The following is a 288,358-nucleotide window of genomic DNA, read 5'->3' as shown; positions in this document are numbered from 1 at the left end:
AAAGATTTATTCAACAAACATTCACAAATATTTATTGAGAAACTTCTATGTGCCAGCCATGTAGACTATGTAATTTATAAATAATAGAAATTTATACCTCAGAGTTCTGGAAGCTGGGAGTCCAAGATCAAAGTGCCTGCAGATTCTATGTCTGGTGAGAGCACACTCTCTACTTCATAAATGGGCCTCTTGCTGCATCCTCATTTATGAACTAACTCCCTCAAGCCCTTTTATAAGTGCACTAATCCCATTTATAAAGGTCAAGCCCTCATGAACGAATCACCTCCTATAGGTCCCAACTTTTAATACTATTCCACTGATCATTGAAGTGTCAATATGAATTTTGGAGGGATGCAAACATTCAAACCATAGCAAAGGTCAACATATAAAAATTGTATACTTTTCTGTATTCCAGCAACAGAATTAGAAAATAAAATTTTAACAGCATATCAGCTAAATAACATCAAAATATACAAACTGGTTATAAATCTAAAAATGATGTGTTAGATATACATATAGAAAACTAGGAAACATTTTTGAGAGAAATTAAATACCAAAATAAGTAGAGTGAAGTATACAATGTTCATGGATAGGAAGACTCAACAGTGTAAAAATGTGTATTTTCCTCAAATGAATCTATAAATTCAATTCAATCCTAAGGGTTTATTGGGGATTTTTTGATGAAATTTAACACGTCATTTTAAAATTTAGGTGGAAATACAAAAGCCCAAGGATAACCTAAAATGTCTTGAAGAAAAGCAAGTAAGAGAGCTTTCTGTCCTCGAAATCACAACTTACCATAATGCTATAGCAGCCAAAGCATTATGATATTGGTGCAAGAATAGACTGACAAATAAAATAGAAAAGAGAGTGAGAAACAGGAACAGACATACATATATATGTATGAACACATGATATGATAGAAGTGGAAACTCCAGACAGGGTGCACACTGGCTCATGCCTATAGTCCCAGCACTTTGGGAGCTCAAGCCAAGCAGATCACTTGAGGCCAGAAGGTTGAGACCAGCTTGGCCAACATGGTGAACCCCATCTACTGAAAATACAAAAATTAGCCAAGCATGGTGATACATGCCTGTAATCCCAGCTCCTCAGGAGGTTGAGGCATGAGAATCACTTGAATCTGGGAGGTGGAGTTTGCAGTCAGCTGTACTACAGACTGGTCAACAGAGTGAGACTCTGTCTCAAACAAAAAAAAGTGGAAACTCTGGATAAATCAACTGTGCATCTAAATGTGAAACATAAATAATAAACTTTCTAGAAATTAATAAATATTTTCATGACCTTACAGGAGTAAAATTTTTTTTTTTTTTTTTTTTTTGAGACGGAGTTTCGCTCTTGTTACCCAGGCTGGAGTGCAATGGCGCGATCTCGGCTCACCGCAACCTCCGCCCCCTGGGTTCAGGCAATTCTTCTGCCTCAGCCTCCTGAGTAACTGGGATTACAGGCATGCGCCACCATGCCCAGCTAATTTTTTGCACCTTTAGTAGAGACGGGGTTTCACCATGTTGACCAGGATGGTCTCGATCTCTTGACCTCGTGATCCACCCGCCTCAGCCTCCCAAAGTGCTGGGATTACAGGCTTGAGCCACCGCGCCCGGCAGGAGTAAAATATTTTTAAAATAGAACACAAAAAGCACTAACCACACATACATACACAAAAAGAGACTGATAAATTAGACTACAGTAAAATTTAGAATTTCTGTTTATCAAAAGACACCATTAAGACCAGGCACAGTGGCTCGTACCTGTAATCCCAGCACTTTGAGAGGACAAGACAGGAGGATCACTTGAGGCTAGAAGTTTTAGACCAGCCTGAGCAACATAATGAGGCCCCCATCTCTACAAAAATAAAATAAAATTCGCTGGGCATGGTGGCATGCATCCACAGTCCTAGCTACTTGGGAGGCTGAGGCAGGAGGATTGCTTGAACCAAGGTGTTTGGTTCCTTCTTCCTTCCTTCCTTCCTTCCCTTCCTCCATCCCTCTCTTCCTTTCTTCCTTCCTTCCGTTCTCTCTCTTTCTTTAAGAGGGTCTTGCTCTGTCACCTAGACTAAACTGCAGTGACATGATCTCGGATTATTGCAACCTCTATCTCCTGGGCTCAAGGAATCCTCCCACCTCAGCCTTTGTGAGAGAGCAAGATCCTCTCAAAGAAAGAAAAAGAGAGAAAGGAAGGAAGGAAAGGAGGGAAGAGGAGAAGGAGTGAAGGAAACAGAAACTCAAATGGCTAAAAATTTTTGAAAAAGATGTTTGTCCCAGACTAGGTATCTTCTGTTTGCTCCTCCAGATTCATCAAACATCTCCTGTCTGGGGAATCCTGCGGGAATTCAGAGAAAGGAAAAGAGTGAGCTAGTTGCTTCCTGAGAGCAATTGCCTTGCACTAGCTCTTTTCTTCACAGAAGGTCAGTATTCCTCCTCTGGTGACCTACTCTATGAAACTCGATCTCCATCTTTTTGGCCTAAGGGTAGCTAGCCTTAAGTTTTTGCACTATCTCTACTGTTAATAAGTAAAATTTCAATGTCACAAAAGAAACAGCACTGGAAGATACGTTCTCTCAGCAAGGCGGTTTACTTCAATAGAAGGGTGTGGCGTACGGATGGAATAATGGCAGCCACACACTTGGAAAGGGGGTAAGGGCTACTGACGGGGGTTGTCCCTACTGCTGTGTTGTCCCTATTAGCTAGGGTTGGACCATGCAAAGTAGACCAATCCCGATTGGCTATTTCAAAAAGGGCAGGGGTCTGAGCTGGAGTGGCAGGGTGGGTGTCTTGGTACAAAGGATGGTTACAGGCGAGCAGGTAGCCAGGGTGATCAGGTGACCGGGATGAGTCAGGATGGAGCTGGGGGAGGGGGAGCAGATGTGAACTACAGATTAGAACCGGTGGAGAAGGTTGTTTACTGGAATTACAAGGGAATTAAACTTTAAAACAGAGAATCTGAACATGCTGACATACTGATTCTTTGAAGAGAAACTTGGGGTTCGCTATAACACTACTATTTCTCTGTACCTGCTCAACCCTGTCTTAACTCTTCTCTCTGTCTCTGTTTCTTCTCTCTCTCTCATACACACACACACACACACACACACACACACACACACACTATCCTAAATTGAATATACCATATTTTTCTGCTCAGACTCTGATACATTGCCCAATCTCATTTATTGAAAAGTAAAATACAAATTAAAACCACAACAAAGTATAACTTAATTCTCGCCAGAATGGCTAAAGTAAAAACAAAAAAAACTGAGTATTGGCAAGGATATGGAGAAACAGGGACTCTCATACACCGTTGGCAGTGTAAACTGTCATAACTACTTTGTAAAACAGACTGACTTTATCTGGAAATGTGAACATAAGCCCAGCAATCTTACTCCTACATCCATATCCTAGGTCACGATTCTCAAACTTTTGCCTGCCATTAGCACACCCAGCAGGCTTGCTAAAACACAGATTGCCGGGCCCTCTCCCAGCGTTTCTGATTCAAGTCTGAAGCAGCCGTTGAGATTCTGCATTTCTTGTAAAGTTTCTGGGTGCTCTGATGCCTAATGCTGGGACTACATTTTTGAGAACCGACGCTCTAGAAAAGTTCTTGCAGCACATGTACACCAGGTGTCATAGCCCCATTGTCTAAATTCTTTTTTTTTTTTTTTTTTTTTTTTTTGAGACAGAGTCTCACTCTGTCGCCCAGGCTGGAGTGCAGTGGTGCGATCTCGGCTCACTGTAACCTCCGCCTCCCGGGTTCAAGCAATTCTCCCGCCTCAGATTCCTAAGAAGCTGAGTTTACAAGCATGTGCCACCATGCCTGGCTAGTTTTTGTATTTTTAGTAGAGACGGGGTTTCACCTTATTGGTCAGGTTGATCTTGAACTCCTGACCTTGTGATTCACCTGCCTCAACCTCCCAAAGTGCTGGGATTACAGGCATGAGCCACCACACTTGGCTATCTTAATTCTTTTTAAAATATTGGAAATAATTCCAAATGTCCTTCCACTGTAAACTGGACAAATAAATTATCATATATGAAATAATAATCAGCACTACAAAGGCGTGAAGCACTGCAACAAACATCAACATGGATTATTCATGAGGCAAAACTAAGAAAATGATTTTAGAGACATAGATGTGAAAATTATTAAGACAAGAGCCGGGCGCGGTGGCTCAAGCCTGTAATCCCAGCACTTTGGGAGGCTGAGGCGGGTGGATCATGAGGTCAAGAGATCAAGACCATCCTGGTCAACATGGTGAAACCCCGTCTCTACTAAAAATACAAAAAATTAGCTGGGCATGGTGGCGCGTGCCTGTGATCCCAGCTACTCAGGAGGCTGAGGCAGGAGAATTGCCTGAACCCAGGAGGCGGAAGTTGCAGTGAGCCGAGATCGCGCCATTGCACTCCAGCCTGGGTAACAAGAGCGAAACTCCGTCTCAAAAAAAAAAAAAAAAAAAAAAAAAACAAAATTATTAAGACAAGAAAGAGAAGAGTCATCACAAAATTATCATGGTAGTTACCTCTATGGGAAAGGGAGGAGATGTGATTGGAAGACACACACAGGGCCCTCGATCTTACTATCAGTATTCTGTTCTGATGGGTAACTGAGAACACAAATAAGTTTGTTCTATAGTTATGATTTGAGGTGAATATAGCTTTTTTGAACAAGCTTTGAGAAACATTGCCCTAGACCCTCCAAATGAATCCATCAAAAGCTGAAAATTCCACACCAGTATGTTCCCCATATCTGGTTCTCTCATTTCGGAAAGTGAATGGAACATCAATAGTCTAAGATGTCCCACCAGCTCAAAGGAAAGGTGGGCTGGCCTGCCCCCCCTTAATCTTCTGAGTCTCCTCTGAGCAAACCGCTGGGGCAATAACACATATTCGCACTTCCACAGGGTCAAGTCACAATACATAAATAGTGCATGCTATCTAAAGCCATGTTTAGGAAAGAAATATTTTCTATCAGAAACACAATAGTACAGATGCATTTTTTTCTCAGAAAAAAGACTTATTTTTCATTATTATGCACTGTAGTTTAGTTCCCAAGAGCCAAGCTCTCAAACCTGTCATTCTAGAAAAGGGTCATTGTTCTATTTGCATAACCAGAGGGTGTTCTTTTCCAGAACAATGAAGCAAGTTAACCCAAGGCAGAAAACTGCTTCCAGCCTGTAAGTTCTAACTTCAGTAAGAAGTGGGAAGCCTCTGTTTTTACCTTTCTTCTTCCCCCCTCCCCTTTCTTCCTTTAAATCGGCCATAAATTCCTTCTTCACTCCAAAGTCACTTCCATTTGTGGATATTCTTACCCTTTTACAAAGTTCTTTCTTTATCGAAATATTTCTCCTAGGAAGCACTCAGCTGGTTCATTTGGTTTCTGCCCGTTGGGGTGGGTATAAATCAATCCCTCTTCAGCATGACAGCCTTTCAAATACTGTAGGTGAAGTCACTGCATCTTCCCTGAGTTTGTTTCTTCTCCCAGTCCCTCAGCGGTCTCGCCTAGGGCAGTTTTGAACCCCTGCTCCATCCTGGTGGCTGTGTTTTAGGCTCTAATTTGTTATTCCCCAACACAAAGAGGGGACCCAGACCTGAAGGCAAGTTCTGGTTGCGAAGAAGAAAAAAATGTTTTCCCTCTACCTATCTTAGGTTGATTGGCTGGAGCCCAGCATATTATTAGATGGACAAAAGACAGATTAGCAAGAGTAAAACATACTGAAGTTTACTAACATGTGTAGCATGCATACACATGGGGGCACCCAGTGATGAGTCACTCAAAGGGGTGGTTAGAACTTGGGTGGGAACGTCACAGACTGGGGCCGGTTGTGGGTGGAGGGGCTGGGGAGGGATAGCAGTGGGGGAAATTGGGGAGGGATAACATTAGGAGAAATATCTAATGTAGATGGGGGAGTGGGGTTGGGGGGTGGGGGATGGATGCAGCAAACCACCGTGGCGCATGTATACCTACGTAACGGTCCTGCACTATCTGCACGTGTACCCCAGAACTTAAAGTGTATATATATCTAAAACTTAGGCTTAGAGAGCACTTAGCAAAGAAGAGTTTTGAAAAAAAGAAAACGACAAGACAAAAGGAAAGAACTTGGAGCTTCTAGGAGTGGTAAATTGTGGGCAAATACGCGGAAGGTAGGTAAGGGCTGGTTTTAGCAAGGTTTGTGCGGATTTCTCTGGGCCGTAAGGACCTGGAGTTGTCTCTGGTGATTTATTTCTGTCTTTCCTGTAAGAGAGAGGAGGGGGAACACCTTTACAAATTTATGTTTTGCTTTTAGGCACATAAAGGGAGGGCAGAGAGCTTTTTAATGTGTCTGCTTCTTCTCAACTGCCTTCAGCTCAAAACAATCCTCATGCTAGATATTGGGGTGGCATTTTCTGCTACCCTTCACAGCCATAATGCGACTTCCAGTCCAGACTGAAGCAGGATTATCAAACCACACATCCTCGATCGGATACACTTCTTGACGCCATAGTTTTAAGGATGGGAATGTACAGAGAAGCAGTAACTGACTAATAACGGTGAATAGGTACTAGAGGGAGACAAGGAGGAAGAAATTCGTTTGTCTTTAAAAAAGCGAAAGCTATTACAACCCTTTTTGTGAAATGTTTATTATGAATGCCTGGTTGTCATGCAGCACAATAACAGCTGATGTCAAAGCCTGAAGGACTGCCAAACACATGAGGGATTTGTCAGATTATATTTGCCATGCATTGGACTTGACAACAGCAGTTAACTCCAGATAAGTGGTCTCAGTCTTCACAGTGTGCTGCTCATTGTGTTCGTAACAGCTAAACTCTGAAGGCTCAGTGATTTAATACAATAAAAGTTTATTTCTTGTTTCTTTACTATCCAGCGTGGGGCTCTTTGTATAAGCAGAGATTCAGGGATCCAGCCTCCTTCTCTGCCATTGTCAACAGGCAGTTCCCAAAGTTGTCATGGAGACGAAGTGGGGAAAGGGGTACCTATTCCAGTTAACCTGCCAGAGGGAGAAGCAGCATGGATGGTCACCCATGGGAGGACTTCAGGGCCAGGTATGGGAGTAGAGGGCATCATCTTCCCTAAAATCTATCGCTATGACTCAGTTACAGGGATGACCTAACCACAGGGAGGCTGGAAATGTAGTCTACCTTTGTGCCCAAGAAAAAGAATCTATTTCTTATCTCCTAACAAAAGAAGGTATTATTTGCCACCCATACAAGATCCTCTACTTTGGACTTTCATACTGAAATGTTGTTTAATAAGCCTACCTAAGGTCATCTGATGTTCCGAAAAAGTGGTTTCAAAGTATGGCTCATAGGCCCCCTGACATCTCTGAAACTCTTTCAGGAACTCGGGAGGTCAAAACTACCGTTGCAATAACGTTCCAGTATGGCATTAAGAGGATATGCAGTTATCTTTTGCCTTCCCAAACATTTCGCATTCAAGGTTAAAATGCCCTTCAGTTCGCCTCCTTCCCAGGCTCAATTCTGAGTTCCAAGGAGTATAGGCAACTTACTTCCCTCCGCACTGGGAGACTCGTAGAACTGGCGGTGGAGAGAGGCTCAGTTGCCTCCTGGTCCTGGATCCTTTTTGGTGCTGTGCTCATGTCTGGCTTGTGACCTATTTCTGCCTGTTTCTTTCAGCCCCGACGGTGTGTGGCCCTCCCTGGGGCAGATCTCAGCAGCCTGTGCCTGCTGATCCACTTCTCACCTCTACCCCTTGTCGATGACAACCACCAGAGGAGCGGCCACCCTCCTCTCTGACTCTTAGCAGAAAGTCCACCTGACACCCCTCAGCCCCTTCTTTTCCATTTCGACAGGCGCTGCCCTCCTGCTCCATCCAAACGAATTGAATGAGTGACTGAGAGAAAGGTGAAGCAGGCCCCGTGTTTCATTCTTAGCAATTCCTGCGACCTGAGTTTCTTCTACCCAACAACGCTGTCCCCTCCCTCACCATTCAGGCCAGATGTCTCACGCCTCGGGAGCCCATGCAGCCCTCTTCACCCCTCCTCCTGCCTAGGTGGACAGGCACATCTGTGCACCTTCCAACACCCTAGACAGGAAGTTCCCGAGGGGCCGAAGCAACTCCATATTGGACCCTTCCCCTCTAGCTCCTCCAGGTCGGGGATAAAAGCAGTGGCTCAAGCCTGTAATCCCAGCACTTTGGGAGGCCGAGGCGGGTGGATCACGAGGTCAAGAGATCGAGATCGTCCTGGTCAACATGGTGAAACCCCGTCTCTACTAAAAATATAAAAAATTAGCTGGGTATGGTGGCACGTGCCTGTAATCCCAGCTACTCAGGAGGCTGAGGCAGGAGAATTGCCTGAACCCAGGAGGCGGAGGTTGCGGTGAGCCGAGATCGCGCCATTGCACTCCAGCCTGGGTAACAAGAGCGAAACTCCGTCTCAAAAAAAAAAAAAAAAAAAATGGGGGTCAACCCATAGCTCATGTGCTGTTGTTGGACCTGTCTCCCTTCTGCCAGTGCCCTTTCTCTAGGTGTGTGTCTGGGGTAGGGAGGGGCCTGGGGGACAGAAATCTGTTCTGCCTGTTTGTGCTTCCTTCCAGGTCTCTCCAGTCTCACTAGAGGTGGTGGCTTTGGAACCCTCAAGTCAAGAATCATGCACCTTTTTCACAGGCTTAGCCCTTGCCTGACAACTGCCCCAGGGGCAAACGGCAGGCTCACATCTCAGCGTTCAAATTCCAGTCGTAGTGCCAGAGAAGAACAAAACATTCCGGTGAATGTCTCAAAGTATTAGTCTGCTACGTACTAACGTGAGTGTCAATGTGTTCAGTTGTTCCTGGGCAACAGGTATTATTTCGGGCACTTTTGGGAGACAGCGGGGCTTGTTCCAAAGGCCTGGCTTCAGGTGGGCACTTTGAGGTTGCCCGGGAAGCCAGTGGGCAGGGTATTCGGGGAAGACGAGGGGAAAGGTAAGCAGGAACGGAAAACACCCTGTGGAGGGAGACGAGAGGAGCCGGGTGCCTACCAGGCCATTTTATCCGGGAAATTCTTGTCATCCAGTTTCAGCTCTTGCCCTCAGCTCCCCGTTTTGCTGAAGCTGAACCAGGCCTCCTTCTTCCCTAGCACTCTGCCTCTGGTATTTTTTTTAAATCAATCTTGACAGGGTTGCTGGGCAGAAGCAACTCAGGTAGCAGGAAGAGCTAAGAATGAGAGATGAGGCCTGCTTTGTTGAAAAAACGCAGGCTTTGAACGAAGAGACCTTCCAAACAGGCTTTGTGTGAGCAACATGGCTGTTTATTCACCTGGGTGCAGGTGCGCTAAGGCCAAAAATGGTGTTAGCAAAGGGCAGTGGGATAGGAGTTGGTTTTATAGGTTTGGGTAGTTTTTTGGGGGGCGGGGGTGCTGCAGAGTAAGGTCAGTTACAGTGGTGGGGGGGTGGGGCAAGGAGTATACATGACCACAAGTTCAGTTACAATGGTAGGGTTGGGTGAGAGGTATTTACGTCATCATAAGGACAGTTAAGATGGCAGGGTTGGGTGAGGGGCTTGTGGGAAGCTCCACTCGGTGATTAGGGACAATGGCAAATGCAGGCAGTGGGTGGGAGACCTCAGCCCAGGCAAGCAGGACTTCAGACTTGGTTTTTTTTTTTTTTTTTTTTTTGAGACAGAGTTTGGCTCTTGTTACCCAGGCTGGAGGGCAATGGTGCAATCTCGGCTCACTGCAACCTCTGCCTCCTGGGTTCAGGCAATTCTCCTGCCTCAGCCTCCTGAGTAGCTGGGATTACAGGCACGCGCCACCATGCCCAGCGAATTTTTTGTATTTTTAGTGAGATGGAGTTTCACCACGTTGACCAGGATGGTCTCGATCTCTTGACCTCGTGGTCCATCTGCCTCGGCCTCACAAAGTGCTGGGATTACAGGCTTGAGCCACTGCACCCGGCCTGACTTCAGACTTTCAGTCTCCAGGCTTGCATATGGAGACCTGACATGCTTTATCTTCCAGCCATTCTGTCCTCAGATACCCACAAGGACTCCGGCAAAAGCCCAGCAGACGTGCCAGGTGATGTTTTGTCAGGACATCCCAATTTCTGAACACTGATCAACATCTGCTCCAATACCCAGAAGCTCACATGCAGGAATGCTACAGCCGGGAGAGGCCCTAAGGACTCCCAGGGAGTGTGTATATGAGCTCGCAATAATTCTTCCCTGAGGAAGCCGGCTAACGATGCATCTCCTCCCTGAATCGTAGGTCCTTCTGTTGTGCTGAACAGAGAACCCTGTTCCTGAGGGAGAATGCTGGCACTACCTTACCAGCCCCTGGGCCAGTGAGAAGCAGAGCCACAGGAAAGAGGCCAACCCTCCTGAGGGTCAGGCGATCATGAGGGTGAAGGGAGAATGATATGGCTTGGCCGTGTGCCCACCCAAATCTCATCTTGAATTCCTGCATGTTGTGGGAGGGACCTGGTAGGAGGTAATTGACTCATGGGAGCAGGTCTTTCCCATGCTGTTCTCGAGATGGTAAATACGTCTCACAAGATGTGATGGTTTTTTTATTTAAAAAACCATCTGGAATCTGGCTGCCCAGGTTGGATGGAGTGCAGTGGCACGATCTTCGCTCACTGCAACCTCTGCCTCCCAGATTCAAGTGATTCTCCTGCCTCAGCCTCTTGGGTAGCTGGGATGACAGGCACCTGCCACCATGCTCTGCTAACTTATTTTGTATTTTTAATAGAGACGGGGTTCCACCATGTTGGCCAAGCTGGTCTGAACTCCTGACCTCAGGTGATCCGCCTGCCTCTGCCTCCCAAATTGTTGGGATTACAGGAATGAGCTACCACGCCTGGCCAAAACTATCATATTATCTTACTCATGATTTTGTGCATCAAAAAATTCAAGAATGCTGTGCCTGGGAGTTCTCACTTGAAGCCACTCTTGTGGTTACAGTCAGATGTCGCCTGAAGCTGCAGTCATCTGAAGATTCAACGGGACTGGATGTCCAGCTGTCTCATTCACATGATTGACAGGTGATGCTGGCTGATTAAGCTGTCACCTGGGGAACTCACACGTGGCCTTTCCAGTATCTCCATCTCAGGATAGTTGGACTTCATACCTAGCATCTAGCTTCCCTCAGGACAAGCATCTCCTAAGAACCAGGCAGTAGCTGCAAGACTTTTTCTGACATGGCTAAAGAAATCACATAGCACACTTCTACCTCATTGCATTGGTTACAAATGAATCATTAGACAGACTAGATTCAAGGGGAAGGGAAGTAGGCTCTACCTCTTGATGGAGTAGTGCAAGGTCACATTGTGAAGGAGCATGTGAGGTGAAGAATGTTGTTTCAGCCACCTTTAGAACATAAAATTTGCTTCAGTCATTTAATCCAATGTTTCCCAACCTTTGTCATCTCATAGCACACACTGAAAGCATTAATATGTATATGGCTTATGACACATCAGTTGGAAAGCTCTGACAGGCTAACTATCTGTGATTAAGAAAGCTTTCTTTCCTTACTTTATAGCTAGTGTGCATTCAAGGGCAAAATTTCTCACGTTTCGGGGTAATTCTTGAACTAACAGAAAAAAAAAAAACCTTCCCAGTTCTCATCCCTTTATGCTATAAGGATTTTTTTGTCCAAAAGCTTTGAGATAGTTTTTCATCTTTCCTCCTCTAAACACTAAAGGAGGGATAGCATACATTCTTCATGTATTGGATCAGTTCTACTGGCTGGGCACTATGGCTCACAGCTGTAATCCCAACACTTTGGGAGGTCAAGGCAGGCAGATCACAAGGTCAAGAGATCGAGACTATCCTGGCCAACATGGTGAAAACCTGTCTCTATTGAAAATACAAGGGCCGGGCGCGGTGGCTCGAGCCTGTAATCCCGGCACTTTGGGAGGCTGAGGCGGGTGGATCACAAGGTCAAGAGATCGAGACCATCCTGGTCAACATGGTGAAACCCCGTCTCTACTAAAATTACAAAAAAATAGCTGGGCATGGTGGGGTGTGCCTGTAATCCCAGCTACTCGGGAGGCTGAGGCAAGAGAATTGCCTGAACCCAGGAGGCAGAGGTTGCAGTGAGCCGAGATCGTGCCATTGCACTCCAGCCTGGGTAACAAGAGCGAAACTCTGTCTCAAAAAAAAAAAAAAAAGAAAAGAAAATACAAAAATTAGCTGAATGTAGTAGAGCATGCCTGTAGTCCCAGCTACTCGGGAGGCTAAGGCAGGAGAATCACTTGAACCTGGGAGGTGGTGGTTACAGTGAGCCGAGATCGTGCCACTGTACTCCAGCCTGGGTGGCAGAGTGAAACTCTGTCTCAAAACAAACAACAACAACAACAAATATATATATATATATATATATATATGCATATATATATATATATGCATGCTACCAATCAAAAAGAATAACTGCAACAGATTGAACACTTCAAATATGTTTAAATTCATGAATTCATAATGCTTTTAAAAGAATAACAACTAAAATTATTATAGCCATCTTTGGAGGTTTCCAGAACCCTAACTCATTTAGAAAACTGGAGAATAAAGGGAAAGACCAGGCATTTGTCCTGCCTTTCCTATATGAATGATACGTCACAGTATTCCAGGTATCAGTGCGCTGTCTCTCAGCTCAAAGCCCATTCTTCTTTGCTCTGCTTTGCAATTCTAATGCTGGACCCTGTAAACATTTCTCCTATCACCAGCTGACATAATTTTTTTTTTTTTTTTTTTTTTTTTTTTTTTTTTTTTTTTGCCAGTAGAGGGTGCTGGAGGGAAATTGCAGGAGGAAGGAGTTTTTCTGGCTCCAGTGTGCTTTCTTTCCTGCTCCTGCAGGGCGAAATGGCCAACAGTGTGGGGGGCGCCCCAGTTAGTTTTAGCAGTACCCTTGTGGACAACTTTCTTTCTTTCTTTTTTTTTTTTTTTTTTTTATTGAGATGGAGTCTCACTCTGTTGTCCAGGCTGGAGTGCAATGGCACAGTCTTGGCTCACTGCAACCTCCACCTCTGAGGTTCAAGTAATTTTCCTTGTCTCAGCTCCCAAGTAGCTGTGATTACAGGGGCCTGCCACATGCCCAGGTAATTTTTATATTTTTTAGTAGAGATCATGTTTCAGCATGTTGGCCATGCTGGTCTTGAACTCCTCACCTCAGGTGACCCACCTGCCTTGGCCTCTCAAAGTGCTGGATTACAGGCGTGAGCCACCACACCTTGTGGACAACTTTCTATCAAGCTTTGTCAGTCCCCCAGTACGCATGTGATGGTTGATATTGTCAACTTGATCGCATTGATTCAGTCGCAGTTTTCTGGCCTTCTTCTTTCTCTAGTGCTGAATGCTTTCTGCCCTTGAACATCAGACCCCAAGTTTTTCAGCTTCTGGGCTCTTGGAATTACACCCGTGATTTGCCAGGGGCCCTCAGGCCTTTGGCCACAGATTGAAGACTGCACCATCAGCTTTCTTATGTTTGAGGTGTTGGGACTTGGACTGATCCACCACTGGCTTCCTTGCTCCTCAACTTGCAGATAGATGGCCTATGGTGAGACTTTACCTTGTGGTGGCATGAGTCAATTCTCCTTAATAAACTCCCTTTCATGTGTACATCTATTCTATTACTTCTGCCCTTCTAGAGAACCGTGACTAATACAGGGCAGTTCCTTGCTTGCCAGCTCCAGCCTAACACTTCAGTGAACGTCTCCACTATTCAGTCTCCACTATCCATGGAACAACCTCACCGTCTTCATCGCTGGGAATGGGAGACTCTCTTCCAGTTTGTTATTTCCACTCTAGAAGTATGGCTGTTCTCTATTTCTATTTCTGTATTCTTTAGAGCTCCCTAATCTCTATTTAATAATTTCGTATGTTAAAATTTACCTATTCTAAGGTTGGGCACAATGGCTCACACCTGTAATCCCAGCACTTTGGGAGGGCGAGGCAAGTGGATAACTGAGGTCAGGAGTTCAAGATTGGCCTGACCAACATGGCGAAACCCCGTCTCTACTAAAAATAAAAGAATAAACTGGGTGTGGATGCAGGCACCTGTAATTTCAGCTACTAGGAAGCCTGAGGCAGGAGAATCTCTTGAACCCTGAAGCAGGAGGTTGCAGTGAGCCGAGACTATGCCATTGCACTCCAACCTGGGCAACAAAGTGAGAATTCATCTCAAAAAAATGAATCGATAAAATAAAATTTACCTATTCTAAGCATGGTGTGGTTTCTGTCTCCTATCTGGACTCTGATTCACACAGTAAGTAAATCATTGATGAGGAAAAGTTCTTCTGTATACAAAAAGACCAGCTAATAAATGTGCAGTGAATGAAAGAATTAGAATATTTTATAGTTAAAAGAATAGATCGGCCGGGCGCGGTGGCTCAAGCCTGTAATCCCAGCACTTTGGGAGGCCGAGGCGGGTGGATCACGAGGTCGAGAGATCGAGACCATCCTGGTCAACATGGTGAAACTCCGTCTCTACTAAAAATACAAAAAATTAGCTGGGCATGGTGGCAACATGCCTGTAATCCCAGCTACTCAGGAGGCTGAGGCAGGAGAATTGCCTGAACCCAGGAGGCAGAGGTTGCGGTGAGCCGAGATCGCGCCATTGCACTCCAGCCTGGGTAACAAGAGCGAAAACTCCGTCTCAAAAAAAAAAAAAAAAAAAATAGATCGAGGCGCTGACCATCAATCGATGCTAAAGTCAGTGATAAGAGGCTGATTGAGAACATAATAACGAATGTATCAGACTAATGGATGGACCTTCGGAACCAGAGGCAAGTTTACCATGAGCTAATATAGTGTAAGCTTCAGCTCTCCTCACTTGCATGGACCTAAAACTTAATTTTAGATTTATAATATTGATTTCTTTCTCTTAAAGAAAACCCCTCAGATTGCACAAGCTTCAGTCTCCATAAAACCTTGATTTACCCACTTTGCAAACCCACTGATCAATCTTTCTTTTTTTTTTTTTAAAGATGGGGTTTCACCATGTTGGTCAGGCTGGTCTTGAACTCCCGACCTCAGGTGATCCACCCACCTTGGCCTCCAAAGTGCTTGGATTACAGGTGTGAGCCACCACACCCAGCCCTGATCAATCTTAAGTTCCCAGCCCTGAGCAATCTTAAGTTCCCAAAACAAAAGACCACCAGACGTGATGAGCCTCCTCATGTGATGCAACAGACAATAGCAACAGCCACGAAATACTACCGCCAAAAGTCTAATGGCAAACTGATCAAGCCTCCAGATACAATCACTACTTTATACAAACACTTGGGATAGAAGAACATGTTAAAGACACTATGAGAATGCAATAGCCAAATCCAAAATATGGGAGATTTTTTTCTTTTAGGGCAAATTACACAGTATCTTCAACCAAAAAAATGCAAGTAAAAAAGAAAAATAACTGAGGCAGTGTGTGATGCTTTCATAGAGATTTTTAAAGACTTGAGAAATATCAACAAAAGCAATATGTGTACCTTGTTTGGATTTTGATTCAGTTAAAATAACCATTTATGAGATAATGTGAATTTTCATGCTGACTGGATATGGAAGGGTATTAAGAAATATTGTTAGTTTCTTTCAGGTGTCATAATACATGGATATTTTTAAAGGAATTCTTATCTCTTAGAGGTCTATATAAGCATTTTTGAATAAGTTAATGAAGATTGGGATTGTTTTTAAAATAACCCAGCAAAGGGTAGGGTAATAGAGGTTATAGATAAAGTAAAAACTGGCCTTATGTTGATAAATGGTGATGCTGAGTGGTGAGTACATGGGGTTCATTGTAAATCTGTTCCTTATAGTCAAACATACTTCAGTGATGCTTGAAACTGTCATCATAAAAAGTTTAATGGAACAAAATATATGCTACTATAGGTGCCATACTATCTATACATTAATCATAACCAAATTCATATAGTATATTGCAGTTTACAGAGCACTTTTCATACAAAATTTAATGTAATCCTAACCTCGGGCCTACAAGGTAGATTTTATTATCGTCATCTCACAGGGAACAATTTCAGAGTGGTTAAGTCAATGGCTCAGCTGTTCTGAGCTAGTAGGAGGCAAACATTGGGATTCAGATCCAAGTCTTTGATTTCTAAATCCCATGCTCCACCTGGAGAGGGAGAAGAAAAGCTGGCTGATACTGGCTAAGTCTCTTAACTTCCGAGCCCTAGGAAAAATGAGAACGATAATACTTAGCCTGCTTTCTTCCTAGTTGTTGGGAAACTCAGGTCTGAGGATTTCTAGAAAAGGACTTTTTGTGTATTGGGAAGTGGTTTTTAAATTTAGATCAGCCCGTATAGACCAGCTTTCTAGCAAAGAATGCCGCAAAAAGGGAAGAAGGTGGAGAGCTGTGGGGGCTGGTTTTGGGCAATGCAGAGTTTGTGCTTGGTAACCTTCGTATACCCGCCACATCTCAAAATCCCTCCCTTATGTTTGTAAGATGTTTTTCCTGTGGTGTACTTGAAAACTTGCCATTGTCCCTGATGTGCTGCGCTGTTGCTAGTTGTAGGAGCAGAGGCTCCACAACAGCTGTTGATAATGGAAAATTTTATGACTTGTTTTTAGACTGGCGAAATGAGTATGAAACTGAATAGTATTTTCTGCTGCTGTCCAGAACTCCTCTCCTAGGTTATTTACACTAAGTCACTGATAGCCATGAATTTTCACCAAGCAACACTGAAAAACAAACAAGACACTTTTGATTCTCTAGGAGAAAAAATGAAATGGTACAGTTAAAATGACCCACATTAAACAATAACAACTACAACAAAAACCTCTTTGGGGACGCTACAGACATCTAAAAAGCCACATCAAATGGCAGCCAGGAGTGGTGGCTCAGATCTGTAATCCCAGCACTTTGGGAGACCAAGGCATGTGAATCACTTGAGGTCAGGAGTTCGAGACCAGCCTGGCCAACATGACAAAACCCTGTCTCTACTAAAAATACAAAAATGAGCTGGACGTGGTGGTGCCCACCTGTAATCCCAGCTATTCGGCAGACTGAGACAGGATAATCACTGCAGAGGGTGCAGTGAGCCAAGATCACACCACTGCACTCCAGCCTGGGCAACAGAATGCGACTCCATCTCAAAAAAAAAAAAAAAGCAGCATCCAAACAACCACTTCAAAACAGCTTGGTCTGAAACACACATTCACACATTCAATGATGGTGATCTAATTCTGCCAGTACACATTGAAATACTAACGGGAGCACATGAATATAACTATATATTTTGTTTCAAATATATAAATTAAGGTATCTCATTTATGATTACTACTTTCTTTCTTTTTCTTTTTGTTAAGACAGGGTTTCACCATGTTGGTGGGGCTGGTCTTGAACTCCCGACCTCAGGTGACCCGCCCGCCTTGGCCTCCAAAGTGCTTGGATTACAGGTGCGAGCCACCGTGCCCGGCCGATTACTACTTTCATAGTAATAATTTTAGCCATAAGAAACTTCGGAAGACTCTTTACCTCTCTGTGTCTCCGTTTTCTTCACCATAAGTTAGGAATAATAATGATATCTATCTTGTAAGTTTAAAATTAAATGAGATCATATATGTAAAAGTAGGTTGTTCCTTGCTCAGGACCTGGCACCAGTCTAAATGCAGGTGCTAAACGTTAGCGTTTCTTTGAATATAAGTACCTACTCCATTGTGCACTGAAGTCTGTAATAATGGCATGCACTGGGAGCATGGAGATCAGTGTGGGTAAGAACGGAGGGAGAACTCTGCAGATACTGCAGGACGAAGTTGTGTTTGCTGAGCCCCAGCAGTCCTGGAAAGAGGAGGCACAAATGCCAGTGCCTGCACATGTGATTAAAACGTTAGAATCTTTTTTCTTTTTCTTTTTTTTTTTTTTTTTTTTTTTTTTGAGACAGAGTTTCGCTCTTATTACCCAGGCTGGAGTGCAATGGCGCGGTATCAGTTCACTGCAGCCTCCGCCTCCCGGGTTCGGGCAATTCTCCTGCCTCAGCCTCCCGAGTAGCTGGGATTACAGGAACGTGCCACCATGCCCAGCTAATTTTTTTGTATTTTTAGTAGAGACGGAGTTTCACCATGTTGACCAGGATGGTCTCGATCTCTTGACCTCATGATCCACCCGCCTCGGCCTCCCAAAGTGCAGGCATTACAGGCGTGAGCCACCGCGCCCGGCCAAAACGTTAAAATCTTGATGCTGAGTATATGGCTGTTAACTGCAATGTTTTTGCAATTTTTCTGAATATTTCAAAATTAGGATAATAAAATGTTGAGAAATAAAGTTATAAAATAAAATCTGGTGTCCCCTCCAAAACTCCATGGCCGTGGGTAGCCTTGGCAAAATAGATTGACATCGACTGAGCAGACCTATATACCAATTAAATCGGCACTAGGGAGAGAGAAATGAAGGCGGGTGAGCCAGTAGGAGCCGGAGGAAGCAGCGCTTTCCTGACCTGGTGGAACGGTGCTGGAACCCCAGCTCACAGAGACTGGCTGATGCGGCCGGGGAAGTTTGCATCATTTGGAACATGTGTGCAGGACTTCTCCCCGCCAGACAAGCCGTGCGCATTTCCAGTTCTGCTTCCAGCCTGCCTGGGGGAGCCTAGCATTACCAACAATTACTCTGCTCTCAAAATGGAAAATTTCAATTCTAGGATTTCAACAGGAACTTCTGGTGCTTGTGACGGTGAAAAAAAAGCACCTCGCTCCTCGAGAGCAAAATTAAATGGCAAAATGTCTAAATTACTGTAAACGTGGGTCTCACGTGTCCTGAAAATAGCGTGTATGTGACTGCTAAGTGTTGTGTGGGTGATTCATCAGACTCTCGTTTCTTGCTTTGGTTTCGTGGAGAGCACAGGAAGTGGAATTGGGAAGCATGGTGGGAAGCATCCAATCACAGTACTATGTCAAACACAGAGTAAGGGGTTGCCCTGCACAGTAGCAGTTAGCAATTACCAGAGTATAGTTCTCTTAAAATTTAGTCAATTGAGAGTATACATGTGTATCTGAACTTTGGACAAAGGTTTAGGGTTTTGTTTGTTTTTGTTTTTGTTTTTGTTTTTTTGACAGAGTCTTGCTCTGTCATCAGGTGCCAGGCTGGAGTGCAGTGGCGCGATCTCAGCTCACTGCAACCTCCGCTTCCCGAGTTCAAGCAACTCTCCTGCCTCAGCTTCCCGGAGTAGCTGGGACTACAGGCACGCACCACCACGACCAGCTATTTTTTGTATTTTTTTTAGTAGAGACCGGATTTCACCATGTTGGCCAGGATGGTCTCGATCTCTTGACCTCGTGATCTGCCCGCCTCGGCCTCCCAAAGTGCTGGGATTACAGGTGTGAGGCACCACGCCCAGCTAGGTTTAGGTATTTTAAACATTATTGAAGACAATACGCAACTACTTTTTAAAAACAAACAAATCTTTATTGTCTAGAAATACATATCTATAAAAATCCCCCGCAAAAGATGCTATTCTCTCATTTCTCCATCTTCTTCCTCTTCTTCCACACCTCTGATATGAAGGATATTATTCCACCTTATTAAAACTTCCCACAGATGTCCTGACAACGCCCCACCTATGTATTCTTCCGTATTTGCAAGCTGCACGTTCTTGTAGCCATCTACAGATACCAGGCAGCCCTTGAACTCCACTCCCCACCTAAGTTTCACCACCACTGGCTTTCCTGTTAGTCCACTAAGGAAAGGTTTGGGATCGAGCTTATTCCTTCCGTCCCAGCTCGTCGTAACCACCACCGGCGAATGCTGCAGGCTCCTCACCGCCAACCAGGCCGCCGCCCATCCCTGGTGACTACAGCAGGTACCGAAGGTCCCTAGCCGAGCACCTGCTATTTACAATGTGAGTACGCATGAATTGCAACAAGCGGTACTTTTGCCGTAATGTGTGAATTACGTAATTTCAGAAATGCGTCATTTTCGAACCTTTCGTAAGCACCATCGCTTCCCTTGTATCTCTCTTCAAGAATCATTCTAGGCCGGGCGCGGTGGCTCAAGCCTGTACTCCCAGCACTTTGGGAGGCCGAGGCGGGCGGATCACGAGGTCGAGAGATCGAGACCATCCTGGCCAACGTGGTGAAACCCCGTCTCTACTAAAAATACAGAAATTAGCTGGGCATGGTGGCGCGTGCCTGTAATCCCAGCTACTTGGGAGGCTGAGGCGGAAGAATTGCTTGAACCCAGGAGGCGGAGGTTGCAGTGAGCCGAGATTGTGCCACTGCACTCCAGCCTGGCGCCTGGCGAAAGAGTGAGACTCTGTCTCAAAAAAAAAAAAAAAAAAGAATCATTCTAGTCTTCAGTCTTCACAGTCATGCAAGAATGAAGTCTGGGGCAAAGTTGAGACACTACACTCAGCTGGTTAGGCGTCACTGCCTTTCTGCATTCTTACCAGCCCACACCACAAATTGGGCATTCCCCGTGCTCCTGACACACACAGCCTGTCATCCCTATCATTGCTGTTCCAAGGTCTCTGTATCTCCAACCTAATCCCAATTATCTCCCAACCTAAGCCGTAAGAATGCACTACCTTTTCATTTCATCAGTTCCTTTCAGATAGGCATTAGGTTGCTCCGAGTTTTTTATTTCTGTGTTAAGCAATGTTGTAATTAATGTCTTAGAAGATACGTCTTCATAAACTTGTGCGTTTGTTGCTGAGTAAATTGGGTAAATTCTTAGAAGTGCAATGCTTGAATCAAGAATATATACATCACAATTTGGACATCGTTTTGACAAATTGCCCTTTGAAAATGATATGAATGTATATTCCCACAGGGTATGCAAGCATACACGGTTTCTCCACACTTGGGTCAACAGTAGGTATTGCCGGGCGCGGTGACTCAAGCCTGTAATCCCAGCACTTTGGGAGGCTGAGGCGGGTGGATCACGAGGTCGAGAGATCGAGACCATCCTGGTCAACATGGTGAAACCCCGTCTCTACTAAAAATACAAAAAATTAGCTGGGCATGGTGGCACATGCCTGTAATCCCAGCTACTCAGGAGGCTGAGGCAGGAGAATTGCCTGAACCCAGGAGGCGGAGGTTGCGGTGAGCCGAGATCGCGCCATTGCACTCCAGCTGGGTAACAAGAGCGAAACTCTGTCTCAAAAAAAAAAAAAAAAAAAACAGTAGGTATTACTCCACTTTACCGTCATCTTGCTTATCTTTACCAAGTGAATGGTGAAAAGTAGTACCTTATTGTTATTTTAATCTGCACTGCTTTAATGATGAGTGGTATCAAAAGCACCTTTGTGTCTATGTATTTGCCATTTGTATTTCCTTCTCTGTGAAATGCCAGTTCATCTACCAGCAAAAAGCCCTCTTCTTGAAAGCATCATTTCCCTTTGCTTCCAGGACACGTCCATCTTCTGGTTCTCTGGCGCCTCTTCCTCGTCCCTTTGCTGGCTCTATTTTGTCCGCCTTCCTCTGGGCTGTCGCTGTTCTCCAGGGTTCCACCCTCACCCTCATCCTGCCTCCTTTCCACTGTACAAGCTTTTCCCATGTCATGCCACCTACTTGCCCCAAATTAGTTACCATTTATTGACCACTTGTTACATTCTAGATGTTCTACTAGGCATTCTAAATGCTCATTATAACTCCACAAGGTCAGCATTACGTTCCCCAGCTTTTCAAATGAAGTAACTGAGATTACAGAGTAACTTGTCGAAGGTTGTACCACTAGTAAATGATAGAGCTGGGATTTGATGCTAGGGTCATTTCTCACCAGTGTCTACGCTCTCTCTATAACATTGCCATGCCCTCATTTACTAACCACAGGGAGACAATTCCAAGTCTGTATTGCTACTCTAGATCTCTCTCTGGTCTCGAAATTTCATGTACTCAATTCCTCTACAGAAATCACTGCCAGAGGCCGGGTGCGGTGGCTCACGCCTGTAATCCCAGCACTTTCGGAGGCTGAGGTGGGTGGATCATGAGGTCAGGAATTCAAGACCAGCCTGGCCAACATGGGGAAACCCCATCTCTATTAAAAATACAAAAATTAGTTGGGCATGGTGGCGCGTGCCTGTAGCCCCAGCTACTCGGGAGGCTGAGGCAGGAGAGTTGCTTGAACCCAGGATGAATTTGCAGTGAGACGGGATCATGCCACTGCACAAGAAATCTCTGCCTGGATATCAGCAGGAACCTCAGATACAACATGTTCTCCCTGAACCTGCCCTTCCATGGTCCCTTCATGGTTAATCTCCCAGCCTTAGCCAATTAATTTCCAAGTCCCATAGAAACTGCTCAGACATCTGAGCCCTCTCTCCTTCCACCTGTTCCTCACTTAGCTCAGAGCCTCGTCATTTCTTAGCCAAATCTCACACACTTCCTAAACTCTTCTCCCTGCCGTCAGGCTCTGTACGTTCCAGTTTGCCCCCCACTCAGCATCCAGAGGTTGTTTCTCCAATAAGCATAATAATCTGTAAATGAAGAGATGCTCTTTATCTTATACAGCTGTTTTAAGGAATAAGTGAAATAATCCATGTAAAATATGTAGCTTATGATAATTCCTCAATAAGTGTTAGGGCTCCTACCTTCCTCCTAAAAAGTCAGTCTGATAACGTAAGTCCCTATGGCCTGCGCAATGAAGTCTACAGCGCAGTGGCTACCGAGACCCTGACTCACCTCTCTGATTTCTGCTTTACACTAGGCGCTAGTCAACCTGATGCCTCACTTTTCGTGTCTCTGTGCCTTAGTTCCTTCTGCTTGGAATTCCTTTTCCCCATTTACTGCTCTAATGAGCACCTTTAATTCTTTAAGATCGGGTTCAGCTGGCACTTACCCCAGAAGAATGGCTCTGGATTCTTCCCGTCAGGTTCCCAGGCCCCTTCTCTGAGCCTCTTTACTTGTTCTTACATTATTGCATTGCAATTACTTGTTTACCTGCCTGTCTCTGTGACAAGACTGAGAACAGGGGCCGTTTCTTACCCGTCATCATATCCTTTGTGTGTGGCACTCAAGAGGTGCTTTAAAATGTGTGTGGAATGAACGGGTTCCACGTGTTAATAAGCGCTTGCCACGCCCCACCTCCTCCAGAACTATGGCTATAGAGCAAATGGATTAAAGTGCTGCAGCCTTGAAGGGAGTGCACTGCAGGCTCGCGGCTCAGCGGGTGCGGTTGGCCTCCTGATCATCACTTTCGAACCTGCAAAGTGGGCCTCAGACACCTCCTGGACAATTAAGGGCAAAGGAAGTGACATGTAAGTAGCCAAAATGCAGTCAAGAGGCAAGTGGATGTTAAGTTGCTAGCCAAAAGCAGGGGGGAAAATGATCCTTTTTAGGGAATGGAAGAATACCTGGAAAGAATGTGGGCTTTGGGGTCAGACAAATTTAAATGCACGGTGCTATTCTGTTATAACAGGGTAACTCTGAAGGATCATTGATTTGACATGACAAAGGGTGAACGTGGAATGTCTACCACGGGAATGTGGTTCCCGCTCTACTCGGGCCTCAGGGGCCCAGATTGACAAAGTCAGCGTCCCCAAAAAGCACACTCTGAAAGGAGGTTAACATGCAGGATGTTTGTGAAGGGGTACCCTTGGGATTGACATCTGCAAAAAAAGAGCGGAAGAAAGCGGGACTGTGCAGAGGGAGGAGCTGAGCCGCAGGGCAGGCTCTGCAACAGCCTTGATCTAACCCACGGGGTCCTGGAGCTTGAACAGCTCTATAGAGATGTCTTGAATAGGGCCAAGATGACTGGAGCCTGACACTTCTGTGTCAATTGAGGGTGAACCTTGGGTGGGTGACTCTCAGCAGGGGAGGCAGCTCTATAGAGATTGACAATTGAAGGCTGTCTATAGACAGCATTCCTGGCCCCCTGGGGCCATGCATCTTTTTTTTTTTAGACGGACTCTTGCTCTATCACCAGGCTGGAGTGTGCAATGGCACGATCTCGGCTCACTGCAACCTCCACCTCCTGGATTCAAGCCATTCTTCCACCTCAGCCTCCGGAGTAACTGGGACCACAGGTACGTGCCACCATGCCCGGCTATTTTTTTTGTATTTTTAGTAGAGACGGGGTTTCACCATGTTGGCCAGGATGGTCTCGATCTCTTGACCTCATGATCCACCCGCCTCGGCCTCCCAAAGTGCTGGGATTACAGGCGTGAGCCACCGCGCCCGGCCGAGGCCATGCATCTTCTATTGAAGGGGAGACAGCCAATATGTGGAGGATACTCATCATATAGTAGCTGCACCCGGGGGACACATGCCAAAGTATCTCAGCGTGGGTTCTTCCAGAGGCTGACTCTGAGACTGGGATGTGAGCACCAGCATTTATCTGGGAGTATGGAAGTGAGATGGGAAAGGAAAGGAAATCAATAGAGAGTACTTTAATGAACAGGTAACTGCTGGGGGCCCCTGCCAATCAGAATAGAACGTATCTTAGAACTGTCCCACTCAATGGGCGAAGATGAGGTGGTGTTTATTTACCAAATCCTGTGTGCCCTTACTCACACACTCCTAGACAGACTCACCCCCTGGCAGCTCCCACCTACCTTCCCTACCTTCCCATCTTGAACAGCGTGGCAGGGGACTGCAGTAAGAAGCCACTGATATGAACGGGAATTGTAAGCACCGAGAGGATGTGAGCGGGGCCCTCACGGAGTCTGCCCCGCAGGGAGCAGGAATGTTATGCTGCCTCAGCCCAGAGGTGACACATTCACACAAGCACGGGCAGAGCCAGCCACATGGCCCACCTCACAGTAAGGTAGAAAAGTCTGCCTTGCCCTCAGGGAGGGAAGGGGAAATGAATATTGCTGAGTTCTGATAAGGTCGGCCACAGTACCTCTCCTGCCCACTGGCTGGGTGAGATTGAGAAATTGCTTTATCTTTCTGAGCCTCAATTTACTAATTTTTAAATTATGAAGAGTAGCATCTATCTCATAAGAATGTGAAAAATGAAACAAATACATACAAAGATTCTACCACAATGCAACAGAACTCGTGATGAAACGAAGCTACCACAGTTCATTTTATTATTACCCTTTATAACACAAATATATGACCGATTTTCTTTTCATGTATCAAATGTAACATTAAAATAATAAAAGGGACACTCATTTAACACTAGATGTTGAAATTCTAAGAGATTTCAAACATATAAATGGATGCTAAGAAAAAATTTTGAAATAGACTATCACAGTTTCTAGTAAGTCATGGGCACATAGTAAATGGTGACTATTACTAATATCTGGGAACTATTGTAAACCGATTTCATTAATCACAGCCAAAAACAAAAGTGATTTGGAATGTGAATTACCCAGATAAATAATCAGCTCAAAGGTTTACTTGGAGAGAAGAAGAGCTGACCTGTGCCTGTTGACTCACCGTGTAAACACAGTCATGGTAATTTACTAACAGCAAGACCTGTTTCCTGCTGAGCACTTCCAATCTGAGCTCCAGAGCTAGACACAGAGGAAGAGGTCAAACATGTCCACATGGAACCTGGGTTTTTTTTCCCACCAACTTCTGAGTGATCAGAGGCTCCCTTGTTGCAATGTCATCAAAATGAGACATGGAAATTCCTCACCTGCCATAAGCTAGACAGAGCTTTTGAGATGCAAACCATATTCATTCTCAGAGCGGAGGACTGAAACCAAAGAGAGAAGTCACTTTCAAAGCACCATCCCCCCGCCTTCCCCCTTCCATACACATGCGAAGCACACAGAGCTTTTGCAATCTGCTACGAAAACAGAATTTTAAAATAAACCCTAGTCTACGCTCTCAAATCAGAATTTAGAAGAAAATGCATTTCTGTAAGGTGAATTTGTTCTCCCAAATTAGTTCCATTCACACACATACACACACACACACACACACACACACACACACCCATAAAATGTAGCACTCATTAATAGGCCAAATATGGAACAAGCAAGTTTATCCTCAGCAAAAGAGAGACATTAAATAATCATGAGGACAGGCTTGAGGCTGCGTAAAAATAAAACTTACAGAAGCCAGCAGATGGCACTTAATCATAATTTTTCCTATGATTTCTATTAATTGTCAAATATTTTTCATTCTGTCTTCCCAGTAAAACAAATGATAGGCTAATATGGCACAGTAAGTAACATTTTCCCTTTGAGATATTGAATAGGCTGGTTACATAAAATTTCCCCACCTACGTAACTAGCCCAAGACCCACATTGCTCATGCATAGATTTATCATATCACACTATGCATATGCATGTCCATGTATCTGTGTGCTTCCAAGCATGTAGCATATTTGATCAATGCAAAAAGTAAAAGCCAACACCTTCATTTCTCTCCAAAAGCAAATCCAAATCAAGGATCTGTTCTTCCTGAAACAATCACAGAAAATCATTTAAACCACATTGTCTGCCAGAAATAGAAATGCGGAAATACCTCAGGGAGGCCACTCTGGCACTTTTCTTCAGGGCTCCTATTACAAGCATTAACACGGTGAACGACCCCTTCCAGGCTGCTCTGTCTCACCTGCCAATTCCTCTCCTTTCTCCCCCCACACTCCTCCTTCCTTCTCCCCACACTTCCTCAAGGCTGCACACTTTTTCCACTCTTTGATTCCCTTTCTACATTCTACTTCTGTTTTCTTTAATCTCTTCTCCCTCTTGAGCACTGGACTTGGTTTCCCGAGTCTTGTAGGGACAGATGCTGTACCAGCCAGAGTTCTTGGTTTCTGACACCAGAAGTCGACTCTGTTAAGCGAAAAATATTTATTGCAGAGCCATCAAGTAGTTCAAAGGATCCACAGGAAGCCTGGAGAATCTGGCTCAGTGAATAGGCAAGAAGCAAAGGTGTTGGCACCAGAAAAGACAGCCAAGGTGACACCACTGAAAACCACAAGTCTGAGACAGTGCCACCAGCACCACAGCCACCAGCCACTAACAGCTACCGCTGCCCCCAGGCTCTCCTGAGTAATGGTGCCCTGGCTCTGACGGCTTGCTTCATTTCCTCCAAATTCCCTATCCGGGTTGGGAAGCCCACAGCCAAGGCTGGCAGGGCTGGCCTCATGAATTGCTCTCCAAGAGCAGAGTTGTTATTCTGGCTCAGACCAAAGCAGGGTGGGGGCACAAGCTTCAGGGCTGAGAAGGCCTAGCATGAATGCAGAAGAAAGCGGATCTCGAGACATACTGGCGATGAGAAGGCACCAGGTGTCACAGACACCATTCATTTTAAACCTGCCCTTTCCTGGTGCACAAACAGGGAAGTCTGTGCTCCCAAACTGAGCACAGACTCAGGATACAGGTCAGTTATGCCAGTCTTGGAAAGACAAACAATAAAGCAAGATCCAGCTAATGCTGTAGCCCCGCGCAGCCCCCTCAGTTACTTCCTGCGTACTTTGTTCTAGACAAAGCAAGGAGCCTCAGTTGCTAATGTGAACACGCTTCATTTTCAGGTTCTGTTTAGCCCATTTAAATTCCAGCTCCTAAACACTGTTCCTTTGACCTCCCACATCTTAACCCTTAATGGATGAAGGCTGGCCTCTTTCTAGGGATGAAATTTGTAACATGATTCCGAGCTCAGCTCTGCGCAGGAGCCTCCGTCTCTCCTCCTGCCAGCTGGTCCCAATTATGAGCTGGTTTGGGTAATTTGAGAGTGTGGAGGGTGCCTGTGCAGTAGGAGGAGTATTTTCTAAGCACTCAGCTTCCCAAGCCCAACTAGAACTAATAGATGCTTTAATATTCTGAATTCTGAGGGGATTTGTAATGGTTTTCCAAAAAAAGGAAATAAAATGTATAAATAAAATCACTCGCTGGCATGCCTGGTAACCACTCTAAGTGCAGTGAGAAATCAAGTCTGTAGCATTCCAGCAAAGCTTCAACTTTGCCTACATTTCTTGGGAGACTACCTCAATTTTCCTGTGTTTTAACAGAGGGGGCCTGTGTGACTGCAAGTTTTCTTTGTGAGAGATGACACCAGACAAGTCTTTGGGAATCTCCAGCCCAGATTTTAAAGGGCTGAGCATATATCTGAGCTCAGTTTTGTTATTTTCAACTTAATGTTTCTTGAGCACCTATTATATCCAACACATTACATATTCTGGGAATTCGAAGCTGAATAAAGCTCAGAATCCAGCAAGATGGTTCTCTTTCAACCAGCAGCATTCCAAGGGCAGAAGGGTTAGCCCTTGGCTGGGAGGAGCGTTTTGTCACTGACATTGTTTGGAATCGCCCTGGCTCGTGTGATTATACAAACCAGATGGCATTTCGTTGGTTTTATTATTATCATTTTATTATTATTTTTTTTTTTTCGAGACACAGTCTCACTCTGTCACCCAAGCCGGAGTGCAATGGCTCAATGTCTGCTGACTGCAACCTTCGCCTTCCAAGTTCAAGCAATTCTGCCTCAGCCTCCCGAGAAGCTGGGATGACAGGCACCCACCACCATGCTCAGCTATTTTATTTATTTATTTATTTATTTTTGGTATTTTTATAGAGATAGTTTCACCATGTTGGCCAGGCTGATCTTGAACTCCTGACCTCAGGTCATCTACCTGCCTCGGCCTCCCAAAGTGCTGGGATTACAGGTGTGAGCCACCATGTCCAGCCGGTTTTATTACTATTTTTAAACCCTCTACACACTAGAGGATGCACTCCTTAATATCTGTGTCTGGGCTGACTTCTCCCACTGTGTCCACTGCTTCCAATCACTCCTCCCAGGTTATATTTTCATAGGCAATCTAAATATGTGCAGAAGAAAAAGAAAACTACATTTAAAGATGTAAATGGCTCTGGAAGACAAGTACCCATAGCTACCTGCACATGTGTTCCATTAGCTGATTAATGCCAATGATAGTTGCTTAGACATTGTCTTTTTCGGTCTTACCTGAGGCACTCTCCCAACGGACACAAGCTAGTCTTATTAAGAGTAGATTTCTGGCAGGGCGCGGTGGCTCACGCCTATAATCCCAGCACTTTGGGAGGCCGAGGCTGGTGGATCACAAGGTAAAGAGATCGAGACCCCATCTTGGTCAACATGGTGAAACCCCGTCTGTACTAAAAATACAAAAAAAAAAAAAAATTAGCTGGGCATGGTGGTGCATGCCTGTAGTCCCAGCTACTAGGGAGGCTGAGGCAGGAGAATTGCCTGAACCCAGGAGGCGGAGGGTGCGGTGAGCCGAGATCGCGCCATTGCACTCCAGCCTGGGTAACAAGAGCGAAACTCTGTCTAAAAAAAAAAAAAGAGTAGATTTCTATTTCAGGGACAGTACAGTGTACTGGTAACACTACAGGTCCTTAAGTCACATTATCAGCATTTATAAGCCAGCTCCTTTTTCTTCCTGAGTTGTTATTTAATGTCTTTGGGCCTAAGTGTTCTCATAGGTAGAGTGAGGATAAGAATATCTTTCCTAGAAGGACTGTTGTAAAGATTAAATTAGAGAATACATGTAGGCCAGGCATGGTGGCTCACATCTGTAATCCCAGCACTTTGGGAGGCCGAGGTGGGCAGATCACCTGAGGTCAGGCATGCGAGACCAGCCTGATCAACATGGAAAAACTCCGTCTCTTAAAAAAAAAAAAAAAAAAAAGAGGAGAGAGAATACATGTAAAACAATGTGGCACATGGAAAGCACTCAAATATTTGCTTTTATTTATTTATTTATTTGTTTGTTTATCTATTTATTTATTTTTTGTGGCAACATACTCTCACTATGCTGCCAGACTGCAGACTGGTCTTGAACTCCTGACCTCAAGTAATCTTTCTGCCTCAGGCTCCCAATATGTAAGAACCACCATCCTCAGATAGCTGTTATTTTTTTAATTATTATTAAATGTATTTATTATTCTGAGATTGAGTTTTGCTCTTATTGCCCAGGCTAGAGTGTAATAGCACAATCTCTGCTCACTGCAACCTCTGCCTCCCAGGTTCAAGTGATTCTCCTGCCTCAACCTCCCAAGTAGCTGGGATTATAGGTGCCTGCCACCATGCCCAGCTAATTTTTATATTTTTAGTAGAGATGAGGTTTCACCATCTTGGCCGGGCTGGTCTTGAACTATTGACCTTGTGATCCACCCACCTCCCAAAGTGCTGGGATTACACCTGTCAGCCACTGCACCTGGCCTATTTTTTATTTAATTTAATTATTTTTAATAGAGATGAGGTCTCCTTAATGTTTCCCAGGCTGGTCTTGAACTCTGGGCTCAAGCAATCTTCCCACTTCAGCTTCCCAAGTACCTGGGGACTACAGCATGTGCCACCATGCCTGGCTATTTTTTTATTTTCTTGTAGAGATGGGATCTTGCTACATTGTGCAGGCTGGTCTCTAGCTCCTGGCCTCAAGTAATTCTCCTTCGTCAGCCTCCCAGGGTACTGGGATTATGGGCATGATCCACTGTGCCTAACTGATGTTAGCTGTTATTATATCATTATTCTGTTAGAAGATATTATAGTAGCATGCTTAATTCCAGGAACAGCTTGAAAAACCTTTTGTAATATTGTGTTCAAGCTCATGAATTAGAAAGATCACAAGCAGTACAGAAGGAGACGGAGCATGAGAGACAGACAGAGTTGTGTACCCAGGACAGCCATATCGATGCAGGTACAGTTCCGAGGGACATCTACCTGAGCATTGACGCCACACTGATCTGGAAATGCCAAGAGATAGAGTGGGTGTGCCTGGTTGCTGCCCTCACGCACATTGACCCACATTCACCATCATCCACTGATGTTTCTCGTCTGAATTAATTCTTACACTGATAACTGCCAAATAGTGATTTTATCACCACTTAGATATTTATTCTGTTTATTTTATTTTATTTTATTTTATTTTATTTTATTTTTTTTTTGAGACGGAGTTTCACTCTTGTTACCCAGGCTGGAGTGCAATGGCGCGATCTCGGCTCACCGCAACCTCCGCCTCCTGGGTTCAGGCAATTCTCCTGCCTCAGCCTCCTGAGTAGCTGGGATTACAGGCATGCGCCACCATGCCCAGCTAATTTTTTTTTGTATTTTTAGTAGAAACGGGGTTTCACCATGTTGACCAGGATGGTCTCGATCTCTTGACCTCGTGATCCACCCGCCTCGGCCTCCCAAAGTGCTGGGATTACAGGCTTGAGCCACCGCGCCCGGCCTTATTTTATTTTATTTTTGAAAAGGAGTCTTGATCTGTCCCTAGGCTGGAGTGCAGTGGCGTGATCTTGGCTCACACCAACTTCCACCTCCCAGGTTCAAGTGATTCTCCTGCCACAGCCTCCTGAGTAGCTGGGACTATGGGTGTACGTCACCATGCCCAGCTAATTTTTTCTATGTTTTAGTAGAGACAGAGTTTCACCGTGTTAGCCAGGATAGTCTCGATCTCCTGGCCTCATGATCTGCCTGCCTTGACCTCCCAAAGTGCTAGGATTACAGGCATGAGCCTCTGTGCCTGGCCCATTCTGTTTATTATTATTTGACACAGGATCTTGTTTTGTCGCCCAGGCTGGAGTGCAGTGGCACAATCACAACTCTCTGCAGCCCCAACCTCCTGGGTGTGAGCGATTATTCTGTATTTAACACTTGGCTTTTTACTACAAGAAATAATTTTCTTAATATTCATTTGTTCATTTATGTATCTATATCTGTGTGAACACAGCGACTTGTATTTTATTCAATGGATTATAATCATTTGTTTTGATTTTCATATTGTCCCACATTTGGTCAGCAGAGGTCCCTTCAAGCTGGTTTTGGTATGTTTTTGACACCTCTTCGTCATTCTAGGAGAAGTGCCTTACAATAAGATATCCCAGGCTTATATTGGTCTTTCCCTGCCCCAGCCCTGGAATCAGCTATTATATTGGTCTTTCCCTGCCCCAGCCCTGGAATCAGCTATTTGTCTAAGGAAACCTAGTTCCTTGTAGTGTAAAATGGTTCTGGGAACTAAGATCTGAGCACTGTGTGTCCTCAGGACTCAGGACTATTGCTGCTGGGGTGTCAGTCCTGCTGTGGAGACTTAAATGAATTCTTTCGTCCCCACTGGGGTTGTGAAACTAGCTCCACTATATCAGGGTACACCAAAAACATAGACTCCTTCATCTCTTATAACCGAGACTCTCCCCCATCCCCATGCTACACTGGGTCTTGTAATCCACTCAAGATAACTGTAACTACCCCAGATAGTAAATGGACAACGGGGCGAACCTGGGGTCTCAGAGTATATATGTGTGGATGGGACAGGGGAAACATCTTTCCCACTCCCACTGGGACTCACATTTGGCCCCTGCCTCCTAAACCAACTGCTTGGATTCATAAAATCTAGGGTAGGCTCCATGAAATTAATGATATTAGGGTCTCAATATGGGCCCTTAGAACCGACAAACAACACTAACCTGTTAGAGGAATCAATAATTTAATTCCTGTAAATAAAACAAGGGGGGAATGTGACATGGTAAAAGCCCCATAAACTGCATACCTCGACCATACCTCGGCTTTCTATTGAAACTGCTCTCTGTAACCCAAATGTGACAGGCAAGCCATCCAAACCCATGCCATCTTGGCCCCTGAGACTTGTAATAAGTAATTAAGGACTGTAATTTCTGTCCTACCCAGACAATGTGTAAACAAATGCTAATCTTGACTCTTGTGAACCACTTAAGTAACAATCAGAATGTCCAAAGTTCCCTGGCCCTTGGAATGTCTGGAGCCCCTCACCCTCATCTTTGCCCAGGAGTCCACTGGAATGTTCCAAGCCCCTCACCCTCATCTCTGCCCAGGAGGTGATTTGCAGAATCCACTGGCCCTCAGAACATGTGAAGCCCCTCACCCCCAGCCCTGCCCCTCACTCTCACTCCCGAGGTGGTTTATGGGTATAAAAGGTCTTGACACCCTCCTTTCGGGGCCACCAGTTGGAGAGACACGAGTCCTCCATGGCCGCCAGCAATAAAGACCCTGCAATTTGGCATACTTTTGTCTTGGTGTTGACTTCCCATGCTCGGGCCAGTACAACACTACACACACACACACACACACACACACACACACACACACACACAGAACTTACATCTCTTTTCTTTTTTTTTTTTTTTTGAGACAGAGTTTCACTCTTGTTACCCAGGCTGGAGTGCAATGGCGAGATCTCGGCTCACCGCAACCTCCGCCTCCTGGGTTCAACCTCCTCCTCCTGGGTTCAGGCAATTCTCTTGCCTCAGCCTCCTGAGTAGCTGTGATTACAGGCACGTGCCACCATACCCAGGTAATTTTTTGCATTTTTAGTAGAGACGGGGTTTCACCATGTTGACCAGGATGGTCTCGATCTCTTGACCTCGTGATCCACCCGCCTCGGCCTCCCAAAGTGCTGGGATTACAGGCTTGAGCCACCGCGCCCGGCTCTCACTGTTTCTTTATGTATTTATAGTTATCTCTATTTGTCAGAGGAGTTTGAACCAGAGCAACTCCATCTTGAATAGGGGCTGAGTGAAATGAGCTGCTGGGCTGCATTCCCAGGAGGTTAAGACACCCTTAGTCACAGGATGAGATAGCAGGTCAGCACAAGATACAGGTCATAAAGATCTTGCTGATAAAACAGGCTGCAGTAAAGAAGCCAGCCAAAACCCACCAAAACCAAGATGGCGATGAGAGTGACCTCTGGTCGTCCCCACTGCTACACTCCCACCAGCGCCATGACAGTTTACAAATGCCATGGCAATGCCAGGAAGTTATCCCATCTGCTCTAAAAAGAGGAGAGATGAATAATCCATCCCTTGTTTAGCATATCATCCAGAAATAACTATAAAAATGGGCAACCCGCAGCCCTGGGAGGGCACTGCTCTGCCTATGGAGTAACCATTCTTTTTTTTTTTTTTTTTTTTTTTTTGAGACGGAGTTTCGCTCTTGTTACCCAGGCTGGAGTGTGATAGCGCGATCTCGGCTCACCGCAACCTCCGCCTCCTGGGTTCAGGCAATTCTCCTGCCTCAGCCTCCTGAGTAGCTGGGATTACAGGCACGCGCCACGATGCCCAGCTAATTTTTTGTATTTTTAGTAGAGATGGGGTTTCACCATGTTGACCAGGATGGTCTCGATCTCTTGACCTTGTGATCCACCCGCCTCGGTCTCCCAAAGTGCTGGGATTACAGGCGTGAGCCACCGCGCCCGGCTCGGAGTAACCATTCTTTATTCCTTTACTTCTTTAACAAATGTGCCTTCACTTTACAGACTCTACCTCCTGAATTCTTTCTCGTGTGCGATCCAAGAACCTCTCTTGGGGTCTGGATCGGGACCCCTTTCTGGTAACATATCTATCTACCTACCAACCTACCTGCCTGCATATCTAAACCACAGTTTACACAGTGGTTTCAATGCAATACCATGAAGATTATTTTGGTTTTCCTTTCCATATCAGTGTCTTCCTTCTCCAGCGGTGGAAGGCTGACTCCCATGATCTCAATTTACCTGTATGTAACCCATCTCTCAATTCATGCCCTGCCCAGCTAGCCCCTCTTTGAGCCTGCATCTTCTGAATTGGCTATCTACCTAACTCAGATTCTTGCTTTTTTTTTTTTTTTTTTTTTTCTTTTTTGATGAAGAAAGAAAGCAAGAAGCCAAGACGGAGTTTCACTCTTGTTACCCAGGCTGGAGTGCAATGGCGCGATCTTGGCTCACCGCAACCTCCGCCTCCTGGGTTCAGGCAATTCTCCTGTCTCAGCCTCCCGAGTAGCTGGGATTACAGGCACGCCCCACCATGCCCAGCTAATTTTTTGTATTTTTAGTAGAGACGGGGTTTCACCATGTTGTCTAGGATGGTCTCGATCTCTTGACCTCGTGATCCACCCGCCTCGGCCTCCCAAAGTGCTGGGATTACAGGCTTGAGCAAGACAGAGCAAGAAAGAGAACAAAAGGAAATAGAAAGGAAGGGAAGGAGAAGGGGGAGAGCTGCGTTACATATTGATTTGCATTTTTAAAAGAACACTCTTGCGGATTTGTGGAGAAAGAATTGAAGGGGAGCGAGCGTAGATTCTCCTCTTACTCATCCTGGCATTCCTCGCACTTCGGTAGCGTATTTTAGGGAAGGTGCTATATAAATGTTTAGGGAAGGAAGAAAGACAGTCGGGGTGGGGAGGAAAGACTGGAAGACTGAGGGAGGGGGACAAGAGGCTTCCCCAGAGGCACGCACCATAGAATTAACTTCGGTTTTTCTTTTCTGTAGTGGGAGTTGTTTCTCTCCATAGTCAAGGACAGAAAATCACTTTGAAGTGCGTGCTCCTTTCTTTGTGAAGAACCTCTGAAGTGGCTTCCTATAGTTGCTTACAGTATGTAGTAGTGTTGGAACCCCTGTCCTGTAGAAGGGCAAATCATCCTGAAGCAGATACTCTTTGTTCAGTGACTAATCACTCACAGCCTCTTGTAGTTATATAAATGTAGGACACATCGGCCCTTTATCCGAGGAGAAGTCGGAACAGAATTGTTTTACCTTTCTCTCTCTCACTCATTCAAGGTCAAAACCTTCCCCTTTTTCACATGCAGATCTGCATGTAAGTGGAGGAACTGTTTGCCAGGAAGCCCAGTGCCCCCTAGGAAGGAAGGGATTCGAGTTCAAGTCCCTGCTTCCTGAGGTTCAAAGGTAGGAGTGTATGACATGATGGCATGGCTCAAGGGCTGGACAATACAGTTCCCTTGAGGCTGGAAGCAACTGAACCAGTGGACTGAATTCTTTTCAGGGCAGATGGGTGGCAAAGGATGGCATCAGTCCTAAACCCACCATGTTGGGTCAGCCTGAGACCAGGGAAATGACGGTGTGTGTAGACAACAGAGCTGGCTGCTAAGAGCAGGAAACTGGTGGTATTCTGGAGCTAGCTTAAACTGACTTGCAAGAACTGAGAGTTAAATTTTCAGGAATTTTTCAAGCTGGTTGTTAAATACAGCCATTAGCCCGGCACAGTGGCTCATGCCTATAATCCCAGCACTTTGGGAGGCCGAGGTGGGTGGATCATGAGGTCAGGAGTTCAAGACCAGCCTGGCCAAGACAGTGAAACTAAAATACAAAAATTAGCCAGGTGTGGTGGCGGGCACCTGTAATCCCAGCTGCTGAGGAGGCCGAGGCAGAGAATTGCTTGAACCTGGGAGGCAGAGGTTTTAGTGAGCCAAGATCATGCCACTGCACTCCAGCCTGGGTGATAGAAAGAGACTCCATCTCAAAAAATAAAAAAATAAAAATACTGTAATCTCAGTACTTTGGGGGCCAAGGAGGGTGGATCATGAGGTCAGGAGATGGAGACCATCCTGGCCAATATCATGAAACCCCGTCTCTAATAAAAATACAAAAATTAGCTGAGCATGGTGGCACACACCTGTAATCCCAGCTACTCGGGAAGCTGAGGCAGGAGAATTGCTTGAACCAGGGAGTCGGAGGTTGCATTGAGCCGAGATCACACCACTATACTCCAGCATGGTGACAGAGTAAGACTCCATCTCAAATAAATAAATACAAATTAAAAATAAATAAATACAGCCATTAATAAATATATGTTTTTAAATTTTTTGTTATATTATAGTTGTGCATGTTAGGGGAGATACATTTTTAAATTTTTTTAAATTTTTATTTTTTGTGAATCCATGTTAGGTATATATTTATGGGGGTACATGAGATGTTTTGACACAGACATGCAATGTGAAATAAGCACATCGTACCTGGGATATTTTAATACATGTATATAATGTAATAAATACTAATTATATCAACTTTCGATAAAATCATTATATTTAAAATAAAGATAATAATTACTCAAAGTTTACCACTAATTATTTTAACATATTTTCCTATTACCTATGCTTTTGAGGTTATTTATATCTATTGCAACTAGTAAAAATTTTATAGATAATGGTGAGCTACTATGCATTTCTACCTTTGCATTGAGTAACAGCATGTTAGTAGCTCGATATTAGTCATGATGGGTGTATTTACACCAAGAAAACTGGCCAGCTCTATCAGTCAGGGCTTCCTCCCGGCATCCTCCAGTGAAGCCAGTGGTTAAACACTTAGCAGCACACTCCTGACTGTAACCCTTGAGCCTTACTCTCTGTTCTGTATTTACTGGCTAAGACCAGCTATGGTATAAGGTCCTCATGACTGAGCATATTAAAGCACCTTTCCTCAAAGATCCACCATAAGGCAGGTGGAGCATGGGGCTCAGGTATTCCTTCTATTTCCAAGTTTGATAATTCTGAATTGTTTCGACTTCCTGAAATTCTTACCTTCCACCACAAAGTCTCAACCACTGTGAATTTTCTAATCTACCTTTTCTACTTCCAAGGTTCTAAATCATCTTGTGGCTATATTGCTTCTCAGCACAGATCTCTGCTGCCGTGTGTCCACGAGACGCCTAACGGTGCTTTAGAAAGCAACAGAATGAGGGAACCTGAGTATCCTTTTCTTGAGCAATCCTAGAGATTGGCTTGAGAGTAGGTGATTGAGCATAACTCTGGGGAGTGGGTTAATTTTTAGCATGACGCTGCCGCCAAGGCTGGGCACATTATCCTAGTCCCAGTGGCTGTCACAAGAGGAGGAGAGTATCCAAGGCCATGTTTGGAGCATGAACCATGTTGGCCAAGTATCTGCCTCCCCAGTGAATACACGAGGGTAAGACCAAATAGGACTGGACACTTTGCACTCAGGGTTACCTGGACATAAAATAGTGGCTATGGATTTGGAGGGGGAAAGGCTAGCTTCCCCTTTTGGACTTCCTGCAATTACTAACATGGGGGGTCCTGAATAATGCGCTCTGGGAAATGACTGGGTACATTATTTGCATCTCAAACTGGGTAGCGAGACATCCCAGTTCAATGAAACAGAAGAAGAAGAAAAGGCCAAGCATGGTGGCTCACAGCTGTAATCCCAGCACTTTGGGAGGCCAAGGCAGGTAGATCAGGAAGTCAGGAGTTCAAGACCAGCCTGGCCAAGATGGTGAAACCCCATCTCTACTAAAAATACAAAAATTAGCTTAAAAATACAAAAATTAGCTGGGTGCGGTGGCAGCCGCTTGTAATCCCAGCTACTCTGGAGGCTGGGGCAGGAGAAACGTTTGAACCCGGAGTTGGGAGGGGGAGGTTGCAGTGAGCCGAGATCATGCCAATGCACTCCAGCCTGGGTGACAGAGTGAGATTCCATCTCCGAAGTAGAAGAGAAGAAGAAGGAGGAGGAGACAGAGAGGAAGGGGAAGAGGAAGAGGAAGAAGTAGGAGGAGAAGGAGAAGGAGGAAAAGAAGGAGAAAGGAAAGGAAGAAGGAAAGAGAAGGAATGACACAATTATCTGTGACATTGAAGAAGAGGCACCAGCTATTTGCCTTAGACTGCCCCTTCCGCTGCATTCTCCATTTCAGTTAATGTGATCTTCATTTTCTAGTTTCTCAGATCTTGGCATCCTCCTTTTTGATTTCTTTCTCTCACAGCCCAAATTCAATCCATTATCAACTATATTTCTCCTTTTTTTTTTTTTTTTTAAGACAGTGTCTCGCTCTGTTGCCCAGGCTGGAGTGTGCTGGCACAATCTCAGCTCACCGCAATCTCTGTCTTCTGGGTGCAAGCAATTCTCTTACCTCAGCCTCCTGTGTAGCTGGGACTACAGGCATGCTCCGCTGCACCGAATTTTTGTATTTTTAGTGCGGACAGGGTTTTCCCATGTTGGCCAGGCTGGTCTCAGACTCCTGAGCTCTGGTGATCTGCCTGCCTCGGCTTCCCAAAGGGCTGGGATTACAGGTGTGAGCCACCACACCCACACATTTATCAACTATACTTCCAAAATAAACCTAGAATGTACCCTTTCCCTCACCACTTACCCCGCCACCCCCAGGTCTCACCACCATCATCTCTCTCCTGCACGATCACAAACGAAGCGAATGGGCCCATTTCTGCCCTTTCTTTCTCCTGTTTCAATAGAGCAACGAGATCGATGTTAAATCATGAGCCAAATGACATCACTCCTCAGCTCAAAGTCTTCCAGTGGCTCTCCTCTCATCCGGAATGAAGACCAAAGCCCTTCCTGTATCCTGCAGGACCGTATTTATCTGCACCCCCAGCCTCTTTAACCTCGTTACCAGCTCCCTCCCCCTTGTTCATGCTGCCCCATCTACACTGGCCTCTTTGCTGTTCCTTGACTATATACCAGACAGATACCCACATCAGGGCCTTTGCGGTTACTATTTGCTCCCCCAGGACACTCCTCCCCCAGATAACCGCATATCTGACTCCCCACTTCTCTTAGTTCTGTATTCATAAACATCTTCTGAATGAGCCCTTCCCTGGCTACCTAACCAAAACATCTCCACCATCCCCATGCCTCATATTCCTCTTCTTTGTTCGTGTGTTTTCTCCTTGACTTTTGTTGCCCTCTGTATATTTATCTTTTTTATTGACTGTCTCTCTCATTGCATATGGGTATACGAGGGCACAGATTTTTGTTCTGTTCACCCTTCAGATTCTAGAGCAGTGCCCAGCTCATGGTAAACGCTCATATCAATGATCTATGGCTGCATGATAAGCCATCCTAAAATATAGGAACTTAAAACAACAGTTTATTTGAATCTCACAATCTCATAGGTTGACTGAGCTCAACTGGGTAGTTCTTCCTGGGAGTCTCCCATGGGGCTGGAGTCAAATGGCAGCTGGGACAGAAGTCATCTGACACTTGGCTGACACAGGCTGCTGGCTTCTGGCTAGGAGTTCAACTGAGCTCATTGTCCAGAGTGCCTATATGTGACCCCTCCAAGTTCACTGGGGCACCATCTCTAAAGATTAACTACCACGGTATTCAGTGAATATTTGTGGGATGAAGAAAGGCAGAAAGGGAGGGGAGCTGGTGGGAGGGAAGGAACTGGAAAATTTAAAGGAAAGGAGGGAGAAAAGGAGACGTGGATTTCTGATTACGATGACAGTGTGATAGCCTGGGAATGAAACTCATCCTTTCCTGTCTGACCCTGCTTTCCCATCTCCCTCAAGTTGCATAATGACCTGGCTTGGAAGCAGAAATCCATCTAACGCCACATAGCAGAGCTGGAGTACTCTTGGCAGAATCTTCTACGATTTATACCCCAAGTTCAAATTTGAGCCAAGGCGTATTTCCAAGGAAAGAACAACACGGTACTTTATCTTGATGTTGCTCCTTACCCTTGGTGATTTCAAAGCAGTTTTATAAACAAGCACTGTCATTGTACAAGAGAGGAAGTGGAAGGGAACCCATAATATTTAGGTAACCAATAACAAAATCTTTAAGTCGATATTATATTGAAATGATTAAGTAATTATGTGGAATCCGAGGCAGGTTACCATTGCATCAAATTAATGAAGTAGAATTTGGAAGAAATAAGATATAAAAGTTTCCACATAAAAACTGAAGTCAATTGAGGCTGTAAGGAACTAGAAATTAAAAATAGATTTATACCAAACTAGGTAGAATAAAATTTAAACAGTTGTTGAGATATTAAAAATGGATTTGCTTTTAAAACAGTTTGGAATCTTTTAGTCATTTTCCAAAGCCATAGATATTCTATGCCAGTTGGGCACTTTTTCCCAAACCAATCTGGCAGACGGTTGTCTAATCAGAAAGCTTTGCAGGCAAGTTCCTTGGCTAAAACCCAGAGGAATAAATGAATTAGAGTTTCTGAAGTTCCAGTGTTTCAGTACAAAGAGGTAGGTTACCTAGAGATACTGATGATGACATAAATTGTGGTATAACAGAATGCAAATTCCCTAAGCTTGGGATTCTCCTCTAACGGATGTATTATAAGACAAGATGTTGCTGGGCGTGGTGGTTCATGCCTGTAATCCTAGCACTTTGGGAGGCCGAGGTGGGTGAGGTCAGGAGTTCAAAACCAGCCTGGCCATCATGGTGAAACCCCATCTTTATTAAAAAAAAAAAAAAAAAAGACAAGATGGCATCATGTTTACTTCCATTTGTGGTCTCTAAACCACTTTTGGTCTTTGCCCACTCCCCCCCACCAGATCTTCCCATTTTAGGGAAATTGAAGTAACTCAAAAAAGTAACTTTTCATGAATTAGTTACGATTAGGTTTGGCAGCAGGATATTGAACTCTCCCTACTCCGAGACAGCTTCACCTCCTAAAAAAAAAAAAAAGCCAGGTGCAGTGGCTCACGCCTATAATCCCAGTACTTTGGGAAGCCGAGATAGGCAGATCACCTGAGGTCAGGAGTTTGAAACCAGCCTGACTAACATAGTGAAACCCTGCCACTACTAAAAATACAAAAAATTAGCCCAGCTTGGTGATACTCACCTGTAGTCCCAGCTACTCAGGAGGCTGAGGCAGGAGAATTATTTGAATCCAGGAGGCGGAGGTTGCAGTGAGCCGAGATCACGCCACTGCACTCCCAGCCTGAGCGAGAGTGGGACTCCATCTCAAAACAAAATAAAATAAAACAGTGGCTTAAACAACATGAAAATTTATTTTTCTTTCAGATAAGCCCGAATAGGTAGTTCACAGATTGTAAAGGGCTCCACAGTGCCAGGGAATCTCAGATGTTTTTAATTTTTATTTTTCTGCCTTAACTTCATAATCTCCACTTCCTACATCATCCTGTGGTCCAAAATAACTGCTTGAGCTCCAGCCCTCATATCTCATTCCATCTAAGAGAAAGAAAATAAAAGGTAGAGAGCAGGGAAAGCTCCCTGCCTTTAAGAACACTTTCCAGCCGGGAGCGGTGGCTCAAGCCTGTAATCCCAGCATTTTGGGAGGCCGAGGCAGGTGGATCACGAGGTCAAGAGATCGAGACCATCCTGGTCAACATGATGAAACCCCATCTCTACTAAAAATACAAAAATTAGCTGGGCATGGTGGCGCATGCCTGTAATCCCAGCTACTCAGGAAGCTGAGGCTGGAGAATTGCCTGAACCCAGGAGGCGGAGGGTGTGGTGAGCCGAGATCGCGCCATTGCACTCCAGCCTGGGTAACAAGAGCGAAACTCTGTCTCAAAAAAAAAAAAAAAAAAACACTTTCCAAAAGTTGCTCACACTACTTCTTACATCCAGCTGACCAAACCTTAATCACATGACCGGGAGAGAATCAAGAAGACTGGGAAGTAGTCTTTCCAGCAGCAGGTGCCTAACTAAACATTTAAGGTTCTCATACTTTAAAATAGAAGAAAACAAATGTTGTGAAACAATTAAACAGTCTCTCTGCTACGGTTTATCCCTTTGACCTCACCCAAAATATAGGCATCCCTCTTCTCCCATGTAGGACACAATCCCTCCTCAAGGGGAAGAAACCCAAGGGCTGTCTCTAGCTCAGAGTCAAGATCTCTGGGTGCCGTGTACTCTCTCTTCAAATCCAGATATGAAGTTACACAATCTCGCAAGCTGGTTTAGTCTGTTCAGGCTGCAATAACAAAATACCTTAGACTGGGTGCTTTCTGAATAATACAAATTTATTTCTCACAATTCTGGAGGTTAGGAAGTCCAAGATTAAGGCACCAGAAAACTTGGTGTCTGGTGAGGGCTCTCTGCTTCAGAGACGACACCTCTTGCTGAGTCGTCATGTGGTGGGAGGGCAAAAAAGGGCCGGACTCCCTCAAGCCCTTTTATAAGGCTACTGCTAATTTCATCCATGATGTCATCACGTGCTAAACAACCCTCCCCTTACTATGATGACACTGGGGATTAAGTTTCAGCATGAATTCTGGAGGACCCATATTCAAACCATAGCACAAACCATAAACTAAAAGATTAGTTATCGTTCCCACATCTACTACATACAGAGGGATGTAGTAAGAACAAGAAACCCGCAATTAAAACTACCAGTCAGAAATGTGAAAGTCCCAGAGGTCGGTCTATAGTCATTATCAAACCCTGCTGAGCAACAATAGAGGGGACTGTCTTCTTAAACATCAGGAGTCAGCCATCTGTCCTGTGGGAGGTGCTTTGGTGTCCGTTATCCCCCATGGTTATTATGTCTGAGGCAGGAAGTGATGAGTTTGCCCTTTGGGGTGGGGGCACCGCCACACAGATTTCATAGCCTGTTTCTTGTTAACGCATAGTTGGAAGCGCAAAGGTTGCTTTAGGCATTGAACAGTCACAGGCTTTGCCAGACTAGGCTTGGATGTTTGGCAGTACAATTCCCTCGAAAACTAAGTAGGCATCTTTTCCATTTGCCGTCTATCAGTTCCATGTGTGAGTAACGATAGCCAAATATCTTGTCTAAAAATGTTTTTTAAACTTAAAGACTCAGATCTTACAGACCTTCGTCCTCTGTCCACCCTTACCCCCGGTTTAATGGCAGCTAGTTGAGGCCATCTGATACAATAAGTTTTGGAAGGAAAGCAACAGCTTTAACTGGACAGTACCAGCTAAATTGTCACCCATTGTCTAGCAGAGAGCTTTTACTAGCATTTTATTTATTTTTATTGTTAATTTTTTTTTTTTTGAGATGGAATCTCACTCTGTTGCCCAGGCTAAAGTGCAGTGGTGTGATCTCAGCTCACTGCAACCTCCACCTCCCAGGATCAAGCCATTCTCCTGCCTCAGCCTCCAGAGTGGCTGGGACTTCAGGCATGCACCACCATGTCTGCCTGTATTTTTGTATTTTTAGTAGAAATGGGGTTTCACCATGTTGACCCGGCTAGTCTTGAACTATTGACCTCATATTTTTTGAGACAGTTTCACATTCTGTCATCCAGGCTGGAATGCAATGGTACAATATAGCTCACTATAACCTTGAACTCTTGGACTCAAGAAATCTTCCCATTTCAGCCTCCTGAGTAGCTGGGACTACAGGCACACACCAGCACATCTGGCTAATTTAAAAAATATATTTCTTGTAGAAACAGTCTTACTATATTGCCCAGACTAGGTTAGTCGATTTAGATGCCAAGCCAAAGGCAGAGAGCATAGCCTGTACCACTTTGCTAATTTTCTTTTTTTCTCTTTGAGGCATTGTTAAGCTCTTGTTGCCCAGGCTGGAGTGCAATGGTGCAGTCTCAGCTCACTGCAACCTCCACCTCCCGGGTTCAAGCGATTCTCTTGCCTCAGCCTCCTGAGTAGCTGGGATTACAGGCATGCGTCACCATGCCCAGCTAATTTTATATTTTTAGTAGAGATGGGGTTTTGCCATGCTGTCCAGCATGGCCTTGATCTCCTGACCTTGTGATCTACCCGCTTTGGCCTCCCAAGGTGCTGAGATTACAGGTGTGAGCCACCATGACTGGCCCACTTCCCTAATATCTTTGTTTTTTGTTTTTTGTTTTTTTTTTTTGAGTCGGAGTTTCACTCTTATTACCCAGGCTGGAGTGCAATGGCACGATCTCGGCTCACCGCAACCTCCACCTCCTGGGTTCAGGCAATTCTCCTGTCTCAGCCTCCTCGCTAATATCTTAAAAAATGGACAAATCAGTAAAAAACGGACAGATTGGCCAGGCCAATCTGGGTGACAGAGTGAGACTCTAGTCTCAAGAAAAAGAACAGATTTAGCTTGAGTTTTCTATACTTCTGCTGCTCATGGAATTGAGGATTTTGTAGCAATAACCACCACCTCCCAACCTCACTCTTGGTACTGAAACGAGAAAAGTTCCCTTGTCCCCCTTGCAAGGCGTGCAGTGGGGGTGTGTCTTGCTTCTTCAGTGCCCCACTGCTCAAACCTCTAGGGGAGCATCCAGACGGGCACCCTGTGGCGCTCCGACCCCCGGCAGTGTCTAGGGGTAAATGTTTACAGCTCCTGCAGCCTCAGTGGGCGTGAGTTACAGGGTGCTCTTTTAGTTTTACCGTTTCTAGGTGGCTTGTGTTAACCAGCTCAATTAGACCCTCTTTCTACCTTGCTGCAAGGACAGAAGGTTTTCTGTATCCCGAGGTTCTTGCCTTGGTGTACTGGAAGAATCAGATCACACGTGGGCTTGGGGAATGAGTGCAAGGTTTTATTGAGTGGAAGTAGCTTTCAGCAGATCGGGGAGCCAGAAGCAAGATGGTTTTCCTCTGGAGTCGAGCTGCTCCGTGGCCCAGGCTCTCCTCTCACTGCAGCAGCCGAACTCCGCCTCATTCTGCCGGTTGGTGGCCTGCCGGCCTGCCAGTGCCTGCCTGTGTGTTCCTCTCGACCTCCAGCCAGCACCTGAGTTGCCATCCAGCTGCCTGTGCATCTGCCTGCTAGGGCCTCTGCGGTTTTTATAGGCACGGGATGGGGGTATGGCTGGCCAGGGTGGTCTAGGAAATGCAACACTTGGGCAGAAAAACAAAAATGCCCGTCTCACCTAGGTCTGTGGGGGCGGAGCCCTAGCCAGGGCCCCTGTTCTCCTCTACCCAGCAAATCCCTTCCTTCTTCCATATAATTTAAAGGGACCACCCTCTTCCCTTCCCAGCACTCTCATATCAGTACCAATAGATGGTTTAGTTAGGGTAGGCTAAATTGCTACCAGTAGTAGACCGAAGATTTTAATCACTCTAATGCAAAAAATACATTTTAGTGGGTTTTTTTTTTTTTTTTTTTTTGAGACAGAGTCTTGCTCTGTCACTCAGGTTGGAGTGCAATGGCACAATCTGACTCACTGCAACCTCTGCCTCCTGGGTTCAAGTGATTCTCCTGCCTGAGTCTCCCAAGAAGCTGGGATTACAGGTGCACACCACCATGCCAGGCTAATTTTTTATATTTTTAGTAGAGACAGGGTTTCGCCATGTTGGCCAGGCTGGTCTTGAACTCCTGACCTCAGGTGATCCACCTGCCTCAGCCTCCCAAAGTGCTGGGATTATAGGCCTAAGCCACCACACATGCAACTGTCCAGGATAGTTGCTCCAGAGATTCAGGGACCCAGACGACATGAGTCTATGTCTTCGTAAGAAAAGTACTCATATTAGTGAGTAGTCTGACTAAATGTTCTATCTTAGACATTTTCCTATTAAGAGGTATAGATTTGCAATAAATTCTACTGCTTAGTCAAAACTCAGAATTTTCAGCCAATAGAGTTTAGTGTATGTGACAATAGGGCATCTGTATTAGAGAATGCCCATTTAAGGCTCTCTCAATTGCCCAGTCTGAACCCGTAACCCTGTGGGGCTATTATGAGCTTTGCACAAACCTGGATTCAAATATCCCCATTCCTATTAGTTACTACGTGTGTGACTTTGGGCAAATTACTTAATCTTTCTGAACCTTCTAATGCAGATGTTAAAACAACCTACCCATTGTATGGATTTGATTTGTTATAACACATACAAAATAGATACATAAGTTTGGCATTTAGTAAGTATTCAATAAATACACCAAAAAGTATAGCTACCGCTATACTTAAATGATGAGCCCATGGTTATGATACTGGAACTTAGGTTTGAATTTGGACAGATCTGTGTTTGGATTCTCATTCTTGCTAGTTGTATGTATGACCTGGGCAACTCTCTCCTTGTTAGGTTTCTCATCTGTTAAATAGGGATCATAATACCTTTCTCTAAGTGTGGTTATAAGGATTAGACACGTGGCTCACACCTGTAATCCCAGCACTTTGGGAGGCAGAGGTGGGCGGATCCCCTGAGGTCGGGAGTTTGAGACCAGCCTGACTAACATGGAAGAAATCCCATCTCTAAAAAAATAAATAAATAAATAAGGATTATACACAAAAGACTCCTACTATAGTAATTAACACAAATAGTCATTCAATATAAGGCTTCAGTTCTTGCTTTTATTTTTATTACTTTCTTTTCAGATTAAGAATGCAAGGTATGCTCAACTAATTTTGAAAAATATGAAAGGTTATGAAGGAGAAAATAAAAATCTACTGAAGATCCACTACCTGGAAGACATTGTCGATGTTACACCTTGAGGACTTCACTCCAGTCTTTCTTTTTTAATTACGCTATTGTTTTTAAAGCTCCAGACTGTGGAGTTCCCTCTGGTTCTATACACAGGGAGCTCCTCACTTTGTGTTACGAAAGGGAAGCCAGAAGTCCCTACCAGTGTGAAAATAACTTCCCCATTAAAACCAAAAGGCTCCAGTTAATAATAGAGACCTTCAAGTGAAGAGAGAATAACCCTTCCTAAACTGGGCTACATTTGCTGCCATCTTGGAAAGAGGAATGAAACCCTGTAGGAATAGGAAGGGCTGAGAAGATCCGGGGTGTGTGTCAGTCTGGGGCTGCTGAAGACACTTGGCCAATTTACAGTCTCGCCTTGGGCTAGTTCTGCTAGGGGAACATCTAGTGCTGATTCCCGTGAATAGGGTATTCTAGTCACAGAAGGACTGTGCGATTTGGCAAAGATCACAAAGCAAGACATGCAGACAGAAACACTCAAAAAATTGCAGCTTGAGTTAGAGCACGAGTAAAACCCCAAATTCTGGATTCACATATTCTGACATACCCAGTTTATCTGGAACAAGGATCAAAAAATTAAATTGGACGGTTACCAGTCAGGACTTATTTCTTCCCTAAAGGGCTCTGCAGTATGGGCACTCAAGGAATACTTAAAAAAAAAAAAAAATCAGTGATAATCTGATAACAAAATAACAGTTGAGTTTGTCATTTTTAATTTCTGTACCTCCCTTTCCTATTATCACTGCCTAGACATTTTGCCTTAGTCTTTAAAATGTAAATGTACCTACAGCTATTCATTCCGCCTATTGTAACGCCTGTCAAACCAAAATGAAAGAAAGCTGTACCAAGGCAAGTCTGAGATCTTTGTCTCAATCAGTAAAATCTTCCTCAGAAGCTTGCACTACTCAAGCAAGACAGATCTAAGCTCTTGATACAGTTAGGAAATGTGACCTACTTTAAAACCAAGCAGTGTGTGTGTGTGTGTGTGTGTGTGTGTGTGTGTGTGTGTGATGAAATGAAAGTGAATTGTTTTGCTGAAATCTGACACTAAAAATAGGGCACCGGATCCTTCCCCTGCTGGAAAAAGAAAAAAAAAAAACGCATTAAAATGAGTATGTGTCTGTATGTCTGGGAATATGTCTCCATGGCAACCATTGTCCCACCTCCCCTATCAACGGTATTACCCCTCTCCACGGAAAGAGGGCACATAAACGCCTTTCCCAGCACCCCTCCCAATCCCTTACTCCATGAAATCTAATTAAAGAGTGAAATGAATTTTAGCCCTGGTTCCAGAGTCTGGGAGAAGTCCACGATTGGGGGGCAGGGTAAAGAGAGGAGCACAGGGGGAGGGACAGGGAGACCTGCCCTTCCACACTGGAGCAGCAGCACGCGACTCTGTTCTCATTTTTAAAAAGAGCCACAGCTCCCACGCTGAGGAGCTGCAAGGGAGTGATAAACCTGCCATGCAACGATGCTATTACTTTAATGGATACAGGACTGGTTGAGCACTGTATTTCCACCAGGGCTTTTCACTTCACATCTTCCCTTTCCACAACATCCAGGTTTCCTCAGACACTCCCCGCTTTACTAATGAACGTTGTCCCCATTTCTAATGCCACGCAGGTGAGGGAGAAAGAAAGCATTATCTGAGATAATAGGTCTGCCTCTGGGGTGAGGCGTCTGAGTCAATCACACTTGTGAACAATCCAACCCCCCAACCTCAAACATCCTTTTTGTATAGATTAGAAGCCAGAGAAGAATAGAGGGGCACAGGGTGGTGAGGAAGACACTCTGGGGAGGTCGAAGCTGATTTGGGCAAATGAGCTTCAGGGTTTTTTTTTTAGCATCTGCCAGGGACCTCCCTCCCCCTTTTCCAGCAGCTGCCTGCCCTCCCTCCTCCTTCCCCCACCTTTAGTGTCCAGTCAGCAGCGGCTCAGGCGCCTCCCTCTCCCTCCCCTCTGGTCATCCCTGCCCTTGGCTGTCTGGGCATCTGTTCCTCACTCCTGCATCCAAACGTTTTCTCCAGGTTGGCTGTCAGTCGGCATTGTGCAGTGGGGTTCTCAGCTGGCACAGAATTGCCCTCACATGAGCATGAGCATTCGGACAGGTCCGGGCTTGTCCCCCTGACAATGGGGAAGCGGTGGCAGGAAGCCTGTGGGCCCTCCTGGGAGAGAGGGGAGAGGTAGTTTTACACAGGCCCCAACCCATGTGATGTTTCCGCGACAGGAAGGAAGAGCATGACGAGCAACTCGGAGCCTGTCACTCAGACTTGTGTCTTCTGTCCTGGTGGACTGAGTGTGGTGGGCTGCAAAGATGTGCTTTCACCCACAACAGGGTGGCACGGCCGAGAGTCGATTGGCATAGGGCAGCTGGTGTGTAACTGTGGGCACCAGCACGGGACAGTGCCAGCTGTGGCATCTGCAGTAGCTGCCACCTTGACTGCCAGCCCTGCCGCTTCAGCAGCAGGCACCTCCGTGACCTTGGAAGGGATAACTGGCCTCTCCACCTGGACAATGGGTCTTGAGGGAGCCTTCCCTTCTTGCAGCCAGCTGAGGGAGCCGGCACCCTCACTTGCCAGATACCCTGAAGCGTTCTGGAAAAAGTCAGGGACGACCCGCAGGCATGGGTCACTGTCAAGCCAGAGAAATTCCTCTGACTAGTTTTTTGTCCAGGTTGATGTGGCTTAGGGCAATGGCTTACCCACGGTATAATCATGAGAACCAGTATTTATTGAGCGCTCACTCTGGACCAGGAATTCTAAGCATTTACCAGCTCATTTAAATGTACAAGAGCCTATGAAACAGATGTCATTCTTATCTCCATTTGCAGGTGAGGTAAGAAAATTCTCAAGGTTATATAGCTAGAAAGTGGCAGTGGCCAGGCGCGGTGGCTCAGCCCTGTAATCTCAGCACTTTGGAAGGCCAAGGCAGGTGGATTGCCTGAGCCCAGGAGCTTGAGACCAGCCTGGGCAACATAGTGAGACCTCATCTCCACAAAATTTTTTTAATAAATAAAAAGTAAAAATACAGCTAGAAAGTGGCAAAGCCATGGTCTCCCATCAGACGGTTTGAACCCAGAGCCCACGTGTTGGCCTCTCAGATTGGGATCTACTCAGTCACTGGATCACAGCAAATCTCCAGTCTTCACAGATTATCTTATTGTTTTCAAAGTGCTTAGGAATTCTTTAAACATGAAAAAAATTATTACATAATCGTTACGTAAATAATATCATTAAAAGCGTGTTCAAATGAGAAAAAGAAGTCACTACTAAACTTACCACCCCAAAGCAACTGATTTTAGACATGCATGTTTTTTGATCCTTGCACTCACATGTTTTATATGGTGAAATATAATTCTGTATTATTTCCTAATTTTATAACATTGTATTATATGTGTATGTTCATGAGGTTATTTTCTGACATTTTAATTACTGGGTAGCATTCCTTCAAGTTGATGTACCGTAATTGACTTAAGCAGTTCCCTATTTTGAACAATTAGATTGTTTCCATTTAAAAATTGGAAAAATAAACAAACTCTGTACACTGATTTTTTCCTTTTATCAAATGCCTGGACTGTGTTCAGACACAGGAGACACGTTTCACCTGTGCAATTGAAGCTATTTTGACAACCTTTAGCCTATCCTTAAGGTATACACAAAGGTTAAAAGTGTATGAGCTGGAAGAATACCATTCCATACCATTCATTGCTGAAGGACTTGGAAGGAATGAAACGGTGAATGGAATTGCACTCGAAGCACGGCTGCCAAGGTGCTAGAATAATGCATGTAACAGAACACAGGCCAAGGAGGCCAAGCAGCAGACTTGCAGAGACAACATTTTTAACTTGGTAACAGATGGCCCACTGGTCAGAGCTCAAAAGGCTGGGGCTCCTTAAACCAACAGGACCCAGGCATATGATTCAAATGTTCTCAGTAACCAGAGGGACTGCAGTGACATGTGTGAATATGCAAGAGATGGGAACTGTTTATCTTCCCCTAACCTTGCTATTTCATTTTCCTAGACTCAGATAGAGACTTTAAACAAACAAACAAACAAACAAACAAACAGAGTTTTGCTCTTGCCCAGGCTGGAGTGCAATGGCATGATCTTGGCTCACTGCAACCTCCACCTCCTGGGTTCAAGCGATTCTCCTGCCTCAGCCTCCCAAGTAGCTGGGATTACAGGCGCCTGCCACCACACCCAGCTAATTTTGTATTTTTAGTAGAGATGGGATTTCACTAGGTTGGTCAGGCTGGTCTTGAACTCCTGACCTCAGGTGATCCACCCACTCAGAATCCCAAAGTCTTGGGATTACAGGCGTGAGCCACCGTGCCTGGCTGAGACTTTTAAAACTGAATCACCACTGACTGCATCCCCAACTCTACATGGACTCAGCCAATTTGAACTAATGAGAAAACCTCAGTATCTAGGGTATGCTTAGATTAGATGACACCCAGCTTAAACCCTGGTAAAAATTAGCATTCTCTGCATTTCCTGAAAGCTCAATCCTCGGTGCTAAGTCAATCTAGACAGGCAAAGGGGTTTAAGCAAAGCCAAGGTTAGACAAGTGAGGTGCCTAGTAGGCAAAAGTGAAGGAGGCATCACTGGCAGGTGCCAGCCCTGCACTGGTGTGACCCCGAGAGTGAGGCCCTCCTTATGCTTTCTGCCCTGAGAATCTCACTTGCTCACCCTGCTCCTGGCCCCTGCCCTAATGTCGCAGCAAAGTTCTGCCTTAGTCATTGCTGTCCTTATCAAGCCCCTGCCCGTGCTAGGCATAGAATAACTGGTTGAACCTAGGCCTTTGATAGTGGCAGGTGAAGAAATGGGCCACATTCACTAAGGTAGCAGTAGTAGATGGGCATAGGCTGACATCCTTCCCAGGACCAGGTGGAAGTGGAAGCCCATGTTCTCCAACCAACTGTGGACAAACGAAAGGACCAGACAGCTGGAACTGTAACTTCAATACTCACTGGCACTTGGGTTTTTAAGCCTGCTGAGAGAATTAACGTTCAACAGCTGTGCGTATTCACACTGCTGAATGCGTATTACACAATATTCTCAGACATTCTCCTACGCAGAGCTGTAGTATTGGCCCATCGGGTGATTCATGAGGTTTCAACACAAGCCGCCAGAGAAAGGGAGCTATCAAGATTTTGGTGATGAGAGAAACTGTAGCACATGGTGAAAGAGTAAGACAAACCGGATATCTTTTCAGGCTGGATCAAGAAAAAGCTTTGACAGAATGAGACGTGATTTTCCTTTATTTGAAGTGTTGCAGGTCTATGGATCTCAGTGCAATTTGTTCAGTATATGGAACAATGCAATGAGCACTCCAGCCCTGAACAGCTGGGAAAGGAGGACATGACAACTGAGGAGGAAGCCAGGTGAGTTCACACTTGAATAATAGATTCTCTTCGTAATAAAATCGCAGAGAGAGCCAGTGCTTGCCCAGGTCTAGAGCTATTAAGAACTCCACTGAAACTCCACAGGCTGAGTTCCTTCTCTGCCAAACTTGTGCACACCTCTTCTGAGAGCAGGGCCCTCCTTTTCTATTATCTGAGTCAGTGGCTGCCAACGTGGGAATGTGTACACAAATCTATCGGGGTACCAAAAAAAGACAATTTTCTTTTCTTTTTTTTTTTTTTGAGACGGAGTTTCGCTCTTGTTACCCAGGCTGGAGTGCAATGGCGCGATCTCGGCTCACCGCAACCTCCGCCTCCTGGGTTCAGGCAATTCTCCTGCCTCAGCCTCCTGAGTAGCTGGGATTACAGGCGCGCGCCACCATGCCCAGCTAATTTTTCTGTATTTTTAGTAGAGACGGGGTTTCACCATGTTGACCAGGATGGTCTCGATTTCTTAACCTTGTGATCCACCCGCCTCGGCCTCTCAAATTGCTAGGATTACAGGCGTGAGCCACCGTGCCCGGCGAGAACTTTCTTTAACAAGTACTTGTCTTCATCTTCCTAAATTTCTTTCTTTTTTTTTTTTTTTTGAGACGGAGTTTCGCTCTTGTTACCCAGGCTGGAGTGCAATGGCGCGACCTCGGCTCACCGCATCCTCCGCCTCCTGGGTTCAGGCAATTCTCCTGCCTCAGCCTCCTGAGTAGCTGGGATTATAGGCAAGCGCCACCATGCCCAGCGATTTTTTTGTATTTTTAGTAGAGACGGGGTTTCACCATGTTGACCAGGATGGTCTCGATCTCTGGACCTCGTGATCCACCCGCCTCGGCCTCCCAAAGTGCTGGGATTACAGGATTGAGCCACCGCGCCCGGCCCATCTTCCTAAATTTCTATTCTTGAATAGGTTTTAGGATGTACATTGTATATTAGTACAGCAGTGATGAGTATTCATTTTGACAGAAAGTGCTAAAAAAAATTCATGATGGGTTACATGATCAAAAATGCTTGGAAGGAAGACTGGTGTGGTTGCTCCTTCCTGTAATTCTAGCACTTTGGGAGGCCAAGACAGGTGGATCACCTGAGGTCAGGACTTTGAGACCAGTTGGCCAACATGGCAAAACTCCGTCTCTACTAAAAATACAAAAATTAGCTGATTATGGTGGTGTGTGCTTGTAATCCCAGCTACTCGGGAGGCTGAGGCATGAGAATCACTTGAACCCAGGAGGCAGAGGTTACAGTGAGCCAAGATCACACCACTGCACTCCAGCCTGGGTGACAGAGTGACTCCATCTCAGATAAAAACCAAATGCTTGGAAGTCACTAAGCAAGAAACTCCTGACTGGGCATGATGGCTCACATCTGTAATCCCAGCACTTTGGGAGGCTGAGGTGAGAGGATTGCTTGAGGCCAGGAGTTCGAGACTAGCGTGGTCAACACAGTGGGACCCCCATCTCTATCAAAACTTTAAAAATTAGATATTGTGGCACATATCTGTGGTCTCAGCTACTCAGGAGGCTGAAGCAGGAGGATCACTTGAGCCTGAGAAGTCAAGGCTGCAGTGAGCCATGATTGCACCCTGCACTCCAGCCTGGGTGACAGAGTGAGACCCTGTCTAAAAAAAAAAGAAAAAGAAAAAGAAAAAGAAACTCCTTAGCCTGATGTTCCAGGTCCTCTACAACTTACTAATTCAACCACCCCTTTTATCCCTACACCACCCACTGCAATAAAATGGATCTGGTCATCCAGTAATTCCTGGGTGTTTTTACGCTTCCTTTATATTTTGGCTGGAGGAATACCAGCAAATGAGGAGAGCTAATGAAGTCTCCTGGATACACTGAGCCTGCAATCACTTTACTAGCAGAAATTTCAGCCCTGTCCAGGATACCCCTTCCTAGATAAGCTCTCCAGGGGTAACTATCTTATTCATAATTCTCTGTGAAGCAACCTACTGCTTTCTGCTGGAGAGAAAAATGGTGGCTCAGATCTATTCAACATTTTTTTTTTTTTTTTGAGACGGAGTCTCACTCTGCCTACCAGGCTGGCGTGCAGTGGCACGATCTTGGCCCACTGCAACCTCCACCTCCTGGGTTCAAGCGATTCTCCTGCCTCAGCCTCCTAAGTAGCTGGGACTACTGACACCCGCAACCATGCCCAGCCAATTTTTTATTTTTAGTAAAGATGGGGTTTCACTATATTGCCCAGGCTGGTCTTGAACTCCTGACCTTGTGATCCTCCTGCCTCAGCCTCCAGGCATACAATGGCACTATCTCAGCTCACTCCAAACTCTGCCTTCCAGGTTCAAGTGATTCTCCTAGCTTAGCCTCCAGAGTAGCTGGGATCACGGGTACCCGTCACCACACCTGGCTAATTTTTGTATTTTTAGTAGAGACAGGATTTCACCATGTTGGCCAGGCTGGTGTTGAACTCCTGACCTCAGGTGATCCGCCCGCCTCAGCCTCCCAAAGTGGTAAGATTACAGGCATGAGCTACGGTGCCTGGCCAGATATATTCAACTTACATGAACAAACATTACAACTACTGCCTCCCCTGCTGGCAGCTGTCCCCACTGCTTGGTAGACTAAAGACCATCAACATAATTGGAATTAATACTAACTGTGTACCCTGCCACACCAGTGTTGGTGCTAAGACCTTGGCAATGCAAAGGAAAAATGATTCCAGGAAGTACAGTATGGGGATCCAGAAAACACCCTCCATCTCTGTAATTTACTCAGCCAGAGATTTCCCAAAGCAGAAATGCGGGTAGCCAGGGTGTTGCGTGTTTCTGCAGTGTACACGGCACAGTGGTGTCAGGCAGGCAGTGGATCCAGCCCTCAATCCACTTTTTCCTAAGGTATCCTAAGGCAGATTGCATTTTCCAAAGACAGCAGCCACAATATCTCCCATCCCTCAAGGTCTTCTGACTATGTGACATTGACACTTTTCCGATGGAGTAGTGAGGTCAGATGCCCCCTCCTTTTAAACTTGGGTGGGTCTTTATGATTTCTTTGACCAACAGAGTATGGCAGAAATTATGGTATGTGACTTCTGAGGCTGGGCCATAAAAATACCACGGACTTCCACAAGGATTTCACACACATACTCATCACCTGTGCCACCTAGCCCAATATGCACCAGATAAGCTGTGTGACTGTGGGTGGGCAAGCTGCCTGGGATCTTGGAGCCTCAATTTCCTCATTCATAGAATAGGGATAAGATTAATCCCTGCTTTACAAAGATTAAGTAAGTTAATCCATGCCAGGGCATAGTATAATGCCTAGCATATAGTAAACCCTCACTGTTAGCAATTATTGTCATCTGGCATTTGGTAGATGGCCAATTAATATTTGTTCATTAATTAATTAAATTGCACTGTACACAGACGGAAAAGAAGATGGAGATCCAGTTGGTATCCAAAGGCACAGAAGGGTCTTCGTGTCCATGCTTTGTTAATGTCTCCTTCCCCACGCTGTGTCTGCACCAACTGCCCTGCCCACCGCCACAGGACCCCCCTGTACCCTGCCCTGGTCTCCTCTGCGTGCTCCCTCAAGCTCCGTGTTGTCTTCCGATATTTGCTGCTACAGTTCTCTTTACCCAAAGCATTCCCTTCAACTTCCTCATTCCCCTTTCAATTATTTTTTACTGGTACTTCAGTCCTCAGCCTGCAGGGTGCCCATTTGGAGTCATTTTCTGACCTGGAGCTTTTCTTTTCTTTTCCTTTTTTTCTTTTTCTTTCTTTTTTTTTTTTCTTTTCTTTTCTTTTTTTTTTTTTTTTGAGATGGAGTTTCACTCTTGTTACCCAGGCTGGAGTGCAATGGCGCGATCTCGGCTCACCGCAACCTCCGCCTCCTGGGTTCAGGCAATTCCCCTGCCTCAGCCTCCTGAGTAGCTGGGATTACAGGCACATGCCACCATGCCCAGCTAATTTTTTGTATTTTTAGTAGAGACGGGGTTTCACCATGTTGACCAGGATGGTCTCAATCTCTTGACCTTGTGATCCACCCGCCTCAGCCTCCCAAAGTGCTGGGATTACAGGCGTGAGCCACCGTGACCAGCCCGACTTGGAGGTTTTATAGAAAATGTCCCTCTCTGTTTACCGTATATGGCAGTGATTCGCCATAGGGCAATCGCCTACTAATTTCTCTGTCTCCTGCATTACCTGGAAGCCCGTGGAGGGTAGGTTTTATATAATCTTCACCACTGTATTCCTAGAAGTTAAGAGTGCCCAACCAATAAGAGTCACTCAATACATACTTTTTGAATAAATAGTTGCAAATAAATAGTAGTAACCCTAAAACATTCAAGGTAACAATGTTCTGTAACATAACTGGAAGAAAACAGCTGTGTAGTACATTTTGAAACTATTTCCATCAAAACAGATTCAAATAAAATCTTGGCACTTCATGGAATAAGCTTCAGTTAACTGGAAAAACAATGTGCTTGCAATGTGTTAACAGAAGATGTTAAATAAATGAGAATGTAGTTAGCTGGCTTTTTCACTGACCTTTCAGATAGATCCGGGGATGGAAAAAAGGAACCATATCAGTTCTACAGTACTAAGGATTGTGCCTTGATTACAGTTGCTCAATGAATATTTGATGACAGACTCAGAAATTTAAAGCTTAAAGGAACTTTGATGACTGACGATTGTTTGATTAACACTGAACCATTTAGGACCCTGGGGATGAACCATAAAGCAGCTGTCACTGGCCAGCAGAAGAAGGGAACACCTCGCTGCTACTCCTAGGCTCTGGTCCCAGGTGTCTGCACTGAATGACTTTCCAGGAACCCCCAGCAGTGCCTGCCAAGACTGCATTTTCTGATTTAACTGCTAAGGCTTTCTGTATGGAACAAGAAAATATTTGCAATGCTCTTTGTCTAAATGTGATTAGCACAGCATTCTGTAGTATTTCTTTCCAAGGAAAGCACACCACACTTAGGCTGGGAAAATACCCCAAATTTCAAATTTCCATTGTGATGGGAATCCACCAGGGTGAGGCTGACAGCAGTTTCTAACATAACCAAAGCCACTTTAATTTCCAACAGAAGTCTTTCTAATACCCAAGGCTCCGCCTTGGTTTGTGTGGCCAGAAACTGTTGGAGCACTGCATGCCACAACCCGTGCTTCTTGGTGAGTTGCTTGTCTATTACTGAAAATCCCAAGACTATGACATCATGACAGTAACCTTCAAAATGCTGAATGGGTTTCCTCCCTGCCTGGGAAAGCCCTCTTCTAGACAGGATAGGACATGATGGTCTGGGAGATCTTAGGTTAATTTTTTTCTGCCACCACTCAGGGTAATATGGAGGTGGATGTATCAACTCACAGACTATGCCTATCATTTCTTTTTTCTTTTTTATGATGGAGTCTCACTCTGTCTCCCAGGCTGGAGTGCAGTGACACAATCTCGGCTCACTGCAACCTCCACCTCTTGGGTTCAAGCGATTCTCCTGCTTCGGCCTCCTGAGTAGCTGGGACCACAGGTGCCCACCACCACGCCCAGCCAATTTTTGTATTTTTAGTAGAGATGGGGTGTCCCCACATTGCCCAAGCTGCTCTTGGACTCCTGACCTTGTGATCCACCACCTGCCTTGGCCTCCCAAAGTTCTGAGATTACAGGCATGAGCCACCATGCCTGGCCCATGCCCATCATTCCTAAGCTCTCCTTAGATTCTTTCTCCACAACAGATAATCCCACTGATAGCCCCACACAGTGTTGTGTGATTCAAACACAGAATCAAGCTTTAGTACAATACGAAGAAACATGGAGTCTGGAGAATCTGAGCTGCCATGTCTCACAGCTCCCGGGGACACCATTCACTCATGCCACTGTGCAAATCACCTGCTGCTGGCTGTCCCACGTTGTCTATTAGCTCTCTTGGCACGAATGTAAAATCTCTAACAGCAGCTTCCTGGTTGCCAATCTCATTTTGGTCTACAGCCCCTTCACTTAGGCTCTGACCCTGGGAGCTGACATTTTTTTCTGGCTAAAATAACACCACCTTACTTTCACTTATAATTAACAAAACATTGTCAAAGACTTTGTATTTTATGAAACTCAATACTCTTGTGATGTAGTTTGTCCCCACTCAAATCTCATGTTGAAATGTAATCCCCAATGTTGGAGGTGGGGCCTGGTGGGAGGTGTTTGGATCATGGGGGTGGATTTCTCATGAATGGCTTGGGCCATCATCCCCTTGGTGATAAATGAGTTCTCAGTTTACATGACATCTGGCTGTTAGAAAGTGGGTGGCACCTCCCCCCAACTCTCTCTCTCTTGCACCTGCTTTGGCCACGGGACACACAAGCTCCCTTCTGCCACGAATAAAAGCTATCTGAGGCCTCCCCAGAAGCAGATGCCCCAGGGCTTTCTGTACAGACTGCAGAACTATGACATGAGCCAATTAAACCTCTGCTTTACAAGTTACCCAGTCTCAGGTATTTCTTCATAGTCATGCAAGAATGGCTGAATACAGGGAGGTAAGGCAGTTCTGAATGTCCTGTTTCATAAATGAGGAAACCTGCGCTCAGAGGTTTGCTGGTAGTCCCCCAACTAGGAAAGAGCAGAGGTCCTGACTCCTAGTTTATTGCTGATTCTATCAGAACAAACAAGCCTTAGAGTGTAAACAGAATCACCCTCAAGAGTGCTGTTGCTGACTACTTCTGTCTCTCGTTCTCTCTGATTCTCTCTCTCTGTCTCTCTGTCTCTCTCTTTCTCTCTCTCTGACTCTTTCTCTCTCACTCTCTCTCTTTCTCACTCTCTCACTCTCTGACTCACTCTCTCTAACTCTCTCTCTGACTCTTTCTCTCTCTGACTCTCTTTGACTCACTCTCTCACTCTCTCTGACTCTGTCTCTCTGACTCTCTCTCTCTCTCACTCTCACTCTCTCTCTCTCTCTCTCTTCCTTCCTTTGTTCCATGTCAGTCTTTCTCCTCTATTTCCTCTCTCTCTCTCTCAGAAGCTCTTAAATAAAAAATAAAAATAAATAAAAATAAAAATAATAAAAAAAACAAAACAGTGCTGTTGCTGGCGCCCAAGTCTGCATCAATCCTCCTACTTATTGTTAAGACCCTGGGAAGCTTTGTGCACGTCCGTGAACCAGCCCTTTCAGCTGCCCTGTGGTCCTCCTTTCCCCTCCTCTCCTTCTCTAGTTCCCATCAGTCCTGTGATGGCTCACTGCTGGTGCCTGCGGCCAGAAAGATGGAAGCAGCGCTCAGTGCCAGAGCCACCATTCTGGGTCAACTCAACTGCTCTGCAGTGAGAAGGGGAAGGGGATGGTGTCAGGAAATGTTTCAATAGCCCCTATTGTTGTCCTGGGGCAGGAAGACCTTTCACTAGAGAACAGGAGGTACTGAGAGGCAAGTTTCTGTGTCTAACTCTTTATCTAGGATGACTCCTTTTCCAATAGCCTCTTCTTCCACCACTCTTCCTGGCCCTCCCTGGAAATAGTCTCTGGTGGTCTGTCCCTTTAATCCTCCAGATATGCCTAGATGCATCTGACTTTCAGTTCAAGCTGGATTAAGAGGATCCAGACAAAAAACTGCCCAGAGTACCGAAACACCACGGATATAAATCAGAATGACTCTACTAATTTCCCCCAGTCATGCGAACATTGGTTTCTCTCCCAGGAGGACACAACACCTGTAAGCGATCAATTAAAAACACTCTTTTCCAGAGTCGATCTATCCCTGTGAAATACATGCAGACAGATGTACCATAGCCATGTGCTCAATGCATACCCGGAAACTGGAAATCACGATTGCATAAGTTTTGAACCCTAATAGGGCTTTGAACCCTAATAGTGCTACTTACTGAGATCCAGTAATCTGATTATTTTTACTTACGTTTTAAGTCCTTTCATACTCCTATCATGAAGTTGTCTTGTTTAGAAAATTGCAAAGGAAAGCCGAAGCAAGAATAAGAACGTCGGAAAAGAGAAAAATATTTTGCCAAGTTTTATCAGTACCCGGACTCTGTTTTGGCTGCTGGGAATAAATTAATAATCTGTTTCAATATAGAACTTTTATTAATAGAAAATCAGTTTATTTCTGAAGTCACTAAAGAAATGTTGAGCAAATATTTCAAAAATACCCATTCGAGGCTGAGCGCAGTGGCTCATGCCTGTAATCTCAGCACTTTGGGAGGCCGAGGCGGGTGCATCACTTGAGTTCAGGAGTTCAAGATTATCATGGCCAACACAGCAAGACCTCATCTCTACTGAAAATACAAAAGTTAGCTGAGCATGGTGGTGTGCACCTGCAGTCCCAGCTGCTCGGAAGGCTGAGGCACGAGGATTGATTGAATGAAGGAGGCAGAGGTTGCTGTGAGCTGAGATCACACCACTGCACTCCAGCCTGGGCAACAGAGGGAGACTCTGTCTCTCGGGGGAGGAAAAAAAAAAAAAAAAAACCATTTGAAGGGGCAGCAACTTGTTAGCCTTCCAGGACCTCATAATTTTGGTCTAGCCCTGATCCTAAGAAGCAAATCAGAGTAGCCGTCTCCAACCTCACTCAGCCATTGGCTTGCTCTTCTGTGAAATGAAAGAATTAAAAGTAGAAGCTTAACAAGTGTTTGTTAACCGTGTGCCTTTGAAATCATATGAATCTCTGATGTTCTTTTTTTTTTTTTAAAGAAGAAGTAAGCTGGAATTTAGAAATCTACTCTGCAAAGGATTTTGGCACGGAAATATCGCTGTGGTAATAAGATGCGATCTGAGGAAGTAATAATGGTTCCGTTGCCCCACCCAGGCGGGCGGGGATCCTCTCTTTACTGTGGCTCATTTTCCTCTACTTCTTACATAAGTCCAGTTCAGCTGCCGTTTTGGAGGAAAGCTGTGGGCGAGCCTAGAGCCAGAGTGAGTGATCAGAGAGGATGTTTTCAGAGAATCCCATTTAGGGCCTCCTCTTGGGGAGGTCAGACTCCACAAAAAGCATGTGTGAACTCACACGCCCAGACACAAGCTCACCATCTACCTGTTTTAGCCTCTAACCCGAGGCTTTTGAAATTGGAATGTGCACACAGGTCAGCTGGGGACCCAGTTAGCATGCAGACCTTGATTAAATAGGTCTGGAGCGGGTCAAAGTCAGCATTGCTAATAAACTCCCGAGGGCTGCTGCTGCTGCTGGTACTCAAACCACACTTCGAGTGGCAAATCCATTCCACATTCTCCATCTGACTCAGGCACACAGCATTCACGGTGTTAGAGTGTAGAGACAGGGTAGATCACGAAGATGAGAGTCAAGAAGAGAAGGTGAATATACAGGCCAGTGATTATATCCTAATGTTACGAGGGTTCACATGGGTACATACAAATGTGTACAAGCATGTGAAAAGGAACTGAGTAGAGAGGACCAAGGCTAAAAATAAATCTGGTAGAAATCAACGGACTTTTTATCCATGGGTTCTCTTGACAGGATCTAGGAGGAAATGAGGGTAGTTTGGCAAGATTGTATATTTAGCACGTTGGATGGCAACCTCCCTGGGGCAGATCGCTTACTCTCTTTTGCATCCTGTCTAGTTCAATGCTGGCAACTACATTCTCCATAAATACTTTCTAACTGTCAGAGTTTGTTAATTGCTTATTACATTTCATTTTTTATTATGGTTAAATATGCATAACATAAACTTACCGTTTTAGCAAATTATAAGTGGCATTCAGTACGTTCATGGGGTTGGGTAACCAACGTCATACCCATCGCCAGAACGTTTTCACCCTCCTAAAGCGACACTCTGTACCCATGGCACAATAGCTCCCTGGTCCCCCTGCTCTCCCCAGCCCCTGTAGCCACTATTTACTTCCTGTTTCTATTCATTTGACTGTTCTAGGTACTGCACAGAATTAAAATCATACAGTATTTGTCCTTTTGTGTTTTGCTTATTTCATGTAGCATGTCTTCAAGGTTCATCCATGTTGTAGCATGTATCAGAATTTTGTTCCCCTTTAGGCTAATATTTCATTGTGTGTGCGTATATATGTATATGTATATATGTATGTATGTATGTATCACATGTTGTTTATTTATTCATCGATGGATACTTGAGTTGTTCTCATCTTTTAACTGTTGTTAAAAGTTGTTATTCATCCATCGATGGATACTTGAATTGTTCTCATCTTTTAACTGTCGTAATGCTATGATAGGCGTATACAAATATCTGTGTAAGTACCTGCTTTCAATTTCTTTTTTATTTATTTATTTTTATTGCATTTTAGGTTTTGGGGTACATGTGAAGAACATGCAAGATTGTTGCACAGGTACACACATGGCAGTGTGATTTGCTGCCTTCCTCCCCATCACCTATATCTGGCATTTCCCCCCATGCTATCTCTCCCCAACTCCTCACCCCCCACTGTCCCTCCCCTAGTTCCCACAACAGACCCCAGTGTGTAGTGCTCCCCTCCCTGTGTCCATGTGTTCTCACTGTTCAACACCCGCCTATGAGTGAGAACATGTGGTGTTTGATTTTCTATTCTTGTGTCAGTTTGCTGAGAATGATGGTTTCCAGGTTCAGCCATGTCCCTGCAAAGGACACGAACTCATCGTTTTTGATGGTTGCATAGTATTCCATGGTGTATATGTGCCACATTTTCCCCGTCTGCTTTCAATTTCTTTTCTTTCTTTTTCTTTTTTTTGAGATGGAGTTTTACTCCTGTTACCCAGGCGGGAGTGCAGTGGTGTAATCTTGACTCACTGCAACCTCCGCCTCCCAGGTTCAAGCGATTCTCCTGCCCCAACCTCCCAAGTAGCTGGGATTACAGGCATGCACCACCATGCCCAGCTAATCTTTTGTATTTTAAGTAGAGATGAGGTTTCTCGATGTTGGTCAGGCTGGTCTCAAACTCCCGACCTCAGGTGATCCACCCGCCTTGGCCTCCCAAAGGGCAGGGATTGCAGGCATGAGCCACCTGCTTTCAATTTCAAATCTTTTGGGTATAGATCCAGAAGCGGAATTATACAATGTAAATATGATATAAATAAAACAGAATGGAATTACCAGATCATAGGGCAATTTTATTTTCATTTTTTGAGGAACCACCATACCATTTCTTTTCTTTTTTTTTTTTTTTGAGACGGAGTTTCGCTCTTGTTACCCAGGCTGGAGTGCAATGGCGCAATCTCGGCTCACGGCAACCTCCGCCTCCTGGGTTCAGGCAATTCTCCTGCCTCAGCCTCCTGAGTAGCTGGGATTACAGGCATGCGCCACCATGCCCAGCTAATTTTTTTGTATTTTTAGTAGAGATGGGGTTTCACCATGTTGACCAAGATGGTCTCAATCTCTTGACCTCGTGATCCACCCGCCTCGGCCTCCCAAAGTGCTGGGATTACAGGCTTGAGCCATCGCGCCCGGCCCCACCATACCGTTTCATTTAATTTTTAAATTTTAAAAACGTTATCATTTGTAATATAGGGAATAATTTAAGAATCTAGATTCTCCTTGCTGGGAGAACATGGGAGTGACTTTTGAATTTGGTGATTTACGAAATGGGTTTTCCTTGCTGTACCTTCCCTATGAGATGTTGTGAAAGAGAAGCTGGAGGGAGCTGTATGTTGGATCATTTCATCTTTGCTGGAGGGGCCACTGGATGGGAGTGTCAGGCCTTCAGATTTCTGGACCAACCAGCCCAAGTCATGACTTAGCAGAATATCTCTCAGCAAAGACTCTCTGCTGACCTTGCAGCTGCAGAGAAGAGAGATGGCCCTGAATCAAAGCTGCCTGGGTTGCTCACCATAGGAGAACCTGGGAAAAGCAAAGCCAGCAAGACTCCTCACACCAGAGGCTGGATGGTTTCTGCAAATGGTGACACCGGCAGTAACATTTTCCAGGGGGTTGATCTCAGAGGCAGCCAAACCTTGGGAGCGCAGAAGCAGAACACTCAGAGGGAGCGGCTAAGGCCGAGGCTGGGGAGGGGCTGGTCTGCAGCTGGAGGCCATTAAAATGTGGCAAAGTCTCCCTTCTTTGTTCTTGGGATTAATTTAAAGTGCTGCCATCCTGTAGGGCAGGGAGTCACATTCCTGACATGGGAGACTCAGGAATATCCAGACAGAATCCTGACTTTCAAACACAGGATGTCTTTTTTAAAGGAAGCTATTTATTGAAATAACAGACTTAAAAATAATCTCTAATCCTCCCTGCTCCCCCAACACAAATTCACTGTTTCCATTTTTCCATGTTCTCGTCCATGGCTAATGCAATTTTTGCTGCTCTTTTTACTCATCAGTCATGCCCAGATTTCTCTTGTCTACTCCCTACTTCTGAAGGTAGTTCTACCCAAATTATCGTCATTTTCACGTTTCTGGGATTGGAGGAGAAAAAGTGGAGTCTCCTTCCTTTTCACCACCCCTTCAACACAGACACACACACACACCCTCCAGGTGCCCTCCTCTTGGTTGGTAATGTGTTTTCACTTATCACTCACTCCAGTATTGTCCAACTTGTATGGGAAAGGCACCAGTTAGGAACAGAAATATGCCCCTTTAGCCTTATGCCTGTTCTAGAGTTGAGAATGACAGAAGGATGCAGCAGTGATGTTGGCCTCATGGGGCTCCAGCGCTGGGCATTTTGCACCCCCTCAGGAGTTGCGTCTCCTTTCCCTGCTCCCTCTCTCCCTCTCTCCTTCTCTCCCTCTCTCCCTTCCTCTCCACTGATCCCTCAGGAACTTCCCTTACACAAAGTGGCTAAGGTAGGAGTTTACTAGATATATTGTGTTTGGATGCCACCCATGCGTTCCATTTTTTTGTATCTCCCCAAGTCTTAAAACTGACTTCGGCATTCCTGGCAGAGACAGGGTAAGATTTAGAGACCATGGGCTCTTTCTAGCATCTCTAAACTAACAACCTTCAGGTTCTTGACCATAATAGGATCATGACATGGGTCTTGGGGGCTTCTCCCCAGCCACTGTTGTTTCACATCTCCTGTGTCACTGACGCTAATTTGAAAACTTCCTTCAGCTCAGGTGGCCCCGGTGACACTCCCAGGCTGTATAGTATGACCTTGCTGCACTTCTGATGTTTCTGGAGACCTAACTCTAACTCCCATTGCCTGTTTAGCTTTCCCGGTCAAGATATCCTTTATTATGATTAAGCTAGCTACCATAGCAGGCAGCACACACATCTTTCTGCTCTGAAACAGGCAGGCAGAAAGTTCGGATTAGAACTTTCTTTTCCCTACTAAGTCTGGGCAAACATTCAGGTGTCCTTGGTCCCTGTCTTGTAAGGTACTTTTTTCATTATTCAATGGGTTCTTTTAAGTGAAAATAACTATGATCTAGATTAAATTCACAAACTTGAAAAGCGACATTAGGGAGACTAAACAACAGGGTAATTTTAAAGTCGGGGGAGGCTGGGACTGGATCCTGCCTGTGCCATAGGTTAAATGTGTAAGCTTGAAAAGGTCGCTCTTTTCTTTTTTCTTTTTTTTTTTTTTTAGACGGAGTTTCGCTCTTGTTACCCAGGCTGGAGTGCAATGGCGCGATCTCGGCTCACCGCAACCTCCGCCTCCTGGGTTCAAGCAATTCTCCTGCCTCAGCCTCCTGAGTAGCTGGGATTACAGGCACGCGCCACCACGCCCAGCTAGTTTTTTGTATTTTTAGTAGAGACGGGGTTTCACTATGTTGACCAGGATGGTCTCGATCTCTCGACCTCGTGATCCACCCGCCTCGGCCTCCCAAAATACTGGGATTACAGGCTTGAGCCACCGCGCCCGGCCAGGTCGCTCTTTTCTTAGCCCCAAGTGTGGCATCTGTAAAATGGGGTTAATATTACTACCTACCCCTTAGTTTTGCTATGACATTGAGAGAATGTGCATGAAACAATTTACCACGTCGGTAACACAGTGTTTTAGAATTGTATTTAAATATTACTTGCCAACAATTACTAAGCACTCACTATATTAGTATACTGATTTGTCTTAAGCCAGGATATTTTGACTTCGAATAATAAAAACCCCAGCCCAATTTACTTAAAATGGAAGAAAAAGCTTTTTTTCTCACACAGCAACAGTTGTCCAGGGTAGGATGGTTCCAGAGTTGGTTAGTTCAGCGAGTCATCGATGTCCTTCAGGATCCAGGAAATTTTTGTCTTTGTTTCCTGTCATTTTTGTCACACTCATTTTGTCAGCAGGCTAGCTCCCTTGTGTCTACAGCTTGGCTTACACACATCAGCATCACAACCAGGTATAACAGCATCCAGGAAAAAAGAGACCGTGTGTGTATATGTATTTTTTTTTTTTTTTGAGATGGAGTTTCGCTCTTGTTACCCAGGCTGGAGTGCAATGGCGCGATCTCGGCTCACCGCAACCTCCACCTCCTGGGTTCAGGCAATTCTCCTGCCTCAGCCTCCTGAGTAGCTGGGATTACAGGCACGCACCACCATGCCCAGCTAATTTTTTGTATTTTTAGTAGAGACGGGGTTTCACCATGTTGACCAGGATGGTCTCGATCTTTTGACTTCGTGATCCACCCGCCTCGGCCTCCCAAAGTGCTGGGATTACAGGCTTGAGCCACCGCGCCCGGCCGTTGTGCATATATATTTTTAAAGAAAAAAGACTCTTCCACTTCTGACCATCAAAGAGTAGCTGGTAGCAAACTTGCCCTCCTGCCAAAGCAACTAGAAAACTGGAAAAAATATCGGAAACGACTGTTTTCCAGCATTGTACACAGACATTATAGGGTGATCCCCGAGAGAAGGGAAACAGATGAGATGAGCCCTATCATTGTCCAACTCTCTTCCTGGAGGTTCTTTCTGGACCACAGATTATCCCAAGCAGAGCATAGCAGGCTCTCTGAGTTTGGGAGAATGAGATCTGAGTTTACGGAGGTAGAGGTTGGAATTTCGTGGTGAGGATACTGGACAGGGAAAAGCTACACAGGGAAAGAACCCCCAGAAATATGCATAAAGAGAACCTTTAAATCTTTGGATGAATACTAAGGTGCACAGACTCAGACTGAAACTGCACAAGAACTGGCAATAAAATAATCGTTGAAGATCTATGAGCTGAACAATTCCCAGTGTTCACGCAGGAATGATAACTGTTAGTATTCTAGTCAGCTTAGGTGGAGAGTTTTCACTGAATACCTGGGTATTCAGTAGAGACCCCAGAAAGATTGTGCCTTAGTAGTAAGATTACACTAGCCCTAGAGGAAAGGCGATCTGCCTCAACACAGCTTAAAAACAATCCTCAAAATAAGCTGATATGAAGGTAACTACCCATGCAAAGCTCATCACTGTTTTTTTTCGTTTTATTTTTGTCTTTGTTTTTGTTTTTGTTTTTGTTTGAGATGGATTTTTGCTCTTTTTGCCCAGGCTGGAGTGCAATGGCTCAATCTCAGAGGCTACCTCTGCCTCCCAGGTTCAAGCGATTCTGCTGCCTCAGCCTCCTGAGTAGCTGGGACGATAGGCATGCATGACCCCACCCAGCTAATTTTGTATTTTTATTAAAGATGAGGTTTCTCCATGTCAGTCGGGCTGGTCTCGAACTCCTGACCTCAGGTGATCCGCCTGCCTTGGCCTCCCAAAGTGCTGGGATTACAGGTGTGAGCCACCACGCCTGGCCTGCAAAGCTCATCACTCTTTAAAGGAAGACAGCAAAATCTAGATACTCAACGATATAATAGTCAGTCAAAAATTTCCTTGTAAATGTTCATACTACCTTTATTTATAATAGGCTAAACTGGAAATAACCCAAACATGCCTCAACTGGCGAGTGGATAAACAAACATGTTATAACTATGCAATGGAATGCTTTTCAGCCCCAGAAAGGAACGATTCCCTGCCACAGGGAACCATGTGGGTGAATCTCAAAAGCATTATGCTACGTGAAAAAAGCCATATATCTGTAGGATCCAGTTCCTATGAAATTTTAGAAGAGGCAAAATTATAATAATAGAAAACAGATCATATGTTGCCAGGGACTGGGTATGGAGGGAGGAAACTGACTACAAAGGGCACAGGGAAGTTTTGGGGGAAATAGAAATATTCTTTATCGTAATCGTGGTGGTGGTCATATGACTGTCTACATTTGTGAAAACTCATCAAATTGTATGCTTAAATTGGCAAATTTTATCCTATGTATATTATACCTAAATAAAGCTAAAAATAAAAAAGCAAAAACATTTTTTCAAAAAGTGATTACCATAAGAAAGCTAGAGCAACTATACTAATATAAGAAAAAGAAGACCTTTCTAAGAATCCCTCCCAGAAGCCCTTTCCTCTCATCTGATTAGCCAGAATTTCCCTGTATATTCATGCTTAAGCCAATCAGTGGCAAGAAATAAAATTCAGAAGAATTGAAGTTTAGAACCCTATAGTGCCCAGGCATAGGGCACTTAGGAATCACCCACTGGGACTAGAGATCCAGCCAGTCTCCCTTGAGGCAGATGGCTCAACAGAGGTTGGGTGGACCCCTCAATAACATTGAGGTTCTGTTAGAGATGGCCAGGTGCAGTGATTCAGGCATATAATCCCAGCACTTTGGGAGGCTAAGGTGGAAGGATCACTTGAGTCCATGAGTTCGAGACCAGCCTGGGCAACATAGCAAGATCCTGTTTCAAAAAAAAAAAAAAAAAAAAAAATTGAAATAAAATAAAATTCAAAGAAAAGAGAAAAGAGGAAGGGAAGTGTATTACTTAGGGTAGCTGTAGCAGATGTAATAAGTAAGCCCCCACATTTCAGTGACTTAACAGCATCAAAGCTCACTTCTTCCTACTGTAACAGAACAGTGCAGATGTTCCTGGTTGGGGGCAGTGTTCTTCCAGGTGGAGTTTCAGGGACTCTTATTTCTCTTCCATCCTGTGGCTCTGTTATCTTAGGCCTCTGCTTCTAACCAGCAGACCAAGGAAGAAAGTATGGGGAAGCCATACAACTACTTCTCAACCTGCCCACCATCCAAGTTACACATATAATTTCTGCTCTCACTCACTGGCAAGAGCGAACCATGCAGCCACATCTAGATGGAAAGAGAGCTGGAAACATAGCCCCCGGCAGGAGAGCTGATTCGTTTGATATCACCACACTGCGGAATGGGACACATTGGCATTCTGGTAGACAGCTGATTGTCGTCAAGATGGAGGTAGAGGTGGAAGCACTAAATATTGAGAGACAACCCAACAGCTTCTATTACATAAATACTTATTTTACTGTATTTTATTTTGAGACAGAGTTTTGCTCTGTCTCCCAGGCGTCAATGAAGTGGCATGATCAGAGCTCACTGCAGTCACCTCCTGGGCTCAAGCAGTCCTCCTGCCTCAGTCCCCATGTAGCTGGGACTATTGGCACATGCCACCATGCCTGGCTAATCTTTTGTATTTTTAGTAGAGACTGTGTCTTGCCATGTTGCCCAGGCTGATCTCAAACTCCTGGATCTGTCTGCCTCAGCCTCCTAAAGTGCTGGGATTATAGGCATGAGCCACTGTGCCTGGCCTACATAAATACTTTTTAAAATCCTTTCTCAGTTATCCACAGAACAATCCTTTGTCATAAACATTATTATTGTCTCCCTTTTATAGACATGGAAACTGCACACAGAAAGCTTAAATAACTTGCCCGAGGTCAGCAGCTTTTGTAACTGGCAGAGCCGGGATGTTCCCCCAGTGTCTGTGACTCCACTTCGGCTTCTCTCAACCTCCATTCCACATTGCTTGATGAAAAACTTCACGGCATCAGTCTTCATCATTTGGCTCAGGTGAGTGTCAGAAGGAACGCTTAGAGAATGGGCCACACAGAGAAGGATCAGGTGTCTGCCTCACACTCACCAAGCGCTTTTTCATCACGGCATCAAGGATCTTGGAAATGCTACACCAGCCCCTCTCTTCTGGACCAATGTTGACCCATGTCTGGGCAAATAAGAAAAGTTTTGTATGAGTAGGTCTGTTCAAATAAATCCTAACTGTCTCATTTGGAAGAAATGACTAGTTCCCATGACTCACAGGACACCACCCCCACTCCAATATCAAGAATTTCACCTTAAAAAAAAAAAAAACTAGCACATAGTGAACAGTGGTTTTCTCAGTTTTTAGCATAAGTTTTGGCTGTCCCTGTATGCCACACGTGTGCCAAACGCTGCAGCACAAGGACAGGCTAGAGGCAGGAAGGGAGCACAGGAAAGGGGGAGGACTGGGAGAGGGCTTTTATTAGGTCAGTGCAAAAGTAATTACGGTTTTTGCCATTAAAAATAATGGCAACCAACCTGGTACAATTTGTTGAGATAGTAGTACATGCCAGACCTCATTTTAAAATTATTAACAAAAATGCTACTATTCCTGTAGCTGCCATTGTTGGATGAACAGGTTGGAGAAAAAGAATGCAAAATGAGTTCATTCTGATTCAAAGTTCTTGGTACATTACCTGAAAATGTGTTTATAATTGGTGAATTTCTTCCTAGAAGAGAGAGCCTCACTCAAGCCATTCACTTCTTTAATCAGAGCTCGGGAGCTTTCCAGGCTAATTTATTTTAAGCAATTTCCTGGTGAAAATCTAGCACAGAGGTGGTCATACCCTCCATTTGAAGTGCTAGTAATTCACATTGTAACTCCAATTGGCTCCCTTGTCTGCATTTGGTGTACTCTGTGAAATCGTTTTAATATTCCATAATCACTTTAATATACTGTGTAATCTTGGACAAGTTACTTAGGTTCTCTGAGCCTCAGTTGCCTCATCCATAAAATGAGGGGGTTGGGCTAGATGAGTGGTTTTGGATTACTTTTTTCCCAAACAAAATTCTACGTGGCACTCCAATATATAAAAGAGATCAATGCAGAAGTATTGTAAGTACAACTGAAGCATTTATTAAGCAGACCTACTATGTTTCAGGCATTGTGCTGGGTGCCTGGGATACAAAGTTGAGGGGAGCACAGCCTCTACTTTCATTCTAGTGGGGGAGACAGACACATAAACTAGGACAGATGCACAACTCTGAGACAGGCATCAACTGCGGAACCAGTGACACACACGGGACATGGCGGAGACGGCAGCTGGAGAAACAGAGAGAGACCTTGGAGAAATAATGCGTAGCAGTATCCCTTGGCCCCTCCCAGGGTTTCCATGTGGCCAGCGAACAGTTTAGAGCATGCTGTGATGGTCCACAGCACGTACCCCTATCTCTCCACTTGTCTGCTTCAGGGCTATAGGCTCGGACAGGTGCAGATCAGAGACATGGAGGAATTGATGCCCTAGGGGCCAAGCTCAGCTATTGAGGCAGGAGAATCAGCGAGTAAATACCTGAGCCTCTTGTCCCCTGAGGGCCAGTTCTAAGGCACATTCTACAGTTTGTCCACAGCTGTGCTTACCTCGGTAACACACATGTATTGACTTCTTCGCTCCCCGCTTCCCTCATCACTGCTTTTTGAGGTCACTCCCCAAATAAAGAACTCACAGCCAAATCAGTGTCTCAAGCTTTGCTTTTAAGGGAACCTAACCTACAGGAGTGGCCATGTGACGTGTGAAAGGCATTTCCAAGGGAGGGGACAGCAGGAAATGGCAGAGTACACAAGAGCCATAAGCAGCTCCGTGCTGGCTGGACCATGGATCACCTGAGCTGTTGACTGTGTGGAATCGGGCACACTTGCGTCCATCTGCCGTGGACACTCAGGCCACTCCAGTCCTCAACCACTGTGTGCTTAGAGAAAGCAAATGAATGCTAATATTTGCTAACCCAGTGCAGACAGAAGAGCAGTGCAGTTTTCCAGGGTTAGGAGAGTCAACCGTCTTGCTGCTCTTGGAAACAACATCGTTTCAGGCGCTCCTGTGAGTCTAGTGGATGGCAGTGCCCTTTCTCATCACAAGTGCCTTGAGTTCTAGGGCAGCTGACACAGCCTAATCACATTCCGGTCTTTCCCGGGAAGCAGAGCTCATTGTGATTATTACCTCATTGCATTTAATCTGCAAATGAGGAGTTAGAATTTAAAATGTCTCTTGAAGGGCAGGAGGCGTGGACTAGAATTTTACAGCAGGAAGGAGTTCCTGCATTGTGCAACTGCATGCACATAATAAAATAAATGAAAATGAAAAAAATATATAGTAAATGTGGGAAAGGGAAAATAATGATGGCAAGGTAAGGATGAGCTAGAAGGGAAGTTATGCAAAACTTATGCTACAAGTCCAATTCAAGGCTGGGCACTGTGGTTCATGCCTGGAATCACAACACTTTGGGAGGCTGAGGCAGGAGAACTGCTTGAGGCCTGAGTTCAAGACCAGCTTGGGCAATACAGAGAGACCCTGTCTCTACATTTTTTTTTTTTTTTAAATTAACTGAGCATGGTGGTGCGTGTCTCTAGTCTTAGTTACTTGGGAGGCTAAGCTGGGAGGGTTGCTTGAGCCCAGGAGGTTGAGCCGTGATTATACCACTGCACTCAAGCTCGGGTGACAATGCAAGACCCTGTCACAAAATAAAAAAACTTTTATTCATTCGCTAGAGGGAGGCCATAGAATTGAACATAACCTTTCTAATCGCTACCATGAAAAGGAAAACACCACCAGTTACCATATTTACAGAATCAACAGGAAAAAAGAAACCAGTCACTAAGGACAAGCACAACTATTTGTGGTACTGAGATGAGAGTAAAATTCCTCCATGCGACCTAAGTAGAGAGGCTGCTGCCTGATTTAACGAAGAGCGTCTGTAAACCTGTCCTTCTGGGCAACAAAATGACAAAGTGCACAAAGCTGTTTCCTAGGACATCCTTCAATATAGGCTGATGGTATCATGACAAAATGCAATTCAGTAAAAGCAACTTTATGAGGGTGCCAATATAGTATATGCAGGTACTAAGCTCACTGATGTTCTACTTAATTCAAAATTTAGGGGTAGATCTTTGGGTGCCTAGAAAAATGTACAGACTGCATTTACTTCAATCATCTTCCATAAACTGTTTCTCCCAGCTGATCATTTAAAAAATATTGAGGGGCAGTAAGTCTGAAATCGTCATCCAGATGGTGACTGTTCTAGGTGGGGCCACATCAGTACAGCCAGCTGTGACTCAGAAGTGGGCCTTCAGTGTTCTCATGGGCAGGGCACCCGAGAGTCTCCTCAGAAAGTAACTTTACCTTCTAACCCAGAGGTCAATGGGTGATCGAAACCTTATAAGCGTTGTATCATAGAGCATGGATACAATAATTTTAAGCTAAAAAAAAATTAAAGCCGGTGCCACAAACCTGCTTCTGCTACAGGAGGATGAACAACCGGTCAGGAAAGTACCCCTGAAATGGCTGACTGTGCAAAATGCCATTCCATGTACACCCTCCAAGATAGACAACGTTGCAAAATCTTGCAAAGTATACCTGGGCAGCCAGTGACTGGCTGATGCGGATTGTGAGTTACAAAACAACATGTAATACAAAGTAACTCAAAAATCCCCAAAATGACGGCTCCATTTCAGAACAACTGATCTGTGAGTCCTCGCTAGCGGAGAGTTCCTAGGGAGCAGCAGTTGTAATGGCAGTTTTTTATAATAAAACCATGGCACCTATCTATGAGTTCTCTGTTCTCTAGTGCTGGAGAGCACACCCTTCCGCTCAGCCCTAAGTAAGGGGAAGAGAAGGGCGGCAAAGACTAAACTTTGGAAGACGGACTAGGAAAGAGATCCTCTTGGCCGGACTTAGGTAAATCTCAAAATCTTGAGACGGGAAAGGATTTCCTCCAAGGTCATTTTCTCCATGGCTCCACCTAATGTCCCCTTAGACGGGCGTTCATGCCTTAGAGGTAGGCATTTAACCTCGGGCTGGATGCTTTTGAGAGAGGAGAGGACACTACTGTGTAATGCAACTCCCCTCATCGTTGAGCTAAGTGGTTATTGCAAACTGGGCCAATTTTGTCTCTTAGCAATTTTTTCCCAGTGACTCAGAGCAAGACCTCAAATCAAAGTCTACTCCTTTAAAGTGCAACACTTAAAAAACAATCTGAAGATAACTCCCGGGAGATCCCTGTCGCCTTCTCCAAGGCTTCCAGAGGAACCTCTTCCCGTGTAAGGTAACTCTTCTCTTGATGAGGGTTGCTTGATTTCACACATAACAACAGAGAATGCCCAGTTGAAGTGGAGTTTCAGATAAACAAGGAATACGTTTTTCTGATAAATATGCTCCATGGAATATTTGGGACATACTTATACTAAAAATGTATTTCTTATTTATCTGAAATTCCACTCGTACTGGACATTCTGTATTTTAGCCAGCAACTCTCCCTACTCTAGATGCATTTTCATTTGTAAATGTTGTTTTTAAAATATAGTTCCTTGGGGCAGGCGTGGTGGCTCACGCCTGTAATCCAAGCCCTTTGGAGGCCAAGGCGGGTGGATCACCTGAGGTTGGGAGTTCAAGACCAGCCTGACGAACATGGTGAAACCCCATCTTAAAAAATATATATATATATATATATATAGTGCCTAGAACTTAAGATCATATTCTAGTCAAACCCTGAAGTGTAGCTCACGTGGGGTGAGAAAGGTAAGTGGGAAATGGTGGAAGGAAGAGGACATCTTCCTGCTTCTCTTCCTGACTCCCCTCCCAATTTAATGTGTGAAGACTGGGGTAAACTCCCTTCCAGTGAGGGCATAAAGCCTCTCCTGGGCACAGCAGCTCAGTGACAGGGCACAGTGTTGGCTTGATGGGGGCACCTTTGGACACCGCCCCACTTGGCAGCTCTAACCTTAGGTAAAAAACATCCTCCAACACCCCCACAGTGCCTCCAGCCATTTCTAATGTGCTAGCCCCTCTTTTTCACAATGGACTGCAGTCTCTATTTGAGGAGATACTTACAGCCCAGATGATGGCACATTTGCAGAATATAACACATAAGGACTTGTGCCTCTCTTACCTATTTACCTTTCTTTCCATTCCCTATGCTCTTGTGGTTTCCACCTGCACCCCGTCCTTCACTGTATTTCAGGGTTTTCATGCATTAAATTAGATGATAAGCTTCTCCAGGGCAAGGGCCTTGTCTGCTCGTAACACAGGAAATATCTCAGTCTTGGGGAGAGCTTTTATTGTAAAAGCCTCAACCTCCATCCCTTTCCTTATTTTTTCCTGGTACTTCTCCACCCTAGCGTTCCTACAGGAGTGATGCTATGTGGGGTTGGGTGCCCAGGGAGGCACCTTTGGTCTGGCAGAGGTGGAATCTGGAACAGTTCTAAGTCATTTAAGAACACTTTCTCCACCATCTCCCATGTCAGTCTTTTAGGGCTGAAAAAAAGATTAGGAGGATTGGTAGTTGGGTGGTGAAGGAGCAGGAGCAGCCCACAGGCAGGACCCTACTTAGCCCACACCAAACAGATGAGGTCCCTTGCTGTTTTGAAACTTGTCAGATGAGCATTCTACAGCTTCGCCCGTAATGTCACCAGTATTGCAGGAATCTCAGTCACGGGGAAATGAAGGCCTCCTCTCCCCATCCCTCCCTTTTTAATTTTTAATTTCATTCTCTAATCCTATAATTTTTTTTTTTTTTTTTTTGAAACGGAGTTTCGCTCTTGTTACCCAGGCTGGAGTGCAATGGCGCGATCGCGGCTCACCGCAACCTCTGCCTCCCGGGTTCAGGCAATTCTCCTGCCTCAGCCTCCTGAGTAGCTCGGATTACAGGCACGTGCCACCACGCCCAGCTAATTTTTGTATTTTTAGTAGAGACGGGGTTTCACCATGTTGACCAGGATGGTCTCGATCTCTAGACCTCGTGATCCACCCGCCTTGGCCTCCCAAAGTGCTGGGATTACAGGCGTGAGCCACTGCGCCTGGCCCTAATCCTATAATTTAATCCTAAATTTCTTTTTGCTTAGCAATCCCTCTTTAACTTGGGAAATACACACCTGCACACAGAATAAGGAAGATTGTGAGTGAAAGTGATTAGTGGGATGAAACCTTGCCATGGAACATAGTCCTTCCCCTAAGCCCCTGCTGAAGTGAGGTAGGGATCAGGGTCCTTTGGAGACTGTGTGTACAGGCACCGGAGTGGGCAGGGCCGACAACCCCAAGTCTAGGTGAATCTTAGAACAATTTCATTCACAGGGAACCTTTTAACATTTTCATTCACAAAGTTAAATAATATGATGATGTTTTTGCCTGATCTCAGCAAGGAAACTTGTTTGGCATAATAGTATGAGGACTTTTGTGAGGCTTTAGGGGTATCACCTGCAGAAAGACATACGTAACCAAAAGACTGTAATGCCGGACTGCTGTGACCGGTGCCCCTGAGGGCACTATGACTGGATAAAAGAAACCCATGTCGTAACCTCCTTGGGGATGGGAGTGAATCAATTAGAATTGCTGGAGAGTGAGTCTTCCTGCCCCAGGCAGGCCTATAGACTAAGACAGGAGAACAATTAGTTGGGGCTGGCAAATAAATATCTTTCATAATAAAAGCATCATCAGATTCCAGAGTCATGAATTAACAAATCGTGCCAGTCTGTTGTGAATACTTCTTCCTTTATCCATTGGTAGTCAGGGATGTGCAAAGGGTGTGGTGGATAACCAACAGTCTAGAATTATTAATTTATGCTTAGTTTTTGTTACAAAAATGGCTCTTTAGGTTGACTCCCATGACAGGTAACTGCCGGCCACCAGCAGGCTATCCACTTCAGTCCTCATCCTACCTGCCTTACCTAGACAATTTTATTTATTCTCATCATTTCAACTGTCAACCACTGGTATTTCCACAATTGTAAGATGCACCATTAATTTAATAACACCTGGGGGTGGGTGAGGCGAGAGGAATCTATCACATTAAATACAGAACATCTATTGTGAGCTTATCCCTATACTCCACAGCTAAAGACCTACCAATTTTTCAAGACTCATTGCATAGTCATCCCGTCTGTGAAGCTTTCTCTGACAGCTTCCTCCTGGACTGACCACTCCCTTGTGGTGTCACGACTCTACCTTGCACATGCTACACAATGCACAAACTATAGGCTCCTCGAGGGCAGAAACTTCTGATTCATACCTGTACTTGCAGGATCCAGGCCAGTGTCTGCCATTAATTCCCTCTATAAATATACACTGGGACCTACCATGTGCTAGGGACAGTCCCTGACACGCATTGTTTATTAAACAAAAGAGTTGTTAAAACATCTACTCTGCCAGGCCCCGCACGGGGGCGGTGGCTCGTGCCTGTAATCCCAGCACTTCAGGAGGCCGAGGCGGGTGGATCACGAGGTCAGGAGATGGAGACCATTCTGGCTAGCATGGTGAAATCCTGTCTCTTAAAAAAAAAAAAAAAAACAAAAAAACAGCAACAACAAAAAACACCTACTCTGGGATACAAGGTGAAAATGCAACAGCCTCTGAGGTCCATGCATTATTCGACAGACATGGGGGCAGTGTACATGTTTTGCTACACCGAATGTGACTAAGTACCACAATGCGTGGCTCAGACATTGGGTGTTCCGTGTGATAAAGGAAAGATGGAGGATGAGCTGAAACCTGAGCTTCCAGAGGTGCCAGGCCCCACACTTTTCTGAAGCTCCGCTATCTTCCAAGGCCTAAGATTAGGGTGGCATTCAAGGTTGACTGAATGAAACTGGAAAACTTCCCTGCGAAATTCTAGGGAAGAATTGGGATGGGGTAGAGAATGGAATTACAGTGTGTATGAACAGAACCAGGAAAGGCTTGGTGGCAGAAATAAATTAAAAATCATTGTGTAAAATGTAAATACCACGAAATTTACCATTTTAACCTTAAAAAGTTTTTTAGAGACAGTGTCTCACTATGTTGCCCAAGTGTTCTCAAACTTCTAGCCAAAAAAAAAAAAAAAAAAAAGAAAAGAAAAGAAAAAGAAAGAGAGAAAAGAAAAAGTGCCTGCTCAGTGGCTCAGACCTATAATCCCAGTCCAGTGCTTTAGGAAGCCGAGGCGGGAGAATCCTTTGAGCCTGGGAGTTCGAGACTCACCTGGGCAACATAGGGAGACTCCAATCTCTACAAAAAAATAAAAAATAAAAACAATTAGCTGGTGTGTGGTGGCACACACCTGTGGTCCCAGCTACTTGAGAGACAGAGGTGGGAAGAACGCTGATGGGTGCGGGGTAAGCAGGGTCCTGCCTGAGGGCTGGTCCACTGCACTCCAGCCTGGGTGACAGATCGAGACCTTGTCTCAAAAACTAACGAAAGAAACGAAACAAAACAAAAACTCCTAGCCTCAAGCAACAGTGCCCCCGCCCCCCACCCCACCTCAGCCTTCTGAGTAGCTGGCATTACAGATACCAGTTACCATGCCTGGCTCTTTTAAACATTTCTAAGTGTACCATTCAGTGGCATTAAGTACAATAACGTTGCACCACCGGGAATGAATTTCTAAGCCTCTTTCCCAAGGGTTCATACCTGACTAATCACACATTTGATAGTGGAAATAAGAAACACTTGTTGGTTGAAAGACAAACGCGTTAAGAGTAAAAGTAGTGTTCTTCCCCAGTGAGGGCAGTTTCCGCAGGAGCATCTGTGGTCCGCTTTGCAGATATGAATGAAAGCCTGGTGAGGGCAGCGGGCACCAGGGCTGCTCCTTGCCTGTTTGAGTCATGTTTGCTAAGTTTAAGCAAGGAATGCTCCATTTCTCTCAATACCGTGGGGCCTTTTGTAATCAAATCAAAAGCACAAAATATTGTGGGGGGGGGGAAGGGGAGAGAATCTTTATTGGCAACCAGCTGTGTCCACTTAGAGCGATAAATATGAAATCTTAAGAGCACGTTCTATATGAAGTACTACAGCTATTAATACCCTTGGGTTTTGTTGTTGTGTTCGTTTTTTCAAATGTGTCTTTGTGGGGAGTTGTTCCAATCAGGGCCACAGGCGCGGAGGAGAGGAAGGGAGGCCCACCCACTGGTGTGTGGGCAGAGTCAAGAGAGCAGGGTTCTGATCCCGCCTCTTCCCTGTGAATCCTGGGGGTACCTCACCGAAACACTTAAGGCCTCGGTATGATAGAGGTTGGAATCCGTGGCCTTTGAAAGTCCTTTCAGCTCCTTCACTCCTATCTGGATAATTTTTGGCAAAGGCCAAGTGGCTGGTTGGTGGGGTGCTTAGCTCAGGACCAGAGGCTGAACCAGCGGGGAGTTGGCTGAGGATAGACTAGACACGCGTGGGTGTGATGGAACGGGGGTGTCCCGGATAGGGCTAAAACGATGGGATTTCCAGACGAGTCTTTCCCAGGCCAACTTTTAAAGGTCGGAGGAAAGTTTCTCGTGGGGTGGGGGCCCGGAGGGGGAGGGCACGGTGGGCTCCGACGCCTCCTCGCCTTTAAGCGGGTGGCCCCGGCGCTTTCTCCGTTACCTGGAGCGGGGAGGGGCTTGGGAAAGTTTGTGTTTGTTGCTGGCAAAGCGCCGGATGGGAGGCGCGGGCGGGCGGGCGGGCGCTGCGGTTCTTCCTTTCTGCTTTCGGGAAGCGGTCGGGGCTGCACACTCGGAGCGGCGGGGCCGGCTCCAGGGCCCGGGCGGCTGCAGGAGGGAGGGAAGGAGGCGGGAGGGAGCGAGCGGAGCCAGGGGCGCACGTACGCCCCAGCGCTGGGATTTATCGGCTCGCGGGGAGAGCGGAGCAGGCGCGCGGCCCAGGCGGAGGAGCGCCGACTCTGGAGCAGCCGGAGCTGGAGGAGGAGGAGGAGGAGAGGCGGCGGGGAAGGCGGAGGAGGAGGAGGAGGAGGAGGGGGAGAGTCGCTCCCGCCGGGCGAGCATGGGGCGCCTGGCGCCGAGGCCGCTGCTGCTGGCGCTCCTGTGGCTGGGTGAGTGTGCGCGGGGCCGGCGGGGCGCGGGGGGACTGGCGGGGCCCTGGGGGGCTCGGCGGGGCGCGGCTGCAGCGCGCGGCCTGGGGCGCAGAGAGTGCTCGGGCTGCTCGCGGGAAACCCGGCCGGGGAGCGCGGGCGGCTCGGCCCGGAGGGGAGCGGCCGTGGGGCCGCCCGGAGCCTGGCGCGAATCCGCCCGGGCCCAGCGCACGGGGTGCAAGTGGCCGCTCCGCCGGGCCGAGCCTCGCCCCCCACATGTGCCGGGGGGAGTGGCCCGGGCCCGGCTTTTCCCGGCCCTCCCTACCTGTTGGCCGCCGAGAGCCCGGCTCACCTTGAACTCCCGGCCCGGAAGGTGCTGCGGTCCCGGCGCGGGTCCCCGGCTCGGAGCGGAAATGTGAGCCCGGGATCTGCCCCGCCATAGCCGCCGCCGGCCGCGCCGCTCTTCCCCGAGCCCGCGCGGAGTTGCCTTTCCAGGGAAGCGACAGAATCCTCCAACTTCCTTCCACGAAGGTCACACCGCGGCCCCGAGCGTTACGGTGGAAATCGGCGTGCGAGCCCTGCCGTCATTTTCGTCGTGGCTGGGGCTTGTGCCTCAGTCTTTTCTTTTAGCTTTTCTTGAAGCTGCCTAGCTGCATATTTATACACAAAGACCTAAGAGCCTGGCTTCTCCAACTTTTTCTACCTGTTACTTTTCCTCCCTTACTGTCCCCTCGGCTTCCACCCTCCGGAAACCCTCGGTGCCCTGTGAGGTTTTGGCCCAGTGCCCTCCCCCCACCCAAGGAATCTTTTGTGGGTTTTTTCCCTCTCCATTTTCCATTCACTCCATACACAGACACCATCTTCACATAGATCCACATGGTGATCCTAGCCAGCCACGGAAATATGTTTGTTAAGTGCCCACCGTGGTACCCCAGGGCTGACCCTTAAACGCTTTGATATTCTTGGATCCTTGTGGTCAGTGTCAACCAGGACGAGATGATTCCTGTGACCTGGCCTGGGGTTCTCTTCCAAGCCCCTAGAGAAGGCAGATCTGAGCCTTTTACAGAGCGCGTGCTGTGCGGTGTCCGTCCCATCCAGGTCCCAGCTGCACACAGGGCAAATGACTCCTCTGCACTTATGGCCAGAGGGTCCCAGAGGAGGCCTTCTACAGCCACTCCCCTGCTGGGAACACGGGGGGGCCCACACTACTCTAACCTCCTTGGCTCCTGCTGCTGGTGAACCAGCCTTGCTAGCTACTCTGTTTTCTTCCTTCACCTTGAAGGGATTTTCTGAACTCTCCCTAATAGAGCTCCGTCCAGCCACGTTGCCTTCAGCGGCAGCCAGTGTGCAGAGAGCTTCCATATCTTCCAGTTAGTTTTATGGCATCTCTTCTAACGTTCCTGATTCTGGTGCTTTGCTTTTATCTTTGAAACAAGGTCTCACTCTGCCACCCAGTCTGGAGTGCAGTGGCACTCCACAGCTCACTGAAGCCTCAAACTCCTGGGCTCATGTGATGCTCCCACCTCAGCCTCCCGAAGTGCTGGGATTCCCGGCATGCTCCACCACACCCGGTGCTAATGCTTTTCATCTTTACTTTTCACTCTGGGACCCTATGTTTGTGGCACGCTGCTGTGATAGTCCACACACATTAATTGACTTTGTGTCTGGGTCAAGCAGGGCCGTGGCCTAGGTTTGCACAGATTGTGCACTGTACAGCTTCAGGAGCTGCTGTTCACTTTGTAGCCTATGGGAATGACTCCCCCTAGAGTTGTGCAGTTCTCTGAACAACCTGGGTACCAGTTAGGGTGGAATGAGGTAGAACTTTCAAAACAATGCCCTTGAGTAATCATCATAAGGGGGGAAGAGGGAGGGGGCAAAGAGAGACTGACAAAAGCAAAATAGAAGTGGGGAAAGCACAACTTGGGGAAATCTTGATTGTACCCCAACATATCCTGTCCTGGCTGGAGGCCTCCTATGAGCTCCACAGGGAATTTCTGTGATGTCACCAGCCAGTGCCTTTTCACCTGACAGTCCTGTGACCCATGGATGACTCTCCTGATAACCGCTGCCACAGAATCTCGCTCGGTGTAGCTTCAGCCTGACCTCTGGGAAGGTCTCCCTGTGTTATACTACTCTAGCACTGTACCGATCCCTGAAATGTAATACGTCGATCAGCAAGATCCTCTTTCCTCCTGGGGTGTGACCTGGGGGTATAATCTTGGTATCGCTGCTCTTTGTGATCTCCACTTTCACACAGTTTCTCAATTCTTGGCTTTCCCCAAAGCACAGACTCCAGCTTCTTCCTTTCCTTCCTGTTTCTACGGCTACTGTCTTGGCCCAGGTCCCGACGGTTTCCCACACAGTTGGTGTCTTCTTGGTTGATTCTTTCTTCCAGCTTCCCGTTTAAGCTCATCCTTTTCCTAAAGGATCATTTTTGAGGCTCCCACCTGTCCTCACTGGGTCCTCATGACTTTCCTCCAAGGAGATGTTACCCCTTGTGTCCCTTCCCTCTGGTCTTCTCTGGCCCAGACACTTCATTCCAGCTAACCTGTTGGCTCTCCTTTATGGAGACTATATTAAACCTTCCGCCCTCTTCTACTTCTCACCTCTTGCCTGTGTCTGAATATTTCCTTTTTCCCCTAAAACTCACTTTCTCTATGAAGCCTTCCTAAGCCTACCTACCGTGATCACACCAGAACCCACCCCGCCTCATAGAGCAGGTTTCACATCCATTGCCTGTGTCTGACCTCTCTTGCCTGTCCACTCAGTGTGGCATTTCTTGAGTGGCCACTCTGTGTGTAACTATGTGTTCAATGCTGGGAGTCCCAGACAAATGACCAAGACACAGCATCTCCCTGAGCGGCTGGTGGGTGTGAGTGGACAGAGAATAAAACGGCTAACCACTGAATGAAATACCTGACGTATTTCATTCAGTCCTGTGGTTAGCCGTTTTATTCTCTCAAACAAGGGAGGGGATGATTAATTTAGACTTAGGGGTTGGGGCTGGTTTCGCTGAAGAGGTGACATTTGATCTGAGCCTTGAGGATAATTAGAATTTTGAAAGAAAGGATAGAAGAGCATTCCAGGCTCTGGGGAAAAGCCTGAAGTGTGGATGAGTGAAAGTACATGGCTCATTCAGAAATGGCACATAAGTTCCAGGTAGCTGGAGCTGGGAGAACAAGGAAATAATGGGGGTACAGTTATTTGGGGAAGGAGGAAATAATGGGGGAAGAACGGTAGGTTTCGGTTATATCCTGTGGGTTTTTTGTTTTGTTTTTTTTGGACATGGAATTTTCACCCTTGTTGAGCAGGCTGGAATACAATGCTGAGATATCGGCTTATTGCAATCTCCGCCTCCTGGGTTCAATCAATTCTCCTGCCTCAGCCTCCCGAGTAGCTGGGATTACAGGCATGTGCTAGCACGCCTGGCTAATTTTTTGTGTTTTTAATAGAGATGGAGTTTCACCATGTTGGCCAAGCTGGTCTTGAACTCCTGACCTCAGGTGATCTGCCCACCTTGGCCTCCCAAAGTGCTGGGCTTACAGGATGAGCCATCACACACGGCCGATCCTGTAGGTTTTGCATGCTGCGCCGAGGAGTCTGGACTGGGAGGGGTAGATCTGTTGGCGTTCAGGGTGTTGCCAGGCAGTCTGTGCCCTATCGTTAGAGCATATATTTTCTTCACTGTATGTAGTTGTCTGTTCCCTACCCTGATTTTTTTTCCCCTGGGGGCAGGGGAAACGTAGGTTTTGTTCACTACAACATCCCTATTACTAATAAGATATATAACCCATACGGGATGTTTGATACCTACTGGCTGACTGAATACTTATAAATATATATGTTATTTTTTTCTGTAGGAATGGGTAGCCATTAAAAGTTTGTAGGGCGAGATTAGCAGGACAGGATGATGTGTTTGAGAAGAGTAAACCCTCACCTAGTGCAACATAAATTGGAGAGTAGAAGGCATGGAGATTGTGGGGTGGGATTAACATATTCTCTTTATTTAGGTCTTTATTTTTGCAGACCTGTTGTAAATGTCAAAAGCTTTACGTCTGTATTTGAAAAGGACTTTGTATTAATTAAGTAGGCTAACCTGCTCTAACAAGTAAACTCAAAGCATAGTGGTTCACACAATAGATGTGTCTTATGTAAAAATGTGAAGGAGGTGCTTCGGAGGGAAAGGTTGGGTGGGGACCCTGCTTCACACAGTCATTCTGGCTCCCAGGCTGGCGGCAGTTCCGCTGTCTTCAACTCACAGTTTCTGGAATCGCTTTGGTAGTCGTCATCACCAATCTAGCCCCTACAAAGGAGGAAAGAGCATGGAGTAGAAATATATGGAGTCTTTGTGGGTCAAACTTGAAAGTGGCACACATCGTTTCTACACACATTCTATTGGAGAGAATTTGGGTGTAAGCCACACTAGCTGTAAGGAAAGCTGGGAAGCCATGTGCCAGCTACTATGGAAGAAGGGAAGGACAGATTTTGAGGGAACAGCCAGAAGTCTCTATGTTACTTACGAAGGATATAAGATCAAAAGAAAAATGTGGGCTAAACACGGTGGCTCACCCCTGCAATCCCAGCACTTTGGGAGGCCAAGGCAGGAGGATTGCTTGAGATCAGGAGATCCAGACCAGCCTGTGCAACATAGTGAGACCTCCATCTCTACCGAGAAATAAGAAAAGTTAGCCAGGTATGGTAGCTGTGGTTTCAGCTATGTGGGAGGCTGAGTGGGGAGGATCACTTGAGCCTGGGAGGTCAAGGCTATAGGGAGCCCTGATCGCACCACTGCACTCCTGCTTGGGCAACAGAGCAAGATCCTGTCTCAAAAAAAAAAAAAAAAAAAAAAAAACAAGGAAAGAAAATGCATCCACACTCCTACCCAGGCATAGCCACTCCTATTTAACGTGTGTGTGTGTGTGTGTGTGTGTGTGTGTGTGTGTGTGTGTGTCTGCTTACTGAATATTTTGCTTATTTTTTTCCTTATAGCTTCTGTACAAGGCTCTGTATCTAATGGACACAGTAATAACAGCTACTATTTCTAGTGTGCATGTTGAGCGTCAGGCTCTGATATACATTCTGATATTTATTCCTCACAGTAATACTTTGAGGAACTCACTATTATTTTCTCCTTATTACAGATAGGAAACTGATGCCCAGGAAAGTTAGATAACTTGTTCAGAGTCATACAGATACTCCCTAGCAAACCCAGGAGCTGATCTCAGGACTCCGTTCTGCCTCTGCTAATGCAGTTGACTAATGTTCGCTAAACCTTATGCTGTGTATTGCTTGAGATTAGTTTAGGCAAAGAAGGATGATAGTGGTTTGAAAGTGAAATTGCATTTCAAAATAGGAGGATCCAGGGTGAGTGCAGTCCAGGCACACTTCCTGAAGGGAAGGGCAGTGCCAGCACGCACCTCGGAGGTGTGGCGTCTCTGCAACCCTAGCTGGTGGCCACAACTGCTCTGAGGACAGGGGCTGAAAGTTACTGCCTCTGGAAAGCACCAAAGGAGGAGGAAGGCCAGCGGGAGGAGCCCCAGTGAATCCATCCAGCTTTAACAGTCTTTGAAGTACTGTGGGCTTCAGAGATTCCTTGGCACTCATTTTAGCCTTGTTAACAGAATTCCTGTATGTGCCAAGCTGATTAATGCCTGCCCTGGCTATAATTATTCTTATTAGCCTGCTGAATAGGACCTCTAGTTGTCAGTGATCGTTCCTTACAAGGCAGCGGGCTAGCCGGCGTTTATACGGCTATTTGGTTTCAGTGATGAGCTGCTGAGCTGATGTTCCCCCCATAGATTGAATGTACATTTTCATATTGGCACTGCGTCTGGCAGTTGAATAAGGTGTGTGCCTGTCTGTCAGTGTGTGTCTGCATCTCACTTTATCAAATGAAGTTGGAGGGACGCTGTCCAGACAGTTCATAGCTGTTCCGTTTAATTGCATTGGTTTCTTAAAAGCAGGGTTGCAGGGTCATTTGACTCTGCTTTGGGAAAATAACTTGAACTGGCAAAAATTCTTCATAATTTATCTTCTGGAAAAGACGAAGTGCTGCAGTTGGCACAGTTAGCGGTTTTTTCGATCTTGGAATATTTCTCCCCATACCAACTGTAGACTTTGGGAAGCAACAGAATTAGACCCAGTAGTCAACATCGTCACTCCTCAGCCATAGGCGTTTCCAGCGGGCTGGCGATCATGACACTGTGCATTTGCTTGTGTTCTTCCAATGCCGATTTCTCCACGATACACTGTAAGGTTTGTGGTAGATGATGGAGTCACTGTGCAGCATGATTCAAGTGTGCAGCATGATTCAAGTGTAAGTAAAATGTTCTGGGACCTTAACTGCATCCTGTTTCACACCTTTATAAGCAGTTGGAATATGAAAATATTTACATCACTTGGGGTATTCATAGGAGTGGAGAAGAACCCGTGGCTGGTGTTGCTCTGTCTAGGATTAATTTGGCTTAGAACAGTGAAGACTGGAATTGTGCTTAAGGGTTCCGGGCACATTTCAGAGTGGGTGCTACCTTGGAATCCTAATGAAAAAGAGATAGTGTGCAGACACATGAGTTACTTCTTGGAGCTTAAAGGTGACACCAAGTCAAGAATATTCTGATATTGGCTCTTCCTTGCTCTTATTTAGAGCTGGACTAGACAGAACTCCCCAGCTTGTGGGCCATGGTAAGGGACCCACATGTGTTTCAGGTGGGTTGTCATGATATTGATACCCACAGGGCAGGGGCTGCCTGTAAATCCAAAGGCCTGCTTACCCAGAGAGCTATGCAGATATATCATTTCCTGTGTGTGCTATGATTTGACGAGGGATAGCAGTTCTCTCCACTTGGTGAGCTATAGCCCTTAGCCCCAGCCTTGGAATGAGCTGTTTGAAGATGCAAGGTGAGCAGCTCAGTAACATGGCTAGCAGCTCATTTATTCAGCAAATATTGAGCAAGTGCCTGCTATTACATGCCAGGCATTGCTCTGAGGATTCCTCTATGAACAGAGCAGACTCAGATCTGCCCTCCAAGGGTCAGACAGGATGTCCGAGATGTCAGAAGGTGGACGATTGAGATGAGGGTCAAGGGCAGGTTCTTGGAAATGCCTGCAGTGAGGAGACAGGAAATGAAAGGGAGAGTTCTGGGAGTAGTCAGGGAACAGAAGTACCAGGAGAGCATGCTGTCGGAAGCCAAGCAGAGATGGGTGTGAGTGGACTTGTTAAAGAGGGATTGGTCACATGCTGCTGCAGAACTGGAAGGATAAAGACAGAGGAGCCCTTGGATATGGGCACCGTGAAGTCTGTCCGACGATGAAGGAGGAAGAAAAATCACAGAACTTGAGAAGTGGGTGGAATGGGGAAGGAGCTGAGTCAGAAATGATCGCCACCTTTTACGCGGCGTGGAGCAGAAGACCACTGTGAGGGCAGTGGCTCAGCACGGCAGAACTGACCAAGTCGAACAGGATCCGGGAGTCGCCAAGCATGCTCGCAGGCCAGCTGGGAGACTCTAGGGGCAAAGGACAGGCTGAAGAGCGGTGAGCAGGCATGACTACTGGGTGTGGACTCCAGATAAGGTGGCACAGGGGGGTTGGGGTGCAAGTCGGAGCTCTTTGAGGAGCCAGAGAAAAGGGAAGGGAGAGGGAGAGGAGACATGGAAAGAGCAGTGTGGTGTGGCGTGCAGTCTCTGCAGCGCTCTCAGACTTCCCAACCCTAGAGTGACCCCAAAGCTTCCACAGACATGCTAGTTACAGGTTATCTCTGTGTTCCCTTGTTCCCCCTCTCTCTCTTTACAACAGGATCTCGCACTATCACTGCAGCTGGATTACAGTGGTGCAATCACGACTCATTGCAGCATGAAACTCCTGGGCTCAAACAATCCTCCCACTTAAGCCTCCTGAATAGCTAGGACTGCAGGTGTGCACCACCATGCCTGGCTAATTTTTTTATCTTTTATCTTTTTTTCTTTCTTTCTTTTTTTTTTTGAGATAAAGTCTCGCTCTGTCACCCAGGCTGTAGTTCGGTGGTGTGATCTCAGCTCACTGCAACCTCCGCCTCCCAGGTTCAAGCAGTTCTCCTTTCTCAGCCTCCTGAGTAGCTGAGGTGCCCGCCACCACGTCTGGCTAGTTTTTGCGTTTTTAGTAGAGACAGGGTTTCACCATATTGGCCAGGCTGCTCTCAAATTCCTGACCTCGTGATCTACCTGCCTCAGTCTCCCAAAGTGCTGGGGTTACAGGCATGAGCCACTGTGCCCAGTCATTTTTTTAATCTTTTTCTAGAGGCAGGGTCTTGCTGTGTTTCTTAGGCTGGCCTCAAACTCCTGGCCTCAAGTGATCCTCCTGCCTCAGCCTCCCAAGATGTGGTGAGCCACTGCCCCTGACCTGTATCTTCCCTTTCTTTATCTGCACACATAAAGTTTCCTCTGTGTCCCTCTGGATGTCTTCTTCCATGTTGATTGGTAGAATTAACTTACTCTCTGATAGCTTTTAGGTCTTTGGCTGTCAGGTGGAATCTCTAGCACAACGCAAAGACGGATTATGAAACGCAAGGGACTCTTGCGTTTCATAATCCATCTTTCTTTCATTCACATCAGCTAAGAAGATTTTAATAGTTTGTATTACAAATAAACCATTACTTGTGTGTTTTTAAAACCTACTTCTGTTCTTTATACCCTTCCATCCTTGCCTCATCTCCCAATTAAAAGAGGCAAAGCTAGGGTTCAGGCTTCAGAGTCAGCCTTTCATTTGAATCCTGCCTCTCCTCAGTGTGAACCTTGGACAGGTTTTCCAGCCTCTCTGAATCTCATTTTCTGTCTCTGTGAAATAGGAATAATACCTCACTGTCAGGTTTTTCATGAAGATCAAAAATAACATATTTAGAAAAACGCAAACATAGTGTATTTAAGTTCTTAGAACTCGGCTACCCCAGGTGTGTTCTGGGGACCAGCAGCATTGGCAGCACCTGGGGGAATCTCAGGTCCAACCTTGTGAATGGAAGTTTGCATTTGAACAAGATCCCCAGGAGATTCGAATGCATGCTACAGTTTGAGGAGCGTGTCTGGAGGAGTGTTTGGCACACAACGTACTTGGTAGTCTGGGCTTTCTCAGTGGGTCTGAGGCAAAGCCATGGTCAGAGTCAGAGCTGGAGGAGAGTGGGCTAGGCTGGACCTCAAGGGAATGTGACAGGCATTCAGTTAGCAATAAAGGGTGAAGGATAGCATAGGTCTGTAGTGGACGCAGTGGGCCTAGTTTTGTGGCTTTACCCACCAAGTTTGGCAGCTCTCTCCATGGAATAAGGGTGGAAGGATGAGGGATAAAGGACCCAAGGGAATTGATGAGAACATCACAGACAAAACTGGCCACGGAGTACAGGTGGGATAGGCAGGTGAGTGGGGCTTCCAGACCTGATGTCCCTGCAGAAGTTCTGAGGGCCTGGAGGACATCATGAGGGCATTAAAGCAGACTCTGAGGTGCAAGGGGGTGGGTAGTCTAGGAAAATAGGAGGTGATGGTCAAGAGAGGTAACTTCTGAGTTCAAGGTTTTAGCAGCAGACATCTAAGGGGCGATAGGCTGGATGGCCAGTAGTCGCATAAGCATTTATTCAGAGGTTTTGCTTCTTCCACGATTTGGGCGGGTTGAGCTAATACCTGACTGGGTTGGGCCTGGATGGATTATGAAAGAGGAGTGTGACTCAGAAGCATTAGTCCCGGGTGCTGTGGGAAAAGGCAGTAACCTATGACCGAGACGAATTGGGGGCCAAGGAGCAGGTGTGATGCAGAGAAACCAATATGAGCATTCTTTTTTTCCCTAAGAAATTCCTGCCTGCCTTTTTTGTAGCATTTATTTTGTGCCAGGCACTATACTTTCTTTTCTTTGTTTAAAGAGGTGGGGTCTCCGTCACCTAGGCTGGAGTGTAATGTGGCGATGATAGCCCACTGCAGCCTCAACCTCCCAGGTTCAAGCGATCCTCCCACCTCAGCCTCCAGAGCAGCTGAGACTGCTAATGCACTTTCCATAGATTAACTCACTTCATAGTCCCATGAGGGTAGCCACTGTTGTTACCCTATTAGATAGGTGAGCAAACCGAGTCACAGAGAGGTGAAGTCACTTGCTCAGGGTCACAGTGTAAGTGGCAGAACTGGGATTCAAACCCAGGTAGCCTAGCTCCAGAGTCTGGGTTCATAACCGCAGGATACTACTCTGTCTTTCCTTGTTAGTCAATATATGTCTTTGAAAAAACTGAAAGGAATTGATATAATTAGTAGCTGAATTGTGAAAACAGTTGTACAGGAGGCTTGGATTTTGGCCCTTGTCCTTCTACTCACTCCTTTTGTGACTTTGGACAAGTAGCTGAATAGCTCTCGGCCCTTGTAAAAGAAGGATTGGGCTAGCTGATCCCGAAGGCCTCCCCTTCCATCTCCAGAATTCATTGAGTCCATACTGACCCCTGCTGTTGCCCATGTGGCCTCTTGGCCCAGCCCTGGCTTCCTGCCTGTCTTCCGAGCACTCCTTACAGTTCTGCAGCCTGAGCCTGTTGTCCCTCACCTGTATGGTGCCTCGTCACCACAGTGGGTCAGTGCCTCTGAGGGCTCTGGAAATTGTTCTGTTCTGTATTGCAACATTTCGACCTCCTTCCGGCCCATTTCCTGTGCACTAAGGATCTTTTCCCTGTGGTTGTCTAGGGTACAGAGGTGCCCCCACCACCAGGCTAACTGGGCTTTCAGACAGACCTCTGGGGAAAGTCACAGAAACAGGCGAACCAATAAGACATTTCTAGATGACAGACAGTTTCTTGTCGGTACTGATTTCTGTGTGTGCGTGTGCAAGTTTCGATGGAGGGTATCAACCACGAGCAAGCTGGGGCTGACTAATCAAGCCTCAGCCTTCAGAAATGTGACTTGTGTCTTCTCCCTTCAGCTTAGAGAAGAACCTGGAAGATGCTCCCCAGGTTGCCCTTTTCCCAGTACACCCCAGACCACAGTGTGAAGAGACATAGACATCTTCAGATGTGTATAAGTATTGCCACTACTTTGGATTTTACACCCTTCCTGAAGAGTAGAAGAGTTGAAATACTTTTTTTTTTTCCCCTCAAGCAGGGTCTTGCTCTGTTGCCCAGGCTGGAGTATAGTGGCATGATCTTGGTTCATTGCAACCACCGCCTCCTGGGTTCAAGCAATTCTCATGCCTCTGCCACCCAAGTAGATTATAGGCATGTGCCACCACGCCAGGCTAATTTTTATATTTTTAGTAGAGACAGGGTTTCGCCATGTTGGCCAGGCTGATCTTGAACTCTTGGCCTCAAGTGATCCGCCCACCTTGGCCTCCCAAAGTGCTGGAATTACAGGTGTGAGCTACGATGCCCAGCTGAAGAGTTGAAATTCTGACAACTCCAATCAATAGACTCAACTGGTTAAAAAATGTACCCCTAGTATTTGGGGACTTTCTTCCTTTTCATTGCTTTGGTCTAAACAAGGAAGGTTCAAAATGATGCTGGATAAATACCACCTACTAAAAGAATACCTTCTAGAAAGGCTGCATATTACAGAAGGAACTTGTGTGTATGAGCTCAGTCCTCACTGCATCTTGGCTGCTGCCTGGCCCTCCCTGGCTACTTTGAGGTGTTACTGTTGATGCTGCTGCTAAGCCCAGTGATTTCATCTCACTGGTTTTGGATCCAGATATTTTTGAGGCTTACCAAGAACTTGTGAATTCTGGGCTGTGTTTGAAGTAGCTTGCTGTCTTGTGCTGTTCCAGAGGTGAAGGGGTGGATGATGCTTTGTGAAACCATTGCCCCTTTATGACGTACTGAGAAGAGAATATTAGCTGATTTGGTGTCTGTCCGATGTATGCTACTTTGCTTATGTTGCAGTGAAGAGTTAAAAAACATGCGCACTTTTGGCACAACTATTCATTTTTCCATTTTCTGAAAGCTGGCACATCCAAACGTTTTCTTATTTATTAGAAGACATTATAGTCCATCATCTTTGAGAAATCGTTACAGTAAGTTCCAAGTTAAGACCATAGTGTCTAACTCATGGCATGGTACTTAGTCATGTTAGTCAAAGTCAAAACAGTTATGACCTTTGAAGGAGTAAATTGTGTCCAACTTTACTCTTCAGTACAGGTCATTGCTACTTTTCTTTGTGATTTTATTTTTTTAGTACTTCAGCAGCATTAAGGGAATATTGACTGTGTTTCTGGTGCAAGATTACAAAGTCCAAAATGGAATGGAACCAGTTATAACTGAATGGCAGAATGGATCATAGGTGTTTTATAAAGGCCTGGGTCAATGAGTTATTAGATCACTGTACATGTGTGGCTTTCAGAATTAGAGAGATGACACTGAGGCGGGGGCAATTATTACAGAAAAGCTCCATGGAGCAGGTGGTGCTGGAGAGTCAAGACCCAGGAACAGGAAATGCATTTCAGGTATGAAAGTGGGCAGTACAGTTTCTCAGAGGTGGGAGTAGATAGATGTGTGAGGTTGGTGTTCCAACCTTGGGGATTAGCTGACTTAAGCTGGAAAAGTAATAGAGACCTTAGGGGATGTGGATATTAAACTCTGGGGAGCAGGGGTTGGTAGAGAAGAAGAATGTGACCAAAGTCACCTGAAAGATGTTGGCAGCATCGCCAGCGCCCACAGAGCAGCTAAGAGCCGGCATGCGTGAGGCTGGAGAGGTCCGCTGGGGCTTACAGGAAGCCAGCCTGCTAAATTAAGGTGGTAAGTCAGGCCATAATCCTATTTTTGGTTGTTTCTTATAAGGAAAACAACTCACAAAACAATTACCGATGTTCCCCTCAGATGGTTTATCGGAGCATTTCTTCAAAGGACTGTCACCTGATAAGAGACGCAGATAAGTTTTAGAGCAATGATGGGGAATTTTAGTTGGTTTTCTATGGAAACAAGGTTTATGCAATCATGTGGTCTATTCATGGGAGTCCCACTTTCATTACCATTTATCCCACAAACAAGTATCAGTGGAAACAGCAGTATGAGTCCCAGAAAGCCTAACGTTGTACCTGGCTCATAAATAATTGGGAAAGGTACCTCTGTTAGCCCATCTAGGGAGGGCCACAGAGGCAGCAAGGTGGTATATGCTGATCAACGGTACCCTCAGGGACTCGCATTCCAGCACCCACTTAGCTTGTACCACAGGCTGAAAGGTAGTTATCATACAGGAGGAGGATGTGAGTTTGGTCGTTAGAAAACAGCAATGATGAGGCAAGCTCTGTTTTCCATCCAGAATGTTCATTTTAAGGCATTTGGGCCTCAAGACAAAGAAGTGTGAAAATTGAGTGTGGTATCAAGTGTCGGTGACCCCTCTTGGGGTTTTCCCAAGTGTACTTCACTCCAGGTCTTTAGAAATGACTGTAAGATAGATACACACAACACCTTCTTTGGTTTATCTATTTGTCTTGGAATTATTTCCAGTTATTTGATTCTTTACATTTCAAGTAAAGCCTCATCTCCTCAGAGAAATGAGGACACGTTTGGACCCAGGTGTGCTGCTGCCCACAGCAGGGTCCGGCCTGCATCAGCTCTTGGTGATGGGCGCTCACTGAGCCACCTTCCTTCAGGGCACAGCCATCAGTTTGTGATGATCTGTTTATTGGGATGAGCGTTTGTGGGTCTCACCCAACGGAAAGCAGCTTGAAAGCGGGGACATGTCTGTTTTTGCTTACCCCAGCATGTAGGAACTTGAATCTTTGAATAATTCAATTAATGTATGTGCTTAGAAAAATGCCTGTAACGGGTGGATCATGAGGTCAAGAGATTGGGACCGTCCTGGTCAACGTGGTGAAACCCCATCTCTACTAAAAATGCAATAATTAGCTGGACATGGTGGCGCGTGCCTGTAATCCCAGCTACTCAGGAGGCTGAGGCAGGAGAATTGCCTGAATCCAGGAGGCGGAGGTTGCGGTGAGCCGAGATCGCGCCATTGCACTCCAACCTGGGTAACAAGAGCGAAACTCCGTCTCAAGAAAAAAACAAAACAAAACAAACAAACAAACAAAAAAAAGAAAAATGGCTGTAAGGTGTATATATTACATATATAATATATATTGTATATGATATATACAACACATATTTTAAATTGTGGACCTTAAGTTATAAAGGGGGCAGAAATGATCCACGTGTCTTTACTGTCTTTCATATGTGTGCTTATCTGTTTTTGTTACTATTGTGGGAAGAATTGTGTGTGACTTCATTTCTAATACAGAGGTTTTTGTGGCAGAGTAGGAGAAAATGAAATCTACACATGAAAAAGAAGGGGTGAGAAAAGTCTCCATTCTTCTTCCTATGGATTTTCTCATTTTTCCCTTGGCAGCTTGGGTGGAAGACAGATGACTCATGGGTTCTCATTACTGTCTCTCCACTGCCTCTACCCCTTCCCTTTGCGGGGTTGGTACAACCGTTTCCACCCCAAAGTGGCATGTGCCCCCTTCCCAGGCTTCGTGCTGGTTGTTCACAGTCTAGAGAAGCAGACTCCTTCAGTACCAGCGTATACATCAAGTGCCTTGTGGCTGGGTTCCTTCAAACCACGGGGTCTGCTTGCCATCTCTGGTCTAGGGAGCAGCCAGCGCTGAGCCACGTCTGAGCGAAGGGGCAGTGGTACTCACTGCCTAGTTCATAACCACTATTTATTATCTACCCCACGTCGGGCATTGTTCTAGATCTGGGGGCACTTAAAAACAGAGCGACACAGTCCTTTGACTCCTCCAGCAGCCAGTCTAAACGTGGAGGCATGACATACACACAGGAGGAGAGGTGGCGCAGACAAAGTGTCCTCCAAGGATTGTGAAACAAACGGGAAAAAATGGAACGTTAGAGAAGAGGGAGAGGATTCTGGGAGCGCTTTAGACACAGGTGCTTTGGCAGGAAAGGTAAGCATGATCCTCTGGATCCATTCATATCACTTCCTGTGTCTCGTCTCTACCTGTGCATGTAGTTTGAAAGGCACGTGCACTAAGCCATGTCTGGACTGGGGACTTTTCCAAGGATCCAAAGCACCCAGATAGTTGATTTTTACTAGCCCCAAAGAAGAGTGGAAAGAAAATTGATGTGGTGAGTTTTGGGGTTTAGAATCTTGAGATTGTGTCACTTCCCAAGGTGCTGAGAACCGGTCTCTTGACTGACATCGTGTGCCTCAGTTGCTCCAACCGCATGCTCTGTGCTCTCTGTCATGAACTGGCAAAGGGCTGTTTTTGAAAATTCATTGATGAAAGGCTGTTTCTGAAATTACTGAGCTTATGGACTTTCTGTTAAGCCCCCTGGATAGTGATCTGAAGATCGAATCTGGCCCTAACATTGCAGAAACTCATTGAGATAGGAGTGATCACAGTCAGTGCATCAGCAGGCATGCCTCTGGGCGGGGGCGTGTGGTGGTGAGCAGCCCCTCCAGAGCCTCACAGGGAGGCTCACAGCCAGTCGGCTCCAGGTGATCATGGTGGCAAGCAGAGCCTCAGCAGGCACCTTCTAAACTCTGCCTGAGCTAGGGGCCGAGGTCGGGAAGGATCAGGAAAGCCTTCGGCAAGCTGGACTCACTTGAGCTCATTAAGTCTTGATGATCAGTACGTTTTTGTCTGGTAGAGAAGGCGCGTAGTTTACTTTAGGCTGAGGGAAGAGCACAGAGAAAGAAAGAAGCCAGCCGGCGCAGTGGCTCACACCTATAATCCCAGCACTTTGGGAGGCTGAGAAAGGCAGATCGCTTGAGGCCAGAAGACCACCCTGGCCAACGTGGTGAAACCCTGTCTTCATTAAAAAATCCAAAAATAAGCTGGGCATGATGGCATATACCTGTAATCCCAGCTACTCGGAGGTTGAGGCATGAGAATTGCTTGAACCCAGGAGGCAGAGGTTGCAGTGAGCTGAGATTGCACCGCCACACTCCAGCCTGGGCAGCAGAGAGGGACTCCATCTCAAAAAAAAAAAAAAAAAAAAAGAAATTTTTTTGCAGCTGGTGTGGAGGGTTGAGTTGTGGGGTTTTAGAGGGAAAGGATTGAGACTGCAGAGAAAGCCCTGAGTGTAAAGAGCCTTGTGTGTCACTTGAAGGAGCTTAAGCCTAGTATCAGAGATGAATTTGTTTTTTCCTGATTCTGCCTTCCCTAAAAAGCTGGATGTCCTTCCTTTCCTGTATTTACTTGACGTTTTAAAAGGTCTTCATCTTGTCATGGGACTCACCTCCTCCCAACTTTTCTGTAAGTCAACATACTGTTCCATCTTTATCGACTCTGATACTTGGCCAGGTTTTATTAGCTCATCAGCTTTCCGTGGTGATGTGGTTCTGCACACAGTAGGCATGCAGCAAAAAAATATATACTGAATGAAGGAATGAAGTATCAGATTGTAGTTAAAGTGTTCCTTAAAGGACGTGTGAACCCAGAGTCTTTTTCTGTTGAATTCTCTCCATGCTAGACTGTTAAATAACACTGTACTCCTTACTGAGCCTCATCAGGGAAGCTCAGCATAGACCCCCTCATCACCCATGGCTTCTGGCACTGTGTCTACAAATGACAAGGGCAGGTTTAAGGTGGTGTAGGTGAGGAGGGATGGATGAGGCAAAGGAGGAGCAGACAGTGGATCGAGGGAACAGTCAAATGAGGGGAGATCCTTTAGCTCTCCATTTTAGGCCTTCACTTCCTCAACTCCTTCCATAATTGTGTAAGGTCTGATTCCTCTAATAAACACATTATTCCACAGTATTTATAAGAGCTCACAGCTGCCCGAGGAGTAGAGTCGGGTGGGTGAAGGGAGTTCTCCTGATTATCTCAGGTGCTTTTTATGGTCATATGCAAGTTTAAACACAATATGAATCTCCCATTCTCTTAAACTAGAGGCTAAAAGGAGGACCAGGTGTTCACACAGAACTTGGCAGATGATGTTGGCCAGTTTGAATGTGGAGAGGATTAAAAATGTCTGAGCAGGGAGGGATGCTGAGCGGTGCTTGGGCCTCTGGCAGCTGTTAATTTTATAGAATGTGCTAAAATAAACCTTGTGGATAGATCTTGCCTCAGCCTTTTCTATCTCTGGTCCTTGGACAGAGAATTGTTTAAATCATTTCATGTTTATTGAGTTATTTTGGTTAATCATCAGTACAGATGGCCTCTAAGTGGTTTTTGCATCTTTTTTTTTTTATTATTATTGCTTGGTCACATAACTTCTCGGAACCTCAGTTTCCTTATTTAATCCTCTCAAGGTTGAACATTAAATCATACGAACAGGATTTGCAAACTATAAAGCAATCCAATGCTATGCATGTAAGGTGTCCCTTTTTTTTTTTTTTTTTTGGTCAATTACTGAGTCTTTAAGGGCAAATTGTCTACTCAATACGGTTTTCTGTGTTAGGATTCCATCAGGGAAGCAGAGCCCTTATAAATATTGTGGAATAACATATTTATTAGAGGAATAAGACCTTACACAATTACAGAAGGAGTTGGGAAAGCGAAGACCTGAAAAGGAGAGTTAAAGGATCAGGAAAAGTCATGAGTCAGCCGCCTTGAAGCACTGCTAATTGGACAAGTTGAAGCTTGCAGAGGAATCCGGGAGCCAGGCAGAATGGGCTGGTTTAGGGTTCTGAAGAAGAGCCAATCATGTCTTCACTCAGCTCTGAGATTGCAGCCAAGCGTCTAGTGGTCTTGGGGTCATGTTGGTTCATAAGAATAGCATTTGGGAGGAGCAGAAAGGGCAAGGACAAACTGGTGCCCATTAGCGCCTTTGCATCTGTCCCACATTGCCTTTAACCATGAGCTCTACCAGAATAATGTCGACTGCTTTACTTCCATCTCACAAATCTCACATGCAATTCTAATTTGTCCAGCCCTAACCTGGAACTACATAGATAAGAGGATTCTGGGATATGTAGTTCTAGCTTAGCCAGGTGGCAAAGCATCACTATTTTATAATATAGAATTAAAGCTTTGACACGATTCTGGCCTGCCAGGATTTCTCAAAGGCCACATAATTGGAAGTAATGTCATCGTTATATGATCTATCTAGTGCCTCACTAGTAAGCAGGAAGTCAGTTTGTTAATGATCCAGTCTTGAAGAGGTACCCTGCATTTTCATTCCTCACTTGGTGGTACTGCATGTCTCTCTGCCTTCCTTGCCATTCTGTGTTTGTTTGTTTGTTTGTTTGTTTGTTTTTGAAACAGTGTCTCACTGTGTTCCTTGTTGCCCAGGCTGGAGTGCAGTGGTGGAATCATGGCTCACTGCAACCTTTGCTTCCCAGCCTCAAGCCATCTTCCTGCCTCTCCCTCCCAAATAGGTACGACCATAGGCACATGCCACCACGCCCAGCTAATTAAATTTTTTTTTTGTTGTTTTTGAGACAAGATCTCACTATGTTGCCCAGGCTGGTCTTGAACTCCTGGCTTCAAGCCATCCTCCCACCTTAGCCTTCCAAAGTGCTGGGATTACAGGTGTGATGCAGGTGATAATGGTTGTCTTGGCAGCAAAAACTAAGAGAAGTTGCATTAGCTGTGAAGAGCCTGTCAGTACCGATGAAATGCAGTCTTTGTCGCCTCCTTTTAATCTTTTTTGATTTTGAGAACATGTGTGTGAAGGCTGGAAGAAGATTTCCAGATATAAATGGCAGGATAGGTAACATTAGAGCCAGAACTACCAAGTGAATGTCACGTAGAGACAAGATTTAAGTCTCTGGACCACCCTTCTTACCCACTGTGGCCTGTTCGTCACACTGCCCCTTCCTTGTGTTTCTGCAGCCAGGCACAGGCTAACGAGGACTGAGAGAGTGCCTGCTATGATAATTTTAGCTCCTGGGAAAAATAACAGCCTTTGTGAGATTTAATGCCTACACTTGGACCTTGCTGTCACTTAGTATTCTTTCACCTTTTTGATTGTCCATCCTGATATTTCCCTCTGTGACCACAACCTCCTTCCTTTACTCCTTTCAGAACCCTTCCTCTGTTGATCCTATTCTTCATCGTAGTCGTGACTCCCCTGATCTTGAACATTCCTCCTTTCCAGTCCACCAGGCCATTCTCACTTGGCTCCGCATCCAGGGCGGACTCTGGTGGTCAGCATTTCAGCAGTGAGCTTGTTAACATCCTGGAACCCTCTGTGGTATTTCTTTGCCAGACCTCACATTGTATTATATTTCAGTAATTCACACCAATCGTAGTTTGTAAGCCCGAGCTTTATAATCTTGCTGGGGAATATCTCAAAGCTTGTTCATTTGAGATTCCAACAAAGTCCTGGCATCTTTACCAGCACCCAGCTCTCCTTTCTGTTCCTTTTGTGATGGTTTCCTATTATATTTCTTCTGATGTTTATTCTAAACCTTTGTCAGGGTCCTTAGCATCTGAACTCCTTTCTGCTGTTTTACTGAGACAATAGAGACCAAGCAAAGAATCCACAAGCTTTTGCCTTGAAACTTTTAAATATTTTTACTCATCCTTTTCTCCTTCTAACCTGAAAGAAAGGGCTCTATCTTTGGCTCTCTTTTCTCTCTATGTATATTCTTTCCCTAAGTGACCCCATGCAACCTGTGGCTTTAAATACTATGTATGTGCTGATGACTCTCCAGTGAGTATCTCCAGCTTGGACCTCCCCACTGAGCTCCAGACTTAAACATCCAGCTGCCTACTCCACTGCACGTCCACTTGGTGCCTGGTAGGGATCTCACGTTTAAAATGACCAGAAGGCAACTCTTGCTTTCCTTGGTACAAATTTGCTTCCCTCTAATTACTTCGCTGTCTCTGTAAGTGGCATCACCCTGTAAGCCAGATGCTCAAGTCAGAAGCCTGCATCATTCTTGATTCCTCTCTTCTTCACTCACTCCCCATATTCAAAAAGTCAGTTTGCCTTTTCATTTATATACAGGTTAAGTCCTGAATCTGACTACTCCTGAGAGTCACCACCACTGTCAGTAAAGGCCAGTGCCCATCAGCTTTTGCTTGGTCTACGGTAACTTCCCCCATACTGGTGTCCTTGCTTCCAAATTGACCCCATATAATCTATCTTCCCCACAGCAGCCAGACTGAAATTTCTACAAAGAAAGCAGGCTGTATCATTTTCTCATTTATGTGCTTCCCATTTCAACCAGAATCCAGGGCCCCTGCCCCACATTCATTGTAATCGGTCGCAGGGATCTTTTTTTTTCTGTACTTTAAACACCCAAGCTTGCTCCGTCACAGTGCTTTTATATTTGCTGTTCTGTGTCTGGAGCAGTTTGGCCCCAGAGCTTCAATCACTGTCTCTTCCTCATTCTGGTCTAAACTCAGACATGACCCTCTCAGAGAGGCCTTTCCTGACCATAGCTCATATTGTCATATTTTAACTGAGTAGCATTTGTCAGTGGGTCTGTTTCATCACTGTCTCCTTCCTAGGACACAGTTTTCTGGCAGGCAGGCACTGGTGGCGTGTGTCCGGTGCCTGGAAGGTGCTCTAGGGGGCTGCCTGGCTGACTTTGCAGGGTGGACCACCTGCTTGCTGCTTCCGTGCCTTTTTCACGGTTGTGCCTTCTACTCCCTACATCTTTGACTATTGCGTCTCTCCTGGCTCTTACTTTCCAGATCCCATCCTTGTCTTTGAAAACGCACTTTTCCGGAGGTTGCCAGTGACTACTTAGCCATTAGTTCATTTCTCTGTTCTCAACACCCACCTTCCTTGACTCTTCTGCATGTTTGACATTGTTGTTCGTTTTTTCCAACAAAGGCATACAATAGGAGTCTGCTCTAGATACTGTGCAGGATGCAGATATTGGTAGGAAACAGCTCCTGCTTTAAAGGAGCTTGCAATCTGCCAGGAACAAGTGGGTATGTCCATTAAAAACAGTAGGTAGTGGCTCACACCTGTAATCCCAGCACTTTGGGAGGCTGAGGCAGGTCGATCACGAGGTCAAGAGATCGAGACCATCCTGGCCAACATGGTGAAACCCCATCTCTACTAAAAAATATAAAAATTTGCTGGGCATGGTGGCTCACGCCTGTAGTCCCAGCTACTCGGGAGGCTGAGACAGGAGAATTGCTTGAACCCAGGAGGCGGAGGTTGCAGTGAGCCAAGATCGCACTCTAGCCTGGCGTGCACTCCAGCCTGGCGACAGAGTGAGACTCCATCTTAAAAAAACAAAACAAAACAGCAGCCGGGCACGGTGGCTCAAGCCTGTAATCCCAGCACTTTGGGAGGCCGAGGCGGGCGAATCACAAGGTCAAGAGATCGAGACCATCCTGGTCAACATGGTGAAACCCCGTCTCTACTAAAAATACAAAAAATTAGCTGGGCATGGTGGCGCGTGCCTGTAATCCCAGCTACTCAGGAAGCTGAGGCAGGAGAATTGCCTGAACCCAGGGGGCGGAGGTTGCGGTGAGCCGAGATCGCGCCATTGCACTCCAGCCTGGGTAACAAGAGCGAAACTCCATCTCAAAAAAACAAAACAAAACAAAACAAAACAAAACAAAAACAAAGCAGTAGGTGTTACTCCAAACCCTTTATTGAAATTCTTGCATCCCTTGGCTGCTAGGGCATAAGCCTCTCCTGGTTTCTTCCTAACTGGCTACAGTTTTTTTCTTTGCTGGCTCTTTTTCTTCTGCTTGTGCCTTAAACATGGGACTTTGCTGTGACTTTTGTCCCATTCCCTCTTTTCTGCACAGTAATCTGTCTACTGGTGGCCTCATCGACTCCCACATCTTCACTGCTGGGCAGATTTCCTCTTTACCCACCTCCCTTCGTGCATGTGACTCCACATTGATGTCAGGCTCAAATGTCTTTTAGGGGTTTCCATTCTAGCTGCCCGGTAGACATTTCTACTTGTCAAAATCTTACTGTAAGAAAATAGATTTCACCAGTGATGAGTTTCCCTTTGGCTTCTCTCGCCCCTCACAGGTCTGCCAGCTGATCCTTCCTCTGTTACGGCTCTCAGAGCTGCCGCCTTTTGATTCCTGCCATTGCCCTTCCTTTCCTTCTTATCACCTGTCCCCGCCATTGGTTGAGGGCCGCTGAATGATCTCTGAGCCTCCACGTCTCCTCTCCAGTCTATTCTTGATACACCGCTTTAGTCACCCCGTCTTCACCACTACCTGCTGTGTTCCCTTGTGGCCCCTTCGAGGTCTTTGCTTGTGCTGCACCCTTATCTCTGGTCGCTTTCCTCCTTCATGTCTCTGTTCAATCTCCCCCTCATCCAACCATTTTTCAAAGGCCCAATTCGAATATTGACACTGCATGAAGCTTTTCATAAACTCCTTTGGATGGAAATGTCCTCATTCTCTTTTGACCCCTGAGGCACCTGTTAGTGCCTCTCTTTGGTTATTTATATCCTTCCTTAAACAGGTTGAGCATCTCTAATCCAAACATCCAAAATCTGAAATCCTCCAGAATCTGAAACTTTCTGAGCACTGATACATTGCTCAGAGGCCATGCTCAGAGGAAATGCTTGTTGGAGCACTTCGGATTTTCGATTTTCAGATTGGAAATGCTTAACAGGTAACAATGTAAATATTTGAAAATCTGAAATCTCAAACACTTCTGGTCCTAAACATTTTGAATAAAGGATATACAACCTGTAAGACAGTTTCTACTTTTTTTTTCCCTTGAGACACCCAGGCTGGAGTGCAGTGGTGCTATCTCGGCTCAGTGGAACCTCTGCCTTCCAGGTTCAAGTGATTCTCCTGCCTCAGCCTCCCAAACAGATGGGACTATAGGCATGAGCCACCATGCCTGGCTAATTTTTTGTACTTTTAGTAGAGACGGTGTTTTACCGTGTTAGCCAGGCTGGTCTCGATCTCTTGATCTCATGAGCTGCCCACTTCAGCCTCCCGAAGTGCTGGTATTACAGGCATGAGCCACCGCGCCCAGCCCAGTTTCCAGCGTTATACACCACCTGACTCTTAGCATACCATACGTGCCTTAAAAGAAGATCCACAAGCTGATTTACCTTTACTCTCACTTATCACCTAGCACAGGGACCTCTTGCTCAATGGTTGTGTGTTGAATGAGTTATCTTATCTTACATTTATCTAGTGTATCTCAGCTACATTTGTCTAGCTGAACTTATTTTTTTAATGATTATAAGCACTGCTTTAGTTGAACCTTATTTGCTTCTGGATGGGGTTTTGAAGTTCTGCCATATGTGACTTTATTACACATTCTCTGCTGGCTATAGCTTGTTTAATGTGCCTTGCTGCATTTTCATTACTTAGGGACTGTCTAGATGAAAGTTGGCATGATCCTTTCCTGCCAGACTCTCAGTGGCAGACTTGAAGAGACAAAGGTTTTTCATTTGTGGAGTCAAGTACTCCAATAAAGGCACTGTAAGGTTTTATAAGTTTGACTTTCTGTGCATTCATTTCTAGTTCACATGTGGACTGGGAACTCCATGTGGAAATCCATAGGGCCCCAGACTCTCCTAAAAGCCTTGTAAAGACTCGGAAAGTGGGAATTAGGCACCCATTTACAAGGCATGCTGAAATACCATAACCTCTTTAGTTTCAGCATTTCAACTCACCGGTACCACTGGATTCAGTAACTGCTGATACTTATCTTACAAATGGTTCAGATTGGAAAGTCAGATTGCTTGCTTCTAGGCAGCTCAGTGAAATAATAAAATTTGAGTGATAATAGAAACAACTGCAAGAATTTTTAGCCGATATGCTGTACTCTGCAGGTCTTGATTTAGAATAATGTTGATGATAACCTGAGAAATAATACCTATTTTCCCTCGGATGTCAGGAAGAGGTGGAAAAGCGCAGATAAATGAAGTGTAATCTTCATTGCCTCGTCTCTCTTAATGATTCCTCATGGTTGCCAATAGCACTTACTGAAAGAAACATTGCCGAAGTAGTTGTTTACCTGGATGAACTTGCCTTTTTCTGCTGTCCTCACCTTTTCCACCTGACAGAGGAAGTTGAAGGCATTTAATTAGTTTCTTGAGTGTTCCAGGGGTAGGGAAATGGTAATCTGGAAACAATTAACTCTTGGTTGTTAATTTTCTTTTTTTTTTTTTCTTGAGACAGAGTTTCGCTCTTGTTACCCAGGCTGGAGCGCAATGGCGCGATCTCGGCTCACCGCAACCTCCGCCTCCTGGGTTCAGGCAATTCTCCTGCCTCCGCCTCCTGAGTAGCTGGGATTACAGGCATGTGCCACCATGCCCAGCTGATTTTTTGTATTTTTAGTAGAGACGGGGTTTCACCAACTTGACCGGGATGGTCTCGATCTCTTGACCTCGTGATTCACCCGCCTCAGCCTCCCAAAGTGCTGGGATTACAGGCGTGAGCCACCACGCCCGGCGTGGTTGTTAATTTTCTACTGCTAAGAAGTCAGAGCAGAGGGCTTCTAAAAATCCCTTCTGTGTGATTTTGGAATAAAGTTCTCTGCACCATTTTTGAGCATAAATATGTGTGATGTTTAAAGTTGGTGTCACTTAAAATAACAAACGTCAAATTTTTGAAGAAATTTTTAACAATCCAATTTCTCTTATTCCTCTCGTCTATCTAATTCATATTGAAAATATATAATATTTCTTCTTTCAATGACTCATTTCTATATTATTTTGCTGCCTATCTGGTTCCATTGCCCATGGAGAATATGAAATGTTTTATAGGGAATTTTAAGCTGTTTCTTCCTCCTACTCAAATTAAAGACAAAAATCAACAGAGGGTTGATTTAATGCAGTTGAAAGCAAACCAATTCAACCTATCTTTGGCTTGATAGTGCAGCACATAGGCCAGATGAACATGGGTTTGAGTCCCTCACGTTAAAGCTGTTTTGACCCTCAGGAGGGTATTCAACTTCTTTGATTCTCAATTTCCTCATATCTAGGATAGGGGCGATAATAGCTACCTTATGGTTGTCTTCTGTGGATTAAGACAATTTGTAGATGGTACCTGGCTCAGTCAGTCAGTGCATGGCATGTAAGAAACACACAGTACAATATTATTCTTCCACTTACTTTATCCTAATCTTGTGGAGAGAGACGAGGCGATTTGGCGGTAAATCAAACTGAATACGTCATGAAATAAATACTTTGAGAAATGATTATATGATTTTAACTGAAATGATGGAGTCTTTGATTAATCAAGTATTTTTTATTCTACCCCCACCCCCACCAATTAGCTTGTTATTCAGTCTTTCGTTTTTGTGGTTACTCTAGAGATTAGAACATGTATCAGCGACCTGTTAGTGTCTGCTAGTGATACTTTTACCACTTCCAGGATAATGAAAGGCCTTACAACATTGAAGCTCCAGCGTATCCCGCCCCTCCCCTCACTTTTTCTGCTACTGATGTCATATATTTTAATTATGTATATATTTTGAATTCCAGAAGACATTACCGATACTGTATTTATAGGCAATATTCAGTAGGTTTACCCACATAGTTATTCTTTCTGCTGCTCATTTGCCTTCTCACATTTCTGTGACTTCAAGTGGGATTATGTTCCCTCTATTTGAAGAACTCCCTTTAGTATTTCTCTTTGGTGCAATTAATTCTTTTTCTCTTGTTGAGAATTAGTTGAAAGCATGTTTATTTTGCCTTCCTATTTGAGGAGTTTTTTTTTTCTGTATAGAATCCTAGGTTGGCAGCTACTTGCTTTCATCACTTTGAAGATGCCATTCTATGGTCTTCTCATGAGCATCATTTCTGTTGGAAGTTAGCCAGCAGTTGTATTCTTGTTCCTTTCTCTGCCTTTCAGCAGTTTTGCCGTGATTTACCTAGGTGTGGTTTTCTTTGTATTTATTCTGTTTATGATACATATCTTGAATCTGTGGCATGATGCCTTTCGTTGGTTTAAGAAAAATCTGGCCGGGCGCAGTGGCTCAAGCCTGTAATCCCAGCACTTTGGGAGGCCGAGGCGGGTGGATCACGAGGTCAAGAGATCCAGACCATCCTGGTCAACATAGTGAAACCCCGTCTCTACTAAAAATCCAAAAAAATTAGCTGGGCATGGTGGCGCGTGCCTGTAATCCCAGCTACTCAGGAGGCTGAGGCAGGAGAATTGCCTGAACTCAGGAGGTGGAGGTTGTGGTGAGCCGAGATCGCGCCATCACACTCCAGCCTGGGTAACAAGAGCGAAACTCTGTCTCAAAAAAAAAAAAAGAAAGAAAAGAAAAGAAAAATCTTAGCCATTATCTCTGCAAAAATTAATTATGCCTAATTCTACTACAGTGTCTGCCTCTTCTCCTGGGTCTCTATGACACCACATATGTTTAGCCTTTATACTGCATCTCATAAACTCTCATCTGGCCTTTTTTTAGTTCTTTTTTATACCCTGGGCTTCAGATTGGATAACTTTTACTGACTTTGTTTTATTTTGTTTTGTTTTTTGTTACTTTTTTTTTTTTTTTTTTTTTTTGAGACAGGATCTCACTCTCTTGTCCAGGCAGGAGAGCAGTGGCACAATCATGGCTCACTGCTGCCTCCATCTCCTGGACTCAAGCAATCCTCCCACTTCAGCCTCCTGAGTAGCTGGAACTACAGGTGTGTGCCACCACACCTGGCTAATTTTCTTTTTTCTTTTTTTTTTTTTTTGGTAGAGCAGGGTCTCACTGTGTTGCCCAGGCTATTCTTGAGCTCCTGGGCTCAAGCAATCCTCCTGTCTCACCCTCCCAGTGTGCTGGTGAAATCCTGTTTTCTATTTCTTTAGTAAATTAATTGTTGTTAGTTTAAAGTCTATGTCTGATGAAAACAATATCTAGATCCCTGCAGGTCTTGTTCTATTGTCTATTTTTTCTCTTTTGTTTTTACTCATTTGGTTCTGTCATCTGAGCTATCTGGTAAGTTTTGATTGAACACTGAAAAATCATAGTGGCCCTGTGGGATGTTATCTTCTCTCTGAGAAGAATTATTTTTTCCTAACGGGCCAGTAGAGTAAGAGAAGGTCACCTTTATCCAATGAGGCCAATGAGAAATTGCGATGCTTTGAAACTGTTTTTCAGTCTTGATGAGAGCTAGTTGCTTTTTCAGCTTTGCTCTTATTCCAAGAGCATAGCCCTTTCAGGGCTGTAACTGAAAATCTGAGTGTTTACCACCTTCCTTTGTGGACTCAGAATTCTAGTTTGTGTTTCCCCATATTGTGAGATGGTCAAAATTTTTGCTTCACCTCTTAGCGTCTTAGTGTTTATTTTCTGCTTAGCTTCTCAGCCACTTAACCACCTCCCCACACCCCTCAATGTATCTTTCATAATGCCTGTTACCTTGAGAGGATAGCAATGTAGTATGTCAAGCTCACTTATCTGCTGTTGCCTTTTTCCCTAGGATCTTGCTCATCAAACTCTAACCTTCTTAGTCTCCCTGAACTTCAGTTGTCTTCTTGGCCCCACAAGGTGCTGGAAGCTCTGAGTTACTAACTTGTACTTGGTTTCTAGCCTGCACCACTGAAAAATGGCAAATATCCGAAGAGAAAAGTGGGTATTGTTGAGTCCACCTCAGTATCTTTCTGTTATCTTGGCCCCTTGAGCCTGGCTGCCTTGATTGCTCACCACTGCATTCAATTTGCTTTTATCTGTCTTTTGTGGTTTCTGTAGTGGGAGTGGGGTTGGGGGGCAGGGGAGTAGGGAGTGATCTGATATTAGCTACTCTATCATAACAGAAAACAAAAATCTGAAAGTGGAAATCTTAATTATTGGTCTTTTGAAATTTAAACTCTACTTACAACCCCAAATATTTGAGTCAACTTCCAATGAAATACGTAAACACTGCACAAAGGTGATAATTAAAGTGCCCTTATTTTGTCTTGGGCATCAAAGGTACTCTGAGGCTGTGGTAACTGCCCTGAGAAGTAAGAGCAACATGTGTAGTTCTTGTTTTGGGGGAAAGAATATACAATGGTCCATCAACAGGTGTTTCTGTTTTTGTTTTCTGGCACTAAATTTTAATGGAATTTTATTGTATGGATTTTTATGTCATTGAACAACTCAGTAGTGTCCTCAATAGGACTTTTAAGGCTGATAAATGTTTTTCGTATGAAGGTTTCTTATACTGACCCCTGAAAACAAACGAAGCCACAATTCAAGATTGTTACTTAGTAATGACATTTTTATGGGGAACAAAACTAATACAGTTCAGGTACAGAAGTGTTTGGGACCTTCAATTTGAAACACTGGTAGGACTTGGAAAAATAGAAAATTTTCTTTTCCTCTTTTTCCCTCAGTTATCAACTGTTACAAAAGGTTTTGACAAAAATTGGCAACATGTGGCTATGTAGATATTCTTTTTGATTTGAAAAGAGCCATATGCTCTATTTTTCCAAGTTATATTTATTTTTAAATATCATTAACTGTTATTTAACAATATTACAAGAAATCTGTGCTAAATACCAGATTGCTTGGTGGCAATTTGAAATTCTGTTATCAAAATTTAAAATCTTGATTTGCATGGATGAGGGGACATCCTAGTTCTGCATGCAAGACACTGCTCAGGTTTATATCTTTTCAGATTAGAATTTGATCTTTCATGCATCTGTTCATATCTGCTTTACTTTTCCCAGTGGCGCCATTACTTAGCCGACATTGAAGGTACTTTTGCAGGTTGAGTTGGAACATGAAGGAAGTTGTACCTAAGTGATCCCAGGGGAGTTGGGGAAGGCTTCACAGATGGGGTGGTGCTGCAGCTGCCTCTTGCAAGAGGGTGAAGAGATTGATGAGAGGGTGTTCCAGGTGATGTAGGCATGAAAGCAGAGGCCATGAAGCACTAGAGGGCATGGCATTTCCAGAAAGTAAAGAGATGTTTGTTTTGTGGGACAGAAGCATCAGAGAGTGGAGAACAGTAGGAGATGAAGCTTCCGTAAGCCAGATAGTGAATGGTCTTGTATGTCTTCTATTCATTCGTTCATTCATTCAACAGCTATTTATTAAACAGCTACTATTTTACCAGCCCTGTTCTAGGGACTGTCATTCAGCAGTGGACAAAACAAAAATCACTACTCCTATGGAACTTACATTCTACTCGGAAAAAACAAAAACAAAAACCAGGCAGTAAATAATAGTAAAAACATGTAAGCGTTCACAAAATATTTTAGTAGTAATTGATAAGGAGAAAATTTGGCAAGAGCAAGAATGGGGATGTGCCGCTTTAGGGTGGTCAGGAAAGGCATCATTAAGAAGGTGGTGTTAGAATACAGACCTCAAGCTGGTGAGGGAACCAGTGGGATGAATGTCTGAGAGTGTCCTGTCCTGAGGAAGTGTGCAAGGGCCCTGAGGTTGCAGTAGGTGAAAGCCTGGGAGAAGAGCATGGCTGGAATATAGTGGAGGAAGAAGAACAGACAGGAGGTCCAAGAAATAAAGAAGGCCAGATCTCGTAAGGATTGCCTCTACAAGGATTTCAGCTTTTATGTGAGTGAGATGGGAAGTGATTGGGGAGCTTTGAACAGAGTAAGGTATAACCCAACTTAGATTTTTCAAAGATCACTTTTCTGTGTTGAGAATAGAGAGCAAGAATGGAAGCCAGGAGACCAGTAAGGGACATTGTAGTAATGCAGATGAGAGGGGTGCTGGACTGGGCCAGGGTGACAGCAGTGGGGGTGGCTGGTGGGTAGATTTTGTCCTGTCGGTGATAAGGCACCATTAAAGCCCTTTGGTCAGTGAAGTGACATTGGATTTGTATTTGGAAAATGTGATTTCAGCAGCCCTGTGGAAGGATTGGAGAGTTCAGACAAGGAGATGAATCAGTTTCTAAAGCTCTGATCACTAAGAATAAAGATAGAAAGGTAGAGACCTTACAAGGATGTAGTCTTATGCTTGTGGGAAGGTTGTCTGCCCTGGCCAACTTCTCAACAGGGGATAGGAATGGGAAAGATTTACACATTAGGAAATTCCTCTGTAAACCTAGCCAAGCAAGCAAGGTGAATGATTATCATCAGGTTTATCCTAGAGGTGGCCTGCCCAGCACGTAAGTAACTGCAGCCCCTTGCCACAAGCCAGGCATGGTGAGTGCTGTAGCATTGGTTCATTTAATCCTTGCGACCCTCAGGGAGTGTGGCGACAGACAGGGACACTGAGGCACAAGAGGGTTAGGCACAAGGCTGTTTTACCTCTAAAGAGCCTCACCGTGATGCTTTCTTCTAGAAGATCTCTTTGGGAGATTCACAATTGTCTGATTGTCTCGAAACTTAAATGTAAAAAAGTGATCACCTCATTTCTTTGTGAACTGTGGTAATGACGGCTTCAGAGAATTGGTGATTGCTGGGTAGCAATATAGTATTTCAGTGCTCTTTGAGTTGCCAATGACAGAAATTTCCTTTACCTTAAGAACCATAAGTGGTCTGGTGATGGTGGCTTCTACCTGTAATCCCAGCAGTCTGGGAGGCCAAGGTGTATTAGGCCAAGCATTTTCACACTGCTGATAGAGACATACCCCAAACTGGGCAATATATAAAAGAAAGAGCTTTAATTGGACTTAAGTTCCCCGTGGCTGAGGAAGCCTCACGATCATGGCAGAAGGCGATGAGGAGCAAACGCCATTTTACACGACGGCGGCAGGCATAGCCCATGGCTGGAGAAGCCTCACGATCATGGTGACAGCTGGGAGGAGCAGGTCACATCTTACAGGGATGGTGGCAGGCAAAGAGAAGAGCACTTGTGTGGGGAAACTTCCCTTTTTATAACCATCAGATCTCCTGAGACTTACTCATTATCACAAGAACAGCATGGGAAAGACCTGCCCCCATGATTGAGTTACCTCCCACCAGGTCCCTCCCACAACATGTGGCAATTCAAGATAAGATTTGGGGTAGACACAGCCAAACCATATCATTCCATGCCTGGCCCCTCCCAAATCTCATGTCCTCACATTTCAAAACCAGTCATACCTTCCCAACAGTCGCAAAATCTTGACTCACTTCAGCATTAACTCCTAAGTCCACAGTTCAAAGTCTCATTTGAGACAAGGCAAGTCCCTTCTGCCTATGGGCTTGTCAAATCAAAAGCAGGTTGGTTACTTCCTAGATACAGTGTGGGTACAGGCATTGGTGAATACAGCTATTTCAGATGGGATAATTGGGCCAAAACAAAGGGGCTGCAGGCCCCATGCAAATCTAAAATCCAACGAGGAAGTCAAACCTTAAAGCTCCAGAATGATCTCCATTGACTCCATGTCTCACATCCAGGTCACACTAATGCAAGAGATAAGTTCCCATGGTCTTGGGCAGCTCCTCCCCTGTGGCTTTGCAGGGTAGCGCCTCCCTCCCGGCTGCTTTTATGAGCTGGCATTGAGTGTCTGTGACTTTTCCAGGTAGATCTACCATTCTGGAGTCTGGAAGACAGTAAGACAGTGGCCCTCCTTTCACAGCTCCACTAGGCCATGCCCTAGGAGGGACTCTGTGGGGGGGCTCCGACCCCACATTTCCTTTCTACACTGCCCTAGCAGAGGTTCTCCATGAGAGCCTTGCCCCTGCAGCAAACTTCTGCCTGGGCACCCAGGTATTTCCATACATCTGAAATCGAGGCAGAGGTTCCAAAACGCCAGTTCTTGATTTCTGTGCACTCACAGGCTTAACACCATGTGGAGGCTGCCAAGGCTTGGGGCTTGCACCCTCTGAAGCCATGGCCCAAGCTTTGTGTTGGCCCCTTTCAGCCACAGCTGGAGCACCTGGGACACAGGGCACCAGGTCCCTAGGCTGGATACAGTGTGAGGCCTTTGGGCCTGGCCCATGAAACCTTTTTTTCTTCCTAGGCTTCTAGGCCTATGATGGGAGGGGCTGCCCTGAAGACGTCTGACATGTCCTGGAGACATTTTCCCCATAGTCTTGGGGGTTAACATGCTTCTCGTTACTTATGCAGATTTCTGCATCCAGCTTGAATTTCTCCTCAGAAAATGGGTTTTTCTTTTCTATTACGTTGTCAGGCAAATTTTCCAAACTCTTATGCTCTGCTTCTTTTATAAAATGGAATGCCTTTAACAGCACCCAAGTCACCTCTTAAATGCTTTGCTGCTTAGAAATTTCTTCCGCCGGATACCCTAAATCATCTCTCTCTAGGTGAGAGTTCCACAGGTCTCTAGGGCAAAGGCAAAATGCTGCCAGTCTCTTTGCTAAAACATAACAAGTATCACCTTTGCTCCAGTTCCCAACAAGTTCCTCATCTGCATCTGCAACCACCTCAGCTTGTACCTTATTGTCCATATCATTATCAGGCTCTTGGTCAAAGCCATTCAACAAATATCTAGGAAGTTCCAAACTTTCCCACATTTTCCTGTCTTCTGAGCCCTCCAAACTGTTTCAACCTCTGCCTATTACCCAGTTCAAAAGTGGCTTCCATATTTTTTGGGTATCTTTTTAGCAACGCCCCACTCTACTGGTTGGTACCAATTTACTGTATTAGTCCGTTTTCATGCTGCTGTTAAAGACATCCCTGGGACTGGGCAATTTACAAATGAAAGAGGTTTAATTGGACTTAGAGTTCCACGTGACTAGGGAAGCCTTGTAATCATGGTGAAAGGCAAGGAGGAGCAAGTCACTTAAGGGGATGCTGGCTGGCAAAGAGAGGAGAGCTTGTGCTGGGAAACTCCCTTTTTATCACTATCAGATCTCATGAGACTTATTCACTATCATGAGAACAGCACGGGGAAAACCTGCCCGTGTGATTCAGTTACCTCCCACCAGATCCCTCCCACAACACAGGGGAATTCAAGATGAGATTTGGGTGGGGACATAGCCAAACCATATCACAAGGCAAGAGGATCACTTGAGGCCAAGATTTCAAGACCAGCCAAGATTTTGAGACCAATCTAGCAAGACCCCATCTCTACAAAATGATTTTTAAAATTAGCTGGGCATGGTGGCACGGTGCCTGTAGTCCCAGCTGCCCAAGACCATTTGATCCCAGGAGTTCAGTGAGCTACAACTGTGCCACTACACTCCAGCCTGGGTTACAGAGTGAATCTCTGTTTCAAAAACAGACAAAAATTTTAGAAAAGAAAAGAAACGAAAGTGGGGATGAGTGGAATTGCAAGAAACTGGAATGTCCAGGGAAAGGGGTGTGTGGGTGTGTGTATGTGTGGGTGGACATTCTTGCACACGAGAGTGTGAGGTATGGTTGCATTTGGAGTGGTGTAGAAGGCATGGCTGGATCCAGCAGCTCAGATGCTGCCATTTGGTAGCCACTGGGGTGGCTCTCTGACCTCTCCAGTCTAGGTGCTGGATCCTGGGTCTGGGTCTCTTCTCCTGTGGATGACTTCTCCTCATGATCAGGAGGCCTGCCTATGTGCAGCTTAGAGTTTATCATCTTTATATTACCTTGATTACACTGAAAGCCAAAGCCTCTTTCTAAGAAGCTTCAGCAAAAAGCCAGAAATTCTGATTTACCAGGTTTTAGCCCTGGTACCCATCTCTGGGACTGGGGGTACAGTCAGTCTCATCTGAGGCAGTTAAGGAATGGTAGGCAGCCACTGCGGGTCTGCTTTATGGTTGCCAGAATTAACAGGTGTGAGGTCAGGGTGTCATCCTGAGCCACTAAGTTACCTTAGAAAGAAGTAGCATGGGCCAGGTGCACTGGCTTATGCCTGTCATCTCAGCACCTTGGGAAGCCAAGGTTGGAGAATTAAGCTTGAGTCTGAGAGTTTGAGACCAGCCTGAGCCACATAGCGAGACCCCACCTCTACAAAAAATAAAACCAGCTGGCTGTGTCATGGTGTGCATCTGTGGTCCCAGCTACTCATGAGGCTGAGGTGGGAGGATCGCATTAGCTCAGAAGGTTGAGGCCACAGAGAGCTGTGATCATGCCACTGCACTCCAGCCTGGGCAGCAACAAAAAAGAGAGAAGGAAGGAAGGGGAAGGAAGGGAATGAAAGAAGGAAGAAAGAAGGAAAAGGAAGGAAGGAAAGAGAGATGGAAGGAAAGGAAAGAAGTTTCACATTCCAGCACTACTCCTCAACAGCATGTGGGCTTGGTGCTACCATTCTCTGCAGAAACATATGGGACTCATAGTTCTTCTAAGTTACCAGCACCCATAACTTTATTTTATTTTTATGGAGAGTAATGTGATTTCAGGTTCAGCAACTTTTCTTTGAGCTGGAGTTCGGTCTGGGCCTGCCCCCAAGATGGGCTGGGAGGAGAAGGCAGTCAGTCAACCCCTGCTCAGAACCCACACTTCCCCATCACCTCTTTGCTTACGTGGATACTTCCTTTTTTCCTTCTCAAAGTAAATGATAATGGGTGGAGAAAGCAAGATATAGCTTTAATCCAGTGTTCTTTTTTTTTTTTTTTAACCCTGACTCAAATTAAGGTATAAGATTTCCATCATCTTCTGGTACACACATACCTTTGTTAACAAAATATAAGGAAACAATATTTATCTTTTACTAAATGTAATGTACTCTAAGATTTATTCTAATTTTTTTTATTTGGTTTAATTTCATCTTTAAAAATATGCACATGCTGGTCACGACTACTATAAATTCATTTCACAACCCACTAAAGGGTGGCAACCCAGAATTTGAAAACATGAATTAAACCAGTGGAAAAACAGTGGCAGTAGCATATGAGTTTGCTGGAGCTGCTGCAACTAAGTACCATGAACCAGGTTCATTGAACAGACATTGACTGCCTCACGATGCCAGAGGCCAGAAGTGGGTGTCGGTGAGTGGGTTCCTTCAGAAAGCTGAGAGGGAGAGAATCTGTTCCATGCTTCTCTCCTAGCTTCTGGTGGCTTGCTGACAATTCGTGGCAGTCCTTGGCTTGTAGACATATCACTTTAATCTCTGCCTTATCTTCATGTGGCTTTCTCCCTGTGGGCATGTCTGTGTCCAAATCGCCCGCTTTAAAACATTTTTTTTTGAGATGGAGTCTCGTTCTGTAGCCCAGGCTAGAGTGCAGTGGCATGATCTCGGCTCACTGCAACCTCTGCCTCCCATTACCCTTTTTTTAAGGATACAGTCATATAGGATTAGGGTCTCACCATATTCCGGTATGACCTCATCACAACCAATTATATCTGTGACAACCCTGTTGCCAAATAATGGTCACATTCTGGGGTAATGGGGACTAGGACTTCCACACAGGAATTTCGAATGAGGACAAAATTGAATATGTAACAAGTGATTAAAAATACAAAATTAATAGAAGGTTCCCATTTCCTGGAGGCCTTATTACATGACAGACTCTCCCCTAGACATTTTATTTGATTAACTCAGCAAAGCCTTCTTGTCCCAATTCATAGTGGCAGAAGTCAAAGGGAAGAGAGGTCTCTCAGACGGAAACTTGGGTCTCCTTGATTTCAGGCATGCTCTCTCTTGTTCTTTCTCTTGTATATGTGATTGCTGTACTCTTCATAGAGCATCAAGAAGGCACCATACGTGTTTATTGAAATGCTAAACACAGGTAGTAAATTACATTGCGATATCCTGCTGAAGTTCATTGCAATGAAGACATCTTAAAGAACTCACAGGTGCCAGTCATAGGGTCCCTACCAGAGAGGCCTGGGACTTGTGCAGTCTTAGGGAAGGGAAGCCCGTGAGCTCGTGTGTGTACTCTGGGCTCATCCCCGGCAATCAGCCGCTGCATTCCTAAGAGCGCCCAGCAACCGCCTGCGTGTCTCCCTTTGTGCTTCCCCATCCTCATTCTGAATTTAGAGCAGAACAAAGAGTAGAGAAGGAAATGAGCCAGAAAATGGAAAATTAATACTTGGTAAAATTGTCATATTTTAAAATTAATTTATAGGCAATGTCAGATAATAGGAGTTCAATCATTTTATCAGCAGGCTGCTCTAGGATTTTAAAATTGGCGTCCGTCATTGTAAATCAGGTCTCAGGAGCCCCAGGAAATGGTCTCTAGGGATGAGAGTTGATACAGGGTGGGCAGAAATGTAAATACTTGACTAGCTCTGCCCTTTTTTTTTTTTTTTTTTTTTTTTTACACAAAACCTAAAATATTTTTGTATCACATTGAGTGATTAGGGTGTGTTACATAGTAACGGGAGGGAAGAAGCTATTCAGATTTATGGTTAGCCTGCTTTTGATGCTTATCTTCCTCCCTGTCAGTCCTGGGAAACTGGTTGTGTAAGAGGTGCTCATTTTAAGGTTGTATTCCGGGCTCATTATTAAAGGGACAGGCTTAACCTTCTGCATAGACACATTTTCCCTAGCGGTTTGGCTGTCACATTTCTGCCATCCCTGTGAGCAGGAGCATCCACAGGTTTGTCACATTTGTTCTGGGAAGACTTTCTGTGATTAAAGAACTGCCTTTCATCTCTTATCATTGCAGGTCTTTGTCAAGGACGTGTGGTGAGAGTCCCCACAGGGACCCTGGTTCGAGTGGTGGGCACTGAGCTGGTCATCCCCTGCAACGTCAGTGACTATGATGGCCCCAGCGAGCAGAACTTTGACTGGAGCTTCTCATCTTTGGGGAGCGACTTTGAGGAGCTTGCAAGCACCTGGGAGGCGGGGTTCCCAACCCAGCTGTACCAGGAGCGGCTGCAGAGGGGCGAGATCCTGTTAAGGCGGACTGCCAATGATGCCGTGGAGCTCCATATCAAGAATGTCCAGCCTTCAGACCAAGGCCACTACAAATGTTCCACCCCCAGCACAGATGCCACCGTCCAGGGCAACTATGAGGACACAGTGCAGGTTAAAGGTACAGTCCTCACATGGGCTTATGATGCCAGGGGCCAGACCTTTCTCTGCCACTGGGCTGTGGGTGACTTTGTCAAGAGATTTAATTTCTCTGGGGCTGTGCTCCTTCCTCTGTCCAGCAGAATAGTCAGGTCTTACCTGATTGAAGGCAGGGGATAGGCCAGATGACCTGAGAGGGCCCTTTTCCACTCCAGTGTGGTTCTGAGCCATCCTCTGCCCAGTGAGCTGGAGGCAGCATGATGCAGTGGTGGAGAGCTGGCTCTGCAGCCAGGTTGCCTGTGCTTGTTTATAGTCCAGTTGCTGGCTCTACTACTTGTCAGCTGCATGGCTGTGGGCATGTTCCATGCCTCAGCTTCCTCTTCGGCAACCTCAAAGGTTGTAAGGACAGGCCGGGCATGGTGGCTTATGCCTGTAATCCCAGCACTTTGGGAGGCTGAGGCGGGTGGATCACCTGAGGTCAGGCTTTTAAGACCAGCCTGGCCAACATGGCGAAACCCCGTCTCTACTAAGAATACAAAAATTAGTTGGGTGTGATGGTGTGTGCCTGTAATCCCAGCTACCCAGGAGGCTGAGGCAGGAGAATCACTGGAACCTAGGAGGCAGAGGCTGCAGTGAGCCGAGATTGCGCCACTGCACTCCAGCAGTGAGCCGAGATTGCGGCACTGCACTCCAGCCTGGGTGACAGAGCAAGACTCCATATCAAAAAGAAAAAAAAAGGATGTGAGGAGGACAGGTGAGTTACCGTGTGTAAAACCTTAGAGCAGTGCCGTCATAAGCATTCATTGGTTAGTGACAGGAAGGGGGTGGTCATGTTGAGGATGCTCAGCTTTCTAGGAATAACAGACACTTCAAAGTTTACTTTGTGACTTTCATGATTTAAGTACTTGTTTGTACCGGAAGTTGTATGTGTTACATGTAGAGAAAAAACAGGTGGTCTCTGCTAGCTTATTGACCTAGCCGTGCAAATAATTACACCTTATGTACCTGGAATGTTTTAGGATTTGTTTTAGAGGTTTTCTTTGTTTGTTTCATTCTCCAAGTCCTTTTAAATTTACTCACACATTCAATTCTCTGAACCCAATCAAAATAGGGCAGAATATGTCCCTCATTTATACATGAGGAAATGGAAGAGCATAGGTTAATTACTTGCCTAAAATCACACAGCTAATTAGTAAACGAGCAAGAACAAACCATTTTAATTTGGGGCTAAGAAAATAGAAACATTATAATTGTTGTTATTGGTACTTAATTATGCATTTATTTGTACCCTGCCTTGTTCCCAAGTGGATTTATGTCTGGGTCAGAATGTATGTAATTATCAGAAAGTAGAAAATGCACATGATGATATAAAAAGACAGGGTTGATTGAGGCATTCATTCCCTCATGACTTGTAGAACCCTATCATAGCTCAGAGACTGTTCCCTCACTAGACTCATCAGGGGATAAAACTGCCATGTCCATTAAGGAGGTAACGAAACGCCCAGTCTACCTCTTCTTTATAGAAAAAGACATTCTTGCATTGGAGCTAAGTAATGCCACATGCCCACCAGGTGTGGTGGCTCACGCCTGTAATCCCAGCACTTTGGGAGGCCAAGGCAGGTGGATCATGAGGTCAAGAAGTCGAGACTATCCTGGGCAACATGGTGAAACCCCGTCTCTACTAAAAATGCAAAAATTAGCTGGGCATAGTGGTGCTCTCCTGTAGTCCCAGCTACTTGGGAGGCTGAGGCAGAAGAATCGCTTGAACTTGGAAGGCAGAGGTTGCAGTGAGCTGAGATTGCGCTACTGCACCAGCCTGGTGAAAGAGTGAGACTCTGTCTCAAATAGTAATAATAATAATAATAAATAATAATGGCACATGCCACCTTTTCATTAAGTCAGACACACCTTGTATTCCCTGGGAGTCTCCTCTTGAGTGGGAGGAAGGGCAACAGGAGAATCTTCCCACCCCAGCCCTGCTTCCTCCAGTGTCTTTCAGCCTCTTCTGTCTTTGGATGGCCGGAGACACAAGAGGAGGCCTTTCTTGGGTGAGGAAAGCAATGGATGACCATAAGAGACTGCTGTCAGGTGGAGCTTCTGATGGTTACCATGTGTGGTCCAGGGTCTGCCTGGCCTTCAGCTTCATGGGTCTTGAAGCTATTCAGCTGTGCCTGCCCCAAGAGATGAGCTGGCCTTGAGAACTGAGTCATATTAGCCAGACTCACAGACTGATATATATATACAAGAAGGTCATTATATTTATTTTGCAGTAGACTTGGGTCTTTGGGATGTGTCCTCCTAAAAATGTAGCCATTTTTTAATGTTATCTGGGATAGCCCCTTCTCAAGGACACTGAATTAATTTCTGAGTGTGGAATTGGGGGGAAAAAAATGAAGAGATGATGAACAGTGGTGTGGGAGCGTTCTCGTAGCCAGCTCATCGACAAGCCCGATAGATTTTCCCTGCTCCTTGGTAGCGGCCCCGTTTCTGGTTACAGGAGTAGCGCCATCCACTGCTTACTGCTTTTTACCTGAATAGCACCACCATACTTCCTCGATCACTGCTCCCTTTTTCTAGGCTCTGTAGAAGTGCCTGAGCCGGTTCCTACCATGTGGATATGCCGTGCTCACCCTAGTCATTCTTGGGCATTCCTCAGGCTGCAAGCCACAGGCAGCCCATGCCACCCTCTCTCCCCTGTGGATCTTGCCACTTTAAGTCTAGAAGGTCACTGTATCTGCAGACTCTGAGGGCTCCCTACCCTAGCCCTGGTCCTAACCGAAGGAATGTTTGACAGTCACAGCCAGTGATTTATCATGACTGCCAAGTGCCAGACACTGTCCTGGGAACTTGCCGTGTTTAACTTGTTTAATTCTCATGTCAACTCTGTGATGAAGGTCCAGTTGTCATCCCCCTTTTAGGAAACTGAGGCACAGAGGGGTAAAGTAACTTGCCTTAGGGGTGACAGAAGCACATCCCTTCCCCAAGGCAGGACTCCCACAGGGAGTTTTCACCACTCAGTTCTAGCATGGGGTTTTATTGGTAGATCTTACTTTGCTTTTTCAAGTCAGAAAGTCAGTTGAGATTACAGATGAATCCAAAAGGGAAACCGTCCATCAGGGCCCTGGAATGGGGGAGGGAGAAGGAAATGGTCTGTGGTTGCAGCGATGGTCAGGGCTGTGGCCAGTAGGCCCTGGAACTGACTGGCCCTTACAGGGTGCGGGGGGCGGGGGCGGTGTGGACGGGCTGCTGACCCAGCTCTCTCTCTCTGCAGTGCTGGCCGATGCCCTGCACGTGGGCCCCAGCGCGCGGCCCCCGCCGAGCCTGAGCTTGCGGGAGGGGGAGCCCTTCGAGCTGCGCTGCACCGCCGCCTCCGCCTCGCCGCTGCACACGCACCTGGCGCTGCTGTGGGAGCTGCACCGCGGCCCGGCCCGGCGGAGCGTCCTCGCCCTGACCCACGAGGGCAGATTCCACCCGGGCCTGGGGTACGAGCAGCGCTACCACAGTGGGGGCGTGCGCCTCGACACCGTGGGCAGCGACGCCTACCGCCTGTCAGTGTCCCGGGCTCTGTCCGCCGACCAGGGCTCCTACAGGTGTGTCGTCAGCGAGTGGATCGCCGAGCAGGGCAACTGGCAGGAAATCCAAGAAAAGGCCGTGGAAGTTGCCACCGTGGTAATCCAGCCGACAGGTGAGCTGGAAACGATGCGTTACAGGTGATGCTATTCTGTGACTGATGACAGTGGTGTAAAGAACTGGGCCAGGGAGCCCCATGGCCTTCTGACAAGAACTGCTTCTGCTTCCCATGTGAGGCCTTAACTTCAGGGGTGAAGGCAGTAGGGTGGTGTTGAAAGGATGGGGGGCGGGGTGCATTGGTTTTGTGCTGAGGATGCCTGTCGTTTTGCCACACAGCTGCTTTGATCTAAATTCATGTCCATGGAAAGCCGTGGCCTACAGGTAACACGAAGGCAGTTCTTTCACTTAAGAGTGCCATAGTCCCTCAGCCAGATTAGGTGGGGCTTGGTGCTCAGTGGAGCTTTGGGGTGAAGGTATTCACACTCTGCCCCCTAAGCTTTATTGCGTTTGGTGTTTCCCAAGTCCTTGGACCTGCCTTTCTGTGCAGCTGTTGGGATGTGTGTCTGGCTCATCCCAAAACCTTCCGTCTAACTTGCATGCTCTAGGCCTGCCTTTTGGTCCCGGAAGATGTATCTTTCCTGGTAGGGGGAGGAGCTCTCTAGGGCAGGGCCAGTTCTTGCTTACCTGTATCACCTGTATCATACAGACCACAGGAGCATTCAGTGCTGGGGCCTATACAAGACGCCCTTTGTCCTGGCATCTTTTTTTTTTAGACCCTCTACTGCAACTACAGAAGTAATTAAGAAAATACGAAATGCATTTTAGAAAGCACATAAAAATCAAAGGAAAACATGCTACTGATCACTCATTAAGAACCTGCTGTGTACTCAGCTCTGTTCTGGGCCATCTGTTTTTGAGGCTCATTCCCAGGCCCTGTGGAAAGACCTTCAGCAGAGACCGTGTAAAGAGACCAAGGCAGGGCAATGTCATTGCTCAGGATGAATGGGTGTCCTTGGTTTTCTGTGAGTCAGTCTTCAGGTCTCAGAGTACTTTGTTGCTGTTGCTACTGCCTTCTGTTTTGTTGTTGTTGTTGTTGTTGTTGTTTTTAGGCAGAGTCTCGCTCTGTCACCCAGGCTGGAGTGCAGTGGCATCATCTCGGCTCTCTGCAACCTCCGCCTCCTGGGTTCAAGCGATTCTCCTACCTCGGCCTCCCGAGTAGCTGGGATTACAGGTGCTTGCCACCACATCTGTCTAAGTTTTGTCTTTTTGGTAGAGATGGGGTTTCACCATGTTGGTCAGGCTGGTCTTGAACTCCTGACCTCAGGTGATCTACCTGCCTCGGCCTCCAAAGTGCTAGAATTACAGGCGTGAGCCACTGCACCCAGCCGCCTTTTGTGTGTTAAACTGGGAAGACCTTGGTTGGACTCATTTCCTGAGCATGAATGTGAATATGTGGCTGCTTTGTTGCTCAGATGGGAAGGAAAACAGGAAACAACATGCAGGGGGAGTGTTTTGTCTCTGAAGCTGCCTTGTCCTGAGCGCTTTATTTAGTCTGCACTTACACCACAGCACAGGACCTGGATTTGGAAAAGTGAGTGGTGGAAAAGCAGGTCTGAGGTTCTTGAGTAACTGTGGCCGTTGAGGAGAGGAGCTGCTCAGTACCAGTCAGTCTGGGCTCCACTGGCTGCAGAAATCACTTTCTAGATGGTCTTAGGTTAGCTTCCTGATCAGAAGTGATCTCTCTGGAATCTGCCCTAAGAAACCTCTAGATATTAAACTTGCATCAAATAACTCTTTTAATGAGGCAGAAGAGTTAAGAGTTTCAGCTTTGTAGAAAGTTATGCTTTTATGGAAGAATTTGCATCGTAAAGACTTTTTTTTTTGTTTCAAACACGCCACAAGACCTATAATATCTATCTAAGAGACTTGAACACTCTGAACTTATTAGGTAGGTAATATCTGACTCAGATGAAACAGCGTTCATAATCTTTTTGTGCCATGAGACTTCTCGACAGCCTTTTGAAACCCACAGACCTTTTCTCAGAATTAACATGTTTTAATTCATAAAATACAGTACACAAGATGACAAAGGAAAATAATTATGTAGAAATAGTTATCAAAATGCTTGTAAAGCAAATGGGTTTTGTAGTAATATTATGCTGCTTTATTAATGCACTGGTAATAAGATAGTGGCAGGCTTAACAACTACTGTACTTTCTGAATAGTAATGAGTATATATGATATTTCAGGATACCTGCAACAACTATAATGTGATGGGAAAATATCTGTGATTTCTATTTGGGGTAGTCCCAGGCACAGGTAGTCCCATACTGCTTTGTTCCTTACTTTCACAGTGGGAAGAGATGCTATATTTCAGGTACAGATTAATAAAAATAAAGATGGAGTTTTTTTTCCCATCCAAGTTCACAGACTGTCTAAATTCTCTTTGTGGTCCTGGGCTAAGAACGGCCGCACTAGGGTCATGATTCTTCTCATCTTGTCCACACCTGCCCTGTTCATAGCTGGCTGCTTATATATGCTTATCACATCGTTATGATAAATGGCGCGGAGTGAAGCCGTGCTGACCATGTGGCAGTGAGCCTCCTCCTCCCCCTCTCCTCCCCGTCGTAGGAGTGGTCCGGTTACTGCAAACTTTGTGTCTGATTTATGGATTTAGTTATATTCAGGGGCAGGGAGCCTGCCCCACCACAGGCTTTGTCTGAGGTCCCTGCTTTCATTACAAATACTTAGAACTGGTTCTTTTTTTCCCTTTAGCCTACTCCATCCTGTCTCCCAGCAGTTAACTCCCAAATCCAGAATGTGTGGGACCTATGGTTAGTGATGTGACAAGACATTGAGCCTCTTGCACAGAGAAAATTACAAAGTGAACTACACAGCTGAAGAGGCATCCCTGCCAATATTTTCTGAACCTGAGACTCTGTTTTCTCCATCCACACAGTCCACAGCTGCTTGTTAAGTACTTCTTCACTGACCCGACTCCCTCCCGAGTCGTCTTTTACTTCCAGTAGCTGAAGTCCTGGCAGAGGTGACTCCAGCAGGATTCCAGGGTTTCTGGCCACAAGCTTTGACTGTAGAACGGTTCAAACTGCACATCCTGGCCCAGGGTAGCAGTTTCCATACTTAGTCCTCTCAAATGATACCCTCAGGTTACTTTTGGCCCGTTTAAAGAGGGGAGGGAGAGAAAGAATTAGAAGAGGTGGAAGGTGAAATTGGACTTTTAAATTCCCTTTTGTAATACTGTGCCCACCTCATTTTCTGTCTCCTGTCTGGATGGATCTTGAACTTGACTTGAAATATTTGTTTGAGGTATTGTCAGGCTTTGGACACATTCATATGAAAGTAATTTACGCTGAAGAGCATGGGCTTTGGAGTTGGGTCTTTTCTGAATTGAGTCCCTGAGCTTCCTGGGGCCAGAGCCATTCAGTTGATGCCAGCGACTTGCTTGAATCCCCTGGGAAGTGCCTGGTACTTGTCATCTAAGTAATCGTTCCCCAGGCATTTCACAAGTTGATGTTTTTCTACTCTGATTACAGATGCTCTTTTAGAATCTTCTGAATAGAATAAAACGTTTCCACCGGAAAGCTTTGACAGGGGAATGCTGAAACTGGATCTGCCTTGAGTTTGTGACACCAAGTACTCCAGTACTTCATCCAGATATAGTCTACTTTTAATTATCCACATTAATGAGAAAGGACAGTAATGCAGATAGTCCAAAAAGTATTATATTTTCATTTTCTAATATGTTTTATGATTGGCTTTTAGGTGGGTATGTCTAAGAAATAAATGACGCTCTCAGTACCTTACATTTTGAAGACTTGACTCAAGGAAAATTGTCTAGTTTCATTTTCCTGGCCCTTCTGTTTAGGACTTTTCCCTTTTATCCCGAAGACAGTTTTACCCTCACTCTGCCACCCTATTCCCTAGCCCCCAACTAACAATATGTACCAGTCACAACTAAGCCTTCCTCTTCTATAAAACCACCTAAGTTTTATCATGCACATGGAGAAAGTATAATTTTAGTTTTGCAGTCTTCCGTAGACTGCTTATCAAAGGAAAGCAGAGCAGTGAAGAGGAGTTCCTAAAGGCAGGTAGCCTGGATTTGGATTCCAGCTCTGCCACCTACCAGCTGTGTGACCTTGGGCAAGTTACTTAACTTCTCTGTGCTTCAGTTTCCTCATCAGTAAAACAAGGATAATAGTACCTACCTCTTAGGGTTGTTTTGAGGATTATAATACCGAAAGCACTCAGAACACTGCCTGGCATATATAGCAGGTGTGTATAAATGTTTGCAGCTCTTGTTGTTTTTATAAAATAAAAAGAAATGTAGTGTGTTTTGTTAATTTATTCATGAAGTATTTCTCAAGCATTTACAACCGTACAAAGCCTTCTCACTTTCATGCCATAAATAAGAACTTAAAAGGAGATGCTCTGAAGAAGGTGGAGGATAGAAGGGGGAGACCAGCTGGATTACCTAGATGTATTTGTTTTTCATTTTCAAGTTCTGCGAGCAGCCGTGCCCAAGAACGTGTCTGTGGCTGAAGGAAAGGAGCTGGACCTGACCTGCAACATCACAACAGACCGAGTGGATGACGTCCGGCCTGAGGTGACGTGGTCCTTCAGCAGGACTCCGGACAGCACCCTGCCTGGCTCCCGCGTGTTGGCGCGGCTTGACCGTGATTCCCTGGTGCACAGCTCACCTCACATTGCGTTGAGTCACGTGGACGCACGCTCCTACCATTTACTGGTTCGGGATGTTAGCAAAGAAAACTCCGGCTACTATTTCTGCCACGTGTCCCTGTGGGCACCCGGACACAACAGGAGCTGGCACAAAGTGGCGGAGGCCGTGTCTTCCCCAGCCACTGTGGGTGTGACCTGGCTAGGTGAGTGGTTTGGAGAATGACTCTTAACCTTTCCAGCTTAACCCCTCCTCAGTTATCTGAAGGAGTTACCTCCGGAGGCTCCGTGCTTTGCGTTATTTTGACGTTATTTCGGTTGGTTCATGCGTACTTTGGCCCAGATAGATCCCAAACTCGGGGTGAAAGCAAAACTGGCTGAAATAGAATCTGGTTGGGAAGGGAAATGTTTAGATAATGTGGCCTCAGTTGTCTCAATACCCTCATTTGAGAGTCTATAGTTCCCTTTTGCTGTCGACATTTGCAGGGTCAGGGCACTGCTGAGTGGCTCTTTGAAATGAATCTGTGCTGGAGGGAGAAGGCTGCCTTCTTGTTTGTTTCCCTTAGACTCCTAGGTGCTCCCTGGCAGGAGCTGGCACTTTTCCAAAGCCCAGTGCAGAAAGAGAATTCCTTCAGTCATTGGAAAGCGGTTTTTTGTTGTTTTTTTTTTTTCCATGTCATACCCTGGAATCCCACAATATGTTTGCATATACCAGTTACAAGTCAAGCGCCTGCCTGCTTCTTTTTTTTTAATTTTTTTGAGACGGAGTTTCGCTGTTGTGACCCAGGCTGGAGTGCAATGGCGTGATCTCGGCTCACCGCAACCTCCGCCTCCTGGGTTCAGGCAATTCTCCTGCCTCAGCCTCCTGAGTAGCTGGGATTACAGGCACGAGCCACCATGCCCAGCTAATTTTTTATATTTTTATTAGAGACGGGGTTTCACCATGTTGACCAGGATGGTCTCGATCTCTTGACCTTGTGATCCACCCGCCTCGGCCTCCCAAAGTGCTGGAATTACAGGCTTGAGCCACCGCGCCCGGCTACGCCTGCCTGCTTCTGTACGCTCGTTCTGTGGATGCTCTCACCCGAGACATAATTTCCCCAGTGGAAGAGCAGAGTGGCTCTCAAATGTTGCCACCCGTTTTATAATGACCTACCATACATGTGTAGATCTTGGACATGTCCTCTTGTTTTATACTAAGCTCCTCTTCCCCTATCTCTTGTTTCCTAAAATGTTTGCCCTCTGGACAAAATTGACACTAACTTTTCCTAATTTTTGTGATGTCTTCTAATTGCAAGTAATCATAGGAGGGATGGATTCAAGCTGGGTGTGGAAAGCTTTGCTCCCCACCCCCATTATTACAGAGATGGAACAGGCCTACCAGTCAGATTCTTCTCTGTTTTGGCCTCTCTACCGTCCAGGAATGCCTGAGCCCTGATGAAGGCGTTTGGCATTGCTCTGATGATTAGCAGGCAAAACAGATCTTTAAAGGCCAGGAAATCATTTCCTCCTTTGTCTGATTCTTCTGCTGTGACCTCCAACTCATATACTTATCTCTTCCTTAGCTCTGATGGAAGTCTTCTCTCGGGTTAGTGGCATAGTCACTGTCTTCTTTTTCCTAAGAAGGCTTTATTTGGCAAAGATGGGGAGTTGGCTGGTGGAGACAGAGGGGGCAGGGAAAAGAAAAGCAATGAGAGTAAGCAGAAGGGACAATCCAGTTCTGATGGAGACGAGGCAGGGTGTTCATCAGCCCTGTTAGCAAAGTGATCCTTTGATATCTGAAAAGTAAAAGAAGCGGGGTTTATCCGGCGAGCTTTTATTCCTGCTGTCTGAACCCCGTGCTGGAGAGTCACTATGAAGTACTGAACTGGAACAATGCTGGCCCAGCTAGAACTCTCCTTAGCAACCTTCAAAATAAAACAGATGTTGTCAGCACCAAAAGAAGATTTTTCATCTCTGGAGCTGAATTTGTCTCACAGCTCTGATCCTTGGTGTATTGTGTGGTGCTGTCAAATCCCAGCACTGGCTCGCCGTACCCGCTGCCCCTTCAACTTCTGAATCCCCAGCTCGAGGACTTTTTTTTTTTTTTTTTTTTTTTTACTGAAAGTGCTGCTTGCACTCCAATTTGAGGGCTTCTTTGAAGTACTTGTGCATTGATCCCGGCATACCCGGGGGGAGATGCAGGGACTGTCAGACAACGGGAGGAGAGCTCTGGGAGGAACGGGTTCCTTTAACTGGAAGGGATTTGTTGGTAGACATGTTCTCCAGAGAGTGAAAAGAAATAAAGAGACTAAATTGTGGAAAAGGCTCAGTTATTATCCTAAGGATCCTGTCGTTTGTTTTCCTGTGGAGTGCCACTACCACTGTGAAAGTCATCAGTGTGCTTTCACTGACCGATGCTAACAGATACAGAGCCTGCACCCTCCCTGGTGCTTTGCACGTAATAAGCACTCAATAAATATTAGCTGAATGGGTAAATAAACCAGTACCAACACATGGATTATGTTAAAATAGATGCATAGGAAAACTAGAATTGCTAAGAAAGCAGTGATGTTCAACTCCTAGGATATTCAGAGATACTTGCCCCTGAGTAAACCTAATGAAAGTGTGAGCGTTATGAAAAATGATTGTATTCTTTTTCTTCCTCTTAAATCTTCTCCTCCTTCCCTGTGTCCGTGACTCAGACCATTACAGCAGCTTGGACACTTGTCAGGAGCGGGTAGAGTATGAGCACGGCAGCAGACCCTGCCTTCTCAAAGACTTACCCGCCGGACTCTGTCCGGAAGCCAGTGATCCCGGCCGGACATTCCATGCTTGTCTCTAGATATGTAACGTGCATGTACACAGGTGTGGATACCATACCACATACAACTTGAGACCAATATCAGGTAACTGAGAAGTGGCCGAAAAGGATAGACGGACAACCTGCCAAGCACTCTGTTTATATAGGTGATCTTAGGTCGTGTAACTCTAGAATGTTGTCACAGAAAAGTTCTCGAGACAGCTGGCTCTCTACACAGGTAAGATGCAAAACTCAGTTTTGCCACTTGACAGATTAAAGTGAATAGTTACCATTTATTGAGCATCTACTGTGTGCCAGACACTGGGCTAAGGACTTTATATGCATTAAATGTTCAGTGTGAAAATATTTTTGGCCTTGAGACTCAGCTTCATTCCTGAAACTCCAGAGCATAGCCCTGGATAGTCCTTGCCTTCATTTGCTTGGGGCTGGTTACTGAGCCAGGTGAAGGGTTTGAAACTGGTTGGAGTCTTCTAGAGTTCCACTGTGTTAAGCAGGAAGACAGGGCAGTGACATCAATGGGTCCGGCAAGTCCAGAGCACTTACAGCTATTGAGAGGATCATGATAATTTTTTAGAGGATGAGAAAAAAACCTCTTTTACCTAGAAATTATGTCCTACTTTGAAAGGGAAAGAAAAAAGATTTAAATTGGCTTGCAAAATGAAGTACGTTTTAAAGCAGGAGACGTAAAAATAAAATCAAGATCAAAAGGGTAAAAGAATAGATATTGCAAGGTGGTTGGCATGAATTAGTTATTATATTTGAGCACTGAATTTGCCTCTGAAGTTCTGAAGAGTCGAGACAAAAAAAGGATACGATTATACAGTTCTCTTCTGAGGAAGGAAAACATAAACGCTTTCAAAGAGACAAACTTTCTCTTGGCACTGAATTTATCATGTGCTTTTTCGTTTCGGGGCATTGGAAAACATGATGGACAGTGCTTTCAACTGCTCTTCTACAAAAGGCCCTAAATGATTGTTTAAATGGATGTTCCTTATATCCACCCTCTATAAAAGCCGTGGACGTAAATCTTAAGTGTGTGAAGGAGTTTCTGTAAGAAGCTGAATTACTATCGGGGACAAATGATGCTTTGTGTTGATCCAATTTAGTATATGTCTAAAACAGAGAACCTAGCAGAATGGCTAGTTAATCTGCACATTAAGCCATCTCCTTCTGCTATCAGATGTCTTAAATGAGCCTTTGGCAAGAGTTGGATACTAATCAGTTCGAGCTCTCTGCCCAAAGTACCAGACTTCCGTGGTGTTAACTGGAAAGAGTTTCATGGGCTTTGGATGTTAAGAGCTGGAGGAGGGAGAGCTGAGTTCTGCTGTTCAGTCTTCAGAACCTGATTTGCATTCTTCCCCACTAAAGGACTGGCCCCTCTTCCAGCAGTGTGCCAGCAAGGAAGGTAATTATTTTCTTTAAAAGGAGCTGTTAAGCTGCTCAGTACTTGGTAGAAACCTTAGAGTTCTGGGCCATTTATAGGAGATAAGATTTAGACCTGTAGGTTTTTCAAGGATAACTGTTATCAGCTGTCTGTCCAGGATTATTCTGGAAGGCAGAGGAGCACACGGCCAAGTGTTGGAAATGCTGATCTCAAACTCCTGCCCTCAGGTGATCCATCCACCTCTGCCTCCCAGAATGCTGGGATTATGGGTGTGAGCCACTGCGCCCAGCCCTTCACAGGTATTTCTTCGGGTGCAGGGCATAGATATTGCATGCAAATGATGTTATTTTTATTGCTCTGAAATGGCTAGTGCTCCATACATCCTCATAATGGTTCTGCAACAGCAAGGTAAGGAGTCCCCCCTCCCAACAACAATAGCTCCTTATTCGTAGCCTTGACTGGTTAAATGTTGGTGAATACTTAATTGTTATGCAAATAATGATCGTGGCATCACTTTGACAATCGGTCAATATGCTCAACTGCCTCTGAAGTACCTACCCAATTCAAAATAGTAAAACCTGGCTGGGCGCGGTGGCTCAAGCCTGTAATCCCAGCACTTTGGGAGGCCGAGGCGGGTGGATCACGAGGTCAAGAGATCCAGACCATCCTGGTCAACATGGTGAAACCCCGTCTCTACTAAAACTACAAAAAATTACCTGGGCATGGTGGCGCGTGCCTGTAATCCCAGCTACTCAGGAGTCTGGGGCAGGAGAATTGTCTGAACCCAGGAGGCGTAGGTTGCGGTGAGCTGAGATCGCGCCATTGCACTCCAGCCTGGGTAACAAGAGCGAAACTCCATCTCAAAACAAACAAACAAACAAACAAACAAAACAAAATAGTAAAACCTGACATCAGCAGAGGCTGAGCACTCCTTCTGTTTCTTCTAACTGGTGCATGCAACCATTCATGTAATTAGCTCTGCCAAGTTAACCAAGTTTCAGAGGGGGTATTAGAACACGGTCCTGTTGTACACAGTTCAGGATAAGTGCTTCAGCTGTTGCCATCACTCTTGCCTTCTGGGACGTAGCAGGCTTTGAGAAAGATTAATAACCTGGGTATGTAAGGAGGTTGTACATTTGATCATAGTCAGAACCAGGCCATGGAGCCAAAGCCTGCCCTATGATTTTTGCTTTCACACACTGTGCAAGGCCTTAGTCTTCCGACTTAGCTCCTCTGGGCTTCATTTTTGCTTTTTGTTTGTTTTTCATTTGGAAATGTATATGAAAATAGTACCAATCTTATAAGGTTGTTATGGAGATTAACTGAAAATACAAGGAATGCGTATAGCATGGTACTTGCCATATAGAAAGCCCTGTTAAATGCTCATTGTTATCGTTATTACTGTAAAATGGGGATAATGAAACCTTCCTTACGAAATTGTCATGCGAGTAAAAGGAGGTATTTTGTATGAAAATCTCTAGATCAGGCTCCTGTGCATAGTACGCACACAATACTTGTTTTTACAAATTGCCCAGTGATTCTGAAAGCTTTTCATTGTTTTAAAAGTTGTGACAAAGCAGTTTAATGGGCCATTCTTTTTAAAGCCTCTCTTTCCAAGAGGATCACTCTTTTGGAGTCTGTGTGTAGCCTTGGATATGGTGTGGACAAGAGCAGATACCTTCCTGGCATCCGGATTAAGGAGCAGATGCCTGCTTCTCAGAATTTTAGTGATGCTGCACTTGGACTGGCCTCAGTATTCTGTGAGAGGGCTTACAATGTGTGTTGTTGTTTGTTTTTAACTTTTAAAAATAGAAATTTACAAATATTCACAGTCAAAGAAATAACCACCAACTTCAACAATAATCAATATTTTGCTGATCTTATTTTATCTCCCTTCCCTCTTCCAGACACCAGACACACACAGAGACACACACAGAAACACATACTTTTTTCTTCTGGAAGAGGATAAAGTATATCCCAGACATTATGTCATTTCACTGTTAAACACTTTAGTATGCATCTTTAATGATAAGCATTTTTTAAAACATAACCACCATTACATTCTTGGCTGATTTCTTGATGAGACCAAGCAGAATGTAGCAGTAATCAGTGGTGAAATGCTTGTGCCCAAAATGAGCATTTTAATGCAAAATATTAAATTTAGTTCAATTCAGCCAGTATGTTAGTGTTTTTTTTATGTACAAGGCACTGCATGCACTGCACGTGCAGAGAATCAAGGTGGCCGTCCCTGGCCCCGGGAAGAGTCCTGTGGAAGGCCCATAAGACATACATACAAGTAACCGAAGTTCAAGGCAGTATTCACATAAAATCCTTAGAGAGCAGGGAGCTTGGCAGGTGGTGGGATTTGTTGAATACGAAGTAGGAGTGTGGCACTCGAGTTCAAAGGAGGCATTCTCCGTTGAGTAGAAGAGGATACATGGAAGTGGTATGTGCGTGACAGACCTTGAAGAAGGGCACAATCTCTGCAAACCATTTTTAAAATTGTGAACCCGTGTTAAAGGACACTTTCTATACATTGCACCAAAACAAAAAAGAATTCAGAACCCACTCCTGCTCCTACCATTCTGACATGGTGGAATCATATCTTCCCCAGGAATGCAGGTCTAAAGTTGACCCACAAGGCTGGTGGGTAGTTCAAAGGAACCTGCCCCTCGTACGTTCACAAGCCTAGAATCCACTTGTTTTTGTTTGCTTTTACATTAAAACCGAGGCATCCTTTTCTGAGGTCTAAGGTTACTTTTAAGAGAGAATGAGACCAACTGTTGAGGTCAATGAAGAGATTTTTCTTTCCTTCCAAGCCGGAATTCCTGTAGCTAGATACCCACATTGTGCAAGGTCCCCATACTGTCATTCTGCTCTTTGGGTACGTAGGATTTAAACAGTCATTTCAAGGTGGAGAATGGAGGAGAATGAAAGCATTTCTTAGTCATTTTAAAAGCTACTTGCCGAGCAGGTGGCCCAGGTACTGAGGCAGACAGAACAGCAGGAAGGAAGGCAGAGAAACTGGAAGCACAGGAGTAGCTAGGGAGGGTGCGACAGGTGACAGCTGAATGGAGTTGAGAAGGTCGTGGGTGCTGTGGTTGGGTGCACGCAGTAAAGGTCCTTGATGGCAGGTTAGGGAGCATTTTCTTAACTCAGCAGGTGAGGGAAGAAGCCGTGGGAAGTTTGTGGAACAGATGTCCTCGCAGTCATGTCAGTCGTATCAGGTGGCATTGGGAGGTGGTCAGTCCAGTCTTGGCTAGAGGGACTGAAGGCCAGGACGAAGGTGTTGTTTGTGAGGTTTTCACTTCTATTTGCAAATATTCATAAAGTGTCTACTCTGCATCAGGCCTGGGAACAAAGAAATGGAAGAGACACCGAGGAGGTAGAATGTGCGAGACTCAGGAGCCCTTAGAGTGGAGAGGTGGACGGGAAGGAAGAGTGTTGAAGATGGCACACCTTTCACCGTGGGAATGAATGGCGGGGATCTGGTAGCAGGAACAGTTGTTGAAAAATTTGGAGGAGGGGCTAGCTGTGTGTGTGTGTGTGTGTGTGTGTGTGTGTGTGTGTGTGTGTCTGTGTGTGTGTGTGTGTGTGTGTGTTTGGAGTGAGATAAATTTGGTTGTGAGTTTGCTGCTGTCACGAGGCCATGGCTGCCCACTCAGAATGCCCAGACCTCAGCTCAGGCCAGTGCTTGGGTCTGGTGCCTAAGGAAGAGCTGGGTTTTCATGTCTGGGGGAGGGAGCTTTGGGGTGTGAGCTGGCCAGGGAGTAAGAGGACAGAGAGAGCTGCCCAGGTGGTTGGCACAGGAGCTAGTTTTGACCACCTTTTTCATGTGTTCTGTGATCTGACCACTAATAGGTGAGTCAAATCACTCTTACCATGTTTTTTCAATTGACGGATTGCAATTGTGTATATTTATGGTGTACCCCATGGTGTTTTGAAACACGTATACATTGTGGAATGGCTAAATCAAGCTAATTAACGTATCTATTACCTCACATACTTATAATTTTTTGTGCTGAGAATGTTGAAGATATATGCTTAGTTTCCAAGTATACAATACATTGTTATTAACTGTTTTCACCATGCTGTACAATAGATTTCTGGAACTTACTCCTCCAGTCTAACTGAAATTTTGTGTCCTTTGACTAGCATTCTCCCTTCCCCACCCCCCAGCCTCTGATAATCACCATTTTACTCTCTGTTTCTATGAGCTCAGCTTTTTAGCTCCCACATATGAGTGAGATTATGTGGTATTTGTCTTTCTGTGCCTGGCCTGTTTCGCCTAACAGTGTCCTCCAGGTTTATCCGTGTTGTCGCAAATGGCAGGATTTTGTTCTTTTTTATGGCTGAATAATAGTCCATTGCGTAAGTATACCACATTTTTTTTTCCCTGTCACCCAGGCTGGAGTGCAGTGGTGCAATCTCGGCTCACTGCAACCTCCATCTCCCGGGTTCAAGTGATTCTCCTACCTCAGCCTCTCAAGTAGCTAGGACTACAGGTGCATGCCACCACCCTTGGCTAATTTTTTGTATTTTAGTAGAGATGGAGTTTCACCATGTTGGCCAGGCTGGTCTCAAACTACTGACCTCAGGTGATCCACCTGCCTCAGCCTTCCAGAATGCTTGGATTACAGGCGTGAGCCACCGCACCCAGCCCCCACATTTTTAAAAATCCATTCATCTGTTGATGGACATGGGTTGATTCTGTATTTTGGCCCTTGTGAATAATGCTGCAATGAGCGTCTACTGTCTTTCATCATAATTTGACAGCCTTTGAAAAGGTGCCACTTTGAAAGAATCGGCACGGGGGTGGCAGTAAACCATGAAGGATCAAAGGGTCTGTCACCTGTGAGGAGACAGAAGAGGAGTTCCCACAGGCAGCTTCATGGTGTTTTGGATCACACTGGTCAGTCGGGCTGAGGCGATGGCCTGCAGGGAGCTGTCTTCTGGGTCAGATTCCCTGTGGCAGTAACTTAGTGTCATGGCAGCACCGCAGTCAGTGTTCCCAAAGATCACATGTCAGGCAGCGGAACTTAGAAAATACCAAGTTTAGCAGACAGTAAGTTTGGTTCATCTGTGAGATAAGGATGGGTCTGTTCCCATCTGCCACTTTCAAGCCATATGGGCAAGTCACTAACTTCTTTAAAGCTCTCCCCTCAGAAATGGGGACTGTGAATAGTAATTACAAATATATACACGTATATGTGTATATGAATATGTATGTACCTGAGTACACACACACACCAGGTACCAGTCTAGGCACTTAAAAGTACAGTGTATTTTAAGTCTTTTTTTTTTTTTTTTTTTTTTTTTGTGATGGAGTTTCACTCTTGTTATCCAGGCTGGAGTGCAATGGCGTGATCTCGGCTCACCGCAACCTCCGCCTCCTGGGTTCAGGCAATTCTCCTGCCTCAACCTCCTGAGTAGCTGGGATTACAGGCACGCGCCACCATGCCCGGCTGATTTTTTGTATTTTTAGTAGAGACAGGGTTTCACCATGTTGACCAGGATGGTCTCGATCTATTGACCTCGTGATCCACCCGCCTCGGCCTCCCACAGTGCTGGGATTACAGGCATGAGCCACCGCGCCCGGCCTATTTTAACTCTTAAGCCTCACAATGCCATTATGAGCTAGTTACTGTCCTTCCCATTTTCACAGATGAGGCACCAGAGATCTGAGTAATCTACCCAAGGTCAATAGTAAGTAAATGACAGAGCCAGGATTTGAACACAGTCTGGCTCCAGACCTCAGCTCCTCACCACTGCTCTCTGCTGCCTCACAGTTTGCTGTGCAAGGTTATGGGGAAACACACAGGAAGGGTCTTACCTGCTGTGCTTGAAATGGACTTGAGGCTCCGTGTAAGTAACAGCCGCCACTGCTGCTGCCTGCAGATAGCTGGTGTTCAGCGTTCCAAGGCAGTCTTGCTCTATGCACAGCCATTGCAAATCTGTCCTTTCCACATGAAATGGACTTAGTTGTCCTGCTCTGTACCCACATTGCTCTATCCAAAATTCGACATGAAAGTTTGGATGTGGGATAATTTGAGCATTCCTTATCTTTTGCGTCTGGTGGTGTAAGCGCAGTTCAGTGGTGTGTGTCCTTCGTCAGTTTTTGCTAGGGCGATGTGTGGTGTGGTGTGTGAGCACTGTGCCCCGGGGCAGGACATCTCCTAGCAGTGCAGCAGCACACAAGCCTGGAAGATGAGCAGTCAGGGTGGCCGCTGCCCTCCCCTCCAGACCTGGCAGTCCCACAGCCTGTGGATTTCTCTGCGGTGTCCACATCACAGCACGATCTATGCCCATGGATGGGCACAAGCAATTAATTACTTGTGAAGCTGACATTTGAGGAGTTAAGGTGTTGAGTTCTTTCCATTTCCTGGCCCACTGAATCATTCTTGGAGACATGATGATATTACAAATCCATTAGAGATGTAAATAAGAAAAGTTCCTTGACCTCAGCAGTTTGTAATCTGTATGTCATAAGTAAAAACAATGTTAAATAAAACTAAACTTTGATCAAAGTGATGCAGATAAAGATAGTGTCGATAAATGGAAAGTTCTGTTTAGGTAGAATTAGTTCTCTCCCAGAAGGCAAAGTGCTCTGGAAGAAAAATGTAGCCTTTTACAGGCCGGGCAGGGTGGCTTGTTCCTGTAATACCAGCACTTTAGGAGGCTGAGGTGGGCAGATTACTTGAGGTCAGGAGTTTGAGACCAGCCTGTCCAACATGGCAAAACCCTGTCTCTACTAAATAAATACAAAAATAAGATGGGTGTGGTGGTATGTGCCTGTATTCCCAGCTGTTTGGATGGCTGAGGCGTGAGAAATGCTTACACCTGGGAGGTAGTTGCAGTGAGCTGAGATTACACCACTGTACTCCAGCCTGGGAGACACAGTGAGAGTCTGTCTCAAAAACAAAACAAAAAAAAAAAGAAGAAGAAGAAAAGTATAGCCTTTTCTAAAAGCCTGAGCATTAAGGCTGCAAACATTTATTGAGTGCCTATTGCATACAAGGCAGTGTATTTGGAGCTTGAGGATGAGACTGTAAGCAAAGAGTCGGTGTGGAATGGGATAACTGGCATACAAGAGTGCATGATGGCTGACGGAGCACGGAGGATCCATCCAGGTGACGCTGAGGAGTAAGTAGCAGTTTGCAATGCGTCACGAACAGGCCATCACAGTGGAGTCAGACTGTGTGGAGACTGGAGAACCTCAAGTAATCGGGTGTAGAGAGGCTAGGGGAGCGGAGGGGAGGCCACGGAAGGGTTCCAACACCAACTCCTTGGCGGGTGTCACGGAAGCCTTGGGGCCAAGGAGGACAGAACCATGAAGGTGCAGAAATGGATTAAATTGGTGCGTTGAATGCCAGAGGAAGGGGTTTTTTTTCCCGGTGAAAACAGGACCGTGGCAGAGGAAAGTGGATGCTAGGAGAATGCTAGCTTCCCTGCCACCCTTCCTTGAAAGGACATGGGTGTTCACTAGAGCCAGATTCATGACACAAGCCACACTGGCAGTAACAAGAATGTCTTGGGAGAGTTTGAGGATGGGAGTGCTTATTGACCACGGAACAGAGATTCAGCAGAAAAAGTCGGAGGAACAGTAAAGTGAGGACAGAAATATGTAGGGGAATGAGGACCCGAGGGCCTTGCATTTGGGGCATGGTCAAGAATGACAGGAAGCTGAGCCACTGTGAAATTGACAGGCCTCGAGTTCTGGAATTTACTGTTCTGTGGAGTTTTTTTTTTTTTTTTTTTGAGACGGAGTTTCGCTCTTGTTACCCAGGCTGGAGTGCAATGGCGTGATCTCGGCTCACCGCAGCCTCCGCCTCCTGGGTTCAGGCAATTTTCCTGCCTCAGCCTCCAGAGTAGCTGGGATTACAGGCACGTGCCACCATGCCCAGCTGATTTTTTTGTATTTTTAGTAGAGATGGGGTTTCACCATGTTGACCAGGATGGTCTCAATCTCTTGACCTCGTGATCCACCCACCTCGGCCTCCCAAAGGGCTGGGATTACAGGCGTGAGCCACCGCGCCCGGCCTGTGTGGAGTTTTCCAGTACTGCTCCAGTGGGAGCATTGGAGGTCTATGGGCTTGCTTGGCATTCCAGAGCAACCTTGGTAGGGGGTGGGCACTGAGCTTCTTAAGAGATTCTTCTCAGAAGACCTTAACCTCTTGGGGAAACTGACAGCAGACCCCAGTGCCATGGAAAGATCAAGACTGGCCTAGGACATTGGGCTTCTGCACTTGAGAGGTTCTCTTGGGGTAGGAGGTATGAGAGGTGGTGTTTTACAGGTTTTGCAAAAACACTGTTACAGGATCCTATCCAGTGAAGTGACTGATTTCTGTCTATGTAGTCTGAAAGGAGAGGCATTTAATTCTTAAAACAAGAGCAGCCCTTGTCTCATTCCTTTTGCTACTTCTTGCCATGTTGTGCTGATTATTTTCCTATCCTGGCCTTTCTCTCTCTCGCTTTTCAGAACCCGACTACCAGGTGTACTTGAATGCTTCCAAGGTCCCCGGGTTTGCAGACGACCCCACAGAACTGGTGTGCCGGGTGGTGGACACGAAGAGTGGGGAGGCGAATGTCCGATTCACGGTTTCGTGGTACTACAGGACGAACCGGCGCAGCGACGACGTGGTGACCAGCGAGCTGCTCGCAGTCATGGACAGGGACTGGACGCTAAAATACGGAGAGAGGAGCAAGCAGCGGGCCCAGGACGGAGACTTTATCTTTTCTAAGGAACATATAGACACGTTCAATTTCCGGATCCAAAGGACTACAGAGGAAGACAGAGGCAATTATTACTGTGTTGTGTCTGCCTGGACCAAACAGCGGAACAACAGCTGGGTGAAAAGCAAGGATGTCTTCTCCAAGCCCGTTAACATATTTTGGGCATTAGAAGGTAGGAACTCTATTCTTGTTTGTTACTCATTTTTGTTTTGCCTTTGCTTATGTCATGCCGCCGTGTGTTCAGATGCACAGTCACCCTCTGCAGGTTATCACTTACGCTAGGAATGCGTGTCCTGGACGCTGATCACCATGCGACCCCCGCTACACCTCTTTGGACTCTCTGTCACCCCTCCTCCATCCCCAAGCCCCAGAGAGAGCCCTCTTGAACTCACTGTCATCAGCCAAGTCTCCCGCTTCCTGCACTTTGCCTCTGAATGTTCCTTTTCTCTTTCTTGCATTAAACATGATGACCCTGAGGACACTCTTTCCACTGGAGAAATAAGTTACCTCTCCGAGGACAGTTTCCCCCAGAGCCCAGCTAAGTGCTGTCCATTTACTTCCCACACTTCTCATAACTGGGCCTGAGGTGGTGCGGGTGTCCTCCTCGGTCTTCCCTGCAGCTTCCAGGCCATTTTCGTTCACTCCTAAAAATATCCAGCTTCCAGCCTGGTGTCATCATCACGCCACACCGCCTCTTCTCGTTGCTGTTGCCTGTTGCCACCTAGGCCCTCTGTTCGTTCTTTGAAGATGTTAGCTTTCGTTTCACAGCCACGCTGCCTGACGCTGCTCCCATCTTGCTAACTTCAGTATCCATGTAGAGCACTAGGTCACCGTTGGAGGCACCCTGGGAACTTTAGGAAAAAAAATGCCGGTGCTTTGTTTCACCAGAAATTCTCCCGTCCAAGTACGAACCAGGCCCGACCCTGCTTAGCTTCTGAGAGCAGATGAGATCGGGCAGGTTCCACCAGAAATTCTATTTTAGTTGGTCTGAAGTATATGGATTCTGGGCACTGGCATTTTTAAATGCTCCCACAGTGATTTTTATGTGCAGCCCCTGTTGGGAACTCTAATACAGCTAATCCTGTCGTTCTCAGGCACTTGTCCGCCTCTCTCTAGTCATGTCCTCTATACTATTTTGGTCCTGCATTCCCATGCTTACATGCTACATTAGACCGTCTCCCTTCTGATAACCGAAACCCCCTCACAGTCTCCTGTTCTCTAAACATACCTCCTGTCTGTCTGTACCACTTCCTCTAGTACTCCAGCAACAATCCCCCAACCCTCCTGGGGTCAACAATCTGTTAATCCTGACATTGTCCTTCACTCCCAGTGTGCCTTCCCGTCTCTCTCACTAGGGTGCCCATTTGTATCCAGTGGGCACCTGGTGTAATTATGATAGCACCTTTTTCCATCCTCGGAGCTAAGGCTGGGAGGCAGGGGTAAGATATATGGTCACTTTACTGTTACCTAGCCTAAATTCCCAGTCAGCTGTAATCACGCCATTGCATACCCCCTAGCACCCTTGCCCCTCTCTGTTTGCAGTAGACTCCAGCCAAACCACAACCCAGTTCACAGGCAGCCTTCTGCAGCCTCCCTACCTGTGCCCACAGAGCTAAGGTGGCTGGAGAGAAACATTCAAATGTGTTGACTGGGCTCCCTTTAGGGTAGTGGTCACTTGTGACAAGTGGGCTCTCGGCACTGCCTGGGAATGATTCTGCGTCTCCCTAGTCTGGTGATTTCCCCACTCTCCTGAGTGATTGCTGCATGCCACCTTCTGTCTCTGCAAACCTCCTCCCACAGCTTCTCTCTCAGCTGTTGGTCCTGCTTCCTACTCTCCTAAAAGTAGAAACAATCAGGAGACTTCTCATTCATACTGCCCCAGGGCTGAGCCTAGGCCACCCTGAGTACGTCCTGGCAGAGGCCAGCCCCTCTCACTACTTAGGCCATGGCTGCTCTCTTCCATCTTCAGTAATTCTCTCCCTTCTGGATCTTTCCCATTGGCCTATCAATGTGCTGTTAGATCTAGGTTTCCTTGGGTTTTTCTTTTGTGGTGGGGGAATGGAGAATGGGGGTTGTATTTTTAGTTTTAGTTTTAGTTCTGTTTTTAGAGAAAGGGTCTCACTCTGTTGCCCAGGCTGGAGTTCAGTGGTGTGATTGTAGCTCACTGCAGCCTCGATCTCCTGGGCTCAAGTGATCCTCCCACCTCAGCCTCCCAAGCAGCTGGGACTACAGGTGCTTGCCACCACATACAGCCAATTTTTTTTTTTTTTTTTTTTTTTTGAGACAGGGTCTTTCTCTGTTACCCAGGCTGGCATACAGTGGCATGATATGGTTTACTGCAGCTTCAGTCTTCCAGAGGCTCTACAGGCCTCTACCATCATGCCTGGCTAATTTTTTTTCTTGGTAGAGACAGGGTCTCACTGTGTTGCCCAGGTTGGTCCTGAACTCCTGGCCTCAAATGATCCTCCTGCCTTGGCCTCCCAAAGTGCTGGGATTACAGGCATGAGCCACCATGCCAGGCCCCTGCTTTTTTTTATGCTAAACTAATCTTGATCTTGCTTCTTCATCCATCTTTCTGTTTCCCACAACCACTTGTCTACTTACTCCTTTCTCCTTTTATAACAACAATATTTGATGTGTATCTACTCCGTGTCTCTGATTTTTCTCCTGCCATTCTCTCTGGTACCTACTCTAATCAGGCTTTTCCCTCTGCTGCTTGTGGTAAGATGGCCAGTAATCAACGTATTAGAAAATCCTATTGTCAGTTATTTGATTTGACTTAGCAGAATTTAACACAGGTGATCCCCTCCTCCTGGAACTACTGTGGTTTTTCCCTTGGCTTGTGGGACGAGGTCTTCTCAGGGCTTTCTTTATTAGCCATTTCTCAGCCTCCTTTGCTGACTCTGTTCATTTTTTGGACCCCGGACATTAGACTACCTCAGGACATAGTCTTTTGACATAGTCCTTGGACTTGGACTTCTTTTCCATTTCACCTCATCGTGTTGGTGATGACTTCTAATCTCATGAATTTAAATACCATTTAGACAACAGTGACTCCCAGGTTTACATGTCTACCCAGGACCTCTTTCCAGAACTCCAGACTTCATGTTAGGTTGCCGCCTTGACACTGCTTGACTAATGGGCATCTTAAACTTCTGTTCAAAAGGATGCTTCCCATCACATCCGCCAGCAGTCTTCTTCCAGCCTTCTCCAGCACCTTTGTTCTAGTGGCTCAGCTCATACCTTCATCTTTGACTCCTCATTCTTAAAACTGACTTGGATTCTGGCTGCTTCTCACACACTGCCGTTTACTGCACCACCCTTGCCTGGATTACATCCCTGGCCTCCCAGCTCGTCTCCTTGCTCTGCCCTAGCACACGGCAGCTGGAACAATCCTGTTAAATATAAGTCAGGTCATGAAATTCCCCAGCTCGGGACCTTCACAGCCTCCCCATCTCACTCAGAGCAAAACCCAGTCCTCTCAGTGGCCTTAGATGATCTGTACCAATTGGTCCTATTACCTTCTGGCCTCACCTCGCACCCTCCCCAGCACCCACTCCATCCGGCCACTCTGCGCTTCCAGGCTCCTCACATACACCAGGTGTGCTCCTGGCTTGTAGCTTTCTGCCTGCTGTTCTATCAGCCTAGAATGCTCTTCCTGAGCTGGATAGGACTTGCTCCCTCACCTCCTTCAGGTCCTTTTTATTTGTTTTAAATTTAATTTTTTTAGAATCACAGTCTTGCTCCCTCACCCAGGCTCTCTCACCCAGGCTGGAGTGCAGTGGCACTATCATAACTCATGGTTGCCTCAAACTCCTGGGCTCAAGCCTCCCAGATAGCTGGGACTATAGGCACATGCTCTGTGGCTAATTATTTAATTTTATTTTTAGAGACACGGGGTTTTGCTGTGTTACCCAGGTTGATCTCAAACTCCTGGCCTCAAGCAATCCTCTCATCTCGGCCTCTCTAATCACTGAGATTACTTGCGTGAGCCCCCACACCCAGTTCAGGCTATTTTTAAAATGTTGCCTTCTCAGTGAGGATGTCCCCCGATCACTCTGTTTATAGTTGTGACACACACACCTCCCTTCCCATATACAAATCCACAATTTTTCTCTTCCTTGCCTGCCTGTTGTCTCTTAAACATTTATCACCATCTAACCAACCATACCATCTGTTTTACCTGTTTATTTGTTTCCCTTCACTAGCACCTAAAGGGAGGGATTTTTTATTTATTTGTTCACCATTATATTTCCAGTAGCTGGAGTATGGAAGGTTCTCGATAAATACATGTTTAAATTGATGAATAAGTGACCGAACTCGTAGGAAAATCAAGAAAGAATGTGGTAGCTCAGTAGAAGCTGAACAGTCAGTGGTTCTGGAGAGAGTTCCTGATATATATGTTCTGCTAATCGGTTTGGTGGAACAAGCGTTCCAAAAAATCTAATGTAAAAATCTCACCTTGTAACTGGATGGATTATAGGATGAATCATCATATTAAAGGATAAAGCAATGTATCTAATTCATTTATTCATCTGCTCAACAGATATTTAAGCACCTTCCAAGTGCCCAACGCTGTGCTACTGTAATAGATGGATTCCATGGATTCCAGTGTGTACATGCTTAGGCATTGTTGTTTTGACAGAGACGCAGGGAGTGATCCACTGAAACCTAAAGTTAGTGTAGCCATAGACACTTCTCAAAATGTTAAAACAGCATTTTTGAAATTAAAGTGTAAACCAAGTGGAAATTATTAGATCTGCAAATACACACACTGCAGTCATTTTAGCAATAAATCTGTTCTGTAATTTCACTATCATATGATTAAACAGAGAGATCTCATTTCTCCCTTGCCCTATTCCTCCCTGCAGGCTGGCTTAGCTAGGGGCACTTTCCCTGCACTTAGCAGACCCCTGGGGAGGAGAGGCAAATGGTATGGGTGGGAGCCTGGCTCGGATGTTACGGTGTTGGGTTCAGCCATGGCTTTCCCACCTTGCTGGCAGTGCCCTCTGCCTTGTATCCTGTGGGGCACCCATAGCAGGTTCCCAGATTCTTCCTCGTGAGACTTCTCAAGAACTTAAACATCCTGAAAACCAGTTCTCACCATAATTTCCTCTCTCCTGACACCCACCGATTCATTTCAGACTATTACTTCCAGTGGGATGGTTTCAGCCTGCTTATAGATACACGTGATTCTCTTTCCAAGTTGCCAGATTTTCGTAGGTGCTTTTGCGTGGCAATTTGCAAATAAGTTTCTATTTTCTGGTTATTTTGCCTTTAGTAGCATTTTTATTTATTTGTTTTTTTGTAGTGAAATTTTTTTTTTTTTATTGTATGTTGGGCTCTGGTGTACATGGGCACATCCTGCATCCTGCAGGATTGTTGCATAGGCACACACATGCCATGGTGGTTTGCTGTCTCCATTCCCCCCAACCCTACGTCAGGCATTTCTCCCGGTGTTATCCCTCCCCACCCTTCCCCTCCTCTCCACACCCCCACCTATCCCAGTGAGTGTTGTAGCATTTTTGTTTTAACTGATCTTGTTGGAAATCACATCCTTCTGGTCCTTCATTCCAGATTCTGTGCTTGTAGTGAAGGCGAGGCAGCCAAAGCCTTTCTTTGCTGCAGGAAATACATTTGAGATGACTTGCAAAGTATCTTCCAAGAATATTAAGTCACCACGTTACTCTGTTCTCATCACCGCTGAGAAGCCTGTCGGCGACCTCTCCAGTCCCAATGAAACGAAGTACATCATCTCTCTGGACCAGGATTCTGTGGTGAAGCTGGAGAATTGGACAGATGCATCACGGGTGGATGGCGTTGTTTTGGAAAAAGTACGGGAGGATGAGTTCCGCTATCGAATGTACCAGACTCAGGTCTCAGACGCAGGGCTGTACCGCTGCATGGTGACAGCTTGGTCTCCTGTCAGGGGCAGCCTTTGGCGAGAAGCAGCAACCAGTCTCTCCAATCCTATTGAGATAGACTTCCAAACCTCAGGTGAGCAGGGAGCCCTGTTGAATCATAGATGGAGCTAGAAGAGACCTTAGGGTTTTGATCAGATGCCCTCATTTTTAAAAACAGCTTTGTTAAGATGCAGTTCACATGCTGTGCAATTTACCTGTTTAATGTGCATAATTCAGTGGCTTTTCATATATTCACAAAGTTGTGTGATCATTGCCCCAACCAGTTTTAGAACATTTTCATTACCCCAAAAGAAACCTGAATCCCTTAGCCAATACCCTCCAATCACACCCCATTCCCTGCCTCCCATTCTGCAGCAACCATTATCTACTTTCTGTCTCTGTAGATTTTGCCTATTACGGACATTTCACGTAAATGGAATATAATATGTGGCCTTTGTGTCTGGCTTCATTTTTGAAGCAAAATGTTTTCAAGGGTCATCCATATTGTAGTATGTATCAGTGCTTTGTTCATTTTTATGACTGAATAAGACTCCATTGTATAGATAGGCCACATTTTGTTTATTCATTCATCAGCCAATGGACATTTGGGTGTTTCCAGTTCTTGACTGTTATAAATAATGCTGCTATGAACATTCATGTACAAGTTTTTGGACAAATGTATGTTTTCATTTCTGCCTTCATTTTAAGAAGACGAACTGAAGGTCAGGTACTTCAGATTCTTTAGGGAACATGGTGGACTATAAAGAAAGTGAGGAGGGAATTGAGCCTTCCAAGGTGTCAAGTAACTTGCAAAAGTGGAATGTTTTTAACGTCCTGTCTGTGTATGTGTGTGTTTCAGTAGGAAGATGATTTAAAAGTATTTAAGCCCCAATCTTATTTAGAATATCAATGCGAAGGATTATCATTTGTGAGTTTAAGACTAAATGTTTTCAATAACTCTGCTCTGGGTTTCTGGGTTTTAGTTAGAGATTTGTGAATTTGTGAATTATAAATTAATACTCATCTGTAAAAATTCAGGTATCAATTAAATTCAGTATAATGAATGCAAGATATTTGTTTAGAATTAGATGATTAGCATTTATATTAAAGGTAAACTAGACTAATAAAGTTTGTTTTCTATTATTTTGTATTATTATAACCTTTTATGGTATATAGTGAAATCATCTTCTAATGTCTCCTGACCTTTAAATTAATAAAGGGTAGCCGGGCGCGGTGGCTCAAGCCTGTAATCCCAGCACTTTGGGAGGCCGAGGCGGGTGGATCACGAGGTCGAGAGATCGAGACCAACCTGGTCAACATGGTGAAACCCCGTCTCTACTAAAAATACAAAAAATTAGCTGGGCATGGTGGTGCGTGCCTATAATCCCAGCTACTCAGGAGGCTGAGGCAGGAGAATTGCCTGAACCCGGGAGGCGGAGGTTGCGGTGAGCCGAGATCGCGCCATTGCACTCCAGCCTGGGTAACAAGAGCGAAACTCCGTCTCAAAAAAAAAAAAAAAAAAAAAAAAGGGTAAATACTGATTTAAGCACTTAGATTTGGAAAGAGCAGAGAAAGTATAGGCCTCCTTTATTGTGTATCTGTTCATTTTTAATAGCAGCTTTATTGAGATATAACTCATATACCATAAAATTCACCATATAAAGTATACAGTTTAGGGGTTTCTAGTATATTCACAAAGTTGTGCAACCATCACCACTAGCTAATTTCAGAAAATTTTAATCACCTCAAAAAGAAACTCCACTCTCATTAGTGATCGTTCCCATACCCCCATGCCCCTGCTCCTGGCAATCACTAATTCACTTTGTCTCTATGGAGTTGCCTCTTCTGAGTATTTCATATGAATTGAATCATATTATATGTGGACTTTTGTGACTTGCTTCTTTTCACTTAGCATAATGTTTTCAAGGTCCATTCATGTTGTAGCAGGCATCAGTACTTCATTCCTTTTTATGACTGAATAGTATTTCATTGTATGGATATGCCCCATTTGTTTATCCATTCATCTGTTGATAGACATTTAGACTATTTCTACTTTTTGGCTTTTATGAATAATGCTGCCATTAACATTATTATTTGAAAATATCTTCTCCCATTCTGTGGGTTGTCTTTTCACTTTTTAGTGATGTCTCTCAAAACATCAGTTTTTGAATTTTGACGAAGTCCAGTTTATAAAAAATAAAAATTTTATTTTTTTTTCCTTTCGTTGCTTGTGTTCTTGCTGTGTCTAAGAAATTATTGGCTAATCTAAGGTTGTGAGGATTTACACCTGTGTTTCCTTCCAAGAGTTTTATAGTTTTAGCTCTTACATTTTAGGCTGTGATTCATGTTAATTTTTGTATGCGGTAAGAGGAAGGGGTCCGACTTTATTATTTTGCCTGGAGATCGCCAGTTGTCCTAGCACCATTTATTAAAACGTATATTCTTGCCCTCATTGACTCGTTTTGGCACCCTTGTCAAAAATCATTTAATCATAAGTGTAAGGTTTATTTCTAGACTGTCAATTCCATTTCAGTGATCTAGATTTCTGTTCTTATAACAGTACCACGCTGTTTGATTACTGTAGCCTTATAGTTAGTTTTGAAATTAAGAAGTGGGACACTTCCAATTTTGTTCTTTTTCAAGATTGTTTTGGCTATTTTGGATCTCTTGCATGTCCATGTGACTTTTAGGATCAGCCTGGTAATTTCTAGAATCCAGGCATCTGGGACTTTTTTAACACAATCTGGGGATTGTGTTAAAATCTGTAGATCAATTTGGAAAGTTTTGCCATTAAACAGTATCATTTTTCAGTTCATAAACATGGAATATCTTTCCATTTATTTAGGTATTTAAATTTTTTCCATGGTGTTTTGTAGTTTTCAGTATACAAATTTTGGGTTTTTTGGTTAAATTTGTCCTAAATATCTTATTCTCTTTGATGCTGTTGTAAATAGAATTGCTTTCTTAATTTACTTTTCAGCTTGTTTATTCATTGCAGTTTTATAGAAGTACAACTAGCTTTTGTATATTGATCTTGTGTTCTGTGACCTTGCTGAACTTGTTTATTCTAATTCTAAAATTTGGGAATTTGTTCTGATTTGTAAGATACAAGATTATGTCATCTATGAATAGAACTACTGAATCGTTTTACTTCTCCCTTCCAAGTCGAATATCTTCTATTTCTTTTTCTCGAGTAATTGCCTAGCCAGAACCTCCCATACAGTGTTGAATAGAAGTAGCCCAAGTGGACCTTCTTGTCTTGTTTCTGATCATAGGCAGAAAGTGTTCAGTCTTGTTCACCTTTAAGTATCATGTTCACTGCAGGATTTTCATAGATGCCCTTTATCAGACCGAGGAAGTTTCCTTCCACTCCTAGTGTGTTTCCTTTCATTCTTAGTTTTTTGTTTTGTTTTGTTTTGGTTTTTTTCATTCCTAGTTTGTTGAGTATTTTTGTCATGGAAAGGTATTGAATGTGGTCAGATGCTTTTTCAGCGTCTATTGAGATGAGTTGATTCCGTGGTTTTTGTCCTTTATTTGCGTATTTGTTTTGCTGTCTGTAGGAATCTGTTCCATCTTGTTTTACATTTGTTATTTGATTTTTCTTTTAAACTCTTATGTGGAAAGGGGGAGACACAGTCTTTTGTATCTATTTCTGGGTGAGGAATGGGTATTGAATTTATTCCTCAGTTCTTTAAATCTCAGCGTAACAGATAAAACCGCTGTAGCTTCCAGGTTGAATAGATTGCCTAAGGTTTTTATTTTATTTAATCCACAGAGTTGTCATGGCTAGTTCACATTTTAATTAGGAGAAGCTGCCATCAAATTCAGCACTCAGCACAATACTATAGCCCTGAATAGCCACCAGCAACCATTGATTTCAGACTGAACAGTGTTTGCTTCCTAAAAAGCAGTGGCATACTTTAAGATACACAGCGAAGAGGTCCTTCCAGTGTTTGCCTTCCTGTCCCCTGATTTCAGGGCACCTGCCTTTTGGTATTGAAAACCAATGGGCCCTCTTGAGTGCTGGGTTTTACTGATTCAAAGTGTCGAGAGAGAAAATGGTATTTAAATATGATAGTATACGCTTTGGCTTTTTAAAAGAATAATAATTTTTTTTAATATAGAAAATTTGAAAATATAGTAACATAGAAAGAAGGAAAAGAGACTCATTCATCATCCTACCGGAGACGGTTCATTCATGTTGTTCATCTTTCTAAAATTTTTCTCTTGTATGTTTTCTTCGTGACTTTGAGATCAAGCTGTATATACAATTTGAGGACCTGCTTTTCTTTCTTTAGTGTTATAAGATCAGCACTTTCTATATTGTAACCAGATCTAGGTGAATGTCAACACCACCTTTAATGACTTTACATAGTAGAGTTTGCTTAGCCACTACCCTATTGATGGACATGCAGATGGTCTGCAGTTTTTGCTTTCATTAAAAAAACTGCCACTAACATCTTTTTTAGAGGCCCAGGTTGGACCATGGTATATGTCAGTGTTTGTATTTAAAAGTTAAGTAGTTCCCGTACTCTCTGCAGACTGGGAATTGGGGGACCCCTAGTGACTCTGGTTGTTCAGTTAAACTCTCTGTACCGTGATCTGTCATCTGTGAAGTTAACCAGACAAATCCCCTCACAAAAACAGCATTACCACAGAAATTGACCATAATGAAAATATTTCTAAGCCTGGGATAATGACCCGTATTAACAGTGAGCTGCTGATTTCATTAGGAGGAAATCCACTGCTGTGAATAGCTCCCCACAATGCAGGCCTTTTCCCCAGTCCTCGTCTGCCTTGGAAGCCACAGCACAAATGCTCTGTTGATTCCCACGTTCAGTAGGGAAGTGAGAACTGTAACATGACCTTGGGTTTTTTCGGAAATACAAAGAAAAACTGAAATTTGTTCGAATTAAATAAGTCGTCTTTGCAGCTTCAAAGTAAATAGAAACATAAATCCATGAGAATTTCTTAATGTTTGTCATTTTATGTTCTCTTAGAAGGGGCCTGAACACAGGAAAAGCCCCTCAGTGTAGTTCTGTTTATTACCATGAGATTTCTAATCTGGGAAAAATTTGACCCCCCCACCTTGCTCACCATGGCTGCTGCTGACCTGTGCTCACTCACAGATGGCCGTCCATGGTATAAGTGTCCCCGGTCACCACACTGCGCCAGTTTAGGGCAGTTGGCTTAATCGTGCCCCACCTTGCCGCTCCAGGCAGAGCAAGTCCAGGGTATAAGGCCTGAGGGAGCCAGGGCTGAGAGCTGAGTTAATTGAAGGGGATGATGTCCAGAAGTAGGTCAGGCTTCCTTGTCTTGTTTGCTTTCATCCCTTCCCCATTTCCTGGAACAGCCATTCAGTCAGTTGTTTATCGCCTTAGGGTTACGTTCGCCCCTGCTGTTCCCTGAATAATCAGAACTTAGCAGTTCCCACCCAGAGCTGCCTAACCTCTGTAGGGTTCAATATTCTACAACCATCCTTCACCTTTCTCTCAAGAAAACACAAATTATTTATATACTTGGTTAGGAAAGCAGTCTGATGCATTCATCTTATTAGTCATGTCGAAATGAAAATGCAGCCCTTTCATCATCTTACTCTCTATCATGGTCATTTATTCCGCAAGTTAAAAAATGTACTTTGGGATACTTGTTTTTTTCTGGCGATCTGGACAAGAAGTAGTCATACTTATACTCTTAACTTCTAATGAGTTTTACAGTCAGCACCCAGGGCCTTCAATCGTTGCTTCCCAGGAAACCCAAGGGGAGTCCTATAGCATTGATGTTCTGTGAACTTCTTTTAGGTGTGCCTGTTCCTAGACGTTAGGAATTGGGATAAAGTAAACATTGAACTCTTAGGATTAGCTAGGCTAAAAGCTATAAAATGCACTCACCTAAGAGGAATTCGTAAGTGAGTTAAAAATAATAATTCTGCCTACAGTGTTCTCAGCGAGGCATGTAAGACAAATCCTGTCTGGGTAGGGTTTCTTGTTTTGTTTGTTTGTTACCAAACTTCATTTTAATTTAAACTTTTTTTTTCTTTTTTCTTTTTCTTTTTTTTTTTTTTTGCAACTGGATTTTGCTCTATCGCCCAGGCTAAAGTACAAAGGCACGATGTTGACTCACTGTAGCCCCAACTTCCCAAGTTCAAATAGTCCTCCTCCTACCTCAGTCTCCTGAGTAGCTGGGACTATAGGTGTGCACCACCGTGCTTAGCTAATTTTTGTATTTGTTGTAGAGATGGGATTTTGCCATGTTGCCCAGGCTAATCTTGAACTCCTGGGCTCAAGCGACCTGTCTGCCTTGGCCTCCCAAAGAGCTGGGATTATAGGCATGAGTCACTACACCCAGCCTGGACTTTATTTTTTAGAGCAGTTTTAGGTTCCCAGTTTTTGAGCAGAATGTACCAAAAGTTTCCGTTTACTCCCTGCTCCCCCAAAACACACAGCCTTCCCAACCTGAGTCATCTCTTAAAGGCATATCCACCTGTAATCTTAGCACTTTGGGAAGCCGAGGTGGGCAGATGACTTGAGGTCAGGGGTTTGAGACCAGCCTGGCCAACATGGTGAAACCCTGTCTCTATTAAAAATACAAAGATTCGCCATTCAGGAGGCTAAGGCAGGAGAATCACATGAACCCAGGAAGTCGAGGTCGCAGTGAGCTGAGATCACGTTACTGCACTCCAGCCTGGGCGACAGAGTGAGATTCCATCTCAAAAAAAGGCATATGCAAGCTGCCTCCATTTTTCCTGGCAGGCTGGAGCTGTGGCTTGAGTGCTTCCACCACACCTTATAGAAGCCTCGTTACTGGCATGCCTGTCTCCTTACCGGATTTCAGCCTCTTGGTAACGGGGTCCCTTTCCCCACCACCCAGCGCAGTGAATGAAGCCACTCACTCCATTGAGACCAAAAGCATTCTTGCTTCAGTCGCTGTCCCTTTGATCTCTCCCCAAGCATAGAATTGAACCATGTTGATCAGCCCAGGCTGTTCCAGGGTGGAGGGTAGCTTTCAAATGAGGTCACTGTGGTCATCAGAAAAGAAGTGAAAGAAAAGCCAGAGCAAAAGTTAACTCTTTAGGAAGAGTTCCATTTTGGTTGTAATCTGAAGATGAAGCTCACTGGGAGATGCGTAATGCCCATGTCTCTCTGAATAGAAGAGAGGCAGCCCGGAAACACCTATTTTGCGAGTTTCTAGACCAGTTCCCAGGAAGGGAACCACATTTTGATGCCCCTTAGAGCACAAATAATGGAATTTGATGAAAGTGTGAAAGAGAATAATGAGGCTGGCATTACTTTTTTCCAGGTCCTATATTTAATGCCTCTGTGCATTCGGACACACCATCAGTCATCCGGGGAGATCTGATCAAATTGTTCTGTATCGTTACTGTCGAGGGAGCAGCAGTGGATCCAGGTACCTCACTCCATCCTTTTCCCTTCACCGTACTGCTTTCTGTAGACGCTCCTCATATCATCTGCACCGTGTTACACAGACGTGGGTTAGGGACAGGGTTATCTATTTGTCCCCTAACTGCCTGGCTCAGTACTTTGCACTCATTAAGTGTTTAATAAATACTTGTTGAGTGGATGCATCTGTCCGCTAGCTGATTTGGAAATGCATCCACACATTTGAATCTGAGCTGTCAAGACGGCTAGTGAGTCACTCCCAGAACTGTTTCAGGCTGATTTGAAACCCACTGGCAGAGTCTAGCTCCTTCTCTTGTGTCTTTCATTCATTTATTCGTTCAGATATTTGTTGAGTTCCTTTGGTATACAAGAGCTGCTCTAGATGCTAGGAATAGAGGAGTGAACAAAATGCCCAAAGTCTGTCCTCACGGAACTTGCAACCTACATGAGGACAGACGCAAGAAATCAAGTGCTCTGTAATATCACAGCAATTGATGCTATGAAGACCTACAGAGCAGAGGAGTAGCCAGTGACCAGAGGGTGCTCTTGTAGTTAAAATTCTTAGGAAATCATTATAAATATTTTCTTCGCAGAAAATATTAGCATTGCCAGCAGGATGCCTAAGAGTTGTGGGACCGATCAGTCTTTCTCCTTCTTTGCTTATCCCATTCAGTGACCAGTTGATGTCCCTCTCTCACTCTTTGACTGTTAAGGCTTGAAAGAACATTAAATACACTCAAGGGGTCTCTGTTACTGAGCAGGACTGTACCCACTTCTGCCTTTTCCTGGAGGACTCGTGAAGAACCTAATTCCTTATGGGCTTCCCTTTCCTCCCGCATGCCTTGACCCTCAGCACTCTTCGCACTGCCCTGTCCCATCACAAGCAGAGCCGTGGCTGCTGGCAGAAATCTGTACCTTGAAAAGGCCAAATTGTAGAGAGGTCACAGGTTTCTCTGTGGAGACTTCTGGAAGTGTGGCCCTGGGAAAGAAACTAAAAGCAGCTTTCCATTCTGTATGAAGGGGCAAGCTCCAAGCAAGGGCGGTGGCCTGCAGTGAATCCAGGGAGCCCCTGAGCAGGGGACTGGGTAACACTAGCGTCTGGAAGCAGAGGCCTGGGTACCGCCACCGTCCAGGCGGACATCTGGCTCCTGCAGGACTTCCAGTGGAATGTTCAGGTCAGCCAATACTCTCTGTAAAGGACCTGGGTAGGAAACATTTTGGCTCTGTGGGCCAGATAGCCTCTGTGGCCACTATTCAACCCTGCCATTGTAGTGTGAAGGAAGCCTTAGATAAGAATGTAAGCACATGGGCATAGCTGGGTTTAGTGAAACTTTGTGAAAATAGGTAGTGGGCTAACCTCGGCCTGCAGGCTGTCGTGTACTGACCCCGGGACTCATCGATTGGTACCAAAGTTGGCTCCAGTAGGGTAGCTGAACATGGTTGATCTTTAGAGGTGGGAAACAGGAGGAGAATTTGTGGGAGATGTTAGAAAAGAAAAAGAAAGAATCCCATCTACATCCGTGGAGTTGGTTAGCTCCATTCACAGGGAAGAGGAATGAGAAGCCGCTCCTCTACCTGAGATGGGGAAGACTGAGGACACAGGAGGATTCGAAAGAGAAAAGGAAGGTAAAAGTAGAAGAGACTACCAGGGAAAGGGGAGGAAAATCCTTTTCGAAAGTTGGAAAAATATAATCCCATGATTGCCGTTAAAGCTCACTTACGATGCATACAAAAATAAACCCTTAAATGCTCTTTCTCAGTAAATTAATAGGTCACCAGTTGTGTCCTTAATGGAAAAGTCTTTTCGTCCAGTGTCATTAATTGCAAAAGCTGTAGGTAGCTGTTATCTTTCAGATCACAATTTTCAGTACTTTGCACTCTTGGACTGTGTAGGTGGAAGATTCTGAATTATTACACACAAGTTGTAATTGAGTTTTTCCTCACACATGCTGTGGGCTCTGAGGGGCTGCTCTTTCGTGAAGGACACATCGTGTAAATGATTTGTGGGCCAAGGTGCTCTGTGCGGAGCAGGGGTGGGGACAGCAGACTGTGGCCCTTCTGAGGCAGTATCTTAGGTCAGGTTCTCCCCAAGCAAAGACAGACAAGCGTGCGAGTGATGGACTGAGGGAGGGCTCTCAGGAGAACACTGAGGGAGGGAGGGACTCGAGATGGAGCCGGAGAAGAAGGCAGGCAGAGGCGTTAATTCGGAGCAAGTTCACCCCTCTACGGGGAGCTCTGGAGCGTGAGTGTTCCGCAGAGAAGGGGGCTGGGCTTCTCTGCCCCTTCGCTAGTCAGTCACTGTCCACAGGCGGAGTGGACAAGGAGTGAGAGTGTTTCGTAAACTCCAGGGGGTGGCTACAGGTGTGTGAGTTTCAGCAGCCAGCACCTGCAGCCCAGAGGCTCAGCCTGCCAGCTGCTGTGGACCAGCCACCAATGGCATTTGCTGGAGGTGGTAATGCCCTTCCCGTTAGCAGGTCTATGTGTAGGAGCATGTGTGTTGAGCTGTGGAGATAATGGTGTTCATGGTGACCAACTTTTATTGAGCACTTACTGTGTTCCAGGTGCTGTTTTAAGCATTTTAATACATGTAGTTCATTTAACCCTGGGTGCTGTCATTTTCTTTTTTTGTTGTTTTTTTTTTTTGTTGTTTTTTTAAAGACAGGGTTTCACCATGTTGGTCAGGCAGGTCTTGAACTCCCGACCTCAGGTGATCCACCCACCTTGGCCTCCAAAGTGCTTGGATTACAGGCGTGAGCCACCACGCCTGGCCTGGGTGCTGTCATTTTCACTTTGCAGATGAGGAAACGAAGTCTCAGCGAACTTGGGAAACCCGCCCAGGTCACGTGGCTCCTTAGTGCTGGTGCCGGGATTCTAGCCCAGGCAAGCCTGGCCCTGGAGTCTGGCTCCTACACGCTGAGGTGCAGTGGGGATCAGAGCTCAGAGTCTGGGAACCTGGTTTGCCTGTTTGCCCTCAGCAACCACCCAGCACCTGCAGGTGACAGCAGCACTGAGTTCGGAGTTTTCACGAAGACATGAGAGCGATGTAGGTGTCCACTCTGCCCTTGGCCCTGCGAGAGCATGAGGCTGTTTACGGCACTTCCTCTGCCCCCAGGGAGCTGGTTTCTTTGGAGAGACACTGGGAACAACAGCAAAAAATTATACTCAAGTGCAACAGCGGGTCAATGGGAGAAAAATAAGATATTCCATCTTTAGAGTGAGCTGAGAAGGAATGATCATCTGGATAATTTCTTAGAAATTCTTGCTTTTAGTTTTACTTACTTTTTTAATATATAAGCATCTGAAAATAATTTATTTGCCTTCGAATGTGTTTTTTGAGGCTATTAGTGTATTTTTACTAAATGAATAAACGTTATCTCTTGTTCAGCAAAAAATGGTCTTATTTGACATTTATATAAAATGCTTTCTCAAGTGGATTTAGGACAAAACAGTCTTGTGGCTGTTATCCTTTGCCGCTGGTTGAATCTCGTAGCCGACACGACTGATAGCGGTTGGTAGCAGTCAAGGAAGAGGTCAAGGGCTTATGATGTGTGCTCCGTTTTCACATTCCATGAGAATTACCACTTGTGCCAAAGTCTGCTTTCTCTTATGCCCATATTAATTTATTTGAGGCTGTTAGAACCTTAGTTTTGCAGAGTACTTTACGATTCAGCATTACTCTCTGGGACTGTTAAACTGTGTGCCATTTTCTCAGCTTGACATTTTTTTTTCCCTCTTGTTTTGAACTGAAGCACTTCTGCAAGGAAAGAAAAACCACAGTGCACAATAAAAGCTAAACTATTTACAACTCTGTATTTGGTACAGTTCGTTTTATGTACGTTTCGTTCCATACGACTTTAGTGTCCTTCCAGTCTCGGGTTCTTCTGCCTGAAATGTCAAAGGAGCCGCCGTCTTTGGGAGCAGAGCCTGCAGTATCCCCTCCTACCAGCTTTCCGATCTGTGTTCTCTGTGGGTGACAGTTTTTGGCCCTGACTCTTCCTCCTATGGCCCTTAGTCTGGGCAGCAGCAGTGCTGTGGTTAAGAGGCTGGCCTCCAGAGCTGTACTCCCTGGGTTAAACTGCATTTCTGCTACCTGCTGGCTAGCATGACCTCGAGCAGGTATATAGTCTGGTAATGATGGCAGAATAAAAGTAGGATAGTGCCTCCTCACAGGGCTTTTATGAGGATTCAGTGAGACCTCAGGCATGTAGTGCTGTGCTTGCCATACGTAGCAAGGGCTGCATACATGGATGGCGGCCGCACATATGACTTCTGCCTGTTGCACTGACCCCAGGGTTTTGGCTTGGTAATCCATAGATGACATGGCCTTTGATGTGTCCTGGTTTGCGGTGCACTCCTTTGGTCTGGACAAGGATCCTGTGCTCCTGTCTTCCCTGGATCGGAAGGGCATTGTGACCACCTCCCGGCGGGAGTGGAAGAGTGACCTCAGCCTGGAGCGTGTGAGTGTGCTGGAATTCTTGCTGCAAGTTCATGGCTCCGAGGACCAGGACTTTGGTAACTACTACTGTTCCGTGACTCCATGGGTGAAGTCACCAACAGGTTCCTGGCAGAAGGAGGCCGAGATCCACTCCAAGCCCGTTTTTATAACTGTGAAGATGGATGGTAAGCATGTCACCCGTATCTCTCAGTGTTTGGGAATGTCTTCTCTCTGTGCCAGGCTGTAGCTGACAGAACCCACGTGGCCTCAGTTTGAGGAATGTGCCATAGCACGTCCTGGTTTCTTTGTAGACCTGGCCTGGGCCTGCACCCAAAAAGAGCAGCCCTTGCTGTTACCCCAGCTTCGCGATCATGTGCTGGTGCCACCATTGAGAAATGGTTTTCAAGGCTTTGCCTCTTCCATAAATTCATAGAAACCCACTTTACTGTGTCCGAGGGTTGGCATGGATTCTTCCAGGCACAGGCAGAAAGCAGCCTTGAGAGAGAGGGTTCAGGTCGATAGGGGAGGCTATAGCTCAGGGACCTACTACTCTCACTACTACTGGTTTCGCTTCTTAAAGAAAAGAGACTCCTCTTGAAGTCACTGTACAGAGTGGGTACTTCTCAGAGCCCCAAGATGGGAGGGTGAGTTCCCAGCCTCACTGACCCATGGTGAACACCAGGGTGGGCCTAACTTGACAGGCAGAGCTTTGTTCGCTGAGCATCCCAGAGTGGGGACAGTTGTTCCTTGGTTTACAAGAAATGTGTCTCCTTTGTGGAAAACTTCAGAAAGTACATGTTAGCCCAAATCACTCCGTGGAGAGAATTAAAGTCCCGGGGTCTCTGAGGCTGAGTAGAAACCTTTTGAGTGTTTCCCTAGTGATTGGTCAGGTAGAAATCGAACCCTAGCCCTTCCACAGACGACTTAGCTTTTCTGATCCATTGTCTCCCATAAAATGGCATACTAGGCTTCCATGGGGCTGTTTTGAAAATAAACCTTAGCAAATGTAAGGCACCTAACCCAGTGGCAGCATCCACCCAAGGAGCACCTATGGGGAAGGGCAGGTGGATTTCAAGGGTGGAGTCTAGATGGCGTGTGAGCATTTCTGACACTTAAGTCATCTGTGCCATATTTTACATCTTCGGAATTCCTTGCTTGAAGTAACTCCGTATGAAAACCCAGATTTAACAAACAAGGGAGTGATTATTCACTTTGCTAGATAATTTACTATAGTGTTACTTAAAATAGCTTCCTTAGTACACTTCAGTGACTTGATGCATAGGATTGATTTATGCACAGTTTTTTAAGGACGCATCTGCTGCTGAATGTGCAGTGCCCTTATACTGACTTTTCAAAATCAATCTTCTGCCAAAACCCTAAAAAGCAGGTTGACATTCAAAGGCATCGAGTGAAATCTTCTTTATGGTTTTTATTCTCCCCGCAGAGCTGGGGAGGAAGAAAGACATTTGCTCATTTTTGTGACAGAGAAGGCTGAGCTTCTGTCTCCAGCGCTGTGCTGGGTGCTGGATGCAGGAGGAATGAGATCTTATCTCTCGGGGAGGTCCTGCTCCGGTGGGGGAAGGGAGGCAGGGGAGCCCCCAAGGCGGCCTCCCTGCGGCACTGACCGGCTTCCCCTTTGATCTCTCCCTCCCAGTGCTGAACGCCTTCAAGTATCCCTTGCTGATCGGCGTCGGCCTGTCCACTGTCATCGGGCTCCTGTCGTGTCTCATCGGGTACTGCAGCTCCCACTGGTGTTGTAAGAAGGAGGTTCAGGAGACCAGGCGTGAGCGCCGCAGGCTCATGTCCATGGAGATGGACTAGCCTGGCCCGGGAGGGGAGTGACGGAGGGACGTTCTAGGAGCGATTGGGGCGAGAAGAGGACAGTGATATTTTGAAACAAAGTGTGTTACACTAAAAACCAGTCCTCTCTAATCTCAGGTGGGACTTGGCGCTCTCTCTTTTCTGCATGTCAAGTTGTGAGCGCGGACATGTTTACCAGCACACGGCTCTTCTTCCCATGGCACTTTCTGATGTAACAATCGAGTGTGTGTTTTCCCAACTGCAGCTTTTCAATGGTTAACCTTCATCTAATTTTTTTTTTCCTCCCACTGGCTTATAGATCCTCTGACTTGCGTGTGTTTATAGCTTTTGTTTCGCGGGGTTGTGGTGAGGAAGGGGTGATGGCATGGGGTGATGGCAGTTCTTCATCTTCAGCGAGAGTGTGCCTGCCCGCCTGAGAGCCAGCTTCCGCCCTGGAGGCGTGGGTTCCGAGAGCTGCCGAGCCCACCCTCGAGCTGCCGAGCCCACCCTCACCCGGCCGACCCTACCGACAACGCAGACCTGTGCCGAAGGCTGATTTGTGGCTTTGACGACCCTACCCCAACCCCTATTTTCAGGGGTTTAGACGACATTTGAAATCTAAACTTGGAATATGTAACTTCTTATTGAGCCCAAATGCTTTTTTCTTTTCTTTTTCTTTCTCTCTCTCTCTCTTTTTTTTTTTTTTGCTTCTTTGCCCCTTTTCCATTTCTTTTGTATTTGTTTTCTGTGAGAGCGCTGAGATGGCGGCCCTGGAATCTAGAATTTGGCTCTCCACTGAGCACCTTATCTTGCCACCTTAGCCTTAAGAATGAGTATGAAGAAAAATACACAGCCACCTCTGTCCAGGGCAGTAAGAAGGGCTGCAAGGAATGGAAGCCTGGGGACAAGGAAAGGAACAGACACCTGCTCCAGAAGCTGTGAGGCCACTGTGCCTCCGGGGACCCCAGGGAGAGCAGAATAGGGATCCCAGGAAGTTATTTTTATGCAGCTGGAGCTGGGAGGGTCAGCGGTGCCAGGTGCAAGTTAGGCTGAAGAAGCCACCTCCATTCCTCTCTCTTGCCCATTGTGAGAGGCAAAGGCATTGGTCACCAAGAGACTTGCAGGGGGACCCACAGATAGGCCACCCCCTTCACACGCTGCCTGGGCTCTTTAACGTGAAGGCAAATTGCTGCTTGCAAGACTGACTGACTTCAAGGAATTAGAAATTACCTAGCAGCACCATGTATTTTCTGTGACCTTTTCAGTTCTTCGGGTCTTTTTCAGATCCGCTGCAGGGCTTTAGTGAGAAAGGGTAGGCTTTGTGGTATGTTTGCTTTCCTAATAGGGACATGAAGGAAACCCAGCAATTTACTGTCATGTGGACGGCCTGTAGAGCAGAGTCAGGAGCAGTCTGCTTTGCCCCACTGCGCCCATCAGGAATAGGGGAGTAGACAGAGATCTTCCACGTCTCGGGCTTCTGCTGCTGCTTTAAAAGCTCTCCCCTCGGAGCCTCCCGCTCCCTGAAGCGTCTCGCCCCCTGCACAGCACTAGCCTTTCGGAAGCATCCCACTGGGGTTTTCTGAGGCTCACCGGTGACTCATGCCCTAATTGCAATCCTCTGCTTTTATCCTGGCTCTGAAGGATCTAACACTGCTCTGTCTTCCAAAGGGGAAAAAAAAAGATTCATTTGTTTTGAGCAATAAAATAATACAAAATGATGGCCATTCATGTGCAGCTCTTTGTCACCATGGGCCAGACAAGTTGTGCTCCTCCTGGCTCACCATTTCCCCTGCTCCCCCACGGCTCATTCTGCACTTATCACAGAGTCAGCCCTGGAGTCAGATTCCCATTGAGTTTTCCCCACCAAGGGGGCCGTGCACGTGACAGCAACATTACGTTCTGCATTGACAGTAGCCTTTCCTTAGCCCGGGCCTGTGGTAGGAAGATGGGCAACAGGTATGCCCCACCAGGGCCTGAGTGACTAGAGGAGGTGGATGAGGCCTTGTTGGCACTAGATTTGGTATTTTCTGCATGTCATATCCTGACTGCTATTCCAGAAGAGGTAGCTTGTAGGTGATGGTACAAGTGAGAATTAAAGAGAGAACAAATATATAAACAGGTGCTGTATTAGTGACAGCCAGTGTCCTCTGAGTCCTTGCATCCATTAAAAGGAGATTCAGGATTTTATCGGCACAGGCCCTTCTTAGTAGGAAGAAAGGGAGCTTAGCTTTGGACATGACTAGGTGGCCCGAGGTGTGTGTAAAACCATGGACTGGGTCACAGCAGACACTCGATGGTGATAAATGTGCCGGGTGCTTACACACTGTACCTTTTCCTTTCATACTGATGCTGCAGTCCAGGGCTGGAGTTGCTAAGGCATTGACCTCCACCCACCTGCCCCACATGCATTGGGCTGCCCAAGCTGCATGTCACCTGGGTGCTGCGACGAAGGGGCGAGAAATCCCAGGGCATTGTACCAAGGACCTAGTTCCTTCTAGGGATATAAATCTGCCAGGAATGTGTATTTTTAACATGGTGAGATGCACTCTTTCGTTGTACCAAATCGGGCTCCCTTCCCCTCTCTTGCAATAAGTGCTCTTCTAGAAGAGGTTCCTACCAGTAGCAATCCATGAGAATGAAAGAGGGACCCAGCCGCGTCTCACTCAGCAAAAAGGAACTTTATACAAGTTTGGGTTTTTTTTTTTCCTAATCATAAAAATAGCCCCTGAAAGAGCCTAAGCTATGTTCAGATAGAAGCCTCGAAATTCCTGTAAATGGTTTACTTTATGATGTTTACATACACGTTTCACTTTAAAAAAAAAGGAAGAAAAATGCAAATCAACTTTTTAACAACTTTTCGGAGTTTTCATGGGACAGTGGAACTCTGACTCACCAACTGGGCTGAATTTTAATTTAAGAATGTATTTATTTGAGTGTCTTTCCTCCCCTCACCCCCACCGCAGCTGAGGGGCTCCCTGAGATCTTGGTAGAGGAGGCCCCTCCTGCCCAGACCTTTGTCTATTTCCTTGGTGGCCCTTGCTTCTTGCTTTGCAGACTGCCTGCAGCCATGATTTTGTCACTGACATCTGTGAGCCAAAGACTGAGCCTTTTTGGCAGGAATAATAAGCAATACTACACAACTTGCTACTTTGAGAAAACTTTTTTTTAGCTTCACCGATGACAACAGAGGAAGAAGGGAACTGGGATTTGGGTAAGTTCTCCTCCACTGTTTGACCAAATTCTCAGTGATAAATATGTGTGCAGATACCTAGAAGAAAAAAAGGTGACTTTCTTTTTCAGTGTGGCACATGAAGATCTGCAGAATTTTCCTTAGACAAAGAAAGGATCTTGTGTATTTTTGTCCATATCCAATGTTATATGAACTAATTGTATTGTTTTATACTGTGACCACAAATATTATGCAACGCACCATTTGTTTTTTATTTCATTAAAGGAAGTTTAATTTAAACTGAAGTTGTGTGAGGAACTTGATACCGGCCTCTGTTATCCTTTCCTGTCTTCAGCGTTAGGGATTGTGACTGGATTCCAGCAGCAACATTAGGACTTCTGATCTCTTTGAATCCTGTAAAAGCGCTGTAGATGTTCATGAATGATAAGAGGAGAAATGGATTTGATAGGATCAGTGTTGAAGTTCCACCAGCTGGAAAGGTGAGGACTAGGGTCCTATTGTTTACGGAAGACCTCCTGATCTTACAGGGAATTCACATGACCCTACAGGACTCCTCTCAGGAAAGAGAGAAGTTAGATATTGTTCCTCTTTGCAGTTGAGGAAACACCAAAGTTCTGTGGCCGTATCGTGACTGGAACAGAATGGTTTTTCTGACTCATGATGCAGTCTGGGGCCAAATCAGTCCAGAAGGTAGCGGCCTCGATAATATAAAAACAATCCTCTTCCCTAGGCAGCTGGTGTCAGCAGGCCTGGGCACGAATGAATACCGAGAACCCAACTCCCTACGGGCCCCTGGAACAGCTGCGTGCCCTTGGCTGGCCTCTGCCGTTGACTCTCCTGCTGGCCTCATTTGTGTTCTGTCTTTTGTGTCCTGTCCAGGGACCACTTCATGCTGTGGAGTTAGTCAAGGGCTGCTTCTGTGTCCCAATCACTAATGTTACCCAGTGACTGGCACTATTCCAGGCATGTAGAAGGCACTCGCACTTTGTAAGTGCACAGTTAATACACTGCTCTAGGAAATGACCCATGATTGCATGCTTCTCAGTGAACCAGGACGGTTCCACTCATGTCACACTGCTGACACAGTCAGAGCTGGTCGCTAGCCATCCTCCACCTATTTGCCAGCCCATTCCTGCCTAAAATTTAAATGTCAAATTAATAACGTTAAACTAAATTAAAAACAAAACAAAAACTTACTTGTATACTTTTTGTGTGCCCAGGCATTGTGCTGGGCACAGCTGCTGCTCACTTGTCTGCAGGGCCTTGGCACATAATGTCTTCTTTCTATCCAGCCTTCTTTCCTCCTAACTCGTACTTCTCTTTCAGGACCCAAGGGCCATCTTTTCCCTCTCTAGGTACGATGAAGATCCCTTGACAGATGGTCGGATAGTCTGAAAATGATGGGAGGATAGGAACCATTCACTGCTGTGACCAAATTGTGGCAACTGGATTCTTACAATCTGCCATGCGTGAAGACAAGTACCTCGCAGATGTGATTGCAGTCTTAAGTGACCAAAAGGGGTTTACGGCAGAAGCATTCTTGCCTGTTCTTCACAAAACTGGATCATTCAAATGCTACCACTCATTTCCTCTAACCCACAGACCAGTGTGCATGACACACTTTTAAAAGTTTTAATACTGTTTAGGTATGGCAGGGCCAACAGATCAGGAGACAATTGGCATTGAAAGATAGTTTTTTATATTCATAGCGCCCAAGAGGAAGGGGGCATACCACACTATGGGAGGCCGTGCAGGAAAGCACCAGGGTCAGGGCACAGGGGAAATGGGCACGGGGCTTTACTGTGGTTTTGCAAGAAGGAATGGATGAGGCAGAGTGGACAGGCTTAGGAGTGGCTAGGTTGAATAATTTCAGCAAGCTCTAGGGCAGGCGTCCCCAAACTACGGCCCGCGGGCCGCATGCGGCCCCTGAGGCCATTTATCCGCACCCCCCCCCCCCCCCGCCGCCGCACTTCAGGAAGGGGCACCTCTTTTATTGGTGGTCAGTGAGAGGAGCACAGTATGTGGCGGCCCTCCAATGGTCTGAGGGACAGTGAACTGGCCCCCTGTGTAAAAAGTTTGGGGATGCCTGCTCTAGGGCATAGGGGTTGTCCCTAGTTGACTGGTACCTAATCCTAGGGTGATTAGGGAAAGCGGGTAGTGGTCCTCAGTGCAATAACTCAATGGAGGAGGTTGTGGAGTGTAGGCTCTGCATTGGCTGGTATGCATATGAAAGGCTTTTTTCAAGAGAGTCCTAGGGTTAGAGTCCTAGTCCTAGAGTTAACTAGCTCCAGGAACTGGCTAGCCCTGGTAGGGCAGTCTCTCCAGGATTAGCAAGAGCCCAGATGTTAAAGCATCAATAAACAGAAAATAAAAAGAGGTGATTAATGCATACACTCTGCTTAGGGTTCGTAGACTACTGAGGCTTGTAGACACCTGGGTGGCCCAGCTCCACCGAGAGATGTGATGATGGTCACCTGTTCTGTGCATTCTCCAGCCTACTCGTGCCAACAGTTCTGGTTGCTGTGATTATATGCATTTGTTAAATAGTATGGAAACCAGTGAAATATGAATGCCAAAGGGGTGTTCAGAAGTGCTGTTGGTAAAACTGGATGTCCACATACAGAAGAATGAAGCTGGACCCTTACCTTACACCATCCACAGAAATTAACTCAAAATGAATTAAAGGCCTAAACATAAGACTTAGAACTATAAACTCCCAGAAGGAAATACAGGAGGAAAGCTTTAATACTTTGGATTTGGAAATAATATCTTGGGTATGACGCCAAAAGCTCAAGCAACAAAATGGGGAAAAAAAAAAAAAAAGACAAACGGGACTACACAAATTTAGCTTCTGCATGCATGTCAAAGGAAAAAACCAACAAAGTAAAAGGACAACCGACAAACGGGAAGAAAATATTTAAAAATCATGTATCAGCCGGGCGCGGTGGCTCATGCTTGTAATCCCAGCACTTTGAGAGGCCAAGGCGGGTGGATCACGAGGCCAGGAGACAGACCATCCTGGCTAACATGGTGAAACCCCATCTCTACTAAAAAATATATACAAAAAATTTAGCTGGGCGTGGTGGCAGGCACCTGTAGTCCCAGCTACTCGGAGAGCTGAGGCACGAGAATTGCTTGAACCTGGGAGGAGGAGGTGACAGTGAGCTGAGATTGCGCCACTGCACTCCAGCCGGCGTGATGGAGTGAGACTGTCTCAAAAAAAAACTTATGTATCTGATAAGGAGCTAATATCCAGAATATATACATGACTTTGTTGTATAATAAAAAGTAACCTGATGTTAAAATGGGCAAAGCATTAAAAGGAGTGAAATAAGGGCATTTGCAGTAACCCGGATGGAGTTGGAGACTCTGAGTGAAGTGCCTCAGAAATGGAAAACCAAACGTGGTTTGTTCTTCCTTGTAAGTGGGAGCTAAGCTCTGAGGACACAAAGGCATAAGAATGATACAGGAGTGCTGGAGCAGCTGCCGCCGAGTCCGGATCCCACTGCTGTGCGCCCCCAACGCCCACCCGACGTGCATTCCTGGTTCCTTTGGTTCCAAGTCCAAAATGGCAACTCTCAAGGATCAGCTGATTCATAATCTTCTAAAGGAAGAACAGACCTCCCCCAGAATAAGATTACAGTTGTTGGGGTTGGTGCTGTTGGCATGGCCTGTGCCATCAGTATCTTAATGAAGGACTTAGCAGATGAACTTGCTCTTGTCGATGTCACTGAAGACAAATTGGAGGGAGAGACGATGGATCTCCAGCATCGTAGCCTTTTCCTTAGAACACCAAAGATTGTCTCTGGCAAAGACTATAATGTAACTGCAGACTCCAAGCCGGTCATTGTTACAGCTGGGGCACATGAGCAAGAGGGAGAAAGCCGTCTTAATTTGGTCCAGCGTAACGTGAACATCTTTAAATTCACCAATCCTAATGTTGTAAAATACAGCCCGAACTGCAAGTTGCTTATTGTTTCAAATCCAGTGGATATCTTGACCTATGTGGCTTGGAAGATAAGTGGCTTTCCCAAAAACCATGTTATTGGAAGTGGTTGCAATCTGGATTCAGCCCAATTGGGAGAATCGATCTGGATTCAGCCCGATTCCCTGATGGGGGAAAGGCTGGGAGTTGACCCATTAAGCTGTCATGGGTGGGTCCTTGGGGAACATGGAGATTCCAGTGTGTCTGTATGGAGTGGAGTGAATATTGCTGGTGTCTCCCTGAAGACTCTGCACCCAGATTTGGGGACTGATAGAGATAAGGAACAGTGGAAAGAGGTTCACAAGCAGGTGGTTGAGAGTGCTTACGAGGTGATCAAACTCAAAGGCTACACATCCTGGGCCACTGGACTCTCTGCGGCAGATTTGGCAGAGACTATAATGAAGAATCTTAGGCAAGTGCACGCAGTTTCCACCATGATTAAGGGTCTCTGTGGAATAAAGGATGATGTCTGCCTTAGTGTTCCTTGCATTTTGGGACAGAATGGAATCTCAGACGTTGTGAAGGTGACTCTGACTCCTGAGGAAGAGGCCCGTTTGGAGGAGAGTGCGGATACACTTTGGGGGATCCAAAAAGAGCTGCCCTTTTAAAGTCTTCTGGTGCCATACATTTCACTGTCTAGGCTACAACAGGATTTTAGCTGGAGGTTATGCATGTTGTCCTTTTTATCTGATCTGTGATTAAAGCAGTCAGATCTTAAGATGGACTGGGAAAAACATCAATTCCAGAAGTTAGAAATAGGAACGGTTTGTAAAGTCCTACAGCTATATCCTGATGCTGGATAGTGGTAACTCTGTGCAGTCCTAAACTGGTTAGTGTGAAATAGTCCTGCCACCTCTAGGCACCACTGCCAATGCTGCACGTGCTGCAGCTGCCCCTTGAGCCAGAGAGATGTTCATTTGTTATGTAACTTCCTAGCTCGTTCACTGAACATGACTAGTCCAACATTTTTTCCCAGTCAGTCACATCCTGGCATTCAGTGTATAGATCCAATATCGCATGTCTTGTTCCAAAGGATCTTATTTTGTGAACTATATATGTCAGTAGTGTACATTACCATACGATGTAAAAAGATCTACATATAAACAATGCAACCAATTAGCCAACTGTTACACCAACTGAAACCCCCAATAAACCTTGAACAGTGAAAAAAAAAAAAGAATGATACAGTGGATTTTGGGGTGGAAGGGGGATGAGGGATAAAAGACTACACACTGAGTACAGTCTACACTGCTCAGGTGATGACTGGACCAAAATCTCAGAAATCACCACTAGAGAACTTATTCATGCAACCAAACACCACCTGTTCCCCAAAAACCTATAAAAATTTTTTTAAAAATGGGCAAAGGACTTGAATAAACAACTCCCCAAAGAAGATACACAAAGGGAAAGCAAACATATGAAAGGATGGTCAGCATCACTCATCACAGGAGAAGCGCTGATCAAAACCACAATGAGATATCACTTGATGTGCCTTAGGGTGACCGCTATGGAAAGAATAGGAAGTAACAAGTGTTACTGAGAATGTGGAGGAATTAGAACTCTCATGCTCTGTTGGTGGAGATGTAAGACGGTGCAGCTGCAAAGGAAAACAGCATGGAGTTTCCTCAAAAAATTAAATGGAATTACCAAATGATCCAGCCGTTGCACTTCTGGGTATATATCCAAAAGAATTTAAAGCAGTATCTCAAAGAGATAGCTGCATACCCATATTCATCACAACAGTGTTCTCAGTAGCAAGAGGTAAAGGTAACTGACCCCTTGTTGATGGCAACAGGTGAATAGATAAAGGAAATGTGGTATGTACTTAAAATGGAATATCATGCAGCCTTTAACAAGGAAATCCTGTAATACACTACAGTGTGGATGAGCCTTGAGGACCTAAGTGAAATAAGCCAGTCACAAGGACAGATATGTATGATTCTACTCATATATCACAGAAGAAGGAACGGTAAGGTTGAGAGCTTACCTTTTCACCTGACACTAATTTCCCCTCCCCCCAGCTCTTGTATCTTGTGAAGCAGGGAGGGGAAATTAGTGTATAGTGGGTGTAGAGTTTCAGTGTAGCAAGATGAAAAAGTTATGGAGACCTGTCGCACAACAAGGTAACTATACTTAACACGACTAAACTGTACATTTATAATGGTTACGATCTTAAGGTCAATGTTATGCTTTTTACCACAATGTTTAAAAGAGGTAAAAATAAAAAATAAAATAAAAAAATAAAAAAAAGTAAGAGGTATCAATAAAAACGTGAATTCTCTGAAAAAAAACTTAATAAAAGCAAATTGCCTGTAATCCCAGCACTTTGGGATGCCGAGGGCTGGTGGATCATGAGGTCAAGAGATCGAGACCATCCTGGTCAACATGGTGAAACCCCATCTCTACTAAAAATACAAAAAATTAGCTGGGCATGGTGGCGCGTGCCTGTAATCCCAGCTACTCAGGAGGCTGAGGCAGGAGAATTGCCTGAACCCAGGAGGCGGAGGTTGCGGTGAGCCGAGATCACGCCATTGCACTCCAGCCTGGGTAACAAGAGCGAAACTCCGTCTCAAGAAAAAAAAAAAAAGCTATCAATTCAGGTATGGGCAAAATAAGTGTAAAAGATTGAGTGGATGGGGAGGATAACAAAAACATTGAAGGATTCTACATTCCACTGGCTTCACAAATGCTTACATTCTTACCCCAGTTTAAAGAAATCAAACCTGAAATTTGTAGAGAAGACATTACAGGTTTTGTTTATCCAGGAAAGTGGCAGCAGACCCATGTTTGGCAGAAAGGCCTGGGCCTGCGTCAGGAGACTGTGAACCAAGGTGCATGTATAGGTTGAAGTAGAAATAAAACGTCTAAGATGCATGGAAGTCTTCTTATATTCCCACATTTACCTGACACGTTCTCTTGATCAACTAACAGCCCAAATTGTGTCAGATAAGAAAGTTTCTACTGTTACTGTCCCCATTTTTATAAATGAGGACATGGAGACATAAAGAAGTCAAGTCATTTGCTCAATATTTGAACCCAAATCTTTCTGACTCCACGGTCTATGCGTGTTCTATGTCATTACACCAGCCTCAGTGCCTGATTATGCCAGGCATTTGTTAAGTATTTGTTGCATAGATAGAAAGATGAGTAAGAACTAGCCCCCTGCCTTTACGAAATTCATGGTCTCACAAGATAGGGAGATATATAAATAATTCATTTTATTACTATATAATAAGTAAACTTAAAGAAATTCACTGACATAGCACAAACCTTTCTTTGGATTTCTATCCAAAGTGTTAAGAAAGTTTTCACATAGGGGACGCAAATCCAGATTTTAAAATTTTTAAATGAATAGGCATTTGCCAGGTAGGGTTGGGACAAGATTCTAAGCAAAGGTAGTAACATTTGCAAAGTTAAAGAAAGAAACAACGGTAAGCTACATCAAGAGAAATATAAGTGATTCTGTACTTCCGAAGGTTGAAAGTTTAAAGGATCGGGTGGTGAGAGCGTTCCCCAGGGCCAGCTCACAGAGATAGTGTCAAAAAGTTTGGACCTGATCCTCTAGAAATGTTTTGGAGCTACTGAAGGAAAAATTTGTAAAGCTAATGGCTATGTTTGTATTTTAGATCACTCTGTCTGCAGATAGCAGGGAGAGACAAAGGTGGAAGACCAAACGGGTGCATTAATCCGGATGAAAACTCAAGATCCTCAACTGTGATGGCAACAGGCAGAATTAATTCATAAAAGATTTTAGGGAGAACTGATAGGGTTTCATAACTGGATGTGAAGCCTGGAGTCCAGCCATGGGTCTGCATCGATACTGGTACATTCAGCCATGATGGACACTACCAGTGAAGACAGAAAACAACGATTTCAGCTTCAGACTCAAGTTTGAGTTTCCCGAGGAACCTTCAAGTGGAGCTATTCAGCACCAGATAGATGGTCTGGAGATGAAGGGGGTGGGAGATGTATTTGAGATTGTCATAGAGATGGGGAATGAGACGCAGCAGCGTGGGGAAAGAAGGCTTAATTATAATGTCAAGTGGCCTGGAGAAGAGGAACTAGTGAGAAGCAGGCTGAGAAAGAACTTCCAAAGGCGTGAGTGAGACAGTGGTGTCAGAGGAGGAAGAAAAGAATCGCAAGCAAGTTTGCCAATGGCCAACCACAGCTGATGCCACAGAAAGACCAGGTCAGGTGAGCAGCGTTCACTGTTGTGACCCAGGGAGTCTGTGTGGATCCATGCCCAGATTTCAGTGGGCTAAAGTGGCAGTGAGAATTAGGAAATCACACAGAATGCAGAACACCAGGAAACTGTCAGAAGTTTGAAGATGGGAGGGGAAAGGAGCGTAAAAATGAGGCTGTTGAGTAGGTTAGGAGACACTGAAACTTGATGGACTGAGTAAGCAGTGGATGGATGTCTAGCCCCAAGGGGTAGGAGGCCTCTAGGGTCTAGGTAAAGGGAGCTTCTTGTCCCTTCTCCTTTCTGCGTCTTTTTAAGGCCTATTCTGATTCCCTCCCCCAATTTTTTTAAATCAGATCTTGTTGTCAACAGACCCTCCATAAGAAATTCAAAGAATAGCCCTTCCCAAGGAAGTGTTCACTTAGAAAACAGGAGATGGCCTGGGAATCCCATCTGTTTCTCTTTCTCCTCTTTGGCCAGGAAGCTAAATTTGCCCTATTTTACACCCCACGCTTTTTGCCTCCTGCATAGAAAGCTAGGTCGTGCCTTCCCCACAGGGAGGAAGAGTTGTCTCACCGCCTTGGAAACCCCTCCAGTCTTGGTTAATTCTTCAGCTCCTGGTGAAGCCAGGCCAGTGGGAAGGAAGAGCAAGAAGGCCGGGGAGTTGGTACCTGGACTTCATCCTCCATCACAGGTGCCAGGTCACAACTGGGCTATGCAAAGTCTCCGTTTCTTCCTTTGTTGTATGAGGGAGTTGACTGACATCACCAAGATTCCCTTCTTGTAGTGTGACTGCTTGGTGTTATACACATGCAGAGGTGAGGCTTAACTGCAGGCAGGGCCTCCCTGACATGGGCAGGTCCAGGCCCCGTGAAGCAGGAATCAATTGGACCTGAATTCAGAGAGCTCAAGTGGGGAAAGCGATGAAATAATGATCAGCCTCCTGCTGACCCCTTAGGGTTTTTCCCCTCCTCCAGCTATTCACTGTCTTCTACTCTGCCTCCTGTAAATCATGAGCAGCTAGCTAGGCTTGTTAGAAAGAGCTGTGAACCAAAAGTGAGAAGGCAGCCCTAGAATCCAGCCATTTTCCAGCCATATGATATTGATATACTCTCGAGTCTGTTTTCTCATCTGTAAAATGGGATTAGTAATACCTGCCACATAGTGACCTGAGGTATTCTATAAAACTGTATCTGTGAAGTGCCTTGCACAGAACCTGATGTGTAAAAGGTCCCTGTTTAAATATTTATTGGGCCTGACTGCTTATGATCAGAGGCCATAACACCTGCAATTTCTATGGCTCTGTGGAACTGATACTGGAGCATATCAACCTGAGAAAAAGAACTCTTTATTAATCTTCCAGGAACTAGAACAGATTTTTTTTTTCCTTTAGTAATTCCTGGTTTCTTTGTCTAGTACTGTCTCTCTCTCCCTCCATCTGACTCAGGAATTACATTTTTACATTCCTTTCAAATGATACAATTGTACTGCAATGATTCCCAAGGTAATAGAATAACTGTCTCTCTTGCTGGCCCTATTTTTTCTTTTCTTTCTTTTTTTTTTTTTCTTGACAACAGAAAGCTGCTTGTTTCCCTCCAGAAAAGAAGCACCAGCACCCTGTCAATGTTAAATTCTGGCAGAAATGAAGCCACTAAAATGGAAAAAGAAAAAAATATTTTGGCAACAGCCAGGAATGAGAAATTGCATAGCATTCTCTGGGTTATATATATTTTATAGATACAGGATATTCTCTGTTATTGGCAATGGTTGTCTCTGTGGTCAATGCTTATTTCTAAAATAATTCTCTTTTCAGTGCACATGGCAGACTGATTGCATTGATGGCCTCCGTTTGTTTGTGTCAATCTCTCCCTTTGTTCGGTCACTTTGCAGTTCCCCTCCATAAAGGGGCAGAATATATATTAACCCGTCTCTTGCTTTTGGACTTGGTCATGTGGCTTGCGTAGGCCCATGGTGGTCACGATGTAAGCAGAAGCTTTAAAAAATGCTGTCGTGTTTCTACTTGTTCTTTTGCACCCCTGACATTACCATGAAAATGTGCCAGTCCAGCCCGCCAGAGAGATGTGAGAGACATGCGGAAGAGAACTGAGTCTTCCGAGCCAAGGCCATCCTAGACCATCCAGCTCCTGTCAGTAGAACACAGCCGCAGGAACAGAGCCACCCTTGTCAACAGAAATAAATGTTTACTGTTGCAAGCCACCGAAGGTTTGTGATTGTTACACAGTAGTAACTAACCCATTCCCCACATTTGCTTAAAGTGTTGGTGCCTGGGGGTGACCCCCAACTTCTCCAACTGAAATGGTGAATAAATTCCTGTAATTTGAGCCTCACTGATTTTACAGTTAGCAGCCTGGAGAGTTGGTTTGAAATCTCCATCCTAGGCAGACTGTCCTTTAATTGTTCCTTAAATACAACCTGCATGTCCCTGCCTCTGCCTCTGGACATTGTATTTATCCAGACTGAAATGTCCTTCCTTCTCCTCCCTGGCTATTTGCATCATACTAGATGTCCAAGGCCCGACTTTAAAACCAGCCTTTTCTGAATGACCTCCTGCCACTATTCCCTGCCTTTTCAGCCCATTAATTCCGGTTATTTCTTGCCTGAGCAATAAATCAGCTACCAGACCGATGTTTGCCATATATGGCTGCTGTTTTTGTTTGTTTGGTTGGTTTTAATCTCAGTTGTTTATTAAAGTAGATCCCGAGTTCCTGGAGGTCAGGGCCCTCTTACACTCTTTGTCTCCCAAGCCTTGCATAGTACCTGGAAAAGGGAGGTACAGGACCTTTCACTTAAGACTTTAATATTTGTAGGTTGACCATCACTGGGGGGCTAATTGTTAAGTATCATTGCTAATGCATAAAACCAGAAGAATGGATGAGTGAAAGGAGGGATAGATGTATAGACAGACAGACAGATTGACAGACAGACAGACAGATAAATAGATACATAGATAGATACGTAGCTAGACAGACAGACAGAGTTAGATGCTTCCAGACCTGAATTTGTAGAATGTTCCCCCATTCTACTATAATTCTCATGAGGAAAACAAATTTTACTTTAAAATGCCACCTTGCTTCTAAAGATTTTACTGACCTCCCATTCATTCTCTCCAGATTAGACATGCCCACTTCCTTCTCTGATATCTCTCATGTGACAGTCGAGTTCTTACCTGCTCACCTCCACCATGCCACATGGCACAAACAGCAGGTCCTTCAGGCTGTATCTTAATTATGTATGGAAATCCAGCACCTGGTAGGGTGCTTACTGCACAGGGAGTACTCAGGAACTATTTGATTATTTTGTCTATCCCGCCTTTGTCTTTATTTTAAATGCCCTGCTTCAGGCCCTTATGATTGCTCATAGAGACAACTGCAAAAATCTTGTCACTGGCCTTCTTGCTTCTAGCCTTGTCTCCCTCCTTCACCTTTCAACCTGTTAGCAATGCACACATAAGGAATTCAACTTAAAAGGAAAATCCAACCAGGCTATACTCCTACTAAAAATCTTAATAGAAGGCCGGGTGCAATGGCTCAGCCCTGTAATCCCAGCACTTTGGGAGGCTGAGGCAGGCGGATCACCTGACGTTGGGAGTTCGAGACCAGCCTGACTAACATGGGGAAACCCCGTGTCTATTAAAAATACAAAATTAGCCAGGCATGATGACACATGCCTATAATCCCAGCTACTTGGGAGGCTGAGACAGGAGAATTGCTTGAACCCAGGAGGTGGAGGTTGCAGTAAGCAGAGATCGCACCATTGCATTCCAGCCTGGGCAACAAGAGCAAAACTTGATCTCAAAAATAAATAAATAAATAAATAAATAAACAAAATCTTAATAGCTCCCCTCTTCTTCAAGGTATTAATAAAAGCCAAGCTTTTAGGCTTTGCACCCAAAGCCCACTAAGATCTGCCCATCCTATCTGTATAGATCCTTCTTTTATATAACAGCCTCAAACTTTATTCCAGAAGATAGTACAGCCTGTGTGTTACAGGCTGTTTATGTACAGCCTGTGTGTTACATAACAATTTATGCTAGACAGTTTCTCCCCAACTGTACCTTGGCCCTCTGCCTCTCTAGATGACTCATTGACTCACCTGGCCCAGTCCAATCCGTCCTGACCTTCCCTCCTGCCCACAAATTTTCACCACCCCCGTAGGTGCCCCACTGATTGTCGACACATTGCATTGTGATTATCTGATTTAAGTGGAAGCTTCCTGAGAAGTCTACCACTAGCATAGTATTAAATTAGCCTAGGTTCAGGGCCAACTGTTGCATTTAGGCATTCCTCTGCCACCCTTGGCATCTGGGTTCACATCGGCGTAACTGCCCATTATTGCAACTACCCAGTGAGTTCTCCTTGCCTGCTGCCCTGATAGAATTGATTTATCAAGATAGGAGAATTGCAACAGAGAAAGAGTAATTCACACAGAACCAGCTAACTGGGAAACCAGAGTTTTATTACTCAAATCAGTCTCCCTGAAAATTCAGAGTCTGGAGTTATTAAGGATAATATGGCAGGTCAGGGAGTGGGGAGTGCTGATTGGTCATTTCAGAGATGAAATCATAGGGGATAGAAGGGGGTTCTTCTTGCAGTCTTCTGTTCCTGGGTGGGATCAAAGAACTGGCTGAGCCAGATGATCACCCTGAGTGGTGCCAGCGGGTGCATCAGAATGCAGGGTCTGAAAAATACCTTGAGCACCAAGTTAGGTTTCACGATAGTGATGTTATCCCTAGGAACAATCGGGGAGGTTGGAATTGTGTGGCTTCTGCCTGCACAATCTTAAACTTTGATTTCCAATCTTGTGGCTAATTTGCTAGTCTTACTAAGGAAGTCTGCTCCCAGGCAGGAAAGGGATTTGTTTCCAGAAAGGGCAGTTATTCTCCTTGTTTCAAAATTAAACTGTAAGCTAAATTCCTCCCAAAGTGAGTTTGGCCTACATCCAGGAATGAACTGCAGCTTGGAGGTTTGAAACAAGATGGAGTTGGTTAGCTCAGACCCCTTTCACTGTCATAACTTTCTCACTGTTACAACTTTTGCAAAGGTAGCTTCACAGGGCAGATGAAGATTTACTTAAATGTCTCACGATGGTGATGATGGTAGCTAATATTCATTGAGCACTTACTATGTACCAGATATTGTTTTAAGTACTTTAAATAAATCAGCTCATTTGGCTTTCACAGTAATCGTATGGGGCACATACTATTAGTATCCTCATTTTAGCCGTGAGGGTTAGGAAGGTTAATTAAGTTTTCTAAGATTACATAGCTACTAAAACTAGAAACTACATGCAAACCCAAGCAACCTGACTCTAGAGCCTGTAACCTTCACCACCACCTCGTGTTGCCCCACGTTCACGTTTTCCAGGGGCTTCTCCAATTTCTCACTCATTTCCTTTCCCAAGAACAGAGAAGTAGGGCCACAAAGAGAACATTTCTGATTGCTTTTTTATTCATTTAGTTTACGTAAATTCTCTCGTCATTACCAAATGACACATACTGAGCCAGGTTGAGGCCCATCTTTTCTTCGTTTTATCTGTATCTGTTGACTTAACCATGAAGATAACTTTTTTACTCTCAAATTTGAGTGATTAGCAAAGAGCTGCATAATGTAACCGGTTTTGCTTTTTGCAAACCGTCTCTGCTTCTCGGTGGGCTGGAAACCACACTATTGCTTCCTCTTTACTTTGCAGTGAGAGCACAGCATTTGTCACTCAACCTCTGAAGGTTAGTGGCACTGCTGGGACAGGAAAGGACTGTGCTGGCCCGAATGGCAGGCATCTCATATGTGACATCTTTCTTTCTCTTTCTGAGTAAGTTTTATAATCCTTTATGTTAATATTGTCACAGGAGGTAGTCAACTCAGGGTGCAGGGTGATGGAACAGGACAGTTTAGTCACTACGAAAATAACTATGCCATCTATTTCTGATGTTAGCAATAAGTTTTGACTTACTGATGACAGTTCTTGGCTTGTCTAGACATCCTGGAGTTCCAGGGAGGCGCAATGCTCGGTTGAGTCCCGTGCACGTGATTCCAGTGTTTTTTACATTTGTGTGTGTTGCCAGCTCTGCCAGTTTTGCTTGGCCCTGGCTTTACTCATCTTCCTGGGCTGATTGTCCCAAGAGACAGTAAAAAACCTTTGTGCCCCAAACTGAAAGGAGACCTCAAGGTTTGCTGATATTAAGGTTTGACGGGATAAATATGCCCTGCAGATATGACTGGATGGAAAGAAAGGTTATGAAAGTACTTAGTAGTTTAGACTAAGCTAAAAGAAGATTCTGGATTTCACCTGTGAGTGGAAGTGGAAATTGACTACAGAGAGACCTAGAAATGCAGAAAGATTCTCTTGGCTTTGCTGAGGGCCATGCAGAAGGACTTGCCTGATCTAGAGGCATTTATCTATGTTAGAATAGGATGGAAGAGGAGGAAATTTGGAGGTAGAAGGGAGGATCAGATGAGTTGAGCAGGTAATGGAATACTTTCAAACCAGGTAGCAGGTACTTTTTATGGTACAGTTTCCATTAACATCTGGTAAACCAAATAGACCCCGTCTCAGAATAATGTTTGAAATGCATAAAATAAAATGCAGAGGATTATAGAGGAAATGGATCATATAGAAATGCAGGTATCAAAATATTTTAAGTAAATTGTAATGCAGTAGTTTGCTTCTTATCTATGCATTATATAACCAGATCTAGAGGTAGATCTATTAACCACCAAATTTCAAAGTAATGATGAGTATAAATAACATTTCAATATATATTCAGTAGCTGTGATATGAAAATATCTGTGGTTTATTGTCTACATTCATTACTGAAGAAATGCTAAATTTCCATTAGAGGTAAAAATGCAAATAAAGATGTAGGATTATTTTCACCCTAGTTTATGGACCACTTAACCCTACATGTGAGCCCAGGTTAAGAACTCTTGCTTTGTAGCTGGGCATGGTGACATACACCTGTGGCCCTAGCTACTTGGGAGGCTGAGGTAGGAGAATTGCTTGAACTTGGGAGGTGGAGGTTGCAGTGAGCCAAGACTGAGTCACTGCACTTCAGCCTCGGCGACAGAGTGAGATTCCATTAAAAAAAAAAAAAAAAGCGATGACTCTTGCTTTAGAGAGACTGGATGGAGTTACTGCAGAAACCCGAATGTCTGGGAAAACTGGGGAACTAAACCAAGCTATACTTGGTGTGACTGGGACTATGGCTAAAGAATTAAAAGGAAAGAATACGGTGTTCAGCACAAAGAGATTGCTTAATAACCATTCGTTAAGTTGAATTGCACTCATGTCTCTAGGAACATATGATAGTGTGAGGTAGGAGTCAGACCTGGAGCCTACAGGAGAAGTTACTAGGACCACCTTCTGGGTGATGGATGCCTGCCAGACTGGGTTGGCAGGTGTTGATTAATAGGTGTATTGGTGGTATCCTTGGGGACTGGTGTGTTTCTGTTGTTCGGTTAAGTTGTCTGAGTGTGACTCTCAAGTGTATGTGCTTTGGGTATTTGAACTGTATGTTCGCCACATATATAGGAGGAAACTGGGTTTACACTGTGCAATAATTCATAGAATTGCAAATTCTCTTTTTTTGGTAAGCAGGCTAGAAGGCCTGGGGGAAGGAAAGTAGTGATCAAGGCTCAAAAAAGGGAAGCTGAAAGCTTTTCCTTAACCCATTTAAACAATTACCTAAACTGGGTTATAGATTTACGTCTTCTAAATTCTGACTCATCCGAAGCACTAATTTTGTGTAGAAGCACAGCTTTTATGTGAAGAATACATAAACCAGGAATTTACTTGAAAAAGCTTTGGAAGTCTGCTATTTGTCCTTATAAATATAGTGGGGAAATGAAATTATTAAAATAATGATCAATTAGTCAATTACATTGCTTAGCGAATGTATACTTTGTCCCAATTTTTTTTTTTCAATAAATATAAGGACTGAAGGATCCTGATAGAAAATGGTGCGATATGAGGTTAATGTCCTGGGTAAAGAAGTTCTTGGACTTAGCAGTTAGCTTTGTCTGCTTGATCTGTCTCCCCAACCGTAACTAGCTGCCCTACAAATAAGGGCTGTTAACGGGGGAGGGGTTGGGGGAAGGGCCATCTGTGTTATTGAGATTGCATTCATGAAAAATAAAAAAGATTCCACTTAGTATGGATGGAAGCTATCTCAGCCTCCAAGCATATAGGGTTTTTGAATGTGCAAAGAGAAAGAAGCTGCTTGTTATGTTGGCTCTTCCTGAGCTAGGTTTTGGAGAAGGTAACATTATTTGAAATTGCTGTTTTTTTGATATCAAAAATAATCAAGTATGGGCCATTTCATATGGTTCAACCTAATAGTTTTCATTCAAATAATGCTACCATGGTAAATTTGACAATTCCAGTGATTTTTAAAGAAAGCCAATACTATAAGGGAATTTTTTGTGTTTTGAAAGCGTGATTCCAATGTTAGTATGTCAGTGCCAAGCTGTATATTCATCAGCCAACAAGAATGTGAGCTACTATTCAAAAGTGGCTGACCCTCTGTCCGTTAAAAGAGAAAGCAAGCGGACAGTCCTCCCAGGTGTTTTCCAGAAGGTGGGTGTGATGGCGGAAGGAAAGAACCGTTATCAAACCTATGATCTTTTACTTCTTCCTAACGCTCGTCTCGCCATTTAACCCTACTACTCCCAAGCATCCCAAACGCTGCAAACGCTACGGGTTTTGTCTCCACAGCGGCTCACTTATCGTACCTTTATTTTTATCCCTATTGCTTTTGTCTGCTGTGTCCTGAACGGCTGTGATTACCTGAGGTCCAGTTCTTACTTCCACCATCCTACACACAAACTGTTAGGTTCATTTTCCTAAGACCTTTCAAAGACTTTCGGTGATTCCCCATGGCCTAATGAATCAAGTTCAAACTTTTAAATGTGATAGTCAAATCTTTTATGCTCTGGACCCTAAGTTACTATCCAGTTTTACCTCTTTCTATTAATCTTCATGCAGCCCTCCCCGATCCAGTTGATTACTCCTTATTTTTGAACAAGTCTTGATTCCTTCTCGAAGAGTCTTGCCATGAAATCTCCTCCACCTAAAATGCCCTGCCTCCCCACTTATCTTGTCAATATCTTTGCAATTCTCCAAAATCCATTTCTAATACCATCTCTTATGCCATCTCCATAAACCTATTTCCCTCCTCTCAAATGTAGTCCCTCCTTTCTTCACATTTTTTGAAGCACTTTTATTATATGTTTTCCGTAGAGAGATGACTACTGCCCACTTGACTGGATTATAGAATCCAGCAGTCAGAAACTCGCCTAAATTCATCTTCATATCTTAGTCCCTCAAGCATGAGAAATACTGTAAGTTGTTGAATAAATATTTATTGAATTGGCAAATAAAGCAGTAGAAAAAGAAGTGCTAGTTTTCACAATAAAAATGTTCAAATGTGGTACCCAGCTTGCAGCAAAGTGATGGGAAATGTTGGAGAAGTGTTGCCTAGCCACCAAAAATAACGTCGTTTCTAGAAATATGACTTGATATAAGTAAGTAGGTTAGTGGTACTTCAAAAATCACATTAAAAAACATTTTTATTGTGAAATACAACATAAGAAAATCTTAATAAAACACAAATTTTTATTTGTTGTTATTTCAGTTTAACAATTAAGTAAAAAATAAAATCTACAGAATCTCTACCCAGGACAAGAAATAGAATATTGCCACGACCCTAGAAGCAGACCAGGCTCGGTGGCTTACGCCTGTAATCCCAGCACTTTGGGAGGCCGAGGCGGGTGGATCACGAGGTCAAGAGATCGAGACCATCCTGGTCAACATGGTGAAACCCCATCTCTACTAAAAATACAAAAAATTCGCTGGGCATGGTGGCGCGTGCCTGTAATCCCAGCTACTCAGGAGGCTGAGGCAGGAGAATTGCCTGAACCCAGGAGGCGGAGGTCGCGGTGAGCGGAGATAGCGCCATTGCACTCCAGCCTGGGTAACAAGAGCAAAACTCCATCTCAAAAAAAAAAAAGACCCTAGAAGCACCCACCCAGCCTGCAATATTCCCCATCAAATCACAAATGCTCCCCACATGCAATCACTTTCTTGACTCTCATTATAACCACTTCCTAGCTTACTTTTTTTTTTTTTTTTTTGAGATAGAGTTGCCCAGGCTGGAGTGCAATGATGCAATCTCAGCTCACTGCAACCTCTGCCTCCCAGGTTCAAGTGATTCTCTTGCCTCAGTCTCCAGAATAGCCGGGATTACAGGCTCCTGCCACCACGCCTGGCTAAGTTTGTATTTTTAGGAGAGACAGGGTTTCTCCATGTTGGCCAGGCTGGTCTTGAACTCCTGGTCTCAAGTGATCTGCCCACCTCAGCCTCCCAAAGTTCTGGGATTACAGGCATGAGCCATCTTCCCTCATCATCTCCTCGATTTTTGCTAATGATTATACCCCTTATGTGTGCATCACTAAACAATACAGTGTGGTTTTACCTGTTTTTAAACTTAATAAATAGTAGGCTCATTCTGTATATAGTCAAAAGGATTTAGAAGTGTTTTTGTATCTTTCATTGGACATAGTCATTCATGTTATTGCAAATAGTTGTAATTGTTGATTTTTATTTCTATATAACATTCTACTTAATGACCGTACCACAGTTTATCCAGTCTACTGTTGATGGACATATGGGTTGTCTCTTGTGTAGGGCTTTAATGAGCAGTGTAGCTGGCATATTCTTTCACACATAGCCTGGTGCACACATTTCTCTAAGATGGCATTGCTGAAAAGTGTTTTAAACTGCCACTGTAGTATAACTTGTTGGCAAGTAACAATTTAAATTTTTCCAAGGTGGTCTAACTTCTATTCCTAGATTCTTATTACAAAAAGAGAATGATATAAGTATGTCATATTAATTCGGACATATGAGTAAATTAGTGTATTCTAAATTATTATAGAGGCTGGGTGCAGTGGCTCACACCTGTAATCCCAGCACCTTGGGAAGCTGAGGCAGGCAGATCACGTGAGGTCAGGCATTCGAGACCAACCTGGCCAACATGCTGAAACCCCATCTCCACTAAGAATACAAAACCTAACTGGGCGTGGTGGCCCATGCCTGTAATCCCAGCTACCCGGGAGGCTGGCATAGGAGAATCACTTGAACCTGGGAGGCAAAGGTTGCAGCGAGCCAAGATTGCACCATAGCACTCCAGCCTGGGTGACAGAGGAAGACCATCTCTCTCTCTCTCTCTCTCTCTTTCTCTCTCTCTCTCTCTTTCTATATATATATATATCATATATATATATGATATATACATATAGAGAGTAATATATAACTAGATCGTATATAATTAGTAATATATAGATGTACATAATAGGTTGCTAATAGCAACAGCATTCAATATAATATATATATTACTCTCTGTATATTATAATTAGTAATATATAGTAATTACTGATTATAAAATATATATAGATATACAGAGTAATATATATATATTACAACAGCATTCAATATATTACTCTATATATTATAATTTGTAATATCTAGTAATTACTAATTATATATAGATACATAGGGAGAGTAATATCTATGTATTACAACAGCATTCAATATTACATATATATATATATATATATATATCACTAGAAATGTGTGTGGTTGGCTTACTGGTTGGTGGGGGTTGCCGGTTTCCCAGTTTTAGATTGAGCACGTATATGTATACATGCAATCCATGCACCTGACTGCATCAGGTGACCACTTACCTTTTCTGCCCTTTTGCCCTTTTTTGTAGTTCCCTTCTATCCCTCAGAACTATTTTCATTTCCTCCCAGATTCTTTTACTCAGCCTTATCGTGTTCTCTGTTACGGCCGCTTCCCTCACGTTTCTTTTCCACTCTAGTTAAAGCAGGAAGAGCGCACGACAAATCTCTCGAACACCAAACTGGGAAGGAAGGGGCGATGTATTCGGCCCAGAGCAAGGCGGCATAGTTGCCTAACAGCCGAGCTCCTCTAACAAAGAAAGTCGCTGCCCTTTTAAAGGCTTACAACTCTAAAAATTACGTGTGAAAGGGTCTTGGGCTTACTACTCTAGGGTGTTGATCCATGAGGTAGGTGTGGGGTGGGGGTTTGATCCTGTTTGAGTAAAAACAGCGCCTTCTGAAAGATTCCTCTGTATCATATCCATGATCTATAAATGGGATTGTGGTTAGCAGCAGGGATCTTATCCTTAACCCGGCTGATGGCACCCACTGGTCCCTCCTCTGGCTAACTTCTAACTTCTCCTTTTGAGATGCAAGGTAGAAGGCTGAAGGTGATTAAGGGTCTCCTTCCTCATAGTCTCTGTTACTGTTGTCCCTGTGGAGTCACAAAATGCAGCTTCTTCCACATCTTCTTATGAACTCTGTTCGGTTAACTCCGCAAGGCCAGCAGTCTCTCCCTCTCTGGCCCTTCGTCTTCCAACCCTGTCTTCCCTTTCACTGTACCCTGGCCACTAGTGAAATAACTGGCCACCTTTGTGGCGTGTCTGTCATTTATCTTTGTTCTTTCTGTAACACAAAATGAACTAGCCTTTAATATCATTCATAGTAAGTAAAGATACGCGTTTTGATTTCTGAAAAACACTTGATTTAAAAAATTTGTCAAATGAAATATTCCCATTAATCATGTTTTTTTTTTCCTTTAGCCCCAATACTTGAGATTAGTTCTAATAGAAAACATTCCCTAGTTGGCCCAACGGAAAACTTTTGGTCAGAAAAAAGCTAAAGTAAATTCCAATCCCAGCACCTGCTGGATTTTACAGCCATCTATTAGGAGGTTTTTCAGTAAAGCTATAGTGGCTCTTTAAGAAATGACAAAACAAAACCAAAAAACCCTCCGCAGAATAGAAGGAAGTGCTGCTGCCTCTTCAGATGCTAATTTTGGCTAGTTTTGCAACAGATCTGGCCAGGAGCTGCAGACAGTTCCAACCAACCAGCTAGAAAAATTGTGGCACCAAGGGCAGAGCCCTAGACTTTGCAGCTCCAGCAACTACTTCTCTGGAAACTGCCGGATGACAGGCACCATCAAGGCTTGAGGAGGTATATGCCAAATTTTCCCGTAAAATAATGTAAAGGGTGCATTATCATACATTTATTTGCTTTAAAATAAGTACCCGTCGATAAGCAGATGTTTTATGGAAGTGGTCATGTTGCATTGATGAAGTCAAAACTTTTTTTTTGTGAGACAGAGTCTCTCTCTGTCACCAGGCACCAGGCTGGAATGCAGTGGCGCGATCTCGGCTCACTGCAACCTCCACCTCCTGGGTTCAAGCAGTTCTCCTGCCTCAGCCTCCCGAGTAGCTGGGACCCCAGGCACGCGCCACCATACCCAGCAAATTTTTGTATTTTTTTAGTAGAGACGGGGTTTCACCAGGTTGGCCAGGATGGTCTCAATCTCTTGACCTTGTGATCTGCCCACCTCGGCCTCCCAAAGTGCTTGGATTACAGGCATGAGTCACTGCGCCTGGCCAAAACTTTTTTTTTTTTTAAAGGGACTGAAGATTACTATGGAAGTTAAAGTTATAAAAGAACAATTAACTCATCAAGCGACTTCACTGCAGCTCAGCCTGAAGAAGATGTTGAACATTTGAGTTGATTATAGCTAATAACCTGCGATCTCATTTACCAGAATTGTAATACAGGGAAATGCATAATGTGGTACACTGGGAACTGGAGCACTAATCTCTTTTTATTCCCCTTTCTTTCTCCTACTTGCAAGCTGAGCTCAGCCTTGGCCAGAGAGAAGTAACAGTTCAGAAAGGACCACTGTTTAGAGCTGAAGGTTACCCAGTCAGCATTGGCTGCAATGTGACTGGCCACCAGGGACCTTATGAGCAGCATTTCCAGTGGTCTGTTTACCTGCCGACAAACCCGACCCAGGAAGTCCAGATCATTAGCACCAAGGATACTGGCTTCTCTTACGCACTATATACGCAGCGCGTGCGAAGTGGCGACATCTACGTGGAGAGGGTCCAGGGCAACTCAGTCTTGTTGCACATCTCAAAGCTCCAGATGAAGGATGCTGGCGAGTATGAGTGTCACACACCGAACACTGATGAGAAATACTACGGGAGTTACAGTGCAAAGACTAATCTAATTGGTAAGCTGCTTGTCCACTTCTGCTAGCCAGCCCCTGAGAAGCCAGAGCCTCTGTCATCACAATGTCTTGCAATATGACATGACTTTACATTGTTCCATTTTCTTTGAGAAAAGAGCCCGTGTACCCCTGTGGCTATTTTGGAGATATATCACAAGCGGGTATCTCATATTCTCTAAAATCATCTGTTTCTTTTTCTCAGTTATCTTTGCCATAAAGATTTAGATGGCGAGTGGTTTTCCCAGGGCCTTGTCCACAGCTGTCCACAGCTGTTGCTAATAGCAACAGCATTCAACAAAGCTATGAGAGTTCTCCTGGTGCTGTCTCTGCTTGGAGGGAGAACAGTAATTTGACAAGAGAACTGGTATCTTAGGTGAGAAGTCATTAACTTAGAAATGATTATTCTCAAATTACCATTCTCTAGCATATTTACATATTGGGAAAGGATCACAGTTCTTGCAATTGTCATTGTGTCCCTTTGTCTGGAATATCTATCACCCCCTTTTCAGCTTAGCAAATTCCTACATAGACTTCAGGACCCAGTTTAGATATTACCTCTTCTGTGGAACTCATCTTGACTGCTTGGGCAGAATTCTCTCTTTTGTTTCCTTTCGATTGTCTGTTCCTACCACTGCTAGCAGCATGCATCCAGTTATACGGTAATTGGCTATGTGTATGCCTCTCTCCCACCACATCCTCAGCTTCCACTCAGTGGCTAGCACTGAGCAGATGCTCTGTCACATTCATCGATGAAATCCAAGTGTTGCTTCTACATAAGCTTAGAAATGTGATTTCATTCTAGGAAAACAAGAATGGCAGGGTAATAAGATAGTTACCGACACTTTAGCAAAGATTGCTTTCGCGCTCTAACTGCTACATTTTAACAGATTATTACAGAGCCTTACAGAGGAACAGGTTAAGGCCAAGGGAGGTGAAGTGACATCCCCAAGTCCATGTAGTAGGGATGGATTTGGGATCAGAATCTAAGGTTTCTCCGTCCCAGTGCTTTCTCCCTTCAAATGCATGCTCTGTGTCTGAGGAGCTAAATTGGTTACAGCTTATGCTAATGAAGCAAAGTGAGGGTCAACACATCGGTGAGACATTTGCTTTGCCAAGTTCCGTAGGCTGTACGTAGATGCCAATGTTCCCGTCGGCAGTAGAGAAAGCATATGGATGGGAAAGCATATGGAGCGGCGGAAATCAACTCAAAGTCTGTGTGCTTTACATAAGGCAGCTCAGGGTGCCATTTTCACCTAAGGAGGCCCACTGGACAAGCACTGGGCAGGCCATTTTATTATCATTCCTTTGTTTCCAGTTATTCCAGATACCCTCTCTGCCACCATGAGTTCTCAGACTCTCAGTAAAGAAGAAGGTGAGCCATTAACCCTTACATGTGAGGCATCCAAAGCCACAACCCAACATACACACCTCTCTGTCACCTGGTACCTGATGCAGGATGGAGGAGGAAGCCAAGCCACGGAGATTATTTCTCTCTCCAGAGATTTTATATTGGTCCCTGGACCCTTGTATACAGAGAGGTTTGCAGCCAGTGACGTACGGCTCAACAAGCTGGGGTCCTCTATGTTCAGAATGTCCATAGAGAGGCTCCGGCCCTCGGATCAGGGCCAGCTGTTCTGTGAGGCAACAGAATGGATTCAGGATCCAGATGAAACCTGGATGTCGATCACAAAAAAGCAGACAGATCAAACCACTCTGACGATCCAGCCAGCAGGTAATCATCTTCCTAGGAAATTCACTGATACACTAGTATTAGGTGGTGGGGATTTATGAAATACCTTTTAATTTTTGTTCTAATCTTTTGTTGGCTCTAAAAAAAAATGGCTAGAAAGTTTGATTTGATTTCGCATTTTTGTCATCTGAGAAGCATACCGAAGAGGGAGGATACTCAGTTTTGGCTCTGCCCACAGATTCTTTACGAGATAAGGTCTACTCCATGGTTAGATCAATTCTGCAAGCCAGTCGTGGAAGTAGTTTTGCTATCATTTTTGCAGGCTCTGTGTTGGCACATGAGCTGACAACCACCCTGTGAGGCAAAAAGTTGAGTCCCCATTTTACAAATGAGGACTCTGCGCCTCAGACATGCTAGATGTGCTGCCTAAGCCCACCCAGCTGGTGAGAGCAGGGCTGGCATTCAAAGAGAGGCCTGTCTCTCTCCAAAGCCCACTCACCACAGGCTGCTGGGCCTCCAAGGAGCTCCAGTTTCCAACATGAAGCCTTGTCTTTATCAGTGATGGGATTTCCTTCCACCTGTCCCCTTTCCCAATTTGAAATGCAGTCACCTTCCTTTTTTTAATTATTTTTTGATTTAAAAAAAATTTTAAGAGACAGGATCTTATTATGTTGCCCAGGCTGGCCTTGAACTCCTGGGCTCGAGCAATCTTCCCGCCTCGGCCTCCCAAAGGGCTGGGATTTCAGGCATGAGCCGCCACACCCAGCCTGCTGTCACTTTTCATAATCCTTTGGCATTTTTGTCAAAACAAGTAGAAAGGCCTTGTCTGTGATTCCTGGTCTCTCTCTATAGGCGTTTGTCCAACAGGAAGGGGTTGCCAAGCCATTGCTAAATGGTACTGTATACCCATTGCTAACAGCAATGATCCAATGGTGAATCATTAAAGTTTTTTCTTTATTAAAAAGAGTGATACTGTGTTCCACTTGAAGTTATCCCGTTGGCTTCAAGTATCTAAGTTACATTCATGCGTCCTATGGAGCCATATCACAGTGTTTTCTAACTTGAGGCAATTCTACTGGATATTCTTTAGCATAAAAAGAGAGTAAGAAATCATAATTTACAGCAATTCCATGTAAAATATTTAATTTAATATATACAGTACTTCATTCAGTATACAGTATTTTGTTTTATTTTATTTTGTTTTTTGGAGACAGGGTTTTCCTCGCCTCCTGAGTAGCTGGGATTACAGTCACGCGTCACCACACTCAGCTAATTTTTTGTATTTTTAGTAGAGACAGGGTTTCACTATGTCAGCTAGGCTGGTCTCGAACTCCTGACCTCAGGCTATCCACCCACCTCAGCCTCCCAAAGTGATTTCAAGCGTGAGCCACTGCGCCCGATTCCAATATTTTATTTTTTAATTTAAAAAGCATACATTACTATATACCTCAGACATTTGTGCATACATCTCGCTTACTAGGAGTGCATTCAGAAAACCATGGGTACTGTCGTTTCTGGGTGATTTAAGGAAGAGTCATGAGGTAAGGATTTTTTGTTTTGTTTTGTTTACCTACCACTATAGAACTGAGCTCCCACAAAAAATGTGATTCCTGTAGTATCCTTACAGGGGGTGTCATCTCTCTCTGGCACTGAAAGGACAGAGACAGTGGACTCTCTAAATACCCGCCTTGTTTTTGTTTCCCAGTGAAAGATTTTCAAGTCAACATTACAGCTGACAGCTTGTTTGCTGAAGGGAAACCCTTAGAACTGGTTTGCCTGGTTGTAGGCAGTGGCCGTGACCCACAGCTTCAAGGCATGTGGTTCTTCAATGGGACTGAAATTGCTCACATTGATGCTGGTGGAGTCCTGGGCCTGAAGAATGACTATAAAGGAAGAGCAAGTCAAGGACAGCTCCAGGTTTCAAAGTTAGGCCCCAAGGCTTTCTCTCTCAAGATCTTCTCTCTGGGCCCAGAGGATGAAGGCACCTACAGATGTGCGGTAGCAGAGGTCATGAGAACACGCACAGGTTCCTGGCAGGTGCTTCAGAGAAAGCAGTCACCAGACAGCCACGTGCACCTGAAGAAGCCAGCAGGTATGTGAAGTCAAGGCCAGGCATGCATTGGGCTGCCTTCATATCCCCTCTTGTCCGTAGAAGACGCCTTCGTGGATACAGTAGGGATCTTTGTGAAGAGCAGGTTTCAATCAGATCACATTGGAGGTGGAGCGGAGTGGAGTGAAGGAAGGCACCCAAACTAGCTGGAGACCCGAGTCCTATTCTGAGTCATTAGGCGAGCTGTGACCACGAACACACCACTTAATGTCTCTAAGTCTCAGCTCCCTCATCTGTAAAATGATGGCACACATCTAGATGGTCTTTAAGTTCCTTCTTGCTGTCTTAGAGTCTATTTATTTTTTGTTCTAATTTTTATATATTAGATATTTCTTAAAGCAGAGATCATCTGTATTAATGAAGCCCTCTGCCTTCGTGTGTGTGTGTGTGTGTGTGTGTGTGTGTGAGAGAGAGAGAGAGAGAGAGAGAGAGAAAGAGAGAGAGAGAGAGAGAGAGAGAGAGAGAGACAGAGAGCAAGAGCAAGAAAGAGAGAGAGAGAAAGACATAGGTTAAGAGTAAAAAGTTACGCTTTGTCCTCCTTCCTAGGGAATGAACACCCATGTTACCCTACCTCGAGACTCGGCCTGCATTTTTCAATTGCCTTCTGTTAATCCCCTACTGTGTTAACCTGGTATGGGAAATACTACTTAGTCACAATTCTGACTCACAGTTAAGAAACGAAAAGGTAATTGGTAGTGGGCAGACTCCATCCTCTGCATTTTGCTGTGATGACTGAGACTCCAATCTTAATGGTTCTGAGTGTCTGCATGTACAGAACTGAGGAAGCCACTCAGCTCACCTTTACTTCATGAAGGTTGGGTGACCTTAAACATGTTTGAATAATCAATGCCTTTTGTGTGGAGAAAAACAGACAAATCTACAATAATATAAGGACTCACTAGGCTGGGTTTAAATTCAAAGTCCAGAAAGACTGATTGCCCAAAAGCAGCAACAACAACAAAATTTAATATTTTAATTTTTTTTTAAAACTGAGCTAAAAATAAAGATGTCCTTGTCGCACTGACTTGTTGGAGGTAGCTCCAAAGACAGAGACATGCCCTTTCCATTTCTCCAATAAGCCACTTACTAGGAATGAAGACGCACAGCCTCGGCCTTGACTGGCAGCCCAGGAAGTGTGTTGGTGTTCGCTTTCACACTAAACACTTGGTCGGCCTTTCTAGAGTTAAGGAAAAACAATATAGGTAGGTTTAAATATTTATGCAGAGGTAAATCTCTGCTTTATGCCTCTCAGTCTTCTCTAGAACATATCTGCAGGCTTTTGTAAACCTGGTATGTGGGAATTTCACCCAAAGGTGTACTTTGGGGTACACAGCTGATCATCCTATCAATAAGGTCATCTTCCAAAATGAAAAATAGTTCTTTGTACAGGCTAGAGTCTACACTGGGCTTACTATGTAGACCTAGGAAAAGTTATTAGCATATTTATAAATGCTGTTTAGCATTCTGCTTTCAAAGTCAAACATTACTTGAAGTATTAACATTTTATTATTTATGAATATTTTAATCACCTATCACCACTGTGAATGTGTAACTTACACACATTTCATAAGTTTATTACGTCTTACCAAAAGGCAATGAACTAAGGAAACCCCGTTTTTTAAAATGAGGTTAGTTTAAACTAATCATCATGGTTAAGTTAAAGTGGTGAGAATATGAGTAAAAATTTCTCCTCCAATTTCTAAACTTCAGTTATGAGTCTATTTTTAACTTGAAAAAAAAAATTAAATTTGAAAGCAGATTTTCTCTTTTTAAAAACATATTTATGGACGTTAACCTTCATGCTGCCTTTGTTACTTATGTATATGTATGCATAAAACAGTCAAAGACCGAACTCCTTCCTCCGCAGGGAAGAACAATTTGCAAATTCATTTAGATCCTATTTAGATTTCTAATGCCAGTTCTATTTTATTTTTCTCTTTTGCTTTGAATTGCCTCTGCTTTTGCCAGTGCCGATCATTAAACACTAAGGCTCGCAGCTAACCTTTTCTAAGTACTTTCCCTAGCCATGCAGGCTAAGCGCTGTGCGTGTGCTATTTGCTCAGTCTTCTCAACAATGCAGCAAGGTGAGCACTATTATTATCTTCATTTTTACAGGAAAGAAAACTAAGGCTCAGAGAGGTCAAATATGTTGCCCAGGGCAATTCTGACTAAAGGAGCCGTGGCCTTAAATTAGTGCTGGGCTGTCTCGGATGTACAATCTCCTGCCGTATCTCTACACTGCTCACAAAGCAACCAGGACAAGACCTTGCAGAATTAATGGTTGTTGAATGAATGTGTTTGTTGAATGATGACTTAGATTTCCCATCTGGGATCCAGATTTACATTTATGGTTTTGCACTATCGTTTAGACATAAGAAGCCTCTCTGTCTACAACAATGTGTGTGTTTGTGTGTGTGTGTATGTATATGTGTTATATATATATATACACATGTATTTTTCTAAGTAATTGTTTTTTATGGTAGTATTGTGAACAGAGATATAATTAGCAATGTTTCTTCCTTGTTCAAAACCCATGCTAAACCAATGAGATTGATTAAAGAAAGATAAGGAAGAGGAAGATCATTTTGAACTCTGAAGGTCCAAATTATAAAAAACTAAAAATTGAAGTAAACACAGCTTTATTACTTTCAGGTTCTTATATATACCCTAATTAATATAACAAAATGGTCCCAGATGTTTGCCCAACTAGATACTCTTAAGGAAGAGTTGATTTAACAAACTAATAAAAAAATATGTACAAGTGATAAATTGTTCAAGTAAGCTGAGTGCAGTGGCTCACACCTGTAATCCCAGCCCTTTGAGAGGCTGAGGCAGGAGGATTGCTTGAGGCCAGAAGTTCAATAGCAGCCTGGGTAACAAAGAGAGATCCTATCTCTACAAAAATGTTAAAAATTAGCCAGCGTGGTTGCGGGTGCCTGTAGTCCCAGCTACTGGGGCAGGAGGATGGCTTAAGCCAAGGAGTGTGAGGTTGTCATGAGTTAAGATCACAGTGCTGTGTTCCAGCCCACACAGCACAGCAAGACCCAACTTTAGAAATCAATAAATTGTTTAAGGGTAAATACATTCTCCGATATTCTTTCTGCTATCTCGTTTCCACTATTCAAGTGTTTGGCAAATCTTTCACCTGAGCGTGGTGCAAGAGGAAACAGCCTGATTTGACTTGTCACAAACTAGGCAAGTCCTAATTAATGAGATTTCAGTGTATTTTAGAAAATTTCTTATTTATCTAAAACAGTTTTTTCTTCTGTAATCTGTAACCCACAGCAAGAAGCGTGGTCACGTCTACCAAGAACAAGCAGCAAGTTGTATGGGAAGGAGAGTCGCTCACCCTTCTCTGCAAGGCCAGTGGAGCTGAAAGTTCCCTGTCTGTGAGCTGGTGGCACATCCCACAGGACCAGACACAGCCCGAGTTCGTGGCTGGCATGGGGCAGGATGGCATCGTGCAGCTGGGCGCCTCCTATGGGGGACCCAGTTACCATGGCAACACAAGGCTGGAGAAAGTAGACTGGGCCACCTTCCAGCTGGAGATCACCTTCCCTGCCATCACAGACAGTGGCACTTATGAATGTAGAGTATCTGAAAAGTCTCGGAACCAGGCCAGAGATCGGAGCTGGGCTCAGAAGATTTCAGTTACTGTCAAGTCTCTGGGTAAGTGTCAAAGAAAATCCTTTCCTGCACCTGTGTATCAGTCGATTCATTCTGCAGTGGAATTAGATTGCGTGTTATCCTGAATCCCCCAGTTATAGTATGTGTACCCTAGGACACGGGGCATAGTCTCCGGCTACCCTCTCTGTCAATTTTTTAAGTTTCTTCATCTTTGTAAAGATCACCTTCAGAGTGTAAGTTGTAAATTGTTGTTGGAGGTGAAAAACAAAATTCTATGAATCAGCTTATAGATGAGTAGAGCTGAGCCTTATACCTTCTGGTTTTTGACAGCTGCGGCCTTGGAGCCCACTGGAGCATGTGCAAAAGGGTTCTGATGCTGAACCCATGCACGGGGTAAGGGAAGGAGGCCAGACCGCTGGGGTGGGGTGTGCTCCACCCACTCAGTAGCAGCAGCTGTCTAAGTAGCAGACTGGAGAAACACTGCCTATTTGTTGTGGCTGCTGGGAACAGTCTTAGGAGAGGGTCAATTTTGCAAAACTGAGGTCAGAGTTCAGGACAGACTGTACTGTGAATCAACTTCTGCTTTATAAAATATGAAACTCCAAATGTACAAATGCAGGGTCCTACTCGAAGAGTTGGCAACTAGAAGACTTCAAAGTGCTGTATTTTAATCTGGTAAATCTATTAGAAGTTGTGTTTCGCTTTTTCGTCTAGAGTCAAGTTTACAAGTTAGTCTGGTGAGCCGTCAGCCGCAAGTGATGTTAACCAACACCTTCGACCTGACCTGCGTAGTGAGGGCCGGTTACGCTGACCTCAAGGTGCCACTCACTGTGACGTGGCAGTTCCGGCCAGCTAGCTCTCACAACTTCCACTGGCTTATTCGAATCACCCACAATGGCACTATTGAATGGGGGGATTTCCCATCCCGGTTCCATAAGAAGACGAAAGTTTCACAGTCTTTATTTCGTTCACAACTCCTAATCCGTGATGCCACTGAGGAAGAGACAGGAGTGTATCAGTGTAAAGTGGAAGTTTATGACAGAAATTCCCTACACAGCAGCCGCCCCCCAAGGGCTTCTGCCATCTCTAACCCACTGAGGATAGCCGTCACTTTACCAGGTAAGTGTGACTTGAAATTCATCTCTGCTTTAAAAACAAATAGCATTCCTCCCATTTTGGGTAAGTTGTAAAAATAAAACATAAAACGGCCTTCTCCCACATTTGTTCTGTCTATGTAAGCACCACATGATGAATGATAGACAGGTTAACATTGACTTAATATGCACGGGATGGCCATACTGGTTGTTAAAACATTGAAATGCCTTCCACGCTGGTTCAGTGCTGCTCTGTGTTCATTTCCCATTTTCCCATAAATTCCCACCACCCAGCGACTAAAGGGTACCACGTGGCACAGCAGGGGGCCTCTAGGACCTGACTCCAGGAGAGAGGCAATGTTTGGGATTGGTTGCTGTCCAGGCCTTACCAGTTAGGAAATATTTGCGATCTCTCTGCTGGTGGTAGGGATACTGTAAATTCCATTGGCATACATCCTACTTATTCGTAAGGTGTTAATGTACAAGAGTCAGAGAATTTATTATTACAGTCAAATATAATCCACCTTGTCAACCGGTAATAGAGCACAGGAGTTCAAAGTAAGACACCCCCTAGGCAGAGTTCTGCTGTGTCACGTATCTTCTCTCTCATAGTTTGCATTCTCTTAGGACAGAGTGATGGAGAGATGGTGAAGTCATCTAGGTCTGACAGTCACTGGGCAGCCAAACAGTTCTGAATGAGCCACTTAATCTGCTCAAGGCCTGGTTACCTGATGTGTAAATTGTTAATGTGCAATTTAAATGTGGTGCCATAGATAACATGCCGAGTACCCGACACACCAAGATGACGCTCAAACGTGGTCACTGTCATTATTCTCTGCAACATTTTTGGTGATAGTAATGATCCCCGTGTTCATGAATTCATGCCTTAATTATTCCTGTCTGTGGTATTTGCAATTGCTGACCCAATCTGTCTTCTTGGAACTTCTTTCTTCCTTGGCACCATGACACAAGATTTTCTCCTCTGCTGATTTATTCTTTAAAGAAAACAATTTATCTGGATTTTATGCTCAGCTATGCTCTTTTTTCATTCTATACTCTCTCCTGTGGTGGACTCATCCCTGCCTGTGGATACAACCTGTGTGTTCACAACTCCCAAATTCATTATCTTGACCAGTTTCTCTTCTGGTCTCCAGACCCATATATCCAACTGTCTCTAAGACATGTCCGCACTCATTATGTCAAAACATAAACCTACCATTGTTATCCAAAGCTATTCCTTCTACATTGCCCCTCGTGTACCCACTGCCCACCAGTGACCCAAGTTGAAAACCTGAGTCATCACAACTCTTATCTAAACGCCCTTGGATCTAAACGGCCATAGTGTGACATGCAAGGTCCTTTATCATCTGGTACATCTGTGTCTTTCCAGCATCTTCTCTTTCGACTTTCTATCTTGAATTTAAGCTTCAGCCACACTGAATTACTGGCCCTCAAGAGTCCATGTTCCCTCTCACTTTCAAAGTCTTTGGTCAAGTTGCATCTTTTGTGTGGAAATAAATCCTTAACCTCTTCTCCATCAGAATAATTCCCATAAACCCTTAAGACTCAGCTCGGAGCTATCTCCTCCAGGAAGTCTCCCTTCATTCCTGTATTTGGGCTAGGAGACCCTGCTGTGTGCTCTGATGGCCACTTCTACATACCTCTCTGTCTGACATGGGTGAGATGAGGGACACGAAGAACAAAAATTTTACACTGCGGCCAGGCATGGTGGCTCATGCCTGTAATCCCAGCACTTTGGGAGGGGAAGGCAGGAAGATCACCTGAGATCGGAAGTTCAAGACCAGCCTGGCCAACTTTGTGAAACCCAGTCTCTACTGAAAAGACACAAATTAGTCAGGTGTGGTGGCATGCTCCGGTAGCTACTCAGGAGGCTGAGACACAAGAATCACTTGAGCACAGAAGGTGGAGGTTGCAGTGAGTCAAGATCACGCCACTGCACTCCAGCCCGGGTGACAGAACAAGACTCCATCTCAAACAAAACAAAACAAAGCATCCAAAAAATTCACACTGAGAAGGTTTCCCAATACTTATTTCAGCTCCGTGTTCTAAATGTGGAATACACCGATCAGGGCAAATATCACTGTGCTGTGGTGGAATGGCTCCTGTCTACAAATGGCATTTGGCACCATCTCTAAGCCTCTGTCCCTGTACGTGTCTCCCTGTAGACTGTGAGCCACTGAGGGGAGATACCCACAGGGCCTGGAACTGTCTGTGTACTTCATAAATGTTAGTTGAAGGAAGGAAGGAAGAGAATGTACTGGCAACATCAGTACCTAGTTACAAAAGTAGAGTGGGTGGTGTGGGCAAGAAGTTAGAAGAAGATTTGGGAACAAGGATTGTCCCTTATCTTTCTGACAAGGCAGAAAAGCTGCTGAGGTCAAAGATTAGTTGACTCCATATCCATATGATGTTCCCACAGTTAAGTGGCTGCAAAGACACACACAGTTTTAATCACCCACGTACAGCTTCCTTTTGTTTACCCACGGTTGAAGGCAGATACAATTAGAGTTTGGAAATCGTGAATCCAGAAGTACTCTGGATAGTAAACACACAAACACAGCATTCATGGGGCCACTGTCTCCCAATCCGTTATATGAAGTACGACAGAAGGGATGCCAGTGCTTAAATACTGAAGCATTATCCTGTGGAAGAGAGATGCTGGGCTTGTCTGTATGACACTCCCTCTGCCACACCACCCCTACCAGGCACAGGTAGAACTGGGACTAGTGGATGGAAGTGATAAAGAGATAAAATTCAGCTTGATGTCAGAAAGCATTCTGTAGTGGAAGTCCCAAAGTGCTGGGATTACAGGCATGAGCCACCATGCCTGGCCTCAGTGTCAAATTTTTGTTCCTCATGTCCCTCATGTCACTCATGTAAGACAGAGGTATGTAGAAGTGGCCATCAGAGCACTCAGCAGGGTCTCCTAGCCCAAATGCAGAAGGGAGGGGAGACTTCCTGGAGGAGATAGCTCCGAGCTGAGTCTTCAGGGTTTATGGGAATTATTCTGATGGGGAAGAGGTTAAGGATTTATTTCCACATAAGAGATGCAACTTGAGATGCAACTCGAGAGACCAGCCTGGCCAATATAGTGAAACCCAGTCTCTACTGAAAAGACACAAATTAGCCAGGTGTGGTGGCATGCTCCTGTAGTCCCAGCTACTCAGGAGACTGAGGCACAAGAATTACTTGAGCCCAGAAGGTGGAGGTTGCAGTGAGCCGAGATCATGCCACTGCACTCCAGCCTGGGTGACAGAGCAAGACTCCATCTCAAACAAAACAAAGCATCCAAAAAATTCACACTGAGAACGTTTCCCAAGACTTATTTCAGCTGCATGTTCTAAATGTGGAATACGCCGATCTTGTATGCAACTTGAGATGCAACTCAAGGCTTTGAAAGTGAGAGAGAACATGGACTCTTGAGGAGCTGCAAGTAATTCAGTGTGGCTGAAGCTCAAATTCAAGATGGAAAGTTGAAGGAGAAGATGCTGGAAAGACACGAATGTATCAGATGATAAAGGACCTTGCATGTCGCACTACGGGGTGGAATGGGCTGCCTTGCTAGCTAGCGATGTTGTTCAAAAGCTGAATGAGCAGTGAGCAGGTGACTGTAGAGGGAGTTCACTCATATCATGGCAGGAGGAAGCAACGTCATACTTTACCTCTAACATCTCTACTACCTTACCTTTGTATTTCCTAGCAAAGTAACCGTTTTCATTTTTTAAATTTAGAGAGCAAGCTAAAAGTGAATTCAAGGAGTCAAGTCCAAGAGCTCGCCATCAACTCCAATACCGATATAGAATGTAGCATCTTGTCCCGGTCCAGCGGAAACCTTCAGTTAGCCATCATTTGGTATTTTTCTCCTATTTCCACTAATGCCTCCTGGCTAAAGATCCTGGAGATGGACCAAACCAATGTTATAAAGACGGGGGATGCATTTCACACCCCACGAAGAAAACAAAAATTTCATACTGAGAAGGTTTCCCAAGACTTATTTCAGCTGCACATTCTGAATGTGGAAGATAGTGATCAGGGCAGATACCACTGTGCTGTGGAGGAGTGGCTCCTGTCTACAAATGGCACTTGGCACAAGCTGGGGGAAAAGAAGTCAGGACTAACAGAATTGAAACTCAAGCCCACAGGTAAACCTTGTGAGTGTGTCCTCACAATGTCTTTCTGTCTGGTGGCTGTTTTCTCTCGCGCAGCTGTTCTATGGAGTGATTGATTATATGGAAGTAAAAATATGACCTAAAATCATAGGAACAGTGGGTCCCCCTACAAATGACTGCAGGACCGGGTAGTCCAACAGAGGAAGGGAGGTCACTTAAGGTGATTTAATCTGAGGTTTTTGGGGAGCTCGGATAGGAGCAAAATCCTTTGACTGGTTTGCTTCTCAGCCTGGCAGCCTGGTCCATGCAGCTACCCAGGGTGTCGTATCTCCAGATCTCTGTAATAACAAGCTGTGTCATTCCAGTGGGGCTCTACTGTAATTTGGCAAAGAAAGAGTAATACGAAGCATATTTCTCCCACTGTGAACAGAAACTGCACAACTCTATGGGGATGTGTGGAGAAATTGCTTCTCAACATTTAGCTGCCTAAACATAAGGCAAATAAGAGTAGTTAACTGTTGGAATGGCTTACTGAGGGAGTCTCCTCTTCCTCAGGAGATCTTTAAAAATGTAATGGAAGTTCCACACTGGTCTAAGAGTGCTGCTGTCTAAATGTGGGCAGGGTTGATTAGGTCTCTCAGCATTGGTTAGGTCACCTCCAGTGTTGATTAAAATCAAATGAACGTCACAGCCCAGGTTCGGGAACTGGATAAGATCCAGCAGCACAAGGCAGATAAGTTGATCTAATTTGGTGCTTACAATACTATTTTCAAGGTAACGTAAACAAATGAGATGATAATTAAGCATTACGAAGTATTAGGCAATGGAGTGCAAGGATAAAGAAGGCACAGGCCTGGCCCTTCGGGAGCTCCCTGTCTGCTGGGACAATGAGGGCAAAATAGCCATTTGGAACGGGGTCTCTTCCTGCACTCTGGCTTTCCTTCTCTATGTTCTTCCAGCCCCTTCTTCTTCCTGCTAAATGTGTGTGCTCCTCAGGGATGATCCTGGGCCTGTATTGCTTCTTAATTCTCTGCTTTTCTCAGAATTGCTTAAACACTGCCCTGGTTTCAACTACCACCTTCTAGATGATAACTCTGAGATTTTGTGCTTAGCCCGGATCTCCTGAGCTCCAAGCCTTCATACCCAACTGCCTGCTCCACGTTTCTACTTGGATGCCGCCATACTCAGCATGCCCTAAATGGCACTTAGTGTCTCTGCCATCTCACCATGCTCGTTTGCACTTCTGCATTTCCCATCTGTGTGATTGGCACTCTGTCTCCCAGTCATCCACGCCAAACTCTTGACCGCATGTGCCTGCCCCTCTTCGGGAGGCAGCCACTGCCTAGATCACGTGCTTCCCAGGTAGAAATGTGGGTTCCCAGGAGGCGGAGGTTGCGGTGAGCCAAGATCGCGCCATTGCACTCCAGCCTGGGTAACAAGAGCGAAACTCCGTCTCAAAAAAAAAAAAGAAATGTGGGTTCCATGCTGTCAGATCCTTTTGCATATCTAGAGTTGCCTGAACTCTTCTTTGATGACATTTCCTAGTTTGAGAATGTCCACAACTAATTTCTTGTAAAAGGGATATTTTCTCTGAGGTTAGAAGAAAATGGACTCCACTGACAAAACCACATACAGGACAGAAAAGGACTAGAGGGTCCCTTGAACTGGAAAATTGGGCCCTGGCCGAGTATAGTGATGGGATTGGAAGCCAGATCACAATAAAGTAGAAAGTAATTTGAGGCAAGGAAATAGCAACAGTCTCACATAAGCTAATATTCCACGTGCTTCTCCGTGAAGGAAAGGAGAGAGTAAAGAGGGTAACTAAAAAAGAGTCCAAGATCAGACAGAATTATTATCTTAAAGACAGATTGATAAATGTGTTTGGGCCAGGCGCAGTGGCTCATGCCTATAATCCCAGCCCTTTGGGAGGCCAAGGCGGGTGGATCAGCTGAGGTCGGGAGTTCAAGACCAGCCTGGCCAACATGGTGAAGCTCCATCTCTACTAAAAATACAAAAAATAGCCAAGCGTGATGGTCCATGCCTATAATCCCAGCTACTCAGGAGGCTGAGGCAGGAGAATCACATGAACCTGGGAGACAGAGGTTGAGGTGGGACAAGATTGTGCCATTGCACTTCAGCCTGGGTGGCTGAGTGAGACTCCATCTCAAAGTAAATAAATAAATATGTTTATAGTGGAATTGAAAGTGTAATGCATGTTATAATTTCTTTATTTTGTTTGTAACTACTCTGGCGGTCATTCTAAATCCTCACCTGCTGGTTAGCAAGGAGAAAAAAAGTAAATGTCAAAATCTGTTTAAAATTAGTCTAATGCAATCACTTAAATAGTTCCCTTGGATGGTTTTCTAACACTTGCATCAAAATCTTCAGTCTCTCAGATGGCTTCCTCTCTCTCTGTGTCTACACCCAAGATAATATCTGGGTGTATGGGAGGAGAGTAATTTGCTAAGAATGAGGAGTACTGGTGGAATACATGGCTGGAGCGAGCTGCTAAAAGTTGTGATGACTGCTTTGGGAAGTAGAGGAGGAGTGAATCAAGGATAAGTAAAAACAGCAGGCAGAGGGCCCCCGCAGAAGCTTCATGGTTTTCAGTGGCAGGGTCCAGCAGGCAAGCGGTTAAAAAAGGGCTGAAGAAGGAAAGAGCCTGGTTTGATTCCTAGTAGAGAATGTCCTGGCAAATGTGAGAGAAGAACAGGGACCAAGGACAAGAATTAAAATGAATGTGGCCAGGCGTGGTGGCTCACGCCTGTAATCCCAATGCTTTGGGAGGCTGAGGTGGGCAGGTCACTTGAAGCCAGGGGTTCAAGACCAGCCTGGCCAACATGGTGAAACCCTGACTCTACTAAAAATACAAAAATCAGCTGGCCATGGTGGCACATGCCTGTAATTCCAGCTACTTGGGATGCTGAGGCAGGAGAATTGCTTGAACCCAGGAGTCAGAGGTTGCAGTGAGCCGAAATTGTGCCATTGTACTCCAGCCTGGGTGACAGAGCATGACTGTCTCAAAAAATAAAAATAGGCCGGGCGCGGTGGCTCAAGCCTGTAATCCCAGCACTTTGGGAGGCCGAGGCGGGTGGATCACAAGGTCAAGAGATCGAGACCATCCTGGTCAACATGGCGAAACCCTGTCTCTACTAAAAATTCAAATTTTTTTTTTTTTTTTGAGACCGAGTTTCGCTCCTTCACTCTTGTTACCCAGGCTGGAGTGCAATGGCGCCATCTCGGCTCACTGCAACCTCCGCCTCCTGGGTTCAGGCAATTCTCCTGTCTCAGCCTCCTGAGTAGCTGGGATTACAGGCATGCACAACCATGCCCAGCTAATTTTTTGTATTTTTAGTAGATACGGGGTTTCACCTTGTTGGCCAGGATGGTCTCGATCTCTTGACCTCGTGATCCACCCGCCTCGGCCTCCCAAAGTGCTGGGATTACAGGCTTGAGCCACCGCGCCCGGCTGAAATACAAAATATTAGCTGGGCATGGATGGCGCATGCCTGTAATCCCAGCCACTCAGGAGGTTGAGGCAGGAGAATTGCCTGAACCCAGGAGGCGGAGGTTGCGGTGAGCCAAGATCGTGCCATTGCACTCCAGCCTGGGTAACAAGAGCGAAACTCCGTCTCAAAAATAAATAAATAAATAAATAAATAAATAAATAAATAAATAATAAAAATAAAAATAAATAGTAAAATAAAATGAATGCACTAATGTCTAAAGAATATAAAATCTTCCCAGTGAGAACTAGACTTTTTCAGAGGAGGTATCCAATCTGAAAGTCTGTGTTCTCTAACTGACTGCCATTTTATTTTCTAGGAAGTAAGGTACGTGTCTCCAAAGTGCACTGGACCAAAAATGTGACCGAGCACGGCGCGGCGGCCATCCACTGCAGCCTGGAGAGCACGGGCAGCTTGGCTGCTCTGTACTCTGTGATGTGGTACTGGAACAGAGAGAACGCTGGAAGTAAAATGCTGGTGCACTTGCAGCATGATGGCTTGCTGGAGTATGGGGAAGAGGGGCTCAGGAGGCATCTGCACTGCTACCGTTCCTCCCCTACAGACTTTGTCCTGGAGCTTCAGCAGGTGGCGATGGAGGATGCAGGAACGTACTGGTGTAGGGTGGCAGAGTGGCAGCTCCATGGACACCCAAGCAAGTGGGTTAACCAAGCATCTGATGAGTCACAGCAGACGGTGCTCATGGTGCTGCCTTCAGGTAACCAGGGGTTTATCTATCGCGAGCTCTCGGTCAGGAAAATATATGGCTCTCCTCTGACGCTCTCCCTCTCAGCTATGTTTTGCTCCTTCTGCAGGCTGAAGACAACGTTCAGGTTCCCTAAAGGAGGTGACTTTGCTGTCTCTCTCAATAGTAGTTCATTTGAACAAACAAGGTCCACACAAAGTTTTGGCATAGACACTTAAATATCAGGAGCGTCTGACCTGTTCTCTCCTTCTCCTCCTGAACAAAAAAGCCATCAACATATGTCCCTTTAAGTAACCAAATAATATGTGAAACAGACATCCTCACCCTTGGGCTGACCCTCTAATCTTAGATTGCTGATCAACAGTAGAAGGGAGAACGAGGGATAGGAGACCTGATTGAACCAAAATCAGCTACCTCTAAATGCTTCTCGAATCAAAAACAAACAACAAACAAACAAACAAACCGAACTAAACAAACAAAAAGGACCCCTTTTCAATGAAGAAGTGCCAACCTCCTATCAATGCCAAGAACTCCTTGTCTTTCGACAAACTACCAGAACTTTGACAATGGTGGTCATTCACTGTGCCTTGTCTAACTGTGCCTTGAAAGGCATCCAGGGAGGAAAGGTGCCCCATAAAGTGTGTTTCTAGGCTCCAGCAAGAAGGGCAGCTACTCCGAGACTGTTGGCCAAAGGGTGATCTTTCCAAGGGAAGCTCACCCTCCTCAGCTGAGCACTCATGGACTACTCGTTCATAAAAACAAACATTTCTCCAGCTAGACCAGTCAACCTTCCCTGATGGTCAGCCAGCTGGCAGATGTCATAGGCAGCCCATTCTCTCACCCATGTCTTTCTGCTGGGGTTCAGGGAGAAGGTGACAGATGAGCAATAAGCTAAGCTTACTGAGGGAAAGGGTCATTGGAGAAGTAGGGGTGTGGTCTTGGCGCTGGCCACCAGGAAACGTAAAGGGAAAATCATCAATTAAGTAACAATCCTAAGACACCAGCTAGCTTTAGTGACGCTCCTTAGGAGGGACATAATGCTGTTGAGAACATATGGGAACATCTAAGAACTAGGGATAGTGGCACTCCAGCCCAGCAGGGCTTCTAGAGGGAAGTTGAAGCTCTCTGATTCATTTCTTGAGGTGGTCCGTCATCGTGTTCTTTGTCCACTCCTCAGCAGAATCTTTCTCCTGAGTGCCAGGCAGAAATGATTTTTCGATCAGCCCTTTTTTTTCCCCCAACAATTATAGGAACTCCGGTACTCATGAGCACATTCCATTTATGTTTTCCCTCTGGAATTCACAGGCTCTGTAGAATCGGCAGTTTTTGCAATAGAATACATAGATAAGAACTGTACAAAGTATGTAGTCTGTGATGAAAAGTGTATTCTCCTCTGAGGCAGATGGGATCCTTCATGGCATACATATTGTTAACCTCCGTGAGATCCCTGTAAAACAGGAATATGGCTTTTAAAAGATAAACCTGGAAAGAAAACATTAAAAATTGAGTGGCCTTTGTATTCTTCAGAAAGCATTTGTCATGACAAACTGAGGGGTTTCGGTGTAACGAATGTTGAGGATCGAAATCCCTGTAATGTAGCATCTGGGCTCCTCTACTTGGCTGTTCCTTCATGGTAGTCAGGGAGGCAGTGTGGGGTGATAAAAAAAAAAAAATAGCCCAAGGGCTGGAATCAGACAAGCCTAGGCTCAAATCACAGCTCTACCACCAATACCAGCTATGAAGTCATACTCTGGTTACTTGCTGTGAGCCTCAGCTTTCTATAAAATGAAGCTCATAATATAAATGTGTATAAAGTATCCCGTATAGTGCCTGGCACATTGTCAGTGCTCAGCAAATGTTATCTCCTTTCCCCCTTATGCTTCCAAACACGCCACACATACATGTACACACAGGTATACACATACCTACACGTATACATCTATGTGACAAAATAATGGCATTGTTTAATAAATAACCATATGAGGTCCTGAAGGCACAAAAGTGTGTATGACGGAGTCTGTTCGCACGAGCTTAGAGTCCAGTCAGAGTGATTTCTCCGCTTTTGAACTCCGCTCCACAGTTCAACATCATAGGTGTTTTCAAAGAAGTATTTCCGGTAGACTGGCAACAACAGAGGCAGGGCTGTGGTGAAGGGGAAGGTAGGGAGGAGATCTGGAAGATTCTCCAGGCAATGGGGCTCATGAAAAGGAAGAAACATGTTTTAGAAACATGAAAGAGTATTCAAGATGATAATAAGATGTAAAATTTCATGTTATATTGGGGGCACTCCTGGTCATTGAGAATGGCAGAAGCTGCAGCCTCTATGGTGCAATGGCAAGAGATGAGACCAGTGAGGTGGGGAAGGTACAGACAGACCGCAAATGTGTCTAGAATCCGAAGCTAAGAAGGAAGGACTTTACCATGACAGTGACGGAGTATCACTGAAAAAGTTTAAGCAGGGGAGTGGCATGGTTAGATTTTCCTTTTAGAAAGTTCCCACATTAAAATGAATTGGAGCCCAGTCGCAGTGGCTCACGCCTGTAATCCCAGCACTTTGGGAGGCCGAGGTGGGCGGATCACCTGAGGTCAGGAGTTCAGGACCAGCCTGACCAACATGGAGAAACCCCGTCTCTACTAAAAACGCAAAGCCGGGCATGGTGGTGCATGCCTGTAATCCCAGCTACTCAGGAACCGGAAGTTGCAGTGAGCAGAGATCATGCTATTGCACTCCAGCCTGAACAACAAGAGCAAAACTTAGTCTCAAAAAAAAAAAAAAAAAAAAAAAAGAATTGCAGGGAAGGCCAACAGTGTAGGGGCAAGTATTATGAAATTGTGAGAACCCAGCTGGGAAAACGTAAAGGCCTGAGATAAGGCAGTGTCCAGGATGACTAAGAAAAGAACAGGTGTTAGGTATTAGGAGGTGTAAACTTCAGGGTTTAGAGGCTGATTCAACGTATATAGAGGGCAAATGAGCAGAAGGAGAGAATCAAGGATTAACATTTGGATTCCGGCTTAGATGGATAGTGGGGCCATTTACCAAGCCAGGTAATACATGAGAGGGGTTTGGAGGGGAAGATTAGTTGAATTTTAAATAATTTGGGCTGGAATTTAGTTCAGAGTACCTGTTAGTTATTGATAAAGATCCGTCCAATAGACATCAATGGGATCTGCGCTAGAGTTGTAGATTAGAAGTGATCCATTTGTAGCCAATCATGGTGCCACGGGCAGAGCTGCTGTTTTTCAGCAGTGGGGAGCCTGTGAAGGAGGCTGATAGGGGCGACGGAGAGCTGGGAGGAGAATCAGGATTTGGTGGTACCACCGACACTAAAGGCAGAGAGGGTATCAGGAAGGCGAGGCAAATTGACAGACTTGGCTCTTACAAAGAGGTCAAATAGATAACAGTGGCAAAGTATCCATTGGATTTGCCATTATGAGACAATTACAGAAAAGTCATCAGGGAGGTCAGACTGCAGCAAGTTGAGGAGGGAAGAATGGGCACATCAAGTGCAGATGACCCTTGCAAGAGCTTTGATGTCAAGGGGAAGAGAGAATACAATAAAATGGAAAGAGGTGTCAGTGAGAGGGTTTCAGTTCTGCTTATTTTCTGTTTTGGTTTGAAGATGGTACACATTTATGCTTTAGAGCAGAGAAAACCAGAAAGAAGAAAGAAAGAGAGAGAGAGAGAGAGAGAGAGAGAAAGAGAAAGACAGAAAGAAGGAAAGAAAGAAAGAAAGGGAGAGAGAGAAAGAGAGAAAGAAGGAAGGAAGGAAGAAAAAAGAGAAAGAAGGAAAAAAGGGAAGGAGGGAAGAAAGAAGAGAAGAAAGAAAGAAAGAGAAAGAAAGATAGAAAGAAGGAAAGAAAGAAAGAAGGAAGGAAGGAAAAAGAGAAAGAAGGGAGGAAGGAAGAAAAAAAGAAAAAGAAAGATAAAGAGACAAAAAGAAGGAAAGAAAGAGAAAGAAGGAAGGAAAGAAAAAGAGAAAGAGGGAAGGAAGGGAAGAAGGAAAGAAGGAAGAAAGAAAGAAAAAGAAAGGAAAAAGAAAAAGAGAAAGAAAGAAACAAGAGAAAAGAAAGAGAAGGGAAGGAAAGGAAGTAGATCCTTGAAGGAGCAAAGTGTCTCTATCACACTGAAGTTTCTGGAGAGGCCAGGATACCACCCTGTGCTTCCCAGTGCCTCCAGCAAGGCCTGGCACCTGGCATTCAACAAATGCTTGGGGAAAGGATGAGCAGGCAGGTCTTCAGCTGGGTTGGAACAGGATGCTGTCAGTGACTCACTTATTCTGGGATGCACTTGTTACCAGGTTACCTTACCCTACTTTTGTTTCGTGGCAAGGGACCACCCTCCCACGTGGCTGCATGTTTGGGGTTGGGTAGTGGGGAAGAGTTGGCAGCCCCCTCTTCATCTCACACCTCTTTTCTTCTGAAATCAGTGTCTCTGAGGAAGTATGAAAAAGGAGTGCTCCTTTTGCTGTGCTTGGCTGTGGGTGGAAACATGTTCTAAACTAAGCCTCATGATGAAGTGCTCTCATTACATTTTGGGCTTTGTTTTGAAGGCCTTGTACTTTGAGCGCTGGGCACTTTCTCAGATGGATCCAGAATGCCAAACCTTAATGGTTTGAATGTCACTAATTCTAATCCAGATACGGCTGAGAGGCAGATGGTGGGAAATGGTGACTGTGGGATCCAGAGCAAACACTGCCCTCCCAGGAGAGGTGATTTAGCAGCCCAGGAGCTGACAGTTGCTAACTGCTGGCCATGTCAGCATGGTGAGGAGCACACCTTGCCATCCTTTGATGGCAGACTGTGCTAAGCTGAGCGGCCTCCTCCCCACTAAGATAGCCAAGCCCTCTGGCTGCCCCTTTATGCTGAAAAGCCAAGTAGCAGATTTCTTTCCACCTCCTGTGTGACGTCATCACCCCGCTATTCTAGCTACTATAATACCTGGGGCTCCGGACTCAATTATCGGCCTCCCATGACTAGAAAAGGAAGCCAGAGCCTCCTAAGTAATCATTTCAGTCTCTGCTGGATGTCAGCAAGGTCTAAGGACAGAAGGACCAAAGATCTAAGGGAGAGATTTAGTCTGTGGAGGAAGATGGCGAAGCCTGTGGTCCCTGTGCGAGGGGTCTATAGGCTCTGGCCTTGCTCTCTTGGGAGCAAGGGTCTGTACGCTCCGGTTTGTTCTCTTGGGAGAAGTTTTCCTGTGATTTTGTTAGCTTTCTCAGTAGCATCCTCGCTAATATTTATTGCTTGCTGATTCCACAAATGCTTTAGGCACTTCATTAGATGCTTTATTATACATGATCCCATCCCAACTTTAGAAATTGTTATCCCTATTTGGTTGATGAGGAAACTAATGGTTAGAGAGAGGATAAGTAACTTCTCCACTGTTAATAATGGCACATTGAAGATTGAGGATTTGAACTCGGCTCTTTTTGACACACAGTAGGTACTCATTCACTACTCTGCACAAATGTCCACGGCCAGTGCTCTTAATACCTGGACTCCATGGCTCCATTCACTGGCATCATTGAAGTCTATGCTTCCTTCCAGCCACGGGCCTTCAAAATGTACTCAGATAAGACCTGGGAAGAAAAGCTGCGGTCAAGCAGGGCCATTGGAAGAGGGGTCAGATAGGATGTGGAGTGGTGCAGGGATGGTGAAGAATTCAAAACCTAACTTTATCATTGCTCACCCTTTCAAAAGCCAAAACCAAATTTAGGAGGAAGGCTACAAATGCGATCAGAGCAAATCCAGGCCATGAACCCCTGCAGCTCTTTGCCAGCCCCATTCAGAGCTGCCAGCCTCGTGTTCATTGATGATTTGTACTTTGTGTAGCATCATGGCAGCCAGCCCTGGGTTCCCATGTGTGGAAGGTACTCATGCAATTGATTCATTCATCAGGCTCCATTGACACCCTGTGAGCAAACAGTTGAGACAGATAAAAAGACACACGAGACACAGACCCCACCCTCAAGGAGCTCACAGTGCAGGAGGTGAGCGAATGTCTAGATTCTTTCTTGACTTCCATCAAAGAGATGTTCTTTAACATGTAAAATTCATCGACAATGCCAAAAATGGAATTCTTGCAGCAGGAGGTTGGTCAAAATGACCTCTAAACCTCTTTTCATCTCTAAACATCCATAATCCCATGCCTCCTAGAGCTTAACCTTTGAAGAAGAAATTGCTTATGTCATAGCAATTTCCCAGTAAAAGGACAGCTACTGTTAGCATTGAATATTTCAGAACAGCCCTGATTTCAGATATCATGTCATAAATAAATGTAATTGGAAGATTACATTTAGTAATTGGCCTCTTTAAGCATGTGTCTTTCTGCCTCGATAGACTGTGTCCTGAAACCTGTGGTGTTTGCCGTCGTCTGGGCCTTTGCTTCACTGGCGGTGTGGCCAGGCACCCCTCCGGGACTACTTGTGTGTGCTCTGTGTGCGTGTCTGCTGATAGTGCTTCCCGGTGGACTGTAGCTGCGGGATGATCATATGCTTCAGCATGCCTTTATGTAGTATCCTTTGCCCACGTGGTTGCAGTCAGTCCAATTTAATTCAGATCAGCAAAAGTTACTGAGCACGTGTGCTAGGCACTGTAGGGGATGCAGAAACAAACGGCGCTAGCAGACAGATTCAAGGAACCGTAATGAACAAAGGAGAAGGGTAACACGGAATTAAAGAGGTGTAAACAGAGGGCCGAGCGCAGAGGGGATGGAAGAGAACTGTGCGGGGGGCAAGGTAGGAAGAGCTGAGAGAGTAGGAAGCGTGGTGGAGCTAGGCCGGAAGGACCCAGAAGCTCAAATGCAGGGAGCATGTCGGGTGGTGGCCACAGCCCAGGCAATGCAGGAAAGGAGCGGGAGGGAGGGGGTCGGGGGAGGGGGCCGGGGAAGGGGGAGACGCGTGTAGATGGCCAGGCTTGGGTGGATGGGGAAGGGGCGCTGCCTCATTGTGGGTGCAATTGTTTTATAAGGACCGTGCAGAGAGAGAAAGAGAGAGAGAGAGAGAGAGAGAGAGAGAGAGAGAGTGCGTGTGCATGTGTGTGTGCGTGTGTGTGTGCGTGTGCGTGTGCCTGTGTGTTGGAGAAGCAGCAGTGGGAATAACTCAGTTAAAAATTCAGGCCTGGCAACACAGTTGAGAACGAGGGCTGAATTATAGATATCTTTTCTGAGGAAAGAAGATTAAAGGCGAGGTTTTCTTTTTTGTTTTGTTTTTCATTTTGGCTGTGAGTTTTAAGTAGGTCATTGGAACCTCCAGTGGTTGGAAATTGCCGGGCAAGACGGCGTCGCGTTAGAAGCGAGGGTTCCGGGAGCTCTCTTCCCGCAGCGCTCTGCCCTGTGCTTCTCGTGATTTCAGGGGCCCACTGCTATTTGGCCCCATTATTTTCACATATACTTGCCTGTAACAATGAATCCCAGGAGTGTTTGTAATTGATTAGTACAAATAAGTCGGAGATGAATTACTCTGTTTCTCCCTTCATTGCAGAGCCCACGCTTCCTTCCAGGATCTGCTCCTCAGCCCCTTTACTCTATTTCCTGTTCATCTGCCCCTTGGTCCTGCTCCTGCTTCTGCTCATCTCCCTCCTCTGCTTATACTGGAAGGCCAGGCAGTTGTCAACGCTGCGTTCCAACACACGGAAAGAAAAGGCTCTCTGGGTGGACTTGAAGGAGGCTGGAGGTGTGACCACAAACAGGAGGGAAGACGAGGAAGAAGATGAAGGCAACTGAATCCCGAGAGGCACCTGCAGCCGGGAAGGAAAGGTGGGGGGTTTTGAATTGGGCTGACCAGGGTGTGAATGAATCCTGGTTCGGTCCTTAACGATGTCTGCGGTTAGGAATCAGAGGGAGCATTCCCTGAGTTCTTACTGGTTCCGGGCAAGTGTTCCTTTGCGTCTTACCTCATCCAGTTCTTGCATCCCCCTCGGAACTAGCTAGCATCATTACCCTACATCTCTTGAAGGTTCAGGTCCCTGGGCTGCTCCCTCACACCGACTCTGGAGGGCTGCGGCAATGCCCTGGTGGGGCTGCTCTCTCCTCTCTTTCGTCACTAGTCATACTGACTCTAGGTCATCATTTTCCTCCAGATGAGAGGCGTAGGAAAGGGCCTGAGGTCAGCGAGGCAAAAGGATTTCGGAACATGCTCTTTGTTTACCTAAAATTTGCCTCCCCAAGAAGACTATAACTTCCTTCCAGGCAGAAATCCAATTTTCTTCTCCCAGCCTACCTACAAAGGCCCGCTCGAGAGTGAGCTCTGCGTGACAAGTGCTTCGCTAACACAGGTTCCTTGACAAAATGATAAAACACTTGTAACCTGAGTCTGGGTTTTTTGTTTGTTTGTTTATTATTCAATAAGACTTTTTATCAAGTAATTGCTAAGCAAACACTTTTAAAAAACTCATGGCACAGTGCTCCAGTCAGCCCCACAAAGCCTCCTGTACCTGTTTTCTCCCACGCCTCCATACCCCACCAGAAGGTCCATCTGGCTCCTGGTGCTCAGCCAGTGCCTCATTTTCTTTGACCTGATAGCACTGGGAAGTAGGGAAGGTGGTGTCTGGAGGAGCGGGTTCACAGTGCCATGGTTCCCCCATACTTCTGCAGGGCTGAGCTCGAGGGCCAGCAGTAAGTCAAGTCTGGTTCCCCAGCGTCTCTTATTCTCAGTCTCAAAAAGCAGGAGGTGGGGGTGGGTTGTAAGAGTGGGGTGCAATGGGTTAAAGCTTTCAACAGCTGTCCCCACTGGGCCTGCAGTCCCCTCATCTTTGTTTCAAAAGCTGCTCAGGCCCTGTTGTAGCCAGAATTGGAAATCTATCTGTGCCACCTAACAGACTTGAGAAAGCACATCTGTTTATTATCTATGTGACCAACCGAGTTGCTTTAACGCTCGTTAATTTGCATGTCCAAGGAGAGCAATTTAGTTTTAATTATTTGATCAGGCGCACAAGTCCTTTCCAAACCTAATTAGTTCCTTCACAAGGGGATTATTGGTGGCTACGAGCACTCCTACCATGGACCTGCAGGTTCCTTAAACTCCGGTCCCTTCACAGCCTGATTTAAAATACTGGAAATTCTTCCTCAACATGTCAACACGTTTGTTTCTTGTCACCCAGGTAAGGGAGCATATTTTTCCAAGCAACAAAGCTGAAATGAAGACTTCTTAGAAAGTGTAATGACCCCTTGCCCCTATTTTTTAGAAACCTGTATTTTAATTCAAAGGGAGAGAAAGCAGAAGCGAAGCTGGGCAGAGAATCTTGGATGGATCCTGCCACAGCCCTCCTCTCTCCTCACCTGGACACCTCCTTCAGCTTTTAGCTCAAATATCTCTTCCCCTTTGAATCTAGCACAGAGGGGCAGACAGGGAGGGTCTCCTGGGACAGTAGACATTTAACCAACTTGAGCAATCAGCCTGTTTTGCAGCTTCCTGCCCTGCTGCCTGTTTCTTCCCAAGTCCCACGTGGAATGCGGTGACCTCGTCAGCTGGAACCAGCTCCTGACAGACCCCCGGCAACTTCTAGATGAACTCGAGTGAACTTTCCTCATTACCATGTTGAAGTAACTACCCCGGGAGGAACTATAGCTTCATGACCGGAACATGTGAGCTGTGTGGTGGCATGACAACTCTCTGCAGCTGCGCCACTTGGACCCCTCCCCTATATGCACTCTCTCCCCTGTCCATCACCCCGTAAAACCCTCCTGTCACTTTCTTTCAGAGACACCACTTTGGAGAATATTCTCAGTGCTCTCCTTGCTTGTGACAAGTAAAAAAACTTCTATTGATCAAAACCCATGTTCTCGTCAAGAGTCGTTTGTTACTTGCCAGGCAAACAAACCCCGTTTTTTTCCAGGGAACAGAGACCCTCGAATATGAAACTGTTCTGGCCAGAGCAGAGCATGGGAAGTATGAGTTCCCAGCGGGCATCTGCTGCGTGTCAGGCCGTGTGGTAGGAGCAAGGGGTCCTGTGGTGACTCAGACACAGCCCCGTCCCCCTGGGATGATCACCTTGTTTGTCCTGGATGCTCTGCTTTCATTCATGGGACTTAGGGCACCTTCGATTGTCCAAGCAGCTACGTGGCACTGTTTGTCCCCTAGGCAACAAAACCCTCCAAAACTAAAGCAAACACCAACATAGTATTTTCTTCCTTTCAAACTTACAGAATAAAATTTGCCCTGATCCAGTTCGGCAGACATTTTATGTGAAACCTCTTCTCTCTCCAATGACAAACTTCTTCACTTTTGGTTTCTGAAACTTAGTCGAGAGCTTTACTTTTACTCACTGATTTCAGCTTTTCCATTTCATGCCACCACCTGGTTTTACTTTCGGCTTTTTGTGTTGTAAATCCTCCTTGGCAAAAGGACAAGCCTCTGTCTCAGGAGTTGGCCAGCCAGGGCCTATGGGCCAAATGCAGCCCACCATCTGTTTGTTTTTTAAAATATAATATATTGGAATACGGTCACTCCCATTTGCTTACATACTATCTGTGGCTGCTTTCACAATAAAACGGCAACGTTGTGTAATTGCCACAGAGACCATCTGACCTACGTTGCCTAAAATGTTTACTATCTGACCCTTTACAGAAAACACTTGCCAGCCCCTGCTGTCCTTTAAAGGTAATGTTCTGTCTCTCTTAAACATGTATTATGTTCCTGGGAAACTGATTTGACCTCTTATATCTGAATCTCTTATATACCTGGTTAATCTAATAAATAATCTTAGGCTTTCAGGATTGACATCTAGTTCCAGGCATTCTGAAGTTCACCTCCTCTATACCAGGCTTATCCTATAGATGGGAAGCTTACCCCCCTGCAGCATTTCATACCATCATACTGAGTACCTACTCTGTGCTTTTCTTGCAGAGATAAGACACAGAGATGACTAAGGCATGTTTTCTCTGTTCATTATATTTATTTTATTGAGATGTATAGAAAAAACTGATTTATGGTAGAAGAGGAACGCAATGGTGTAAAGTCATGCGCCATAATAATGTCTTACAATCGTACAGGATTTTTTCATCATCTCAGAATTTCACAGCATCTCTGTACAAAAGGAATTGTTATTCCTGTCCTATCGGTAAGGAATTAAAGCTCAGAGAGGTTGGGATTTATCCAGGGTCACCCAGCCATATGCAGAAGAGTAAAGGCTCAAATTTAGGACTGCTGACAAGTCCTGGACTCTTTCCACAATAAACACTATGCTCAAATCCATTGCTATGGGGGAAAATCTGGACATAATCATAGCCACCTCGAATGGTTGTTATGGTGATCAAATCAGATACATAATGGAGATAAGTTTTGAACCATATCAAGTCATAAATGAATGCCAGCATTAACCCAAGTCTTTCTAGTACTCACCTGTCCATGTACATAAATAAAATATAATCAATAGTAATAATCCAAATTCTACAGGCTTTTTCCCCAGGATATTTTCACAGGGTCTTGGCCACCTACAGCATCCTTTAGATATTTCTGGGGGATTTCCCAAAATTCTAGGACTTTTTTTTTAAAGAGATGAGGTCTCACTATATTGTTCAAGCTGGCATTGAGCTCCTGAGCTCAAGCAATCCTCCTGCAAGAGCCTCCCAAGTAGCTGGGACTACAGTTACATACCACCACACCTGGCCCAGATTCTGTGAATTCATATAAGCTCACAAGCAAGTCCATTCCCACATGGTTACCTGCAGCTCGTTTGGGCTCTGCAGGCTCCTACTGCGGCTGGAGTCTTGGAGCATATGAGATGCCCAGCTGAGTGGTGTTTCGTGGTAAGCAAGGAAAAGGGTCTCACTCTCTCTTTCCATCTTTCCATTACACTCTGCCGTAGGGATACAAATTCAAGATCGTTTGCACCCTTGTGTTGCTAAAGATTCTCTTGTGAAAACTGCCCCGTTAGCATTTGCCCAGTATCTCCTTTCTCCATAGAGTCCAGACTTCACAGATGCTGCGGCCAGGCTGGGAGAGAGCTCATCCTTTCGTCTCAATTTCCCATTTTCTGTACCCAGGAGCCTCTGCAGTAACCTCTTCATCACAGGTCCTCTTTCTCCAGCAGGAAGGTTACGTAATCGTGCTGTCAGGGAGGCTCCACCACTTGGCAGACAGAGCCTGAGAAGTCTGCATTCCCTGTAGGCTCAGGTGACTTCCGTTATACTGGCTATTAATTTTGACTCCTAATAAAGTGCTACAGGCATTTAGAAACCAGAGAAAACTTCATAAAGAAGATATAATTTGAATTGGGCTTTAAAAGTAAGAAAATAAGCCGGGCGCGGTGGCTCAAGCCTGTAATCCCAGTACTTTGGGAGGTCGAGGCGGGTGGATCACGAGGTCAAGAGATCGAGACCATCCTGGTCAACATGGTGAAACCCCGTCTCTACTAAAAATACAAAAAATTAGCTGGGCATGGTGGCGCGTGCCTGTAATCCCAGCTACTCAGGAGGCTGAGGCAGGAGAATTGCCTGAACCCAGGAGGCGGAGGTTGCGGTGAGCCGAGATCGCACCATTGCACTCCAGCCTGGGTAACAAGAGCGAAACTCCGTCTCAAAAAAGAAAGAAAGAAAGAAAAGTAAGAAAACATTTTGGCAGCAGAAGGGTTAAGCAGGAGTCTGGACAGAGGAAGCGCCAGGAAAAGTGCGGTGCATAGAACAGCTTTGGTTTAAGTGCCTAATCTATGAAGATCAATGCGAGATAAATCCAGCAAGGTAGTTAAAGTTCTGGGGTTGGGGAGGGAAGGAAGAACAGATTTTGAACATGCACAATATCTTGGACTTCATGTTGTAGACAACAGTGAGCCAGTGAATGTAATTTAGTAGGGAAGGCGAATTGAAAAGCAGCAGCATAGATGACATGTGTGTTGGCGTGAGGAAGGCAGTGGTGCGAAGGGGACATCGGGAAGCCAGCTGGAAAACCTTCTTCACTCTCTTAATTTGTGTAATGGCTGTAACACCAACTCTGTGGGCATTTTGAGTCTAGAAAAAAATTATCGGAGGCCGGGCGCGGTGGCTCAAGCCTGTAATCCCAGCACTTTGGGAGGCCAAGGCGGGTGGATCACGAGGTTAAGAGATCGAAACGATCCTGGTCAACATGGTGAAACCCCGTCTCTACTAAAAATACTAAAAATTAGCTGGGCATGGTGGCACGTGCCTGTAATCCCAGCTACTCAGGAGGCTGAGGCAGGAGAATTGCCTGAACCCAGGAGGCGGAGGTTGCGGTGAGCCGAGATCGCGCCATTGCACTCCAGCCTGGGTAACCAGAGCGAAACTCCGTCTCAAAAAAAAAAAAAAAAAAAAAAAAAAAATTATCGGAAAGTTTCAAATACCTTATCAAGCTCATAGAGGTAGCTACTATATGTTTGTTAAACATGATGACACATTATGAGACTCTTCTTGTGTCTAATAAATGTTGGTTAACCCCATTTTCTACTGATTAGTGTAAAGGTAAGAGACAGTTCCATCCATTTGTTAAATTAACTGGCTTTTCTTTATATATATTTATATAAATATATATTCACCTTTACATTTAAATTACTTTTTAGACATGTGGAGTTTCTACCATATTGTTTCTTAATCCAAGGCTTCTTCTGAACCAGCTCTGACTGCCAAACAGAGATGTTTTGAGTTGAAGCATAATTATCACATTAAACCATTTACCAAGACGAGACTATGTTGGATGAGGACAGTGATTAAGAAGTTTCTGTTATAAATAACCAGCATAGGAAAATCCAAATGGATTACTCCTCGAAGGTCACATTGGGAAGGGCATTGAGAGTGTGTGCTTCCATTTTAAATTGGTTTTTCAGTGATAAGATTCTTGGTGGACTTATCTCCTCCTAGTCCCTTTCTGGGTACCCTGTGTTCCAGCCACACCAAATGACTCGCCAGGTAATTACTCCCCGGGTCTTTACCAGTCATGCCCCTGATTTTGTGTCTTTCATTTGGAAATGTTTTTCTTTTGTGCGATCCTGCTAGTCCCACTACATTGACTTCAATATGTGTTTATTGCTAACGGTATCCATATAAGCTACCAGGGAAAACAATACTGTTTGTTCTTTCATTTGCGTTTTCTGGGTGGGATCATGTTCATGTAGAGAGAGTTGTGACGCAAACCAAGATCTTGGAAATCTCCCTGCCCTACCTCATGCCCTTTGGTAATTATAAGATTTTGAGCTCCTATAGTCTTACCTTGGGTCCTCTCCCAAAACCACACTCTGCTGGGAGGCGTTTCTTCCTGGCCTGATGCGCACGCGTGGCGTACAAATCCATGGAGAGACAGATTATGGAAGCTGCCCTATGTTACCAGCGCCAAGCTTAAAGCCGCTACCTTGCCCTTTATTATTTACATAGGGACTTCTTTACTTTGAGGGGTTTTCAACATTTTCCTCATTATAAGAGTCATTGTTGTCAGGCCAATAAAACAAACATGTACTATGACAATAGCCATAAATGTTCTTTGATGACATGCTTGTGCAGTGAGTTTCTAATCAAAACATACATCAGTAATAGTTATTTGGGCACAATAATACTATAGACCAGGGATCATAAACTTAGATGGTTCAGCATCCAGGCAGGTAAATGAAGAGAAAGTATCGGTCTGGTGAAAATCCTTAGGGAGGGATGAAGATTAGAGCAACTGGAGCATGCATGTCTATTGAAAGGCACTTACGTTCAGCATAAGATACAAGACATTGTGCAAGGTAATCAAAACACGTTGAGAGGTGGAATTCTATTCCTTGTAATCCCTGCATCACATCCTAAAGCCATCAATAAATATTAAAACTTTGCCACCTAAACAGCATCTGAAGGTTATACTTACATCTTAAAATTGTGAGTTATTGGCCTACGGTTTCTTCTAAAAGCTTCGTTGTTTTGCCGTTTAAAAATAGGTCTAAAATACATGTCAAATTGATTTTTTATGTCATTTTTGTGTAAAATGTGAGGCAGAATTCTCGTGCACTGCTGACGGGAACGTAAAATGGTGCAGCTGCTATGGAAAACAGAATGGCAGTTCCTCAAAAATTAAAAATAGAATTACCATATGATCCAGAAATTTCACTTCTGGGTATATACCCAGAATAATTGAAAGTAGGGGCATGAAGATGTATTTGCATACCCCTGTCCATAGCACCATTGATTCACAAAAGCCAAAGGTGGGTGGAAGAAACCCAGTGTTCATCAATGGATAAATGGATGGATAAACAAAATATAGTATATGAAAAACAATACAATATTAGTCATCTTTAATAAGAAAATAAATTCTGACACATGCTATGACATGGATGAACCTTGAAGACATTATGTTAAATGAATGAGCCAGTCACAAAAGGACAAATGCTATATGATTCCACTTATATGAGGTACCTAATCCAATTCAATTTATAGAGAGAGACAGAAAGTAGAATAGTTGTTGCCGGGCCTGAGGGAAGGGGTGGTAGGGAATGATTGTTTAATGAGTTACAGAGTTTTAATTTGGGAAGATGAAGAAACTTCTGGGGATGGATTGTGGTGATGGCTGTACAATAAAGTGATTAAAGTTAATACCACTGAGATGGACACATAAAAACGGTTAAAATGGTAAATTTTATGTTACATATTTTACCACATTATAAAAGTGAGATGAAGATCACGGTTTATTCCGCTCCATATGCTTATCCCATAGCTCCAGTAACGTATTTTTAAAAAGAGCATTCTTTTCCCACTATAGTGGTATCCATAACATAAATTAGGTGAATGTTATGTTTTTATGTATTGTTCAAGAAATCTTTGCCTATCCTTAATAGACTGGAATAATATATTAAATCACAACCAATCATGATTTAATAACAATTTACTACTGAGTTTGATTTCTTACAGGGAATGCAAGGTTGGTTTAACATCTAAAATGGAATCTATGTAAATCACTACATTAATACTTGATCACCTCAACAGATCCAGGAAAAAAGAATCTAATAACATCAAATACTTTTTTTTTTTTTGAGACAGACTCTTGCTCTATCACCCAGGCTGGAGTGCAGTAGTGTGATCTCGGCTCATGGCAACATTTGCCTCCTGGATTCAAGGGAGGATTTTTGTGCCTTAGCCACTTGAGTAGCTGGGATTATAGGTGTATGTCACCGTGCTTGGCTAACTTTCTTATTTTTAGTAGAGATGGGATTTTGCCATGTTGGTCAGGCTGGTCTCAAACTCCTGGCCTCAAGTGATTCACCTGTCTTGGCCTCCCAAAGTGCTGGGATTACAGGCATGAGACACCATGCTCAGTCTTAACACTTATTCTTTATAATATTTCTCAGTAAACTAGTAATAGAGGGGAACTTTCTAAAATTGATAAAGTGTATCATACTTAATTTTCATCTTATTCCTAACTATGGGGGAATATTAAATACTTTCCCCCATAGTTAGGAATAAGATGAAAATGTCAACTATCACTATGTCTGTTGAGTATTATACTGGAGGTCCTAGCCAATGCAAAAAACAGCAAGACAAATAAATATAGGACAGAAGACAAATAAATATTAGAAGAGAAGTTAAACTGTCTTTATTTGCAGGTGATTTAATTATATTTGTAGAAAATCCAACAGTGTCTCCAAACAAGGTTGCTGAATACATGATGAACATGTTGATCAAAAATGAGCAAAAATGAACCAGATTTTTATATATTAAAAATTAAAAATTAAAAAATTAATTTTAAAATTACATTTAAAAGCATAAAATACCAAACACATTGAATGAATTTTAAGATGTGCAAAAACTCTACATTGAAAACTGCAATACTTTGCTGAAATAAAGAAGACCTAATTAAATAAAGAGAGATTCCGTTTTCACGGATTTGAAGGTTCAATATCATTAAGCTGTCAATTTTCTCCAAGTTGATCTATATATTTGATGCAGTTGTTATCCATGGAGAGGGAGTGGGAATTTTGTGCCCAGATGACATCTGGCAATTTATGGAGACATTTTGGCATGTCTTCACAACTTGGGGAGTGCCACTGGCTGGCATCCAGTGAGTGAAGACCAGATCTAGAACTGAGCATACTACAATAAACAGAACAGTGGCTCTCTCCAACAACAAAGAATGGTCTGGCCCCAAATTTCCATAGTGTCAGGTTGAGAAACTGTGGTTTAATGAAATCATAATGCAAATCTCAAGTGTTCTTTTAGAAATTGACAAGCTCATTTAGCATTACATGGAAATACAAATTACCTAGAATCAGCAAAACAATATTTAAGAATAAAAACTTGGAGGAATTATATTCTCAGACTCCAGAACATTCTACAAACTATGATAATTAAGACCATGTGGAATAGGTGCACAAGTGAACAAGGAAACCTGTGAAGCAGAATAGAGTCTAGAAATACATACACATACACATTTCCACTATAGGTGCTACCATAGTGGGGAAAGAATGCTCTTTCTAATAAATGTAGTAGAGTAATTGGATACTCACATGGAAGAAAAACAAACCTTGATATCTATCTTACCTGTTATAGAATAAGAGAAAAAAAATTGAAAAATTGGACATCATTAAACATTTTTGTTCATTAAAAGACAATATTAAGAAAGTGATGACTGGGCATGGTGGCTCATGCTTGTAATCCCAGCACTGTGGGAGGCTGAGGTGGGAGGATCACTTGAGCCTGGCAGTTCAGGACCAACCTGGGCAGCATAGTGAGACATCTTTTCTACTAAAAAAAAGTAAAAAAAGCCAGGCTTGGTGGTGTGTGCCAGCAGTCTCAGCTACTTAGGAGGCTGACATGTGAGGATCACTTGAGCCCAGAAGGTAGAGACTGCAGTGAGCAGTGATCATGCCATTGCACTCCAGTCTGGGTGACATAGAGAGACCCTGTCTCCAAAAACAGTAATTACATCACAGACTGGGAGAATTATATTAATAAAACACATCTGATAAAGGCCCTATATCCTGAATACATACCAAACTTTTAAAATCAATTTTAAAAGAGGAGAAGCACGTAACTCAATCTAAAAATGGCCAAAAGATTTAAATACGGTTTGTAAAAGAAAGAAAAAGACTTGAATATGGATCTCAGAATCGCCAATAAGCATGTTAGTTCATGTGCTTTGAGAGGCACATGCCAAGATTAGACATGAAATGGATCTACTGGGGGCAATATCAGTGAAGAAAAAAAAAGGGATGGAGCAGAAAATGGAAAGAGCGCTTGACTGTCACGCAGGTCTGACCTCTGTGAAAGGAAACAGGGAAGGGAGGATTACGTAAGAAAAGCCTCAGACTGCACAGCAGTTCTGAGATAATCTGGGTCAAGCTGATAAGGAGTCTCTCAGCAAAGGCTACTTATGGAAGAAGTACCCCATGGGGCAGACATGGCCCAGCTCTAGTAGCTCTGCATGCTTAGTCCTTGGCTGGAAGCAGCCCCAGGGAATGTAGCCTTAGCACAGACATCTGAAGATCTGGATACTGGAGGTTGTCAATTAGCTATAATCTTTGCAGCAGGCTCCCTTGGAAGGAGATACGAGTGATACAGCTCCATGGCCACAGCATATCAAAGATGTTCAACATCATTCTCATCCGAAAAATGCAAATTAAAACAGTGAGATAACTTTATTCATACACCAGGATAGAAAATATAAAGGATTGACAATATCAAACACTGGTAAGAATTTGGAGCAACTGGAACTCTAATGCATTGTGGCTGGGAGGGTAAATGTGTTCAACTATTTTGTAAAATAGTTTGGCAGTTTCTAATAAAGCTAAACACATACCTACCTTATGACCTACAATTCCACTACCAGCATTTTCCCGAGAGAAATAAATGCTTATGTCCACCAAATGACATAAATGAGAACATTCATAGATTCATCATTGCTAAAAACTAGAAACAATCCCCTTGTTTATCGATAAGTGAATGAATAAATTATAGTTTCTACATGTCACAGAATACTACACAGTAATAAAAAATGAACAAACTACTGATATACATGATAACATGAATGAATCTCACAGCACGTGTTGAGTGAAAGAAGACAGACACAAAAAGGTACAAAATTCAAGAACCAGCAAAACTAATCTACGGAGTGTTAACTGAGAAGTGGCAGGAAGGCAGCTTCTGAGGTAATTGAAATGTTCTGTTTTTTTGACCTAGGTGGTGGGTTCATGGGTGTATACATATGTAAAAATTCATTGAGCTGTCTTTTAAAGATTTGAGTATTTCATTATATGCAAATAACTTAGTAACATATAACTTGTATAACAATAATACATAACTTACTAAGTGTAAATAACTTAAACCTGAGGGTTTTTTTTAAAAGCATTTTTCTTTCAAAAAGTAGTTGAGAACCAAACAGATGACCAATATAGGACAAGGAATTTTAAAACAGAGGGGAAATTGTAAGATTTATGTGTTCAAAAAGCATTTTTCTGGTACTTCGTATGTGCCAAAACATATGCTAGGAGGTAGGCCGGCAGAAGTAACTAACTTTGTTGTTTCTTCCTTAAACAGGAGAAAGGAGTTAAGGTTTACTTTATTAAACAGCCATCATGTATTATGAGGATTGAATCCTTATCACAATATTGTCAAGAAGCCAAGATTAAACCATTGTATTCATCAGGGTTCTCCAGAGAAACAGAAACAATAGAACATTGTTAGGCTATGTATAGATACTTAAGAGAAGATTTATTCTGAGAATTGTCTCACACAATTATGGAGGCCAGGAAGCCCCACGATATGCCATCTGCATGCTGGAGAACCAAGACAGCTGGTGGTGTAATTCAGTCTGTGTGAAGGCCCGAGAACCAGGCTAGCTGATGATGTAACTCCCAGTCTGAGGCAAAAAGCCTGAGAACTGAGTGGGGAGAGGATGTAAGTCCTGAAGCCTGAAGGCCCAAGAGCAAGGAGCTCCAAAGGCAGGAGAAAGAATGTATGTCCCAGATCAAGAACAGAGACAGAATTCGCCCTTTCTCTTTTTGTTCCATTTAGGTTCTCAACAAACTGGAGGATGTCCCCCTGCATCAGTGAGGCACTCTTACTGATATATCCAAAAATAATATTTTACCAGGTATCTGGGCATACCAGTCAAATTGACACATAAAGTAAGTCATCATAACCATAAATCAGGAAGAAGCAGTTAAAGATCATTATCGTTAAGTGGCATTAAAAATCATCATCTTTGCCAGGCATGGTGGCTGACGTCTAAAATCCCAGCACTTTGGGAGGCCAAGACGGGTGGATCACGAGGTCAAGAGATCGAGACTATCCTGGTCAACGTGGTGAAACCCCGTCTCTACTAAAAATACAAAAAATTAGCTGGGCATGGCAGTACGTGCCTGTAGTCCCAGCTACTCAGGAGGCTGAGGCAGGAGAATTGCCTGAACCCAGGAGGCGGAGGTTGCGGTGAGCCGAGATCGCGCCATTGCACTCCAGTCTGGGTAACTAGAGTGAAACTCTGTCTCCAAAAAAAAAAAAAAAAAAAAAAAAATCATGATCATTAAGCCCAGATGCTTTGACTCCAAAAGCAAATGCTCTTTCTATCACAGTAGACTCCTTAGGTCATCAAGATTCTACCATTTCATTATGGGCAAAGATCTGTACACACAAGGTTGTGAGAGGGTCACTGGGACAGAAAACAGTACTAGGGGCTTGTGCTGTCAGAGTCTCCAAGTGCTAGCATGTTCTGAAACGGGGAGATAAATGTGGACTGGGGGAGCAGGGACCCCTTGCACTCCTTGCCCTGGTTCTGACAGATTTCCATGCAGCCTAACACATTTGATTGAATGGCCACTCTGTGCTGCCTTCTGATGCTGTTCAAATAGACACATAAGAGCATGTTTTGTTATGGTCTCCCATGACTAAAGGCAGATGCTACAAGTTCTTAAGTCTGTCTTTAGGGAATCTTTGTATTGTTTAATGGTCTGTCTGACAGCAGCTATTTGCACCACGCTGCTGGCAGCAGGAAATTGAGGGTTCTTCTGTTCTTAATGCCCAAGATGTGACCAGCCCAATAAAAGGGTGGTCCGAATGGCATGGGCCAAATATCTTCTAGTCCTAAAATTGACAGATGGGGCTGCTGTGTGAACAAACAAACAAACAAACAAACAAAAACATTGAAGCAAAGCATTGAGTGGTGTTAGAGGAGTCTAAAGTGTCTGGGCTTAGCTTCAATAACAAGTAAAGGTTACTGGCTCAGCCCAGCATCAGCTCCTAAGACACATAGGTGTCCAAGTATTTCCCTTGAAACTCTTTTATTGATTGAGGAAAGGCAGTCAGTTAGGATTAAATGTGGATCATTCCAATGTAGTAAACCAGTAGATTTTCCACCCGGCAACAGAAGGCTAAATGGCAACTCTATGTTTAATAGTAGTCTTTCCATACAAAAGAAACAGTAAACATATGAGCCCTCATCTATTGAAGAGATGGAATTGAGGCCACTAGCTACTATCTCTTACAGTTCTCTACTTAGATTTTTTTTTTGCTTCTTTTAGATATGTGCCAAATGAATACATCTAATAAATTAATATTCAGAAACATGCACTGTGGATTCAGACTGCCTGGGTTCAAACTCTGACGATGTCACCCACTAGCTATGTGATCTTTGCCAGTTAATCTTGCTTTGCCTTAATTTCCTCATGCACAGAATGAGAATAATACCCATTACTTCACAGAGTTAATTGTGAGACTTAAATGAGATGCACATGTGAAGGAGTTAGAACTCATAAATGTTAGGTATCGTCATCATTATTAACAAGCTAGCCATTTAAATTCTTTTTATTCCTCAAAAGGAAATGAGATATCTGCATTTTACTTCTTAATTCTTAGCACACTAGTAGAGAGAACAGGATGTGGAAATAGAATGCAAGCATCAGTTTTGCCATGAAATAGGATCATTGCTTGAGTTTTCCCCAAAAGGATAATTTAAGGGATAGGTAAGTATAAAGTTTCGGAAGTCAAGACATCAAGGCAGTGTGAAAAGAAAAGTATGTGGATAGAATTATCTGAGTGCTTTACAGTTAAATGCAAAGCCAGGGTAGTTTAACCCACAAATTCCATAAGTGAAGATATATAACATATGGTCAGTAATGAGAAATGGCATCACCAGAGACTCCTAGTTTGAGGTACACTGTACCTATATTACCTGTTTCAATTTACATGTAGATTTGAGTGCAAATGACATATTTGGAAAACAACTGTTATGGCAGATAGCAAATAATTAGTCTGGGAATCTGTATCCATCTGCTTGGGCTGCCATAACAAAGTACCATCGACGGGGTGGCTAAAATAACAGATACTCATTTTCTCACAGTTCTGGAGGCTAGAAGTCCCAGACCAAGTGCCAGATGATGTGGATTTTGGTGAGGACACTCTTCCTGGCTTGTAGACACGCCACCTTCTCACTGTGTAGTCACACGGCATGGCAAAGAGGGAAAGCTCTCTAGTCTCTTCTTAGAAGGGCACTAATACTATCATGAAGGGCCCATCCTCATGGCCTCATCTAAAGCTAATTATCTCCCAAAGGTTCCATCTGCAAACACCATCACACTGGGGGTTAGGACTTCAATATGTGAAGTGTGGGAAACATCACTCAGACTATAGTCAAACTGACAGCATAATTAAGGAACTGGACTGTGGTTTGTCCTGTATCTATCCAAGGTGTGTACTCTTCATGTCTGTTAGCATAGTTCACTCGGAGTAAGTTATCTGAGTGCCACATGTTTGCTATTTTTTATTGTGTCTGTGTATACTTGGGTAGGATGTACAGCTTAAGAGCAAAACCAGTCAAGTGAACTGAGTAGAATTTCCCCACCTGCCACTTAGCAATGCTCCAGCTCTTCCATCAGAAATAGGCGATCATTGAAGTGTCAGAAATGGTGCCATCATGAAAGAGTGTAAGGATGGAAAGGGATTGCTTAAACATGCATGCAGAGCTCTGGGTGGGAATAAAGAAACCCTGGACACCTCCTCATCCACAGCTGATCATTAATGCTGTTTCTCTCTGCCCTGATCTCAAGGAGAAATGTGGAGGGTTGAATGGGAAGGATAGTGGGGAAAGCAGGAAAAAAAGAGGAATGAGAGAGAAGAAACAGCAACAATTAGACATGAGCACAAGGAGGCGGAAATAAAAGCCAACAAACCACAGAAAGAAAGAACTGCCAGCCTCTGCCCCACCCAGCTCTGCTCTGGGGCTCAAGTGGGTCTTTCTGATCCACTGTGCCTGCAGTACTGACAGCTCCTGAAGAAACTCCTGGCCCAGAGAAGGAAGAAGGCTGAGTGCTTGTAGGCAGAAACCCTTCAGACACCAGGGGAGGCAGCAAGCCCCACAGCACTGAGGCAAGGCCTCGCTGTCTCTCTAGTACAGCAGACAGAGTAAGTCCAGTCTTAGTGTGTATGGAAACAGGTGTGTGGCTTCCACTTAGAGTTAGGTGGAAGACCAGTCTGAAAGAGAGGGTGAGAAAGTACTAGAGAGGAATAGAAGAGCTGGGAAGAGCTAGATGTTTTCAAGGGGATGTCTGCTTCTGCACCACGTGACAGTGGGGGATGCCTTGGATCTTCATCAAAAGAGGTAACTTCCTCTTCTCCTTGTGAGACACAGCAAATCCCTCACTTACAACGTAGAACCTTCCTAGCCTTCATCCTAATGCATGTAAACCTTGAGAGAGAAGCAAGAGGGAGACGAAGGAGATGGCACATTCTATAAGAAGTGAGGTGTGACAGATGATGTGAGGCAAATCGATGCAGGAGATGGTGGTATGACTGAATGAATCACTAGCCTAGCGTGCGGCGAGGGCCTCTGTTCTGAAGAGCCGCCTCCCTGAGGCCTCTGGGCTGCTTCCTGTGTGGCTCACGAAGAAAATGACATGCCAGGCTGGGCACGGTGGCTCATGCCTGTAATCCTAGCACTCTGGGAGTCTGAAGAAGGCAGATCATCTGAGGTCAGGAGTTCAAGACGAACTTGACCAATGTGGTGAAACCCTGTCTCTACTAAAAACACAAAAATTGGCCAGGTGTGGTGGTGCCCGCTTGTAATCCCAGCTACTCGGGAGGCTGAAGTGGGAAAATTGCAGTGAATCACTTGAACCTGGGAGGCAGAGGTTGCAGTGAGCTGAGATTGCACCACTGTAACCCAGCCTGGTGACACTAGAGTGACACTAGGTGACAGAGCAAGACTGTCTCACAAAAAAAAAAAAAAAAAAAGAAAAAGAAAGAAAATGCCATGCCAGGTTAACCTCACTTCCTTTTCTGAGGTGCTGGCTAGTAAGTCAAGGGATGGCTATAGATTCTCCATGCACGAACTGCAGCAAGGCCTTTGAACAAGAGGAACAACATGGACACTACATAACTCCACGCTTGAGTGAATGACCATACCCAAGGTGTAAAGACCATGGCGCCATGTTTATCTGGAGGAGCTCTCCCCAGGTCATGCTAAAGCACTCTGCCTTGTTGGGTATTTTTTTTTTTTTTTAAGATGGGGTTTCACCATGATGGTCAGGCTGGTCTTGAACTCCTGACCTCAGGTGATCCACCCAACTCAGCCTCCCAAAGTGCTAGGATTACAGGCATGAGCCACCACACCTGGACTTTGTTGAGTATTTTTATTGGCACCTTGGATGAAGGCAAAGAGAACAGATTTGTCAAGTGTTCAGTTGACAAAGAATTAGGAGATGGCACTAATAAGTCAGTTGACAGAAATAAGATTCCAAGACAGCTAAATAGGCTAAAATAATGAATCAAAACTAACAAGATGATATACAGAATCCATAGTTAAGTTTAGGCAATTAGACGCACCAGGTAGGCGAGATGAGCTCACGCATGAAAAATGCAAACAGTGGTTTTGGTTGATTGCACATTTGATATACATTACTAGCATAGCATACTTATTTAAAAACAGAAAAAATGGAAGCTTTACATTGCATATATAAAGTGGTCATATCCAAAACAAAGGAGATAATTATCCTACGGTATTTTTCATATTGAATTCTCTTTGGGATGCCTCAAATTAAGCATACATTCATCAAAAATACTGGCGAAACCCTGTCTCTACTAAAAACACAAAAATTAGCCAGGTGTGGCGGCATGTGCCTGTAATTCCAGCTACTCAAGAGGCTGAGGCAGGAGAATCTCTTAAGCCTGGGAGGCAGAGATTGCAGTGAGTTGAGACAGCACCACTGCACTCCAGCCTGGGTGACAGAGTGAGGCTTTGTCTCAAAAAAGGAAAAAAAATACTGGTGAGGGGGTGTGCTCCAGTAGTCACAGTTACTTGGGAGGCTGGAGTGGGAGGATCACTGGAGCCTGGGAGGTCGAGGCTGCGGTGAGCTGAGATTGCACCAGTGCACTCCAGCCTGAAGGACTGAGAGCCTGTCTCAAAAAAAAAAAGGCATGACTATAGTCAAAGTACATAGTATAATGTTTGTTACTTAATATACAAACTATTACTATTTCTTTTGTCTCTTTGTATTAATAACAATTGCATTTTAACTTGGGTTTAAGTTCCATACAAATGTTAAAGGAAAAAGACTTTCAAGGCCATTTAAAAAGAGAAAGATGATGGCTAAAAAGCACATGAAAAAGAGAGCCATGTCAACAGAAAAATGCACATGAAAACAAAAATGAGATACCACTTCACACCTACTAGAATGACTATAATAAAAAAAACCACAGTAACAAGCATTGGTGAGGACATGAAGAACTGGGAACCCTCATGCATTGCTGGTGGAAATACGCACGGGTACAGCCACTTTGGAGAGTGGTTTGACAATTTCTTAAAAAGTTAAACAAACTCACCATATGACTCAGCAATTCCACTCATAGGTTATCTGCCCAAGAGAAATGAGAACAAATGTTCATATAAAGACTGTAACATTAGGCCAGTACTTTGGGACGGCAAGGTGGATGGATCACCTGAGGTCAGAAGTTTGAGACCCGTCTGGTCAACATGGTGAAACCCTGTCTCTACTAAAAATATAAAAATTAGCTGTACGTGGTGGCTCATGCCTGTAATCACAGCTACTCGGAGGGCTGAGGCACGAGAATTACTTCAACCCAGGAGGCAGAGGTTGCAGTGAGCTGAGATTGCACCACTGCACTCCAGCCTGGGAAAGGGAGTGAGACTCTGTCTTAAAAAAAAAGACAGAGGCAAGAGACTACATATTATATGACTCCGTTTTTTTGAAATGTCCAGAAAAGCCAAACTTATAAAGACAGAAAGCATATCAGAGGTTACCTTGGGGCTAGCTGGGGGTGGCAGTGAGGATTGACGACACACAGCTTTGAGGAAAGTTTCTGAGTGACAGAAATGTTTTAAAACTGGATTCTGGTGGTGATGGTACAACCTTATAAATTTGCTTAAAAAATAAATTGTGGCTGGGCATGGTGGCTCACGCCTGTAATCCCAGCATTTTGGGGATTGAGGTAAACGGATCACCGGAGCCAGCCCAGCCAACATGGTGAAACTGTGTTATCTAGTAAAAATACAAAAAGTAGTTGTGCATAGTGGCACGAGCCTATAATCCCAGGTACTCGGGGGGCTGAGGCAGAAGAATCACTTGAACCCAGGAGGCAGAGGCTGCAGTGAGCTGAGATGATCACGCCATTACGCTCCAGCCTGGGCAACAGAGCAAGACTCCATTTAAAAAAAAAAAAAAAAGAAAGAATTGTACATTTAACAAAAAAAAAAAAAAGAAGAAGAATATAAAGAGCCTGCTTTGAACCACTTATAATATTTGAAGAACAGTGAAATTTGGAATCCAGTATTCAAAAAATATTGGTACAACAAAAGAATTTGTAGTCTCTTTGCTTCACAAATTACAACCACATTTGTTCTCACTACAGTATCATCCTGATACGTCAAAGGACAAGTTTAAAACAGTTGTATGTTTGAAAGGCACAAAATGAAATGAAATGGATTTACCATTACATATCTTTAAACATAAAGAATGAAACAGAAGAGGGTGGACCTGAGTTTGGTTTTTATGTTAATATGCTGCTACCTAGTGGTCATTTATAAAATGGCAGGACATGGGGTTTTGTTTTTTATCTTGAATTTGTTGAGCCTTATCTGTACATCACAGCAAATACCTAAATGCTTAGCCATGTGTAGGTTAAACATGTGAATGCATCTCTGAACAATTTATGCTTTGTAAAAATACAATAGTGGCAAGAACTGGATTGCAAGTTTTGAAAATGGCTTTTAGTTCCTGATCAGCTGGTGTCAGCTTTGTGACTTTGAGCCAGGTCAAAATTAATCCGTGGGTACTATCTGGTTCTGAAGTTTTAGGAGCAGCTCTGTAAGGTGGTAGTTAGGAGCACGGCCTTGGGGCTAGCTCTTTAACTGCTCTAAACTTTAGTATCTGAATCTTGAAAATGGGGATAAAAGAATCCCGCCCCTAGGCTAGTTGTGACAATTAAATGTGACAAGTGCATATACAAGTACTATCAGGAAAAGTTAGAATATGACTTGCCCTATCAGAATGTGCCTAATGGGGAACAATCTCTTATTTGCCAATTAAAATTAGCTACTCCTTCCCATCCGATCCCAAAGCAACAAGCAAAAACACCTTAAGTTTTTGAAATATTCTTAGAAACCAAATATTCTTAGAATGATCAGCTGATTTGAAATATAAATTTGAACAATTTAATTTAAAAAATAATAAAGCATAGTAACCGGCATTTTACAAATCATTTGAAATTTGGAATTGCTGATTATTTAAAACAATAAGGTAGTGACAGAGATGTCAAAAGGTGACTGTTCTAGCTCATCCTCTCACCACTGGTGTCTTATGGAGGTCTGACATGTTTAATGTATGCCAGCCAGCACAATGCTGACCAGAGAAAGTATAATTCTTTCATTTTCCCAAGAATGAAGCCCCACTTTTGTGGGGTTGGTCTTGTTCCTGGGTGTGGTGGTTCATACCTGTAATCTCAGCACTTTGGGAGGCTTGCAGGATGATTGCTTGAACCCCGTGGTTTGAGACCAGCTTGGGAAACACAGCAAGACCTCCTCTCTACAAAAAATAAAAATAAAAAAATTAGCTAGGGGTGGTGACACACATCTATGGTTCCAACTGCTCCAGAGGGTGAGGTGGAAGGATCGCTTGAGCTCAAGAGGTTGAGGCTACAGTGAGCTATGATGACACCACTGTACCCCAGTCTGGGTGACAGAGCAAGACACTATCGCAAAAAAAAAAAAAAAGAAAAATAAATAAAAATAAAATGAGTATCTGGACTACCCCGGAATTATATTTTATTTCTGAAACTGGGGCTCACTCTGTCGTCCAGGCTAGAGCACAGTGGTCCGATTAGGGCTCACTGAAGCCTTGACCTCCCCAGGCTTAGGCGATCCTCCCAACTCAGCCTCCCAAGTAGCTGGGACCACAGGCATGCTCCACCAAGCTGGAATAATTTTTATATTTTTTGTATAGATGGAGTTTCACCATGTTGCCCAGGTTGGTCCCAAACTCCTGGGTTCAAGCGATCCATCCACCTCAGCCTCCCAAAGTACTGGGATTACAGGCATAAGCCACCTTGCCTGGCCCACCCTGGATTTTATTCAATATTTCACAGGTCATAGAAGCAGTTTGCTTCTGTAACTGAAGGGTTTCTACTACCATTTTATTTCTTCACCCATTAGGATATTTCTTTAGGATGTCAACATATCTAGATAATGAATTTTAGTTATTACTTTCTATGCAGCAGTTTTGGCACTGCTTACATAGTTTTTAAAGCAGCCTTATTAAAGTATAATTTAGATGTCATAGAATTCACCTACTTAAAGTGTAAAATTCGATGAGTCTTAGCAAATTTAATCCATTGTCTGCCCATTACCACAATCCAGTTTTAGAACAATTCCAACCAATACTTAGCATTTGACCAGCTCCACAAGGAAAGAATTCATTGGATAATTAGCCTGTGAATTTTAAACCATCTAGATCTAGGAACCAGTCTAGACATTATTTTGAATAAATCAAGCTTTAAGGAAAAACAAACTCTAAACTTTACTCAAAATAGAGAGCCATAAAGCACCTTCTCCCAAGGTCTCTCCAGGGGTCTGTAGGCTAATTAAGAACATAAATTTAAAATATAAATTAAGAATAAAAAATAATGCACATACATGAATACACATATTTTGAAAAGTGTATTTTGTGTAATTCATTATAGTTTATTTCAATAGCCATAAGTTTTTAAGAGACAAAGTCTCAGTCTCACTCTGTCACCGAGGGCTGGGGTGCAGTGGTGCAATCACAGCTCACTTCAGCCTCCATCTCCTGGGCTCAAGCCATCCTCCCACGTCAGCCTCCTGAGTAGCTAGGACCTCAAGTGCACACCACGACACTCAACAGGCATCAAAATGAATTTTTAAAATGTTTCCAGTTATTCATCCAATCTCAAATTTATTTTTTTCAATCTTGTAAATATGATGAGGTGGAATAAGGTGTCCAGGGACTTAAACTTTTGATTTAGTGTATCCTAAACGTATGGAAGAAATATTCCTCCTGTCTGTGATTTGGCCATGCACATTTTTATGGGGCTGGACTGGAGATACTGACTTGGGTACTGGCAGAGGAGCTTCTTCCTTAATGGGATATTTAAGAGGCTCTGATTTTCCCTTGTTTTAAAAATTATTCAAGAAAGAATTAATTACCATGTCCTGCTTCCTGCAAATCCCGTATTCATGGTGTACGACTTCCAACACAGCATCTGTTAAACACATACATACATCAGCTGCAAGAATAACAATCTCGGTATAATGAAAATGCCTCTACCTATTCGTTCTTTGTCCCTGTTTTATCTCTAAGTTCCTCTAAGTTTCAGAAGGGGAGTTATGTATAAATGAACTCCACTTCGGAAATTCCAATTTTCTCTAGTCCTAGAGAGTTACTGCTAACTCCATTCATTTTGACATTTAAATACTATTTTATGTTATTTAAGTGTTCAATATGCACTCGTCCAGAATTATCAAAATACTAAGTTCCTTGTGGTTAGAATAGTTGTTTCAAACTTTCTGTAAATGAATGAATTTTATATTTCTCAAGCACTTAGTCCACATTGAGCATTAAAAAAGCTATTTAATAGGTACCGTTTGATTAATAAATGATACCTCAGGTTTGTCTCCCTTCCTCCAGATCCCCGTAACATTTACATTCATCGCATTGCCCAGATTTCGTAGACATTACAGATTTTCTGTTCTACGGCCCCCATAAGAACGTTGCAGGTGCCACGCCATATGTCTGGGACATATGGTCCTCAATAGCTTGTAATATGAAACTATTTCTATTGCAATAAATCTAGTATCTATTCCTCCCTTTTTGTTTACTAATAAGTTTTGATTACAACTTCAAATTTTAAAAATCGAGGGAGGGAACTGTCCCCTTCTATGTAACTTCATCCTTGATTTTTAAAATTGCAAACGCGTATTAATCAGTAAAAAAAAAAAAGTTTGACAATACAAAATGATACGGCAAAATTCGCCTTCACCAAAAGTCATCTCTCTCCCCCTCCGTGGTTTCCACGCTGAGGCTTGTCACTTGGGGCTTCCACGCTGGACGAGCCTAAAGAACATCCAGCGCCTGTCCACGGACCGCCCGCTTGCCAACTCTCGGACCTCGCGTGAGTCTCTCCAACCCGAGTCTCGGGATCGCCCCCAAAACGCTGAGCTGAGAGAGGAGAGCCGTGTATGCGTAATCACTTCGGGAAATTTAAAGCAAGAGGCTAACTTAAAGCATTGTAGCGGGTCCTAGAGAAGTCGTCGTGCCTGCCTACGAGAGCCTTTTCAGTTCACCGCAGCAGCTTCCAAGGCCCCCCCCCCCGCCGCCGCGGTTTCTGCACCGCAAATCTCGAGGCTCGACCCGCGGCGGCGGCTCTCCCCGGCCTCCCACCCCAGGGACGGGGCGCCAGCCCGGGTCAGACACACCCGCGAAGCCAGGGCTATTCAGCGGCTGCTAACGCGCTCCCCCTAGGGCCGCCTCTCAGTTTTAAACGTAAGCGAGTTGCCTTTCCCTCTTCCGAGATCAGCAAACCTAAGCTTCCTTTCTTCTGGAAGCCTCGCCGGCTTCTAAGCTCCTACCAGCCTCAGCCACGCCCCATCCGGCAAACGCCGGGTCCTCCACGCCCCCTCGCTTTGAATTTGATTTCGGCGCGCACCTGACCTGAGGGCGGCTGTGATTGGCTGGAGGTGGGTGAAGACGAAGGGCGGAGAATTATGGGAGGGATTAAGACTGCAGGAGCTGAGTGATGATTGGTTCCTGAACAAAGAGGGCGGAGTAAAAGGCGGAAGCAGGAACTGGGGGCGGGGCTTTGTGAAACTTGGGGGACCCAGCGAGATGGAAGTAGTTAGGTGTCCGGAGCACGGTAAGGGGCCAGGGTCTCATTCTCCCCTAGGGCCTGTCCATCTAGCGTGGCGTAATCGTTGTTCACTTTCTTCTCTCCTCAGGGACTTTCTGCTTTCTTAAGACCGGCGTCCGCGATGGCCCGAATAAAGGAAAGAGCTTCTACGTGTGCCGGGCAGACACGTGCAGCTTCGTGCGGGCCACCGAGTAGGTCTCCAGCTGCGCCCCACTCCCTGTGGCCGCCAGGGACTTCCGGAGAGGAGCTGCCGGCTCCCCCGCTGTCGGGCGCCACAGGGACGAGGAGTGGCGGGGCCCTGGTCAGCGGTGTGAGACCCTTTAATCAGTTGATAATCCCAGGGCAGCGTGGCATGTTCGGAAGACGCCCAGCTAATTCTGCCTGTGTGACCCGAGGCTAGTTACTCTCCCTCTCTGGGCCGACAATTCCCTCTTGTGTAAAACGGAGGCTCCGGTGTTTTCCAGCTTGGCTTTCTATTCACCAGACAGGCCTTAACCACTCCCTTCTCGTGCCCAGACAGTCCCACCCCCTTTAAAGGACTAAGGAAACACGGCAGACAGTGGAAAGTAATTGGTCCTTGTTTTGCACTAGTTTTAGGCCCAAATGTTGTTTTAAAGTTTGAGTTTAAAACACTCCGGTAGCCTTTTTATTTTTAAATAGGATTCTTTGCATCTAAATGGCGAAATTGATAATTCAAAGAAATTAGCTCTGGAAGAAACAACGGAGGGTGACTCCTGTAATCCCAGCACTTTGGGAGGCCAAGGCTAGCGAATGGCTGGAGCCCAGGAGTTCGAGACCAGCCTGGGCAACATGATGAAACCCTTTCTCTACGAGAAATTTAAAAAATTGTCTGGGCATGGTGGCACACATCTGTAGTCCCAGCTACTCAGGAGGCTGAGGTGGGAGGAGAGAGTCAGAAATGTTAAGTATCTTCTCTAAAATGAGGAAAGTTAATACTTTGTCAAATGTTAATGTTTTCGCATTACCAAATGCCTACATTTTCTATGTGAATTTTAAAACTATCATCATTAAACATAAGCTGTCTGTTCAGCAGAACTTGGTAGAGAAAAGTTAGTTTCCTCCATGTCAGATGTAAAGCACATAATGGAGATCAGTATTAGAAAAGTGACCTTTCAGTATGTATATTAACTTCTCATGTTTCTGTTTCATGAGTTAGATGATTTACACTGAGCCTCTGAGATACAGTACTTAGGTCAAATTTTGTGAAATAGAAGCATTTTTATGTTTGCAGGAATTAAGCATTCTTGGTGGCTTGAGATTTGGTTTTACATTAAGAGGAGCATTCTTACTTAGGGTCCCATCTACACAGATGCTCTGCTGTACAAACTAGTACAGTGATATTTGAAGACAATTATTTGATGAACTTGATTTATTTGGAATATATCTGATAACCAAAATAGAGGCCAAAAAAGGTACCACAGGTATAGGAGAGTACTTTAGACGTTCACTCAAACCTGTTTACTTTCAAATGTTACATATATTTAAAATGTTTGATAGTAATACATTGGAAGGGAGTGATTAAAAAACTTACACAAAGCAAGAAGCATATAGTGGGTGTTCTTAGAGGTAGGCATGTGAATAACACTAAGTGACAGCTATCAGGTTATTAAAGGGAAAGGATGAAGAAAGAGCCTGGACAAAATTATACAGGGCCTCACAGCCAGTCCTAAATATGTCCTTCATAGGGGTGTCACAGTGTAGAGGTTATACAGTGCAGTGAAGTTTTAAACTTTTGAGTCATCAAGAAACGTAGTTATGCTTTCTTTGAGAAAGTGGGTAAAGATGAAAGCTAGGGACTCCTTTCCCAAAGGAATGCACACAGCTGTAATAATGTGTGGGAACTGCAAACCCAGTAGAGGTCATACATAGATTCTTGGTGTAAAAACCCATAGTTTTGATTTGACTTTAGGATATTGATCTCTATTCCTGGCCTCCTAAAAATGTTTTCAACTTTTTTCTTTTCTCTAGCATTCCTGTTTCTCATTGTTTGTTGCATGCGGACTTTGTGGTAGAGCTTCAGGGTTTGCTTCTCCCACAGGGCAAGAAAGAATACAGGTAAGGGTCCAAAAGGAACATCTAAGTATACTTGCTTTTTTTTTTTTTTTTCTCCCTGAAAGAGTTACAGCCAGGTATGTGTTAGGATTGTTCTTTAAAAGTCATTTTAAAAAACAAACAAAATTTGTATATGTATGACATATCTTTTGGGCTGTCACTCCCTGACTGCTGAGCAACTAGTTAATCTGAGAAGTCTGATTTCTAGTAATTTCCACATAAATGGCTCTACAATCATCCCTCTCCTACTGCCAAGTAGCCTATAATGTCAGCCAACCAGTGACCACTAACTTTCACTTAACTTGTCAACCTTTTAATTCTGGTAATAGAACAAGGTAATAGGTAAAAATGGCTAACATATATTTAGTCCTCAATAAATGGTAGTTTCCTTTCCTTTATATGGGAATTTGGGAAGGGCAGAGAAGTCTATAGAGATAGGAAATATTTGTCATGAGTAGTCAAAGATAAAGTAGGAATTCCCTGAGTGTTAGAGTGTCCTGCGTCCGGGACCCCCACGTCTGCCGGGGGTCTCTCGACCTGCAAGAGGGTCCCAATACCTGGAAGAGGGAGTGCGCCTGGAAAAATAATAAAGACAGAGAGAGAGAAAGCGAGGCATCCGGAGGGCTGATAGGCTGTGCCTAAACAGCAAATTTTATTTTTCAAAGGCCAGGAATAAATACACTTTCTTGGCTCTGGTTTACCTCATAGCAAGAGGAATGCAAATGTATGCCTCACATGACCTATACAATAGAGAAGTCAGATACGCAATCAGTGGTTGTAAAAAGTAACAGAATTTCCTGTAATCACAAAGCTTGTTTACATCCAAACATTATTCCTCCTGGCTGCAGGTATCTCTGGTTTGGCCTTGTTTTAAAACGGAGATGTGAAAAGGTTTTCTGGTTTTGCTCATCAGAATATCTTTTAATCGATTCTCCTTTGTCTACTCCTGACTCAATTTAACTCAACTTCCCCATTCAGGAGTCTCTGAGTCAGAAATCAAAGCCATCCCATATGGTGGCATTTGCTTTGCAAATATCGACAGTTAAACCATTATCTAGGGTACAAGGCAGTCAGGTAAAGAAAAAGGTTTAAGGCTTATTCTTAAAGAGGGAGTCATAAAAAGGTTAAAAGCAGGAACTGCCGGCAGGAGGCCACTTGGTCTAGCAGCAATGCATAGCTTTAGGCCCAGATGGTATTGTGGTTGATATTAGAAACTGATCATTCATCTTTCAGATCCTCTTTCCGGATAGCTCGATTGCCTCCAGTAGGAAACTGTGTTTGGGATCAAACTCACCGTATAGTGAGACTCATGCCTTTTGGGGGCCTCACACGGGAATGTTTCCCACATTAGAGAGGGGTCATATTTAATGGATTAATACATTGCATTAGAGTACTGAGGCATGGATTAACATGGCATTTTCAGGGAAGATTTGATCTGTTAATAGCTTAACATATCTTTAAACTTTAGGAGATAAGGCTGGCCAGGAAGGTAGGGGTGAGGATGTGATAGTCTTTGTGTGATATTCTATGCACTTCAGAATTTATGTATTCGAGATCCCTCCACCCAGTTAAAGGCATTTGAGTACCACCCACAATTTTTACATACCTGAATACTGTTTATACTTCTATTTTTCTTTATTTAGTTATGTTTATAGTAAGATACACAAATCTGAAGAGTTCAACCAGTTGAGTTTTAAGAATGTACGTACCTCCTCATAAAACCAAGATCTGAGTCAAAATATTACCCCATAAGCCCCCTCAGTTCCCTTCCAGTTAATTCCACCCCTCCCATCTCCACCCCCATCAGCAATCACTGTTCTGATTTTTATCTTCAGACATATTTTGCTTGTTCTTGAACTTTATTTAAATGAAATCATACTGCATGTACTCTTCTGTGTCTGACTTCTTTTACTTAACAATGTCTGTGATATTTATATCATACATATCAGTAATTCATTTTTTTATTGTGGAGTTGGATTTCATTTATAAATGCACCACTTCGTTTTGTGTGCTTATTTGTCATCAGAAAATCTTGAAGTATCTGTTTAAATCTTTTGTCTTTTTTTTTTTTTTTTTTTTTGCTTTGAAATTTTTATCAAGTAGTTTTAGATTCACATCTAGTTGTAAGGAATAATACAGATAAATCGCCTGTAGACTTTATCCAGTTTCCCCCAATGGTGACATTTGCAAGACTTAGAAATATATCACAAACAGGATATTAATAGTGGTACAACCCACCAGTTTTATTGGTAAAGATAGTTTTGCTTGAACTGATTTATGGGTGTGTGTATATTTAATTCTATATACTTTTATCCTGTCAGGTCATGTATCTACCATTACAGTCAAGGTACTGAAGAGTTCCATCACAGGAGCCCTCTGTTGCCCTTCTGTAACCATACCCACTTCCCTCCCTTCTGCCCTCCTCACCCTGACATCAGGAATTTGTTCTTCATTTCTAAAATTTTGTCATTTCAAAGTTGTTACATAAATGGAATCAATCATACAGTATAACTTTGGAGATCTTTGCCTGCTTCAAAATTTTTGTTGTCTTTTTTTTTTTATACTGAGTTAGAACTGAGTTCTTTATAAATTCTCTATACAAGCTAGGCCATGGTGGCTCATGCCTGTAATCCCAGCACTTTGGAAGGCTGAAGTGGGCAGATCACTTGAGGTTAGGAGTTTGAGACCAGCCTGGCCAATATGGTGAAACCCCATATCTACTAAATAAAAAAAGCAGAACAACAACAACAAAAATTAGCTGGACATGGTGGCACACACCTGAAGTCCCAGGTACTAGGGAAGCTGAGGCAGGAAAATCACTTGAATCCAGGAGACGGAGGTTTCAGTGAGCGGAGAATGCACCCCTGCACTTGAGCCTAGGTGACGGGGGAGACTCCTTCTCAAAAAAAAAAAAAAGTCTATATGAGTTCTTTGGCAGATATTTGTATTGTGAATATTTTTTCCCAGTCTGTGGTATGCGTTTTCTTAATTATTTTTTGAAAAGCAAATGTTTTACATTTTTTTTGAAGTCCAGTTTATTATTTTTGTATGGTTTGTGCTTTTTGTCTTCTCTCCGAGAAATCTTTGCGTGCCCCAATTTCACAAACATATCTAAGATTTGTCTAGAAGCTCTATAGTTTTGTTTTGTTTTGTTTTTTGGAGACAGAGTTTTGCTCTGTCACCCAGGCTGGAGTGCCATGGTACAATCTTGGCTTACTGCAGCCTCTGCCTTTTGGGTTCAAGCAATTCTCATGCCTCAGCCTCCCAGGTAGTCCCAAGTAGCTGAGACTAGAGGACACACACCACTAACTTTTTTGTAATTTAGTAGAAACGGGGTTTCACCACATTGCCTAGGGCGGTCTCGAGCTTCTGAGCTCAGGCAGTCCACCCGTCTCGTCCTCCCAAAGTGCTAGGATTACAGGTGTGAGCCACTGCGCTTAGCCTGTTTTTTTTTTTTTTTCCAAGTACCTGTTTCATATAGGTCTATTATCTATACTTCAAATTACTTTTGTGTAGTGTAGTATTTTTGCACATGTTACAATTGTTTTAGCATCATGTTTTGAAGATTTTCCTTTCCCCATTGAAATGCTTGGCATCTTTGCAAAAAATCAATTGATCTAATATATGTGAGTCTGTTTCTGGGGTCACTAATCTGTTTCATTGATCCATTTGCCTACCTTTGTGTAATTAATGAGATAAAATAGTGTGAGTCTTCTGACTTTATTCTTTTTCGAGATTGTGTTGGCTACTCTAGGATCTTTGCATTTCCGTATAAAATGTAGAATAAAAACAAACTAAAAAGTAAATACAAATAAAATGTAGAATCAGTTTTAAAATTTTCCACAGAAGACCCTGTTGGGATTGCATTGAATCTAAATAGATCAATTTGGAGAGAACTGTCAATATTGAGGCTTCTAATCCATGAACATGGCACATTTATTTACGACTTTAAAAATGTCTCTCAGCATTGTTTAATAGTTTTCATTACAGAGCTCCTATACATCTTTTGTTAAATTTATTTCTCAGTGTTTATGATTTTTAGTACTGTTGTAAATGGAATTCTTTTAAAATTTCATTTTTGGATTGTTTTCTGCTGGTACAGTGGAGCTGGTAAGCCTTTATTGCATGAAGTTATTATATTCTCCTGACACTGAAAATCATGTACATGCTACTAGAGGCCCTTTACCATACAGATGCACTGTGGTAGGTCTTAGGAAGCCATTGAAGGAGTTTTGATCCAATTTACATTAAAAGAAGAATTATGGAGGACCGATTAGAAAGTGAAACAAAGAGACCACTGAAATAATAGCTGCCATTGAAAGCCCACTACATACTTTTTTTTTTTCTTTATTGGTAGAGACAAAGCTCACTGTATTACCCAGGCTACTCTCAATCTCCCGGGCTGAAGCAGTCCTCCCGTCTCAGCCTCCCAAAGTGCTGGGATTATAGGTGTGAGCCACTGCACCTAGCCTCTTCATTATCTTTTGCCTTCATATAATTTGTTGTGATCTATTTCAGCGTCCCTGTTTACCAGACAGATGAAGAAGCTACCACTGAGACAGGTCAGAAAGGGAATCTGAGGACCCATGGTTATGCAGTGGCATTGCTGGGATTTAAACCCAGGGCCAACTGATTCCAGACATGCCAACTTTCTTTTATGAGACAGGTGATGGGCCTGAATTGAGGCAGTGGCAGTGGAATTGGGTGCAGTTGGAATGGAGAAAACTTTGAAAGAGCACTGATAAGATGTATTTCCTGATAGGGCATATAAGCAGGTTCCTTCCTCCATTTTCTATCTGGAATAGCACTCAGGAAGTTGGTGGTTCCAACTTCCCTGAGTTGGAGGACTTGGAGACAGAACGTGTTTGGCCTCAGTCTGGTGTTTGGCACATTGTCAGTGTTCAGTAGGGAGATGGTTGCTAAGGTGGAGTTTCTTTTAAAAAAAAAAAAAGAAAAAAATATATATATATATATTATTGCACTTTAGGTTCTGGGGTACATGTGCAGAACATGCAGGATTGTTGCATAGATACATACATGGCAATGTGGTTTGCTGCCTCCATCCCCCAATCACCTATATCTGGCATTTCTCCCCATGTTATCCCTTCCCAACTCTCCACCCCCCGCTATCCCTCCCCAGTTCCCCCCAACAGACCCCAGTGTGTGATGCTCCCTTCCCTGTGTCCATGTGTTCTCATTGTTCAACACCTGCCTGTGAATGAGAACATGCAGTGTTTGATTTTCTGTTCTTGTGTCAGTTTGCTGAGAACGTTGGTTTCCAGATTCATCCATGTCCCTACAAAGGACGCAAACTCATTGTTTTTCATGGCTGCATAGTATTCCATGGCGTATATATGCCACATTTTCCTTGTCCAGTCTATCATTGATGGGCATTTGGGTTGGTTCCAGTTCTTTGCTATTGTAAATAGTGCCTCAGTGAAAATACCTGTGCATGTGTCTTTATAACAGAACAATTTATAATCCTTTGGATATATGCCCAGTAATGGGATTGCTGGGTCAAATGGAATTTCTATTTCTAGGTCCTTGGGGAATCACCACACTGTCTTCCACAATGGTTGAACTAATTTACACTCCCACCAACAGTGTAAAAGTATTCCTATTTCTCCACATCCTCTCCAGCATCTGTTTCCAAATTTTTTAATGATCGCCATTCTGACTGGCATGAGATGGTATCTCAATGTGGTTTTGATTTGCATTTCTCTAATGAGAAGTGATGATGAGCATTTTTTCATATGTTTGTTGGCCTCATATATGTCTTCTTTTGAAAAGTGTCTATTCCTATCCTTTGCCACTTTTGAATGAGTTTGTTTGTTTTTTTCTTGTAAATCTGTTTTAGTTCTTCGTAGATTCTGGATATTAGCCCTTAGTCAGATGGGTTGATTGCAAAAATTTTTTCCCATTCTGTTGGTTGCTGGTTCACTCTAATGATTGTTTCTTTTGCTATGCAGAAGCTCTGGAGTTTAATTAGATCCTATTTGTCTATTTTGGCTTTTGTTGCTAATGCTTTTGGTGTTTTAGTCATGAAGTCCTTGCCTACGCCTATGTCCTGAATCGTTTTGCCTAGGTTTTCTTCTAGGGTTTTTATGGTGTTAGGTCTTATGTTTAAGTCTTTAATCTATCTGGAGTTAATTTTAGTGTAAGGTGTCAGGAAGGGGTCCAGTTTCTGCTTTCTGCACATGGCTAGCCAGTTTTCCCAATACCATTTATCAAACAGGGAATCCTTTCCCCATTGCTTGTTTTTGTCAGGTTTGTCAGAGATCAGATGGTTGTAAATGTGTGGTGTTTCCTCCAAGGCCTCTGTTGTGTTCCATTGGTCTGTATCTCTGTTTTGGTACCAGTACCATGCTGTTTTGATTACTGTAGCCTTGTAGTATAGTTTGAAGTCAGGTAGTGTGATGCCTCCAGCTTTGTTCTTTTTGCTTAGAATTGTCTTGGCTATGTGGGCTCTCTTTTGGTTCCATATAAAGATTAAGGTGGGTTTTTCCAGTTCTGTAAAGAGGGTCATAGGTAGCTTGATGGGGATAGCGTTCAATCTATAAATTACTTTGGGCAGTATGACCATTTTCACGACATTGATTCTTCCTAACCATGAGGATAGAATGTTTTTCTATCTGTTTGTGTCCTCTCTTATTTCGTTGAGCAGTGGTTTGTAGTTCTCCTTGAAGAGGTCCTTTACATCCTTTGTTAGTTGTATTCCTGGGTATTTTATTCTCTTTGTAGCAATTGTGAATGGCAGTATGCTCTTGATTTGGATCTCTTTAAGTCTGTTACTGGTGTATAGCAATGCTTGTGATTTCTGCACATTGATTTTGTATCCTGAAATTTTGCTGACGTTGCTTATCAGTTTCAGGGGCTTTTGGGCTGAGGCGATGGGTCTTCTAAATATACAGTCATGTCGTCTGCAAATAGAGACAATTAGACTCTCTCCTTTCCTAGTGGAATACCCTTTTTTTCCTTGCCTGATTGCCCTGGCTAGAACTTTCAATACTATATTGAATAGGAGTGGTGACAGAGGGCATCCTTGTCTAGTGTCAGATTTCAAAGGGAATGCTTCCTGTTTTTACCTATTCAGTATGATATTGGCTGTGGGTCGTAAATAGCTTTTATTATTATTTATTTTTATTTTTATTTTTATTTTTTTTGAGACAGAGTTTCACTCTTGTTACCCAGGCTGGAGTGCAATGGCGCGATCTCGGCTCACCGCAACCTCCGCCTCCTGGGTTCAGGCAATTCTGCTGCCTCAACCTCCTGAGTAGCTGGGATTACAGGCATGTGCCACCATGCCCAGCTGATTTTTTGTATTTTTAGTAGAGACGGGGTTTCACCATGTTGACCAGGATGTTTTCGATCTCTTGACCTCGTGATCCACCCGCCTCGGCCTCCCAAAGTGCTGGGATTATAGGCTTGAGCCACCGCGCCCGGCTAGCTTTTATTATTTTGAGATATGTTCCATCGATACCTAGTTTATTGAGGAGTTTTCAGCATAAAGGGCTGTTGAATTTTGTCGAAGGCCTTCTCTGCATCTATTGAGATAATGATGTGGTTTTTGTCTTTGGTTCTGTTTATATGGTGCATTACATTTATAGACTTGCATATGTTGAACCAGCCTTCCATCCCTGGGCTGAAGCCTGCTTGATTGTGACGGATAAGCTTTTTGATGTGCTGTTGCAATCAGTTTGCCAGTATTTTATTGAAGATTTTTGCATCTATGTTTATCATGGATATTGGCCTGAAGTTTTCTTTTTTTGTTGAGTCTCTGCTGGGTTTTGGTATCAGGTTGATGTTGGTCTCATAAAATGTTTTGGGAAGGATACCCTCTTTTTAGATTGTTTGGAATAGTTTCAGAAGGAGTTGGTACCAGCTTCTCTTTGTATGTCTGGTAGAATTCAGCTGTGAACCCATCTGGACCTCAGCTTTTTTTGGTTGGTAGGCTCTTAATTGCTGCCTCAACTTCAGCCCTTATTATTGGTCTATTCAGGGTTTCAACTTCTTCCTGGTTTAGGCTTGGGAGGATGCAAGTGTCCAGGAATTTATCCATTTCTTCCAGGTTTACTGGTTTATGTACATAGAGTTGTTTGTAGTAATCTCTGATGGTAGTTTGTATTTCTGTGAAATCAGTGGTGATATCCCCTTTATCGTTTTTTATTGCATCTATTTGACTCTTCTATTTTTTGTTAATCTGGCTAGTGGTCTCTCTATTTTGTTGATCTTTTTGAAAAACCAGCTCCTGGATTTATTGATTTTTTGAAGGGTTTGTTATGTCTCTATCTCCTTCAGTTCTGCTCTGATCTTAGTTATTTCTTATTTTCTGCTAGCTTTTGAGTTTTTTTGATCTTGCTCCTCTAGCTCTTCCAATTTTGATGATAGGGTGTCCATTTTAGATCTTTCCTTGCTTCTCATGTGGGCATTTATTGCTATAAATTTTCCTCTAGACACTGCTTTAAATGTGTCCCAGAAATTCTGGTAAGTTGTGTCTTTGTTCTTGTTGGTTTCAAAGAACATCTTTGTTTCTGCCTTCATTTCATTGTTTATCCAGTCAACATTCAAGGGCCAGCTGTTCAGTTACATGAAGTTGTGCAGTTCTGAGTGAGTTTCTTAATCCTGAGTTCTAATTTGATTTTCCTGTGGTCTGAGAGACTGCTTTGATTTCCATTCTTTAGCATTTGCAGAGGAGTGATTTACTTCCAATTATGTGGTCAGTTTTAGAGTAGGCGTGATGTGGTGCTGAGAAGAATGTATATTCTATGGATCTGGGCTGGAGAGTTCTGTAAATGTCTATTAGGTTAGCTTGGTCCAGGTCTGAGTTTAAGTCCTGGATATCCTTGTTAATTTTCTGTCTCGTTGATCTGTCTAATATTGACAGTGGACTGTTAAAAGTCTCTCACTATTATTGTGTGGGAGTCTAAGTCTCTCTGTAGGTCGTTAAGAACTTGCTTTATGGCTGGGCGCGGTGGCTCAAGCCTGTAATCCCAGCACTTTGGGAGGCCGAGGCGGGTGGATCACGAGGTCAAGAGATCGAGACCATCCTGGTCAACATGGTGAAACCCCGTCTCTACTAAAAATATTTTTTAAAAAATCAGCTGGGCATGGTGGTGCATGCCTGTAATCCCAGCTACTCAGGAGGCTAAGGCAGGAGAATTGCCTGAACCCAGGAGACGGAGGTTGCGGTGAGACGAGATCGCGCCATTGCACTCCAGCCTGGGTAACAAGAGCGAAACTCCGTCTCAAAAAAAAAAAAAAAGAACTTGCTTTATGTTTCTGGCTGCTCCTGTATCGGGTGTGTATATATTTAGGATCGTTAGCTCTTCCTGTTGCATTCATCCTTTTACTATTATGTAATGTCCTTTGTCTCTTTTGATCTTTGTTGGTTTAAAGTCTATTTTATCATAGACTAGGATTCTAACTCCTGCTTTTTTTTTTTTTGCTCTCCATTTGTTTGGTAAATCTTCCTCCATCCATTATTTTGAGCCTGTGTGTATCCTTGCATGTGAGATGGGTTTCCTGGATACAGCACACCAATTGGTTTTGACTTTTTATCCAATTTATCAATCTGTGTCTTTTGAGTGGGGCGTTAAGCCCATTTACATTTAGGGTTAATATTGTTGTGTGTGAATTTGATACTGCTATTTTGATGCTAGCTGGTTGTTTTGCCCATTAGTTGACCCAGTTTCTTCATTGTGTCGATGCTTTTTACCATTTGGTATGTTTTTGGAGTGGCTGGTACTGGTTATTCCTTTCTGTGTTTAGTGCTGCTTTCAGGAGCTCTTGTAAGGCAGGCCTGGTAGTGATGAAATCTCTGAGCAATTGCTTGTTCATAAGGGATTTTATTTCTCCTTTGCTTATGAGGCTTAGTTTGGCTGGATATGAAATTCTAGGTTGATAGTTCTTTTCTTTAAGGATGTTGAATATTGGCCCCCACTCTCCTCTGGCTTGTAGGGGTTCTGCTGAGAGATCCGCTGTGAGTCTGATGGGCTTCCCTTTGTGGGTAACCCAACCTGTCTCTCTGGCTGCCCTTAGCATTTTTTCCTTCATTTCAACCCTGGTGAATCTGACGATTGTGTGTCTTGCGGTTGCTCTTCTTGAGGAATATCTCTGTGGTGTTCTCTGTATTTCCTGGACTTCAATATTGGCCTGGCTTGCTAGTTTGGAGAAGTTCTCCTGGATGATAGCCTGAAGAGTATTTTCCAGCCTGGATTCATTCTCTCCATCACATTCAGGTACACCTATCAAAGATAGATTAGGTCTTTTTACATAATCTCATATTTCTTGGAGGCTTTGTTCATTTCTTTTCACTCTTTTTTTCTCTAATCTTGCCTTCTTGTTTTATTTTATGGAGTTGATCTTCAGTCTCTGTAGTCCTTTCTTCTGCTTGGTCAGTTCAGCTATTGAAAGTTGTGCATGCTTTGCGAAGTTCTCATGTGTTTTTCAGCTCCATCAGGCCATTTATATTCTTCTCTAAGCTGTTTATTCTCTTTAGCATTTCATCAAACCTTTTTTCAAGGTTCTTAGTTTCTTTGCATTGGGTTAGAACATGTTCTTTTAGCTCAGAGAAGTTTGTTATTACCCCCTTCTGAAACCTGTTTATGTGAGTTCATCAGACTCATTCTCCATCCAGCTTTGTTCCTTTGCTGGTGAGGAGTTGTGATCCCTTGGAGGAGGAGATTTGTTCTGGTTTTAGGTGTTTCATCCTTTTTGCGCTGGTTTCTTCCCATGTTTGTGGATTTATCTGCCTGTGTTCTTTGTAGTTGGTGACTTTCAGATGGGGTCTCTGAGTAGATGTCCTTGTGTTGATGATGAAGTTATTTCTTTCTGTTTCTTAGTTTTCCTTCTAACAGTCAGGCCTCTCTGCTGTAGGACTTCTGGAGGTCCACTCCAGACCCTGCTTGCCTGGGGATCACCTGTGGTGGCTGCAGAATAGTAAGGGTTGCTGCCAGTTTCTTCTTCTGTTATCTTTGTCCCAGAAGGATACTCGCCAGATGTCCACCTGAGCTGTCCTTTAGGAGGTGTCTCTTTGGATATACAGGGGTCAGGGAGCTTCTTGAGGAGACACTCTGACTCTTACAGGAGCTCAAATGCTGAGCTGTGAGCTCCATTGTTCTGTTCAGAGCTACTGGGCAGGTACATTTAAGTCTGCTGCAGTGAAACTCATAACTGCCTTTTTTTCCCAGGTGCTCTGTCCTGGGAAGGTGGGGCTATATTTATAAGTTCCTGACGTGCTGCTTCCTTTTTTTCAGAGCTGCCCTGCCCAGCAAGGAGGTAGCCTAGTTACAGTCTGCCAGCAGAGGCATTGCTGAGCTGCCGTGGGCTCTGCCCAGCTGCTGTGTGAATTTCCTTGTGGTTTTGTTTATAGTGGTATAGTTAGAACTGCCTTGGTAATGGCAGACTGCCTCTGTAATGGCAGATTGCCTCTGTAATGGCAGACTGCCTCTTTAATGGCAGACTGTCTCGGTAATACTGGACTTCCTCGGTAATGGCGGTCTGCCTCAGTAGTGGTGGACTGCCTCAGTAATGTCAGAGGCCCTTCCCCCCACAGAGCTGGACTGTCCCAGGTCCAGCTGTGCTAGCTTTGAAACTCAATCCAGAGCATTTCAGATAGCTAGTCTGGTGGGGTGGGACCTGCCGAGCCAGATCACCTGGCTCTGTGTTCCAGCCCCCTTTGTTTCAGTTGAATGGGTGGCTCTGTCTCCCGGGCATTCCAGACGCCAGTTGAAACAGCCACCCAGGTTTGTGTGAGTTTTTGTGGGGAGACCTGCTGCACCAGCTGAAACAGCCGTGCTGGAAACTCGTGGCACTTTTCAGCCCGGGAATCTCCTGGTCTGTGGGCAGTAATAACTCGTTTGGAAATGCGGTGATCACTCACCCTCTGCACTCCAGAGCTGTTCCTGTCCGCCATCTTAGGTCCGCCTCCGCTAAGGTGGAGCTTCTGGGTAATGTGTTTACATTAAGCAGGACGAGGAAGAAAGGTAATGTTGATAGAGTATTGGGATGTGTGGCCAACACATACAGCTTTGGACTAATCATCTTTTTTTTTTTTTTTGGAGACAGGGTCTTGCTCTGTCGCCCAGGATGGAGTGCATTGGCACAATCTCGGCTCACTGTAACCTCTGCCTCCCAGGTTCAGGTGATTCTCATGTCTCAGTCTCCCAAGCAGCTGGGATTACAGATGTGTTTCATGATGCCCAGCTAATTTTTGTATTTTTAGTAGAGACCGGGTTTTGCCATGTTGGCCAGGCTGGTCTTGAACTCCTAGCCTCAAGTGGTCCGCCTGCCTCAGCCTCCCAAAGTACTGGGATTATAGGTGTGAGCCACCACACCTGGCCAAATTGTATCCTGTTTTCATATGAAACCAGCTAGAAAAATGAGTGTGCAGTTCTGAAGAAAGGTCTTCCTGAAGTCAGAATTTTGAGAACTTGCTGTTAACATTCTTTGTACTAGATAGATGAGACTGAGAGGGGATTATTATTTTAAAATAGAACAAAAAAGTATGTTAAATGTATTTCTCTTAGCCCAAATCCAGAACACTATTACCAGGAGGTATTTACTGGAGCTTTAAAAAGGTTGTCTTAGGGTCAGGCTCTGTGGCTCACACCTGTAATCCCAGCACTTTGGGAGACCAAGGCAGGCAGATCACTTGAGGTCAGGAGTTCGAGATCAGCCTGGCCAACATGGTGAAGCTCTGTCTCTAGTAAAAATACAGAAAAAATAGCTGGATGTGGTAGCAGATTCCTGTAATCCCAGCTACTCAGGAGTTAGGAGAATCACTTTGAGCCTGGGAAACGGAGGTTTCAGTGAGCCAAAATCACATCACTTCACTCCAACCTGGATGACATAGCGAGTCAGTCTCAAAAAAAAAAAAAAAAGATTGTCTTAGGACAAATAAAAGTAAAAGGCAGTTCTCAACACACAAACAAATTCAAAAACAATAACAACAGAAAACCTGGTACCCTGATAGGTGGTATGGACTGGGAATTTAAGCAGAAATAGATAAGCCTATATGTGGATGATGGCTTCCTTAGTGAACATTAAGGATGTTCAGCCAGAACCCTTGGAGAGTGACCTATGGGAGCACAGCTTTCCCTCACACAGTCTAGGTTTTCTTTTTAAGAACTTAAGTATTTTACATCCTCAAATTAATACTTTTTGGCTTAATGTAGCCAGGAACAACAGAGTAATGGAAGGGAGGTATAAACTGAATCAAAGATGCCTGTGTTTCATCCCTTGCGTATTTGTGTGCAGATCTCTAACTGAACACCAGATGGCACCACTCGCCAGCATTTGACTGGCCCTTTGGATGTGGCCCTCTGTGTACAGGCAGGAAAGGAAACTGGAAATCTCAGTAGAACCAGAGAGGAGAAATCTTGCCTTGACACGAACGATGTGGCACACCCTGGTATACAAATGTTGGACACTGTCACTGAGCTCCTGAGTTTATGTTTTCCTTTCTCTCTGTTTCTCACAGAACTTTCACTCTCAAGGACACAGGGTCAAAGTAAATGGAAATATTTATAGATGTGGATATAACAAGTTTTAGTTCTTTAAATAACTGGCTGTGGTGAGATGTTCAAAATATTTTACTTTTAATAACCCTTGAAACTTCTGATGTCTAGAAAACTCCTCATGTTGTTGGCTATTGGGTGAAATTGACTTGTGGGTTATCTAGCCCTAGTATAGTGAGCAGGCTGATGATGGAGAGGCAACCAGACATGCACCAGACCCAGCCAGTACCTCGGGCCCCACCAGCTTGAAGCACCCACTGAATAAAGCCATACTTTGAGGCCGTGTACAGTATCATGCACTGTGCTGTGCAATGGGAGCAGTCCCTGTGGTTAAAGGATATTAACCCTTTGTAGTATGTGCGGCAATTACGTTTTCCCAGTTTACTTTTTGTTTTATAGTTTTGCTTATAGTATTTTCATCACATGGAAGTGTAAACTTTGAAAAATTACTAAATTCTTTATTTCTCAGGCTCAGAGTTTTATGCCATGCTTAGAAAAGCCTTCTTCACTTTACAACTACAAGAATATTCATCTCTGTTTTTTTCTCAGAACATTTGCAATTTGGTTTTTTACTTTTACATTTTTTTCCCATCTTGAATGTTCATGCAAAAGAATGAGGTAGAAATTCAGCTTTATGTTTTTCCAGAGCTGCAGCATGTAAAGACGTGAACTCATAATCCCTAAGGAACCTTTGACATACCTGGAATAAGAGTTAGACATACCAAGATTGGGGTGCAGTGTCTTCTGCACATTACAGAGTACTAAAATTGAAGACATTCAGATACCTGATGGTTCTGTGACTCTAAGACCTACAGTTCAGGGCTAGGAAGGTTACTGAGAAAGTGGAGGAGTTGAGACTTGAGGATGTCCTTGAATGACCTTGACATCAAAATTGAATTCATCAAAAGTGAATTCTTAATGGGGGAAAGGACAAGGAAGTGTTGAGGCGGAAGAGCTTCAGCAGAACCGCGGACGTAGGAACAAGCAGGGTGGTCAGCAAGAGTGAGTTTGGCATTACTGTCCTCTCTTAGGACCTTGGTATGTATCAGGCTTTGCTCTGATTGTGCTTCATCCTCATCACGACTGTATGAGGATGTACCATATTATGTTGTCATGTTACAGAAGAGGAGACTGCCACAGGGGGCAATCAAGTAAGGCATCTGATGTTTCAGAACTAATTATATGGCAGGGCTGGGATTCGAGCCAAGGGAGGATAGTTCCTGGAGCCTGAGAGAACCATAGTCTTGCTAAAGTAATGCACTTGGCAATGTCATATTGGGTTGGACACTTACCCTTAGGAAGAAGGGAGGATTTGTGTTTTGGTGGAGAAGACAGGAATGAAGAGGTCTGGCTTCCTCTGGCTGGTGTCTTCATCATTATTGCCTATAACCTCTGTCCTGGAAAACAAGTAATGAACATACTGCAGAAATTAATGCTTTTCTTTATAGTGAAATTTATATTTGCTTTCTCTGTGAAAATATTTTCTACTTCATTCTTTGTTGATTTACAATATAATAAACATAACAAACAAAAACTTTTTATCCTAAAATCCGAGAAGCCCATCCAGATAGATTTTAATTAAAAATGTAAGGGAAAGCATTTTTAGCACTGCCTAGCACATAGCAGATGTTCAGTGTGTTTTCTTCCTTCTTTCTCCAAATCTTGCCCTTCTCCTGAAAGTATACGTGGCATGAGTTCTAAAGTAGACACTACAGTCATGAGTCACTTAACAATGGGGATATATTCTGAGAAATGCATCATTGGGAGATTTCATTGTTGTGCAAACATGATCTTAGACAAACATACTTGGTATAGCCTAATACATACCTAGGTTACAGACCTGTACAGTGTGTTACTATCCCGAATATTGTAGGCATTCATAACACAGTGTTAAGTATTTGTGTCTCTAAATAAAGAAAATGTACAGTAAAGATACAGTTTTATCATCTCATGGGACCACAGTTGCATGTGGCGTCCACTGTTGACTGAAACGTCATTACGCAGCACGTGACTGTACTTGAGAAATATTCTTTCAGTAAAGACTTCAAGTATGCTTTAAACAACAGCAGGGATTTGTTCTTGATTTATTTCTATAAGTAGTAGCACCCACTGATGACAGCTGCTACTTTGAGTTTTATGCATTCAAAGCATTTCAGAAATTGTAATACATATGTTTAATATATTGCAGTGAAAAAAGTTAAAGAAACCAGTAAGATTTTAAAAATTGTGAACTTGGATGGGAAAATTGTGTTTGTACAAGAGGGAGGGGCTGGACCTATTTTCTTTTTAGCTTAACGTTTATGGACTACTTTTCTGTTTGGGGCTTGTTTATCTTTGTCCTGGTGAAGTGGTAGCATCAAGGGACCAGGTCCTGCTCAGGACTCCTTCTGAATTAGGATGCAGACTGTTGTGATTCATGCTGTACATCATGGGACTGGTTTAAGAAGTTAGAAAAAGAACAGTAAATTAAACTGAAGGGAAAGCGGAAGAAAGGAATTAATGTTGGTAAAAATTGCATTTAATGCGTTAGAAAGCAGCATATGGAGAACTAATACCGAAAATCAAAGGCTAACATGGTCAAGAAAAACAGCGCACATACACAATATGAAAAATAAGGAGCTGCACCACAGACGTATTGAAACATACATGAAATGACCTATTGGCAGTTTCACTCATTGTGCCACTGCTTTTAATAGTAAAGGATAAGAAACAGCCGAACCATCGATTGAGAGGGTTCTGATTAAAAACAATGCAACGTCCCATATAGTGGAAAAGTGCAATTGTAAAAAAAAAAAATAATAAAAAGGAACTTCTTTACATGTGTGTTCTTATAGGAAAATTTTCAAGGCATTTATTAGGTAAAAGAAACGCAAGGTATTTAGCCATACGTATGTTATGCTACCCATTTGTGTAGAGGAGGAAGGAAGAATATATTTATATTGACTTCAATATGCATTTAAAAATCTCTGGAAAGGTAAACGAAAAACTAATGAGCGATTACGTGTTGGGCAGGAAGTGAACTGGGCAGAGAGGGTGTGAGGGGGCATCTCACTGCCTTTTTAATAATTTTAAAACTGAACACATTACCTGTTTCAACAAACAAAATACATATTTTTAAAGCTCTTTAATCAAAAGTTTTTGAGGAGTTATTTTAGGTAATGACATAAATCAGTTCTATTTTATGCAGTAGTACTGAATTACGTACAACAGGCTAGGGATAGTTGGGAATAAAGTGATCATATGTGGTTTTTGCCCTCTAGTAGCTGAAAATATATTTGGACCGTCAGCTATATTTTATAGCTGGACAGTCAGCTTTATTAGGTTGGTGTAAATGTAATTGTGGTTTTTTTCCATTAAAAGTAATAGCACAGAGGCAGTTCATAGATAAACAGGGAAGGGAATGTAGGGAAACCTTATCAAGCGGGTATGACTTAAGCTGGGCCTTGAGGGACCAGCAGGACTTGTGTAGCTGGAGTTGGGGGAGAGGGTGGACAGATAGGGGTGAGAGGATATCCTCTGGATGAAGAACAGTACCCATGCAAAGTCAGGTAGGCTGGAGGGTGCATGGCTTAGTTCGGGAATGGAACAGCATAGACACCTCTGGATAGCTGGAGTACGGGGCCGTGTTTGTGTGTACAGGAACTTCTTGCACTGGGATGTTAAGTCTACATTCGGCCTTCTTTTTTGATGGAAGAGTATAAATATATACAGAAGGAAGACAGAGCACTGTAACATGAGCTTCAACAATCACCAGCTCATGGCTACTCTTGTTCTCTGTGTACCCTAGCCACTTCACCCCATAACTCCTGCCCTGTTTTGAAAGAAATCCCAGGTAACATTATTTCATCTGTCCATATTTTAGTGCGTAGCTTTAAAAGATACGGACTATTTTTTTAAAAAGTATTTTTATGTTTTAGAGAAGGGAGTCTTGCTATGTTGCCCAGGTTTGGATGCAGTGGCTGTTCACAGGCATAATCTTAGCACAGCTCAGCCCTGACCTCAGGTGATCCTCCTGTCTCAGCCTGCTGCGTAGGCGGGACTACAGGTGTGTGCCGCTGCATCCAGCCGGACTCTTCCTTACATACCAGTTAGTAGATAGATTTTCAGTGGATTCATAAATGTCATAGGTTTTGTTTTGGTTTTGGTTTTTTTTTTTTTTTTTTAGCAGTTTTTGTTTATTTGTGTAAATCGGGATCCAAATAAGGTTCACAAATTGGAATTGATTAATATGTCTTTTAAGTCTCTTACGTTTTCCATCATCTTTTTTTCCCCTCCTTTGTAACTTATTTATTGAAGAGATCAGGTTGTTTGTCCTATCTCACTTCCCACTGCAAGATTTTGCAATTTGTATTCCCCATGGTCTAATTTTATGCATTCCTCGGTGGTTTCTATTTCCTACAAATTGGTCATTGGATCCAGAGGTTAGTTTTTTGTTTGTTTTGGCTTGGTGGTTTTAGGATTTTTTGGCAACATTGCTGTATAGTGTGGTGGCCCCCCTTCAGGGACACACAGTGTCTGGTTCTCTCTCATTTTTCTAATTTTAGTGGCCATTGCTGATCAGTGTTTCTATTTCAGTCATTCTTCACAGACGAAGAAGAAAAAACCTGTGTGCATTCTCTGGCTACCGTGGCATATTTATTCTTTGACTTCCCAGCCCTTATAAAATGTTTTGTGCGTAAATAATTTTTAATATAGAATGATAATAATATATAAATAAGATATAAAATGTCCTGTGCAGTAAATAATTTTTAAATGTGTATACAAAAGTAGTGGGTTTCAAGTGACTTCCCAAAGCCAGTATCAAATAGTTGCAAGATGTTTTCTTGGATTAAAAATAAGTTTATCTCTTGTTCTAATGGATTTTCATACCGCTGATTATTTGTGTTTTGTACTCCGTTAGATTGTTCTTCCGATGCATTCGAAGTAAGACAGAGGGGAAACACTGGTGTGGAAGTATTCCATGGCAGGTAGGAATTATTCATTGGTTTTCAAACCTGCTGTGTTAAGACTTTTACTGAGCAGCTTCACCTGAAAAGGCCTTGAAGTTCACACAAACGAGTTGGTCTTCATCAAACTGTCTCTGAAAGATAGTTTTCCTTAAGCAAGGTAGGCCCTGTTGGGACTTTAATTCAAAGGATCATTTGGTTGTAATCAAGATTAATTATTTGCATCCTATTTCACTTACTAGCTATTTTTGAGGTCTTAGTATTCTTTTAGTTAAGAAAAAAATTAGATTTCCTTGACTAACTCTTATACCTTTTAATAGAGGAATTTCTACTTGATATTGGCATAAGCTAAGTCTAATGCATAAGCTCCTAGAATGTTAGGCCTAGGAGGAGCAGCACCTCCTAATAGGAGAAGCCTTACAGATGCCCAGTACATGAGGAGCTAGAATCAGGGAGGTGATAAGACTTGTTTTGGTAGAGGTTTGGCTTGAATTTAAGATTCTAGATCACCACAGTAAAATCTTGCTAAAGCCAAAATCAAAGCAAGCATTTTAAGACAATGTTTAGGTTCGGGGAAAAGTTTATCTTAAGGTAGTTTTCCTGAAAAGTATACACTGTGGCCATTGTGATGTAAAAGCACTTGGGTTTGGTCACTACTTTTCCTTGAGGCCTGGAAAAGTGTGATCATGGACAGAAGGCACTGTTGAAAGTACTGTTAAGAACTGGTCCTTTGTGGGTTTGGTGTATTTTCTGTTGTAGACACAGAAATGATACCAAGAATGTTCAGGAAATATAGGACTGCTTCTACTGGGTTTCCGTTTCTTCTACAAAATAATCCTAAGTGAATTAACGTAGGAACAGAGAACCAAATATCACATGTTCTTACTTAAAGCAGGAGCTAAACATTGAGCACCCATAAACACAGGAACAGTAGATACTGTGAACTACGACGGGGGGAGGAGGGCATGGGTTAAAAACTATCTCCTGGGTACTGTGCTCACTGCCTGAGTGCAATATACTCATGTAACAAAGCTGCACGTGTACCCCCTGTATGTGAAATAAAAGTTGAGATGAAAAGGAAAGACATTCTAGATGTGAAGTTTGCATTAATATTTTATATGAAGATTAATAATTTTGCCTTTAGGATCCTGATTCCAAAGAACATTCTGTACCCAGTAAGTCTCAGCATGCATCAGAGACATTTCATCATCCTTCCAGCCGGCCGAGAAATCCATTCAAGGTACTGGACAAGAATCAAGAGCCAGCTCTCTGGAAACAGCTCATCAAAGGTGAAGGTGAGGAAAACACAGCTGATAAGAGGCAAAAAGAAAAGGGAGATCAGCAATTCCATCAAAAGAAGGAACAGAAGCCTGAACCAGTGGAGAAAGATCTCTCATCTGGCCTGGTGCTGAAGAAAAAACAACCTGTACTTCAAGAGAAGAAGCAAGAAGAGAGAGCAGAGATTCATCGGGAGGCGGAGGAGACCAGAGGCACACACAAAGGAAACTTGTCTGAAATTACATCCAAACCATGCCACCGCAGTGAGCTGACAGGGTCGTCTGCATCTTCTCAGGAGAACTCAAGTGGGAAGAATCAAGATGTCCAAAGAGAATCAGAACCTCTGAGAAAAAAGGAGACCCAGCTTTTGTCTCAAAGAGGTAACAGTCTCAACCCAGTAAGCAAGCCCCGGGAAGGGGGCCCCCTCAGCAAGGGGTACAAGAACTGGGAGGCTAAAGAAGCAAAGGCAAAGGATGACCCCAGCACACAGGCCACCCAGAAAATCCTGCCCCGGGAGCATCTCCAAGAGAGCCCAGAGACCCGTGGTGTGCCTGCTCCTGGAGGACCAGCGGTTCAGGCCGCGCCAGCAGCACCAGGGCTTTCCCTGGGCGAGGGCCGTGAAGCTGCCACGAGCAGTGATGAGGAAGAGGAAGATGATGTTTTCGTTTCCTCTAAGCCTGCAAGCCCCCTACTCTTTGACTCGGCTCTGGACTTACAGAGGAAGGAGAGCCTCCAATTCCCTGATCGAAGTGTGCAAAGACAGGTACCTCCTGCCTCAGATGTTTCCGCCAAGGTAGAACCCTCAGACCCAGCAGCCCAGCGTGTCTACCTGACAACACAACTGAAACAGAAGAAGGTAACTCTTGACTCGTGTTTTTTGAGGTCAGAGCATTGCTTGCTATGGGCAGATAGGAGCTCTCATTGCTACAGAAGGGTTAAATGTGTTCATGTGGAGCTTTTATAGGTGCATGTTTAGTTTCTGCCTTTTCCCCTATTTATATTTTCAAGATTGGTAAGCCAGCTGGGTTAACATTTTTTAAAGATTCAGGTTTTTACACACATAAAAAGAACATAATTTCAGAGTTTGGGCGTTTCAGGCTATTTTAATCTGAAACTAGTCATCTAACAATGTGAGAGGAGAGATCCATTTGATGGGATCTGTTTTTCAGAGCACACTGGCATCAGTGAACATCCACGCTCTTCCAGACAAGGGTCAGAAGTTGATCAAACAAATCCAGGCGCTGGAGGAAGCCCTCAGTGGTCTTGCCCTTGCCCCAGAGCAAGGTAAAGTGGCTTATGCCTCAGAACTCAGGGTTTGTATGGACTTTACAAGGGGCATTTGGGAAGCGTTTTTGGTAAAGAATGTGTTGATGCATTCACTTTTCCATTTTATTACCTGCTTCTGAGCCTTCGTTGACATTACACCTATGGTTCCTAGAAAAACTCTCCCTGCCGGGCACAGTGACTCACACCTGTAATCCCAGCACTTTGGGAGGCTGAGTCGGGCAGAACATCAGAGGTTGGGAGTTTGAGACCAGCCTGACCAATATGGAGAAACCCTGTATCTACTGAAAATACAAAATTAGCCCGGTGTGGTGGTGCATGCCTGTAATCCCAGCTACTCGGGAGGCTGAGGCAGGGGGATCACTTGAACCTGGGAGGCGGAGGTTATGGTGAGCCGAGATTGCGTCATTGCACTCCAGCCTGGGCAACGAGAGCGAAACTTCGTCTCAAAAAAAAAAATAACAAAAAAACCACTTTTCTCCTATTTCCTGTGGACTGTACTTTCTTCCCCATTGTTTAAGCAGCTGTTAAAATGCTATGTTCTCTAGGAAGCCTTCATTGGAGTGGTGATGACCCCTCTCTCTTGACCTCACCTCCACACATAGGATCCCTTCACTTAGTCTGCTGAACTTTAATCTCCTTCTCCCTTGTTTTCTGAACAGGAACTAGTGAGAAGAGTCACACTCAAGTACCAGAGCAGAGTCACTTCACCAAAACTACCACAGACCCTCCCCACCTGGTGCCTCCCCAACCCCTTCCTGGTTGTGGTACCCAATCTGTGGGTTCTCTAGGGCTAAAGTCTGCCTGCCAGGTAACTGCTGGAGGATCCAGTCAGTGCTATCCAGGTAAGACCCAAGGGCCTGGCCCTGCTGTGAACAGCCACCCCTGTGAGTCACGTGCCACCTGGTACAGTAGTTATCTCTTATGCACACTTTGTTACCCTTGATCACCTGTGGTCCAGAAAGAGGTGAGTACAGTACAGTAAGATATTTTGAGACAGAAAGAGATGGAGACCACCTGCACATAACTTTTATTACAGTAGATTGTTACAATTATTCTATTTTGTTGTTGTTGTTGTTGTTAAACTCTTCCTGTCCCTAATTTATTAAAGTTTATCATAGGTTTGTATGTATGGGGGGAAAAAACATAGTATGTGTAGGATTCAGTATCATCCACAGTTTCAAGCATCCTCTGGGGGTCTTGCAACATATGTCCTGTGGGTAAGAGGGGCCTACTATAGATGACTTAGTGCCCACATGAGGGGAGAAGCCATTCTTAAGTCATAAGTTGCCCATATAATAAAGATTGTGCTGCCCAGTAGAGCTTTGCACAGTGTTACTCAGCTCTCAGTGAGGGCACAGACTGCGTCCACCCTGTTCACCACTGTATGACTCCTATGGGTCAGCCCAGTGGGCTGGCCCATAGGAGTCATCCAGTCAGTATTTGTGAATGAAAACTCCAGCTCACATCCTTATGAGGTAGGCAGACCTGCAGATATGTTCTTATTCCTTCGTGTGTGTGTGTGTGTGTGTGTGTGTGTGTGTCTGTGTCTGTGTGTCTGTGTTAAGATTGAGGAGAGACGTGAGTCAAGATTGGTGACTAATAGATCCACAGAGAGCAGTAACACCCGATTAGCTAAGAGTTTCCTTCCTGAACTTTCTAGACAACTTTGAGTTCGGAAGTAACTGCACAATGAAAATTCTAAGTAGAACTGAAATGTGTAATAGGATCAGTTGACAGGAAACTGATCAGGAGATAGGAGCTCGGATTGGCTGGCAGTGACTAGAAAAGCAAAAGCCAGCTGTCTCCCGATTGAGAACTCCTAGAGGAGTAGAAAGCTGAGAAGAATAGTTAACAAGGAGGGTAAGAAATAGATACAGGGCCATTTGTAGCTAAGGATACTCTAAAGGGATAAGGAAAACATACTTGTGACATCTTTTAGGTAACATCTATTTGTATGTAGGCCATGCAAACCAAGATCAAGTTCACCCAGTGTGGAAGATCACAGGTGAAGCCATTGATGAGCTCCATCGCTCATTAGAGTCACGTCCTGGTGAGACTGAGGTGGCAGAAGATCCTGCTGGGCTGAAGGTGAGCCAGGGGAGGCTCATGGTACAGTCTCCTACAACAGTGCTCTAGCAGCAGGGAGACTTTCTGAGATACCTTCCCTACAGATAGATGCTTTCATGGCTTCCCTTGCAGAATCCTCTCCTTTTATGCTTAACAGTGCAAACGATAACAACGAAACTCCTTTTTTAAAGTCATAAAGTTACATAGTTCTGTGAAAGTAAAGGATTCATTTATTGAGTTGGTGGATGCCACAAGAATGTGAAAGAATTGCTGCTTGTAATGAACTAGTTGGGGTGAAAATACATATACAGTATATATAAAACAATCAACAAAGGCTTTAAGGCAGAAATAAAGTGTGCCTTGTAATATACCATAAAGTCCAAAAGGGATTCAGATGAAAGGAAACGTCACTCTAGGCCAGTGATTATTTGTTGTCTGCCTACTTTGTGCGTTAAAGGAATGGAAAGCCTTAAGGTAGCAGACAGGAAAGGAACAAAACGCCACAATTAGAGGGAGTGGTGATTAGTGGGAAGATAAAGAGATTGGTATTAAGTGATGATCAGGTGTCATCAGTACCTGAGCCAGCCGTAGCAGGTGACGTTACTGAGCAGGAGCCTGGCCTTGGTGAAGGATTAGATCTGAAGAGCTCAAGAGATAGTACGGAATCACTGTAGCATTTAAGCAGGGACGGCAGATGAAGATTAGTTTTTCTCACAGAGTACAAGATAAACTGGAGTACTGAAGGACTAGAAGGAGGACTCTGGTCAAAGGGCTATTGAAATTTATGACTAGTAGTGCAGACGGGGACTCTGGCTGCAGAAAAGAGGCAAATTTAAGAGATAATGAGGGAATGATGAAAAGCCAACATAATGGCTGCTGAAAGTAGAGTCAGAGGTCTTGGTCAAAAGGATAGAGCTGGGCGCAGTGGCTCATACCTATAATCCCAGCACTTTGGGAGGCTCAGGCGAGCAGATCACTTGAGGCCAGGAGTTCAAGACCAGCCTGGCCAACATGGTGAAACCCTGTCTCTACTAAAAATACAAAAATTAGCTGAGCGTGGTCTCGTGCACCTGTAATCCCAGCTACTCGGGGTGGGGGCCGAGGCAGGAGAATTGCTTGAACTTGGGAGGCAGAGGCTGCAGTGAGCTGAGATCATGCCACTGCATTCCAGCATGGGCAACAGAGCGAGACTGTCTAAAAAAAAATAAAGATGAAAAAATTAAAGCTGTAGAGAATGATTTTGACTGTTGAAACAGACAAATCAGGACTTTGACTTAGGGTGTAGGGAGGACTCTTAATAGAAATGCTTAACATTAGATGCAACCCAAAACAAACGGGCAGACCAGGACAGTGTGGTTACCCTCAAAGAGAGGGTGCTGTTAAGGACTTCAGGGTGAAAGGAATGGTCTACATGAAGACAGTTAGAATGCTGAGGGGATCGCTTGTAGAAAATAAAAGAGTCGAGCGTAGAGGTCGTGTAGCCAGGCTCGGCATAGCCTCTCATTAGGAATTTGTGCTTAGCATTTGGTTATTACCTTTGTCAGGTCCCTTTGCTACTACACCAGAAGCAGGCATTGGCTTGGTTACTATGGCGGGAAAGTCAGAAGCCACAAGGAGGAATTCTGGGTAAGTGTGCTATTCTAAGAGCCAGGCTTTATTGAATGCTTAGGCATTGTGCTAAACGCATAGTGTTGTTTCATTTAATCCTCTCAAGAACTCTGCGAGGCAGCTGCTATCATTCCTCATTTTACAGATGACGAAAGGGAAGCATGGAAGTGTTAAGCAACTTGCTCAAGAGTACACAGCTGTAGGGTCAGAGGTGCTGGGTGCCAGCAGGAGAAGCTGACTCTGGCTGATTAAGCAGAGGGGGAGTTTATTATTTGGTGGCTCCCACAATCTCTGGGAGATGTGGAGTGCCAGACTTGAGGCCAGTTTCAGGAGCATGGCTACAGCCAATACACAAACAGTAGTCTATTGCCTCTCTCTTTTTTTTTTTTTTTTTTTTTTTTTTTTGAGACGGAGTTTTGCTCTTGTTGACCAGGCTGGAATGCAGTGGCATCATCTCAGCTCACTGCAACCTCCACCTCCCTGGTTCAAGCAATTCTTCTGCCTCAGCCTCCAAAGTAGCTGGGATTACAGGCGCTTGCCACCATGCCCAGCTAATTTTTTGTATTTTTAGTAGAGATGGGGTTTCGCCATGTTGGGCAGACTGGTCTCGAACTCCTGACCTCAGGTGATCCACCCACCTTGGCCTCCCAAAGTATTGGGACTACAGGTGTGCGCCACCGCGCCTGGCCTAACAGAAATCTATAAAAAGCATCACAGCTTCTTTGCTTCACCAAGCGCTAGAGGTAACCAGTGCCACCCCAAAGTCAGTTTCTTCTATAGCCACTCTTTCCTGCAAAAGGGTTTCACAGGGAGTTTCTTTATAAAGCTGCTTATACCTGAATTAAAGATGTTTATGAGAACATCTGATGTATAGAGCCAGGTCATATTACCAGTGCCTTAGCTGCAACAGAAACCGGAAAGCAAGTTTTCCACATTGCTTTGGAGTCTTGTCCGGCTAAAATTTTCCAAGGTGCCCAACTTTGAGAAACCATGTTAGATGTCCACTGTGTCCAGTAAGTGACTGTGTCAGTGGTCCTCAAGACCACCTCCAGGCTCGACGATTTGCTATTAGGACCCAGCATATGGTCACACTCACAGCTATGATTTATTACAGTGAAAGAATACATATCAAAATCAACAAAAGGAAAAGGCACAGGGGCAAAATCCAGGGGAAACCAGGTGCAGGCTTCCAGCGTCCTCCCAGTGGAGTCACATGGGATATGCTTAATTCTCCCAGCAGGGAGTTGTGACAACAGGCATCAAATGTTTCCTAGGAAGCTCATTAGAGCTTCAGTGCCCAAGGTTTTTACTGGGGGCTGGTTACATAGGTGGGTTCAGCTGGTTACATAGGTGGCCTTAGCCTGGTATGTACCAAGTTTTTTTATTCCTAGAAGGAAAGCAGACATTCAACATAAATTGAATTGTTTGTACAAACAGTTCAGGCAGAGTTTTCAACTCTTACCTTAAATCCGAGTTTGCAGAGGCAATCTTGTAAGCAGGCCTTTCAAAGGATAACAGGCGAGCCTACGGGCCTGGTATGTTAATTATTTTTCTGGACAGTAGCAGAGCCAGAATTTAAATCAGAGCCCGTGCTCTGACATTCTACTTCTGTTATGGTAGAATTATTTTGAATGGGTATAGTAGCCTCAGTGTTACAGTCTGTTAAAATGAGGAGAATAGTACTCTGTAGGGTATGAATAATAAATTAGATAAGCTCAGTGATTGGTACAATGACAGTACACAAGAAATGTTCATTTATGTCTCTTTTTGTGAAGAAGTTAAGGGAATGGAAGGCTGTTTTAACTCCAGAAATGTTCTGGTACCAGTCAAGTAAGTAGTGGGATAGATCTACTGGACATTTTTTACTTTTGGAGGTAACAGATCATCAAACTGTAATAAGATAACCAGCACATTACACAGGTAATAACATAACATAGGGACTAGAATAAGATCCAAACTGTAAGTTTTAAACTTTTTAAGAGTCACGGTAAATGTCTTGGACCTAGATCTCAAAGTAAATAGCACGTTCTGGGGTTCCATGGGAATAAGGAAGACAAAGTTCACCGCTAAGGTAGACACAGAGTAGTGACTGGAGTGGCTCCGACAGCATGGAGAACGAGGGGTAAATGTCTGCCAGTTGTTTGTCCTCTTGCAGTAGGGTTGATTCTTTGCCTTAAGCAATTAACTCTGTTTAATTTTGCTTTTATTTTCTAGCGGATGATATGGGCTTAGGAAAAACCCTGACAATGATTGCACTCATCCTGACCCAGAAGAATCAAGAGAAAAACAGAGAAAAGGAGAAAAGCACAGCTTTAATGTGGCTCTCCAAAGACGGTAGACAGAAATGCCTTCATAGCCCGCCATCCCCCACGTCATTTGAGCCAGCCAAGAGGGGAACGTTTTCAGCTACAGAAGGATACCTTTGGTTATGTTTAATTACTCTACTGGGAAACCAGTATTAGATTACTCCCCTATTGTATCATTTCTGATGCTGAATATGCTAATTATAAATGATTATTTTTTCTCTTTTAATGTAAACTTGACTTGATCTGTGATTGGCAGAATCTTATGGAAAAAGCTGAGGCTCTAGAAGACTTAGTTTAAGCATAATAATAATTCTTATTTTTTGAGACACGGTCTCACTCTGTTGCCCAGGCTGAAGTGCAGTGGCATGCACATAGCTTATTACAGCCTAAACCTCCTGGGCTCAAGTGATCCTCCCACCTCAGCCTCCCAAGTAGCTGAGACCACAAGTGCGCATCACCACACCCAGCTGATTTTTTAATTTTTTGTAGAGAGAGTCTCACCATGCCGCCCAGGCTGGTCTCAAACAACAGGGCTCAAGCAGTCATCCTGCCTCGGCTTTCCAAAGTGCTGGGATTATAGGTGTGAACCACCATGCCTGGCTAAAAATTATTATTTTTGTAAATATTGAAGAAATAACTACGGGGTAGATTCAAATTAATTAATTTTTTTTTTTAAGGAAGATCTGTCACAAATTCACATTTTAGTCACTATAGTGGAAGCTATTTTCCATGTTTCTGAAATTCTAAAAGTTCCTAGATTATAGACAATTTCTATCTTATCTCAGCCTATGTTTTTAAAACGTAATAACTTTAGTCAGACTCATTGGTAGCACCTGTAGTCCCAATTGAGGAAGGAGAGGCAGGAGAATTGCTTGAGCCTGGGAGCTTGAGGCCAACCTGGGCAACATAGCAAGATACCGCCTCTTAAAAAAAAGTTAAATAAAAAGTAATAACTTTATAAGTACTTTAAAGATTATGTTATGTACAGATAACACTACATGTAAATTGCTGTGTATTCAAGCAGAGTGCTCAGTTGCTTAGATAGATTAAAAACCTGTGGCATCTGCTCTCAGGGCCTCTAGTGAGCACGGCTGCAGCTGGGTCCTGTATCCCTTCGTGTGTAGTAGCAGCATGTGTGAGTAGCATAAGCACACACACACGTGCAGAGATGAGGGGCTGTGGTATAAACAAACCATCACTAATTGGTTCTAAACCTATGTTTGCTTATTTTAGAAAAAAAGTTTTCTGTACTGAATTTTAAGGTAGAAGTACATTAAGTTATGCTTTTCAGAACAAATAACAATACGCCATACTCCCCTGTAATGAGTCAAGTCAGAGGAGTTAGGAAATGATCCAGCTCTCACCTCTGGCCGCTCTGTGAAAGCGCATTGCTTTTTTACACTGAGGTTATGTGCCACCCACCTCCCTCCCCCTATTTAGCCTCTCTTTCTGCCTGTACTTTCAGCGGAGAAAAATAAGTAATTAAGTGTTTCAAGTTTAAAAGACCATTTCTTCCATTTCCTATCTCACTATAGGCTCTGTATAGAAATAAGAGCAGTGGTTAAACATACTAATTGAAGGAGTAAAGTCAGTCAAGAGGAAGAGCTAGTGCCTTTAAGTTAAAGGCCAAACACGATGACTCACACCTGTCATCTCACTTTGGGAAGCTAAGGCAGGAGGATTACTTGAGCCCAAGAGTTCGAGACCAGCCTGGGTAACACAGCAAGACCATGTCTCTGTATATTTAAAAGAAAAAAAAAAGTTAAAAGCCATTTGGTGACTGTAACTAGGCATTGATTTTTTTTTTTTTTTCCCTTCTCAAGACTCTTCTAACTTTACTTCCCATGGAACACTAATCATCTGTCCTGCCTCCCTGATCCATCATTGGAAAAACGAGGTGGAAAAACGGGTGAACAGCAACAAACTAAGAGTCTATCTCTACCATGGGCCAAACCGGGATTCACGTGCCAGAGTGTAAGTGCAGAAATACGCAGTTGTGGGGGCGTTCAGCACCTCTGTTCAAGCTCCTATGGGCCTTTTCTCCCGTCCCTGCGAATTCACTTCATCAGGATGCATATTTGTGAAGGCCCAAGACAGATCTTGAGTCTCATCACCACACAGCCTTCGCCTTGTATCCTGAGAACTACTGAGGATCTTTTGCTGCGTCCTTGTCACTGTCCTCAACAAAAGCTGCCCTGTGAGGAGGCCTGAGATCCCTGAGCTGCCAGTCAGGTGGCCGCAGCATTCCCCTAGTCAAAGAGATAAATGTTGCAAAGGCCCTCATAGCTGCTGGAGTTCTGATTCCAGGGGTATGTAGTGTGAATGGAGCCAGCCCAGTTCTACAGAGCATCTTGGTGGAATGCTAATGATGAGTTGCTATAGTTTGATTGTATTTGAATGACTCCTTTTTATAAATAAACCATCTAAGATGTTTTAGACTCAAGAATTTAGGAAGATTAGACCTAACTATAAATTCTTGAAGAGGGAGGCTCAGGAAAAAGGAAAGAAAATGCTTCCCAACATGGTACTCTTAGTCCTAGTCTTTGTCTTTTGATTTTAAAGGAATTGTTTTCTGTTCCTAATTGCACAGTGAAGATCTAGGTTGAATACTGGCTGCTGTAGTCAAGAATGAGAACAAAGCTATTTGTACTTCCAAGTAATTTATCTCTCCAGCCTCTAATTTGGATATTTTATCTCCTAAAGAACAGGGCCACAGTCTTTCAGGAGTAAGTTGTCAGATCGGTGCCCCTGAGTCTTACGACACGCCAGTTTTCACGACAGAGAGTCGCTTCTGCAGGCAAAAGGCATCAGGGTGGCAGTGGCAGGCCTGTAGGCCTTCCCTGGCATAGATTAGTGTGAGTTGCCTGCCTTTGTTCTAAATTTTTATTTAGAAATAAATTGAATCTGACTTGATTTGTACTTTGAGCATAACTTGTTTGGTATTTAGAATGAACTAGTTGACTGATTAGAGTCATTCTCAATTACACTTCTTTATATGATGCTAGGGTAACTTACAGACACTGCTGCCTCTCTGAATTAGGCGTATCATTTTTATCAAAAGTATTTATTGAAGTTCTCTTGGGGCCGGGCACAGCGGCTCATACCTGTAATCCCAACATTTTGGGAGGCCGAGGCAGGTGGATTACTTGAGCTCAGGAGTCCAAGACCAGCCTACGCAACATGGTGAAACCCTGCCTCTACCAAAAATACAAAAATTAGTTGGGTGTGGCGGTGTGTACTTGTGGTCCCATTTACTTGAGAGGCTGAGGTGGACGGTTTGGTTGAGCCTGGAAGGTGGACGTTGCAGCGAGCCAAGATGACAGCCCTACAATCCAGCCTGGGGGACCAGGGTAGATTACTCACCTATTATGTCATTTCTGATGCTGAGTATGCTAATTATAAGTAATTTTTTTTTCCTTTTTAATATAAACTTGGCTTGATCTATGATTAGCAGGATTTTAATTATTTCAATAAATACTATATTATTTTATTTTTACTTTTGAGACAGGATAGAGACCCTACCTTCTCTCAAAAAATAAATAAATAAATAAATAAAATATTTATTGATACTCTCTCAGATATACAATATTAAGCTTCACTGGAAAAAGATTTGTGTTTCTCATTAAGAATCTTTCTATGTAACGAGCATAAAAAGATGCACTGAAAGCTTACAGCATGTATTTTTATATCCTAGTGTCAAACTAGACCAGCGAATTTTCACAACTCCATTGTAAAGTGGTAGGAAGAAAGCACCCTTGATGAAAGGTGAACAGTGCTTTGAGGGTGTCTCTCTCCCTTGGGACTTTGGTGTCATCTGTCTCAAATCATTATTAAATGTTGATTCCCAACTCTATCCTACTTGCTGTTCTGGCCAGATCATATCAACCATTACATTATCCCAGCCAGAGATTTTTCTTTCTGACTCATTAGATGGGAAGAGAGGGGCTGTGGTAGCTGTAGTGAGCAGACGGTAAATGATCAGAGGTAAGAGATAGGGAAACCGGCCGGGCGCGGTGGCTCAAGCCTGTAATCTCAGCACTTTGGGAGGCCGAGGCGGGTGGATCACAAGGTCAAGAGATCGAGACCATCCTGGTCAACATGGTGAAACCCCGTCTCTACTAAAAATACAAAAAAAAATTAGCTGGGCATGGTGGCGCGTGCCTGTAATCCCAGCTACTCAGGGGGCTGAGGCAGGAGAATTGCCTGAACCCAGGAGGCAGAGGTTGCGGTGAGCTGAGATCGCGCCATTGCACTCCAGCCTGGGTAACAAGAGCGAAACTCTGTCTCACAAAAAAAAAAAAAAAAAAAAAAAAAAAAGAGATAGGGAAACCAAGTGGGGAAAATTTACTTCCAAAATTGTGTGTGTGTGTGTGTGTGTGTGTAAGGACACAAGCTTATGAGTTCTGCTGTTTGTCCTTCCATTTGTAGGCATTTTTATTGAAAGATCAGCTCTGCCCCTCTCATTGTCACTCTCTAATGGGACCATTTATTGATTTCTTTGTTATGTCTATGCAGCCTCTCTACATATGACATCGTGATCACTACCTATAGCCTCGTGGCCAAGGAGATTCCCACAAACAAGCAAGAGGCAAACATCCCAGGTGCAAACCTCAGTGTGGAGGTGAGGCTGGGGGCGGCCAGGGAAGTGGAGCTGGAGCCACAGATGGTTTAATAGGAGTCTTTCACAGCTTCCACGATAGCAGGAGGACCTCCCTGGGAGGTCGGGGGTGCTGTCTGTTCCACGTGGGGAAAGGAATCGTTCTTTCCTCTGTCCTATCCTTATTCCAGACAACCATCATATGTGATAAAGGTCGACATATGCCACAGGATTCAGCTGCCCTTTTAGAACGAAAGATGACTACATTATATATGATGGGGGCGGGGAAATAATCACCTGAATACATGAAAGGCTCACTTGCTGTTATTTTTATTTTACAGTATTTGGGGTATATACACATTATAGTTTTAATGTTTATTGTGCAGACTAGTATTTTACTACTAGTATTTTGATTTTAAGCCATCATTTCCTGCCTCCCTTTACTTCCCAGAAAAAAAGGGTTGCAAATAATAGGGCTATAGTGGGCCAGAGGCTAAGTGACAATCATGAAGACCTGAGGGTCTTCTGGGGGGTCCAGGGCAGCCTCAGTTATATGATACAGAGGCTTTATCATGTAATTACACTCCAGAGATACAGTATCATCCCAAGAACTCACCTTTCTGCGTGTTATCCTTTTAGCACAACAGGATATTCACAGGTTACTGTATTTGGAGACATCTCTAGGATATTTCTGCAGATTATAACCAACTCTGACTTATGGATGATGAACTTTTCAGATTCCTCAGTGGATCGCCATTGCCTTTGGGATAAACCCCAAATTTCTTTTCATGATGTATTAGGCTCTTTATTTATTTACTTACTTATTTCGAGACAGAGTCTCACTCTGTCGTCCAGGCTGGAGTGCAGTGGTGTGATCTCAGCTCACTGCAACCTCTGCCGCCTGGGTTCAAGCGATTCCTCTGCCTCAGCCTCCTCAGTAGCTGGGACAACAGGCATGCGCCACCATGCCTGGCTAATTTTTTCTATTTCAGTTGGGGTTTTGCCTTCTTGGCCAGGATGGTCTCGATCTCCTGACCTTGTGATCCACCTGCCTTGGCTTTCCAAAGTGCTGGAATTACAGGCGTGAGCCACCGCGCCCGGCCATATTAGACTCTTTATGATCTTGCCCTACCTGTATGTGGCTCGTTTCTCTGACACCCTACCCCTCCTCGGGGCTACTTCGTGCTCAGTCATACCAAGGGATCTGTAGTTCCGCCATGCTCTGTCACAGTGTGTGTCTACTCTCCCTCCGAATGAAATACTTTGCCTCCACTCCTTCTCCCAGGATAATTTTTTTAAACCTGCTTTAAGAATCTTTTCTGGACCACTCTCCACTTTCCCCCGGTTTGTTTGAATGCCTCTGTCAGCCCCTTGTGCTTACATAAGTTGTAGGACTTTTTTTCTTCAGCAGATGTTGAGTATCTGCTATGGGTCAGGTGCTGTTTCATCAAGAGCAGCCAGATTCCCACTTTAGGTATTGAATTAACCAGTGGGACTTACTATATATACATCGTATTGTAATTATCCTCACGCTTATTTTTTTTCCCCTGCTAGATTTTGAGCTCTAGAGGGTAGGAACTGTTTTTTTATGTCTGGCTTAGCTTCTCACAGCTAAAAGTAGACTTTTGGAAAATTTTTAGTAAATTTAATAAATACTGTATTGAGTGAGTGAATTTGCAGGTTCAATGCCGGGTTGTAGTCCTGGTCTACAGCCATTGCTTAAGTTGGATTTAAAGAATAAAAGAAAACTCAAATTAGAAACCATTTTACTCTTAGGCGTCTTAAGTTCAAAGACTCAGACTCTCAAATGACTTATTTATTTGAACCAATTGAGAGGTTTTACTCTTGGGTTTCTTAATTCTTATTTCAGTTACCTGATCTAAGCAAACTTAAAGGTAAAGGTGAGTCCTGAATAGTTGGCTGCTATTTCTCCTTGTTTCCTTGAGGGCATGTACATTTTCCCATACTGTGGCTGGATTTCACTTGTGGTTCTTCCAGGGCCCCTCAACACCTTTGCTTCGAATAGTCTGGGCTCGAATCATACTGGATGAAGCTCACAATGTGAAGAATCCCCGAGTACAGACGTCCATGGCTGTGTGCAAGCTACAAGCCTGTGCCCGTTGGGCTGTCACTGGGACCCCCATTCAAAACAACTTACTGGACATGTATTCACTGCTGAAGTGAGTGACTTCTTGTGATGATGTAAATGTGAACCCTGTCTGAATCCCTTCATCATTATTTCATGCCTCATAATAAAGCTTTGGTGTGTGCCGGATTATCTTGCGTAGGAGATGGCAAGCCTGGCAACCTTTAAAGGACAAAAGAATAAATGTTGATGAGAAAATAGCTGTTGATTGGTTGATATAGGAGTTTGATGACATTCAGCCCTTATATATGCAAAAGTATAGGACAGTTTGAATTAAATTATTCTTAAGTCCAGTGAATGTTTTCGGCTATTTCTGCTTTAAAACATAGGGTCTAGGGTCAGCACTACAATTTATTTGAAGCAAACAGAAGAGAATGCTGATTTAAAAATATGTTCTTTCGGCTGAGTGCAGTGGGTCATACCTGTAATCTTCACACTTCGGAAGGCTGATGTGGGAAGAATGCTTGAAGCCAGGAGTTTAAGATTAGCCAGAGCAGTAAAATGAGACCCCACCTCTACAAAAAATTAAAAAAGTTAGCCAGGCACAGTGGTATGCACCTGTGATCTCAGCTGCTCAGGAGGCTGAGGCAGGAGGATCCTTTGAGCCTAGGAATTCAAGGCTGCAGTGAGCTATGATTATGCCACTGAACTCCAGCCTGGGTGACAGCCAGACCTGTCTCTAAAGAAAAAAATTAAAAATAAAGTACTTTTTATTTGAGTCAGCCGTAAGAGGATGTGAAATTTCTTTCTTTCTTAGCCTCTAAAGCTTTGGAACAGATTCTAGCTGCTGATTATATGTCTTGTTGTGACAATGTAGGCATTGTTAATACGGTAACACACATTTTTATAATGTGGTTTTGTTATTGACATATGTTTTTGATCTGTACAGCAGAGGTTTGCTATGAAATATACTTTTTAAAGCGATCAGATGGCAGATGTAACAGAAAATCTGATTTGTTTTTCATCTTATATCTTACTCTGAACCTTTATTCCATTCTCCCTGACTCTTCCTTCCCTACTCTGTGCCCTTCTTCCTCAACAAAAAGGTTTCTCCGTTGCTCTCCATTTGATGAGTTCAGTCTGTGGAGGAGTCAGGTTGACAATGGCTCAAGGAAAGGAGGGGAACGGTTAAGTATTCTAACCAAGAGCCTTTTGCTGAGGAGAACAAAAGACCAGCTGGACTCTACCGGCAGACCTTTGGTAATCGAGTTTGTGCCTGTCTCTGGGGGAGGCCAGGGAAGGAGCATGTTCTTGTCTTGGGTTGAACAGCCATCTGCGTGGCTTCCGGAGCCTCTGCGTCTCCCGTCCCCCTGTGGGGAGGCCCCAGGGTTGCAGTCCCGTGCATGGTGTCACGGCAGTCCAGTTGTACTGTGTGCTGGAGAAACGGTGGAAGCTGCGTTCCAGGGGTTGACTAGATCTGCAGTGTCATCTGGGGAATTTGTTCTGTAATCGCCAGTTAATTTGTATAGCTTCATGCCAGCTTTTTCTTCTTTTACTCTTTCAGGTGATACTGCCCCAACGTAAATTTCAGTTACACCATTTAAAGCTTTCTGAAGATGAAGAGACTGTTTACAATGTGTTTTTTGCAAGATCAAGGTGTGTGTATCGAAGAAGCACCTTCTCACATACATCCTTTTATTCCTGTCCTTTCTTGGGAGTGAGTCAAGGGTCAATTTCCACAAGCTATACTTATGGCATTATTGATTAGGTGGCTGTCTGCATTCCATTTTTTTCCTCCCCGTTTTTCCCTTTCTCCCCTCTCCAGTTTACCTCTGTCTCATACACACATTGAAGGCAGAATTTTCAACCTACTCTTCACTGGCTTCCTTGCCTAGAAGTCATAGGGTGTGGTCATCATACACTGAATCTGTCTGGTCCTCATGGGGCTGTACTGAATAATCATATCTCTTTGACCTTTGACCTGTCATCCAGCATCTCACTTGAACTTTAAAAAGACTGCTTTGTAATCCTTTCTGTTGTCTGTTCTTTGCACTGTCTCTTGAACTCTTACCCTTCCCTGAATTCCAGATTTATTGTCTCCTGTTTGTTACCTCTCATTTCCAATGTAGATAGGTTTTTTTTCTTCTTTCAGACCTTATGTTTACTAGCTTATTTTTAAAAATGACTTTTTAAAAAAATAACGATTTCTTTTGTATTACCTTTGGCCACTGTTTGCTATGAGCTTGGCATCATTTAACAAGTCCACTTCTCTAATTTGCCAAGATCCTGCTGCAGGCACAGTTAAGCAGGTCTTAGTGACCATTATACATGTGTTTTTGTTTGTTTGTTTTTTTAATCTGAGGCAGGTCAGCTCTGCAATCCTATCTAAAAAGACATGAAAGTAGAGGCAGCCAATCTGGAAGAAGCCCTAATAATCCATTCAGTAGAGGTAAGCTGCAGGACTCTCATAAATACATGTGACTGGTGAAAATGGGGATTTGGATTCAGTAAAATGCAGAAATGTGAGCCTATGAATCCTTGCTATCAGAAATTTGACCTTAAGTAAGACCCTCAAACCAGAGTAAAAGCTACTGATCTGCAAACACCAGACCTGGTGATTTAACTTCTTTTTAATTGTTTCCTAAATCTGCTTTATTAAAATGCAGGTAGAAAAACCAATATTTCCTTTGACCTAATTGGCACAGAAGTGAGTTATAACTATATTACTGAGTCTCAGATCAAACACGGTTAAAGTAGCCCCGTGTAGTTCCTGGCTGTCTCCATGTTTCTCTGTTTTAAATCCTGTACCATCCTGCGGCTTGCCTTCCCTCCTGGAAGTGGCACTGGAGTTTGGGTCCTGGGAGCCTAGACACTCTGAGGCAGCAGATTCACCGACATCCAGCACCGTCCACATACTGTCCCAGCTGCTGAGACTCCGCCAATGCTGCTGTCACCTTTCTTTACTGAAGTCGGTAAGAGAAGCCCTTAGCCTGCTGTCATACAGGGCCCCAGAGGGGCCCCCCGCGAAGTCAGTTTCACTCTCCTCCAGCTTGGATCCAGTCTGCTTCATCAAAGGAATGCTGTTTCAGTTTTTCTATTTTTGTTTTCTGGTGGGTTGGAGAAAAGGGAGCTTATTTATTTTGCTTCATCTCATATTCTTGATAATTCCTATGGCATCAAGAACAGTGTATCTCTATAGTTTATTTTGTTATAGATTAACTGTTTAAGAATGGAAAATGACATTTTGTTTAAAAAGAAGCCATTTTGTAAATGCTCTGGTATTTCAGAACGTCATAAACCTAATTTAGTTCTTGGGGTTTTTTGCCTTCTGGTGGTATTGGGGTTTTGGGTTCCAGTTATAAAAACTCGGATAGCTATACAGACTGAAAAATTGTCTCTACACTGGATAGAGGCATATCCAAAATTACAAAGAGTATTCTACTCACTTTAGAAGCTATAATATATATTTCTGATTAGCAATAGCTCAATGTATTCTAGCTCGGAAAAATGGAATGATTACGTCATCTGTCGGCAGTTCCGTCATTTGCTTTATCTGGTGAAAAAACTTGCAAGATCATACTTTAATCAAGGTGTCTTGAGGAGTTACTGATGACAAATTATAAGACGTTTTGCTCTGTGAGTGTTAAAACGATCAGAACATCATCAGTAACAAGGTTTGCTGCCTTAACTCCCACCTGCTCCTGTCCTTTTTTATCTGTTCAGGCTCTGGATCCAACGGAACTGAAGGGTGAAGGTCTCGTCCTTTCCCTGGAGGAACAGCTCAGTGCTTTGACCTTTTCAGAACTCCATGACTCAGAGCCGTCTTCCACTGTTTCCCTTAACGGCACCTTCTTCAAGATGGAGATTTTCGAAGACACGCAAGAGAGCACCAAGGTATTGTGTCTCCTCTGTAGCAGTAGAGACATCGATTCCTCACACATTTTCCTGTGTGACAGCACCTCATTTGTCCAAGTGGGAATGTCCATTTGCCAATAGAGGTAGAGCCATTAGATTCCAGCCGATCAGATTCTCCCTCCAGTGTTTTTTTTTTTTTTTTTTTTGGAGTTTCGCTCTTGTTCCCCAGGCTGGAGTGCAATGGCGCGATCTCGGCTCACCGCAACCTCCGCCTCCTGGGTTCAGGCAATTCTCCTGCCTCAGCCTCCTGAGTAGCTGGGAGTACAGGCGCACGCCACCATGCCCAGCTAATTTTTTTGTATTTTTAGTAGAGACGGGGTTTTACCATGTTGACCAGGATGGTCTCAATCTCTCGACCTCGTGATCCACCCGCCTTGGCCTCCCAAAGTGCTGGGATTACAGGCTTGAGCCACCGCGCCCGGCCTCCCTCCAGTCTTAAAGCTTCATTTATTTCACAGATAACACGAAAGCCTTTTTTCCTAGGGGGCTTTCAGAGAGTAATTTGGGACATCCCCAGCATTGCACTGAAGCAGATTTTCTGTCATGGGTCACTGGGGAGCTTGCCAGGTTTGTGCTAGGGACAGGGCCTATGCGACTGAGCATTTTGTTTAGAGAAAGCTTAAAAGGAAAACTAAGGCTTGACTGTAGAGACAGTGTCATCCATGTGAGCGCCAGTTGCTCTGACTTGTTGAAAGGCTTCCGTCTCTGAGTAGCATTTCCCACGTAGCCTTTTATCTTCATTAGTCATTCTGTTCTGTTTCCATCAGAGCTTTTTAAGGCAGAAACCTTCTGCTGGAAGAAGGCTGAGCTATGCCGTAACCTGAGTCCTGCCTGTCTGCTGGCTTGGAATGTGCTTCATCTGCCTGCCTGTCTCAAAAGTGGGGCTTGTTTCTCTCTTAGCATCTCAAGCTGCGATCGTGGGCTCAACCTCTCTTCAAGGGCTTTTTTTGAAAAAGTATTAATAACTAGAAAGGAGGTCTCTCTTCCAGGGGAATGGCATTATTTTTTAAAAGGAATGCTGCCTTTTAATTAAAAGTTTAAAACATTTACCTAGGTCTTCACCACTAATAGCTGAGAGAAATAGAACATCACATGGGGCCAGAACACACATGCTGGTGCCTTCAGAGTTAGCTGTCGGGCTAAAACTTATATTCCTAATCATTTGTGCTCCTTGTTTAATGAAACACACTTAATATTTATTCACGAGTTGTCTTAACATATGGCCATTGATAGTTCAAACCACGTAAGGTTGTTTCATGTAGGGAAGGAGGCTTCTTACTGGAATTTGACCCTGGCGCCTGGGCCGTAAGTCCAGCCTACCCGCTGCAGGTTTCTCAGAACACCATTGCCAGCTTTTTCATGTGGGAGTCACAGCGCCTTCCACAATCTCAAGTTGCCAAGACACCAGGCACATCAGTGTCTCTGTTCTATTGTTAACTAAAAAAACAGATGTACCTGCTTTTCTTTCTGCTAATTTGAATGGTACAGTCCTGTGACTCACTTCCTGCCTAGGCACAGAATGTCTGTTAAGATTGGAAAGCAGCCCCATGTGGTGACCGCTAACAGCATCCTAGAATGTGGGAGCTCAGGGCACCTCAGAATTCATCTGGCCTAAGTCCTTCTTTTTACTGATGAGGAATCAGTCCCAAAGTGCTTCAGCCACGTGAGGACAGAGGAAGAACTTCTGAGTATTTCTCTCCTGATTGACTCACAGCCCAGGTTTCTTCCTTCTCCTGTATTCTCGGGGTGAACTCTGGGGCCCTTAGAGGCTTGTGAAAGGTTTTTCACCTGAGCAGTTGGGAACAAGGAGCCGAGCTGCACTCCACAGTCATGCCCCACGTGTTCTTATTGACTGCTCCCCTGAGGACTGAAACGCACCCTAAGGGTTCTTTACCCAGGGAGCCTGTTCAGAAGCTTTAACAATTGTTCCTCTGTCTGGATGGGTCCTCTTCAGTGACATCTGGGGGCAGGCCACAAAGTGGGTAAAGCTGTTTCCCTTTCTTCGGCAAACATTAGGAGAGGACTTCTCTGTTTCGGCCACGTGCGTCCTCACAGCCCCTCACACACGGCGAAAACAGAGAAGGTCCTCTTCTAGTATTTGCTCCACTGGAGTGTAAGGAGCTCATATACAGTATGGTAAGGACTGTGATCATAGAAACAAAAGGTGCCGTGATAGCACACGGGCAGCAGGCACCTAACCCGTACTTTGGGCGTTGGGAGGACCTCCAAGAAGAAGTGACATGAAGCTGACACAAAAGGGTATTCTAGGCAGAGGGAACAGAATGGACAGGATGGGCCAAGGTGTGATTGATGGGAAGAGTTTTGGTGTGACCGCTGTGTCATTTGAGGAGGGCACAGTGAGAGTCTAACCCAGAGAAGTAAGCAGAGGCTGGAGCAGCAAGGGTCTGGAAGCCGCCCTGAGGCGCTCGCCTTTATCCTCAGTGGGAAGCTATGGAAAGGCTTTAGCCAGAGGGGTGAAGTGACAAACTTGTATTTTAGAAAGAGCTATCTGGTTGCAGAGAGGAGGGTGGAACAGAGCAGGGTGAGGCCAAAGCACAGACGCCATCTAGGAGACGGCTTCGCACGGTAGGTGAGAGGAGGTGATAAAAGTGAATTGTTCAAACATGCAATGTTGATGTAACCTTTTCCCAGATTTCATCTCTGTTGGCGGAATTGGAGGCAATTCAAAGAAATTCAGGGTCCCAAAAGAGGTAACTGCGTTTTCTCGTTATCCAAGTATTGGTCATAATTAATCGAGAAAATTTGATTTTGCTGAGTTATAAATCTTAGTTTTTTTGTTTGTTTTTTTAATCAAGAACTGCGAGTCATGTTCAGCATAAAGCACTGAGGTTACAGCACACATTCCCTGTGATTTCTTCTTAAAGTATTTGTGGTGCAAATGGAAAAGGACGTCCCTAGAGGAGCCGGGGAAGCTAAGCACCTGAAGAAGTGTTTAAAAGTAAAGCAGCAGAGAAAGAAAAGCAAGGGAGGCAGGAGGCTCCAGCAACGCTGGGAATGCTCTTCTTAAGCGGGGTCCTCAGACACAAGGAGGTTCATTTTGTCATTTGTTATACCCGACATGTGTGCTGTACACCTGCATTTGTTTACATAAAATAATATAAAAATTAAAAACTCCATAAAGAGAGCACAGGGGCAGGAGGGAGCCTAGTAGCTTGTTGTTTGGGCTGGCACAGGAAGGGTGGTGACTGTCCCTTCTGTGCAGGACCACAGATTTCTGGATGAGCACTAGGCCCCAAATAAAAGAATTCTGGAGTCATTACTTTACCACTTTTCTGACTTCATTTAGCACGAAATAAATTGTAGAAAGGATCTAGAAATAACTGGAAGCATTATAATCTTAAGACATGAGCTAAATGTGGGCCTTCTGCCTTAGGTAGGAGAAGACCTTTCCTTGTCAACATTCAATAGCTAATCTTAAGAACGATGGGGGTGTTAAAGCCCTGCAGATGGGTTTGTTTAATCTACGTTAGGATGTTTTTTATTTTATTCTTTTTTCCAGTGTCATTGTCTCTCAGTGGACCAACATGCTGAAAGTTGTAGCACTGCACCTGAAGAAGCATGGACTGACTTATGCCACCATCGATGGCTCTGTCAACCCCAAGCAGAGAATGGACTTGGTAGAGGCGTTTAACCGCTCCAGAGGCCCTCAGGTACAAGCTGGTCACATCAGAGCTGCATCATTAATTGTTCTGAGTTATACAGAGAGAATTTTGTTTGATTTTTTTTTTTTTTTTTTTAAGATGGAATTTTGCTTTTGTTGCCCAGGCTGTACTGCAATAGCGTGATCTCGGCTCACCGCAACCTCTGCCTCCCAGGTTCAAGTGATTCTCCTGCCTCAGCCTCCCAAGTAGCTGGGATTACAGGATCCCGCCACCATGCCAGGCTAATTTTGTATTTTTAGTAGAGATGGGGTTTCACCACGTTGGCCAGGCTGGTCTCGAACTTCTGACCTCAGGTGATCCACCTGCCTTGGCCTCCCAAAGTGCTAGGATTACAGGTGTGAGCCACTATGCCTGCCAATACAAAGAGAATTCTAATATGGCAACTTAAAAATATTTACAGGCTTGATTCTTCCAAGTGTTTGGAATTTCTTAGACATGTACTGTGGTACTTTTTAAAGAGCACAAATATTCTAAAAAAGAACACAGTGAGGACTAAAAGGAGATTAAGAGCAGAGCTGGTTAGATGAGGGGAATCTCTGTAGAGGCAGCAAGCTTTGAAGGCTAGGTGGGGTTTTGGTAAGAGGAAATATGGAAGAAAATGAAAGAATATAGACATCTAATTATAGATAAGGATTTGGAAAGCACTGGTTGAATGATAGGCAGGAGAATTATTGTAGCAATGGAGGGGTAGGGACTGATGAAAAACATAATCTGGTTAATTGAAAGTTTATTGAGCTGACCATCCCCAGGGTCCTAAATTACAGTATTTATCTATTTTGGCAGGTACTCAGTTAATTTTTGAGGTTGACTCATACACAAAATGTGATGCGATTTTCTCAACAGTGAGACATGGGAGATAGCATCATAATGTTTAAATTTATAACAGCAGTAGGAAATTTGTTAGGAGCATAGTGCTTGTCCATATTAATCATGGACTTAAATCTGAGACCAAGATATGTTTCGAGACCAAGTCTGTTTAAAGTTAACGTTGTGTTTCCTTTGGAAGGTAATGCTAATCTCTCTCTTGGCTGGAGGTGTTGGTCTAAACCTGACTGGAGGAAACCATCTCTTTCTTTTGGACATGCACTGGTAATGATTCTGGATTTGTCTTGAGTCGTCACAGCACAGCAAGGAGGCCAGTGGGCTAGAGGGGCAGTAGGAACTGACTTCTCATGTTGATTGCTGTGTTCATATTGCAGCGATGCTTCTGTTTTTAAGTGTCTGTAGATACAGATCTAAGCAGGATATAGGGCTAGTTGACTCCCCTGAGTTCCTGAGCTAGCAAGCCTTCAAATGACTACTCAAAATAGTTCATTCACGTTATTGTTAATCTAACATCTGTTTCCATGGAAACTGGGAGCACAAGCTTCTCTTCACGAGTTAATGTTGCTCAGAGTTAACATTGCTCAGTTTTACCTCTTCTCCAGAATACCGTATTCCAGACATTTTTGCTGGGATCCAAGGAACTTTCAACCTTCACAAAGAGGGAGAAGCTTTATTCCAAAAGGAAAAGGAATAGGGGTTTTCTAATTATGTTAGAAATATACTTAATACCTCACCCTTGGATTCATTGTATGTAGTAGTGTAAACCACAGCTTTTCGTGGCTACAAAATGAATGAGTTACTGTGTGGCTACCAGAAAAATCTCATAATGAGTACCAGTTTCTGGTTTTCCAGTTACGCCAATCAAAGATTGCTGTACCAGGCACTATTTCTGGGGATTGTCATTGATCCAGTTCTCCAGACAGCCCAGATTGGTAAAAACAGGTCAACAGATAACCTGTTATCTGGCACCAGCTTGTCTTAGGCCAGTACAGCCTAGGACAAGGGTCAACAGATTATTTTTCTCGCGGGCATTACAGGCCACATAGTTCTGTGTCACAGGATCTGTGTGTTTTGTTTTGCTTTGCTTTGTTTTCGTAAATCCCTTTAAAATGTAATAATCATTTTTAGCTACAAAAACAAGCTGTGGGCTGGATTTGGCCCATGGGCCATAGTTTGCCACTTCTGATCTAGTATATCAGTTCCTTTGAGCTTTCTTTCCCTGTCTTCTAACAGGAATCCATCACTTGAAGATCAAGCTTGTGACCGAATTTACCGAGTCGGGCAGCAGAAAGATGTTGTCATACACAGGTTAAGTAATGGTCCCCAGGACCCTGGACCCTTCTCAACTTCTACTTTGACAAGGTCTTTCTTTCTTGGGTAGCGTCTTAATAAAATGTAAAGTATTTGGTGATGACTTTGCTAATGAAGGTCCTGAGGCATACCCTCAGGCAAACCACAGTCAGAAATTTGGGTAAGTTTCAAGTTGGTCACTGCAAAAGAAGGGCAAGCTTGTGCATATGGCGAGGGCAGTCCATGAAAGGACCCTCCTCTCTCTTATTTTGCTTTTTAACTTTTATTTTGACATAATTTCAGACATACAGAAAAGGTGTAAGAACAGTACCAGAAAGTTCCCATATTGGGTGTGTGCATGTGGATATAAACATGTTTCTGGACCACTTGATAACAAGTTATAGACCGGATGCTCCTTTGTCCCTACATACTTAAGTGAAGATTTCTTAAAATTCAGGGAATTCTCTTATATAACCCCAATACAATTATCAAAATCAGGTTATTAAAATTAACAAAACACTTAACTGATGCTGCAGATCTTACTCAATGTCACTTGTCCCAGTGATGTCCTACATAGCAAAAAAGAATCCCAGATCCTGGTAGCAAGCAGTGGTCATAAGTTTGTGTCCTTTGCCCTGGAGCAGTACCTCAGTCTTTGTGTTTTAATGACATTGGCATTCTGATGAGTGTGAGCCAGTTATTTTGCAAAATGTCTCCTATTTTGGACCACCTTGTCTTTAAGAACAACAAAACCTGCTTTAATGCAACCAATTCCCTCTCACAATGTCCCTGTTTTTCTCCTTCCCTTTCATGACCAGGTTTCCTGAAGAATTAGGAATCACTGCCTGCCTTTATTTGATTACTTCCCATTCATTCCCCAGCCTTTGCAAACTGGCTTTTACCCCTGTTGCTGCCCTGAAATTGCTCTTGTTAAAGGGCCCCAGTGAATTCCAGACTTTGCCAAATGTAGTGATTATGATAGTCTTCCTGTTGTTAGCTCTCTTCTCTGCTCATTCTGTACGCTCCTTCCTTTATAAATTCTATCCACTCTAGTAAGTCCAAAATGTGTATCTTTAGTTCCAAGGCCTCCTAAATTTCAGACCTGAACATCACAGCCGCTGCCTAATATCTGAATCCGAGTGTCCACACACTCATCTGTTATTCCTTTTTATTCATTGTGCATTTGAGCATTCAGCTCATAAAACATACCTTTTGAGCACCCACTATGTAGCAAGTATAACTACATGTTTCAGGGACTCAAATGTTACAAATCATAATTGATTTTTTTCTTCCTCCCACCTCAAATCTGCTATTCTTCTGTAGTCATTGTCTTTGTGAATAGTACCACTGTTTATCTAATTATCTAGCCAAAAACCAGACCTCCTCCTTTCTCTCTTTTCCACATACCAAGTCCTTTAGTTGTATTTTCTAAATGTTTCTGATAACCTTATTTTCCTTCCCATGCCCATGGCCACGTCCCGCTTTCCCACTCAGCTACCTCCTGTCCTCTGCATCACCAGCAAAGGGCTCTTCCTAACTGATCCGTCTGATTGTGTCATCCACTCATATTCTTCAGTAGCTCTCACCTCCCATAGGATCAAATCAAAATGTCTCAGCATGACATGCACCACCGCCTGTGATCTGGCCCCGCCAGCCTCTTGAGCTTTTGCTGCTGTGGACAACATGGTCAGTGTGAACTTCCTTCACTGTACCATGCTCTGAAACTCAGCCATGGTTTTGCATGTGTTCCCATTCTCCGGGGCGCTCTCCTCACAGCTCTCTCTAGCAAATCCTTGCCCAACATACAAGTCACAAATTAAGAGTTAACTCTTTAACAGAGCTTTCCCTGACTATCCTGGACACATCTCCTTTTCCTCTTTTGCACACTGCACGTAATTCCATTGTGGCACTTACCAGGTCACATTATTATTTTCACATCTGTCTCACTTGTGTTCTGCTTCAGAGCAAGACCATATTCGTCTCTCTGTCCCCACACCTAGCATGGTATAGTGAGTGCTTAATCGATAGTTTTGAACCACACCTCGCATAGTATAGTGAGTGCTTAATCGGACATTTGAAAGAGTGAATAAATGACAGCAGTGACATTTACTTGGTTTTAAAACTGTTTTCAGTGTAAATTCACTAAGAAATAGATATTCTACTTAAACTAGCAGAAATTTGATAACCTTTGAGGCCTATGGACTTACCATAGGGTGAAAGCTGGATCTCTGTGCTTTTTTGGATTGGGATATCTTTTGCTTATTTTGAGTTTTTTTCAATTACCATAGCTTCAGAACGTATTAAAATGTCAATGTGAGTCACATCCTTTCCAATGGACATATATCTACTCAAGGTTGTTTCGATCCCTCAAACAGGGAGGGGTCTTAACTGGATCTAAGAAGACTTAAAGGAAAAAGCCTTATTAAAAACTAAAGTGTCATAAAAGTTTGAGTATGTTATTAGACATGCTACTTTGAGTTTTTGACAGTTTCCTTATTTATTTTTTTTTAGATTTGTTTGTGAGGGAACAGTAGAAGAAAAGATCTTACAGCTCCAAGAAAAAAAGAAAGATTTGGCCAAACAAGTTCTATCAGGGTCTGGAGAGTCTGTCACCAAGCTCACCTTGGCTGACCTCAGAGTCCTTTTTGGCATCTAACCTCCTGTGGATAAGGGCTCAGAATACCGCCATTGCTGGTTTGTATCAGGATCTGGGAGTAACAACCTAACCACGAGCCTTACACTGTGTTCTCTGCATTTCAGTTCAGTCAAGCCTTTCACCTTCCTCAAAATGAGGCATTATCTTATCCCTAGAATTGAGGAGGGGTTATGTTAACCAATTAGTTAACCAATTAATAGGTCAATTTAGTTAATGAGTGGCATGGAAACCAGTTTTTTTTTTTTTAGTTAAAATGTTTTAGAGCTGGATAATTTTGGAAAACAATTCTGGCAGAATTGTACATAAGCTTCAGTGAAGTTCAAAAAGCAGGGCAGGCATGGTGACTCATGCCTGTAATCCCAACACTTTGGGAGGCCGAGGCAGGAGGACGGCTTGAAGCCAGGAGTTCAAGACCAGCCTGGGCAACATAGTAAGACCCCATCTCTACAAAGAATAAAATATTAGCTAGGCGTGCTAGTGCCTAGCTACTTGGGAGGCTGAGGCAGGAGGATTCCTTGAGCCCGGGAGGTTGAGGTTGCCCTGAATTGGGATTCCACCAGTGTACTCCAGCCTGGGCAATAAAGTGAGACCCTGTCTCAAAAAAAAAAAAGAAAGAAAGAAAAGCTAGTAAAGTTCTGTGTTGCCTTTGTCTTCCTACCTGATGATGGGAGAACCACTGTTACTACTTTCTCTAACAGGCTCCATCCTATCTCTTCATCTCTTCTTGCCAATGATGTTGCTCTCGTAACCATCTTTTTGTGGGTGGAGCAGCGAGTCAGTCCCTGCCGCCAGCCATCTCTGCACCTCTCTCAGTGCACACAGTTCTTCCTCTCAGGCTGAGGATCAAGGAGATGCTTTGTACATAAACAGATACTGAGTATTTGTACCATCAGATCATTTAGTGTCAGCTTATCATTTAGTATTTGCATCGCTGTATCATTTAGTGTGGTATATCACTCAGTCATTTAATGGTTAACACCATATCATTTAGTAGTGTATCCTTTGGTTCACTGTATCATTCAGTATTTCTATTATGGCCTTTCTACTATATGTATAATAGAATGTAATATATGTCATTTTTAATAGTATTTGTATTTTTACAAATTTACAGTATTTGTAGCATTTAGTATCATTTCATTTAGTATTTGGTACAATCTAATAAATACTAATCCAGTCCAATACTAATCCAATCCAACATTAATAATAGTATTGGTACAATCCAATACTAATAGTAGTATTGATACAATCTAATAAATAATGTGTTTGACAGTGTAGCAGAAATAATGCTATGTGTTCACTAAGCCCGTTTTCTTTTCCTTCTGGTCACCCAGAGAGTCTGTATTTCCCAGTCTTTGCTGCAGTTTGATGGGGTCCGTATTACTGAGTTCTAGTCAACGGACTGTGGAGAAAAGTGATGTAAGTCACTTCTAGACTGCCCTCTACAACGTTATAAAAGGTTATTCATGCTGTTTCTTCCCTCCTCGGCCTCCGGGATGCAAAGGATCTGATGGAAGATTACAAGGCCCTAGGGAAGGGTGAAGCCACTGGTTCTTAGCCTGGTTTTTGGCCATCAGCCCTTCTATTAGACTAGTAAAGCCTCAGTCCCTGGATGCCTTCCCCATGTGCCCTTCCCTTGCCCCAGCTCACCTACACTGGGCTATGACATGATCAAAGAATCTTTTTTTTTAAGCTACTGAGATTTTTGTGTTGTTCATAGAGTAGTTTGTACCCTAATACAAACACTTGAGACTTTTACACTTCAGGAAATTATTCGTATTTCCTTCTTCTCATTAGCAGTTGTTCAAAAAACACTTTGCTAATTTCTGCTAGAACGAATCGCAGTTCTTCCTACATAGAAACATTTCTCTCCTTTGAATTAGGAAACAAGACCCTATGTTAACCCAGTCACAGTGGGGACTGAGGCACTCAGCCTGTTGAAGCAGAGGTTTTCTGTAAGGACAAGATCTAAAGGCTTACAAAGGTAAAGACAATGGCCTGGTGGCAAGAATTCTGGTCTAGAACTAAGACTTGACTCTAGTTCTAGGTTCATCTTAGCTGGGCGTGTAACCTCGAAAAAAATCCTTACTTTCTCTACATTCTAATTTCCTCATTTGTAAGGTGGGCAGTTTTTAGAACTCAGCAGCAACAAGGTTCCTGATAAAATCAAGAAGCAGGCCAGGCACGGTGGCTCACACCTGTAATCCCAGCACTTTGGGAGGCCAGGGCGGTTGGACCACCTAAGGTCAGGAGTTTGAGACCAGCCTGACCAACATGGAGAAACCCCATCTCTACTAAAAAAAAAAAAAAAAAAAAAAAAATATATATATATATATATATATATATATATATATATATATATATATATATATAATAAAATTAGCCGAGCATGGTGGTGCATGCCTGTAATCCCAGCTACTCGGGAGGCTGAAGCAGGAGAATCATTTGAACCCAGGAGGTGGAGGTTACGGTGAGCTGAGATTGTGCCATTGCACTCCAGCCTGGGCAACAAGAGCAAAACTCCAAGCGAAAAAAAATTCAAGAAGCAAAGGAAGTAACATTGCCTTTTTGAAGTTTTGCTATAAGATCAATACACCAAGGTAAAGATTGAGTCACCTGAGAAGCAGTGGCTCCCAGGCCAGCAAGAATGTACAAACCTGGCTCTGCCATTGGCTGATTGATACCAGGCAAGTTGCAGATTCCTCGGACATCTCAATCCTTTCATCTGTCAAATGTGTGGATTAGCATCTATCTCGTGCTCCACTGGGAATTTCATAGCAGATACATATACTATAACATGTTTGACCAGATAGTCAGCAATGTCAGCCAGAAGGTTATCAGACGAACATTGTCACAGTGTTTAGGGGAGAGAATTCTTTCAGGTTCAAGCATTCTGACTTTTAGTTTGGAGAGGGATACAGGGATTGTAATGTACAATCTTCAGATATTGAGGCCACGGACAAGTAATCGACCAAAAGGTAGATGCCTCCTAATATTTTAAAATAGCTTCTCTAATTTTCCTTGTTGTAAGCAAGCAGAGCAACCTAATTATGTCTTGGGTAGGTGTTCTCATAACTGTGAGATTCAATTGATTGGATGTGGATGCAGAAAAAAAATGGAACCACTGCCTTAATGGAATGGAGTATACCATACATGCATTCTTAAATCCTAGTGCTGGGATGGAAATGTCATGAATTCACAGAATTGGCATTCTGATATTCAACTATCTGTCTCCAGCTCATATTCATTTTAGTGTAAATCAGTTTCTCAAAGTCTAGGTATGGCAGGGTGGGTCTTTGCACCTTCTAGCAATGGGCAGCATCCCACAACACAGTGGCCTGTGGTGCCACACTATGAGTCTGGCCCGTGTCAGCCAGCCTTCCTTCATGTCACACTATTGCTGCTGGATTTGCTTTTTACATGTGCCTGTTGCACCTGACTTGGGCATGGATGATAGGAGGTAACAACCGCTTTGAACACCATGAAGAGTCACAGAAGTGCTAGTATTAGTGCTGTGACGAGATGTGGGAACACGAGAACAAGCAGCAGCATGGGTGCAGCTCAAAGAGCCAGGTGGTGAACTGAATGTATGTCACCAAAATGCAACGTCCCTGAGCCCCAGATTTCTAAGGTATTTCTTACCTGGCAGAATTGACTTCATGGAAGGTTTGTAGTTTGACCTTGCTTTAGTCATACTATCAAATAGGAGTATTGTGCATGCCACAGCTAGGCAGAGTCCTGGGCCCTTTAGAAACCTCAATGACTCCTGTTGCAGGCCCAGTGCTGTGGCTCACGCCTGTAATCCCATCACTTTGGGAGGCCGAGGTAGGCTGATCACTTGAGGCTAGGAGTTTGAGACCAGCATGGCCAACATGGCAAAACCCCATCTCTACTAAAAATACAAAAATTAGCTAGGCGTGATGTTGGCCACCTGTAATTGCAGCTACTCGGGAGGTTGAGGCAGGAGAATCACTTGAACTCAGGAGGTGGAGGTTGTAGTAAGCTGAGATCACACCATGGCAGCCTGGGCCACAGAGCAAGGCTCTGTCTCTAAAAAAAATTAAAAAGACTCCTGTTGCCATGCAATCATAAACAGCATTAGGTAGAATTCTCTGTTTATGGGACATGACCTCTTTCTCTAGCAATCCTGTTGAGTGATCTAGTGTGGCAATTTATGAAACTGAATTGTTTCCTTGTTCTGATTGTCTGTTGCTCAATGAAATAGCTTTTAGCAGGGCTCAAAGGTGAAGTCAGATTCTCCTGCACTAACAGGATAAGCATGGAGACACCAGTGTTCAATGTGGCCTCCGGTTGTCTGAAATTTCGCTATCTGCTATAATACCTTGAAAGAATTAGGTTTGCAAAGTGGGATATTGTGCTGCTATTTGTCATATAACATCTAGCCTGAGGAAAGGGCAGGAAAAATTTAAAAGCACATCTGTAGGCACGAAGATAATTATAATAGAAATTCAGAATTCCTAGGCATATGGCCTAGGCCAAAATGTTTTCATAACTAAAAATGAAATCAGGGTCGTTACAATACAAAGTACCACAGAAGTCAGTAGCTAGGGGATAGAGATGGATATTGAAAAAAAAAAAAAAAAGCAAAACCCAGGGAGGGAACCAGGGAGACAGATACGCAGCTACACAATGTTTTTACTATCTTGAGTTCTTATCCAGATTCCATAGCTAAATCTAAATGTATGAATAGGTAGAGACTGCATAAGAAAGGAAGGATGAGATTATTTTCTTGCTTAATTATTCATACATTAATTCAGAAATGTATGTTGAACACTTTCTATATGCCGGGCACTGGAAATATAAAATAAGCAAACCTGAAAACCCATCCTGTCTTCCTGAGATAGCATCTAAAGGAGACAGGCATTAATCAGATAACCCCCGTGTGGCTGTAAAGCAGCCTTGATGCTGAGCGAGTGCTCCAAGAGAGGACTGTGCAGCTGGGAGGGCTTCTAACACGATTTGACCTAGTCAGGGAGGATCTGAGGAAGTGAAAAAAGAATTGAAATCAATATGGAGACGCTAACAAGGCAGAGTGAGATGCCTCTTCCTATACGGTATCCTGCTTCTAAATAGCATCCACTTCATTGGACCACCTCTTTCCTGAGCCCAACCTAACCACACAGCTAGACCGCCTCTGGAGGAAAGTTGAGCAACTACTGCATTTTGGACATGAGAGTATGGGTGGGCTGACAGGTATGTGTATGTTTATTATCCAAGACAGCCAAGGTGTTTATCCTGTTACAACATCGCAGAGGACTGAGGTTCTTACTTGCGGCTCTTTTTTCTTACTGTAACACCAAAGGCATAACTTAAGCCATAATGCTGCAGCTTGTGCTTCAATGCTCACAATTCGATGGTGATTTCTGAAGCACACTGGGGACAGTTCCTAAATCCTCCCACTCTTTTTTGCCTCACCTTGGAGTCCTGGGCTCTGTTGATCACTGACTGTGCCAGGTCTTTCAGCAGGCAGGGCAGCTGAATTAAATTGCGTTTGTACTCCATTGTGGTGCATGCATGAAACATCACCCCCCAACACCCACTCGCAAACTTTAAATATTTGTAACAGAATTGTTACCATTAATATTGCTTAAAGGCTAACACATCAGCTAGAACCTAGATGTCTTATGGAAATTTTCTATTGCAATGTTAATTCATCTACATAAAGTTGTCCAGTCACTGAAACCACCTCCAACTGAAACAAATGGTAAGCTTTTTGTTCTCGGTTCTGAAACTGGATTCATTAAAAGACACATGGGGAAATATGATATAATACAATGGCTTCTTCACGGCAAGCAGTTCCCTATATGTATGAGGTTACTGGAAAATTCAAGGCTGGTCTCTCAGGTGCATGTTATTTATCCAACAGGCTTGAGATAAGGCTGATTTTTTTCCAAGTGGTATTAAATAACAAATACTGGAGTTTGGGAGAAGGGAAGTTTGGCTTGTAAAAACAGATACCAAGGAGATCCAAACTAAAAATTCTACCAATCAGATCTTTATTCACTGATGTAATAGTAAATCTCTACCATGTGCCAGGAATTGTCCTACATGGGCACAGTATAGTAGTTTAAAAATATCAAATCCCTGCCCTCACAGAGCTTACAATCTAGTACGAAAGGACAGACAACGAACAGAATATATATGTGTTGGCCCAGCACTTTGGGAGGCTGAGGTGGCCAGAGTTTGGGACTAGCCTGGGCAACATGGCAAAACCCCATCTCTACAAAAAATGCAAAAAATTCACCGGACATGGTGGGGTGTGCCTATGGTTCTAGATATTCTGGAGGCTGAGGTGGGAGAATCACTTGAACCTAGGGAGGCAGACGCTGCAGTGAGCTGAGATTGTGCCACTGCACTCTAGCCTGGGCAACAGAGAGAGACTCTGTCTCTAAATGTGTGTATGTGTGTATATACACACGTGTGTGTGTGTGTGTGTGTGTGTGTGTGTGTGTACTTGGAGAGTTTAAGGAGCACCAGGCAGGCCAGTTTGGCTGGAATAGGGTGATGGAGGCAGATAGGTAGGCAGTAAGAGCAGGGATCCAGATCATGTGGGGTCTATGCTGCTATAAAGACTCACTTTTCTAAGATGTGACGCTAATGGACAGTGGCGAGCAAAGGAAAGGCTGCCATCTGCAAGCCCAGGACAGAGTCCTCACCAGAAAAGAACCCTGCCAGCACCTAGATTTTGGATTTCCAGACTCCAGTACTGTGAGAAAACTATTTTCTGTTGTTGAATCCACCCAGTCCGTGGTATTGTTATGGCAGCCCTAGCCAACTAATACAAAAGGGTTTTAAGATGGGAATATTGTATCATGATTATTTTCTGAAGTAAGCAATCCAGCAGAATGGGAAATTACTAGAGCAGTGTTCCTGGGAAGTTATAGAATGGGATTTAGTACACAGCATAGAAGTTGGCTCTTGATAGCAATTTATGTCGATGCGTACATGTGGTAGGGAGGCTAGGGAAATTCTCCGCTCAATCTGGAATATTCCTGGCAAAGTCATTAGTGCAGAGTAGAAGTGAGGTAGAAATTGGGAGTCAGAGGGGAAAAAAGTATGAATTGTCTAGAAGCATGGGAAAATAAATGGACTGGGGAGATGTTTCAGGCTACTGGGCAATGCTAAGAGCCCACTGAAATTAGTGGTCATAAATTTAAAGTAAGACTAATCATGCTTTTGGTTTTTTGCAGGATCATTCAGCTAGGTTAGATGGAAGATTGGATCTAACCTGAGTTGGAGTTACACCAGGCAAGAATGACAGAGACTATGCAATAGAATGATTATAGTGATGGTCTGTAGAATCTAAGTTGGGAAGGATGAAGGGAAGGACCCGAGGTGGGTGAGGAACAACAGGAAGGTAGCAGAATCACTGCATTGTAGATTCCAAGGAGGTAGAAGAATTAGTCAGAATTAGTAGTCAGTGGGTGAGCTGGAAAGGTGGGAGGTTGTGGTTGCAGGATGCTTGAAATTGAGACTATGCAGAGGGTGCGGTTGGAATCAAGATCTAGGGTATGTAAGTAGGGAAAAAATAACACTGGGGAAATGGTCACTGAACTAATAAATCTATGTAGACAATGAGTTATCCCAAGATTGATAAGGAGTTGTACCGGAGTCACAGCAAGCTTGATGCTATAATCTTCAAGGAATGAGGGGGAACAATTTGGGGCTCAGTAGATGGCTGAACCATGGAGGAATGGCAAGCTGTATACCTGAAAGGCATGAGCTTCAAGGCTGGCCATTTTTAGAAAAAAAAGTATGGCTAATGCTATAGAACAGGGTTTCTCAACAGCGGAACCACTGACATTTTGAACTGGATACTTCTTTGTTTCAGGAAGCTGTCCTGAGCATCGTAAAATGACTAGCAGCATCACTGAACTTTACCCAAGAGATGTTAGTAGCACCTTGCCCCAGTAGTAGCAACTAAGTATGTCTCTGAGACTTTGCCAGATGTCCTCTAGGGGGCAAAGTCACTCCTGGTTAAGAACCACTCATCTCGGCCTGGCACGGCGGCTCACGCCTGTAATCCCAGCACTTTGGGAGGCCAAGGTGGGTGAATCAAGAAGTCAGGAGTTCGAGAACAGCCAGGCCAACCTGGTGAAACCCCACCTCTACTAAAAATACAAAAATTAGCCAGGTGTGGTGGCATGCGCCTATAATCCCAGCTTACTTTTAGGAGGCTGAGGCAGGAGAATTGCTTGAACCTGGGAGGCGGAGGTTGCAGTGAGCCAAGATTGCGCCACTACACTCCAGCCTGGGCCAAAGAGCAAGACTGTTTCACAAAGAAAAAAAAAAAGGAACCACTCATCTCAAAGCAGCATTGATAAGCTAAAAGGACATATACTTCTGGGCCAAGTAACAGAAGGATTGAGAAAGACCAAATAGCTAATTTGAGAGGATGACAGGGGCAGGAATGTGTTTTGAGAAGATGAGATTTGGGTTACAGAAAGAGGCTGAAGGGAATGTTTCCAGAAAAGGGTGAGAATAGAGAATATCTTAGAATTTATGGCTACAATGTAGCCGTTATCTGTCAGCCTCAAAGAGGAAATGTATTCCACCATGATTTGACAGTCATCATCTAATTATTTCATTTCCTTTGCCTGACCCAATTCACCATTCAAATGAGTCATCCACTTCTTCAGGGATCTTACAATGCAGATTTCAATAATTATATTTAATACATGCTAAGTTTTTTGCTATATAAGAAAACAGGTCTCAGAACAAAATATATAGAGTGAAGACCTTGGCAGGGCTGAGGCATTAGTGCTGTGTACATCCTCTCCCGAGAATTCTCTAGCAGCTGATAGGGCTCACTATGAGTGAAGGCACAGTAAGAGTCAAAGCTTCTAGTTAACTCGCCAGGTATAGAGACAAAAGTGGAAACTACTCTAAAGAGTACTCAACTGAAAAACAGAGATGTGAGATGCCTAAAGGTATCTAGATTTTTCTGGCATGACACAGCAATAAATGTGTGAGGTTCTATTTCAACACCAGTATGCCCTTGACCAAAGAGTAATCTTTCAGGCTTTGGGGGAGAAGATTGACATGGCCTAGAGAAGAAGGAGGGGGATGCTCACCAAAACAAGACTACGTTATCACAATCACGAAACATGTACCAGTAAATCTACTGAAAGTCCACCGCTATCAAAAAGTGGACAGGATAAAAGGAACTTTTAATCTCTAGGGCAGGCGTCCCCAGACTTTTTACACAGGGGGCCAGTTCACTGTCCCTCAGACTGTTGGAGGGCTGCCACATACTGTGCTCCTCTCACTGACCACCAATGAAAGAGGTGCCCCTTCCTGAAGTGCGGCGAGGGGCCGGATAAATGGCCTCAGGGGGCTGCATGCGGCCCGCGGGCCGTAGTTTGGGGACGCCTGCTCTAGGGGAAATATCTAAATAATGTGTAGCTCAGAGAAAAATAAAAAAGGTTATAATATATCAGAAAATAAGGAACTAAACTACCCCCATGACCCTTCAGTTCCAATGGAATAGATACCTCCATACTGTACAAAATGAAAAGGAGCGTCCTGTGGTAGAGAAAGAACGTTGCCAACCTACCTTTAAGAGAAACGTAGAGGTGATCTTTTGTGCTCACGCATCCACAAGTACCATCAGTGAGTAACAAAAGAGCACTTGAACTCCAATGTAAGAGAAGGCACTTTGTTTTTAATTTTATCAGTCTCTTTAGAATGAACAAAGGTCTGGGTCCT

General features: G+C 44.3%; 4 protein-coding genes and 1 pseudogene across 8 annotated transcripts in view; 4 read left to right on the top strand and 1 right to left on the bottom strand.

Moving 5' to 3' along the window:
- The first annotated feature begins 79,345 nt into the window (after nt 1–79,345).
- Nucleotides 79,346–160,349, top strand: PTGFRN (prostaglandin F2 receptor inhibitor). Its single transcript, XM_039460858.2, has 9 exons — nt 79,346–79,693; nt 115,811–116,179; nt 119,429–119,842; nt 124,248–124,628; nt 137,089–137,514; nt 142,920–143,339; nt 150,545–150,652; nt 154,960–155,265; nt 156,735–160,349. Exons 1-9 carry the CDS (start codon nt 79,645–79,647, stop codon nt 156,899–156,901), a joined length of 2,640 nt encoding a protein of 879 aa, XP_039316792.2. The 5' UTR covers nt 79,346–79,644; the 3' UTR covers nt 156,902–160,349.
- A 2,734-nt stretch (nt 160,350–163,083) lies between these two features.
- LOC101044536 (L-lactate dehydrogenase A chain-like) lies at nt 163,084–164,719 on the top strand (annotated as a pseudogene).
- Nucleotides 164,720–164,757: 38 nt separating this feature from the next.
- Nucleotides 164,758–209,001, top strand: CD101 (CD101 molecule). Of its 4 annotated transcripts, none has more exons than XM_003933521.4 (10): nt 164,758–174,064; nt 181,988–182,368; nt 183,681–184,097; nt 185,761–186,147; nt 189,451–189,834; nt 190,507–190,911; nt 194,639–195,049; nt 198,842–199,237; nt 206,707–206,981; nt 208,632–209,001. In XM_003933521.4, exons 1-9 carry the CDS (start codon nt 174,022–174,024, stop codon nt 206,946–206,948), a joined length of 3,066 nt encoding a protein of 1,021 aa, XP_003933570.2. In that variant the 5' UTR covers nt 164,758–174,021; the 3' UTR covers nt 206,949–206,981; nt 208,632–209,001. The 4 variants fall into 4 exon arrangements, with proteins under 4 accessions (XP_003933570.2, XP_010342370.2, XP_074237307.1 ...); XM_010344068.3 differs by having other exon boundaries at nt 208,620–209,001; XM_074381206.1 differs by having other exon boundaries at nt 206,707–208,994.
- A 21,457-nt stretch (nt 209,002–230,458) lies between these two features.
- On the top strand, nt 230,459–280,387 carry TTF2 (transcription termination factor 2). Of its 2 annotated transcripts, none has more exons than XM_010344069.3 (24): nt 230,459–230,504; nt 230,587–230,689; nt 232,488–232,574; nt 250,989–251,055; nt 252,179–253,168; nt 253,482–253,596; nt 254,259–254,441; nt 255,560–255,687; nt 257,211–257,292; nt 259,489–259,608; nt 261,404–261,554; nt 264,096–264,201; nt 266,176–266,357; nt 267,370–267,523; nt 267,828–267,919; nt 268,630–268,712; nt 269,102–269,235; nt 269,987–270,157; nt 272,831–272,889; nt 273,699–273,849; nt 274,868–274,950; nt 275,920–275,994; nt 278,488–278,670; nt 279,964–280,387. In XM_010344069.3, exons 1-23 carry the CDS (start codon nt 230,477–230,479, stop codon nt 278,630–278,632), a joined length of 3,489 nt encoding a protein of 1,162 aa, XP_010342371.1. In that variant the 5' UTR covers nt 230,459–230,476; the 3' UTR covers nt 278,633–278,670; nt 279,964–280,387. The 2 variants fall into 2 exon arrangements, with proteins under 2 accessions (XP_010342371.1, XP_074237306.1); XM_074381205.1 differs by lacking the exon at nt 279,964–280,387 and adding an exon at nt 279,331–279,916.
- A 7,907-nt stretch (nt 280,388–288,294) lies between these two features.
- TRIM45 (tripartite motif containing 45) overlaps nt 288,295–288,358 on the bottom strand; it is a 10,471-nt gene continuing 10,407 nt past the window's right edge. Inside the window, exon 6 of the mRNA XM_039460962.2 lies at nt 288,295–288,358. This exon is cut by the window's right edge and continues 203 nt beyond it. The gene's annotated coding sequence lies outside the window, so the exon portion shown is untranslated.

This window comes from Saimiri boliviensis, chromosome 11 (assembly GCF_048565385.1).
Source record: "Saimiri boliviensis isolate mSaiBol1 chromosome 11, mSaiBol1.pri, whole genome shotgun sequence".
Lineage (NCBI taxonomy): Eukaryota > Metazoa > Chordata > Mammalia > Primates > Cebidae > Saimiri > Saimiri boliviensis.
This window is presented reverse-complemented; position numbering and strand designations above follow the sequence as displayed.

Bases quoted from the DNA above. Each gene is read 5' to 3' on its own strand.
- CD101 (XM_003933521.4), top strand. From the start codon at position 174,022: ATGGCAGGCATCTCATATGTGACATCTTTCTTTCTCTTTCTGA. The intron at 184,098-185,760 runs GTAATCATCTTC...TTTGTTTCCCAG, and splicing joins TCTGACGATCCAGCCAGCAG to TGAAAGATTTTCAAGTCAAC. The intron at 186,148-189,450 runs GTATGTGAAGTC...TGTAACCCACAG, and splicing joins GCACCTGAAGAAGCCAGCAG to CAAGAAGCGTGGTCACGTCT.
- TTF2 (XM_010344069.3), top strand. From the start codon at position 230,477: ATGGAAGTAGTTAGGTGTCCGGAGCACG. The intron at 259,609-261,403 runs GTAGACAGAAAT...TCCCTTCTCAAG, and splicing joins AATGTGGCTCTCCAAAGACG to ACTCTTCTAACTTTACTTCC. The intron at 273,850-274,867 runs GTACAAGCTGGT...TTCCTTTGGAAG, and splicing joins ACCGCTCCAGAGGCCCTCAG to GTAATGCTAATCTCTCTCTT.
- PTGFRN (XM_039460858.2), top strand. From the start codon at position 79,645: ATGGGGCGCCTGGCGCCGAGGCCGCTGCTGCTGGCGCTCCTGTGGCTG. The intron at 137,515-142,919 runs GTAGGAACTCTA...CCTTCATTCCAG, and splicing joins CATATTTTGGGCATTAGAAG to ATTCTGTGCTTGTAGTGAAG. The intron at 143,340-150,544 runs GTGAGCAGGGAG...ACTTTTTTCCAG, and splicing joins GATAGACTTCCAAACCTCAG to GTCCTATATTTAATGCCTCT.